Consider the following 242,437-nt stretch of genomic DNA (forward strand, 5'->3'; position numbering starts at 1 on the left):
TGCAAACTGTCTTTATCCATTCATAGCAGTCTCACTCCAATTGCTTGGTATTTCGAAGACATCATTACCACAGAACACAAACATGGTCATAGTCTGAGATGTAGTCAGCAAGACTTCATTAGCAAAGCAGTTTCATGTAGTGAGCCCAAAGGAGAGGCAAACTCAGCCTCTTTCCATTCCTACAGCAGGGTGCAGTTCTCTCAAACTTCCCCTCGAGAGCAAGAAACTCAGGCTGTAAGAGCAGCTATTAAACGCATTACGGACAGTCTGTTATACAACTCTTCTCTGGAATACCAAAACCCCCCTTTCCAAAGTTCAGGGTAAATTATGCATATAGGCTAATGTCATAACTGAAGGAAAGTTTACATGGGCATTTTTCAACCCTGTCCTCATGATTAATATCAAAGCCAGATATTAATCTGGGGATGGAGGGTGATCCTGAATCACAGTTCTGCATATTTGTGCACTTAATATTTAACGTGACTCTTGTTTTGCACCTGAATTGTCCTCGGAGATCAATTCAATTATCTATGCATCAGTCTGTCTATCACACCTTTTTCTCTCGAACAGCATTCACACATCTCTTCCACACGTCTCGACTGAAACAAAACTCATAATAATATCGGATGGCATTGATAATCACCTTAGAGACCAGCACGAAAAACCTGCAGCTGAATATAAAACACTTTTGCTCTAGTTTATAACACTTGTGTGTCCAATCAATTTTAATATATTGAAATCTATTCAAACAGAAGCTCAATTATGTAAAAGAGTCTGAGTCATATGAATCTGATACAGGACATGCCAGTAAGCCTCAAAACAGCCATCAGCATACTTGGGGCTAGCATGACAAACACGAACACGCAGGTAGACTGTCCTGAAACAATGAAATACACTACTGAAGGAAAAATACAGCGAGTTATTATATTCACAGTACACAATTGGTGGATTCACTTATTGTAAAATCTCTCTTAATGATCTTATTGTGAGAGATTCATTTTTCATCAATTCATCAATCAAAATGTCATAACTCGATCTTCCATTAAAACAACAGATTCTCTCTGGTGACATATGCTGGACTTCTCCAATCATTACTCTGCTTAAACCTGCCCCTTTCTTACAAAACTAATACATTCCTAATATATTCTTAGTCTTTGCCCTACATTTTTTCTTTTTCGATAATCTATTTCATTCGGATGGACGTCACAATATGGAATCTCTCGCTACTTGTTACATTTCAACTTAAGCCGGGTGCACACTGTACGATTTTGTCCACGATTTGGCCGTCAAAGTTTGTACTGCGTCAAAGTAGTACAACCTTTGCCTTTTTTTGTTCAGGATTCTGCTTTTGGATCTTGTCTGCCACAATAAAAACAAAACAATATAATTCCGGGGAAAATTGAGACAGAGATCTTCTCTAATTTTAATATGCCTTTGCTCTCAAATCATGGTCACAAAAAAGGTGTTCTTCTACATGAAACCTATTTCTGAAAGTATAACTATTCAGTCAATTACACAAAACTGTACAGCCAGCTCAGTGGAAACCGGATGATTGTTACACATTTCAAGTGTTCTTCAGTGAATGAATCATTTTGAGGAGAGGGAAGAGATTAGCTCTCCTATCTCCTATCTTCTCTGTCAAATGGGCTCTTTTTGTTGGAAATCATGCACAATCTGAAATTACCTCATTTATCATTCAATGTTGCATTGTTTCTAATGGGATCACAGGTAGCCTAAATAGGGCTAAGTTTGTATGGCAAACTTCCCGCCAGTATTGCGTGACGTGAATGATTTAGTTAGACAGATGACATTTTGGGTCCCTTCACCTTCATTATGCGATGTATGGACTTCATGGATGCTCCCTTTAGGAGAATAACTCACCTGACGGCAATGGCTATGAGATGATGAGGCTGCGTGATCCTGTATTCAAGAGCATGAATAGAACATTAGAGCACGCTACATGACTGCTCTGAATACATAACACTGAATGAAGACAGACAGAGGCATCCAGAGAGCCATCGCCCCTCACTGAGCACTGGACTATGAAATGAACGCCTGTCCTCTCGCTCTTTGAAAGGCAGGTTCACTGGAAACTGGACAAAAGTGAATTTAATGGCGTCTGAATGATGAAGAACATGCCCTTGATTTGTAAAGCAGTGTCGAATAAGGAACTTGGATGCAGTTATCAGATAATGAATCCAGGTTGGTGGGTGAAGCAGGTCCATATTTGTGGCTAATGTCTTGGCTAAGATCCTAATCGAGTCCTGAACAATCTGGCCGGTGGAATGACCCACTCAACTTGAAGGGATAATTAAAGATAAAGGGCTCCCATCTTTTACTTCAGCGCTAATGTAATTGTGAAGGTCTAAAACAAAGAACAGTTCAGAGAGGTCATTATCTTCCTGTTGTTAATATTCTTTGAAAACTCCTGTGGTGAAGTGGCTGCATCTTACCTGTTTCACTCATGGAGCGCTCGATCCATGTCAAGATACTGCAGTTTCCAGATTGTCCTTCAAGGCAAAAAGATACTTTTAGAGTCTAAAAATAATTAGAAAATAGTGTGGCAACCTAATATTTAAGATTTAGGCTATGACTTCAAAGGTTGCTGGTTTGGTTCAGAGTAGATGACCCAATAATTGTAAAGCTACTGAAATCACTATCCTACTCACTGTTGTGCCTTTTAGCAAGATACTTCATTTTCATACGAAAATTTATATTCAGTCTGGTATTCAGCATACACTACCATTCAAAGCTTTGGGGTCAGTACGTTTTTTTTTTTTTTTTCAAACTTAAAAGTTTTATTTTTTCGAATTCAATTTAAAATAATGTTGTTCTATTTTAATATATTTTAAAATGTCATTTATTTCTGTGATGAATTTTCAGCATCATTACTCCAGTCTTCAGTGTCACGTGATCCTTCAGAAATCATTCTAATATGATGATTTGATGCTCAAGAAACATTTATTATTATTATCAGTGCTGCATTAATTCAATTAATATTTTTGTAGAAACCATAATACATTTAGACAGTTAAAAAGAACAGCATTTATTTGAAATAAATAAAAGTTGTCTTTATAAATCATAAATGTCTTTAATATCACTTTTGATTGCACAATTGAATGCATCCTTGCTGAATAAAAGTATTTCTGTCAAGATAACTCTCGGGGTGTTTGGCATGGTAATGGGTGTGACAATGTTGATATATTTGGTTGTTGTGGAATAGATCCGCTATGCTCTGTTATTGCTGCTGTTGCAGCAGAGCAAGTATACAGGACTTTTTTGACAATACATGCCAGTACAATATATAGCGTACATTAATTACCCCTAGCAGATCTACACAGGTGGAGCTGGGGAAGGTGGAGGGTTTCTGAAAATTGTGCTTGAGGTGCTACAGCAAATGCTAACCAAGAATTTGAAGGTTAAGCAGTGAGCTCATTGGCTACTGATATGGCAGAAACCAATCAGCTGTGCTCTAGTGATTATCTGATTGCAAGCAGTTTGAGTTAAGGATCAGCCAGCGCCATCTAGAGTTTCATGACAGAACTTTGTATTACAGATTTTTTAAATTGCTTGCACACAATTTCTGAAACTATGGCTCCATTTCTCAAAACTCTACACACCTCTAAACACGCACACAAGATGCAAAACGTCACACATCTCTTGCAAAAGCAAACACTTCATTCAAAACTATTTTAGTTTTTCTGAATTGCTAAAACACATTTCTCCAAACTATCACCCACTTTCTTTAAAACCTTAATCACAAAGCCAAATCTTCCATCTACATTCAGAGAACATCTGACTCAAAATAAAACAATTGCCTCAAAACCATGTGGCGGTACGGAAAAAACGTAAGTTGCGTGACTGGATGGAGGAGGGAAATCAATTATCCGGAAGTGAGGAAATTAGTATATAAGGTGGAGTTGTAAGAGAGGGAGGGGAGAGAGAAAAAAAGGAGCGGGTTACCTGAGACGAATCCACAGTCAGTGAGACGCGAGACGCTGTGTTTGGGCTGTATGTGGATCTAGAGTGAGCGTGAGTTGCCTAGCGATTGACACTGAGGGTGCGCTGCACCTCTGGACACCGGCTGCACAGCGAAGCTTGTCTTTGAGGCTGACGAGTGAGCAAGTTCTCCAGGTTATTCCCTGTTTTACCCTCACTTCGGAAACTTTCCTTCCTGCCATTATCGGCCAACGATCTTTCACACACACACACACACACACACACACACACACACACACACACACACACACACACACACACACGCCCGCACGCACACGCATGCACCGTCTTCAAGCCAACCAAACATTCACGCAACCCCTTTCACCACGTATTTCGTATCTGTATAATACCGTGAAGTGTTTCGTTATGTTTAAACGGTTGATTTCATTGTTAGTTTGATTTAATGTTTTTTTTTTAACCAATTCAAAAACAGTGGTGTAAAGACTGTAGGATTTTGAACTTGAACCAAAGTTATTAGGTGTGTTTAGTTTGTTTTGATTCTTTGCTTATGGTGAAACTGAGATTTTGTCTGATTTCTTTGAAAATTATGAAAATATAACTGTGTAACTGTGAAACTGAACTTTCTTTGTGTGATTTCTGATTCATGTTTATTCGTAACCGGTGACTTAAAGAGCTTTTCTGAGGAAAAATATTTGACAAGATTAAGCTTGTCTGGCGCCCGAACTAATTGTTTTTTTTATACATACATCTTTCATTTGTTGATTTACATTTCGTTTGGGGCCTGCCACCGTTACAGAAGTGGCGCCCGAACAGGGACTTGAACTGAATTCTTTAAGAAAAAGAAAAGACACTTGAACTGAACTCTTTAAGAAAAAAGAAAAGACACTTGATTGGTACTCTGTAAAAAAAAAAAAAAAAAAACTTATCAAACTGTCAATTTTGTTATTTTTTGGGAAAAGTGTTTGTGTGTATCTTGGCAATTTTTTTTATTTACTTGTTGCAGTAATGGAGGGTTAGCTTCAAGGTAACGATTAATTAAGATGAATGAAGTGTGGTTTTGCATTTGAATACTTGTTAGGACAGGAATTGTAACTGTGGGTTAAACTTCTTTATTGAACACCAATACAACATTGTATTTTGTTATTTTATTTATTTCCTGTTTGCTTTTCGCAGCTACTAACAATTATTACATTTTACATGACATTTTACACACTTCATTGAACTACTGCAGCTACTCCATTGAAACATGACCACCACACCATCTCCTCTGTCCACGTGTGTGGATATTGAAGCTCCAGATGTTGCAACCCCGATTTGGCCAATTGCATCACAGCCTCGGGTTACCCCGGGACCTCCTTCACCTCATGTCTTCCATGTCCCATACACCCACACGCCTTCCAATACCATCTATCCAGGAGCCCCAGTGCGGTATGCTTCAGCACTGGCTGGCAGTACTCCAGTGCAAACCCTTACCTGGGACCAGGGACCAGGCCCTATGCAGCTATGCACATCCCCTGAACTCTCTACTCTCTCTTCTGTGGCACAGCAGGATTTGCCCGGTGTACTTCCCACTCCTGGTAGAGAAATGCAACATCTTACCTCACGAGTTCAAGGTAATTGGGATACACTGCTGAATTTCATAAAGAAACAGGAGAAAGCGGTCTCTGAACTTACTCAGGGGCTGAAAGCAACTTCTTCCCAGCACTGTGACCAGATTACCAACCTTGCTACTAAAATGAAGGACAACCAGCAGCAAGTTCTCACACTAGTTGCTTCGAACAAAAAACAGGATGAGGATGAGACTGATCAACTAACAAAAGCCATTAAACTCATGATTACAGGTGAACTTAAAAAAGTTGAATCAACCTTTGTCTCTCAGGTGCGCTTCATGGTGGATCAGCTTCAGCTGGAACTTCAACAGGACCTCAAAACCATGCAACAGAACTTTCACAAAAGCCACGACCGGCTTACGGCAGAAATGCATCAGTGCTCCGTCCAAACTGCTAGCCTTTGTACAGACTTTAAAAAGTTCCAAACTGAAATGGTGGAACGAAGCAAAATGCAAGAAAAGAAATTAGTGGATCTTAAGGAGAGTATACCAACACCACCTGGCACTACCTCCATCTCTTCACCACCATCCACAGTGACTGCTCCTGCAACTCCTCCCACTACTACAGTAGTAAGAAGTGATCATCTTAAGATAACATTTCCCACCTTTGGAAGGCCATCAGATGACCCAGACCCTTTACTATATTTGACACGCTGCCAAGATTTTCTAGCATTACATCCCTTGGTTGATGCAGACCTGCTGGCCACTTTCCGAACTGTACTCTATGGAACTGCCCGTGACTGGTGGGAGGTTGCCAGATCCTCTGTAACAACATGGGATGAGTTTGAATCAGCCTTTCTTTCTGCCTTCCTATCTGAGGATTACGAAGATGAGCTGGCTGATCGGATCAGAACGAGGACCCAGGGAGAGAAGGAATCCATCAGGGATTTTGCATTCTCATATCGAGCTCTCTGCAAAAGGTGGAAGCCTTCCTTAACAGAAAGTGACATGGTAAAAATGATCCTTAAAAATATCAAGCCCTATCTCGCCAGCCAGTTACGCAGCAGGGTAAGCACTGTCGAGGAGCTGGTAAAGCTGGGTCATCAGCTGGAGAAGGATTATGTGCAACAAGTACAATATGAGGGACGCAAGGATTTTAAACCCCCACCTACAATGCCACAAAGACCAGTCTCTAGCCAACCTGTGGAGAAGCCTCAAGTACAGTGCTGGCGGTGTAAAGGTTCCCATTCACCTGGAAATTGCCCTCACTTTATGTCCGCTTCCAACCAGCCATCTGTTCAGCAGCGTCCCACGAATAACAAGCGTTTCTTCCAACCTATGAAGTCTGGGGGTCCGCCTCGCCAACCAGCTACTCCTTCCAGCAACGCGGAATCTGCAACCTTGGAAGAAAGCACATCCACTGGTTCCAATACTTCAAATCAGCTAATGGCTGTACCACAACAATTAGTGGTGCCCATCAGTATTGGCCCCTGGAGAGGAAAGGCCATTGTGGATACAGGCGCAAGTTACACCCTAATCCATGAGAGCCTTTGGACAGAACTTAACCCACATGACAACCTTCAGCCCTGGACCCTTGGTCCTCTTTATTTAGCTAATGGTGAGGCAGAAGTTCCATTAGGATGGATAAACCTACCGATTATGCTTCATAATAAGACTTTCCCAGTACAGGTTGCTGTCCTCTCCTACACAGCCCTCGCTTATGCAGTGATCCTGGGATTAGATTTCATCTTCTTCAGTGGACTGCAGATTGATGTGACTGACAGAAATTATTCTTTCAAGTCTGCCCCTGATGAACACTATCCTTTCCAACCAGGCCAGGCCAGTGTACCTGTGGTGAAACCACCACACCTAAAAAAGAGACAACACCTGAAGAGTGTTAATCAAAGCCTCTCCCTACTCAGTTCCATTCCTCCACTCCAACACCCATTGCTATCACGACCACTTGATAGCCTGGATGAACAAGCATTAATGAACCTTGCTGTGAATGGTGCTCACTTACCACCTGACGGGAAACAACAACTACGGCAAATCTTGGAGTCCAACTCTCAGGTGTGTACCCTCCAACCTGGACGAACTGATGTTCTCCAACACCACCTCTATATCACACATCCAGTGCCCCTCAAACAGCGACCCTATCGCATGAGTCCTTCTAAACAAGCTGTTGTGAGAGAGCAACTGGAGGAAATGTTAAAGGCAGGTATCGTGGAACCATCTCACTCGGCATGGGCATCCCCTGTTGTCCTAGTTCCAAAAAAAGATGGTAAAATGAGATTTTGTGTGGATTACCGGAAGGTCAACGCCATAACAGAGAGTGATGCATACCCCCTCCCTAACATTACAGAGATTCTTGAATCCCTCTCTGGTGCATCGATCTTTTCTACAATCGACCTCAACAGTGGCTACTGGCAGGTGACAATGGGTCCAGATAGCAAACCCATGACTGTCTTTATCACTCCATCTGGGTTGTATCAGTGTACAGTCATGCCTTTTGGGTTAAAAAATGCCCCAGCGACATTTCAAAGACTGATGGAGACGGTTTTGGGGGAATTACGAGGTAACATATGCTTCGTTTACATTGATGATATTATAATCTACTCACCATCCATGGACCAGCACTTCCTCGATCTCCAAACTGTTCTCCATCGATTGCAGACAGCGGGTTTGACTATCAACCTAAAGAAGAGCAAGTTTTGTCTTCAGGAGTTAATATTCCTTGGACATGTGGTGAACATTCATGGTATTTCCACAGACCTGAGTAAGGTAGAAGCCATACGTGCATACCCTGTACCTCGTAACATCAAAGAGGTTCAGCGCTTCCTTGGACTCGCCGGGTGGTACCACCGGTTCGTCCCAAATTTCTCGAGGATCGCTGAGCCCATCAATTCCTTGAAAAAAAAGGGTCGTGCATTTCATTGGTCACCCCAATGTCAACGAGCTTTTGAACAGCTAAAAGCTTACCTTACCTCACCTCCCATTCTTGGTCATCCCAACCTTGAACTTCCATTTATTGTATACACGGATGCCAGTGACATCGGACTAGGTGCGGTGTTGACGCAGCGGAAGGACCAGGGATCAGAGCAGGTGATTGCGTACGCCAGTAGATCCCTGAGCAAAGCCGAAACCAACTACTCTGCGACAGAGAAAGAATGCCTTGCCGTCATATGGGCTCTGGAAAGATGGCAACATTACCTAGAGCCTAAACTATTCACGGTTGTGACTTATCACTCAGCCCTGCAATGGGTAATGAGCTCTACAAAAACCACCAGTCGTCTCATTAGATGGGTTCTTCGATTGCAGAAGTTTGATTTTGTAATTGAGTATCGTAAAGGAAGGTTGAATGTAGCACCAGATGCTCTTTCTCGGATCCACACCCAACCTGGTTGTAGCTTATATGTCAGGCAAACGGAGTCGTCAGACCTTCCAATCACTGCCGCTGCCATCTGGGAGGAGCAGCACAAGGACCCTGTAATTATAAAACTATTCCAAACACTGGCAGGAGATGATCAGCTGAAAAATCAGTACGAGGTAGTAGAGGATAAATTGTACCACACAACTCAGCTGAAGAGTGGCCAACGCCATTATCGGGTGTACCTTCCCAACAGTCTGATTTCAGCCGTTCTCCACCACTACCATTCAAATCCTTTAAGTGGCCACATGGGTATTTACAAGACTTACCAGAGGCTGCATGATATTGCATTTTGGCCTGGGATGTGGACGGATGTGAAGAATCATGTCAAAAGGTGTGTTAAATGCCAAACACTCAAAGGGGAAAATCGTAAACCTGCGGGAAAAATACAACAAGTCAGTACATCTCATCCCAACGAAATGCTAGGGGTAGACATCATGGGACCAATGCCCCGCAGTACCCATCAGAATGAGTACCTTCTTGTCTTTGTGGACTATTTTACCCGCTGGGTGGAGCTGTTTCCTATGCGGAATGCCCGTGCAGAGACTGTTGCAGCACTTTTCAGGAGAGAGATTCTGACTCGATGGGGGGTTCCTGACTTTATCCTGTCTGATAGAGGTTCTCAGTTCCTTTCTGCTGTATTCAAGGAGATATGTGGTAAATGGGGTGTCACACAGAAACTCACTACTGCTTACCACCCACAAACGAATATGACCGAGAGAGTAAATCGCAACCTAAAGTACATGATGGCGGCTTATGTAGAAGATAACCACAAGAAATGGGATCAGTACTTGCCTGAACTACGATTTGCAGTCAATTCAGCTGTCCAGGAGTCCATCGGCATGACCCCAGCAGAGCTTCACCTGGGGAGGAAATTGCAAGGTCCCATGGACAAACTGTTGCGTGGCAAGAACATCTCTCCCGATTTACCTTCCTATGATGTGGTCAGTCATCTAGTTCAACTTCAAGCTAAAGCGAAAGAGTGCTGCCAAAAGGCACAGAAAAGACAACTACGGAGCTACAATAAGAACCGACGTGATGCTTCCTTTAAAGAAAAGGACCGTGTGTGCGCAACGATGGAAGGGTCCTTATCGGATAATAAAGCAGCAGGGACCAATAAATTATCAAGTGGCATTGGAGTCCTCTGGGGAAGATGTGCGTAATGTGCATGTGAGTAATTTAAAAGCATGCTTTCCCACAGCCGAGGAGTTGGAAATCCAGGAGAGGAAAAGACTCCTTGAAATATTCCAAGAATCGTCAGAGGAAGGTGAAGAGTTCTTGGGATTTTAATCCACACTTTCTATCCTACAACCTTGGGTTGCTTTCTCCAGGGGGGGAGAGTGTGGCGGTACGGAAAAAACGTAAGTTGCGTGACTGGATGGAGGAGGGAAATCAATTATCCGGAAGTGAGGAAATTAGTATATATAAGTATAAATTAGTGGATATATTAGTATAAATTAGTGGAGTTGTAAGAGAGGGAGGGGAGAGAGAAAAAAAGGAGCGGGTTACCTGAGACGAATCCACAGTCAGTGAGACGCAAGACGCTGTGTTTGGGCTGTATGTGGATCTAGAGTGAGCGTGAGTTGCCTAGCGATTGACACTGAGGGTGCGCTGCACCTCTGGACACCGGCTGCACAGCGAAGCTTGTCTTTGAGGCTGACGAGTGAGCAAGTTCTCCAGGTTATTCCCTGTTTTACCCTCACTTCGGAAACTTTCCTTCCTGCAATTATCGGCCAACGATCTTTCACACACACTCACACACACACACACACACACACACACACACACACACACACACACACACACACACACACACACACACACACACACGCACCGTCTTCAAGCCAACCAAACATTCACGCAACCCCTTTCACCACGTATTTCGTATCTGTATAATACCGTGAAGTGTTTCGTTATGTTTAAACGGTTGATTTCATTGTTAGTTTGATTTAATGTTTTTTTTTAACCAATTCAAAAACAGTGGTGTAAAGACTGTAGGATTTTGAACTTGAACCAAAGTTATTAGGTGTGTTTAGTTTGTTTTGATTCTTTGCTTATGGTGAAACTGAGATTTTGTCTGATTTCTTTGAAAATTATGAAAATATAACTGTGTAACTGTGAAACTGAACTTTCTTTGTGTGATTTCTGATTCATGTTTATTCGTAACCGGTGACTTAAAGAGCTTTTCTGAGGAAAAATATTTGACAAGATTAAGCTTGTCTGGTGCCCGAACTAATTGTTTTTTTTATACATGCATCTTTCATTTGTTGATTTACATTTCGTTTGGGGCCTGCCACCGTTACAACCATTTTATCTGCGCTCAAAAAAAAAAAAAAAAAAATGCTTTCAGATCATACACACAAGTCAATAATACAGATCATTCATTAGACACACATAAAAAAAAAATGGAGAACACAGAATCCAACCATGCAGTTACAGAAAAAAAGTATATTGTAACAAAGTAAACAACTTTTGCACTTACGTAGTAAACACAACTTACTGTAGTATGGTGAATAAATTGTATACTGTATGCACTGCACGCATAGTATTGTACTGAATATTATTGAATGTCTGTATATTCAGCACTTGCATACTGTAAAAATACAGTTGTACATCTGCAAAAGTCAAAAAGGTTAAAGGACAAGTTCGGTATTTTACACTTAAAGCCCTGTTTACAGATCGTATCTGATGAAATAGAACGGTTAAGATTAAAATTTGGACACATGCTGCTGTCCCGAGAATTTTAGGTTTATTTCGCTTCCCCCCCCCCCCCACCCCCACAATGGTTGTCTATAAGCACTGGAAGATTCCGTCCTAAAAACACATTACACTTTCGTTTACAAAGACGTGAAACTCACCGAGTGGTCAGGGGTGTTCACTGATATGTGCACTCAAAAATCGCTGAAAAAGATGCATTCCAACAGGTTTTATCGTAGTTTTTGTCCAACTCCATTGACTTAATAGGACGTGCTGTGAGACCGCAGCACCTTTACGGTATTACTCCGCCGCTTTTTCTTCTGCTTCTTCTGTGTATTCAATGAAATGCCCGTGGTTTGCTTGCAATTGGCAAAGGTGCATTATCGCCACCAACTGGGCTGGAGTGTCTATTATTCAAGCTCTCAACGGAAGAATCACGGGTGTGACGCGTTTGGCAAAATAGGTCCACAAAAGCGAAATAAACCTAAAATTCTCGGGACAGGAGCATGTGTCCAAATTTTTATCTTAACCGTTCTATTTCATCAGATACGATCTGTAAACAGGGCTTTAAGTGTAAAATACCGAACTTGTCCTTTAAAAAACTCTAAACAAAAAGCATGTTACAGTACACTCAAAAAAGTTGTGCAACTGCAAAATCGAGGTCAAAGAAAGATTCATTCTGCCTCAGCATCACATTGTGGCATCGTGAAGGTATGTCATAGAGGCAAGGTATGTGCCATCTAGGTGGTTGTAGCATGGGGACTACAAACCAAGATGGCCACCTGGTCCCGGACTACAGTTACCAGGTCCCGGACTACTGTTACCAGGTTCCTCAGCGGTGGGGACACAGCTGTTGCGAGTGAAGGACAAAAACTGTTTAGAACAGAGAGACTGGCTGTTTTTTGTGAAGAGAAGCTGGAAGAGTGTTTTGGTTAAAAACATTTTGGAGTTTTGAGTTGATTATTAAAAAGAAACCAGTAACTTGATCTCTGCCTGGACTCAATTTGTGAAGCAACCCACACTGGTGATACCCTACCTCTCACGATGCCACAACGTCTTTGTGTTTGGACTGAGGACTTTGTCAACATCTCAGGCAATTTCGTATTTTGCCAGGCAAAGGGAATTTTTTTTAAGTGTGCCGAATCCAGCCTTGACAACATTCTCCACACCTTTCTCGTGCTCATCCTCTTCCTCCTCGTCCACCTCCTACCTCTTACACAAACCTCTTCCTCCTCTCCTTTTCATATCTTGTTCGTATCAACATTCAAAGTGTCACCTGTGCACTCTGAACTGTACAGTTAGTTTGATCACATCAGTAGAAATCAGTGTAAAAGAGTCATGAGTTGAGTCATTGGGGGAAACGATGACAACTGTGTTTTAGTTGTGTTTAACTTTTGCCTGCCTGTGTTTAGAGTTTTGCAAAAGAGTGCATGATATTTGCAAATGGTGTCTAAATGCCTGAACTTGTTAAAGGTTTTACAGAAAGAGTGATTTATTTGACAAATTGGTTTAGGCTATTGAGAATTTAGTACAGAGAATGGGGTTTGGTGTTTTAGCAATTCATAAAAACAGTAACTCTTCTAAAAATTACTCTCTTGTGTCTTTTGCTTGTTCAGTGCAGTGGAATACACAGGACTTTGTCATAGCACTTACATGTACACATGTATGTGCATAAATACACTGTATATAGTATGACTGCTCAATAGATAAACTTGACAGTTATTGAACTGAACTGAATCAACTGAAATTATTAAACTACTGCTGAATTTGAATTTGTTACTATTGTGAAGCTGCTTTGAAACAATCTGTATTTTGTAAAGTGCTACAGAAATAAAGGTGACTTGACTTGTATGCATCTTCAGAATATATTTACTAAATGGAAAAACAGAAATGCAAGGGTATTTGCAAAGAAATGCAAAAAATATTTTGAAGTTTTGATTTCTAAGTGATCAATGTATGTTTAATTGTTTTCACACGTGATTGATGGGTGTAGGTAATCGGGAAATGATTGTGGCATTTGAATGGCAGTGTTCTCTAAATGTAACACAAGAGCAGTTCGTTTTGAATGATGTGTCCGATAACTGCATTTTGCAAAAACTTTGTTTTACAATTGCAAACTGAGTGTAAAGCATAATATGCTTGCAGTTTTGCACATTTGGTCTGAAGATTAGGTAAATGAGTGAACGGTTTCACTGAGTTGGCATCAAGTACATCTTTAAGTGTGTAAGCAGTTTTAAAAAGACCACAACGTTCTGAGCAGTAGTCTAAAATCTATGTGCTGCTGATACCACAGACAATAATTTCCACACATCCCTCAGTGGCTATAAATGAACAGGAAGTGCATTTACAGTCATACACTAATGCAACCCTGCAAGCAAGATCGCTAAAACGATTGTGAAGGTCATAGTTCAGGAATTGTTCAGTAAAACAATTTGTTACTTGAGGTGTTAAGTTGCTACCAGTGGGAATCCGCAGGAATGATACTGGTAGCGCTGCTGGGAGCAACTTAAAGGTGCTCTAAGTGATGCCGGGAGTATTGACATTCGAATTGTTGTCAAACAAAACGGAGGCTAGCTAGACCCTCCCTCCTCCTCATCCCGTCTCCTCCCTCCTCCCCTCCCTTCCGGCATAAAGGAAAGTCAAAGTAGTCACTAAAAACAAAGTTAAGTTTTACTGATACTTCATTCAATGTGTAATGTCACCAAGTTAGATAAATGCTTTTATATATTGCAGAACAGAATGCAGAAAAAGAGAAACATTGTCTTAAAATCGTTTCGCCACCTGAGGTTATAACTATAACTATAGCTCCCATACAAGGACGCAATAATAGCAAGATAACGTTAGCTTCGCGTTTCCCAGTGAGCATAAACAACGGCGGCGGCGTAAACAAATTTAGTCAAAGTTGTCAATAGCCTATAAATGAACATTCAAATCCATAACAAACAGTGGGTGAAAACAATCATTCACACAAATTGTCGCACTACTGTGAATTTGCTTGACCATTTACAATAGAGATTGATCGCTAGCTGAAACATATATGTTGTATTCACCAAAGCTAACGCTGACTGCATAGTTCTAGCTAATTACATCCTTGTGTTGGTTTGGCGAACATGAACGTCAATTTAGAAAGAAAAATGGATTTACCTGTTCTGCAAAAACAGAGCAACTGAATGTCTGATTGGAAGCCCTTCTGCCGGCGGAGTTCTCGCCACATTTCGAGGGTTTTTCCGATGTAAATTCGGGACTTCGCGCGTTCCTTATCCTTGTCCCTCTTCTTTACAATTTGTTCATCGGAATGTCGTCTCTTTGGTCGTGTGTCAGCTATAATTCAAACTTCCCTCTTCATGCTTCTCTCTCTCCACACCCCCTTCATGTCCACGCGCACTAACCCCCAAACCACACCCCTCAAATACTTCTTGTCGGTGATTGGCTGGAGCACTGTTTGTTGTGTTTCAATGTACGGGTGAGCCCAGTTTGTTTTTGTTGCCCTTTGTGGAGCCTGTGGTGTCTAGAGAGACCGCGTTTTTTTACAGTGTGTTCAGGGGACAGGCAGCTAGCGGATAGTGAGGAGATGTTTGCTGTATGTGACAAAACATGTTTTGGCCTAAAAAACGCGTGACATCACTTAGAGCACCTTTAACAGCTCAAGCAACAAATATTTAGCTGATTTCAGCTCCATGTGAACAGAGCTATACAGATGGTGATATCACTTCCAGCTATATCCGAAAAGATACTTACCTGTGAAATTGGTCATGACATGATTTGAAAGATTAGAAATAACTTTAGCACAGACATCGGCGTTACTGGTCTGATTTTGCCTGTGCTATGGTTATAGTTGCATATTTTAAATGTTTATTTCTGATTTTGCCTGCTTAAAGACTACAGCTATATTTACTGTAAACACACATTCATAGTCATACACAAATACATTCATACAGTCACATGGTAATGGTGAAGTCAGATTTAGAATATTTGTATCTATTTTAACAGTTTTTAAATGTATATGCAGCATAATGTATCAGCAGACTTGGATCATTAATGATTAGTCTTTGATAGATACAGTTTAATAACTGCACGCAGAAATAGGGCTAAACATAATACCCCCAAAACAGAGTTTAATCGGTCGTTATGATGAAAAGGTTAAGCGAATTGTCCTCAAATTGATAATAAGCCATAATAAACAAGTGTTTGGTGAAAAAAAGGAGGCAGAAGAAGCTTTTGCAAATAGTTTTCAGAACAAACTAAATTAATATGATCCATCCAAGCGGTTTAATGGGACCTTTCAGAGTACCTCTGTAACAGCTCTCACTTTGAACGAAGTCTGAATTGCTCTCACTCATTACTCCAACACACACTCGCACACCAAGAACAAAAGAGAGAAACGTCTCTCAGAAGACCTCTGCTGTACAGTTCCTATGAAAAATTGCAGACTTATCAACTGAATGATGATGGCATGTATCCATCAACAGGGCAATACGGGGCAGGGGAACGACAGCCTCTCGGCACTCTGCCTTCTGCAGCAATGTGCCGTAAATTTACAGGGCAATAATTATGAGTCTTTTCAGGAAGATAAAGGCAGGACCCTGTTTCCCAAAAGTAATAAACCTGACTCACGCACCCCTAGTTGAGGATGAAAAATGTTCCCCTGGCAACTGCGTTTGTCGTGCATGCTGGTTTTCCTTAACTGGCATGCTAGGCAAGCAATCTCCTTTCATCACAGGAAGAGAATGCAATTTCAGGGCTCATATCCACCAATTTTGTGTAACTCACATAAGGGAAGAAGGAATGTAAGCTGAAAAACATAATACAAGGTGGAAAAAAAAACTGCACACTAAACACATCTCCTCTTGTAGGACTGTAAATACTCAACTTTTTGGTTAAAGTATGAGACACTCTAAATCGAAGACATTTCAGACCAAGAAAACAAAGATCTAAAAGAAAAATCCTGATTCAAACGTCACATTATGTCATGCCTGGTCAGATTTATGTGGCAGGAAGCCGTTGGGTGGCTCGACGTTCCAGATGCAATAAGCCCTCCTAAAATAGACATCTTCTTCGGTCTAATCTTTGCCACTCTAGTTTCTGTTAGGAGAATGGCACTTCTCCCTCCAAAATGGAGTTTGGCAAATTGGTGTGTGTTAAAAGAGAGTGGAGCCATTTTATATCAGCGTGTCCCTGCAGGCATGTTTCCACTGACAGGCCCAGTGCGAGATCTGTCCATCACTGCGTGCCTCTGCTCCTTTCCATGCTGATACACGAAATGTCCTTCGCCCCTCATTCCACAATCACACCAATACATCTGTTTTAGAGTAAGAAAAAAGGGGATAGGTCAGGTTTGATCAGTGATTAGATGCAAACACCCTGATGTCATCTGTGTCCACCAAAAAAAACTCTGAACATGAACAAATATAGAGACCGTTTCAACCATTAAACGCTTGTGTTATTAAAGAATCTCGCCGATGTGAGAAATAATTGTGCTGTCTGCTCTAGGTAGGTGCTTTGTGTCAGGAATGAAAGCCTCAGACATCAAGCAAAGAACTTCATTTCAACAGGCATTTCAACAAGTCTTGTGAAAGAAACAGACTGAAGCTTTATTCTGCAGCACAGTGACCTTGACATTTTCACTTAGAATGCGGTTTCGCCGCCGCCACAGAAAGAGATGTATCTGACTTAATCTAACTGGGAGCTTATGTAATGTTGAAAAGGTAAGCTGTTGATAAAACACTTACCAGTGGCTTTACAGCAAAGCAAATGATACCTTAAACATACACTGAATAAAATAACAATAAAATAGTTATTTACTGCTATTAAATAAAGCGTTAGTTACAGCTGTTAAATAAAGCAGTTTTTTGCGCAAACAAAGCACTCGTGTTTTCTTCATAAAATTGAGGTTAAACCAATGAAGTCACATGGATTACTTTAATGATGTCTTTCCTACCGTTCTGGACCTTGAATGTGGTAATTGAGTAGCTCCCAATGGAGGGACAGAAATCTCTCAGATTTCATCAAAAAAAAAATCTTCATTTGTGTTCCGAAGATGAACTAACCCTTTAAGGTTTTTGCACACATTTTTGTGTGTGTGTGTGTAATAAATCAAACTAAATACACCATTTCATTGTATAGATGCAAGGTAGGTTTTCCTTGAAGACATTATTCAAGCTGCCCAGTGATGTGAAGAGCTGAATGCATGTTGTTTGAACTATGAGACAACATGACCTTAAAATATACACTATACTATTTATTTTTAGAAAGAAATGAATAATTTTGAAGAAACTTATATTTCTGTTTCATATAAATTAATCAAGTTCTGAAATAAATGCATCATGGTTTCCACAAAAATGTTAAGCAGCACAACTGTTTTCATCATTGATAATAAGAAATGTATCTTTAGCAGTAAATATTTCACAATATTGCTGTATTTTGATCAAATAAATGTTGCCTTGGTGAGCACAACAGCCTTCTTTTAAAAACAAAGAATTCTTACCAACCATAAACTTTTGAATGGTAGTGTAGGTTTAAGAAAGAAGACACCCACACACAGACAGTGAGACAGACATTCACTTTTCAGCTTGAATGAATCATTTTCAAAAACATCAGTTATAACAGTGCAAATAAAACTGGTTAACATTGAAAAAAGGTAAGGCAATTAATTTATGTTACATAATGGGGAAAAAGCTAGTCAGAGTTTACTTAATTTTATACCTTTAAGGGTTAAAAATAATTCCTTAGTTATTTACAAGTTAGAGATTTAATTTCTACAGACCTGTATAGACTACAAATGTAGAATAAGTTTAATATTTTCACGTTCTTGTCTGCTATTTTTACATCCACACAAAATATTTGTTTTCCCTCAGTGTATTATAATACTACTGATCATCAAAATGCACTTTCATGCAGAGGTTTAAAAATAAATAAATCCCTTTGCGTGAATAAAAACTCTTGAGACATGCATTTCAATCTCAGGAAAGCATCACTTCCAATCTTATGACATCATCAAAACATCTATGCCAAACAGTGTTAGAGTGTCCCTGTCCAGAGTCATTCAGTCCCTGTCCAGAGTCATTCAGTCCCTGTCCACCATCTTAAAATGTCACTTAGACCTCTTACAGGCTCAAATCACTTTGTGACTTTCACTTTCTCAGGCCTCTCAAAACCCATTTAGATGTGAGTCCGAGTGAAAGGGCAAAGCTGTGACTCAACTTCAAACAACACAGAAGGATGGAACAAACACTGATCTCAAACATTTCCTCAATGTCACAACATGCATAATGTCCTTATTTACTCTCTATTAATCTGCACCTGAATAAGATTATACAGGGAATCCATAAACATACAGTATGCCTTCTTCTGGTGATATTCCATGAGAAAATGGCTAATAGGGCATGTGATTTAAGGTTCATTAGAGTGGAGTGAAGGCCAGAAGCTGGAGCAGATGCTCTCTCTGGAGATGTTCATCAGCATTCTGGAGTGAACCTCCACAGTCATATTCCATTCCATCTGCCTGCTTCTGTCTTTCAGCTGCAAATGGAGCATCTAGGTCCATTAATTCTCAAATAACTGCTCTGCACATCCAAATGCTTCCAAAGAAGGGCATCCATTGAGGACCGTCCATTAAAACACATTATCTGGGCCGGTCAAAAGTGACAGCAATTGAGGGACTCAGTAGCAAGGATGAAGCAATGTGGTGTGACGTGATATGAGCTGGAAAACTCTTTTTGTAACAGGACAGGATGAGATAGACATTGCCTCTTAGGGCTCGTTCACATAGAACCCCTTTTTGCTTTGAAAAACGTGAGACGCGAGCAGTGGAATGGGAGAAAATGCAAGGTCTCAAGACTTGTTTTTTAAAAGTTGAACTGATTTTAATCTGAGCGTCCCGTTTTTAGAACGCCGTGTCATGAGCGAGACGCTGCAAAAGACGCATGACATGAGCCCTTGTTTGCATTGAAAAACAATGGTAAAGTAGTGCAGTGGAATGGACAAATGTGTTCTGTGTGTACATGATTGCATGACTGGACAAGAGGTGTAGAAGATGTGAGATTCTGCAGTTTCACCCTCAGCATTGTGTTTGGGTCAATGACATGGCACAATTTTTCTTGTCCGGATATATTAATTTATATATTATTACCAAGAATAAACATTAGTACGTGTTTTTTAGGATTCATTGATTAATAAAGTTTGAAAGAACTGCATTTATTTGAAATGGGAAACTTTTATAACAATATAAAATGCACTTTTGATCAATTTAATGCATCCTTCCTGAATAAAAGTATTAATTTCTTACTAAGCCCTGACTTTTGAAACGTAGTGTATATTTTTTTGGCAGAAAAAAAAGAAAAAAAAAAGAATGAAGAAAAGTAGTTAAGAAAAATTGTCTCATTAAATGAAATGCTTGAAAAGAGAATGCTATTAAGTAAGTTTATAATAATCTTTATTGTTATTATTTCTTTAAAACAATTAAATGAACTATGAAATATTTTTGTTGAGCGAATCAAAGTGCAGAAAACATGCCGAAAAACCATAAAACAGGAAATGATATCATAGAGAGGACCCCCTGCAGACTCCCATTATTGTGTGGCAAGGCCAATAATTCTCTTAGAATACCAGATAATTGTAACTTTTTTATGACAACGTTAGTTCAGATTGTAAAATTTTATTTTTACAGTCTCTATATTTAAATCTGTCTTGAAAATGTTTTTTTTTCAAACCATACAAAACCAAAATGAATACAAGGAGTTCATTTCTAATAACTACATTTTTCCTTTTCTTTTTTTTAAAGACACTTTTATTTGTCATTGACCCGATTGTGCAGGATTCATTGTGCTCTATTTCTTCTGTGCAACCACATTCCTATTCATTGCCTGTGGGAACACCAGCAAAGGACAAAATGCAATGCTTTATTAACGGATGGCACGTGCTCACACTTGCTCTCTCTCCTCGATTGAGCCGCAACCAATTAGAGCTGATAGGCTTCTGCAGTTGTATACGCAGGAGCTGTCCACTCAGCAGCGGTGCTGAACGGACTGTGGGAGGCTCCTGCTGTCCGTGGTACCATCCAGTACTGGCTAAAATGGCCATTGACAATCACTCTAAAAACTCATCCCATCCATCATCCATCACATATTTGCCCTTGGCTTATCACTACTCCTCAAATCTTCATCCCCTCCAGCTCCTTCCATCTTCCTCACTATTTTCATCAAGTCCCTCTCATCCTTTCTCAGACACCACTTGTCAGTGAGATGTGCTATGTGGTAAGATGAGTGTGTCCATGTGTGTGTGTGAGGCCCACAGGGTATCTATCCCTCCATTGAGAGATCAGAGCAGGTGCCAGATGCCTGGAGCTCATAAAAAAAGAACATCATGCTTTTCAGCTCACCTTCAGCTCCTCCGTGCCCACACATATCCGGTTAACTCACTTACTGCCGACAACACCTGCACACTACACCACAGTTACAGGATTCTTGTCTCACACATCACGTGGAGTGAGCGCTTCTCAGGGCTGCTTTATGTTATTCATAATGCTGTTTGACAGAGGTCTCGAGTTCATGAACACTGCATTCTTATGCCACAGAAGGTATAGAATAAACCAGAGCGACTTGGGGACAAGTGACAATTTATCATTTGTCACCGAGTTCAGCAGAGTGGAGCTGAAGAACCGCAATCCACGTTTCTCTCCGACAAGATATTAAAACGTGTTAAATTATTTAACCGTGCCCTCTTGACCTAAACACGCTCAGTCAGACACGACGTGCAGATGTGAGATGTTTAATCAGACTTTTCATCACACCCGGCTGGCTTTAGAAACTGGCGTATCAGAAACTCTTACACCATTTGAAATTCACCTGTCGTCCACCGACTTTCCCTAATGAATATAAAAATGCAAAATCATTTAGAGGACTAGATTCAGATGGATGACGTTGACAAGGATGACGAGATACAATGCAAATACCTGGCATACCAACAAAAAAAAACCTCTCTAATTGAGCATATTCACAGCAAGGACGTGTGGAGGAAAGAGCAAAGTGATTTTTTTCCTGCTGTCATTAGTAATCTCTTCAGGGCAGGTAGGAGAAGTCACTGATGGGAGAACCGGCTGAGAGACCGACTGTATTAGAAGCGAGATAGTGTATCTGGCAGGTTCACTGTGAAATGTAACTGTCAGCCATTAGAAAGAATCAGAGGAGAGAGATTTGTGCTCATGAGATAATGAGTTTCAATCTAATTCCATTGCATACAGAAATATTCTCATACGACTGACGTTTAATTCTCCCACTGGCGGCGGAGGTATTGACATACGCATTTCCTTTGATTTCCCTTTTGTTAAAATCCACATCAATCACAACCCAAAAGATGTAAATATTTAAAAGTTTCAAGGCGCTCATTATGAAAAGCCTGCTTTATCAGCACTATAGCACATTTCTCTCTCTCTCTCTCTCTCTCTACAACACCACTAGTTCTCTAGTTTCCTCTGGGATTTGTCTTACATGGTCCCCTGGTTTTGCTGAAATGTCTTTATTTCAGTGTTACCCAAAGAATAACATCTTGATTCTGAATTCTCTTGGCAATATGCTTCGTCTCTCTAAACACACCTCAAAGATTGAGGGTAACAAGAGAATCAGGAGAGATGCTGATGCTGGACTATTTCACCAGGTTTATCTTCCTAAAATCACTGAAGTGCTGCTCTCTGAATAAAGCTTCATAAAAACATCACGAGCAATTCAAAAGTCCAGAGATTTTAGAACAAACAGAAGTTTAGATTTTAAAAAAAAATTATTTCATTATAGTTCGATCATTCTAATAAATTTTTTTTTTTTTTTTTTTTTTTTTTTTTTGGAAATGCATTCATTTAATCATAAAATTCATAGTATAAAAAGCAAAACATTTCCTATAATTCCTGATAAACACCTCATACTGTCACGATACACACACAGGAAACAGGGAAAGTAGATCCAAAAGCAGTACAATAAACAAGGACTCCGTGACAAACACTAACCAGACAGGGTATATATACACAGAAACTAACAATGTGATAGGGAACAGCTGAGTGCAATGAACAGTGATGAGTCCAGACAGGGATTGTGGGAAATGCAGTTCAAGAGTGAATGACACCGTGGGGGAAAGAGGGCCTCTATTCATGGGTTTCATCAGGTCCCTTTCCACAGGTGTATTAATCAAGCACAATGCAGTCTGCATTCATAATCTAGGTGCTTGATTTTATACACCTGTGGAAAGGGACCTGATGAAACCCATGAATAGCATAGGTTTGATATCACACAAAAGGTGTGTGTTTTTGTTTGGGGTTGAGTCATCAACGCTGTATGTGTCACAGTGTCTGGTTTGTGTTTCCCTGGGCAACCACTAGAGGCCCTCTTTCCCCCACGGTGTCATTCACTCTTGAACTGCATTTCCCACAATCCCTGTCTGGACTCATCACTGTTCATTGCACTCAGCTGTTCCCTATCACATTGTTAGTTTCTGTGTATATATACCCTGTCTGGTTAGTGTTTGTCACGGAGTCCTTGTTTATTGTCACACCACTTCTGAGGTCTGTTTTCTCGCTTGTTCTTGTGTTTGGATTGATTTGGATTTTGACCCCTGCCTGGATGACTACGATTTTGGATTACCCTAAATAAAAGACATACTGCTTTTGGTTCTGCTCAAACCTCTCTTACCTCTGTGAACCTTTTAACATAGAATATAAAACATGTTTTGTTTCTTTGGGTTTTACCATTTTGTTTTAATTTGCTTACAAATTCTACCACAAAACACACACAACGTGCAAAATGTTACGCATCTCTTGCAAAAGCAAAAACTTTATCAAAAACTATTTGTAAAAAAAAAATGTTTTTCATTGTAACTCTACACACAAACCATTCAACGATTAGCCACATACACGCCAAACTACACACAGATGTGAAAAATGTAAAACACTACTCTCATGTCTTTTGCTTGTTCAGTGTTAAGAGTGCACAGGAGTTTGTCATAGCACTCACACGTACATGTATGTGCATAAATACACTGTACAGTATGTACATACAAGGCATGTTGCACAATTGATGAACTTTACAGTTATTGAACTGAACTGAACTGAATCAACACTGAACAAACTTGACCTGAATAATAATGACAATATTGGCTTTACAGCAGAATTTGAGTTACTATTGTGAAGCTGCTTTGAAACAATCTGTATTTTGTAACGTGCTACAGAAATAATGGTGACTTCACTTGCATATTCAGTAGGCTATATATTTAAAATTAGCAAGGCTAAAAATGTAAGTGTGGCATTTAAATGGCAGTGTTTTCTAAATGTAACACAAGAGCTGTTAGTTTTGAATGACATGTCCAACGTAGAAGAGTAAATGAAGAAAACCACACAAATATGCTCATGTCCATGAGTTTAGCTTTAAACCATATAACAGCACTGCAGGCTTAAAAGCTATACTGGAAATGTACACTAAAAATATTGCAATTTTAAAGGTAAAAGACTGTAAAAACTTGTTAATTGGTTTTATGGTAACTTTCCTTACTCTATACGGTGACAAATTTTAATATAGATATAATGAGACAGTTCATGTAATTTTACAATAAAATACTGAATTTACAGTAAATTTCACTGATTTTGACAGATTTTATAGTGTAAGTGAACTGGCTAAATGAATTTGCACAAAAAAAAAAGAAAAAAAAAAGCAGCCTGGTGCAAGTTTTGCCTTCAAAGGCAAATTCTGTACACAAGTGTTAATGTCCTTAGTTTAAATGTTTAGTGAGTTAGAGCTGTTTAAAATAATTAAATGTTCCAGGTAATAATGACTGGAATAATGAAAATAAAACATTTTTATTCAGATTCTGAAAGGAGTCGAACATTCCTTGGTGGTAAGCACCCAAACTATTTGAGAGAGAGCTCTAAAACCTACTTCACAATTACGTCTGGTTTGGATGAGAGAGTAACATTAAGACTTAGCACAAAATGAGCTTGTACTTGTCCAAAATTCAAACTCAAACTTTACAAGAAAAGCAAAGAAAACTCCAGTTGGCAGAGAGTGGCTGAAGGTCTAAGTTCAGACAGCTTCAGGAGTCCTGGTTTAGCAGATCTACTCCCTAAAGTGAGAGGGGGTATAGAGCTGTTGCTCTTGAGTAGACAAACTCCACTCAGAGAAGCACTGCTTTTTTTTTTTTTTGCTTTTTTTTGTAGATACCTGTTATACAGAAGGACTGCAATGACTAGTGTTTAGTGGGAGGGATATCAGGTTCACAGCAGCCAGCAGGTGGAAGAGAGCCGGCCAGGAAGGGAGTCAGTAGGCAGGCTGAGTGGGATTTCTCCAAGGTAGTGATGGTTTCCAGCAATTTCACAACACATAACCATGGTCTGAAGGTCTACTTTACAAACGTATAGAGGAGCATCAAATCCCATTACAGGCAACCCAAGGTGGTAAAGCTTAAGGTACTGTAAGTTCTCTTTTAAAGCATCTTGGAGCTTATTCGATCCATAGTTGATAAAACATAATTTTTATGTAATTTGTTGATTTGTAATTCAACATTTTATTGACGGATATATATATATATATATATATATATATATATATATATATATATATGAAGAGTTCAGATGCAAAAGCCTCTAAATGCCATCTGAAATTTTCTTATAGAATGATCATTTTTATCAAGCTCGTATATTTAAATTTAATAATTTCACTTAAATGGCAATGAAGATTACCTATTAATTGTCATTTAAGTGAAATTACTGAACTTAAATACACAAGCTTGATAAAAATGATCATTCTATAAGAAAATTTCAGATGGCATTTAGAGGCTTTTGCATCTGAACTCTTCATATATACATTTTATGTTAAATATAATTACATAGAATTGTATGCAAGTTTTCATGTTTTCATAGAATTGTATGCTAGTTTTAGTGCTGTTTGCAATTATAACCAATTAAAACCAAACAATTTACCATGTAAAATATTTCAGACACTGTCATGTTTGTCATTGTTACAGGACAAATACCATCCAATTTTGTGCATGCTTTCATATATTTATTAAAGATAATTTCAGATGTCTTTCAAATAAATGAGGCCACATCCAAAACAACTCTTTTTTTCTAATCTCAAAGTTCAACTGATTTTGAACATTATTGGCAATGAGACTTTTTTTTCCACACAAATTTTTGCATTTCATGCTTGACCCTGTAAAAACAACAAATTGATTGTTTTTAGGACATTCTCATTTTCTCTCAAGTCTTTTGTCTGTAGCCTAGTTTGGTTGAATAAATAAAAAAAAAACAGTAAAAGTTTTTGTTGTGCTTAAGCAATTTGTCAGTGACAAGCAAGTGACTCCAGGTCTGTCAAGGTCTGGGGCTCAATTACAAGCTGAGGAAAAGAGCTTAAAAACTGGCGAGTTCCTGAGATCACAACCACAATCTGTTTGCAAGTTGAGCGAAAAATATCGAACCCTCAGCTACTCAAGGGGGATTTATGTTGCTCTAAAAACGTTTCTTAAAAATGTCAGTTCAACATCACCCATTGGAACGTTATACTATGATACAAATGCCCGGCATCATTTCCCAGTTTCAGGCGGCTGTTAGATCAAGGCAGGTTTTAGATGAGAGATCACATATAGCTTGAAGCTAGGAGCTCTCACGTATCGGGAAAAATTATTACGTGCAAAGGAGGGAGAAAGAGAAAGATTGAGCGAGGGACTAAGAGAAAGAGACAGAGAGAAAGTGTGTGAGGGAGAAAGAGATGAAATGGGAGAGTGACACGAGAGAGAGAGAGAGAGAGAGAGAGGGAGGGGGGATGGAGGAAGAGAGAGAGAGTACCGCCCTTCAGTTGTGTTTAAATGTGAAGCGGAAAATCATCTCTGTGGCTCAGGGGAGTGAAGAGGCGATTCTAGTGTTAGAGCGGGTTTGCCGTGTTTTAGATCATAGCGCTCTCTCTCTTTCGCTCTTTGTTTGTCCTGCAGTGTCCCTGATTTCAGCTTCAGGCTTCAAAGTGAGAAGAACTGAGAGTTTCTACAAGACAACAATACCTGGACCCGGGAATATCTAGACACCTCGCAATGGATGGATTGAGGACAAAGTATTGAGTTCTCCTACGGCTGTCCCTGAATGACACAGGTACAGTAGAACAAGCTTTGTTTTGCTCTTTGCATCTGATTCAGTAGTAATTGTTAAGAAAAAATAAATAACATGTTTTTACCTTAATGCATGGAAAATGTTTTTTTTTCTCTCTGTGAAAAAAGAGTGCACTGAAAGATCAGCATGAATACCTTGAGCTGGTCTCGCATTCAGTGATTATTATAGCCTTCTGGAAGCATATGCCGTGAGACTGAATGCCTGGCTCTTTTCATAAGTTCTCCAGACATTTTTATAGTTCTATAGTATGACATTCAATTTCAGTTCATGCTGAAGAAAATGTGACTGCTTAGTCACAACTCCTATTTAATAATATAAATAGACAATTGGAGACATTAGGTTAGAGGCTGTCAGGCAGCGAGGAAAAGAAACCGAGTGGCACTTTCATCTCTAAATGTGGCCTAATAGACACACTTCAGTCTACATGTATACTGGAGCTGTGAGAGATTTCCTCAAGTTCTGTCAGACTCTCTCACGCTCACATAAAAGATAATTATTTATTTATTTTCAGATTTAGTTAGAGATTTCAGGTCTGAATGCACCTCATGGCATTCACGGCACTTAGGTAGGAGTGAATGGAAGTGAGAGGAAGAAATCAAGACGTTACTGACCGCTCGCTCGCTCGCTCTCTGTCTATCTTCAGAGGAGTGTTGGGATGTCGTGGCTGGTGTGGGTGTGGGTCAGTGTGACAGTCCTGCTGATGTGTGAGGCCACTTTCTACGAGACCATCCAGCAGCACCTGGCCCCTCCTGGAACCAACATACAGATCCTCGGTGAGTCCTTCCTTCTGTCCAGCTCCTGCTTCATCGTCCACTCTGACTTTTCTTTGTTTAATCTCTGTGGGGGGAAAGGTTCAGGAATGCATTTATCAGGGTGGGCTGCACCATAAAGGATTAAACTAAGTTTTATCTACTACTTCAGATGCATCATACTCAGGGGAGGATCTACCGGGACGGCAACTGCCACCCTAACAAAAAGCACTGCCACCCCAGAGTTATCCCGGTATAAAATAAAAATGTATGCAGTGTTTCTTGTGTAGCTTTTCAGCAGTGGTGCATCCATGTCCATAAAGACAATGCACCGCAAAATAAGAGAGGCTGCTCACTGCAGAGCCAATGGGTGGAGCTTGACGTCCAGCTCCCCCTCTCTGGATGCAATGGGTGGAGCTAAAAGGTCCAACCACACCCTATAACCCTACCAATAACCCGATCCCTAAACATTACTAGATCAAGCTCCACCCATTAGACCCACAGAGGTGGAGCTGGATGTCATTTGACTCTCCAGTGAGCACCGCTTGAAAAATAATGACAAGAAAACACGTCTTTCCATAAATTGTGCTTTCTTGGTTCTTTATGAGTTCTTGGTTTTTCCATTTGTTTGTCAATCGGAAAATGACTGCTTCTTGGCTAACTCAAAGGTCCTCTGAGAAATGTAATCTCATCTGGATATGATATGTGCGGGATTCCGTAGAGTTAATTTTCCGACCACCCACTCCACTTTCATTGTGGATATAGGACTTTTTGTCATCTAACAATTTTTTTTTTTATGAAATCAATAGGAAGATCCTGAACACGGAAATTGATAGCAGAGTTATTAGGTTAGGTAAGAATCTAATCTTAATTAACGAGATTGAAAAGTTTTAAAGATACATTTATGCTGGCTTATTTTAAAGCTAACTTAAAGTCTTAAAATAATTTGATGTTGGGTCAGAACTGATAGATGTTCTGGGTGCTAAGGTGTTGCTAGGTGGTTGCTAGAATATTCTGGGTGGTTGCTAGGCTCTTGCTATACAGCTGATGGGATGTTGCTACAGTATATTGTTGACCTTCCTTAACATCCACATACAGGCATTTCCACAGAAACTCTAACACTGTTTGCAAAACTGATCCAGTCTCAGTGCTTTGATATTTTTTACTCTTAAAGGAACACGGCAACTTTTTGGGACTCTAACCGCCTTTGCCACTCTTTCTAGATCCATCCCCTGATCACACATTAAATCCTTGAAAAATAAACAAGGGTACTTTTATACCATAATGTTCTGCTTGGTTTCAGTTTATCCTTGTCCTTATACTTTAAATATAGCTTCTCTAGTACTTTAAACTTTAAAATGGTTTAATGGTTAGTTCACTTAAAAATGAAAATTCTGTTATCATTTACTCACCCTCATGTTGTTCCAAATAAAATAAGACTTTTGTTCAACTTCATAACAAGTGAAGATATGTTTAATATTATCTATACTTTTTATATTATTATATTATTACAATATGATATAATATTACTATTTTAATATGAATATTCTCTATATTTTTGTCCATCCATTGAAAGTCAACGCAATCAAATATTTCATGCATCAAAAACAGATTGTAAAAGTAATCCATATGAATTGAGCAGTTTAGGTTACACTTTATTTTAAGGTGACGTAGTTACATTGTACTTACTCAAATAAGTACTGAGTAATATTAAATAACTACATGTACTGCATGTTATGGTTAGGTAGCCTGGGAAAACCCAGACAACTTCTGGCAAATTTAAGATTTGCTCTGCAAGTAGTCTGGCAAAGAGCTCATTCAAGCCCATTTCTAATCCATCGAAATCGCGGCACCAATCAGAAACGTTGGGGCGGGCTTTACACGATGACGATCGCTCTGATTGGTTTTAGGTCTATCCAATTGCGCCCAGAGGCATTTGAGCGATGTCCATTGGTGAAGCACACTCAACTTTTAAATGCATTATTATATTCAAATTGCAAACACATGAGGACAGTCTCCATGAAAGACCCACTGGCAGATGAACGTGCTACTACATTTCTCTCCGAAACGGTAGGAAATGAAATTAGATTTAATAGAGGATTTTAACTATGACAAGATGATTGACAGGGCAGTTTACGTGACAGGATGCACGCGACAGATTCGTCCGATAAAGATGACGAAGTAGTATGTCCCAAAGCTTGCCTACTTTTTTACTACACATTCAAAAGTAAATACCTTTTCTTCACAAAAAGAGTGCATACTTTTATGGCGTAGTGTAACTTAGGGACGCAGCATATGGCTTTACACGATGACGATCGCTCTGATTGGTTTTAGGTCTATCCAATTGTGCCCAGAGGCATTTGAGCGACGTCCGTTGGTGACGCCCCTTTGGAAATGGCTTTGCCAGACCATAACTCAGTTACTACTGAGAATAGTCTGGTTTTAACCAGGCTAATGGTTAGGGTTAGTTACATGTAAATTAAAAAAAGAAGTTCATAGGTGCTTGCGTGGCACATTAGAAAAAATGAATTAGTTTGCATGCATCAAGCAGGAATGTTTGATCTTTCATTTAAATTATTAGATATACTCTATACAGTATATGTGCGTTGATCAATATATATATGTGAATAAAAGCCTCAAATGATGATGATGATTGGAATTTTCATTTTTGGGATTTAAAGATTAACTTTAAACCTACTGGTTTCAATTTCCAAAATTCTAACATGTAACGAAAATAAAAGAGTTCCTATAAGGAGATTAAGGATTAAGGGACCAGTTAATTTCTGTTAAGGAACTGAAGTTACATTTATTTGATTGAATAAAAACATTTATTTGAATGACTATCGAGAGAGAGAGAGAGAGAGAGAGAGAGAGAGAGAGAGAGATATGCATGAGTGAATTACCTGCGTCTGTGCAGCATCTCTCTGCTAACAATTAAGATGTGAGTTTAATTACTTTAAATGAAAATCTGACTTTTTCATTGTTTAAGTGCTATAACCGGGTCCCCAGTGCATCTACCAACCCAGAAAACATGAAAAGTGACAACCCAGTAACTTTGTTATGGCAAGCCTTTCTCTGCAAGCATGTCAAAAAATTATCCGATCAGATTTCCCTCCCCTTCTGACGTAGGAATGGGATCTTATTATAATATTACCGCCTCTAATCTGCACGTTTCCACACGTGTCCACCCACGGCGCAGTGTAACCAGTTCTAACGCAATGGTAAAAGTACGAGCAAAGCATGCAAATTGCAAACTGTTCTGTATTGGCTGCAAAGACGAGCACAGAACACTATTTGGCCCAAAAATTGCACAGCTGTCTTATAAAGACCTCAGGGAACTGTGTCAACTTGTGTAAAATTTAAACATGACAGTATATGCAAGTCGATGAGATGAATCAATCTAACTCCACAACAGCTATGCATGTATCCATCCACTAACCATTAAGAAACATCCAGGCAGTCTAAAAGTTGCAACCTCTTCCTGAGTCTCTTCATAAGGCTTCACTCCGCTACTGGTGGTTATTTCTGAGATTTTAGATGAGTGAAATTCGCGTTTGTTATTGCCGAGTATCCGAAGCTGGATCGACCGTCTTCTGAACGGAGGCAGGGAAACGCAGCTCATTTGCATAAAGGGAACGCCCAAAAATGGGCAACTTTGACCAGCTATAATAAATGATCTGGGTGGTATTTTGAGCTCAAATTTCACAGACACATTCTGGGGACACCAAAGATTTATATTACAGCTTGTGAAAAGCGGCATAATATGTCACTTTTAAAAACAGTGACGTTATAACATCCTTACTGAGTAATATAATGTAGCGATTTAGTAGCGAAGCTAATTTCTTAATAAAAGTTGCAGTCCAGCGTTGATACGTTTCTGTGCTAATGAATGTTTCTGTGTGTGCGCAGCGTGATCTCTCGACTGAAGTGTGTGTGTGTGTGTGTGTGTGTGTGCTTCAATGTAAGCTGCGCATTAATATAGAACATGATTAAACTGACTGGAACAACCTGTGAAACGATTTTAATGCTCACCTTTCAGCCAATCAGAAAATTCAGACAGATCATGGTATAAGATAGTATATACACTATTTAAATATTTTTTTGTAAACAGTAAAATGTAATATAATATAATATAATCCTTATGTATATGACACTCAAAAATGGAAGATTGGTGTCAGAGTATGTATTTTAAGGTTTTTTTTTGCTACAGTTTACTTACATTGGTTAATTCACCATGGTGGGCAATCAAAATTAATTGCAGGTGAAGGTTTTAACCACTGGTTTGTTTGGCAGTGTATTATTAAGTGGTGCAAAACAACTTCAGCAAATCCTTTGCTTAATTTAATTCTCATTGCATACAACTAAGATTCAGGAAAGTAGACACAGGGGTTGGATTGCTAGCACAGAGCTTCTCAGCATAATGTTGCTGCAGGACCCAGATTTGGACATTTATCAAGTGGCAACCCAACACAGTAACAGAATTGCTTTGATAGTTTCAAGCTCACAGTAGCCAATAATTCACTGCACACAACACATTGTGGTCAGTATTTAATGAAGTCTGGGTCATTCTTTTTTTAAGTTTGCATAATTTTGTTCATGCTTTTTGAGGGGGGCCATGTCAAGAAACTGCTTAATTTGCACCAAAATACCACAGTTTTATAGGAGACATATTTTGACAACAACAACAAAAGCAGCATTTATTTCATCCCTAATAGAAAAAGTCTGTTTCTGTACTATGTGTGCACTATTATCTGGTTAGTTGTACTTTTTATTTCAATTTGACATTGCCTTTTTAGTATTTTATCCCTATCAGGACTATTTTGTTGCTAACAAATGTTGTTGTTTTTTTTAAAGTCATGAGTACAAATGAGGTTTTATCTAAAACAAACCATATTTTCATAGAGGAATGTAGGAAAAAACAATAAAGTGCCCATCACAGTAAAAATCACACTTTCTCACTTTCACAGATCAGGTCAAGAGGATATGAGACATTTTTATCAGAATGTAAATCTATTACGAAATCCTGTTTATCTAATATCTTGACGGTCTTGGGTGGTTTAAAGGTTCGCCTCAATTGAAAGCATGAAGGCTTCTTGTAACCTCACACCTTCAAATGCGAGGGCAAAAAGCAATTCGAGATCGTACCACTTACCTTAACTAATCTTGCTAGAGGCACTTTACTGGGATTGGATCCTGAATTGGAATTGATTTTATTGTACAGACTTTAGAACAATTATAGAGGTACATGCTATTCTTGATTCAAAGCAGCACATCAGTGGAGTTTTGCCACCGTTGACAATAAATGCTTTGAGTATTTAGATTTGACCGATTTAGCTTCAATGCCATTCAGAGCGTAGATAGAGCAATGTTAGTAAAGCTAGTCCTGACTATATAATTGAGCTCCAGCTGAGAGTCTTATCAGAGAACAAGTGTATTTCTTATCACGTTCATCCTAAATGGAGGGCTATATTGTGGCCCACTGAGCGCTCGGGGGATTCCATTACCCCCAAATCTGAGTATCAAAGCAGATCAACAAAATGCACAGATTGGGCTTTTATGAGCTTTGGTGACGTTGCTAGAAATTCACATTTGTTGCTGGATGGAATGAATGGATAGAGATTACGTTTCAGTGTCCATATGTTCTCTCAAAAGATGAAAAATTCTGAGGCATTTAGATGTTTCTTGACTGCAGTATGAAAGCAGTATAGAATAATTCTTATTAAAAGCCCGCATTCTGATTATTTCTTCAAAAGATATCATAATTTATGGTCATATTTTCTGCAATACTTGGTTTACAGAGGTTGGAATTTGAGATATCACCGTTTTCCAAAACCACAGCTTCACAGCCATTTTCTTTTATCGCTTCTCTTCTCATTTTCCTGTATGAAAAACACAAACAACCAGCACCAATAGTAGCTCTAGGATGCATTTGCATGTTGTAAAAATGTCAGGCTCAGCAAACATTTTGTCAAACTGTCAATCACGTAAGAAAAACTGTTTAAAGGCCAGCCAAACTGACAACATCTGCTCTGCTTTCAAACCTTGTGATTATGTGGAAATTCATTGATGTAATGACAACTGTGTCCTGTAACCATAGTGCTTTTTCAAGTAAGGGTGAGATTGTGGCTTTGGAGAGGGTGGGAGTGTGTGCATGTGTGTTGTATTAGAAAGAGATATTTGTATAAGTATCCAGTGCTTTGAGGCTGGTGGATTGCCCTGAGTATCAGGGTTGACAGGTTATGAATTGTTGCGGCACCTTTTCTTTCGCTGAAAACATTAATGTGACTAGAGAGAGACCAAAATGTAGGAAACGGTGTTGTTCTGAAACTGATTAACTGAGTTGCATCCATTACAAAGATGTTTTTTATCCTTATTGAGAATTTGAAGTTTGTATTTGAATTTCAAAAGGAGGTCGAGGTTTATAAGAGCATATGTTTGATTTATGCAGTATTGATTATTATGCAGTATAAACTGCACATATTAATGTGCTAAGATACTATGGCGCATGGCAACTGCAAACAGTCTATAGTTAGAAAAATGAACTAAATTTAAGCAATAAGATTTGAGAAGATATACAATATTGAAAAAAATAAAATAAAAATGATGGTCACAGCTAAAGGATGGATACGGTGCATCCCTACTAACAGGGTCAGAAATCGACTTTTACATATTTTTGACCTTTTTAAATGTATCTGTGTTCTTTCATGCCAAATGCTTAGCCTATATTTAACTAATTACTTCAATCAACCATGATACTTTAGACTGTTAACAAAAATTACCATGAAGCACAGTTTCTTGTGGCTTATTGCTTTAATAAATTGAATGCAACCTTTTAAAGGCTGAATAGAGATGATCTAACAATTATAAAAATTCCACATGAAAAGCATTTCAGCAAAACACTAAGCAATCTGAATTATTGTAGCTATAAGCATTGAAACACCATGCCCATAGTGGTTTAATTTGACTATGTGATGTCTGTACATCAGCTGCTCTGGGGGCTCAAGGGTCCTGACTTGCTGCTGAGATGCAAATGAATGATTATATGTATTTTAAATGTAGAGATGAGTGAAAAGTGAGGGACAGAGACGGAGAGACAGACATGTAGAGAGAGGAACATGTAACGCTTCTCACAGATGTGCTGCCGGCTGTTCTTGCTTGCTCTTAGACAGACAGATGAGGATGGGTGATTCATGAGACCAGGTCTTTTAGTCAGCACTGACAGCTGCAACAGAACTAAGCAAATTGTGTTTGTCATGCATGCATAGCTGCCTTGTTTTAGTGTTACGAGTCTGAACTCTCCAGATGTAGAAAATAACCCATCTCTAACAAACCGAGACCTGAACCAACCCTTTAAACTCCATGCAAACAAATACACACACAGTTTCTCGGGGCCCTGGGAGAACATCACTAAGGCCAAGGACATGTAGGCTATTATAAAAACATTCACACCGGAATCGACCTGGATCAGAGATTAAAGTGCAAGTGTTAATAGTAGACTGGCGGCTAACTGTATTATGTTGAAAATAACAGCAGTCTAATCTGATAACTGCAGTTCTGCTGCCTCTTTACTTTAACAGCAATACAACTGTGACTTATGAACACCTCGCTGTGGTTTTAGAGGGCAGATATCATATCAATCTTGCTGAGTTTCTGGGAAATATAGATTGTCTGTCAGATTCACTTTACCTGTTAGCTCATTGATCAATGCGTCTCTAGCTGGACATGTGAAAATGCATGACACACGCCTATATGTATCAACATGCACCCAGGCATAGTCATATAAGGAATCAGATGTACCTCACGCCACATCTCCATTCATAAGAGCAAGAACAAATTTCCTTGAAAGGACAGCATGCTTTTACCAATGTTAGGAATGGTTGGATGACTATTTTAATGTTAAAATGCATAAGGAGTCTTATGTTTGTGATTTTAAGATGGGAAAGCTTGATCCTAAAAAAGAAAATATGAAAAAAGGACAATTAAATTGAATAAATATCAATATTAACAAGGTTTCTTTTAGTAAAAAGAAGCATGAAGAAGGGAGACATCTGCAGAGCTACAGTGTTTAATAAAACACGCAATGCAAATATTTCATTATATTACAGTAGATGCTTCACCAGAGCCTGATTCTTTTTAAGGGGCTTTTAAAATGGAAATGAACATGTATATTTTTTGCTGCTGACTTCCCAGCTCAGGAAGAAGGGTTTGCGACAGTGTGCTGAGCCAATCAGTGTGATCATGACATAATTTTCCTCTCGGCTCTACAGTCATTAGTCACATGCCTTTAAAAGTTGAGTTAATTGGCTCAAATCAACTTAGCAGCAGAGCTGAGCACCCATGAAGATGGCAGCCTCCAGGTCACGTTCTTCCAGACCTGGCCCTACGCCAGCCCAGCAATTGCCACTGAGATGAATGGGAATTCTAACGAATCGCTCTCTCCAGGTGTTATATAGACCTCCTCGTTTGCAAACAAACAAATACGCCAAATACTCGTTTAAACAAACAAATACGCCAAACCCTAACTCATGCTGTTTTAACTTTGGCAACAGTCGAATGCCCTCATTGCGGGAGATCAGGCAATATTTCCAATCCTTCAGGCTATAAAAAAGACATGCCCGGATCCCTTTGTATCAAAGCGTCATCTGGTTTCTGCTCTTCCATTAGAGTTTCTCTGGAGGAAATTTCCAGGAGGGCTCAATAAAGCTCAATAACAGAGGTGACGTTGGATGCCGGTTCTCCATCTGCAGCTCTAGGCTGCCGAAGCCGCCCGAAGACTTCCTCACAAAGTGCCTCTGACAGAATCAGGGCTCGACTGCGGCACGGCATCCTGCGTGTCCTTCTTTGTATTAAATATATCTCAGCAGCAGAAGAGAGAAGACAGTCATCTGTGATAATTCCCCCCACACGCACCGACGGATGCAGGCCATGGATGTCGCTACATTCAAAACAAACATGGAATGTGTTTTTCATCTGCTTCAAAACAAAGGTTATCTTCCTGCATGTACGCCAGCACACACTGACAGTTTAATAGCCTTATATAATGCAGTTCCTAAAGGCACATTATTTTAGCAGAGACGTTCCGTCCATCTCTCCCGCTTCCATCCAATCTTCCTGACAGTGCCAGCTCGCCTGTAGGAACAATGGGAGAGTCGTACAGCTTCAGCCCCTGGGCTGTCCTCCATCTGCTCTCTGTCACACTTCCGCTCACTCTCTCCATCTCTCTCTCTGCTTCAGACAGCGGTTCTATGAATGCCAATCTAACCTCACAATACCTGAAGCCACCAGACACATACAACCACATATTACCTCTGAAATCCTCCCTTGCCACAGCATGGAAGTCCTATATATACTTATTACATCAACCTTATGAGTTTTACTAGACATGTGACAGCTACTGAGGTACCTGAACAAAGAGACAGATTTGTATTCTTTTTCTTTTAAATCACAAAACTATTACCCATTATTGCCTCTCTCATAATTTCAAGTCTTTAAACTTACATTGCCAAACCCAAAAATATATATACTATAAGTGACACTTTATACCGATTCTCAATATCAACAATATGGTGCATATAAAAAAAGTAGTTATCCCCTTGGGAGTGCTCATGTTTTATCATTTAACACTGACACACAGACTATTTGGTTTTTGCTAATGACAGAGTGATTCATAGAAAATAATGTCTGTCATGTCAATGTAAGTTTTACAAATTGGTCAAAATTAATTAGTTATTGAACACAAAATAAATATTCAACACTTTGGAAGTTTTACAGTACTGAACCACAGAATATTTATTTAGGCTTTTATGACACTTGAGAAACAGGATTTTTTTTCTTATATGTCAAAGGGAGAATTTCTACAAATTGGTCAGAAATAATCATCTGCAAAAGAAATTCACCCCCTTCCAGTCAAGTAATTAGTTAGATCCATCTCTTTCAGCACTTCCAATCTTGATTCTATGTGGATTTGGATCTGGCCACTGCAATTTCCCCTTTTGTTCTTTCCACAAGTGTTCAAGTCAGGCTGCATGGAGACTGTGAGTAGAGTCTTATTCAAACCACTCATAAATTCTCAGTTGGGTTGAGATCTGGACTCTGACCAATCCAGGACATTATTGTCATTTTATGATTGGAATAATTATCTTGCTGGAATACAAATATCTAAAACGTGGTGTCTTGCAGATTTGAGTCGGTTGTGAGTGAATTTTAGGCATCACAACATTATAATGTGCAGTGTGAAAAATAAATATTATTTTTGAGATTTGCTAAATATTACATTTAACAGTGATATTAAGTGTTTTTAGCAATTAACTATCTAATATCAACCAAAACCAATAAAATAAAATAAAAATACCAATGATGATTTAAAAGGGATGAATACTTAAGAAAACAATTTTTTTTATTTTACATTACTTGGAGATCATTTTTCATTTTATATTAAACGAGTCTTATAACGAGTATTTTTCTGTTTATCATTAGCTAAAAAGTCAAATTAAGTCTACTGTGATTCAGTGCCGTGAAACAATAAAATAAAACATGAAACCAAGTGTTTGATATGGCAATATATGTTAAATCTGTCAAGAAGAGAGCCAAGAATTGACATAATTCAGCTGAAGTGTGAGCATTTCTACTTTATATCTGTATGTTGGGTCGTTACAGACTTTATCCCTGTCATCTCGTTCTAATTGATGTTTTAATGCTCTCCAGATCTCCCATGATGCAATAAGAGTAAAGTGACATATCGCCGATGTTGTCATGGCTACAAAATACTTATAATATGAAGCTGTTCTCCGTTTGATGATTGGTGGTTTCAAGGGGGATTTGCTGGGGTAATCAAAGTCTTCACAGCACAGTAAAACACTGATCTGCTCTATCCATTAATCTCCTCTAATTGATTTCATATCTCGCAAACGGCAGAAGTTTAATAGGCTTGTTTGTGCCATCAGTTTCAAAACAAACAATTTCTAGGGTGCAAGTGAGAAATCTATATTGCAGATGAGCTCAGACTGATGTTCAGATATTCAGCAGGGAGGAACAGAAACTGCACTGGTGATGCACAGCCAAACATTGCCCATATTGTTTTTTTGTTGTGGTTTTAAATTTATTTTTACTGTGAAGCAAAATGACAGTTCCTGAATTTGAACAAATATAGACAGAGAAACAGACTCGAGCGTGGAGGACAGTGTAGTGCTTCCTCGCTTACAATTCAAGTTTCATGCCAGGGAAAATTTCTGCATAATTTGTGTACATGGGAACAACCCATCAGTGTTTTGTGAATCATTTTCTGGGAATAGCTGTCGAGATTCAATACCTGAGTTCACCACGGCCTGAAGATGTGAACAGAATATTGCTGTTGCTGCTTTGTGTAACTGGGCTATTGAATGAAGATGAATGATGAATTAGATTTCATCTATATTAATCTAGAATTCATCAGAATTATTTGTATTCATATATATATATATACACACACACACAAGGATGTCAGAGATGAACAGGAGAAATCATTAAAAAATCTAGTGCAAGTGCCAAGTTCTTATAAATGTAATCTTTGTATTCATGCTGGTTTTATTCATTCATCAAACACAATCTTTAACAACAACAACAAAAAAGTCAAGTTAAATGTAATAAAATGTGTTCCTTACATCCTGAAAAAAGTTAATTGTACTCAACTCACATTGATCTTAATCATTATTTTCCAAAATGTTCAAACATATTTCATTCAACGTTTTTAAACAAACATACTTGATTCAAAAATCAAGAATATCATCTTGGGGTTACTCCATTTGACCTGAACTAACTTTGCCTTTTCATAAAAAAAAATTACAAATTTTACTAGAGTGAATTAAATGATCCCTGCGCATGAGAACGAACTAATTCACTCAAAATAAAACAGACTTTCCGATGTTACATGCTAGGAGAGAGGAGAACATTCTGAACCAACCATTTCACTTTCAGACTTTAAAATGGTACATATAAATAGAAATATTAGTTAAAGGGATAGTACTCCTAAAAATGAAAATTTGCTGTTAATTTACTCACCCTCAGGCCATCCAAGATGTAGGTGTCTTTCTTTCTTCAGTAGAAAAATAAAGAAGATTTTTAGCTGAAACCGTGGTCCTTGGTGATTCGTAAAATGCAAGTCAAGGGCTACCGACTCTTTGAGAGTCCAAAAAACATATACCGGCAAACAAAATTAATACCCATGGCTCCTGACGATACATTGAAGTCTTATGAAGCAAAATGATCAGTCTGTGCAAGAAACTAAACCTTATTTACAACATTATTACCTGTAATCCACAGCCTTGTCAAACTGTCACGGCAGTCTAGAGTATGTCCAGGAGCAAACTCACACGTGAGATGATGACACGTCACATTCACCACTATAGAAGTTTACCCTATTAGTGTTTTACTTCCACGTTAAAAACTAAATTTGTGAAAAGGGTCATTTTTTATTATACGTACACATCTCTTTCTCCCGTGCAAAGCTTATTATGCCACAGAAAGCTCACGATTGTCTACAGTCTACAGTCGTGAACGCGCTCAAGACAGTTTGACGAGGCTGTGGATTATAGGTAATAATAACCATGTGTTATAAATACTGTACAGTTTCTTGCACAGACCGATCGTTTCGCTTCACAAGACAAGGTATTGCATTTTGAATTGCATTCAAGGTAGACTTGCATTTTATGAATCAAGCACTACAGTTTCAGTTAAAAAATCATCTTTACTGTTCAACTGTTTTGGGTGTACTATCCCTTTAAGTAGTTAATGTAGCTACTTTCAGTTAAATTCTAACACTGATCGCATAAACAGAAAAGCGTCTCCACTATAGCAGTTAACCGTTTGAGCCAGAGTCCAAAATCACTTTTGCAGTTGATGAATAATTCAGAGAGTGTATCAAGAATGTGTTTGTGTGTAATTGTTTAAACAGCAGGAGTAATTGAAAGTGTACAGGCGGTGGTTGAGAAAAATGGATTTTGGTCACCTACAGCTTAATTAATTACACCACACTTTGTCCTCTCATGCCGCTCACAGCCACAAAGACCCAATAAGAAGATCCCCGTGCAATGATAAACATGCCATCGCTCTGTACGTCTCTTTCATTTACTCTTTCTCACTTCCTCTTTTGCACCTACTCTCTCTCACACAATTCCTCCTCCTCCTACCTTGAGCGGCAGAGGTGGCGAGGCAATTTAACTGTTTTGCATGCGAAAGTTGACGCCATCAGCCATGCCGAGAAGTAATCAATCAAAAACCGTCATGCAGGCAGGGAAAATGAAAAAACCACATTGAGAGGAAGCAAAATCTCTCACAATGAATTTCAAGACGTTCAACATCACTTGTAGCGTAAAGCAGCTCAAGTTTCCAGTGGTCTGAGTGTGTTGTTTGCAGTGTTTGTAAGGTATCGCATGAGAACGATCAGTGACTACAATTCTGAAAGATAAAAATGCTTGTTCAAACACTGTGTAGTGCACTTTGATGGAATGCAAAATCAGAACACAATCATTGTCTATATTAGTAACAAAAAATGTCACGCTATTCACACATTTAACTAAAAAAGAGGGCCCGAAAAGCTCCAATACAAATACATTGGTGAATCGTTTTTGTCAATCTTTTCATTTACATGGAGCGTTCAAATGAAAGGTTCATTAAAATGATTCAAACTTTCGAATGTTACACATGAGAGAGAGGACAGTTCAGGAGGAAATGATGCACTAAAATGAATCAGACTTTTCAATATTGCATATAAGAGAAAGAAGACCATTCTGGACAAAACTGATTCACTACAATAAATCAAGCTTTCCAATGTTAAAGGGATACTTCAGGATTTAGCATTAAGCTTTGTATTAGTAGAAAACCTGTAGTATTTTCGAATTACCATGCTTTCTACCCTCATATCTCCCAGAGATGAGAGATTTATGTATTTTTTGTCTGGGAAAAATCCTCAAAAAAAGGATTTTTTGACCAGAGGCTAAAGACTACAGCCAGTAGTAGGGGCTGTCCCGCATGTTTTCAACCCGCCCATAGAGGGTGGGATCTCACTCACAGAATGTACACATAGTATCAGCCGTCTTTCTTTGGAAGCTAAGCTAACAGGCTCTTGTTCTGAGGAGAAAGCTGAGTAGTAGGAGAAAGCTGAGTATTAGGGGTTACCATCCTCTTTTTCCCGGACATGTCCGGCCGTCGAGACAGGGCTGGACTGGTAATCTGGCATACCGGGCAAATGCCCGGTGGGCCGACGTGCTTTTTGGGCCGATACATCTCATAGGCTACTTTTTTTCTTTCTTTTTTTTTTAACGGCCCATAAAACTCGTACATCGGCGGCCCATTCGTTTTGTTTTGTTTAATTGACGGCGCTGGGTTAGTGCCGGTGTAATGCATTGGTCAAAAAAAAGTAAGCGTCAGTTTTTTTTTCCACTGACAGACCGGCCCATGAAACGCGTAGATCAGCGACCCATTGGTTGTTTTCTTGATTGACACTGGGCTGGCCCAATCACATCTTTAAACACCTCCCCCTTTGGGCTTTGAGTGAGCGTGCAGTGTCAAGTGTGTATCTGTCAAAATAGTCTGAGAGATGGAGAAGAAACGCAAGGAATGTGCAGAGAAATAGCGTGTAATAGAAATAGCAGACGCTGTCAAAATATATATGTTTTCTGCAGCAACAGGAGTGCTGCAGAAAACATCCCGTGGCTGATGAGGAGGATAGTGAGGAGGATCAGGAGAGAGATGAGAAAGTGTAACGTTAGAGTCCGCGGTAAGCAGAACTACTTTCAAAACACTATGAGTGTAGGAACCCATTAACGTTACCTAGTTACGCTTTATTTCCACATCTGCATAATTGACGATTACAGAAATTTACTAGAAGTTTAATGAGAGGCGTTTGTAAACCATGTTTTCCGCCAAAATAAAAGCTTGATGCAGTTTCCGTCAAAATAAAAGATCATGTGCTTTATCTCTTTCAAGTTTAGAAATTAGTACAAAACTAATTATGAAAGTTTTCTTTATTTTTCAGTGCATTTGTTTTACAATATATGGCTATTAGGCTACTGTCATGAGATTAATGTTATAACTATTATTATGTAGTAGTGTAATATAGACAGACACTGTTACTAAAAGAGGTTTGATTTTTTTCTTTCTTATATTTGCACACTGAATATGGGTTGGAGCTTTTAATTTTGAACCCTCAAACTGCACCAGATTGATGAATTTAACTTTAAAATGCACAAAATGTTCTTAGGGGGAGCAAGCCCCCAAACCCCCCCTATAGGGACAGAGGTCCACCCACCACAGTTTTACCAAAATTCCTGTGAGAAACACTGATATTGCTATGCCAATGCAGATTATAGCTTGTTTTTTGGATGCATCACTGTGGAGTATAGTTCAGTTGTATTAATAAAGTACAATTTTGTACTTATTTCATCTGTTAACTCTCACTCGTTTATACTCACTCATTACATGGCATTAGTGGTTTTAATGAATAGGAGTTGAACAAAAACATATTCAAGGGCATGCAAAGATGGGTGGTGTTTATGATCATATGTAGTGGGCCAGTCTGGGCCAAAATGCCAGGGCCGATTTTCTGTCCCAGTCCAGCCCTGCGTCGAGATAGTCCAAAATGTCCGGGATTCGGCTTTTGGTTTCTGCAGTCGCCATTCATTGTTTACATGCACACCTTTTGTTTCAAACTAACTGAATTCATTCCGATTGGTGAATCTGAATGTAGTATTTACATGAACGCTAAACAAGTGATCGGTTGATGTGCGTTTTAACATTGCTAAGAAAATTCCCGCTCCTCCGTGAGAGATACGAGATCGGTGCGTCTCAGTAATCCCGCCATCGGCCTCGCGCCGTTCTCCCGCGCCCCTCAGCCTCGTCCAGCTCGCCACAGTAAACATAATGAATGGCGACTGTAGAACGCAAAAGCCGAATCCCGGACATTTTGGGCGATCTCGAAATACCGGGCAAACTCGTCACGGAGCCTCACTAGTAGCCTAGCCTTGTTGTTTTCAACTGCGCTCTCTAACCGGGAGGCGTGGCTTGGGAGTGGCCTCCTAGGGCAGCGAAGCAAGTGCATTCTGGGAGTTGTTGTCTTTCATCCACATAAGCCAAAAAAGACTTTCCAATGTTACATATATGAGAGAAGACCGAACAGGACAAACTGATTCACTAAAATTAATCAAACGTTCAAACACTACACATGACAAAGAAACCTAACATAAACCACTTTAATCTTGACAAAATTGATCATGGTATTTTTCTTCTTTTTGTTCGTCCATGTTCTCACAGTTGTGCAAGAGAAAAGCAGTTGTAGAAGTGTCCTTCTTCAGAGATCTAGCATGGAGGACATCACTCTTAAGCACACATCTGAACACACTGAGGGCCCTTCAGATCAATAGAGAGAGCCGGAGAGAGTGCTTTAGTACTTGTGTGTTTGAGGGCAATTCTGAACTCATTTACAGACATAATGACTCACTTCAGCAAGGACAGGACTTTTCTCCTGTCTGGACCCCACTTTCATGAATTCAGTGCGAGGTAATTAATTCTACAGCATGGCTAGAACATCCGTGTGCCATTAACATGTTCCAGCTGTGTAGTGACAGCAAAGCATAATTGCATAATGTTCGGAAGGGAGTAAATTGTCCCAACCATAGATAAATGAAGCATTAAACACTACAGGGATTCTGAGGACAAGTCACACAAGATGATGTTTAACTTTTAATAAATACTCGAAGCGGTAATAATAGAGTGCAATGTTTCTGACATTAATAAACAGAATACACATGAAATCAATAACTCTTTGTGCTTTGTAGCACAACATGTAAATAACAATCAAACTGGAATTCCCATGAAGGTGTCTGCTGTGTACATAAACAAGCACTTAGGAGAACGAGAGTGAAGTAACATCTTATTTAAACGTCTGTAGCTCAGTGTATTTTTGTGCAATGTGTCTCAAACTTTAATATAATATTCTCATAGTTTTCTGCTACAAACTGGTTCAGACACCATGAACTCATCCATAAACTGTATAAATTATGTGAAGTACAAAGAGTGCTGCTAAAGCCTACCACACCACTGGGTCTGAAACAAACAATATAATAAAACATAGGACATCATTTTAAATTGTATACATCCATATATCATTGTTATGGAAGATTATTTCTGCCACTGAATAAAAAATAAAAAAGGTAATTGTGACTTTTTATCTCACAATTCTCCCTTTTTTCTCAGAATTACGTGATATAAACTCACAATTGCGATAAATAAAAGTGAATCAGGGTAAGACAAAAACATGTTTTGGAAGAAGGATTGATGATGTATAGAGTTGTGCAGGGATGACGTCAAAACATGGAAAACTAGTTTGCCACTGGTTCCCTCGAGATTTTCAATGGGGTTTTATAATGGGGTCTTTCAATTTGTGAGTAAAATAAAGTCTGTGGTAAACATAACTTGACGATACATTTTCTTCTACAACGTAAATTACACACACTCACACCCCAAACGTATCTAGGTACTTATTGGAAACATACATTTTCTGCATGGGTTTTCTGTATTGGTGTGTGTAATATACGTTGTAGAACAAAACGTCAAAGAATCTTCATGTGTTTACCACACTTAATTTTGAACAAAAAAAAAGAAACAGTGTATCTTTAATCAAAAGTGACTTTTACATTGATACAAAAATACTGGTTTCAAATAAATGCTGTTTTTTTTAACTTGTTGAATGTGCTTTAGAAGCAAATTAGCAGGAATAATAAAGGAATAATTTGCAAAGAATTGGAACATATTTCCACAGTGAGGGGAAAAACTCATCACACCAGGAAATGACCAAGAAATTCAAGTCAATTCCCCTCTAAATGTGCACTATGCAAAGAGCAAGAGATAATGGGAATTAAGCAGTAGTGAAATTAGTGCGTTTGAATTAACACATCAGTTCAGTGTTCTTCCCCCAGGCCATGTGGATATTTGTAATGAGAGTTTAAAAGGCCCACTGTGAGTTGTATTTTGTATGCCCTGCAAGCAAAATGTTGAGATTAGCACTACCTAAATCTCAGCCAGAAGAACGTTGTTAGTGTTTCTCTGATCCACGATTTTTAGCTTGTTAATAATACATGGAAATTATGGTTTACGGCCAAAAAGCATGATCTCTTTTGTGGAGTAATTAAACCGGACAGGCGAACACTCTCACAAATAAAAACCCCTGTGTCCACATTCACAGTGCAAATGTTTAGACTCTCATTCATATTATTTTTATTCTTTTAATCCTTTTTATTTGTGCCTACAGCGGTATAGGACTCATTAGAGCTGAATATCATGGGATTTTAAGACAAAATGTGTGGTAAACAGTGTCATACCCATAAATAATCACTTCAGTTGAGATATGCATTATGTTTTGTTGAGATATGCTTTTATGTTCTGTTATTTTCTATTCAAGTCCACTGGGAAACTGCAGATAAATTTCAATGAGACGCATTTCCACTGAATCCGCATTCTTGCAATAAGACTTCTTCAAGAATACACTGCAAAATTAATTACCATTATTTCATTTATATTTAATTACCTTATTATTTCCAAAGAAAACATCTTGAGCTTGAAATTGAGCCCAAAAGGGAGGGAAACTTCATAAATTAGCAAGATAATGAGCAACCCAATCTGGGGCTTGGTACGTGATTAGCGCCGCTGTTCATTATTCAATACCTCGTGTGCTTTAGCACCCACACATTCTCACACTCACCTTCGTGAAGTTATGAGGCCATTATTGCAGCCCGAGCTCATTTCTCTCATTATGAGAGGATGAAGGGATTAGACAGAGGTTGTTTGAGGTGTGAATGGTATAAGGAGGCAAAGCAGAGCGAGTGTGTTTGCTACTGTTAACATTGGACAATTTGAGCCCGTCGCATTTATACGGCGCGGGTGGGCCGCTTTGATCAGTGTGGCAGTCCTGAAAACAGATTGCTCTTTCCATGAAGACAGGTATTCAACAGGGTTCAGTGGCTGTGTATTTTTAGAAGAAGAGTAGATAATACTTATGTGCTTGAATGCATCCAGAACAGCATATCCGAGAGCGGTTAATTTGGTTCTACCGGTTCAAGCTCTCATCTCCTGGTTATTCATGCATGTGGGCAGACAATCTCGTCGCGTAATTGTGTTTGTCTGAAACACTTCTTCGCGACATTTACGGCAAAATTACTCAGGCCACAAGGCTGTCTGTCTAGGTCTGTCATGCCGTTGCCTATAGCGCTGGTACTGCAAAACAGCCAGGTCAGAATGTTTCACACACACCCCAGCCTCTTCTGGAGACTAGATGAGCTCTGTTGTGAAGACTGCAGGACGGTGGAGAGGAAGAGATTAGAAAGAGGACAGGGAATCGCTCACACACTGATCACACACTGATCAACAAGATAGACGTGACTATTTCTGCTGCACCTATTACAAACAGACGCAATCTCTCAAGACAGAGATTTACAAGACCCCAGAAGCTTGGTGAACTTCATCATGGTGAGGTCCATAAGACATGGTTTACAGAGACCAGTGTGTGAAAGGACCTGACTGTTCTGCACAGACATGAACCCCGCCAAACACCTTTGAGATGAATTTGAAGCGCTTGACCTCACTTATGCTCCTGTCTGAAAGGGAGAAAATCCACACAGCCTTGATCTAGTGGAAAGCTTAGCTAGAAGAGTGGAAGCTGTAAAAGCAGTAAAGGGAGAATTGAATCTCTATTAACGCTCATGGTTTTGAAATTAAAATGTTCAAGAAGCACACAAGTGTCATTTGCTTCAAACCTGAGGGGGCACTTGCTTTGGAGCAAGTGGATTTCAAATTGTAACTTTAAAAATAATACAAATTATTCACATTTTTATTATTAAGTTGCACAACTACTGTAGAAAAGAAAGAAAGAAGTGTTTGTCTAAAAATGCTGCGGCAGAAATCATGCATCCACAGACTGTTAGGCCAGTCCACTCACGCCTTGTGCATATCTTTAAAACATCCTCATCCACCCACTCTCATGTCAGTACAACAAACTAAAATTATTATTTTGGACAACAAGGGAGATGTAGGGTGCTCACTAGCTGTCAATTTGGTTGGATTTATAAAAAATGTACTTTTAAAATTTAATTTTAAAGTTTTGTAAACTGTGTACACTACTGTTCAAAAGTTTGGGGTCAGTAGGAGTTAAAAAAAAAAAAATATTTTTTTTAATCAATGTTTTTTTAATTTAATTTCTTTTAAGGATGCATTAAAAGTGAGCGTAAAGATTTCTGTTTTAAATAAATGCTGTTCTTTTGAACAGTAGTATGTGTATATATAATATATACATTATAAACCTAAAAATATATTTTATGAATATTAATCGAAATATGCAAAAAGCGTCCTAACTTCATCCAAGCAAAACAGCAGTTTTACCCCTAACAAAAAAACCCCAAAAAACATTGTGCATATGGGTATGCTGTTCATATGTCTACATTATACAATACTGTAACTTTCTCGCTCTCACTCTATCAACAGCCATGACTCTCAGACGTGTTTCTTATGCTTAAGTTTGGCATAAAATTGCTAGTGTAAAATCACTGCTGAATCAAGTGCACAAACAGAGCACCCACAATTTTTTTTTTTCTTCTTCTTTTGGACGACCAGCATATCTTAAGGTCCTTTAGGAGAGTCAGAATATGATTTCATGCCCCAGATCGGTTCCAGTGTCTGAAGCTTCAGCCCCCTCTGAATGTGACAGCCCGCTGACGGCCTTTGAGGAAACGCATACTGATGTGGATAGATTCTCTCTCTCTTCCCTTCTCCTTCTCCTCCCTCTCTCTTCTTCAGTCCCTTCTCTCTTTACCCCTTTCATGTCATTCTTATTCATCTAAAAACAACACCAGCTCTCCCCTTTTGTAGTTGCACGGCATTTTAATAAAACATTGGCAGTTTTATACAGGCCTCCCTTGGCAGGTTGTTTTTCACTCTGCGCTTGGATAGTGGTGCTCGGAGGCATGTGTAGTTTTATAAACCACCAGCTTTCATTTGTCTTCAGTGACTCGTGCTTTCAGTCCCGCTATTGATATTTGCTTCACCCATGTGTAAAATACACGTGTTGTAAAAATCCTATTGTGAAAAAAAAAACTACCCGCCATTTGAAAGGGCATTGTTTCGGAAAAATGAATCTACGACAGAGATAATAAATGGAACATGTGCTCATTCACAGTTTTTGCATAATTTTAGCAGTGATATATAACCATGCCCATCGGCCACTGGAATAAAAAAACAAACTGTATCACACGTGAGTTGCTTACAGAGATATGGCAAAAATGCATTAGCTGCTAGCGCAAATATTTTATTCTTTAGTGGTCAGGGTCAGTTGCTCTGCCTCGGCACTGAACTACACTCAGGGCAGAGGTGAAGAGATGCCTGAGCAGAATCTCAGATTTGTTTACTGGAGAGCAAAATATTTGTTCAGAGCACCTTTCAATGCCATCCTCCTTTTTATTTTTGTTTAAAACACAGTGCTGTGCATTTAAAGGGGTGTGCGCTGATGGGGCGTCTCTCTCTCTGTTTGCCCTTCATGTGAAATCTCTCATTGTGAATCAGCTTCATCTCAAAGCTCTGAACAGCATGACTCCATCAGACTGACATCATGCCAGCAGCAGCAGAGAGATTGAACATTTAAAAGTTTTTTTCCTTTTTTTTCCCTGGCATTTTAGGGAAGTGTGTATTGTTTTTACATGAGAGTCTGTGAAAAGAATTCATTATCCATAAGCTTTTCCAGATTTACATGATGGAGCAGTGTTGTTAAACGGAAGAAAGACTGTTTTCACCTCAGACTATTAAAGAAAAAAAAGTTAATTGCAACCACCTTGTATATCATAATTGTGGCTTTATTTATGTTTTATATTTATTATTATAGTCCGATACATTTACAGATACATATACTTTTTATTTTGATGGTCTTTTTTGAACATTCTGACTTTGCAGCAACACGTCAACACTGTAAAAAATTTCTAACCCTCCCAAATCAAAAATTTCAAGTGACCGATAACATCTACATTTTTCAATTGGCCCAAGTGAAATTCTTGTTGCAATAGTCTGTTAACATTGGCTCAATGAGAAATAATACGTCAGACTAATTGAAAAATTTTGATGTTATCGGTCACTTGAAATTTTTGACATGGGGATGTAATTTTTTTTAATTCTCATTTGAGTATTAGTAGACTGTCCCTCTGGTGCTCTTCGGTCATTTCTAAGTTTTGAATTTCTAAAAATCACAGCTTCATCGGAATGGTACGAAACTTGGTGACTTTTATGCCATTTGGAATGTGAACACCAAAAAAATTTGTGTTCGTAAAAAAATGGTCACACTTGTGCTCTTTGGCCAAAATTGACCGACCATAGGAAATGAATGGGAAATCGACAAAAACACAAAAATTCTCTACAAATCGGCCACAATGCAGAAAAAAAGTGCTCAGCAATGAAGGGGTGAAACTCTGAAAAATTGTGAAAAACTGACCCACCCACTCACACAAATACAGAAAGGGTTATTACCATACAGTATAATTGAGTCAGAAGACTGAAATAAGAGGTTGAAATGAGATCAGATCCAGATGGATTAAGCTGTGATAAAGCATTCCTGGTTATTTTAGTAAATTTTTTAATGACTTTTAATGTTACGTGTAATACAATGCTTTCTCTGTATTCAGGTTTGACTGTAGCAATAATAATGCAAAAACGTTTATATATTTTTTATAAACCTTGACAAAAAGTATTATTTGAGAATAAAAAAAAAATACATTCAAATCCACATCTTAAAAGTAAGTAATTTTGTCCAAAAACTACTAGAGAATTCACAAGCCTCTCCTGAGCTTTACAGGCATTTAGTGGTAACACGATGTAATGACATGTTTTATTTTACTTTCTCTCAACAGATGGCGCTAATCTGACTTAAAAAAATGGATTTAAAAGACCTAGTCTCTATATTAATCTGAAAACTGCATTAATTATAATAATAGAAACTTCAAAAGAAAGAAAACTATTCTACCATTATAAATGTCTTAACTGTTACTTTTGATTAATTTAATGCATCCTGCTCCCCGAAGCATTGATTTATTTCAAAGTTTTCAATTTAAAGTTTTGAACAGTAAAGTTCCCAGTTCCCAGCCTTGACTTTATATCTCACAATGTATATATTTTAACTGTGACTTTAGTTTGTTATCACACAGTATGACTTTATTTTTTACTTTAAACTTTAGCTCACAATTATTTAGATAAAACTCTCAACACAAACACAAAGATCACTATAAACGTGGTTGTTAAAGCGGTTCCACAAATGGGTCACAAATTTGTTCTGATCGGGTCACAGACAGCAAGAAAAAAGCAATGCTAAATGAAAATAAAATAAAATGCAACTAACCATCTAATCATGCATAGATTCCATAATGGCTGAGCGTACAATAAAACTCAATTATGTTTTAGAGTCAATTCATCTGTTACTATAGGTAAAAAGAGGTCATGCATTCCCTCATCCTCAAAAACAAGGTAAAAGAAAATATGATGCGGAACACATTAAATATGGGTTGAACTATGTTAAATATGTTATATACATGGATGGAGCTGATTTGTACAGTACTGACTCATTTTTCAATTACTCGATTTTAAAAACTTTTACGTTTCTGAGAAAACACTTTGGATATCAATTAGCAACCCAACAGAGAGCCCAATGTAAACTCCTGAACCACAACTAGCTACCACTGCACTATAATGGAAAAATAGCTATTATATTAATTAAGCCATTTTAAAATAAATTAAAAAGAAAATAATTTAGTATACCCCCCTTTAACTTTTATAAAGAGTTAATTACCCTTTGCCAAGATACACAATGACTCGACAGGAATCCATTTGAGTGTGTTTGAAGTTGTATTGTATTTTCCAAAGAAACGCCAGAGAACACTAAAAGTAATTATGAGACGAGTTTCTTGAAAAATACCAGCCAACTGAAGGCAATCTAAAGAATTGAATGTACCTCTGAGTACTGAGCAGAGAGACAGCCATCATTAAAATGGTTTGGACATGAAGAACAACTACGAATCTGTCCAGAACTGGCTGTTCTCCAGTACGGAGTGTGTGTCTGGGTGAGAGGAGCAACAGAAGCAGAGGTCATTAAGAGAAACACTAACACAGCAACACTAACAGAGTTACAGTCCTCTGCGAGACATGCATGCGAGACAACAATAGCGAGCACAGTTCAGAAATCTGCCTGGTGCAGATGGGTGGCAACCAAAACAACTTTGCTGAGTGGGAAAAAACACACATCACATCTCAGCAGGAGTTTTGCCGAAAGGCGTGTGGGAGAGACTCAGAATTTGGAAGAGGATTCTGTAGTTAGACCAGATTCCAACTTTCATGCCCTAATACAAAGTGCTACATTAGAACAAACCAAACACAGCACTTCACAATGAGCACAGCATCCCTGCTGTGAAGCAGCATCACACTTGAGGCACGGTTCTTTGCGGCACGGACCGAAAAACTCATAAAAAGCGAAAGGAAAATGGATAGGGAACTAAATCGAAAGCAAGTAGAGAAATCCTGATGGTACTGCAAGGAGATCTGGGACGTGGAAGATGATTCATCTTCCTACAGGAAAACACAAAACCTACAACAAAAGTCTACGGAGTGACTTAAAACCGAAGTGTGTAATGTCCTGGAGCCGCTCAGCAGAGCATGTAGAATGACTTAAACATTTGAATAATTTTCAAATACATTTATGGAACAAGGTATTTGCAGTTAAATCTGTTTATTGTTGCTGCAAAAATTCACATACTTGCATAAGACAAAAATACTGACTATCCAGCCTGGTCTCATTGTTAATATACGTAGCATTTTCAGGTGCAAAACATGCATTTTTGTACATTTGGATAGATGCTTAAAAGTACAATATGGACGTACTGTACTGACATTTTAAAAGTGAACATTATTACGTACAGCTAAAGAAACATAAAATAATTAAAAATCTTTTATATCACAAAGATATATGTATAATTGCCCTTTTATAATTTTATAGCCTAGATTCATTTTAGATTTTAGATCCAGTCCTTTCTGGCCGTGTAAAATAGTTTTGCACGAGGCACAGAGCAGAAATTAAGTTATTAATTGCTGTGAATCTTATCCCGATCCACTCTTTGAAGGCACTCGTCAACCAAGACACGGCATGTCGGAATCTGTGAAGAAGCAGGTGAGAGCCACCAAATCCACTTGAAGGCAAGCCTGCAACCTTAGCAGAAAAAAGTGTAATGCAAGCTCTCCGGTGCGCAGGGAAGGAGACAAGGGGACATTTTTTTAAATGGATGTCAATGGAGGAGAGGATTCACTACGCTGAATAAACCAGCCCGGTCTCACCCCAAAACGTCATATACTGACGGGTCTTGACCATACGTCAACATACGACGAAAAGGGTACCCCTATAACGTCCATATGAGACGAAGACATAAGCGCATCAGCAGCGCCTCCTAGCGGTACCCTAACGCATACCTAAACCTACCCATAACCCGAATCGTCACACATGCAGGGATGGGCATAAATACATGGAAATGTATTTAAAATACAAATACAAAATACTGTGTGAAAAAATGTATTTAAATACAAATACAAAATACTGTGTGAAAAAATGTATTTAAATACAAATACAGTATTTTGTATTTTGAAAATACACAAAATACATGTGAAATTGGCCATCCAGTGCAGGTATAGGTCACAGTGAGTGAAGAAACTACACAGGCCTGCTGACTTATCATTCCTAACCGCATCTCTGCCCTTTCTTTCTTTCTTTCTTTCTTTCTGGCAATTACAAACAAACTTATGCAAAATAGCAGCCATTTATATACTCATTTCTGGTTACAATGTAGTCTATTACTTGTGGTGATTCTGAACACTATTAAAAAATTCATACTGTATGTAAAACTGTGGGAACCTTTTCTGCTATCTAGCAAAGAATTTGAATGGGCGATATAACCAAAATCTCAATTTTACTTAAAGGATAATTCCGGTATTTAGCACTTTGAGTCTCTTTTCTGGTTTGTTTTGGATGAACTGGAGTGGTGGACACAGAGATGTTGACGATGGGTCCTGTCTCGACTTTTTGACTCGTCTAGAATCGCCTTTGACCGCTACAGAGTGGCTGACTACGGGCATGCACGAACATGTCCTTAAAACAACCCTTAACGTTCATTTTCAAAACTGTGCAACTCACCGAGTGGTTAGTGGTGTTCGTTGATGATTAAAAACAAATATATCGGCGCAATGTATGATTTCAATCCCTGTTATTTGCTATAGTGGAACTATTTTTTCAGATACCTCACAACCGCGTATAAACTTCCGCTCGATATTTGAGTCTGAAGCGCAGTAATATCAACGAGCAATGAGTCCTCCAACAGAAATCAATGGGATTTTACAAAATGCCAAATAAAACACGACAGAAACTGTATTTCGCTACGCTACTTGTTTTTAATCATCAACGAACACCACTTACCACTCGGTGAGTTGCACAGTTTTGAAAATGAACGTTAAGGGTTGTTTTAAGGACATGTTCGTGCATGCCCATAGACAGCCACTCTGAAGCAGTCAAAGGCGAGTCTAGACGAGTCAAAAAGTCGAGACAGGACCCATCGTCAACATTTCTGTGTCCACCACTCCAGTTCATCCAAAACAAACCAGAAAAGAGACTCAAAGTGCTAAATACCGGAATTATCCTTTAACAGTAACAATATCATGGTTTCACAATTCTCAATATCTGTTTTGATTCCACAGCATAAACTGAATTTCAAACTCTTTTTTTTTTTTTTTTTTTTTTTCAGGTAGTCCAATGCTTTATAAGTAATTTTAGTAATTTTTTAAGTTTATTTTATGTAAAGTTTGTTTCTGTAAGTTTATTAAAATTAGAAAGTGTATCTTAAATTTAAAATTAGAATTAATTTAGATTCATTTGACAATATTTACCCCTTTTTTATTATAATTTTTTATGTACAATAAAACTAAAAGCTGAAGATGTTTGTGATGGATCATTCATCAGTGCTTCTTTTTCCACTCCAACGTTCCAGTAATTCCTGCCCACTAAAAGCTGCACGGATATTTGCTTACCCCACAAAAAGGCCCATCTATGTACATGATGAAGAAAAAGTTCCATGAATTCACACTTTATATCATCGCTATAGACGGTATAGGATAATATTATACCGTATATACTTCTCATTCATTTCTATGGTATCCGCAAAGACTCACTGTCGCACAACTCTGAACGAAATTTAATGACGTCAAGGCTGTAATGTGATTGGTTATCAAGGCACACGTGATCCAAGTTAGCCATTACTCTTTCTCCAATGGTAGAGCCACGAACCCTCGTATCTCCCAATAATAAGACCATCTCTGGAGCGTTTGATAACACTGCCATAAAACATGAGGTAAAATTTCCTGGGGCGGCAATTTTTGAATTTGTAATTCGACGTTTGCAGTCTCTGCTGAGAATGGAGATGAATTTTGGTCTGTTCCTTGCAAACATATGGATTCTAAAGAAGTGAATTACTTTTGTGAATTTATGTTGCGTATTTGGTGTATTTTATGGTTCTTTTGTCAGTCATAGCAAAGGTTCTAAAAAGTTTTTGGTCACGCCCCCCTTTAAAAAATCTGGCAAAAATTCTTTAAAAAAGCTTAAAAATTCAGCTTTGCCATCACAGGAAAATATTACATTTTAAAATAGTTTTAAAACAACAGTTATTTTAAATTCAATATTACAGATTTTACAGTATACTTTAAAAAAAAGTATTTTATTTTTAAATCTAACTTTTGAACGGTAGTGAAGATACTGATTAAAAAAAGATGTTTTGCAGTATATGTTTTCCTTCACTGGGAAATAATTCTGCTCTATAGCTAGATGTTTTTCTGCAGCAGTGAAAATACACTGCTAGGAATGCGTTTCATGTGCACTGGAATAGATAACCTCTGTTTGTTGCCTCAGAGTTCATTCTTTGCCTCGGTGGAAGCAGCTTGGTTGTAAGAAACAGGTTTTTTCTCCCCGTCAGTGACAAATTTGTTTTGAGGGTTGCGAGGATAAAGCAATTCATCAGTGAACGGTACTCACCAATTTCAGCTTTTTCCAGAAGAATGACAGCATTCTGTGATGTAACACCCAAAGGAATAAACACCCCTGGCCAGTGTGTAATAGCGGTGGAGGTTGTGATTTTTGTGCGTGTCTCTCTCATCAACCGCTGTTGACAGCACTGTCAGAGTGTAGGGCTAAAACCTGTCTTTTGACAAGGTCACCTTAATGAAACCTTCTGGTTTTGGGCTTTAAAACATTCTTGTTTCCTGGCTGTTTCTTTCTTGTTTCCTTCCTGATTTAAATAGACCTGGGGCCAGTTGCATAAACATACTAGTATGACCAACTATCGATTAGTCAAGGGGCAATCTGTCTTACTTTTTGGTCTCAAATTAGACAATATACGTTATGTAACTGACTAAGAAGAGTCTTAAAGAAAAAAAATGTGATGACTAACTTGTAAGACTTAAGTCTTATCAGGCTGTATGGGCTGAATAATATAATAAAGTAATGACAGAAAATAACTTGCATGCTTAATGTTATACTCTGTGGGTGATGGGTTGGATAGACGACTTTATAAAGAAAAATCCTTAGCATCATTAAGGAATATACAAACAAATAAAGCTCCTTATTGCCTCATAAACTGTTTTTAAACAGCAATTTTTTTTTACATTGAAAAAGTAAAATTTTAATGAAGTCTAGTAGTTTAAGCAAGCTGAATTAACTGCAAAAAAAGCATCAAAAACTACATCCACTGTCTTTCACGCCACTACTTCTGTTACTGGATGGGTTTCTTTTGCAATTTTGTCTTGCTCAACAAGACAATGGTGGGCAGAATTAGTGTAAATTGACTGACCATTTGCACTTAGTGTAAATAGATATTACAAAAACAATTACCTAATGTCTTCGGACAGGTTTTTCTGAGAAATTGCAACTGGTCAGCCCTTTGGCTCCGTTTATCATTTTTCGAGCTAACGGTTAGTCGGTGTTGGGTAGATTACTTACAAATTGTAGTCCGCTACTGATTCCAAATGACATGACAAATATCGTAGTTAGTAACGTAATCCACTACATTACACATTTTAGGTCATATAATCAGACTACTTTTTGATTACTATTAGATTACTTTTGACCTAACTCATTTATCACATTGAATTGAATAGGATAATATTATACCGTATTGTTATAAAAATAGTAGGCTACAAAGAGAAAGAAAATATATTACATTTTTTGCTATCAACAACATGAAGTGCATTAAATATTACATAACGTCAGGGTTTCTTGAAGGAACTGCACAGGGTTTGTGAGTTTAATGAAAAGTAAATAAATCATACAATTAAAATAAATTACTAAATAAAAATTACTACAAAAATGTGTTTAAAAAGACAAAAGCCTTCCAAAGACATAGCAATACAAGGTTAAATGACTTACTGAGTAATAATTGAAATAATAGGCTAATCAATATGCTCGTCAGGAGTTGATTCGATATGCAAACACTCCTTAACAGTGAAATGATTTCTGTAAATCCAGTGATCATATTCTTTGTGGCCTCTCAATTATTCATGTAATTAGTCACCTGACTAGTGGCTGGTTTGTGTGCAATTTCACAAAACTAGAAGACTTTCTGAATAAGCGATATGCTTGTTTAAAAATAAATATTTAAAACATGAAAAAGAAGTGGGAGAATCAATACATTATGAATGGTTTACTGCCAGTGTGAATAATATGTAATCAATAAAAAACTAACTGTAGTCTGATTATGAGTATTTTAAAATGTAATATAATCTAATTACAAGTACTTAACTTTTGGAATCTGATTACGCAATCCAGATTACATGTAATCAGTGCCTACCCAGCACTGCAGTTAGTCCAGCCCCAAACTCACACCATTGGTCAAGCCAAAGGTTGACATGTCGAATCATTCAAACATAGTGCCACAGAGTCACAGTGTTTACACTCTTGTAAGAAAGATGATTCATTCATAGATTATAAATTACACACCTGTAATGGACTACTAAAAGGAATGGATCTGCTTTCAGCGTGCAGCTTTTCTGTGTCCTTACCCAGACTAGCTCCTCTTTTCGTCAACCGTTTCCCTTCTAGCTGTTTTGCAGTGCATGCGACTGAAATGTTTCCTGTCCAGGCTCATGTGTTCATAGGCAGAGGCCCATTGTGCCTGCTCATCTGTCACTGTTTGTTTGTCCTCTGAAAGTGTGTTTGTTTGCTGTTGAGAGGTTGTGATATAACCTGCCTGTCAGGGAAAACCCTCACACAGATGGTTGCGGATGAATGGAACAATTGAGGCCGAATGCACACACTACGCCATCTCCAGACAGACAGACATGACACACACACACACACACACTCCAGCTGGCTAATTAGACAGCAGAAGAGTCAAAGTTATAGCCCGTGTGTAATACGCTGTCTATTTTTCTCTCTCCGCACCCCGGCTGCTACAGGAAAATGAGCCTAAATTGGTCCCCGATGGCCTGGTCTCATATCCATTAAACTGAATAAGTGCCTGAAATAGCCCTTGTAGTAAGCAGTATGATGCAGGATTCCCTACCACAGCAGCTATCAATGCATCCGCTAGATCAATCAGCGGTGTAGCCCACTCTCCCTTAGGGTGACCTTATGCTATGTCTTTTAAAAATATGAAACTCAGCACCATTCAACGATACTCTGTAGGTCTTCTAAGTTTGCTCAGTCATTAACATTTTACCGGAATTATACGCAAGACTTTTAAATTGAATTTTCGGGATGTTTTTGAGTCGTTCCTGCAGAGGTTAGTGAACATTATAGCAGCAAAGTGCTAGACTGCTTTTGACTGCTTCCGTTCAAATGGATACCGGATCTAATTTCAGATATAAATTTGATGAAAAACTAGAAAAGAGATCCAAAAATGCTAAAAATGGTATATGGTTTTAAAAAAAGAAATTGGAGTATGGTAAGTATTGTAGTCTGGCTGACGATATACAGTAGAGTCCAAAAGTCTGAGCCTAAGGGAATCTAATTCAAATCTGGTAATAAACCATTTTAGGACAAATAAACATTATGATAGGTTGCACAATTAATCAAAATAAAACTGAAATCACGATTTGGCTTAGTGCTATTATTAAATCGCAAAGGCTGTTATTTCATTAAATATATGTACGGCATCTTTCAGAGTGAAGAATGGCACTGTGTTCTTTTACATGCGAAGACATCATGATCTGGTGTTTTCAACGTCTCAGAGTGGCTCAGTTCACAGTAAATGCTGAGTTTGGGTCACTTTCACGCTATGCAACATGCATCAACTATCTTCCCAAAATTGTAATGAGAAGTGCTTATAGTTTTTTTATTTGTTTGAAAATGAATTAAAAAACATGAATATTATTGTAGTGCAGCCCTATGGCATAAAATGAATAAGGCATATTTGATTAGGGACCTAGAAGTAATGCATAATGTTAAATAAGTAAACACGCGACTCTTTGTACAGACAGTCATTTATTCTTCCACTGAAGCTTAAGATGCTCTTTGGAGTCATTCTCAAATCATCCCGGAGCAAAAGACGAACAAACCAAAGTACAATGACAAATTCATTTAATTTTTCAATTCAACTTTCCACTTGAATTGAATGAAAAAGTGCATTTTCACTAGTGGTCTCAGACTTTTGGACCCCAGTGTACTGTGTATATGTACACACCCACCCACACCCACACACACACCCACCCACCCACACACACACCCACCCACACACACACCCCCACACCCACATACAAGGTCTGTTTAATGAAAGCTGCTTGACAGTGCTTTACCAGAGCTTTAAAAGTCCTCTGACCCTCTGTTTGATATGTTGAGCAGGAAGGAGCCACACGGAGGCCTATACGAGATAACGTTAAGCCCCTGAGGTTCAGCAATCAATTTCTAGTGAGTCGCATGAAGTGACAGAATACTAAAAGCAATCACGTCCCTGCATGGATCTGAGCTGTCCACGGTCACCTGCTTAAATATTCAGAAGAGCTCGAAAATATTCTGATGTGCTGTTAACAGTCGACAGCCAGCGCTCTGTTCCTGTCTTTCATTCTGTGTCTTTCCCCTCCTGCTTTGACTAACTTCAATCTAGAGGTAATGAGAGCCTAAGAAGCTGGAGACAGAGAAGCTATTTACATTTTTATTGATTTTTGAAAGTGCATTTAACTTTTTTTTTTTCTCCCCTTTCCTCCACTCTTTTCTAATCCCCAAACGAGAGTCCCACTGCTCTGTTTACGCTCATTGAGGAGTCGAGATATTTTAGTCAGGAGCTCCAGCATTTTCTCCTTCTCTTGATAGATCAAAGAGGAAACTGGGTCTGTCTTGTGTAATTAAGACTAGGCATTACAGAAAACAAACCCCTATGAATTCTGACTTGAAGCACCACTGGGGAATGGAGTATTTTTCATAATTATAGAAGCACAAACAAGGCCTACTCAACAATCCACAACAGTTCTCAGTAGTGTAGCTTTATTGTTTCCTGATTTCCACAATATTTGGCTGTTTAACTCACTGAAGCCAAACCTTAATGGCCATGACTGTAACTTTTGTTAGCAGCAGGTCAGGTTTAACTAATGCCATTTTTGACCCATTTAAAGACTAGACTGGAAACCACTTTTTTTTTTAAAGTGAAGATGGTTAATTTTCAAATTTGTAGTGTAATATGAAAGACCATGCTATATTTTGAAGACGCGCAGTGGGGTAACGTTAGCCATTACAATATCAGCTTGCTAGTTTGCTATAGCTTAAAGATTAGTTAACTTTACAAGCCAAAAATAAAAACGATCACTCACCACAATGTTGTTCCCAACACACGGCACGTGACTTCCTTTCTTCTATTAATAAACACCAACGGAAAAACGTCCATAATGTTCACGGTTTTCCATGCAATAAAAATAACGCAAAGCACCATAAAAGTGTTCTATATTAATCTTGGGCTATATTCCAGCTCATCTGAAGACATACAATATACTTTGTGCAGACTGATATGCAACTTGTTGATGTTATTTTCTGCTCCCGGATCTTTGCAAGTGAAATTTGCGACCGAATCAGTGAATTAATACAACTGAAATGTGAACTGAATCAACTCACGATTCACAAAGAACGATTCCCTCACGAATCATACAAAATTGCTTGCTTGTCTCGTGAATGTATACAACGGGGAGATAAACATTCAGTGAATAGTTACTTAAATTTCAGTCTGTTCCACACATAGGCCTAAATGTATGGTTTGATTTCATAAGACTTGGAGTAGGCTATGATGCACAAGTCATATGAACTAGGCTACTGTCTTGATAACTCAAAAAGAGAGCAGGATAATAATAATAAAAAAATCACTTTGTTTTTCCACGGATGAATGAAAGCAAATGGGTTTGGAAGAAAATTAGAGTGAGTTTAATTAATAATAATTACATAATTTTCCATTTTAGATTAATTATAGGGCTTCCTTAATATTTGGCCTCTGTGGGTGTTGTGTGGCTACTGATATAAACAGTAGGCTTGCTTGAACTGATGTGGTCTTGTCAGAAAAAGTGATTTGATTCACCTGGTTCACACAAATCTGTTTCTGAGTCATTACTTTGCTATTTACTGAATATATTTGCGAATTCAAGGTTACCTGAATAGATTTTGTTATTTTAACAGATCACTACAGAATAGTGCTCAGTATTCAGAGAAGAATATGTCCAATGAACTGAAGATTTTATATCTTTATCTGAGATTTCTATCTCTAAAGGCTGGATCTGTTTGGTATGATCTCATTTTAAGTAAAGGAACTTACAGGTCGTCGTCCTTAAAGGACTTTGCTTCATTCCAGATCACTCATTGTTAAAGTACTCTTATACAAATTGCAGCAGCCACCAAGACCCCTTGAACCTACAGAAGCAATTTCTCTTCTCTCAGCAGAGTCAGCAAAGCTTTATTGGCATGACTGTTGAGCGTACTGCTTAAAAATAGACAATGCAGACAATTAATAAGGTGAAATAAAGAAATGCAGAAAATAAAAGAAAGGTACAATTAATTAATAAAAAATAAAGAGATTGTTATGTGAATCAAGAAATATAGGTATTGAATGGAAAATTAAAAAAGGGACTAGGAAAAAATTAAGTAAAAGCAATATTAGATTTGAACAGGAACATGAAAGGGAAAATAAACTGACTGGGAGTAAAAAGGAATGGGACAAGGAGTAAATAAAAACAAAAGATAATGAAATTAAGTTAATATAGGATAGATATAAGGGAAAATAAATAAATAAATAAATAAATAAAAAGGAATTATGTTATGTGAATAAGGAAATGAAGTGCAAAATTAAAAAGGGACAAGAAAAAATTATAAAAAGGAATATTTTTATGGGAACATAAAAAAAGGAAAAATAAAATAAAGGGACATGGGAAAAATAACAATAAAAAGTAAAGAAAGTTAATATAGGAAAAAATATAGGGTGAAATAGAAATATAGGGGAATAAAAAAAATTAAAAATATTTTAGATCTAAAATGTACCTATACAAATGTTTGTCTCATCTCTCATATATATCTCCCTCTTTCTCTTCTTCTCTGCTTCTAAAGCAGTGCCTCATCCTCCCTAAGGAGTGTCTGCGGTGTCTAAATTGAAATGCATGATGAATTATGTGGCAGTTTAAGGGGACCATGAAAGATGACATGCATGAGATAATGATTGTAAATGTAGATCCACGTGGCGAGTCAGGAGTTTTTGTTTGTTTACTAATGGCTTTGTCTTTCGACAGAAGGAGGGACATGCGAGGTGATTGCGGCCCACAGGTGCTGTAACAAAAACAAGATAGAAGAGAGATCTCAGACCGTGAAGTGCTCCTGTTTACCAGGGAAAGTAGCAGGAACCACCAGGAATAAACCCTCCTGTGTTGACGGTAGGTGAAGAGACATGGCATAAGTCACCTTTCATCATTGGTGCGTATAGTTTCCTTTGTTATGTTGATGTAACAGATACCATCTGTTTTAAACCATCCTAGAGCAGCTGTGCAGTGGATGAACAGGCTTGCACAGTGCAGCTGTGCTTAAACACACTCTTTGCAGCTGTGTAAAGCTACAAGGTGCTCCAAAAGACTGTACAGCTTTTTTTAAGGTTTGGTATGTTGGAAGAAACTCTGTTCAGGGTCGCTCTTGCAGTGTCCCTGCCCTAGAAAAGCTCAGATCCTCAGGGCTTTTCATTATTAATGCTCTGTCCTTATGACAAACGAGCTGCTGTAAACTAACACTTCTGGGAGAACATCTCACTCGCAACGCACCCAGAGATAATCAAAGCACATTAACTTTGACTGCATCTCGCGGAGGAGCATCCGACCTTTTCCCTAAGTAAAGCTCATTAGGATATTCTTTTCTTAAAGATGATGTCTGTCGTTTTTTGGCGATTTTAAAACACTTAAATGCCTTAGCTTAAAGGGATAATTCACTCAAAAATAACATTTCTGTTATCATTTACTCATCGTTGCGTCGTTCCAACCCCTGTGACTTTATTTCTTCCATGGAAAGATGTTAGGCAGAATGACAGGCTCCATTCACTGTCATTGTATGGAAAAAAGATGAATCGAAAGTGAAAGGTTGGTGACTGAGGCTGCCATTGTTTGAGGCTGATTTCTTTCAATGGCAAAGGCTAAATCAACGTTAGCATCATGATTTAATAAAAAATCTTTTGCAAACATGTCAAGACATTTATATAAATATACATTCTATAAACATTGAATAAATTAATCCAACATGAACACACTCACCGGACACTTTTTTAGGTACCGGGTTGGACTCCCTTTCACCTTCAGAACAGCCTTAATTCTTCATGGCACAGATTCTACAAGGTGCTGGAGACATTCCTCAGAGATTTTGGTCCATATTTACATGATAGCATCATGCAATTTCATGCAATTTCTGCACATCCATTGTTAGCCCCACATCAATGATGTGAATCTCCCGTTCCACCACATCCCAAAGGTGATTTATTGAAGTGAGTTGATTTGAGCTTTGTGACGTGTTTTACCTGTGGTCACAAAGGGATGGACATGGTCAGCAACAATACTCTGGTAGGCTGTGGTGTTTAAATGAAGCTCAATTGGTACTAAGGGGGAAAATCCCAGTAGATCAACAGTTAATGAAATGCATTCAAAGGTGAAACTATAGCTGTTGTGTTTAGGATTCTATATTAAATATTTTTAATAGTGTCTGGGTGGGGAAAGACAAACGCATGAAAGTTGACAACACAACAGAATTTGCCCACAAGACAGCAGCATCATTAAAACAAATGCAGTTACCTTTTCCATCTTTTCAGGCTGCAATGTGTGCAATGTCTATTCTGTAGAGGACTAGTAAAGTCCAGAGGCCGTGTGTTTGGAAGTTACTTTTTTTTATCCAGGTATTGGTGCATGTTGTTTCTGTATTGTTATTTTACCAAAATACACAAGGATGGTCTGCACTCTGAAAAAAAACGTTATCTAAAGCAACAGGGGAAAAATACAGATGTTTGGTCCAAAACCATCTTCAGTTACTTGGAACTTCATGTTGTTGCTGTTTTACCTAAAAAGAGTACAGTTTTTGACAAGAAAGTAATTAAAAGACAATGACAGAAAGATTCTGGAAGCGTCCACCACCAAAATCCCATATTCACTTATTTATTACATTTATTATGTAACTATAATATTTTATATAAATGTGTTGAAATAATTGTTTTATTTATATTTGGGTCTTGCAGCAGTAACATGAACTGATGTAACTATAATATTTTTTATAAATGTGTTGAAATTATATTTTTTTATTTATATTTAGGTCTATTTACATTCATTTACTAAATATTTTTTACTTATTATGGTCTTGCAGCAGTAACATTTATCGAAGTAGAATATTTTAACGGTAATTGTGATTTAAATGTTACATTTTGTAGGATAAATCTGTTGCATTTTATGGTTACCATGCAGTTAAACTGAGATGACACATTTACTGAGATAGTGGCCATTAAAACTGGTCCATTCATATTAATATTCTAGGATATGAGGCTGAAGGCTATCTCTCTGTCAAAGGAGTACATGACATTGAAGGCTACATGTTGTGTATGAGATGTTTTGTTTACTTTATGGAGGATAAGAGACCTAGTAAAGTGAATTTTAATGCAGAGCCCTTGCCTGAGGTTGTTTTCCATTGATTGTATTGCTCTGTAGCCAGAACAGTGTTAGATTTGTCTCATCCATGCAGTGCTGTGACTATTGTACATGTGAGCAAAGTCTATAAAGCTTGAACGGTCATTCACTCTTTTAAAATATCCTTGGAGAAAGTGTTGAGCATAGTCAAATTAAATTTTAAAGGCCTATTCACACAAAGAGACATGCAACTATTGGTTGAGTGCTTTTGGGTTTTGCAATTTTAATGAATGTGACTTAAGTTCAGTGCCGTTATCACGGAAATGGAGTAAGTCACAAACTTCGAGTACTTGTCAGAATATTAATAACATAAAAGTGCCTTATACAAGCTGTATACAATATTTTCAGGTATTGGTAACACTCTCTCCTGAAACGTTTGGTGTTCAATGCAAGGTGACAGCATTACAGTGATGCATTAATGTATCATATTTTAATATAATCATAGTGATGCCAATATAAGATCTTCTCAACCTCATGAGCACCTGCTTTCTTAATGGTCCCTACTTGGTCTCCATTTGGTAATTAGAATACATTTTGCACAGTGGGAAAAATTGATAGTTTTACAAGAATGCTTTTCTCTCAAGCAACTGAAATGACGTCAAACTTTCCATTGTAATGTCAGTAGATTGACCTTCATTATATACATAGAATATGGACCCTTTTTTTTTATATATATATTTCCTAAGACTACAAGGTGATTTAAGTGAACAATTCGGCATAGGATTTCATTTCAGAATAATACCTTTCATAAAATGCCACTCTGTGAAATGGCTCTACTCCTACTGACCACAGACATCCACTGAGGCTATTCAAGCACATTAGAGTCAAGTCAATTTTATTTGTATAGCGCCTTTCACAACATATCGGTTCACAGCAGTTTTATAGAAAATTGTACCTTAAAGCACCAATGAACAAGCCAAAGGCGACTGTGGCAAGAACAAAAACTGCATAAAATGTTCAAGATGGACAAGCACTTCTTTGAGAGGAACCGTACTCTGCTGGAGGAAGTTATCCTTTCTTATGACAAAACGCATATTACAATAAATATAAATACATATATACATATGTGTAACACTGTGTGCTATATAATATTTTTATTTTTTATTTTTTTTATGTATACAATCCTAAGAAAAGGATCTATATGGAATGTATAATGGTTCTGTCAGGTGCTTCATATAGAACATTTTAGGGGTTCAAATGGGATCAATTTATGTGTTTAATATTAATTCATTGTATTTTTTATTCAGCTCATAAACATACCTTAAATGTATAACCCGTTAAACATGAAAGTATTATGCAATCATTTAAGACATTTCTCCTTGTATAAAACTTTATGGCCTAAAAGGGTTCGTTAAAATCAAGTCAAGAACCTTTTTAACTTTTTTTCCTAAGAGTGTACATTCATTTATCCATCTATCCATCCATCCATCCATCCATTTTTATAGTTATATATGTTGAAAAATGTTGGTAACCAAACAATTTTGAATACTACTGACTTCCATTGTGTGGACACAACTCAAAATATCATCTTTTATGTTCCACAAAAGAAAGAAAATCATACAGGTTTGGAACACAAGGGTGAGAATGCGATGACAGAATTTTCATTTTTGGTTGAAATATTAATTTAATTTAATTTAGACCATGCAAAAATTGCTGAAAGTCTAAATACTTCAAATCTATCCTAAAACATTTGGAGTGGTGCAGTCAGAAAAGCATCCTTAGACATGTAAACATGTACATTTTATTTGTCAGATGGTCAAGGAGCAGTCGAGGATGGAGACTGGAACCTTACCCTGTTTTAAGTCAGATGCGAGTAAGAGTCTAACTCAATTATGATCTGCTTGCAGCCTCCATAGTGATTGGGAAGTGGTGGTGTGAGATGGAGCCGTGTCTGGAGGGAGAGGAATGCAAGACTCTACCAGATAACTCCGGCTGGATGTGCTACTCCGGAAACAAGATCAAAACCACCAGGGTGAGATTTAGACACCTGAAAGCATTCCTTGTTACTTTACATACATTACTCAAGCTACTGAACAATTCATGACTCTTAGTGGTGCAGTATATGATTGCATGGTGTGATTCGACTGTGTTCAGGTAGCCAATAACAATATGGTCGATGGTAATTTTTATTTAAGTTTTATTGCCATTTAGAATTTAAAGCGTGTCCCGATGGGATTAATTAAGAACACTGAAACGTTTTCATTTGAAAATGCATCTTTATCTCTGATTTGGACTTCCGTCCACATAGAGATGGAATTTTTGTCAACGAAGACGGAGCTTTTGGAAAACGCTCTCCCAAGTGGATAAATTTGAAAACATTGTTTCCGCGTTGCAGTGTGGACTGTGAAAACGGAGGAATGTGAAAACGATGGTGCATGTTTAGTCGTGACACATAGATATCTATTAGATTACAAAGTTTTATTAATCCCTGTAAGGGGAAACTCATTTGCCACCATTGCAATTAACAAACACAGCAGCGTGTCGTGTATGTATTGGCAGTAGCAAGTCCTGTACTTGCTCTACCCCAGCAGCAGCAATAAAAGCAGCAGCAGCAGATCTATTCCGCCAAGACCAAACATACAACATTGTCATACCCATTACCATGTCAATCACTCCGAGAGTTGTCATGACAGAACTTTATTTCTCGTAAATCTTGTGAACTTTTAGTACGTTTTACGCATGCGTAGTAAGGTGCTTTAAGCATTTTCAGATGTTTCAATGTGGATGAGCAACTTTTGGAAAACGCTTGAAAACGCTAGTGCGGACAAGGAATGTTTTAAAATGAAAACGCCGTTTTCAAATGTATCAAGATTATTGTAGACGTAACCTTACACTAGTTTGTTTTCATTTTAAACGCCTGGTGTCCACACTACTCCGTAGTTTCGACCCTTGAAAACTGAGATTTTTGGAAACGCTGCAGGCCCTGTTTTAGTTTGAAAATTCCGGGGTTGCATTTCAGTGTAGACGGAGCAAAACTGAGACTTTTTCCAATCTTGATTCATTTGGATAAATATTAGGTACATTCATTTAAAAACAAAAAAAAACAAAAAAAAAACTCACCTAATGCTGTAAACATACAGAGAGCCCGGTAGGCTGGTATTATTATTGAAGGTTAAAAATAACAACTTAAATTAAATATAATGCAAATATAATATATAATAATAAATATATAATACAGTGCACATATTTAGCAAAATACTCCTCTCTATAGCTAATTTGTCTATCCAACTAACATGCTATGGTCTTTAAAATGGCTTTCCTGATCCTGATGTAAATGTAAACGTTATGTGACATTGTTCTCCAGCTGTTTTATTGACCTTTATTGAAAAATACTGATTGCTCGATATTAAGTATGAGGCATATACATTTTGGTAAGTTTAACTGGATCTTTCAACATATTGTTGATTCGTGTTTATTTACTATTCACTAGTTGTAAAGAGTAAGATATGATCGCTTCACATGGCGCTTGAACTGAGGTGCTACAGAATCTGTCACGTCACATTTACAAGTGCCAAAGCGGTTTGAATTTGTTTGAATTTCGTAATAAAATTGACAGAATCTGAGAGCTGAGAATTTGCTTCATATCAAAAGTAACCTGCTCTGTCTTGTCAGTCGGTGTCAGTGTCCTCTTTTCTCTGCGTGAGAAAATAGATGTGACGTGAGAGCGTGTGAAAAGGGTCAATAGGTCTATTTCACAAAATGGCGACCGTGACCGCCCACTACAATCAGGGCCGGCCCGAGGCATAAGCGAACTAAGCGGCTGCTTGGGGCCCTCTCGCCACCAGGGGGCCCCATATCGAGTTTTTTTTTTATATATATATTTTTTATATTAGCCTAATTAACTTAAACAAGTGACATAGATGAATGAAAGGATTAATAATTCAAGACAAGAAAATTCTGATTTCATGATCAATATACCTGCCTACAACTGCTGCTGTGTCTGCCAGTGTTTGAGTCATGAGCATAACCTCGCGTGCATAGACAATTTGTGCGCAGTCATGGTAATGTTAAGCCATGTCACAAAAATTTTATTTGATCAATGATTTATCCTTTAAATGTAATGATATTCAGAACAGAACAAGAATAAAATAACTATAAACAAGCCGAAAACAAAATAATTGAAAGCGAAAGTGAAAGTAAGCGGCGTTGGGCTCACGTATCTCTCTCATTAGAATCAAAATGTTTCAACATTCGCGATGGATTTGGATGGTAAACTATTCTTTATCATAGGCTTTGTACTTCACTCACTTTCCAATATCGACGGAAAAAATAATCCTCTTCACACGTGCAAAAATGTGCTTGGAAACATCACAGTGGAGCGATGCTTACGCTGAATGGTATGAATTGTACTACTGACTATTTATTTAAACAGAGCAGTGTAATTTGTATATGTTAGGTTGACAATTTTATTATTATATTTTATTACGGCTATAACGAACAGGCTGCGATGTCAAGATTGCAATGCTGGAATATGTGTGTGTGTGTGTGTGTGTGTGTGTGTGTTGTGTGTGTGTGTGTGTGAGGCACGGGCGCGATCGAACAGTGGAAACATAAAAACATACTCCGTCATGTTCATACAAGACATCATTCAAACTGCAAAGTGTTGCAAAACGTTGGAGGATATTTTGCAAATATTTGTTTTGATGTTTTGTGCAGACTGATCTCATGAAATGGCGTATGTATGACACGCCAATTCGTATTTCCATTTTTGGCGTGTTATCAACACGCATAATCGATTTTCAGCGTGTTTATCAACGCCGTGACTTAACGTTACATTAGGCCTACTGTATATATAAATATATATGACCTACCCCAACCGCGTCCCTAAACCTACCCGTCACTAGGGTTAATACCATTTATGAGTGTTCCCCTACCATCCTAGGAAAAAAAATATTGCTCCCCAGATGTAGATATATATTTTGCTCAGTTTCGCTCGGACATTTAACGGCGTACACATACACGCGGAATCACTCTGACGTTTAACGGCGTAGACATACACGCGGAAGATGACGGTTCGTTTCGGCGTGGACATACATGCGGATAGCTCATAAATGCGTATAAATAACACGCCACTTGACTTGAAAGTGGCGTGTATGTTTACGCAAAGTCATGATGTCATGTTGTTTTGTGACAGTTTGTTGTCAGAAGTTTCAAAGAGTTACTAAAAACTTTTTTTAGTATCTATTTTTTATTAAGTATTTTTTTTGTATTAATACATAACCTCATTGTATTAATTTGTAATGTAACATTATAGCGTGAAATTTGTGTCAATAATCGTCAAGCACAGGTGACTGCGTGGTGGGAGGGGGCCCCCAAATCAAATTCTGCTTAGGGCCCCCAAAAGGCTCGGGCCGGCACTGGCTACAATCGCCATTCATTCTTAAAATGGACTGTGAACAGCGTGTTTTCTCTCAGTCATTCATGTATTTGCCAAAAGTACATATATCAGATGTTGTCCGTTTTGTTGACAGTTTTCAGATAACCAGATAAATTCTAATGTATTACTTGTCTCAGTATCAATAGTAACAGCAGCTTTAGTTAGAAAAAAACCCACTGTTCCATTCATTAAAATTGCATTACACTTGATGACTAAGCTCACACTTACTATATCTATACCCACAAAATCAGCACTCCATTTCTGCTTCCTCATGTACACAACAGACACCTCTTTTTGCCGTCCGTGTCTAGCGTAATTTAACTTCTCCCCAGTTGTTCCATGAAAATCGGGAAGGCACGGTCTGCGGTGTAAGATAATTACGACCGGACTCTCTAACACGGACTTCATCCTCCGTGAAATGCTTATCATACAAAAAAGTGCTGCCTTTCCTGACTGTAAATGTCGGCCCCTCCTCTCTTCGTATAGCCCAAATCCAACGCCTTTTCAATATTTCGTTGCAAGGAAAGCTGTGGAACGATAAATAGGGTTGTTTCTTTTTCGAGTGGAAACATAAAGGTGCGCAACAGGTCTGACTGCTTTTAGTCTCCGCCATTGTTCTCCGACTGCTAGCGCTTTCACCGGAAAAGAGTTTACCCTACTTCCGGTCTCGGCGGCCATTTTTGTGAAATAGGCCTATTGCGTGATTCTCATTTGAAAGTTGAGAATTGGCAGCCCTGACAATAACAATGAGATGTAACTTCAAGCTTTGCTGACTTTGTTGTCTTCTTTAGCATCCATTGTGCAGTTAAACTCCACATTTTATAATACTGCAGCTGCCTACGTGTGCAAGAGGCAAGCTATTATTAGAGCAATTGGCAACTGTTTACACTTGTACTCGCATGCCCAGTGTGCATGAATGGTCATGTGACATGCGTTTTTGGTCGTGTAGTGTGGATGGAGATCTTTTCTGAAATGCAATTGAAACGCCAGTGCAACTGTCATAGGCCAGTTAGAGCTGTGCGAGTAAACCTCACTCCCCTGATCTCAAGAGGCGCCCTAGTGACTGATGCTAGAGGCTGTGGTCTTTAGCCTCCTTGTTAGAGCACCCGCCGACCACGCTGGAGACTATGGTTCGAATCCCGCTTGAAGCAGGTTGAGTAGGACCGGTTACATTTGGTGCCATGACCCGGATGGGAGTGAGGTTTAGGGGGGGTGAGTGTAACTGTTGTAGGGCAGTAAGAGTTGTGCGAGTAAACCTCACTCCCCTGATCTCAAGAGGCGCTCTAGCAATTGATGCTAGAAGCTGCGGTCTTTAGCCTCCTTGTTAGAGTGCCCGCCGACCACGCTGGAGACCACGGTTCAAATCCCACTCAGATCAGGTTGAGTAGAACCGGTTACACTAGTATGGACAAGGATCATTTTCATTTTAAAACGCCATGTTAAAACAAAAACGCAATAGTGTGGACAGCCTCAGTATGATTTCCCCCCCCCTTATTTTCTTTTTCTTTCTCCAGAATACCCACCCATACACATCCTTGTAGCAGATATAGAGTCACTGGAAAGCTCATAACGGAGAAACTTTACGAAGGTTTTTGATTTTATTCCTCCTTTTTGCCTGTTCAACATGGTGATTCAGTGAAGACATAAAATGATCAATAGAAAACAAATTATGGATTTCAAAGGTGTGGGAACATTGGTAAATGTGTGAAAAAATAGTTCCAATCACATTTGGTTGTTATTACAAATAATCTCTGCATGATATGATGTTGCTAATTATTTGAACATGAAAATCATTCTCAGACTGTTTTCATATTACTCATCCATCTTTTATTTACTTTACTTTTTCAGGGAAATATCCAAGACGACAAGCTGAATTAAGTTTTACCAACTCGAAACCAACAGACTTGTCTAATGACTTGACATGGAGCCCTTTTCTCATAAATCCATCTGTCTCTAACACGGACACCAGACTTTCTAAGATAATCTTTGTGGGCGTGGAACTGCTGGTTCTTTCATTGTTTTGTTTGACAATTGTCAAATATTTGTTTCCTCTCAGTGAGTCCTGGATAATTAAACTCGTATCCCTTTGTGTGTGGAGTGCACTCAAACCAGCTACACCTTGCCTGAAATAATCTTCAACTGTAAAATTCTTGGATGTTCCTATGTCTCCGGAAGAACATGTTAATTCTCCTACTGTATGTAGTGAAACTGGCTTCCTGTTCATGTGGATTTTCAGAAGGGGATCGTCTTCAAGCAACTTTAATAAAGACACTTTGTGCATTGACTATGAACAAAATGTAGAGGAGCATGTCTACATGGAATGACTGATCCCATCCTATCCGGCCGGAGATGTTCCTCCATTTCTTGGAACATTATATCAGATTAAGAATTCTGAATGAATTATGGTGTGATACTAAAACCAAATAAGTCCTTAGCATGATTTTATGGGAAGTTGTAAATATAGGTGAAAGAAATGTTTTTCATAAATAAAATGAATAAAAAAAAATGGTGAGAATTATGTTACAACTATATTTAATTTGCAATAAACAATAGCTTAAAGGTATAGCGGAGGATGTTTTACTTCCTGGTGGGTAGTCTAAACTATTGGTCCTCCTAATTGTCAATCATTCTGGTGAATCAATCAAACTTTTCAAAAAGTGGAGAGGGCGGGTCTTATCTAAAATTTGGAAAGATCCTCCGCTATACCTTTAAATGTGAAAATAATGGGTGAGAAGGTGCAAAGGAACAGCCATGTTTACGTGTTCTTGTTCACGGTTCTTTTGATTGGTTAAAGATGCTATTTTTATTTTTGGGCTTCAGTACTATTTTGACAAATTGAGTCATCAAGGCTTAACTGAAGTGTTCTCAAAATGTACATGTTTAATGAAAAACTAATAGACCATCACTTTGGCTACAGCAATATATAAAAGCTGTGGATTTATTACTGAAGTTAATGAAGCCTGATTGAAATATGCTGGTGCATGCACATATAAAATACCATGACATTTAAATATTCTGAATCAAATTCATTTCCCATTGTTCAAATATACCTTCATTAAATGGTATAAGACCTACTAAGACCATTCTGTATATTAAGGGTTCTGGTCATTTGAATGGACTGGAGAAAAGAGGGTCGAGAGGGTATTTGAATGTGTAGGCAGGTAGTCTGCACTGAAGGACACTGTGAAAATTCTGACACCCGCTGGGACATTTACCTGTCGTTTACATTCAGAAATAGTCCTCTCCGCTCGGAGCAGCTGAGGGCCAGAGCACGCACTCACTCTGAATATGTAGCTCTAGCATTTTAAGCAGGGAGCTGGGAACATAAGAGCCTCGGTGTTGCTGTCGGCATGCAGAAAGGAGGCTCTAACTACAGGCTGAGTGAATACAGATCACTACATTTACAGTCCTCCACATGGGACAGCAGAGGATGAACTTTAGCCCTCACCTTCAGTGGAGCTTTAGTGGAATTTCAAACAGTTGACTCCAGAATATCAGAGTGGAAAACTTAATAGGCTACATGGAAATCTTAAGCAAATACCAGCATTTTCTCTTGCAGGCTGAGCTTTTGTTGGAGAGGTCTTCAAATCATGGTTTTTGCCAAATGGAAAAAGTTCCTTTGTGTTGTAGAAAAGATTTACAATACAAAGAGGAATCATAGTATTACCATTAAGATACATAAATGAAAGGAAATTAGCTCATCTACAAATATCATTATACAATAGTTTTAGTTCTAAAATTTTATTGGCTAGTGCTTGTGGTAACATACTGTAAGGTTTCAGGAGTGAAGGGGCATAGATTTTAAGGGGTCAAGCTTAAAATCGCTTAGAGCACCTTTAAGTCAGTAGGCGGAGAGTAGGAGGTATTTTGTGGTTGTTCGAACACATTTGACCACATGAACATCTACACTATGAAAGCAATCTGGTCAAATGTGGTTGACTACCTCTGGAAGTGGTCGAAAGTGCACAAACTTTTTAGACCGTTTACATCTGTTTTTAGAATTGTCCACTTGTGATCCGATCAACCAAAACGCATCTTAATAGGCTACCAGGTGTAAACAGGGTCATAAAGCGATCTAGTTTACAGAGTTAATAAAGTAGGCAGGTGTGGGTCACAATATTTTGGTCATGTTTTCAATATTAACCATTTGGATTTATCTGGGTTTACTATGGGCTTGTTCTTGTTTGCTGTTTTTTTTCTAGCAAGATCTGGCAAAATGAAAGTCAACGCTCATACTAGGGGTGTTCGGTTCCGGTTTTTTTGGAGTCGACTCCGACTCCCGACTCCTAATTTTGGAGTCGGTGGAATCGACTCCTCGACTCCATTTACTTTGAATTAAAATAGGGTCAGGATTCAGAAGGTGCGTCTCAATATGCTTCCTCGTTTCTCGCTCGTATGTCCTACGACCCTGAAACCGTTCGAGCTCCGCTCTCATGTAGGACATCTAAATTCTTTAATTCCACCGGGAGGAGGGCGAGGAACGAGGAGGCTTCCTGAGGAGTCAAGAGCGAGGATACAAATGTTTCCTATACTAAAATGTTTAATCAACTAAACCTTATAAATCCCCCTCCTTTTCACATCGCAGCTTCTTCAAATCATATTTAAGTGAGCAATATGTTAGTATTAATCATTAAACTTGTAAAAGCAGACTTGTTTTAGACAGTGTATTTATCAATTTATTTTGTATATTATTTTATATAATTTTAATGTAGTGAAGCTATGAACTTTAACTTAAGCATGTTTAACTTTATTTTTTAACTTTTTTTGTTTAACATTGAAAAATATTAGTTATATTATTACCAGTGGTGGAGGAAGTACTGAATCTCAGTACTTAAGTAAAAGTACAAATAACCAGAGACATATTTACTTTAGTAAAAGTAGAAGTACCACAATGAAAACCCTATTAAGTAAAAAGTAAAAAGTAGCCTACCTGATTTTAAATGTACTTTAAGTATTAAAAGTAAAAGTACTTGCATAACAATTTATTCTCTTAATGTCTATATTCTAATAATTAGGGCTGTAACAATATGCAATATGAATCCGAAATCGCTACACTCAGATCTACGAACCTGTGTCGCGGTGTGAGAAGGCAGAATCGCGACACACACCTTTTTTGAAGTTAACATTATACAATACGTAGACCTACACCACAAAACTAGTTGAGGGTAAATTATTTAATATTGGGCAATTCCATATCGTTGTAAACGGGACATTTGCAGTAAAAACTTGAAATATAAATTCTCAGAAAATGCATTTAATACATATTGAAAAATATCAGTATGCGTTTTATATTTAATGGGAAATAGCCTAGGCTACACATGCGTTACGGGACACAAAAAATCTTTCACTTTTAGGTAGCAAAATATTTTTTTGTAATTCTGTGAATTACACTGCGCAAATCAAAAATAATACCCACCGGATGAAGAAGGGTTGGCTCTCCACAGAACATAAAATATTGATTTTATTTTATTTTTCGTGTTCCCATTTATGAGGAAAAAACAAAAGACGTGACAGTTCTCTGTTACGGACATGACCGCTCTGAAAGCGACTTTAAAACTTTCACTGAGACCTCAAACAGAAAGCACAAAGCCTTTTTTTTTAAAGTGAATTTCGTTTTGTATTAATTGTATCTTAATTTTAATCAATGTTTCATCCAGGATTTAATAAATAAGTAAATATAGTAGAAAATAGATAATCACGACACGTAGGCGCCGGCGAGTGAACTGAAGCGCGTCTCATAAATGAACCAAAACTCAGCATATAAGGTATCCTACTTGCCTCACACAGACCTGATAAATATATCTTAAGAGAGCTTTAAATGTGTACTTTTAAACAGAACAATTCAAAACGAAAGAAAACCGACTGCTCTGCTTATGTAATCCGTAAGAAATGCGCATTTCTCTCTGGCGCGTTCACTACTGCGAAGATCGCGTATCAGTATCGTCAACCTCATCTTTGCAGCCGACACAGAAAACACTTGTTTATTAATAAACAATTAAAATGTCTCCTTGCTATATTTGACATATTCATTGCTTTTGCCGGTTCTTTGTGACAGCTTTTAGGTGCTTTATTGGCAGCGCCACCAACTCGTCAGCACCGAAAACATGGAGATTTTTTTCAATCCCTGTTTTGGCAGGGGGAAAAACTGATCCGAAAATGTAACGAAACGTTGTAGAAATGTAGTAGAGTAGAAAGTATAATAATTGCTGCAAAAAGTAACGAAGTAAAAGTCAAAAGTATGCACTATTGATTCTACTAAAGTAAAGTACAGATACGTGAAAAATGTACTTAAGTAAAGTAACGAAGTATTTGTTCTTCGTTACATTCCACCACTGATTATTACCAATAATAACTGTTGTTTAATAATAGTTTTTAATGCACTTGTCATTTAATAATAGAAAATGAACTTCATAATAGAGTGAGTAGGCTACATGCCATTTCACTAATGTTAATGTTCCATCCTCGCATCCTAAGGGGATGGAGGTAAGAGGAAAGGAAACAAGGATGCATATATAAGAATTGACAAGCACACAAAGCATTACATAGTTTTTGTTATACACTTAATTTACTCCCTTCAGTTTTCAGAAGTACAACACTAAACACTATACTCTTATTTACACAGCACTTGTCTTTTAATGTCTTATTTAGGGATAACCTACATGATTACATAGCCTACATTACCTGGAAATTATAGATATCAAAGCTCTTCTGTAGAAAACGTCTAATTTTTCTAAAAACAGTCATCACTCAACAGTATCACTCAATCAACCACCACTTACCAATTATGGGCATGTCCCACTCTCACCCTGAGGACTGGTACATGATTGGTTCGTAAAACCTACTGCAGTGTTTTGTGCCAATCACAACCAATTGACTGTATTGAACCACATCATGATTGATTGAGCCGCAAAACAGACCCAACAGAAAAAAACTATCTATACATTATTGTTCTTTGTCTTCCTGGCATTACTTTTTTTTCCCTCTCATTTCTTTATCTTTTTATTTTAATTTCCGTATCTTTACATTCATTATAATCTTTTCGTTATAATGAACTGTTGCTGTGTTGAACTTGAAAAAAACACTCGACACTGGGAGTCGATTCCTGACCTGGAGTCGATTCCGACACTAGGGCTAGTGAGAGTCGAGGAATCGACTCTTTTGGAGTCGACTCCCCATCTCTAGCTCATACCACTTGCCCTGTGGTTTTCTTGCTCGTCACACACGGCTACATCTCTGATGCGCATTTAAATACGTCATTAACAACTAGTTGTTCAGTTTTTGTTAAACTAACATAATACAACAAGATGAAGGCATCAGCTGACATGACATTAAAATGTTCAAATGTAATGAGTTATACAAAAACACAAACCAACACATTCTCACCTGTGAAACGTTATCACATTTTTATGGAATTCAAATCTCTGCTGTTTTACAACCAGAAAGTATGCAATGATTTTCATTGTGAATGACGACACACTGGCAGTTCCAAGATGGCTGGCGGACGCGATGATGTGTCTGATGTGATGATGTGTCTGATGTGGCATACATATCTATGGTCACTGCCTGCATTTTTCAGGAGTTAATTCGGTAGTAGAATGTGGTTGTCAATCCCATAAATTACTGAACCGTGTGTGTAGCCTACTGAACGGATCAAGCACTAAAAATGAACTAAGAACCGAATTTATGCAGTGTGTAAGTGGCCACATGTTTGTATCGAGCCGCTTGTGTTTGTGCGCTCTGGGACAAACTGTCACTCTGTGCATTAGTGGTGGGATGTTTACGGTGTTTCTTTCCGCAGTGTACATCTTTGCTAGAGATGGGTGAGTCACTGAATGATTCATTACATTTTTCAAAAAAACGAATTGTTTTTTAATGACTGTTTTTATGAGTGAATGATTGGATAGTTATTTCAACAAATTCATTCAAATGACTGATTAATTTAGAAAATAAACAAGTTCCTGCCTTTATGAGTGAGTGATTGAATCATTTTACTTAACCACTTGATTCAAAAACAGATTCTTTCAGAAATTAAACAAGTGAGTGGCTGTGTCCAGGGGCGTCGAACTGGGGGTAAAACCAGTACTGATTACCAGGGCCCCAAGGGGAAAGAGGGCCCTTGTAAAGCTTGGAATATATTTTATTTGACCTGGATATTTTCATTTCCTAATTAAATTTCATAATGAATGTAAGATGAAATTTAAAGTTAGTGTATTGGCTGAATAACTTGGTTGATTGATTGACTGGTCCCACCTCTTGCTAATGCGCCAAATGGTTTAGTCCATCTGCATGCATTTTGTTTATGTTAGTTAGTGGAGCATCTAGTGGAGCGCAAACTTCTGCTGTAGAAAGCCAAATCAGGCCACCAAAAAAAGAAATGAAAGACAGGAGAAGGAAAGAAAACAAAATGAGGGGAAACATTGGTAACTGACTTCTTTTCAAAGAAAGGTGAGCACAAACTAGAACACAACATCTATAGTGCTAAACTGCTTGAATATATCCGCGATCGTTAGTGCTAAAAATGAACTGAGACAACCCATTGAAAGAGCAGAACATACACTTTCAGATGATAATTTGGTTAGGCTATACATGTAATCTGAGGTAAAGGCTAAATAAATAAACTGTACACTAACAATGCTGTTTGTATTAAACACATCATTATAATAGCCTAAATTGAAACCTGTTTAATTTTAAATTAATAGGCTATAATATCTAAAATTAGCAATTTTATAGCTTACATTGGGTGTTATACAAAAAAAATTTGTAATATAATTTTAAGCTTAACCTTAACCTTAGTAACCACAGTAAAGTAGGCTAGAGAATGTTGGGAAAGGAGGTTTGAAATGTGTGTAGACATGCACACACGACAAATTATCGGGGGTTGAGGAACATGGGGGCCCATCAGGACTGCCTATGCATAGGGCCCAGGATCTTGTGCTACGCCCCTGGCTGTGTCTGAAACCAAATACTCTCATAGTACAATACTTCTTTTCCAGTATGTTCTATATAGTATAAATGGGTGTTGCATGAATGTAATCCGGTATTACATGTGTCACGTTGTCATGCGACCAACTGTGACCACTACTCCTCTCCTGTGGCATCATAGCATATTAAAGTGTCCATTGAATGCTCAACTCAGAATCTTGAAGTAATAGGTCAACTGGGTAGTTTTTGTCTACTGTTCTATGAACATACTACTCTTTTCACATACTGAGTCACAGAATAATTTACTTAATTGATTCCTTCAATAATACTGAGACATTAATGTACACCATTGTCGAAAGACAAAATGATTCTGATTTGACAGAGTAAAACAGAAAAAGTAACTTGTGTCTAAAAAGCAACTTATTCAGGGCCGTGCAGAGACCTTTGGAGGGGCAGGTGCTCAAAGTATAAAAGGGGTCACATGGAACAAGGCTTTAAATAGGCTGTGCTCAAAATATCAATCCAGCAATATATCAATATGGAATAATTCTGTATCGATACGGCAGCAAATGCTGTGATGCAGTTTTGAAAAAGAAACAGAACAGAAAAGACAATTTTAAGTTTAAAAGTTAAAAAATTATTTATGTGCACCTATTACTATGGCATGAAAATTTCACTTTTGGAGGTTTTTTAACATTAACATGAGTTCCCCTAACCTGCCTATGGTCCCCCAGTGGCTAGAAATGGCGATAGGTGTAAACCAAGCCCTGGGTATCCTGCTCCGCCTTTGAGAAAATGAAAGCTCAGATGGGCCAATCTGGAATCTCCCCTATATGTTGTAATACAGGGAAAGGTTGCCTCCCCTTTCTTTGCTTTGCCCGTCCAGAGACTTTAGCGGCCCATGAGAAAATGAGCTACGACTGTGCAAGCGCGATATTGTTTTTTCCTCGAGAGATATCATGGCTTGCAAACGAGCGAAGCATGACAGTTGCTCAATGTTTGGATGTACAAATGAACACAAAAGTCTTTTTTTAGTTCCTTCATGTAATAATGGCAGAGGTCTGACTAATATAGTGGCACTGGTTAGTGTCTATAGCTGATTATATATATATATATATATATATATATATATATATATATATATATATATATATATATATGTGTGTGTGTGTGTGTGTGACAGAGTGGACAGCAGGTGTTGAGTAGAGGTAAATCTTCAGGAATAGATCATGGGGTATGTGTAACATGACTTCAATATACGTGGACATGGAGAACTTTGTCATTAAAAAATGAGCCAGAGTACAGTCTTCTATGCTAATAGAATCTTCTATGCTATGCTAATACAGCTTTAGAACGATAGCAAATCAGAGCAACATGAAAAGCCAACAACGTAGGCTAGCGTTATGGCCGGTTCAGATTACACGTTTTTAGCCCGATTTTGCCACGATCCGTTTGACTTAGAGTGTCGTGGGAATTCGTATATGACAACGGGCGTCGGGACGCAAGATTCGATCGTTTCATCTCGTATAGTGTGTCATAGCGGGCGACAGCCTACGTTGCGTCTGCGATGCTTCACGACACCACGACAAAAAGAATGGATAAGACACATGCCTTTGGTGTGAGAGACCCGGGTTCGAATCCACTGTGAGACACCAATGTGTCCCTGAGCAAGACACTTAACCCCTAGTTGCTCCAGAGGCGTGCGACCTCTGACATAATTAGCAATTGTAAGTCGCTTTGGATAAAAGTGTCAGCTAAATGAATAAATGTAAATGTAAATGAAATGGAGGAAAGGTTCGTGGCGCTGTGGCAACAGTACTCCTGCCTGTATGACGTTTCATCGAGAGAGTACCATGACAGAATTAAAAAAGAAAAATGCTGGCGAAAAATAGCAGAAGTACTTCAGCAACCCGGTTAACTGTGTTAACTGACTGGAATTAGCATTAAGCTAACTAATCATTCATTAAATTGTTCTTCGCTATTGAGAATGAGGAGATGTCGTCACGACACAGCGCCCCGCCCTCAGAGACCGCGTCATCCTCCCCTTTCCGCCATTTTGGGAGGATACACGCCAGCACCGTTCATTGTTTGTATTGATAGTAGAGGAGGTTGTCGCACTATTTTAGAATGCCTGGAAAACACTGCTGTTTAAAAAACTGCTCCAGTGTCTCACACGATTGTCATGGAAACCGTAGGAGCCATGTATTACAGTTTTTTCGTATTTTAAAATTTAAAAGTAAAAAAAAAAAATCATTTTTGTTTGGCATTGGTAGTAAATTTCTCCCTGTAAGGACCCTTTTCTTTTGCCGCATTCTTCTCCATTTATTCTTAATTTTCTCGTAATTTCTATTATAATTCCTCGAGCCGTCTTTCCTGCTCCGTCTCTGTATTGCTCTTGCACTGTTGCCCCTGGCAACCCATAGCGTATCCTCCCAAAATGGTGGACGGGCTCAACTCGTCACGTGACAGCAAGCTACCTATGAGTATGTCCTCATTCTCAATAGATAAACTTGTTTGTGTGAGTGTGATTATGTATGTGTGTTACGAGTGAGAATGCGTGAGTGTGTGTGAATGAGCGAGCGAGCAAGAGTGTGTGCAGGGTTTTTCCTGCATAGAGAATTATGAGGCGGCCGCCTTCGTCAAATTTCGTGCCGCCTCCGGCTCTCGACAAAACTCGGACCGCTTGTGTCCATTCTCAAACCGTATAGTGCTGCGCGCAGTGCGCGGATAATCCGCGGGTCGGGTGGGCCAAGTAATAAAAATATTCCATTCCAATTAATCGAGGGTGGATGACAGATAAATCATTTTGTTTTGAGTTTAATAAAGACACGGAACTCTCATCGCGCTAATGAACGTGCGTCACTCTACTTTCGTTTTCAACAACGTAATTCTCTTCAGGGAAAACCAATCAAGGAAAACATATCAGGACTCGACAATAACCATAGACTGTGTCCGGGTCACGTTTTTTTTTTTTTTTTGAAGGGAAAAGTGAGAGAGAATTGTAGCCCATCCGGACAAATGCCCTGATTAAAACAATTTTTAATATAAAAATAAATAAAAAACTAGATAATCACCGAAAACGTGAGGATGATTCTGTTTTATTTCATTTAATAGTTGATAATAATATAGGCCTACCTAATGTAGGCTACTAACGGTAACAAAGTTGCGCTGTTGAGGCTTGCGATGTTATTTATAACATATTATAGTTAAGAAAAAACAATAGCCTTGGCTAACGTTACACACGACCAGAGTGCTGTTTTCCTGAATGCCATCAAGATTGAAACCGAGACTGATTTCATAATCATAACAGTTCAATAAACAAATCATTAAAATTAAGTCACTTACATTTTAGACGCAATGACTGTTTTTGTTCTGTTTCAGCAGCGAAAATAGTTCCAAACAAAGATCACAGAAGAACCATAGCGCATCTCACAGCAACACTCAGCCATGTTTCATTAATGAATGATTCAGCGTTTTGAACGAATCGGTTGAGTCAAAGATTCAATTACCTATTCTTAAACTGCCTCATTCTGAATGAATCAGCCTTTTGAACGAATCGTTTGAATGAATTACTCAATGACTCGCTCATTAAGACGGTCGCCTGCCGCCTCCTACTGGCGGTTTAGTTTCATAAAGTATCATTCTTTTCAACATTCCTTATTTGTATATTCAAAAATATATAAATAATCTAATTTAATATACAGTTATAATTTTCAATGTAAATTATTTAATTTGATTGGTAACAGCTATAGTGTTATTATTTTAATATATTTTAATAATAATCAAATAATCAAATTTAAGAATTTGAAATGAAAGATGGAGCAAACATTTAATAAAATTAGGGGAAAAATGCCCTTTAAAAAAGTGTTTTCCAACAGTGATGTAATGAAACATTGACAATTTAAGTCTGAAGGGAGTAAAGCCTCTGTTAAGGCTATTAAGGAATTGTAATTTTGCCAAAAGAAGAACTTTTATTTTAAATAAATGTTAATTTTTAATTAGCCAACTTCAGTGTGATATGTTAACATATTATCATGCTTAACACTGAGAATTTGAATAATTTTATTGTGATGATCAGATGCAGATATATAAATCAAAGAATAAGGGCGGTTTGCGGATCGATTATTTATTTTTAACAGTGGATTCGGGTGACTCAAAGTGCACCAGATTAATTAATTTATCTTTAAAATTTACAAAAATTTCTTCCATGATCTATGAAAAATAAAATTTAATGACCTTATTATTAAAATACATTATTAGGATTTTACCACCTCCACCTCATTTTGAGCCAGGAAAAACCCTGTGTGTGTGAATGAGTTTATGTGTGTGTATTATGTGAGTGAGTTTAAGTGTGTGTGTGTGTATGCATGTACATAGACTAGATTTTACAGATTAAACATATTTTACCTCAAGTTCTCTTTGAAGGATTGACAGTCCATACTGTCCTCTTCGTGCAATCCAGGAACGTGTCCATTGTCGGGTTTTCTTTCTTTTTTTAATCTTTTTCTGAACACAAGACAGCCAATACGAAAATCGCCGCTTCATCCATTGTTTGTTTACGTTCGTTTCCGGAAGTCAGGCGCTACTAGTTTTGCCTTCACGCGCGTCTTCAAAGACGGCACGCGATGACTGGTCTGGAAGAAACGTGTAGTCTGACATGGTTCTTGTCCACGACACGACACGATTTTAGGAGTCAAAATCGTGTAATCTGACACAGTGACTTTCGCATAAGACAAAAAAATCGTGTAATCTGAACCGGCCATTAGCTAACATGATAAATGTAACAGGTAGCATACATAAACCAACTAAAGTAACGTTACCGTATCCAGACACAATATTTTAAACTAACCATTCGGAGGCGTCCTGCTGTAGCCGCTGAGTTGCAACTTCTTCAGGTGCTTCTGTATGAGACATATAACATATATGAGATATATTAGCTGATTAAAAAATTGTTATGTGACCATGACAAGATGTAAAGATTGCTGACAGTGTTTGGAACTGGCTCACTAGCTCACTGACACTGACCTGCTGTAAAGCTGCAGCTTCTGCCCAGGCTGACTGCTACAAGAAAATAAGAGGCCGGGAGACGCTCACAGAAGCTGCTGCACACCAAGAGCTGCAGGTGGAAAAATAAGCCTTACCAGTGTTGTGATAATTATTTTTAATTATTTTTAAGGCACTCTACGTTTTTTAAATAAATACTGTAATAATAATAATAATAATAGTTCAAAGTATGAATAGTTTTTAGTCAAATAACATAAAAAGACCAGACCCCTCGACGCCCGTGAAACTTTTCTCCCTCAAACAGCAAGCTAACGTTACTTCTACAGGCTACACACAGCAATATAAACAACATCTCTGCATGCTCTCTTCGCGTCGTTCTTGTAAAATGATAATAATAAGTAAACAAACATCAGAATCACTTCGCTGAGAATGAAACACCACTTACCAGCAAGCCGCGGTATTGAAGATATCCTCTGGTAGTGCGCGCGAAATAAAAAATTTTTTAAAAAACGTGCGACGTGAGGAATCGTCGAGTTCGTCAGGTGAAAGGTCATCATGTGGGTCATTTTATTTACGGCTAAATTATAATTCATTAATTTTACTAATAGTTAGATTGGGCAGGCATCCACAAAAGGGCCTTTAATTACAAAAAAATTTGAAGAAATTTTGCCTTGACAAAAGGGCACTTTGGGCACCAAGGGGCAAAGGGGCAAAGGGGCAGGGTCTTGTTTACTCAACTGTATAAAAGCAATATATCCAACTGTGGCCTCATATGGATGTCGCAGTACTTCTGCCAATAGTTAATTGCTTATTATAAAACGCCCAAAAAAAATTTACAGATCAAAATCACATCTAAGTGACATTTTGTCACATAATAACTCCTACATTTTTCTCCACCTTTTTGCTTCCATTACTTCCAAGTTAAATGGTGAAATACATTTTTGAAATATTCAAAAACAGCATGCATAATAATTATAACAGAATAAAAACAAGCTGTTAAAAACAGTTGGAGAGTGTTGCACGTCACACCACAGGATATCAACTTTCCCGTAGTGTTTCACATAAACTAATACACACATTTTTCAAGTTTTCCATCATGTTCTTTTACCACTTCCGACCTCCAGTGTTATTTGGAAGGTCAAAGGTATTCAAATGCAAAGTTAATTCTTCAGCAAAAGTGTTGTAAAAACATATCACACATGCTGATGGTTGCTTGTTAAGCTCTTTGAGGTTCAGTAAATGAGGCTATTAATGATTCAAAGCAGTTTCTGATACAATGGAGCCGCTGGAGCTTTGAAGGATAAAAGCAGCGATGTCCTCATCACTGAAATGCCGTTGACTGGGCTGATATTTGCTCAGAGAGACAATTCTAGGTCTGGGAAGTCTGAAAATGCTCCTGTGAGGCTCTCGGTCTGCTCTGAAAGTCTCTCAATGTCATTACAAAAAGTAATTTATACAACACTTTAAAAGGATGGCGAATGAGCTTGCAAATTGGATCCCTTTGAAAACAACTTGCTGGTATTTTTTTCCTCTCTCAGACAGATTCAAAAGAAATACGGATGTATAAAAATTAAGTTTCGATCTTAGATTAAAAAAATGATCAAAGTCAACAAAATAACAATGGCTGCTCTCTTGTTCCGTTTAACTTCAGCACGAGCACTGATCACAACATGAGCTCCCTTGTTGTTTTCTTGGTGAAGCACTTCTTTTTGACTTTAATTTAACCTGACATCAGGAGCTTCTTACACAACCCTGCTCTCAATCACAATTATTAATGACCAGCACAGAGTCAGGGAGCTGTCAACATGTGTGCTGTTTGGCAATGTGCATGCAGTAAAGCACTAAAACATCTCCAGTACCACTATACCTCTTAGTCTTATTAGCCAGAAACAGCACTGAATAATTCAAAGAAAAGCAGAGGTAAGCACTGTTTCCAAATCTGAAAAACGTTTAAGGAACAAGACAAGCAAGAAAGCAAAACCAACCCGTTCAAATCTCACAGCTCTGTTTTAAAAAAAAAATGCCAGCCACACAATTATTCCTTTTTAAACCAGTGTACCTGAAAATCAGAAAAGCACAGGCTGTGGTGATAGACTATACGCAAACTCAAGACTTGTTTTCACCTTTCATTTTCACCTTCTCGAGTCACTTAATTCACAGCCTCCTCTCACACCCCGATACACAAACAAGTCAGGTATCTCTCAACTAACATTCACACACCATAACACTTGATCATGACAAGCAGACAAAAATAATAACAAGCTGTCCTAGAGTCTGAGTAGTTTTCATGAGACTAGTTAAAGCATGCACAATTTTAAGGTGACGGTGAATTAAAAATCAAACATGAGGTAATGAGGTTACTACACCCCCAAACCTTTCACAATTATAACAAAAATCACCTTTGGCTCTCCTTAATTAAGTCTATTTTAATTATCATTTCTTGCGTGATGTGTAGTTGTTGTTTTTATTTGGTAACCAATTGTGCAATTGCAACCATATTTAGTCAATAAAAATCATCATTAATTAGGTTTATCAATAAATGTGGCACATTTAGAGGCATTCTCGAGTCCTTTTCAAGGCTTAGATCAGTCAACCCACATACTGTACAACAACTTCCCAGCAAATGTGAAGTTTTTCCAATTATACAAAAGACAGTGTGATGATAACAATTCACCAGTCAGTTTTGCCTGTGTTGCTCTATACCATATGCAAGATTAATGTGCAAGCAAAAATATACTCCATAGTATGCATTTCTGGGCATCGATTTGATCCCTGCAGGTACGGAAGTTCATACATCTTTCTAATTCACATACAGACAGACAAATCCCAAAACAAATGGTGCACATCATTGCTCACTTACAGTACTTATGCCAAGTACCTGTACAGTTATGATAACACTGTCATTCACTGATTGCACATTTAACCTAGAACTCTGTTAGCATGTCTCTACACCAAATAAACACTTTTGAAAAAAACGTACACTTAATTGTATTGAATGTGCACTTATAGTGTACTTCAAATCTTAAAAGTCTATATACAGTATAGTATGCTTAGATTAAGTAGTATGTCACTTAAACACTTTTAAAAAGTGCACTTTGTAATAGCTTCAAATGAAAAGTTTTACTTTAAAGTGCATTTTGAAATATTTTTGTGCTTTAAAAAAGTATACTTATTTGATGTATTCACTAAAGCACATGTAAAGTACTTAATTATAATTTAAACTGTAGTGTGTCATTTGTTAAGTTTATATAGGCCTATTCTAAATATACAAAATTACGTCATCTTTACAAGGGTAAACATATTTAAATACATGACATACAAGTTTCAATAGAAATGACATTAAAGTATATTTTAGTTCCCCAAGAATTTCAGTACATTCAACAGTACCATATTGCAAAGACAAATTAAGTAATAATGAACTTACATACTGTATATATAGACTTAAGTCCTTAAGTGGGTCTAAAAACTGTCTTAGGTTCAACTAATTGCATTTAATATAAATTTAAACTAATAATACTGAAGGGTGTGGATTTTGGAATAAACTGCTGCTTCAATGTATATGTAATAAGTAATTATAATCAAGGTATTCATCAATATATTTCCTCTAAATGTCACATGAGTTGAATGACTTCTCTAGGCTTGTGAGATTTTACTTTGTTATAGAAGTTATCAGTGTTTTTACTGAAATGTTCTTTTCATGTATTCTCTAATGTCTGTATTTGATATCTGAATGCAGTAACAGTGCTTGATTATTTAGCCCGGCTTCCAGAAATGAAATATGGAAAGATGTTTTGTTTTGTTTTGTTTTGTTAAGAAAGGTCTTCAACGCGTCAATACATACATCTGTTTTTCTAGGGTACCCTGACGACTATAAGTCACAGGAGTCATTAAAGTCTATTGACCAAGTTGTTTTTCTGGACATGTTGGCGCCCAGCAACCCAAATCTGACAACTGGAAGGTCACGACGTGCCTAACTTCATGGTCTGAGTGTCCGCTGCTATGATCTGTACATGTGTGGAAAATTACTATGTTTATCTATTTCTTAGCCAATGAGAATCATTCAGCCTGAAGCAATGATGTAGCTCAGACCTTGGTGAAGGGTATAATTGCTGTGATATTTGTAACTGTAAGCGAGGCGGCCTACGAACTCCTGTGTGAGTCTTGAAGCTGACTTATGAAACTGCAAACTATCTTAAGTAAATCTTTTCTTTAATTTATTATAATTCTGACTTCGGGTCTTCATTAATCATATCTAGTTCTGGGTCTTTGACTGTAATACCCCTTACAGTAAATTTTTATTTGATTGCAATTAGGCTAAGTGTCCAAAAATCTTTGCATTCAGTTCGCAACTAAGTATTCTAGGTTATATTAGTATACTTAAGTATATGTCCACAATAAGCTCACTTGTAAACGTATGCCTGAAGTGTATTTTTTCACAATGAAAAGGATACTTTAAGGGATAGTCCACCCAAAAATCTTCTTTTCTGTTTGATGGAAGACAGAAAGTTATTTAAGTTTGGAACTAAATGAGGATGAACGGTGATGGAATCTATCTGGATGTGTTTAGCTTACAGGACAGCGATGTACTAAAAACTGAAAATTCATTATCAAAACGATCTCCTTTCACACAGATCCGCAAAAACGACTAAAGGTGTGCACACACCAAAACGCTGCTTCATTTCAATGACCACTACATTGAAAAGAAATTAGGCTACAACAAGTTTCTCTAAACTAGGAATAACGGTCAATTTTATATTGGTTACTTTTCTGAAATAGAATATCCTTTATGACGACAAATGCGACCTCCGAAGGACGCAGCCTTTGAAACGAGACACGGGCGCTTATACGCATGCGCAAGTTGTCGCGGTTTCCACAGAATCACGCTTTTGTAGTTTACTCGAAGACAACGGTAACGTTTTCAAGATCTTTCACTTTGAAACCTTTGAAAGCGTTTTCAGGCCCCCAAAACGCAGTTGTTGTGTGGTGTTGTTGTGTTTTTAGTTGAAAACGGTGTTGTGTAAACGCCCCACAAATTTTTAGGTGAACTGTCCCAATAGTACACAGATATCGCATGACGTGCTCCTCTCGCCTCCTTTTCTCTGCCCAACTGTGAGTATGATGTTAGGGGGGTTTGGGTAATTATGTAACCAATGAACACACATTTTGGAAAAGATACTGAATCTAAGAGGGCTGCCCTCACAACCATTCCTGCTAATTTTCTCCTCTAAAAAGATGGATCCGCCTGAGCCTGGTAATGGTAGATTGCTGGTCTAAAATAGTTCATAATCAGAATTTTTTATTTCCCACAGAGCTCAACAATTTTCTCTGTCTTCCTCCGCTCACTGCTGGATGTAATAAGATGCTGGCATACCGTGTTGGCATGGGTTCCTCATTTCCTTTAAAGTATGCGAACAATGGCATATCGAGTTATTCGCCGGCACTCTTATTAACAACAATGCGATGCATACCAGAAGAGAGAGAATGTGAAACTCAAGCACCCCGTCATTAAGTTCATTATGGATGCCAACATCATTTAAATTCAAGCAGGTATACTTACATCCACTGTCCTCGGTTCCTCTAGTCTAAAGCAATACAGGAGCGTGCTGGCCCTCCCCAGGGGACTGATGCCAGGCACGGCATGCATAAGTAATACCCTGTGTTCTGAATCTTCACACAGAACAATTACTCTTTCCAGGAGAGTTCTGTGTCATTAAAACTGAAATGTGTTTATTGTAAATACATTCAAATTCAACTTGCCTCTTGCCACTTAAACTGTCAGGTATAATTTTATGGTTACTGCAGAGCAAAAAGAGGAAAAAATACCAACATTCTTCATGGTTAAATGGCACCTCAATAATGAATATTAATTCATTAACATTAAAAAAGGTTTAAAAAAAAGATTGAGTTTTACAATTGGAACCACCAAATTAATTCAGTGAATTGTCTTAATGAGCCTTATGATAAATCATTCAAAACAGTCAAGGTGACCCTGGTGTGAATTAATAACAGACTGGAACCTGCAGTGAACCCCTTACATGTGTTTGTGGAAACTAATACATATTTCACTGTTGTTACAGTCATAATTAGAAGCTAACCACCCTACTTCCTCAACCCCAAATTTTAATAAACTCTTAATATGATAATAACCTACAACTCAGGAGCACATGGGCTCCAGCATAGTCTGGTTCTCCATCTGTCTTTCTCACACATCCAGATAAACACACACACACTCACACTCCTCTGTTCTATTTCCATATCAAACAGGGCTTGTTTTGCTCCAAACTTCCATGTTTACTTGCCTCCACTTGCAGGTGGTGTGTCAAGTCAGTCAGATGAAAATGAAGAGACGAGGAGTGTGTTTGAGTACATGTGCGCATGTAGGGGCTTTATCTTAATATTCAGAAGTTTTGCTGTGCAAAAACAACATCAGAGTTAACTTGGTTCCAACTCAGAGAACATGGATTAATCAAGAAAAAAAAAAAAACATATGTACCTATGATTTCCAAAAACATTTAAAGGGATAGTACAGCGATTTTTTTTTAATTTTGTCAACAATTTATCACCCTCATCCACACCTGTATTACTTTTTTTGTGAATAACAAAAATAAATAAAAGTACATTGGAAATGATCTGTTAAACGTACTAGCCTTTGGGGTCTGTAAGAAGACTCTTATGCTCAGTTGCTCACCGAGGCTGAATTTATTTGATCAAAAACACAGTAAAATACAGTAGGCTAATATTGTAAAATAAATTATTACATTTAAAAAAAACTGTTTTCTATTTTAATGTAGTTAGGGGTTCATGCACGTAGTGCTGAAACCCAATTGTAATTGTTAAAATTTCCAAGGTTCAGCAAGGATCACTTTGAGGGCTGGTAGTACTCACACCATCTACCACGTCACCAAGGCTCGCCCTGATCGGCCTGACGGGGGCGCTACAGCGGTGAAAAGTGCACAATCGTAACTCTTATTGTCAGTATTATCAAAAAAAATTACGTTTCGATTCATGGTCTCTAAGGCCCACCAAAACATTTGAAGTGGGAGGAGCCACTTTTACAAAAATGGCTATAACTCATTAAAGAAATTAGATATTTTCACCAATCTCGGCGCACCCATGTAAGAGCTCATTCTGTGGTCGTGTGAAAAAGCACACGTTGAACATGAAAAAAACCCCATGAAAATGGCTATAACCAACCATCGTTAGTCCGATTGACTTGAAAATTGTCTTTGTCCAAGGGCGATTTCGGATTCAGCCATTGTTAATAATAAAAAAATAAAAAATAGCTATAACAGGGTCATTTAGAAAATGGGCGTGGCAAAATATACTCAAAAGCCAATAAATCCTAAACGAAAATTCAAAACTTCACGAAATTAGGTGAAAACATGCAACATATGATTCTAAAAAAGCATGCAGACTTTTATGGGGATCGGATGGCAAAGCTGAATTTTCAGCATCATTACTCCAGTCTTCAGTGTCACATGATCCTTCAGAAATCATTCTAATATGCTGATTTGCTGCTCAAGAAACATAACTGATCAATATTTTTGTGGAAACTGGGATAATTTTTTCATAAATCTTTGATGAATAGAAAGTTCAAAAGATAATTTATTTGAAATAGAAGTATTTGTGTTGTCAACCCAATGCCTTGCATCATCTGAACTCTTCTCACAGTCATAGATCACAGTTCGCATGTTTCTGCTCGAGCGTTTCTGTTGACATTTGCAGATCTGATTTTAAAATACACTCCTGTGAAATTATGAGTTGTCATCACATGTCCACGGAAGTGTTGCTTTACCGTGTGACCTATACGGGGAAGAAGGGCCAAGAAGCACTTTAGAAGATATTTCATGATAGAATTACCAATGAATAACTAGAAAACTGATGCATGTACAGTCCAAACAAACATGCTGGGACATTCAGCCCAAAACATCTGGTGATGAAGCTCTGACGTGTGTGTGGTGGTAGTCAAACTGCTGACTATATTTCTAGGTAACATTGGACTCTCTCTAAAGACCAGGCCTTACAACTCACCTTGGTAGTTTTGATTTTGTTCCCGGAACTGCAGGACCAGCCGGTGAGGTCAGGCAATACTTTACACTCTTCACCATTTAAGCATGGCTCCATTTGACACCACCACTTCATCCGCACGATTGATGCTGAGAGGGAATTAAAAGAAAAGTGGGTGAAATGCAGGAGCAACATCCAGTACCACCAAGAAATTGATGATTTTCTCAAAAAATATATACAGTACAGTTAAAAAGTTTAAGATCAGTAAGTTTTTTTGTTTTTGAAAGAAGTCTCTTATGCTCACGGCTGCATTTATTTGATTTAAAATACTGTAAAAAGCAATACTGTGAAAAATTATTACAATTTAAAATAACTATTTTAAAATGTAATTAATTCCTGTGATGGTGAAGCTGATTTTCCACCATTAATCCAGTCTTAAAGGTACAATATGTAAGAATTTTGCATTAAAATATCCCCAAATCTCAAGGCCAGTGTTATATATTTTGTTAAGTTGATTACTTACAATATCCCAAATGTTTCCAACTATTTTTAAATAATGAGAAAATTGCGATTTTAACCAAGGAAACGGGGCGTTAGAGCAGGGGGGAGCTGGGAGTCGCCAGTCAATTGCGTCATATCCGCGTTATGGTGTTTATGGCCATGTAAATAAATATAGCATGTGTTATACATAAAGATTAATCAGTATTTTGGCAAATGATGTGGGCATGTTCGAATGTACTTTTACAACAATTGTTTAGAACACGTAAAACTGCACAGCGTTATCACAACAATGAATTCGACAAATACAGTAACATCTATGATAACCAATTTAGTATTAAACCTTACTTTTCTTGTTGTTAATTAATTTTAATGAAATAAAAGTGTGATGAGGTTCAAGAGTCAGGAAGAAGACGGCTCGGCGTGACTTGGACTCGTACTTTATTCAAATAAAACAAAACAAACAAAAGTCGCGCACAACGCGCATTCACCGTGGCGACGGCACAAAACAGTTCAAAAATGAGAGCTCGGATCCACCGGTTTTCTTTCTCTGCGTCCAATTTTGTCTCCAGTCTCTGATTCCAGCACGGTCTCTCCACGCCAATAATACTGCAAAAAGACACAGGTGTTCGTCATTTGCACTTGACCTACTTACGTCCCGCTCGTCTTGTTTCTATCTCTCCCGTTACAGACCGCGCTGAACCACGCCCCCCCTCGCCACAAAAAGCATGTCATTAAACGCAACATTTATAAAAATAGAACATCCATGAACATGATTTTTCGATTCCCGTCTGACTGATTTACATCCACGGTGGAGTTGAAAACAACAGTTCCCATCATTCTACGCTCCTTTACATCGTCATCAAGCTACGCCGTTGTTGTTGTTTGGAATGTAGCGCCCTCTAGCGGCAGAAAATGTTGCATATTGTACCTTTAAGTGTCTTATGATCATTCAGAAATCATTCTAATATGATGATTTGATGCTCAAGAAACATTTCTAACTATTATCAATATTGAAAACAGTTGTGCTGCTTAAACTTAAAAAAAATTGTGGAAACTATGACACATTCTATTTCAGGATTCTTTGATTAATTTAATGCAGAACAATTGAACAATTTACTGCAGAAAGAAGAAGAAAAAAATCGTACTGAACCCCAAATTTTGAACAGTAGTGTAAGTACTGGATAATATACAGTCAGCTGGTCATTATCACAAAATAAACCCTGACAGGGCGATCAAAACTCAAACACTGGGTTGTTTGTTTCATCCAGAAGGGGTTTATTTTGTGATAATAACCAGCTGACTTCATTATCCTGCTTATTAAATGGCTACTTTATATTAGTATATAATATAACAAGGACATAAAATACTAATTTGACTTGAAATTTTTTCATTATGTGAGAAGAAAGAGACTGCAGAGTGATAAGAGCGACATTAAATTCAAATGTTTTTTTTGCCAGAGACAGGTCAAAATGTTTTCCAAAAGACAGAATCAAGTATTTCAGAAATCAATGTAATAGGAATGTATAAAATCACAAATAACTGAAATGAATTGACAACAAATTGTGAAATATTGAGGTCTGTTAAATCTTCCCAGAGGCATACAAAAATGACCATGATGATAACACACCCACATAAGCTCACTGCCCACCTCTCAGATGCACATAAACCCACTCAAACCCACACAGAGAGACAAACCTGCATGCTGAAACTACACAGAAAGACACAAGCTTTGGCTGATTAATGCTCCATGCTGACAAAACTGCCCTGCTGAGGGAAAAAAATGAAACAGCATATGTTGTGTTTTGGACGTGGTCACGGCATGGGCCGCTGATGTGCTGGCTTATTAACAATCTTAACCTGCGAGACTTGCGTTGGTCAACCAGCTTCTTCAGAAAGACAATGCTTGTTTGAATATTCATGCTAGTCTTTTCTGCAGGATATTCAGGGAGAGATCCATACGTACTCAACAGCTTCTTTTGAAGAATTAAAATGGTAATATCCTGCGTAACACATTACATGTGCACCCGAGGCACCAGATATAGTAATTCTATTGTATGAGAAAATGTATGAAAGTGAATGTGGTATTACATCTGGATTTTCCTTTCAAAACTATTTTCTTGACATTCTATCTAAGAATGAATTATGATGACTCTGAATCAAATTCTGCATGATTCTGCATTATTATTTAGACTAGAGGAGTTTTTCTGGAGAACAAGCACAAGTGGCCTATATGTGTAAAAACAAAAGCCGTTATATAGGATATATTATTGTGGCATATTATTTATATTCATTGAAATGATTAATAGGGATGCACAACACTTCATAACCATAACAGTTTTCTGCCAACTTTGGACATAAATGGATATTTAAAGGGATAGTCCACCCAAAATTTTAACGAAATTGTAATTTACTCTAAACCCGTATGACTTTCTTTCTTCTGTGGAACACAAAAGAAGATATTTTGAATAATGTTGGTAACTAAACAGTTTTGGTTCATATTGACTTCCATTGTAAGGACAAAAAATACAATGGAAGTCAAAGCGAACGAAAAAATTCAAAATTCTTTTGTGTTTCACAGAGGAAGGAAAGTCATTACAGGTTTGGAATGACATGAGGGTGAGTAAAGCATTTTTGAGTGAACTATCCCTTTAATTGTACATGCTCATCATCTAATACCCACTTAAAGTTCATCTTAAATAACACTGTTAAACATAAGCTATAGCCAATCTTAAAATGCATGTCCATTTTCATTACAACCAGTTTACATTATAATGTTGTGATGCCTAAATTCACTTGAAGAATTTAAAGAAGCATTTATTGATCTTTATTGGAGGTCTCCTACAATAGTTTTACATGCATCCAAGGTCAAAAAACACTTACATTTTCTCATAATATACATTGTAGTATCATCGGTTCAAAAAAGGATTCGGTCTCTCTTAACCCCTATTTGCTCTGATTGGTCAGATGGCTTAGTCTGGTGTGAATGGTTTACTCTGCTCTGATTGGTCAAAAGGCTCAATCTGTTGTGATTGGTCTACTTTCCTCTGGCTCGAAACGGCCATTACCATATCTGAATTTCAGCTCCGGATCTTCCTCAGCACTTGTTACACAGTGATACGAACAGTAACAATGGCGTTGGTTTTACCATGTCAATTCAAGCCAGAGACCTCATCCTTTGGAATGCAAAGTGATTTGCTTTCACAGCACAGTAAACAGCATCTTCTCGACATGTCGACAACACAAACCAAACTATTCCAGACCTCAACTACAGTGTTTGACGGGCAAATCAGACGTTGTTCGCGGGCAGCCAATGAAGATGCAAATTTGTTACAAACCTACTGCACGTAGGTTCGTGGAGCCAGGAAGACTAGAGTTACTGTCGACTCGTTACAGGCAGTTCAGAATCATTTTTATTTATTTTAGGAGATAATAATTCTATAAAACTACATAGCTAATATAGAGGATATAGCTATATCCGCTATATTACACACTACATTAAAAGGTAATATCCGAAAACCATAATAGGGGCACTTTAAAATGGCACTTTTTAAAATTTATTTAGACAAAACACTATTTAACATCAGCCATTTATTGGTTAGTTAATTAATTATTAGTTTATAGTATCAGCCAGAATTTTTATATTGGTGCATGCCTAAAAAAAAATAAAACATTCCAGCAGAAGACTTAAAACAGAGATACCTACAGCAAGAATGTGTGCGGCAGTAAATCCCTACAAAATATCTGCTGATTGAAGAGTCAACAAACTGGCAGAGCAGGATTAGATTCACAGCTCAAAGCCTAAATCTAAAGAGAGTGACAGCTTGAGAAAGCCAATGTTGCTGGAGTTTTAAATCAAAAGCAGCCGTGAAGTCCAACCTGTTCCTGAAACTAAATGCAACAGGAGTTTGCAAACTATCACTGTGTCTTGTGCTGTCATAAGAACCAAGTCATTTTTAGTTTGTTTTGACTAATATGACAGTGATCATGGACTGTACTGACACCTATTGGTGTAGATGTAGCATCACACATAATTATATAGAGAGCTGTCACTGATGCAGTTAGCCATGATTCATTTTTTCTTAAAACTACAGTAATTTGAAGTTAATGAGATACAAACATACCATCTACACATGAAGGTTGGGTGTGGGTAGTTCCAGCAACCTGTCCAGGGAGACAGGAGCACTTGACCGTCTGAGACCTTTCCTCTATTTTATTCTTATTACAGCACCGATGAGCCTCCACCACTTCACAGGTACCCGGCTTTACTTCAGACCGACCTTAAATTGACAGAAAGACAGTTAGAGACGGGAGGGCTTTATTACATGCAGAATATTTGTCATAATGTGCGTACACACATCTTAAAATTTTATGAATACAGGGGCACAGATAACATTATTTCTAATGTCCTGGCGCCCTCACATGGACATAAACAACACTACAGTTGCTCTGAGCTCTGATCCAGTGACTTTATTAAAAGCAGCACAGAAATAATTATTAAAACATAACATATAAACATAAATAAAGACAATTTTCTGTAAATACAGATGATAAAAAATAAGTACACCATCATATCTATCTATCTATCTATCTATCTATCTATCTATCTATCTATCTATCTAAACACACACACACACACACACACACACACACACACACACACACACACACACACACACACACACACACACACACACACACACACACACACACACACACACACACACACACACACACACACATATATATATATATATATATATATATACATATACAAACATATATATATGTGTGTGTGTGTGTGTGTGTGTGTGTGTGTGTGTGTGTGTGTGTGTGTGTGTGTGTGTGTGTGTGTGTGTGTGTGTGTGTGTGTGTGTGTGTGTGTGTGTGTGTGTGTGTGTGTGTGTGTGTGTGTGTATTTTTTTTGTAACATCTTGACACAGGGTATATATCATTAACTTAAACTAAAACTATTAAAAACATTTCTGTTAATAAAGCTGAAATCAAATATAAATATTATTTGAAAAAAAATTAATGAAAATTAGAAATGCTGCCTTAGCAATAAACTGAAACAAATTTAAGTTGAAGCACTAAACTTATTAACTGGAAATAAATAAACAATTAAAGCTAACTAAAACTTATAGAAACTTATAGATTATTAATTAAAAAAATCAATTCATCAATATAAAATCAATAAAAAACTGACAAAAGCTTTTTTTTTTATTTAAATAAAATTATAAATCTATATAAACTAAAATAACAGTTTGATATATGTATATATGCATGTCAAACATTATATTAATGATATTATATTTTATCATATTATTTGACTTTATATGGATGCAAATATATACTTAAAGCTATACCAGAACCTTTTAGATTCACTATGTTCATGACTGAATGAGTTATAACTAGGTGGCAAATGGTTGTTTAGCTGTTATTCGCAGTGGTCTGACTCTGCTCCCAGTGGGGCTATATAAGTGTGTGTCCAGTGTGTGTAATGAGACCTAAGGGGGACGAAAAGGGAGAGAAAGGGAGAGCGAGAGAGATGTTGGCACAAGTTGGCTTAGCTTACCGGTTTGGCCTCGAGAGCTTTGGTTGCTGCTGGACACTGACTGTGAGCACAGGAGCCACACATACACAAGCAGAAGAGCCCTTGGTTTCTGCCTTACTTTATTCCTGTAGACAAGCTTCACACAGATTTCTGTTTTGCAGGACATGCTTGCATTTTCCTATGATAAAAAAGGAGTGTATTTTGTCTTGATCATTATTTCAATAAATATTTATTTCTACATGCATTTCTTTAGAACATTTAAAAACAACATAATGTGACCAAAGTTTAAAGCAAAAACACAGGTAAAATAACAAGAAATATAAATATTATGACACTTTTTTGCGACTTATTAACCATTTCCGTTGCTCTGCCTCAAAAGTCAAATTGCTAAATCTTAAGAAAGAAAGAGGATAGTATACGACTACAACACTTCACTTAATGAGGTTAAGTATCATCACCGTCATCTTCAGCAACGCCTAGAAAGAAACAAATTGTAAGGGGAATAATTTACTGTTAGCGCTCAGTGTCGGTATTACTGTCAAGTCCCAGGGTTAATCTGATCTTCCATCTCCTGATCTGCAACTCAGCCAAAGTGTCTTTCAACACAAGTGCTCATAGTACCTGACTATGGAAAACTGCTCCCTGGTGCTTTTCTAGGTCTCCCTGGGAATAGAACCACAAAAATTTAGTCAGGATAACATTAATAATATTCAGGATTTTCACACATTTTTAAAGCTAGGAACTTAAAACATTTTTTTTTTTTTTAAATAATTAAAGTAGCAACTTCACAATAAACTGCAAATCTGTCTAGATCCACATACCAGCTCATCATATGCTGATTGGATGTGTAATGAATATGCTAACAAAATACTAAGAAAATACTCTCATCTATTAGACCAAAACATAACGTTAGAATGAAGCAGAGATGGAAGAATAGACATGACTGCTCTTTTGTTTCTTTTTTAAATTCAGGTTGTTGTTGTTGTTGTTGTTTATTTAAAAAAAGGATAAAAAATGCACGGGCTTACAATCTATTTGTAAAAGTTAAAGAATTTTTTTTTATCCAAAGTTAAAGAAAAAAAACTAAACAATACACAGGTTAAGCGAGAAAGACCATTATAAACGAATTCAAACGAGTACTGAAAATGCTATTACTTAACTGGTAGCCTATATTAATTTAGACACCTTCTGACTGTGATACATTACTAGATTTGCTGATTTGTGAATCTCATAGTTTCATAGTGTGGTATATGTTGCTATTTCTGTTCTATCTATTATGGCTAGTATATGGAGACGAAAAAAAAAAAAAAAAAAGAAAAGCTAATGCGATACGTGCGTGCATTTAGCTGTTATTAAGCAGGCTACATCGATAACTTTTTTCATCGTTGTAGTCTAGGGCGCGGACGTACAAAACGCAGCCACGCGGCGTTTACGTTAGGCTACTCATAATTTTCACTAACACATAAAAATTACAATGTCTGAGGATAATTTTGTAAACGAATGGAAACATTTGTCTTACCTGCATTTCCTCAGGAAAACAATGTCCCCCCGATTCATGTACACGGTCAGTGCTGGTTTATGAAAGTCCTCAGGAAGACGCTCCCTGCATCAGTATCAAACTTAATCAAGAGACCATCTGTTCACATTCAGATCTTCTCTATTACTACTCTAAAGGCGATTACTCGTGTTAGTAACGTGGGGGACAAGGATCTTTATTTACAGTAATAGCTCGCCTTGAGCTCATGACAGTTTCAGGAAGATATTTTATTATATATTTTTTTTCATTTGATCATTTACATATTAATGTTCATTGATAACAACACAAATAAAAGTGATTAAACTTTCAATAAAAGTCAACAAAAGGATTCAGAAATGTTTTTAAATGAGGTGTTTTGTTTTATTTTGGTGTAAATAAATGTATTTATTTAGCTGAACTTTGAATTTGGGCTTTTTCTAAATTTGACATTTTGTAACTTGCATGATCAACTACAAAAGACTGTGTACAGACCTAATAAAGAAAAAAGAGAGTCGCTACTAATTGACTAAAGATGACAAGCTTTTATTGAATCAGCTTCAGAGTCAACATCAGCATCTGTCTTGTCTGTATCTTCATAAATCACACCTGTCTGTCGTCCATCACCATCTTCAGTGCCTTCCAGAGACCCTCACCAGTGTCTTGCGGTTACCTTTACCGGCCCCAGTGCTGTGCAGTGACCCACACCACACCTAATTACTTTCGGTGACCCTCACCAGCACTAGTATCAGACATGGGCAGTATTTAATTAAATGTATTTTAAATACGTATTTAATTACTTTAGTGTATTTTGTAATTTGTATTTTGCAGGTGTGGAAAAAAAAAAAAGTAGTTTGTAACAAAATATTTTGAGGGAGTGTATTTAGAGTATTTCAAATAGCCTACTTAAATACTTAAGAAAAATCACCATATGCTTATCACCATAGTAAATGATTTTGCCATATTTTCGGTATGATGTTGGCAATGGCAATGTCCAGGTTAGATGCACGAAAATCACGTGACACCCTGTAGACCGGCTCCCTCCAAGAAGTGAATGAGTTTTGAACACAGGAGAAGTGGCGCTGCTCCTCTTAAAAACGGCATTAAGGTAAAGTGTTTTGTGAAAAATATACAGTCTACACACACATATATAGCAAAGCAGAGTTAGAGACCCTTCACTTCCTGGAGGACCCCAGAAAGGACCTGGCTTCACTGGACTCGTATCCACTAGTCAAGGTGCTCTTCGTGAGATTCAACACCACTCTGCCATCATCAGCACCATTTGAGCATCTCTTTTCTTTTGCAGGCATGGTCTACCGCCCTCATAGAAGGGGATTAACTTCTGAATTATTGGAGAAGTTGGTTGTACTTAAAAACAACTAGCCTAAATGACAGTGGTTTAGTTTTCTCTTTTGTAGCATTGTTGTGTTATTGCTACTATTTCTGTCATTGACCTTTCAATAAAGTTCCTCATTAAAGCTGTTAGTGCACATAACATAAATATAGATTTATGGCTGTTTCCCCTCCCTTAGCCAGTGGTGAGGAAATGTCTCTCTACGCTTATTCAAGCCTTAAGGCACGAGTAGAGTAACGGTGATAATATGGCTACGTAGCCTACATCAAACACGTTTTGCTATCAAGGGAAGCCTACCACACCATTGATGTGAACTTAGCTATGCCATTTACGTCAGAGGGAGCTATTTCAGGCCCTGTAGAGATTTAGTGAAATGCCCATGCTTTTTTATTTTGCTACTTCGCCATTTTGAATTTACACATTTCTCATATTTGTGTTATTGCTACTATTTATGTTATTGACCTTTCAGTAATAAAAAAAAGACTTAAGATTATTGTGGGAGTATTTTTGTATTTTCAAAATACGAATTACTTGTATTTTATTTAAATAAATTTTTCACATCAGTATTTTGTATTTTATTTTGTTACACTTCATGAGCCAGTATTTGTAGTTTGTAACAAAATAGTTTTTGATGTATTTGTGCCCACCCCTGACTAGTATCTTGCGGTAACCTTCACTGCCCCCAGTGCTATGACCCTTACTGCCCCCAATGTCTTTCAAGTGACCCTCACCAGCACTAGTTTCTTAAGGTAAACTTCACTGGCTCCAGTGCTGTGCTGTGCTGTGCAGTGAGGGTCACTGCACTGTTAGGGGGGTAACAGCTGTCAGACCCAGGACCAGATATGATGAAAGAAGACCAGGAGTCGTGAAGTTCAATCAAATAAGTAAAAATTTACTGAAGAATAGTTTGCAGTTCAATTGGTAGAGCCAGCGTCAAAGTCTCACGAGGAGGTCGCAAGCCAACTCTACCTTACACAAAAATCTTACACCAATTATACCATTTCCAAGGGCATTAATTACATCTTTGCTACTTCTGATTGGCTAAGAGAACATAAAGTCTAAACAATTCTACACTTATAGATAGACAGTAGGGTACGTTGACATTAATCAAGATAATTGTCATCCGAGTCCCTGGAGGTCCAATGATGACCTCGGAGGTCGTCGAAAAGGGTCCCGAGATCTGCTGCTACATATCACGAGACCTGCACAGAGCATTCAACGCATACACAAAAGCACAAATAGAATAACAGTTCTACCAAGGTTGTAGAGAGCCTGAGCTCATTATTCTCAGGTCAGACTACCCAAAACATACTAATAACACCTTCCCTCCTCAGAAAGAAGTACAGATAGTATTCACTTTATTCTCTAGAGAAATACACTTGAAAGAAATACAATTCTGTGAACTAACTGTGTGAACTAGATCATGTAAGTCACATAAAGGTTGACCCCTGTAACCTTAACTTGGTCAGCAGAAAACATACACAGAGCCATCTGATGAGTCTTCAGGCTTGCCCTCTTCTGGCCTGTTCTCAAGGTCCTCGTCCAGGGCTAGTCACAGACACCATAAAAAATATACTGGCAGAAATGCTGACAACAAAATAGGATTAAAACTATATATGAATCACTCGTGAATATAGTTAATGATTATAAAACTTGATTAGTACTTGTTATAGGAATAATGTAAAAATTCTAAAGTATCACTTGTCACACTTGTCTCTTCGCCCTGTCATGGACATGCTGGATACTAAAAAGTCCAGTCCCCGTTCGGAGGCTCTCCCATCTTCCACTCACAACAGGGCTTCGATGTTGTCTCTATTCAGTTTGTCCTTCAGGTGGGTCGTCAGTATTATTAGTCTCTTGTCCTCCTCAGCAGGATTCAGGTTTCTGCAAGAGGACCTGCAAATATAGGAGAAACAAAAACGAACACACAACCAAATACAAAGACAAAGGACTAGCACTCCCAAAAGTGCTCCAAAAGCATACAACACATACTTAACAAATCCCATGACTATATCCTCCGATGCAGTCACAAACTCCTCCCAAGCTTCTTCCACAAACTCCTCTACAGTTTCTGTCATATCCGTAAATATAGCACCCACAGAAAAAGCCAGAACGAAAGCCACGGCTATAGCAGATGGTGGTTCTGAGTCAGACAGCAAAGGAGTTCCCTTTGACTTAAACCAGACAGAATTCAAATACTCATAACCTGCAAACGGATCAGTTGTCTTTACTTGCTCAAGGAAAGCTGTGATATATTTCTGCTGAGCTTGCTCTGCCTTTACCTGAGGAAAATATTCAGTTCCTTGTTTCAATTCAGTAACACAAAGGGAGCCCTCCGCTACATTAACATTTTTACTCTTATCCACTGGACGCCACATGGGACCCATGGGGTGCGTCAACCTGTGTTTAGCACAGTTCTTTGGGGAAATGTTATACTCTTTATCTCTAATTTCATGCATTGACGGGATTGGACCCAGAAAATTACGAAACTGTTTTTCCCTATCAAACCACACATCCCCTATGGCAACGTCCTTTAACTGAGGCCACATCCTCACCTGGAATGGTTGATAATTATACCACAACAACTCCTCATATTTTACCGGTACCAGAAGAGTCTTCATTCTAGTATACATCAATTCAATAGTCAACTTAAGCACGTGAAGATGCATCCATGCAGTTACATTATAAGCCATGGAAGTAGGACTGTAACATTTCTCTTCAAGGTAATCATGTGTGTTTTCCATTTCAAATGCAGTTCTATTAGCAATATTCCTAGAGAGCTCATACTGATGCAACACGTCATACAAACTAGACCAGGTGTAACCTGTCTTAACAAAAGAGGAATTACATACTTCCATGGGCACTTCCATCACCTTTACACCTGTGATTTTCTCAGAAAGAGCACTACATTTGGTTTTAACAAACCATTGTTGAATGTTTCTGCCTAAACAACGCTCCACCTGTGCTGTCTCCTTCCACGGATCATCAAACCTAGTATACCTGGGCCAAGAGAGAGACAAAGCATTGACAAAAGGCAAACCATTTCCACTGCCATTAAGGTAAAAAAAATTCTTATCAGTCTTATCTATTCGTCCGAACCTGTCACAGATGGCACCATAAGACCTATCTACGTCCCATCTTTGTTGGAACTAATACTTTCCATCTCATCGAATCCTCATCCTTCAGGATTTTTTGGTACAAGTCTGAGCCTGGTTCTTCTCTCACAACGATATTGCTATGTATGTAACTTTGGGCCACATCTTTGACCACTTTGTTGAAACCCAATTCGTTTTTTGCTTTAGACAGATAATATGACATTATGTGTTGGGGGTCAGGTGCACTAGGATAAAGGGGAAGTTTAACTGGTTTACCACCCAAAATAATGTGGGAATCCCCCAACGCTGCAGTCTGACGCTTCTTTCGCTCTGCTCTACTCTCATTTTTCACGGGTTTCAACAAATAACTATTAGCCATATTCATCCGTTTTGAGCAGGCAGTCTGGTTTTCATGTGGTATGCTATCAGGAATCCAACTCATGGAACTAAAATTTGGTTCATATATATAAACACCTCCATTTCTCACCCAGCGACCTTTCTGCATAATGAGGGTACTACCGGGATAATTTTGGGAGTGACCAAGCCAATAGGTCACTGACTCATTTCCGTCCAAACGATAACATCGGTCGTTTACTTTCTGATACATAGTCGGGATTAAATTTAGACCCTCAGTTGAATTTAGACATGGGTATTGCACCCAGGATGGACGGTTGTCAATTTCCTCACAATCCCAATGAGTCGCAAACGCATGGAATCAACCGGTCCAGATTGAAATCTGTATCCACATTATAAAAGGACAGTGCGATCAGAATTAAAGCTACAAAAGAGAACAGGAGCACCAATCGGATAAAAGCCCGTCTCACTTTCTGTCGCTTCTCATTACGCACTTCTTCTTGAAGAATTAGCAGCTTCAAAACGTTGTCTGGCTCAGCCATCTGTAAATGATAAACAGTGATTCCAGAATTTAGATAATCACATACGACAGACATAAAAGATGTACGAGATAGTATGTTGTTATGAGGTAGTGTTTTGGTTGTAACACCTCTCGAGTGGTTTCGCCTGTGACCAATGTCTCCACACTGTACCCAAAACACCTCTGTCCAGTAAAACAGATGTATTAGTGGTTAATTGAACCTGGTAAGGTCCATCAAATTTCAGACCTAGGGGAGGAACTATTTCCCATTGCAACATTACACTGTCACCTATTTCAGGCAACACAGGTATGTCTTTTTGCTCAGTATTATCTGCTTGTCGGATACTGACACTAACCCTTGTGTCTCGTAAACGGTTATCCAAAGCTTTCAGATAATTTTGCAAAGCATCTTTCAAAGGCCCGGAGGGTCCCTCATGTTGCAGAGGAGCATCCCAGGGCAGCCGCATGTAACGACCTGTCATTATCTCAAAAGGACTGATCTGAGTAGTTTTGTTCGGGCTGGCTCTCATACTTAGAAGGATTGTTGGGATAGCCGAGTGCCATCCCTTCCCCCACTCCAGAAGTCTCTTTCTCAATGAAGTTTTAATCGTTCGATTAGAACGTTCAACAGAACCACTAGACTGAGGACGAAACGTATGTGGAAGTGTTGTTTCACCCCCATCAATTTCATCACATTTTTCATTACCTTCCCCGTGAAATGTGTGCCCTGATCTGAGTCAATGTGTAATGGTAAACCCCATCTGGGGAAAACTTCATTCAACAGAATTTTTGCAGTCGCGTCTGCTGTGCAGTTTTTCAGTGGAAACGCCTCCACCCATCTGGATTTTTTTTTTTTTACAATCATCAGAATGTATGTAAAACCTCCACTAGGGGGCAGGGGACCTATGAAATCAATTTGAAGGTGGGTCCACGGCCCTTGAGGTCGAGGGGCATGTCCTAAAGGAATTTTTAGCTTTGAGGAAGAATTCACTTTAAGGCATACTAAACATCTTTTGCAAAAGTCATTGCAAGAAGCCCTCAGCTTTGGCCACCATCAGGTTTTTGAAATCATTGCATGTAACTTTTCAGGACCAGCATGTGCCAACCCATGATACAAAGACATTAGTTCAGTTCGAGCAGAAACAGGACAAACCAACCGTCCATTACATTTCCACAGTCCTTCTGCATTATTCTGTGCCCCTAATTTTGTCCATTGTTCTATCTCTTCAGGATCATCTTCTGCATAAAGTTCAAAAATGTCTATAGACGATTCATTCTCCTGTGGAGCAAGAGCCATCACACTCACGCATGTCTCAGTTAGTTTTGCAGCCTCTCTGGCAGCAGTGTCCGCAGCGTGATTTCCTTTGGACTCCGGTGAACTGTCAGTGGAGTGTCCGGTGATTTTGATAATAGCCCCTGCTGTAGGAAGATCACAGGCAGCCATAAGTTCTTTTACCTGCTGTTGATGAGAGATAGGGAGACCAGCAGTGGTTAGAAATCCCCTGCGTTTCCATACAGGGCCGAAGTCATGAACCGTGCCGAAAGCATAACGACTGTCAGTATATATATTGACTCGTCTCCCTGGCTGTGCTGTAATGCACGGGTTAAAGCAACCAGCTTTGCTACTTGAGCCCCTCCTCCTGAAAGAGAACCACAGTCAAGAGTTTCACCATGTTGATTCACCCAGGGCCCCCAAGGGCCGTGCACAGACATTTTGAGGGGCAGTGGCTTAAACCAAAAAAAAGGGGCACTATAAGAATCAATGTTTGCAATGTTGAATGGGCTTTAAAGGACAAGTTCGGTATTTTACACTTAAAGCCCTGTTTTCAGATCGTTTCTGATGAAATACAATGGTTAAGATTGAAATTTGGACAAATGCTGCTGGCCCGAGAATTTTCGGTTTCTGTGGTAGCACCCCCCCACCTCCACAATGGTTGCATAGGTGCACTGGAATAATCCTTCCTAAAACGCATTCAACTTTCGTTTACAAAGACGTGAAACTCACGGAGTGGTCAGGGGTGTTCACTGATATGCTCACACAAAAATCGCTGCAAAAGATGCTTTCCAACAGGTTTTATCGTAGTTTTTGTCCAACTCCATTGACTTGTATTGGATGCAAAACTACGATAAAACCTGTTGGAAAGCATCTTTTGCAGCGATTTTTGTGTGAGCATATCAGTGAACACCCCTGACCACTCGGTGAGTTTCACGTCTTTGTAAACGAAAGTTTAATGCGTTTTAGGAAGGATTATTCCAGTGCACCTATGCAACCATTGTGGAGGTGGGGGGGTGCTACCACAGAAACCGAAAATTCTCGGGCCAGCAGCATTTGTCCAAATTTCAATCTTAACCATTAATAGCCAATTAACCATTAATAGCCAACCTCAGCCAATGAGGGCAGAAGGGCAGTGGCTCTAGCCACCGGGCCACCCCCCTGTGCACGGCCCTGGACCAGCCTGTGAAGCGTTGTCCCTGCTCATGAAAGCTGGAACCATCCACAAATAAATTCATAGCATCAGCAAGAGGTTCAGTCTGAAGAGGACTTTGGCTGTCAGTTTCAATCAGCCGGGCACAGTTATGGGCAGTTCCTTCGTCTGGAAGCAAGGAGGCAGGATTTATAGCAGTCTCAATGTCCATTTGTATGTTCACATTTTTCCTCAACAGAGTGGCCTCCCATTTAGCTCTTCTTTGGTTAGAAATAGAGCCTAAACGGGTATTTGTTAACAGTTTCAGAATCTGGTGTCTGGTGTACATGAATCCCCTTTTGATGTGTCACAATGTTCTCTGTAGTTTTCACTGCCCACTCTGCACAGTCACATATCATCAGACATGGATGCTGTCCTGCCATAGAAACAGGAATAGGAGAAGAGTAATATCCTACCATTCCATAAGAACTTCTTCCGGGAACCTTTTGACCCAGGGCAGTGGAGTAGGATTTGTTTCCCACATTCCCACATGGGGCCGGTGAAGGTAACTGGAAGACATAAGGCTGGTGAGGGTCACCGAAAGACATTAGGTGCGGTAAGGGACACCGCACAGCAGAGGCCTCAGTGCTGTGCAGTGACCCTCACCGTCCTTCAATGTCTTCTGGTGACCCTCACTAGCCCTGGTGTCGTGTGGCTACCTTTACCGGCCCCATGGGACTGTGCAGTGACCTTCACCATCCTTCAATGTCTTCTGGTGACCCTCACCAGCCCTGGTGTCGTGTGGCTACCTTTACCGGCCCCATGGGACTGTGCAGTGACCCTCACCATCCTTCAATGTCTTCTGGTGACCCTCATCAGCCCTAGTGTCTTGAGGTGACCCTCATCGCCCCCAATGTCTTTCAGGGACCCACACCGACCCCAGTGCTGTGTGATGACCCTCATCGACCCCAGTGTCTTCTGGTGAACCTCATTGGCCCCAAAGTCTTCCGGTGACCCACGCCAGCCCTAGTGTCTGAGGGTGAAGCTCACCAGCCTCAGTGTCTTACAGTGCCGGGCCCAGTATCTTACATTGAGGTTCACCGGCCCCATTGTCTTCTGGTGAACCTCACTGGCCTCTTTGTCTTCCAGTGACCCTCACCGAGCCCAGTATATTGCAGTTGGAGTCACCAGCCCCATTGTCTTCTGGTGATCCTCACCAAGCCCAGTATCTTGCAGTTGGGGTCACCAGCCCCACTGTCTTCTACTCACACCTGTCTAGGTCTCCATTTTTGCAGAGGCCTCTTCACTCTCGATTTTGTTACTGTGTGGCGAAGTGATGAAAAAGTAAGAAAACAGATCACGTTTGTTCACTCAACACATTCATTACCTGTATAACTAAATCTAACTTTACCTATATCTTAACTTGTTCACGATCTACCACAGTAAAACTTAATTTCAAAATGTCATATGGGCACATGCAGGGCAACAACCAGATCAGTCTTAGGATAAAGATAAAAAGATAAAGATCCTGCTGCATACCTCCTCCTCCTAAAGCATGAGAAAAACCTTCTCCCAAAACTGCTTAATCCTTTTCTCAGTCGCCCAAGTCGTCCAACTTTAGGTAGTTTTGATCTGGAAAATACACAGAACAAGCATGAAGATGGACTGACAAGCACTCAACAATAAATGGTTCTAAATAAACCCATAATGACCAGAATCCTACTGTATGTGTGCATGTTTGTGGGTGTATGTGATCTGTGCATGCATTTGATCAACAACTGTTTGCCAACAACACAGGTCTGCATGTGCTTGTGAGTGTGTGTTCAGCATATTTACCTCATTTCTGTGAGTGGCAGCTGTTTGACACACTCTTCGTCAGTCCAGTCCCCTGACTCCTCAAACACACAAACACATTTCTAAGCATTTTCAATCTCTCATTTAGATAAAACTAAAGAATTAGCCTATCTGTTATCATTTTCACTCTTAAACACTAGCAATGAGTCAATGACTAATAATTTAATTTAATTATTTTTATAATGGCAGATTCAATTTCATGAACCCAAGTCACATAAAGATGCCACCATCATTTGAAACATAAACTTATAACACAGTATAAACTCACTGCTCTGTTGCCGGTGGATGGATGAGGGTACATGTTCGGCAGCAAATGTTTCAGGTTGTTCAGCAGGTGCTCCGTCAAAGTGTTACACAGCCCCTGTTCCTCAATCATGGTGGGACCAAGAGGAACGCTGCACACACAGATAACAAACGTGTCACATCACTATATAACAGACACCCATCTTTCTTTTATGATTGACAGCTCCATCAGACTGGTCTCTGTGTCTCATTGGATCCTGAAAACTTGTGCATGTAATTCTTGAAACCTCAGTACTTGAGTTACATTGTAATGTGCTTGGGAGTACAGACTCTATCAGCTGAATACACACACACAAACACTTACTGAAAGATGGTGGGTCCAAAAACTATTGACAAGTTCTTGGATGTCATAAGATTTTGAAGACTCTCAGCTCCCACACGGGACAGGAAGTGCAACAGGTAGCAGAGGACGTTAAAATGTTCCTCCGGAAGACTGTTCAGGATCATCCTCACAGCCTGATTCAGTTCTTCCTCTTTTGAATCTGCAAGATACAATGAAGAAGATTCAATCAGATTTGATGTTCTTATCCCAAAATGTTCACTCCTCACCACCGCAGCTTCACCTACCCCTGAACACCTTCAGCAGTTCTGTCCTGTGTGACTCTGGAATAAGTCCACCAGGCAACTCCCTGAGGAAAAGTTTCAATAAGGAGGCAAGAGTTGGAATATCCCCACTGTCAAACTCCGGAAAGCTTCCTTGATCAAAACCTTTCCTTAATCCCTGGCAGAGTTTCACTTTCCCGCCAACTCTGAACAGGCCACTCTGACTGAGACCTAAACACAAACACACATTTTAGAAATACACATAATCTCAGCATACGTGGAGACTGAGAAACAGTGTCAAACACACTCACCATGCTTCTCCACAAACTCCACTATGTGCATGAGCGCTAGAGGAAGACCCTGCCTCATCTGTCCACTCTTCCTCAGGCCAATCAGAGGCACACCAAACACATCCTTCTGTGTTTCCACCTGCACAAAAGTTCAGAAAAAAATTTAAATCAGGACGGTTAACTAGGAAATGTAGGCTACTGTACAGGACAGACTGCATAAGAAAATAACTTTACAGGAAGCTGTCTACCAAGTGTGCATTTTAAAGGATGTAAGTTAGTATAGTCAGGAAATATTACATTTACAATAGCATTTCTTCATGTGGGCTACACTTACACCAATGTATGGTTTGTCGTTTGTTAATTTCAATACTAGACATTAAAAACAAGACTGAAAAAAATAATAAAGCTTATAAAAAAATAATAATACGGACTTTCGCGTGCGCACGGGAAAGTCCGTATTATTATTATTTTTTGCAAATTAGAAAGCTCCGTAGAAAGCTGATTTTAACACAAATTTATTCAGTTATTTTACTGGAAGTCAATCTTTGTCCAATTGTTAGTATTAGTCTGCTGTGTGCATATCGCATACTTACACACACTGATAAAACTCCGATCTCCATTTCAATGAAAGAAACAAATTTGCAATTGTAAGATGTAAAGTCACAGAGATATTATGAGGAACAAATACGGATTATTCAAAAAAGCTTTTTCGGATCAGTAGCCAACTAATTAGAAACAGTGTTGATAGTGTACCATAGACTGTAAAAGGTTGATACCAAATGTTTCAAACCAAAATGTTGCTATGGTTACTATGTGAATCATCGCAATTTTATGACTCGTCACCCAGGACTAAAATGTCGCGGATTCACTCCCACAATTAAATGCAGTTATCACTCTTCAGTGTTTCCCACACATAGACTAATTCGTGGCGGTGCGCCACAGAATCAACACCGGCCGCCACGTATTGCGTTTCGTTATAAAAAAAATAAAATGTTTTTACGCTATTTAAAACACTTATCGTATTCATTCAGCTGCATTTCCTTTCCCTGCTCTCCCTCCGTCTCTCTGTCACTCACGCGTCTCTCTCACAAGCGAATTTTTGTCTCGCCAAAGCCTTATTTGATCGGTGATAGGGCGCATGTTACTGAAAGAACGAGCAGAGAGAGAGGCCCGGTCGCGCGCGCGCTGTCTTGCTCTCTCTCGCTCCCTCGCGCATATTAATCAATTGAGAATTGACATCATGGTAAAAGATCGGAAGACCGAAGTTTCACGTGGAGCTTTAGGATATTTTTTTTCCTGAATTACCACTGGGTGTTAATTGTGCTAAAAATAAAATAAAAAATCAAACTTTTTTACGTTGCCTTATCTTCTCTGAAAAGCGTTCCGCCCATTCAGCTGACATAAAAAACACTTTCAATAAACAAAACAAAACCTATCCAATGATGAAATGTTTTCTGTGTTGACAAATCTTGTGCGATGTCCTAACTGCCGGGATAACATACGCATACAAGTCCGCTAATGACACGTCCGATTCGCGAACTAATGACTCCTTTGAACCGATTCCATTTAATGAATGGTTAAAACAACTGATCTGTCCCAACACTGAATCGGTGTATAACAAATCGGTAACACTACAATAAGATTCCATTTATTAAACTCTAGTTAACTACATTAGTTAACATTAACTATTAATAAACTGCACTTCTACAGCATTTATTAATCTTTATTAATGTTAATTTCACCATTTACTAGTAGCTTACATTATTTAAATCAAAAGTTGTATTTGTTAACATTAGTTAGCCTAATGCACTGTGTGAAGTAACATAATAAAAACAGCTGTTCATTGTTTGTTCAACTAGATTAACAAAGATTAATAAATACAGTAACAAATGTAGGCTATTGCTCGTGGTTCATGTTATGTTCATGTTCATGCCTAATACATTAACTAATGTAAACAAATCAAACCATATTTAACACCTCTTAAAATGAGAATGTACTGTAAGTGTGCTTACCCCATTTTTTTAGTAAGAGTGGTTAGCAAGATTTAACCTTAATAAACTACTGTATTTTCAGGTTATCTATATGACAATGTGTAAAAATCTTTTAGTTCTGACAATCTGACAGAAATCTGACACTCTTTTAGTTTAGACTGTTTGCGGTAAATGCAGTTTGGTTGTCGAGGTCAAAACTCTAAATAAGCTGTGAATCAAATAAACTTACTGTAAATAATGTTATGTCATTTTTTTACTCTTACACTGAATGTTTGGATTTTGTGAAGGTGTGAATCATTTTTGATTAATATTTAATATAATAAAGTTCTGTGTAACCAATTATTAACTAAGGAATATATTGTGTCCTCCAATGCCTAGACTCGACTGTACTCAGAAATTTTTCAGAGTCTAAAATGTCTGAGTCCGTGTCAAGTCCGAGTACATTTTCATCCGAGTGCGTGACAAGTCCGAGTTCCTTCAAAATTGGACTCGAGCCCGAGTTCGAGTACCCCAACTCTAGTAGAATTCATAGACTATTGGAAAAGTTTTTGGGGCAGACCTGACCTGTTGAAAAGAGATGGTATTCATCCCTCCTGGGATGGTGCTGCTCTTCTCTCCAGTAATATGGCACATAGTCTTAGAGCTCAAACATGAATTGGGCTCAGGTCAGGAAGCAGACAGACTGGCTAAACCGACCGTCTGCTAACTGTCTCACGTCATTGAGGTCAGATAAATCCCATCACATAGAGCCTCTTTCACCAAGATATCATCATATAGAGATTGTGTCTGTTCCATGAACAATACAATTTTTAATTTAAATTAGTCCATACCCCAAGATTACTGTTATAAACATGAGCCTCGTCTGAAAGGTAAAGGTTGCTGTAATTTATTGTAATTTCTACCAGAAAGACTCGGGAGAATTAATACTGTGACAATGAACATTTATTTAAGAGCTCAGCAAACAATCAAATTCTTTGGCGTAGGCCCCGTCCGTAACTCGCATTCCGAGGGTACGGAATCTGCATATCCTGCCTGAAGACGAAGGCAGGGGCGCAACCCACCCCCTGCGAAGTAAGGAAGGGGGCCATCTGATGGTGGTGGGGTGGAAGGAGAAAGAGGACATCCTGGCATCTTCAGGATGGAGGGGAGAGCCCGTCTGGAGGTGTTGGGGAGGATGGAGGGGAGGACCCAACATGGTGGTGTTGGGGGGGATGGAGGAAAGGTCCCGTCTTAGTGGTGGTTGGGAGGATGGAGGTGGTTGAAGCGACAGCATCTGCGAACTCAGACATGAGTAAGTACCACCCTTTTATACTGGGCTATTAAGATATGATTGGATAGATGAGAAGGTAATGAGTGACGAGAACGATTGAGTCTTCCTGGCAGAACTTGTGCTAGGCTTCATATCTTCAGAATTACTGAGAAGTCTTGTTTTAAATATAATTCTTTTGAAGTGTTGGTGCTTAATGTAACACTATCTAGTCCAGTGGTTCTCAACTCCAGTCCTCGGGACCCGCTGCTCTGCACATTTTGTATGTCTCCCTTATTTAACACACCTGAACCAGATCATCAGCTCGTCAGGAGAGACTCCATGAACTGATTTGAGTGTGTCAGATAAGAGAGACATACAAAATGTGCAGAGCAGCGGGTCCCGAGGACTGGAGTTGAGAACCACTGATCTAGTCTAAATGATAAATCACGTTTGAGATTTGTGCTGGCTACTGTCTACAGACCGCCAGGGCACCATATAGACTTTATCAAAGAATTTGCTGATTTTTAGAGTTAGAGTTAGTTTTTCAGTTATCAGTACTGGCTGCAGATAAAGTCCTTATTGTTGGTCATTTTAATGTACATGTAGATAACGAAAAAGATGCACTGGGATTGGCATTTAAAGACATTCTTAACTCTATTGGAGTTAGACAACACGTGTCAGGACCTACTCATTGTCGTAATCATACTCTAGATCTAATATTATCACATGGAATCAATGTTGATGCAGTTGAAATTCTACAGCAGAGCGATGACATCTCAGATCATTATCTAGTCTTGTGTAAACTTCATTTAGCCAAGGCTGCAAAGTCGACTCCGTGTTATAAATATGTTAGACCTATCACTTCTGCCACTAAATATTGCTTTATTAATAATATTCCTGATCAGTTTCATCTCAACATCCCAGATAGCTTAGAAGAACTTGATATTGTGACAGAAACGTTTGACTCCAGCACTTTAGACACAGATGCTCCTTTTCGCTTAAAGAAGATTTAAGAAAATAGTCCAATGCCATGGTACAACAAGCACACTCAGGCCCTTAAGAGAGCAGCCAGAAAAAATGGATCGCAACTGGAAGAAAACAAAACTTTTTGAGTTTTTTCGCATTTCATGGAAAGAGAGCACGATTGCGTACAGAAAGGCCTTAAAAGCTGCTAGATCTGCTTATTTTTCAACCCTATTAGAAGAAAATAAACAAAACTCTAGGCATTTATTTGAAATAGTGGCTAAATTAATGAAAAATAAATCTTCAACCCCATAAAAAATTTGGGGAAATTAAAATTCAACGATTCGAATTAAGGGAGTAAAATTCCTCTCAGGTAAAATCCATACCAGCAATGACTGCTTTTTTGGATGCAACAGGGATGATTAATTTAACCACACCTGAAAGAAAAGCATTAACATCTTATAGAATAAAAGAATAAAAGTCTATAGAATAAATAGAATAAAAGTCTATCAGACAGTGCTCTTGTGGTTTCTCTGATACATCAGTCCAGCTTGTGGCTTTACCTTGAGAGAGTCTGTAGGTGACACCAGTGATATTAAACTCAGCTGCTCTTTCTAAAGACTTTCTAAAGGCACAAAGTATATGGTAGGGTGACCAGACGTCCTTGTCTTCTCCCCAACTAGAGCTGACCACAGAAATGTTCCAATTTTACATCATGCAAATACTGAAAAAAGGCAAGACAAAAAGGGCACTGCAACTACACTGATCACATAAAGAACTTAACCTAGACGAAAGCGCTATTATCATTGAAAGACCATTATCAGGTTCAAGGTAGTCGCAAAATTCCTGCACACACATCTTAATTATACCATGTGGGTGAAAGTACTGGGTGAAAAAAAACCCTAACCAATTACACATACAAAGCCCATACTTTCTGCTCAAAATGAGCCTAAAATGCAAAATAATAAGCCTAATTAGAGTTCAGTTTTCAAAAGCACAAACATAAAATAATATCTGAAAAGTTAAAAACGTTTTGAAATGGAAATGGAATGGAAATGAATGGAAATCATGTTAAATACATGTTAATTTATTTTGTTTTATTTTTGTAATGTTTTTAATTTGTAAAGTCATAATTTTGTTACAATATAATAGTGCTTTTATCTATCTACAAATTTACTTCTATATATTGTAAAGAATTGGTGAACTGTATTAAAACAAGTAAGAGTTTTAATACAGACATCATACTAATAGTATAATAATAATTAATCATATTTTTTTCAAAAATGTATTGTCACTTTTGTTTTGTTTTAATTCATAGATAAAAACAAGTGAGATTTCAATGCCATTTTGACCACTAAGCTAGGAAATGTCCCCGGTTTCCATTTCAGAAATCTTCATTAAAAAAAATAAAAAATGTGGCTGCCAACAAACTCAAATATCTGTTTCAAAATGCACACAGTCGTACCTAAAGAAAAACTGTCAACTGAGGTTGGAGACATCGATGATGTCCATATCCACAACAAAGCCTGACAGAGCCTTAAAAAAATAATAATATGATCAACGAGTTATTACTTGAAAAACTATTACTTACAAAACAAATGAGGGGCTGGATTAAAAATATATAGAAACCAGGTTCTTCAGTAGTTCGCAGCCAAGACCCCCAGCTCCAATTACCAGGATTTTGCATGTCTAAATATTACAAAAATACAATAGTACAATTTTTATTTGTATTAATTGTTACTAAATAAAGAATATAAAGTATTAAAAACAATAAGCAGGATGTCTTTTTTTCCTCACCTCGTCACTAGGCTCAAAGACTGGATGTGTGAAAGGGCCAGATCTCTCCAGAAACTTCTGCACATGACTCCAGCGGCCTTCCCAAAAACCAATGCCGCAAACTTCAATTGCCAAGCTAGAAATAAAACAAACGTGATGAAAATAATTCAAAACAGTAGTATTACCAACATTAAATAATCCAAATTGATTATTTATTAACCTTATTTTTTGCAATGAGAATGAAGTCGCAAAGCATTTGAGCCACATTATTATAATTGTTATATGGATGCATTAAAACGCAAAGGTATTGTATTGAATATTGACAATACTCTGCATGAAACTGAAGCTGCGATAGTGTTTTCTTCTCTATTGTGACACACCTTTTTGAATTGGGAATTGATTGGATTGTTGAAATTTGCTATTGCCGTGATCTTTGTCAATTTTAATTTGGTGACTTTAAAAAGCATTACTTGTACCAAATCACTGCATAATACACAGTAAACAACGTAAAAACACTTTTGCTGGAATAACTTTTCTTCGCTTCGTTTATTAGCCAGACACAGGGTGAATTTTGACAGTCCCTAATAAGAGAAGGTTCAAACAAGCTTGCATACGATCACATATCCATGTAATAATGTTGTAATAAGTCCATCTGTGCTCATTGTTTATTCAGCACTTACGGCTCTTTTCATCCGCCATACTTTCAGCAGCGTCTGTTTCTACCCAGCCTGCTTTGCGGTGGTGCATCTGCCAGAGTTTGCTCACCTTTTCCACTAACCACTATCACAATTTGGAGGCCCATAACCCACTTTAAAGACCATTTAATTTGATAGATTTTTTTTCCTTTGAAGAACAGTTAAGAACAGTAGTTTATACAGATCTGCATTAAATGTATACTGGTCATCCTAAGAAGATAACAGGTAAAAGTAAGAATACAATATGTTTACAGCTGCACAAATGAATACTACCATATTATCCTGATGTTTTTCCATAATAGGTCCAAATCTCTGCAATAGTCTCCAATTCGACGTGAGGTCAGCTTCATCAATGTCACTTTAAAATCCTATAATAAAACTTATTTTTATTTTTTAGCTTTGGCATATTTTCATTTATTTTTCATTTCTCTCCCTTTCTATGTTGTTTGTTGGCTAATACTAATGTTGGTTTTAAGAATGTCCTTGTTGTAAAGCACTTTTGTTTGTAAAGGTGCTATATTTGCTTGGTTGCTATATGCAGGGCCGGCCCAAGCCTTTATGGGACCCTAAGCAGAATTTTAGTTAGGGGCCCCTCGGTGCGGCCAATACGATTGACCATTGCCAATGCTTGATTATTCGCACACTATAAATCTAACACACCCAATATGAATTTTATTAGTTGTAGTAGCTGTGTTGTTTACATCATATCAATGACTGCTTGGCATGTTTTTACCCTTCTACAGTTTTTAATTGTAATAACAGCAAACCCACAGCAGAGGTCAGATGTTAATTTGCACTTTAATATTCAAAGTCTTACAGTACTAAGTGGTGTCCTGAAAAGTAGTTAAATAAACCAGCAGACAATGCATTTACTGTAAAAAAAAGTTTTTAAAAAGTTTTAAAAAAATAAACCACTTTAATGGCTTTCGGTTCAAATGAGCAACTTGCAAAAATGCAGAACAATTAACTACAAATAAAATTGTTTTAGATAAACAGTATCTTATATAAAAACAAATGTAAATGTACAGAATGGACAACATTAAATTATGAAATACTTAAATAATGACAGAAAATTAACAGATCAGATGGACCTGTAACAAGATAACATAATAATAAATGTATTAATATTTAAGGGATAGTTCACCCAAAAATGAAAATTCTGTAATAATTTACTCACTCTCAACTTGTTTTAAACCTGAATGAGTTTCTTTCCTCTTTTGAACAAAAGTTATTTTGAAGAATGTGGGTAACCAAACATTTGCTGGTTCCCATTGACTTCCATAATAGGAAAAAATATACTATGGAAGTCAATGGGGACCAGCAACTGTTTGGCAATAATACCCACATCTTCAGAATGTCTTCTTTTGTGTTGAACACAAGAAATTAATTAATACGAGTTTGGAACAACATGCGAGTGAGTAAATAATGACAACATTTTCATTTGTGGGTGAACTACGTTAACAAGGGGCAGCATTTTTACAATTAGGCTGCTGTCACTTTAAGACCTGCACGCATCTATCATACAGACACGCAAATAATTACTTTCACTTTAGACATAACCAACTGTGTTTATGTAAACCTTGTGTGTATTTTACAGTATTAGCGCAATGTCCCGTGAGTGTAACTCTACCACTGCGTTAATGTGTGATGTGAATGTACATTGAGTTGTGCAATACTATGATATTTCTTCAAAAGCAGATCGTGAAGACATTTTAATCGTCCACGAGCAATTTTTTGTATATCGCACACCCCTAACTTACATGCTACCTAGGCTGTGCTAACGCTAGCTCGCAACATAGCCTAGATGAGTTTACATACATTTTCTAAACATACCTTTATCTTGCTGTTTTTTCTCTTCCTCGGTTTTCTTCTTTTGTTCTGTTCTCTGCACCAGAGGGATATGTCCTTTTTTGTGACATTTATGACAGTTTTGCTGCAATGCTGCTGCCTCTTCTATCCACTTCAATAATCCAAATCATTCAGTCTGAGTGTGCTTGGCCGTTAACATAACATTACGTTTGTATAATTTTGCGTTTTTTAATTTAATATTGCGTTTTTGTCATTACCATTGTTCATTGACATAATATATCAAAAAAAAATAAAGAAAAATCAAGCTGTAATTTCATGTGGTCTTGGAGGCCCCCTGGTGGGGGACATGAGGGTGAGTAATTAATGACAGAACTTTCATTTTTGGGTGAACTAACTAACCCTTTAATTTGGCTACATTTAACCATTAAAACTAAATGACACATTTTTACAGTGTATACATAACAATGTTTAACTAAATAACTGATAGTTCAATATATAATAAACTCCTCTAAGGAAACAGTTATACCCAGATAATTATTGAACTCTGATGTATTCCATCTTATGATTATTGTATTTTGTGAGTTAGATGAGAAATTACGTTTGATTTTAATAGCCTACGTAAGTTTAATTGTCTGATGGAGTGATGGTAGATTAATCTTTGAGGGCTGCAATCGCAGAAACATGAACTCAAAATAACATAATTTCTTACACAATAAGACACTCTTATGCATCTGTTTATCTGAGAAAATATCATTATACCTATTTTAGACAATCCCCCTTTTTAATTCTCGTCTTTAAAATTGATATTGTTTCACACATAATATCAATGCTAACTGATAGCTGATAACTCTCTGAGGAAAAAAAAAGGTACAAAAGGGTAGTACCCTTTCAAAAAGTTCACTATTGTACCTTATTTAGCCCATCTTAGTAGTTTAGTCTACATATTAGTCCCTTTTGAACGGGTACCTAGTGACAGTTTTTCAGACTCTTTTTCCCTGTAGGCAACCCAATTCAAAGATATTCATATGTTTAGAAATTAAAGCAAATTCACTGAAACTTAATATAAATTCAATATCCTTAAGAACTGTACAAAATTTCAGTATATTTGAAATACATTCGCAGAAGACATCATTTATCATAAAAATTATATTTCATTTTAAATCTCTGCAAAATTTCCGTGTCACTTAACGCTTACACCCTTTGATAGATTTTCAGCAATAGTTGCTATAAACCTTCACTGGTTCAATTTATGAATCTATCGATGAGGACAAGCAGTTTCACAGTGTCTTGGTTAAGATTGCCCATGAATTAGCCTACTGTGGGCTTTTTATATATGCTTTTTGTACCCTGAACCCTCTGAAAGCACTTCTTGCACTTAACCTGGAGGAAAAAAAAAACCCTACAGACAGTTTGTGTTTTAATAACCCATGGTTAATGAGAAGAAAGCCAGTTGCCTTTGAAATAAAACAGCATTACACACCTGTAGCCTTCAATTGCAACATAAAATAGGCTACTTATCATCCATATGTTTGTTTAACCCCTTATAAATCAGAATGAATATGTATAAATGTCTTCATACTCTGATGATGTTGGAAACAGCCTTTAAACTTTAGTAGGCCTGTGTTTATTACACTGATTACAGCTTCGTTATCTCATGGTAATAACATTATCTGACAAAACTAGATTTGGAAACAGTTAAAATAAAGTAATCTAATCAACTGATTAACCATCAAGAGTGGGTACTGGGTAGTAAAGGACTGTTGCTGAGTGGGGTCGTCCAATCCTGGTTTGCGGGCATCTTGCGTTCTTCAGACTCCCATCCCACTTTTACTACTCATAAAAGATTCCTGGCTGGCAGGCCAGGCAGTGGCTAATTAGTTAGCTACTATTCGACAGCAGGCTTAACCAGGTCAATCCGGCCTGTGGATCAACTTCAGCATTTCCCCATTTTCTACCCACACAGACCAACTCGGCGTGCGAGCAGATGCTCTAGATCGGTCAGGGTATATTCTGGCAAACCGTTTGCCAATCACGTCTAGCAATCGGCAAAGCAAACTGTGGTACACGCCATTTGCCAACAAGCGATGGGTAATTCGCAAAGCACAATGTTATTTTCTGTTTTCCCAGCACAGTACCATAGAACGGCATAAAGTAAGAGGTTTGAGAAGTAAGAGGCGGGGCACCAGTTAAAACATTTCAAAGTTAAAGTTCACGCAAACAGGTATTAATAGACAAGGTTTAGTCAAATATTGATTGTTTATAGCTGAATTAGTAGAACGCAATTATATTTGGAACATAGAATATAGCCTATAATCCAATAAAGAATTTAACGATATAAGATATTGGCATGAGTAACCCCGTAATATCTTAATTAATATCTTTAAGTTCACACCTCCATTTTGTAATATAAGTCCGTTAACACAGATTTTAGCCTAATAGTGGTTCTCAAACTGGTGGCCATGCTGTAAGGCTTCCAGATGGTACAGGGTAGCCTAAGCCACACTTAAGACATTTTATGAACTAGGCTATATATTTTTTCAGAAATTCAGTGTAGCCAATCATCAGAGAAATAAGACTTCCAACCAACAGAATTTATTGTAGGCTATTATTTCATATGTATGTTTTTTAAGTTTTAAATGGTTTTGTGTCATTCATTTTCTGTGGAAAAAATCATCTAAAGCTTGATCGTTTAATACTGAGGCAAGATGCGCGGATCATATTAACGTCACCGAATCGGCTGCTTCTAATTAATAATGCACCGCCACCCACCCGCAACATAATGCTCTGATTTATAGATATCCGCACCTGATCGCCACATTACAATTATTCTAAGGCCGGTTTCATACAGCACGCCTGAGTGGCGCGTCGGAAGAGCGTTTGCTGCGCGTGCGTGCCCATTGTGCTTTCACACCGGCTGCGTTTGCAGCCCGCACCGCGCACAGAAGCCTACAATAATCGCAAGTTCTTTATTACTTTATTTTACATACATTTATAAGCAAAACGTTTTGACTGTCAATATAGTTTTAATAACTGTGATTTGTTTAATCCACATGTGTTCGTGCTTTTCTGGTCCAGCCTACTGAAAGTTATCAGACATAAAGTTATAACAAAAATCACATAAAAATTGCAGTAGGCATACAGTGTGTATATCGTTCCTGGTGCAGAATGTCTGCTCGTTACATTAGTAACCTTTTATATTGTCCATGTAAAATGACATAAAATAAATTTTTAAAGTTCTTTAAATCGGATAAATAAGCGAATATACACTTTCAAACATATGCAAACGTAACTAAATGTGTAGGTCAAATACATTATATAATTATTTAAGAAATAATCCAGTCAAAGGGCTGTATGGTCATAATAAACCAAGTACCCCAGAGTGCAGTCTGGACGATGGGGCAGGGCGACACATTTGGGCGGGTCAACACGTGTCGCTCCGCCCACCCCCAATTTAATTGGTTTATAATACCGCAATCTTGTAGACCAGGGGTCACCAAACTCGGTTCTGGAGGGCTGCTGTCCTGCAGAGTTTTTCGATTTTGTGAATGATTTGGCCTAATTAAAGAAATATTAAATGCTAACATTAATCGTATCTTATTATCTGTTTACAGAGCCGTCGCATAGACTGTGCGAACTTGCAACCGCACAGGGCCTCGCGCCAATAGGGGGCCTCGCAATCCTGCTTTTTTTTTTTCACCACTTTTTAAAACATATCGTGGCACGAATGTAACAATTCTACAAATAAATCAAACATATCCAGTTAACTGGCAGAGCATTCATTTCGTTCGTTTTTTTAAATAAGAGAAGATCTAGCGCTGAAATGTGTTTTTTAAATCAAGTGATCAAAGTGCTCGTTGCCGCTGCGATCAATGGCACGGATACAGTCTTTCCTCGTGTGGCTTAATTGCACACACAACGCACTGTCTTCATTTGGACGCGCGCTTCAATCCGTTCCGTTGTGGATACTCTAAAATAATGCACACAAATGTGTCCCTGCTTGATATACAACCACTGATTAACATAATCGGTTTTGATGAGAAGAAAAAAAATAACGTTATACGAGAAAAATAAAACCATTCGAGAGCGGATTCGAACCCAAAATCTCTGATACGCTTGGCGAACGTTCTGCCACTGGACCATTAGAATACACGTTAGATAATAAGGCGGATTCTCGATGAAAACTCTCGAGCTGACTTGATGTAAAACCACTCTTGGTTGCAAAGTTGATTTTTTTTTTTTTCCTCTGAAATAAATACCAAAAAGTCATAGCTGAGACTATGTGCATGATTATGCTGTATTATTCTACTTGATAAACACGTATTGCAGCAAGATTATGCGTGCAAAAGAATTAGAACAGCTACGTCCGTGTGACTGTAATTCATACGCAATTGAGCATACACATCAAAGAGCAGGGCCTCGCATTTCAAGTTCGCACAGGGCCTCGCACCCCACCTGCGACGGCACTGTCTGTTTACCATGGTAATTTTAGTCAAGATCTATTGACTATTGTTTTATTGTATTTAAGACACAGAATAGATGAAGTTATTGTTTAAAAACAAACGCTTGGTATAACGGCACCTGGGAGATGTTTTACATTAGCGCGTCATTCACTTGGCTTATTCATATTTCTATCAGGATCCGTGGATCAGCACAAACTCGGGATGATTTTACGCAAATTGATGATAATTCACTGTAAGAATGTAAGCTGCTGATTATAAATTCTAAAGCACGACCGTTTTTTGTTGTCATTTTTTAACGAGATTTGTTGTCCAATTATTTGGTACAAAGTGCAAATTTACAATGTTTAATGGCGAACTCATGGTTCCTTGTTGTTTACCTGTTAATAAAATATGAGGGCCTATATATTGGTTTTGGTTCTGTAAAGCCCTGTTTTTTAAAGATTCATGTTTTCTAATAAGTGTCAACCGGTTAACATAGGCCCTACGAGTCTGTGACATCATATTAAAAATCCAATTATTTATTTATCCAACATGTGTTCATGTTTTAATCTGCGTATGTAATGTATGTAAAAATGGTTTCAAATATTAACACTCACATATAGCTAGCTACATAACCATAAAAACCACTGCTGTAAATCTGTGCAATTATAATATAATAAAATAATAAAATACCCAGCAGAGAAGTGATATGAACATGTAGGCCTATTGCTTAAATACGCTCTTGAGCACGTGTATACATAATAATATTTGCTAAAGATCGACATAGCCTAATAACATCTGTTTTAGTAAAAAAAAAAAAAAAAAAAAAAAAAATTATTTTCACATTTTAGCACTGCGCGGTTTTTATTCCCATTGTACGCACAAAACCGAAGAAGCATGAAGTAAAATTACTGAGCCATATGCATAGCATGCGGAAAAATATTGTCTACCGGTATATCAGACTTTGACATGCCAGTAATTTCATGCAGTCATGCTCATTGCCCACTAAAAGTGGCACTGATATATCGGGTAAATTAATTTAATAGTATAACTAGGCTAACTCTCAAACAGTGTATCATTTATCAGCAACATATTTCGTGATATCGTCTAGCCATAAACCTGCTCAATAAAGCTTACAATATGACTTTTTGTAAAACTTTGAAACGAAAACGATGTGAATTGAGCTCTATACGAATACATTTTTACAGTAACTTCATCTAACTTGATTCGTAAGTTCATCAAAACATTATCCAATTGATTGGTACAGAAATCGTCATGGTTATCACTTAATAATTCTGTAGTACGGCCAAACAGCGTCATAGATCATTCATAAACTAGTACCAGACGTGTACGTAGGCTATGCTCATGCCTCAACCGTCTACGCCAATAAGATTGCTGTAGGCTATAAACCAATAAAATCGGTTGTGTATAATTGTATATATAACTAATTCAGCTATAAACAATCAATATTTGACTAAACCTTGTCTATTAATACCTGTTTGCGTGAACTTTAACTTTGAAATTTTTTAACTGGTGCCCCGCCTCTTACTTCTCAAACCTCTTACTTTATGCCGTTCTATGGTACCGTGCTGGGAAAACAGAAAATAACATTGTGCTTTGCGAATTACCCATCGCTTGTTGGCAAATGGCGTGTACCACAGTTTGCTTTGCCGATTGCTAGACGTGATTGGCAAACGGTTTGCCAGAATATACCCTGACCTAGATCGCACACATTTGCGCGTTTTTAGTGCAGTTTGCATTGCATCTAGGTAGTTTCGTCCAGCTCCGTGCTACAGAAAGCGCTTTCCAGCAGCAGGAGAGACACCTGGATTTCAGCTGCAAAAAGCCAGCACCTGGGTTTACAAATAAAATTTTAGTTTGGGAAAACAAAGGTCTCTCTATCTGTCTGCAGAATGGCTCGACCTTCAAGGTTAGTGCGTTTTATTAGTCTCTGTTGCTTCGCAAGTTCGCACATGATGTGTGATCTGTGTGTGGGTCTCTCCATGTTGCTAAATGCTAACTGGCTAAGCAGCATTTTCTGCGCGTGTTTACATAGCTTCCCAAAACAGCACAAATCACACCTAAACACGTAGATTTTCATCTCTTGATATGTTTACGGATATTATTTCATTTAAAACATGGCAGTGTCGGTCGCTACATCCCCAAACGTAACGTTACCTATGCTAACCTCAAGCGGCCAGCATTAAATAAAAAAAAGCGGGATAGTATTAGTAACGTTAGTTCTCGCTGCTGGGGAATTCATGTTGTTCAAAACCAGCCAGCTAGGCATTATCACAAAAAAGGAAAATAAATAGCTTTATGGTTAATTCGTAATTCAGAGTAAATGTGATACATTAATAGAGTATGTCTGTGGAAGTTTCGCGTATTTTCCTCAGTTAGCCCCGCGAGCATTGGTGTTAGTTTAGCGGCAGCGTGTGTTTGAGCGTGAACGCGCGCCATTATTTCACACACACGACTTGAGCCATTTCTCCTGCAAACTTGTGTTCGTAGTTAATGCACCTTGGGTTTGGATCTGGTTTCAGTCAGAAATTAAGGCTCCTAAGTGGGAAGTCAACAAATGTGTTTGCTTTTCGCGATAAATGTATTTAAATGCGCCCTTGTTGATTTCGTAACGCTGATATGAACCCACGAGCTCAAGCCAAGTGACGCGAACAGTGGCAACGTGTTGCTTATCATCTGTCAAACAGTAAACCGATTTCTTTTATTTAAAATGCAACCCTCTCGGGACAGGGAGTTAATGCAGGTGTCATCGGTGTAATTTATGGACTGAGGAGGTCCCGTGGTCAGTGAATACCGTCTGACCTGCAGGGCCTGTAGTTCAATGCCCCTATCTGAACAAACAGAGTCCCTCCCTCCCCACACTGCTGCTGTTGGCATGGCAATTAACCTGCTCCAACATGGCACCCCTGGCTCCTCTGCCCCTTCACTGCTTTAAATAAGAGGAGTGACAGCTCTGTTGCCATATGGAGAATGAATCAGAAAATCTGCAACCATTTATTTATTTGTTAGATTTATATGATTTCGTTTTTGTTAGCCTAAAGAGAAGTTCTGCTGCATTCACGTCAGGTTCCTTTTTAAAAAAAAATTTAAGTTGATAAATGTTTTATTTTCCCTTCCACATTAAAAAGTAAACAATATATTGCAGGTAGTCTCTACATTATTGATTTTTTTTTATTACGTTTGTTGCAATTTAAGCATCAAAGCATGTACATTTGATATAAATAAGAAGTTGCGCTAGTATTTTCTTCCCTATCGTGACCTTACAGTCTATGATTGTGAGTGAAAAAGTAGGGCAGGGCTTGATTTTTGTCCATCTGGAGTTGATTGGATGGTTGTGGTTTGCTGTCGCTTTGATGTCATGTGAGTGACAGGTTGATCCCGACCTCATCATCAAAGAAGAGGGAGGGGACGTTATTTCGATTAAAGTTTATAAGAACACATGAATAAAAAATAAAATAAAAAAAATTGCACAGCTAATTGATTTATAATTTATAAATAGTTCAATATTACATACAAAATAAGAATAGTCCATTTTTATTTCATTGTGACTAATAATAAATGATTTATAAACATATTGCATACATGTTTGTCCTCTTCTGGGTCATTTATATTTCCTTTCCTGTTATTTGTGCACAGGAATAAAAGGGTTGTTGACTATGCACAATTCCAAGAGTCTGACGATGCAGGTAAGTTCCTCTAATGCAAATATCCTGTTGCACACCTCACTATTGTGTCCCACTTAACAGGGTTTTCCCACAGTCAGGAAATATAAGGGGCAAAAAGTGAAAGTGTTTTCTTCCAGGCTTTGAAAAGTTATGGAAATTATTACAAATATTAATAATAACTGAACAAGATCTCTAATGTTAAATAATGTCACTGTGCTGCATTAATACTTTAGTAGATGCAGTGTTGTTTGTGCTGTGAAGTCATGCTGTTTTATAACCTGATTCAACTGAATGATTTGATACAGATGAGGAATATGGAAAAGAATCGGAACGACCTGAGAAAACTTCTGTAAAACGCAGGTCAGTCTCCCTGATTAGTTATAATATTTTTTAGTACATATGTAGTAACTAAAAAAGTAATGATGGCAAAACTAATACAAATTCTGGTTGTAAAAGTAATATTTTAGTTTAAAGGGATGGTTCACCCAAAAATGGAAATTCTGTCATTACTCACTCTCATGTCGTTCCAAACCCGTAAGACTTTCGTTCATCTTCGGAATACAAATGAAGATTTTTTTTTTCTCTTTCTGTCCTCTCCATTGACAGTCTACGCAACTACCATGCGAGTGCTTAGTTTGCATAAAAAACATAATTTACCACTTTATTAACAAAATATTACTCTCTAACGCGAGTTCACGAGAGCACCCACTCATGCGTGTTGTGTTAACGTGAGAGAACACGTTGTTGGGTAAATGTGCGTTGGAGATTAATATTTTGTAAATAAAGTGGTAAAAAAAAAGAAGTGTTTTGCGCAAACAAAAGACGTGTCGTTTCATAAAATTGCAGTTTAACCACTGGAGTCACATGGATTACTTTAATGATGTCTTTACTACCTTTATGGGGCGTGAAAGTGGTAGTTGCGTAGCTGTCAATGGAGGTACAGAAATCTCTCAGATTTCATTAAAAAGATCTTCATTTGTGTTCCAAAGATGACAAAGTCTTACGGGTTTGGAACGACATGAGGGTGAGTAATTTTCATTATTTTTTTTTTTTCATTCACTGTGAAGTTTGCATGCATTTATTTTAGCTTCCTCCATTTCTAAAATTATTTATGAGCTGCATACATATTCATTACACTATTCGTTTTGTTTAAATTCATGAGGGCTGTATTTTGTCTGAATTATATATATATTTATATATATATATATATATTTATATATATATATATATATATATATATATATATATATATATATATATAGCTAAAACATAAATGCTGTTTTTCTTCCTATGTAGTGAGGATTCTCGAATCAAGGACCACAAGAGTAAGTCAAATTTTATTTTACTTATTTTTTGCTTATATTTAACTTTTTTTATTGAGAATTATTTTATATAGATTTTTTTTCAGTTATTAAACATTCTGACAAAATGTTTTTCTATCCCAATATTCCAGAGGATTTAAGTGATGATGACAATGACAATGACTATGGGGAGGATGAGGAAGAGGATGATGATGGTGGTGACAGTGATTTTGATGCTAAAGAGGCCAGCAAGGGGAGACAAGCAACAGCTAAACGGAAAAGGGCTGCAGGTATTACCAGTATAAACACTTCATTACATAGTCATTCAGTTACCTCTGACAACTACTTTCTGTGCACATTTGGCATTTTACCTTTTACATTTTCTTATATTTTAGCTACTTAAAAAATATAAATGCACAATATGTATAACAACAATGGCATGTGTTCTTCAAGTGGCAATTCATAATGTAAAATATTAAATATTTTGACATCCAAAATCAAGTGTGGTCAAACATTTTACTGGTAGTGTATAATGTTAAAGGTTTAGTTCACACAAAAATGAAATTCTGTCATCAATTACTCACCCTTCATGGCATCAAAATATATATATATATATATATATATATAGGGTTATAAAAATAAATATAACACCTGGTTTGGTTTGTTGTGCTTGTTTGTAGGGCTGCACAATTTGGCCCAACATTTTGTTCTTAGATATTAATATGACTAATAATTATTATGATTGTTATTATTGCTATAAACAAAATATTAAACAAAATAAGAAATATTACTATTGTAATAACACTTTTGTTATTAAAATAAAAAACAGTATTTAAGAATAAATATAACAATGAAAATAATAGCCTAGTAATGTTATTTTACAGACAACTTATTTTAAGAAAAATTTAAGAATAAACCTGCAGGCAGCCTATGACTATAAATCAATAGAAAGGTCTAATGATTTATTATAAAATATTATATATGATAAAAATCTGTAACTCTAATTTCTTGATTTTTGTCAGGAGGTATGCAAAATCAAAGTCTATGTCTTTAATATGAAATATAACTCGAGAAGAAAAACATATAGATTATCATATACATTTCTTTAGAGCGTATTATTTTTCCTATTTTTTTACCCAAAATAGGGTGGAGTGAGCATTACTGAGCAGATGAGCGCTAATTCATACTGGAAGCTGGAGGGTGCCCACGCACAGAAACTCCAAATATGCCTCACAGAAATAATATAACTTATAATGTTCCATGAAATCCCTAATGTGGACAAATGCATCAAGCTATTGTAGCTGAATAAAAAGAAGATATTAAACACAAAGACAATAAACTCATGACTGTCGCAATATATGGTGTATTTGAGTTTTTCCAAGCCATCTCAGGTATTTTCATAATAATAAAGTATATTAATAATGTTGTAGTTTGTGAAGATGTTAGATGTGTGTTGCCTTTTCAAATGCACGTTATAAGTGACTCAAACTCGCAGTGCTTTAAGAGATGGAGCAGCACTTACTACTGATCACAGAGCTGCTCTTCACTAACACGCTGTGCATATATTTAATCAATTCAAAATCAGGATTCCAGTTTAATTTCTATAATATCTAACAACATATAACATGTATATAATAGTGTTTCAGTTTCATGCTCTTCTTCATTTTCTTTTTTGCTATTAAAATGCAATTTTATGCTTTTGTTCCTTTTTACAATGTGAATCTGCTCTCATCCGCTAATTAACTTGCTCTTATTCACTTAAGCAAAACCGCAGGCCATTTTTTTCATGCCTGTGTTGCAATTTAGAGTTTATGCATTTTGCATATTAATGCATATTTTTAACAAACCTTCAGCTTGTGTTAATTAACCATGTATTTGCTCTTTTGACACACAGATGACAGTGACGATGAGGTAAAAGTTGTGAAGAAGAAGGGCCGGCAGGTGCGTCAGGCTGCCACTAAAGCCGCGTCCAAACAGAGGGAGATTCTTCTTGGCGATGGAGGAAGTGAGGATGAGGAAAGAGAGGAAGAGGAGGAAGAAGATGACAGTGACGTTTACACTGGCGGTACAAACAGTATTATGTCAGAGTCAAACTATTTCAAGAACATTGACATTCGCACGTTAGCTAACCGTGAGATACTTGATATTTTATACTTCCCTCATCTGCTCATAGAGGACTCAGGCAGCGATGAAGACTTTATGGTTGAGGACGATGATGACGACAGTGATTATGGCCGACCCAAACGGAAGATCTCAAAAGTGAGCAGGAGAAGCAAAGACAAGAAATCCCCTAAACCCAAACTAAGGGCTTCAGGTAAAGCCACCCATAATCCTAGATTATGTCTGCAAAAAAAAGGTCTACTGTAATACCTTGATAATTAATCACTAATCACTTGATAATTAATTACAAACTTCCTCTAGATACCTTTAACTGCCACAGTTACAGTAATAAGTCAATTATCTTCTCCCAGTGACCCGAGGGCCCAAGAAGAGGAGAGGAAAACGTCAGACGAAGGTTAAGAGAGTTGTGAAAAAGGCCTCGCCTAAAGCCAAAGACGAAGATATCGAGAGCAACAAGGAGGAGGAGGAAGAGGACGAGGCGAAGAAGGAAGACAGGAAAGAGTCGCCCGCCCTGAAGAAGACACAGGATGACGAAAGTGGCGCAGAAGGGGAGGAAAACAATGACAACGGAGAAAAGGAGGAAGAGGAGGAGAAAGAGAATGATAAAGAGAAAGAGGAAAAAGACGATGTTTCTGAGGAGGAAGCTCCATCAGGTGAAGACTGAGCTCTTTCGCCTGCTGGTGAACGCGTCTGTTATCTGTTTTTCTTAATGAGGAGCAGTAGAATTTATTTCCCACAATACTCAAAGAGTGTTTTGGATGTTTGTTATGTCTCTCAGCTTGTAAATACCATATCTCCGAACGAAATCTGTAAAGTATCATCAGACCTATTCTAAAACTGTACGGTTTGGCCTTATCCAAAAATGCGGTCTTTCGTAGTAATCACTAATCAATGTTTCAATTATAGCTTTGCAACGTTTTTGCCGAAACCGTTTTGTTATAGTTGACTTTCAACGTATAACAAAGGATGAAAATGACGTGCCCCCAAAAAATACAGATTATACTGTAGGCTCTGTACTTCACTTTATGGGCACCTTCATTTTTTTAATTAAAAATGCATTTGAAGAAGAACGTAACTGCTCGTTTACTCCCAAACAAACACATTTTTGTGACTTTTAATGTACATGATCTCATCCCAGCTGCATTGACCGTTGAAAACAGGCTTATAATGAACATATACGCTTGTCGTCATGAACTGCACTGGATTGTTGTGGCTGCAGTTCAGTCACGTGATTTTCCTTGCTACATCAACTGTACATCACATAGCTCTAGTACGCTACTTTCTCCCACTTTCCGTGCAGTTGTTTCTTGATTCAGTCTAGTAAATCAGCTTTTTCCCGTCTGAGCATTTGAACTAAGATGACTTTTTCTATGGTTGTATTGAACCTCTTTCATGGTTGGCATGCTTTCATGTACGTGGTGCGACGTAAGTCGGTGGGTGGAGTCTCGGGCTCAGGATGAGTGATGTCAGAAGTGAGCTAGTGAAAACCTTAATATTGACCTCTGTGATGCTTCATGTGTGCATTTTTTAAGAATATTTTGATGCTTATAGATGCCTTTTTAAATGCAGTCCGTTGAGCCATTAGAATGGTAAAAACGAGCTGAATTCAGTGCACACCATTCATAGCTTTCTCAGCTTCATACGACTATTTTTATCGCGTGTATCTCCATCCTAATCTGTAGCCTTTCAGTCTATATCATAATTTATCCAAAATAAATGTTTGTTTTAATTACGCTATTCTGATTTTTGTAAAAATTTGTTTTACAAGGAAAAATAAAAATGTATCTTTAAAGAAATCGAGTAGTTGGTGGCCTGTTTTTCACTTCACTTTTTACAGCGCTATCTTCTTTATTTTGTTTGACTGTAACGGAAATGACATCATATACTAATTTATTTAGCACCTTTCAGATTAAAGACCCACCTGAAGTTCCCACCTGAGTTCGTATGGTTTGAAGATTAATCTCTCACTGTGTTTTATGTTGGTACTCCATGCTGTCTTTTAGAACAAATACTGTTGCTACTTTCCAGAATAGCTGAATATAGTTTAGATCACACATGCAATCAAAGCAATAGCTTGAGAGAAACATATACCGAGGACAAAATCCATTCATTTTCTATAGGAATTCGCTCAAGATTTCGAAATGCGATTTATATAATTTAATGTTCAATGATTTTTCATGGGCAAAATCAAGTCATTTAAATAGGAAACAAGCTAACATGAATTTTGCTAGCTAATGTTGCAAGATTTCCACACGTGTTCAAGTTGGTTATGCAGATTCTCCACGTTGACTTCAGTGTGAGCTGTGCTTCATACATCACTGCACTATTGACAATAAAAAAACTGACCTTTTCACCAGTGATATTTTGCCCAACTTTCTCTTAAATTTCACTAATGTGACCGCAACTTTATGATGACATCAATTTTAGGATAGTTCACCCAAAGGTGATCATCATTTATTCACCCTTGCCTCATGTCATTCTAAAACTATTGCTTTCTTCTGTGGAACATAAAGGGTATTTTAAAGAATATTTAAATTAAATAACAACAAAATAAAGACATCTTCTGCATATTTATTTTGCCAGAACACAAAGCTTGCACAACATTACGTCTCTTGACACGGTAAACAATCATTTATTGCAATATTACTGCAAATAACTTTTTGCGTTGAGTCATGAGTTTTCCAGAAGCTGTTGAGTTTTTCAAATGAACACAGTACAATATTCTGGCCATGACCTTCCAGCCTAAGACCAGTTTTAACAAGATAAAAATAGTTTTGAAGGAATATGGAAGTTCTAGGAATTCTTAGATTGGTGAATTATTAATTAAGAGTTCATTCTGGCATTTCATTTGGTGTTTGGTGTAAAGTACAAAACTTTATATCCATTTTATGCCATAAATGACTTAATTGCCCTCCTGTAATCAAACATTTCTCACATTTGTCTTCTCTTTCTGTAATATTCATAATTAACAGTCAAGATTATTTGCAAGAAACTAAACAAATAAACAAAAAATACATATATAATACCAAACTTAGACATAAAAACATATTGCATCACTATGTAGGGTTTTCTGTTGTTGTTTTTTACATTCACTGTTTACAGTTTAGTTGTCAAGTATTTCCAGCAGGTTGTGACCTGTCAATGGTGTCATTCAGAGTCACATTTAATTGATTCAGGCTGTATTACAGCAACTTTCTGGTCTGGAGCAGCTTTCTTTGACGCAGATGGAGCAGGTGCTGGTGGGGCTTCCACCATGGCTGCTTTTTTAGATGCTCCTGGATGGTGAAGACCATTATAGTCATATAATGTTGCCCAGTTTACTTAAGTTACATACTTAATTGCTGATATAAAAACTATTTATCACCATGTATGTTGTTTTTACCTGTGAGATTTCTGTGGATGCGGTTGCACAGGATCACGCTAAAGAGGAAGATGAAACCAAGGCATCCGGTGACCATACCACACACCAAAAAACTGTAGCTGCCTTTTTTCTGAATAAGCTGGAAGAAATTTGTTCAGGGTTATTTACTTTTGTAGAAAATCCTTCCCAAGTTTTAAAACATGAGCGTAAGAACTTACTGATCCAACCAACACTTGCAAGGTCATCTCACCCATTCCGGAAGTTGTCACTAAAACTGTTGTTGCACATCCTGAAGGGAAAAGAAAAAGAAAAAGATTTTTGTTGTTTGTTCTTGTGGCCTTGTTTGTCCATAATTATAGGGATATCTGAAAATATTCTTAAAGTATCCCCCCTGTAGTCAATAATTCTATTGCCATTTCCAAACAATTTGAGTCCATTATTTTACAGTGGGGAAGATTATTATTAAGTGGAAAACATTCAAGACAGTTGCCAATCTTCCCAGGAGTGGACGTCCAGGTAAATTCACCCCAAGGTCAGACCGTGCAATGCACAGAGAAAACGCAAAACACCCAAGAACTACACCTCAGACTCTACAGGCCTCAATTAACATGTTAAATGTTAAAGTTCAAGGCAGTACAATAAAAAAAAAGACAGGACAGGTATGGTATGTTTGGAAGGGTTGCCAGGAGAAGGTTTCTTCTCTCTAAAAAGATCATGGCAGCACCTGAACAAACCATAAGACTTCTGGAACAATGTCCTTTAGACAGACGAGACCACAGTGGAGATGTTTGGCAATAATGCACAGCGCCAAGTTAGACGAAAACTAAACGCAGCATATCAGCCCTAATACCAATAGGGTTGATGATTTTTGGCTTGTTTTGTAGCCACAGGAGTCGGCCATGAACTCCTGTGTAAACCAAATTATTCTAGTGACAAATGTGAGGCCATCTGTCTGACAGCTAAAGCTTGAAAAAACGGGGTCATGCAATAGGACAATGACCCCAAGAACACCAGCAAATCTACAACAGAATGGCTGAAAAAGAAAAGAATCAAGGTGTTGCACTGGCCCAGTCAAAGTCCAGACCTCAACCCTAAGACAGCTGTTTACTGCAGTTATTACTGCTAAAGGTGGCTCTGCAAGCAATTCAATTATAAAATATTATTAGTTTGTCACATGGCTTCTCTGTTTTTGGCTTTATTTTTGTTAAATAAATAATGACATTTTATATTAAATATTACAATTTTATTCTTCAAATTAATGTAGAAACAACAAAGACAGTAGCCTATATTTTAAATATTTGTTTAATGGCATATTTTTATGAAAGAAGGCATCAAAGTTGAGTGTTTTTGTCCGTTCAAGCGCTGTCTGAAGCGTCTTTCTGTGCGCATGAGTGTGTGTGTGTGTGTGTGTATGTGTGTCAGGAGACAGGAGATTCACAGATGAGCGCCAGTACTGCACTGCGTTCTCTCTTGTCCTGTCGCGCTTGAATGGTTTAAAAGCATTTGCATGAAGAAGAGCGTGATCATATAATGTAACGCTAACAAAAGGGAGAAAACGGATGTTATGTTAATTACGTTAAATGTTTTTAACTGAAAAAATGCATTGCATGCGTTAATGTGTTAATTCAGTGGCTGTGATATAAAAGATGAAGTATGCTGTGTGCAGTTTACCGCGGTAGTTTAGGATGTCCTCAGTGTAGGCCACTATGCAGGGGAAAACACTGCTGATGAAAAGCCCGAGCAAGGTCGTCCCAACAAACAGAAACACTCTGTTCGTGTAGAGGATCAGTAACAGCAGCAATGTAACATTCACACCAGCCTTAACAAGAGAGAGAGAGCAAAGAGGATCCAAATTTGTAAATCTATGATTCATCACATACTCAATATTTCTAACAACTGATAGCAACAGCTTGAATGGAGCATGAAGGAAACAACTTAGTGAAAATCAGCTCTATGTATGTAAATTACAGTATTTAATTATAGATTACCAGGTTCACGATGAGCAGATACACCGGTCTGAAGCGGTACGATAGCGGGACAGACACCAGTCGTCCAGCAGTGACGGCCGCCCAGAAGATACTGTTCAGGTATCCTGCCATTTTAGCGTGCAGAGATATGGGAGCTGAAACAGCATACGTGTAAACAAAGCCGGCATAGACCCCCTAAAGGTGAGGTTCAAGGGTCAAGTGTGAATTTTAACTTGCAGTTCTCAAAAAATATTAATAAAAATCATTGAGCTTTCTCACCATAATGCCCTCTGTCATAAACAGCACCATTCCACTCAAGATATGGATAACAAAAAAAGTGACCGGTAACTCACGCAGGTTACCATTCATACAGCAGCTGAAAATGTTTCCATGTCCTGAATGATGAAAATCTAAGGGGACCAGAATAAGAAAAAAAAGTGAAACAAAGTTGGGGAGAGTTATTGAGTCAGAAGTTCAATTGCATAAATGGTTTTACATGTTAGTTTCAATCACCTACACTACTGTTTAAAGGTTTGCGGTCAATATGATTTTTTAAAAAGAAATTATTACTTTTATTCAGCAAAAATGCATTAAATTGATAAAGAAAATACAGTAAAGACATTTATAATGTTAAAAAAATATATTTCTATTTCAAATAAATGCTGTTCATTTGAACTATCTAAGCATAAAATAATCTTAAAGGTATAGCGGAGGATGTTTTACTTCCTGGTGGGTAACCTATACTATTGGTCCCCCTAATTGTCAATCATTCTGGTGAATCAATCAAACTTTTCAAAAAGTGGAGAGGGCGGGTCTTATCTAAAATTTGGAAAGATCCTCCGCTATACCTTTAAGGAAAATGTTTTGAGGTTTCCACAAAAATATGAAGCAGCACAACTGTTTTCAACATTGATAATAATAATAAATGTTTCTTGAGAACCAAGAAACAGCATATCAGAATGATTTCTGAAGGATCATGTGACTGAGGACTGGAGTAATGATGCTGAAAATTCAGCTTTGATCACAGGAATAAATTACATTTAATATAAATTAAATATTTTAAATTGCAATATTTCAAAATATTAAGTTTTTTTTTAATTAAATAGATGCAGCCTTGATGAGCATAAGATAGTTCTTACAAAAAATCCTAGCGTCCCTAAAGTTCTGAATGTTAGTGTAGTTCAAAGATCACTTGTACCTGCATCGTATGGTTCGGGCATTTCTGTGATTTCTGGTGCTTTAGTCTCCATGGCTAACTCATCTTTGTCCAGCAGTCGTGGAGGGCTGTTCGTACAACAGCGAAGCAGCTTCTCTTGGTACATCAACACAAAAACCGCAATCGGCACAGGCAACTAGGAGAGAAAAAGGCTGAGATTTCACAGAGATCCAGGCTCTCCTGCACACTGCACATAGAGCTGTACATCAGCTTACATTTATGACAGCCATGATCCAGAAGGCGTACGACACACTGGCCTTCTCCTCGACCAGCTCAGGGTGCGGGGAATTCTCAGCAAGGATTACAGGTGACCTGTCGCTGGATCTGAAGTGGTGAAGTATGTCTGTGGCGTTTTCTGTGCTATTACTGCCCAGGCAGTGCTCTGATATAAAAGGCTCTGCAATCAGGGGGCTCACCAGAGCACCGAGCCCAATGAAGAAGTGCAGTGCCTGGAAAGAGAGTGAAGACACTGATGGAAAACACCATTTAGAGCTGTCAACCTATAATACAACTGATTATAACATAAATAAATCATACATTTTATGATGTCCCTATCCAAACCACACTTAGCTAAAGCAGCCAGCATAGAATTAATACTGGAGTGAATCTCACAAAATGTCCAGGTCAGATTCCCCCTTCCCCCCCAAAAAAACAAAAGTAAAAATAAGAATTAAAATGTTGTCCTTTTACGTTGATGTAGTTTCTATTGACTTACATTCTTTTCCATCACTGACCAACAACTGATTCAAATAAATTATAAAACACTAATATAATTATTTGAAATAAACACTACTGTACATAAATGTATGTATAGAGTAGATCAACACCTCCCTGAGTGTATATATATATATATATATGAAGAGAAATGTCTTCAATCACCTGCAGAAAGATAGCAGAGTCTTTCTTATACATAGACACCAGTCTGAAGTTTGCAATAGTGTCGATGATGCCCATAGCCAGGCCTGACACTGCCATAGCAACCGCCAGCAACAGCACATTATAGCAAAGTGGGATGATAGCAAAAACCACAGAGATGATGAGGGAGGAGAAGAAGAGAGCGAGGAGAGCACCGAACAACCTGAGAAGACAAGGAAAACAGCTTGGTTGCTTCATTATTTGTCAATTTTCCCACTTTATTTTAAAAAAATTCTTCCAATTACAAATGCTAATAGTTAAGATCTGTAATAGCTATCAAGTAACCTCACAAATTGATATTCCAAAACATGATGTTTCTTAGAACTTCAAGGACAGTTTTAAATTTAATTTTTTTATGTGCTTTCATGTGTCTGACAGTTAGTCAGCCAGTAGTAGGGCAGCATGATCAATTGAAATAAATAAATACATGCTCTACAAGTTTCAGAGGAAGCATGGCTCTGTGTTCTTTTATTATTATCTTTCATTATCAATTTTATTAATTATCTCAGAGCGGCTTGAACTCAATCTCTGAATCTGCTCTGAGTTTGGGTCGCTTATAACATGCGTTTAAGATGTGCCACCCATTTCCCCAAACTTGTAATAAGAAGCACTTATGAACAAAAGAGAAGCTTTAAGGGCTCCCTGCTTTTTTCATCAAAATAAAGTTTTATGGTTTAATATTTGAAAATGATATAAGGCATCCATACATTTTAAGCATTGTCATTTTTTTTTGATAAAATAAAATAATCTTTTTTTTTCTTAGATTATTGAAATAATAATCTTTTAGTCATTTTTATCTTTTTTTTAAAATAATTATTATTTTATAGCCATATTAATATATGATCAATTATCGTTGCAGTTTATAAATCAGAAATATCACAATATGTCCATACAATATATACATTTGTCTTTAAAGCTATAAAATATTTAACATGAATTTTCTTTTCTTTTTTTTTACAGCTGAGATTTTTAAATATTAAACATTTTTGTTATATATATTCATTTAATTAATTAAAATATAACAGATATTATACAGGGCTAACAGATTAACCATGTTTTAAAAAAGATATATAATATATTTTGAAATCTGTAAAATGTATACATTTGACTTTAAAACCATAAAAAAAATATTTAACAGGATTAATTTTTTCATTTTTTAAATATTATTTCAAAATATATTTCTAAATGTGGTTCAAATAAATATAGTTATAGTATAAACTGTTAAGTATAAATAGTATAACTGTTATACAAATATATATGTAGGTGTTAGCTTCACCTTATGATAAATCCCAGCTCAAGGTTCACAATTTACTATTTGTGAGAGACATGGTGACAGCGAAAGCATATTTTTATTGCACTGTGTTCAAATCACATCTGTTGAGGATGTCAAGAAGTTTCAGGCTGAAAAAGCTGACATGAAAAGTTGCAATAAATCTGTGTCAATTATAAAATGGACATAATAAAAAGTTAACCAACATCTAAGATTCACATGGTAAGGAGCAAGCACTTGAAAAAAAGGAAGAAAAGGCCCAAAAGTGCATAAACTCTCCAGGCAAGAATGTAATAGACTCGGAGTCTGACAGCCTTTACTGTCTGGCATTTTAAACATAGTTTCACAAACAATGAGAGTTTATCTTGATGCAGATGTCCATCTTCATTGGACTCCCCGCACAGTTTACCAGCAGAGACACACTCACTCGCTTCTCTACTCACGTTTTTGTGAAGAGTCCTCCAGCCGAGCTGCCGATGAGCAGGCAGAGCTGCTGGGAGAAGAACACCCAGGTGATCTCCTGTAACGTGGAGCCTGTCTGGCATTTCAGGTCTACGATCGTAGGCCCCAGGAAGGCGATGCTCAGTCCAAAGCTAAAGAACACACTCCAGTATGTCAGGGTATGTTGACAGTTCCTACGGAAAAGTGTTAATATACGCTCCTCAATTAACATAGCGTGAAAATCACCAATCTATTCCACTGACAGCTGTACTGGTGTCTGGATGTTCCTGTCGGTGGGGTTCAAACCATTTGCTTAGGTGACAGATGTCAGAATAGAAGATCATTCCCCACATTTATATTCGTTCACTCCTCCCATTTCATGAACCTTTGTGCGATGCTCCTAAAGTTAATGCCTAAAAATCACCTTTCAACGGATCTCTTCGAAACTGTCAATGATTTTCAGTTAAACTGTCAATGATTTTGATCCTCAATGAGAGTCGTGGATAAGAATGTGATACGTAAGGCTTGGATTGACTACGGGCCGTTGAATAATTAATAAGGAGGGAAAGGCACATCCGAGGCGTAATGGTCACTCACTCAGCGGGTGTGCATAATTTTTCGAATGATAATAATAATAATTCATAATTCAACGGCCCATCGTCAATTATTCCACTTATACGGTTACCACAAAATATTGTTCAGATTATGTAATGGAGGCTTGAGACACTGATAGCAGACACTGATAATGCAGTTATTACTGCAGTTAGAGAGAGAGAGAGAGAGAGAGAGAGAGATTAAGCGTGGATGAATGAACTGAGTCTGTGTCTCAACAGTGTTCAGCATCAGCATCTTGTGAAACTGTACGTTTATCTGCACTAAGAACAGTGCCGTTATGAAATGTCATATGTAGTCATGTAGGGGGGGCTTTTTAGATACAGATTTCAACAGTAGGCCTAGCCTAGGTAACAACTGTGGCACACAAAAAGATAATTAACATTTCTATTTATAACATTTTTATTTATAACGTCAGCGCTGAAGTTTCAGAGCGGGAGAAAGAATGTGCTGTTGTTTTGTGCCAAAAAAACATGGAAAATTGTTAACAACACACACACACACACACACACACACACACACACACACACACACACACACACACACACACACACACATAGGCCTATATATTTTTTTTTTTAGTTTAGTTTTTTTTTTTTTTACCTGGTCAGTGTTGTTGTGGGTTTTGGTCCTTTTTTTGCTGTTGTCGGTTGTAAAGACCTTTGAAATAAAATCATTTGGCGCAGTGATATTGAACTGTAATGTGGTCAAGACCAGCTGGAACTACTTTAGCCGTGGGTTTCTCGTCAACCAATCAGATTCGAGCATTCAATGTTAACATAACTGGACCACTTATGTTAAATCAGCATAATCTAAACATTCACCAGCAAAGAACTCCTAAAAGAACATTTCTAAAGGTTGGTTTTAAATGCTTTATTGTTGGCTGTTCAACTTAGAATCAATGCAATGCTACAAGGCTACGTCACTGATTCGCTTTTATTCAACAAAATAATCCGAAAAGCCATGGGACAATTATTAGCTTTGTACATTCACAAAGTGTTACTTATATAGTACTTGTTAAACAATGACCTTTGAACTCATCCTAAGACTTTGTGTGAAATGTAAAAACCTCTGCTTACAGGTCCTGGTGAATGTCTTATATGTTCCTTTAAGTCAATAAATTAAATGATGACAGAATTTTCATTATTCATTCCTCACCCTCATATTGTTTCAAACCTTTATGGCCTTCTTTCTTCTGAGAGTATAAGAAGATATTTTACTTTTTTAACTAATATAAAGTTATGTTATATATATATATACCACATTTAGTTAGAAATAAAACAATACAAATATACATTTTGTCTGTTGGACTAATTAATTATGTATATGAATCTTTAAAAAAAAAAATATATATATATTTTTTTTTTTTAATATAAATAATATTTTGTTATATATATATATATATATATATATACATACACACACACACAGTTTATATAAATATAATATTTTATATTTTTAAACTTGAATATAAAGTCATATAACAGATTAACCACATTAAATATATAAATGTATAATATACATTTTGAAATCATATAATAAATATTAGTATAGTTTTAAAGACTATGCAATTTACTGTATATTTTAGATATTACAGACACATTGAAGTACATTTAAGGACTCCCAAGGTTATGTGGACCTACAACCCAAGACTTTCCATTTAACTTATTGTATTATTAACAGAGAATTTTATTTATTGTGCATAATGCTTCGTAACATATCTCTTATTGAAACTTATTGTTGAGCTATAACAGTTTTTCTTAATTCTTAATTTTCTTAAGTCTTCACATTCTCTAAATTGTAAGTTCAACTGTCACAACTGTTTGCTTGGACATCAGAGCTCGATGGCATGTCTGCAAAATGTAGTTACTCGCCCAAAACATTTAATTCATGCTTCAAACGCTAGTTATTGTGTCTGTAAATTGGCCAAAGCCACCAAAATAAAAAGTGTTTTTGTCATCGTGTGAGTCACACTGATCAAAATGTTTAGATGATTTTTCACTGTGGAAATATTTACAAATTTCATGTTTGTTTGTTTTTCTACCGACTGCTTTCTATGCAATACAAGACTGTCAGTTTTGTCTAGCTGAATGCTCTTGTGTATCACTGAGCTTTTTAGATGCAGATTTCAACAGTAGGTAACAATTTACTGAGAAAAGTCAATACTGTGGCACACAAAAAGATTTTTATTTATAAAGTACATTTATTTTTGCAGAAATGTGTTACATGTAAACTGAAAAATCACAGTTGCTTGATCATTTTTACACACTGTAATATAATATGTCTTCCCACACCATCTCCACACATTCTTACATATTATATTTCTCTTCCACGACAAGCAACTGAATTTTCAGTTTACATGTCACACATTTCTACATTTTGCATGTGAAGGCTCACACGATGAAAGTATGTTTAGAAGTTGCAAAGAGTTTGACAATTTCACTGAGAATCAAGCCATGTGCATTTAGTTATTGTGTAAATTGTAGACAATTGTACTTACTCTTTTGCACACGTGCCAAAACACACAATTTTCTTAAATCAATAAGAAATTCCAATCTGATGTGAACAAGAAACTGATCAGAGATCTAAACTTGTTTTGAGCAAATAAAAATTCTCATTTGAGAATTGAGCCAAAGCGATTGTGGAAAACTGTAAAGTTTACATTGTGAATTTTACAGTGAGAATAAGAGCATATAAGCATATAAATTGTTGCAAAGCAAACCGGTTTATCAACTATGTGAGTCTGCACCACATCAAGCCACAGCACATACAAAGGGCTCTCAAATCTGCATATCCTGGTTGCCTTTCGGGTACCCGCATTTGGGAGTTAACATTTTCCTTGCAACAAAAACCTTTCAGTGGCTGTCATCCGATCCATAGATAGATGCAACTATTTTCAAACGTTCAAGTCATGACGAGTCATGTTCACACATACATGCTGATTTCGTCTTTATCAAATCTGATTGATTAGATAACAATAGAATGTAATGCTATGTGACCAAACAGAGAGAGGCGTGATGGGGGAGCACACGAAATGTCTGTCTTAGATTTTAGAGGACAGGAAGCTGATGGCAGGTGTGTGTTTTTATAATGGACATTGATTAACACATTTAAGCGTTTTCTCACTTCCTTTTTCGAGTAAACCTAACCCAAAAAGTGACTTATTGGAAGGTAATTGTAGACTAAGACCTCAAACACGTCTGACATTCTGAATGAAGACATGTTAATTTTCAACACTCTGTGAATTGCAGGATGTACTTCGTGATTACGGAGATCTGAGGTGTCTCTCAGTATTCAGCCTCAGTTGCATAAAAGTATGAGGCCTCATTCATCTCATCAGCATGATATCTGACGCCTTCTAAAGCACTCAGAGACCAAATAAAATTGATTGCAAAATGATTGTCTAACAGAGGCTGCAATTTGTCAAATCCAAAATTATTATTAATGCATCGCCCTGTTGTAATCAAATACCGCATTCTGCATTTGCCTTGCAATTTTGGCAACTGCTGTACTAAAACACACAAAGGGGTAATTTATCTTTACACATTTAGTGGTGGAAAATAGTTTGAAAGCTTTTCAGTTGTATTTATCCACAGATCAACAGATTATGGCGTAATTAATGTTTCAATAACTCTTGAGCAAAATAAGATGTAACTTACACGCTTGTTTCACTTATTTTGCCAATGCAACACTGCAACATTCAGGTTAATATTTTTTTGGTCACATATGGCCTGAATATGTTATGAAAATGCAAAAGCACTGGTGAGCACTGGTTAACCATTATTGCATTTTAATGTGATTTGTGAAATGCACAAGGTCATAGAATGTTGAAATTTAGCAAATTGAGATGAGAAAGGGAGACTTATGACACTTGTGACACACAAAAGTGTACTTAATTTTAAGCTTAATTTTAGTTAAATGGTGTCCTGAATCACAAATAATTATTGGTAAAAATAATTGTTATTCCTTACAGTCTCCACTAGATGTCATAATATAGTGACGCCTCAATGAAGATGTGTGAAACAATTAAAGGAACAGAAATGATTTTATGTAACTGAGCCTTCCGCAGCCGTTTCACTTTTGTTATTTGTGAAATTATACTATATATACTTATTTATACTATCTGCTATTTATATTTAATATAATGCCAATGATTATAGGCTTTATATTAGACAAACAAACAGACAGACAGACAGACAGACAGACAGACAGACAGACAGATATATAGATAGATAGATATATAGATAGATAGATAGATAGATAGATAGATAGATAGATAGATAGATAGATAGATAGATAGATAGATAGATAGATAGATAGATAGATAGATAGATAGAGTCCTTCCAAGTGAAGGAGGTGGTGGTGGGGTTAGATAGATAGATAGTTAGATAGATAGATAGATAGATAGATAGATAGATAGATAGATAGAGACAGACAGACAGACAGACAGACAGACAGACAGAGACAAATTATTAGCCTACAGTTATCACATGCAAAAATGTATATTTCAATTAATATTATATCAAAGTTATATAACAGATAAACCACATTATTTTTTAGCAAAATTTTGAAATATTTTGGGGAGGGGGAGGAAAAAGAAAAAAGCCTTCTGCAGTCATCATGCAGTCAAATACTACTATTTATATTTAATACTAATTTCAATGTTAATGATTATAAATATTACATTATATACTCTATTGTAAATATTTAATTCATATAGTTTCATATATATTCATATTTATTTTCACATTACATTTGTTAAATACATACATGTAGATTTAAAACTACATTTAAAAAATTATATTGAAATATTTGAAAAAAATACAAGAAACGTATATTATATTCATAATATTTAAATTATATAGGCTACATTTCAATAAATTGATATTATATTGCTATTTATACACGTGCGCACACACACACACACACACACACACACACACACACACACACACACACACACACACACACACACACACACACACACACACACACACACACACACACTCCCTCACAAACACGCAGACTCTTGTCGTCTGCTGATATTTGGTATGGGTGGCGCGTCAGTGTCGTGCAGCTGGCATGACCCTCCTCCCCTGCCTGACATTTAACAACACTTTCACTCCCAGCAAATGCACTGTGTACACACACATAAACTGGGGATAATTAGAAATCTGTATACAGAATAATTGTTTCACTCTTCCACAGTGAATTTTTTATAATCTCACACAGTAAATCTTTAAATATCTTCTCATCCACACACACACACACACACACACACACACACACACACACACACACACACACACACACACACACACACACACACACACACACACACACACACACACACACACACACACACACACACACACACACACACAGATACTCTGCAGGTTTGTAATTAAAGCTGCACAGTTACAGCAGGAGAAACATGGACCTGACATTATCCCGGTCTGGGGGATTTCCCAAAGGAAGGGCTGAGCTACTAAACGCTCAAAGGGTCCCTCATGTATGTAGGCTGTACATTGGCACGACCATGATCTGTGCTCTACTCCAACCAAAGCCCAAAATAAAGAATGAAACATCCAAATCTGAGGTGGAATTTAAACAATATCACATGAGCAACAGCGTTGGTTTGAGTCATTTAAATAGATAATGAAAGAAGAAACAATCAGGAAAACCAGAATGAATGCCTATTGGTGAAAGTAGCACTGTACAGAAGTTATCTTCACCAAATGCTCTCCAGTGTACAATACAAGCCACAAAAAAAGCCATCCCAAGGTTTTAAAGGCAATAAAATCGAAACGAGATTTTCCAACATCCATTGCAAAGACCTCAACCACAACAAATCAATCTATTCCACCTTGACACACCAAGGTAGACTATCTATCCCACTGCCTTGAGGCAGGAGCAGGACCATATCCTATGCTTTATCTGAAACCCAATTCCCCTCCTCCAAACAAGATAAATGAGAGGCATGAGATGGGGCTGTTTGCAGGTTGGTTACAGGCAGACTGTTCTGTCATAATTAGAGCTCTATAGACTTTACGGTGCTCGCATCTGACTGAGATTGAATGAGTCCTGGAACAGAATGCACCCTTTCTGATGCATCTTTTAGTATGTGTCCTATTATTGCTCTATCATGTTTTAGTACTATGCACCCTTTTGCCTCAGTATGCATCATGTATCATGCTTTAGTATACAAACTATTAGCACTGTCACTGTATTATACAGTTAGGTTCTGATACATCCGGAATCACACTTCATTGTACAAACTGTTAGCACTGCATCAAACTTTAGGATACAAATTATCAGTACAATATCATGATTTAGTATGCACCCTTTATCATGCTTTAACATAGAAACTATTAGCACTGTATCATACTTCGGTATACAAACTATTAGTACTATATACCCTGTATCATGCTTTGTATACACAAACCATTAGCAATATAAAATGCTTTAGTATAGAAAAATCTCATGCTTCATGAAATATGCTTCAGTATAGATTATCAAGCTTTGGTATACAAACTATTAGCACTATATGGTTTACAAACCATTATATGTCAAGGCTTTAGTAAACATTTATACTCTTAGCATTGCAGAATACTTTCATATGCATCCAGTAACATGCTTTAGTATACAAATTATTAGCACAATATAATGCTTTAGTTTACAAGCCATTAGCACTATATCATGATTTAGTATAAAACTATTGGCATTGCATCCCAAGCTTCATTATACAAACTACTATTAGCATAACATCATTCTTCAGTATACAAACTATTAGCACTGTATTATGCTTCAGTATACAAGCTATTAGCACTGTATTATGCTTCAGTATACAAACTATTAGCACTGTATTATGCTTCAGTATACAAGCTATTAGCATTGTATCATGGTTTAGTAGGCTACATAAACTATTAGCATTATATCATGCATTAGTATACAAGCACAAATGTGCTTTCGTATAAGAAAACACTATATTACACTTTAATATTTAATTTCTGTAACATGCTTTATGCACTATTACTTACTGTATTAGCTTTAGTATTCATCCTATGCTTTATTCCCATAATTGATTTAGCAGACTGCGTAGTTGAAGAGCATAAGTTGAGGTCTCACTTAGGTAAAATCATTTTGTTTTAGTATGTGAAGAGACAGATTGCATGAGAGTATGTCAGTTTGTATTTGATATTTAAAGACAAATGAAAGGCATGCTAGGGGGGAAAAAAATAAAGGCAAATCATCTTTGCTATTCAGCAGTTGTTCAGACTGATGGAAAACATCTGTGGAGATCTGAGACAAAACCAGGCTTCCCTGCCCATAAGAGCAGGCCTGTGTGATGATCACAACGCAGAATACCATCTGAATATGCAGATTAAGAGGAAGATTCGATGAAGGTTTCTGAGAGGTTTAGACTGTCCTCACACACAGCCGTCTGGCTGAGAGAAGATAAGATGGCTGTAATTCTGATGAGACAGTTCTTGTTTTTGGCCATCCACAACGGCCACAATTTGTTTTGAGCCTTGCCTTTTAGGACCACATGAAAAACAGAGCCTCACTTTGGCTGCCAAATGCCCCACAAAACCAGATATGCTCATAATCTATCAAGCCATTTGTAACAGATCTAAAGCATTCAGAAATGTACTTCCATTATGCAGCATAACACTTTTTATATGCAAGCAGGGTCACTTTAATGACCATCATTTTCAAATAACCTTGAGCAGCGAGTCTATCATAAAGCCATGACGAGATTACTAGCACCTCTGCTGGATAATGAATAATTATAGCTTCAGGCCTGGTTAATTATTGACTGTTTTGATATGTGAGGTGAGTGTCAATGGACGGATATGAAAATCTACATGCTGCTTGATCTCATAGACTGTCTAGAAGGGTGTTCTGGCCTGCTGATAAGTCTTTCATTACGACACCGTCTCGCCCCTGGAGCCTTCATCCTTCCCTGCTCCTCCTCCCCTCCCCCCGGCTGTGTCCTCGCTTAAAATAGAGCTACAAACAGACTGGACCTGACCAGACTGACAGCTGAGGAAGAGGGGGAGCAGGAGAAGAGAGGGAGAGAAGAGAAACAAAACTCCCACTTGATAAGTGCACAAATCATTACACATCCAATACTTAAAGATCTGTAAAGAGTTGAAGTCATGTGGCTTTAATGTCATATTAATGCTAGTGTAATCCTAAAAACTGTTGATAAAATGACCAAAAATATCTTGCACTCATGGGCGTGGCCAAATCTTTGTCCAATCCAATGTGCTCCAGAATGAATATGTCCCGCCCCCATTACCACCTGCTTCTGACCAGCAATAGAATAGTGTTGGAAATCTCAAAGACAAGGAGACTTGGTTATATCTTTAGCAGGATTCTTTATTAGAACGTGCAGTTGGGTGCATATATGCAGTGGCATATACTGGTGTCTCCCCGCCACCCCCTCCAGCTGCCTTTACCGGGCTGTTGGCCCCCAACCGTTGTGTTTCCTCCAGAGCCACAGCCAGTAGCTCGCTTTCTCAGCCTGCTCTCCCAGCTCCTTTATAGCTTTCCGCAGGTTTGATCCCACCACTCCTGCGCCATGGAGCAGTTGGACGGCTGTTCTCCCAACAAAGCCCCAGCACCCGACCTCCACTGGGTAGACCCTGGCTCTCCAGCCCGCCTCTTGGCACTCCGCTGCCAGCTCGGAGTACTTTCGTGGGCTACTGTCATACCCTGTTCCCAGGGAATGTAAAGTTCAATGAGGAGGACCATTTTCTCCACCGTGGACCACATAATAATGTCTGGCCGGAGGGCAGTTGTCGTAATCTCTCTTGGAAAAACCAACTGCTTCCTGAGGTCTGCCAACATCTGCCACTCTTTGCCGGGTGTGAGCATGGTGTTCCTCTTCTGAGCAGGAAGTTGGAGCATGCTACTAGACTTGACAAACCCTGCCGGGGAAGTTGCTGTTGTGCGTTTTGCTGCTGCCCTACAGCTCTCCAGGACCTCCGCCAACTTGGCCAGGACTTGATCATGGCGCCACCTGAAGCGTCCCTGGGCCAGCGCCACTTTGCACCCTGATAAGATATGCTGGAGGCTTACTTTGCTGTTACCACACAGGGGGCAGCCTACCTCATCTCCAAACCACTGGGTGAGGTTCCCGGGGGCATGGGAGGGTGTCATAGGTTGCCCTTAACAGGAAGCTGAGCCTGGATTGTGGCGTCCTCCAGATGTCTGCCCAGGTGATGCGTCTATTCACAGTTACGTCCCATCGCGTCCAGGCTCCTTGACTGCTCTGGGATATTGCCTTTACGTGAAAGCGTTCCTGCTCCAACCTGGTAACTTCATCCACCACCATGGTCTTCTGCTACCTCTTGTTGGCTTTAGACCAGAGCTGCTGAGGTACTCCCCAGCATAGGCCAGCCCGACTGGTCTGGACTCACCCCATCACCTCTCGATGTTGCAGACTGGAGATACCATGCTCTACTTCAGCTTGCGCCTTCCATTCTCGGCCTGTGCGGATGGGGACTTTCGCACTCCTTATAAGTGGGTCCACTGAGTCCTTTAGCTCCAGTACAAGAATCTTGCTTGCTCCAGTACACAAATCTTCTCTTGCTTGTACCCTAGGCTGATGGATTTACTGGGGATCTCCAGCATGTTCCGGCCGAAGAGACTTGCGTCGGAAAGCAGTGGGGCAAGCCCAACCACTTTCGAATATAGCTATGCCCAATACAGTTTTGTAGTTCTCAGCAGATCTTAAACAGATTCTTAAATTTATAATCCCACAAATAATAGTTCATCCCTGCGTCCGAATATGCCAACTTGAGACAAGTAGTATGTCCAAATTCATATATAGTACAGAATTCAAGGTGGGCGAAAAGTGTCAAGACTTTTTTTAATGGTCGCAAAGATAGTTTCAAACCAAATGTACTTCAGTGTGTGATTGCGGATGCAGCTTGTGCCATGACTGTGATGTGAAGTAAAGGCTATTGACTTGAAAATGGGATGAGCCCATTGATATGGGCAGATAGACTTCCAGTTTCAACAGGAAATACATCAACACAGAAAGCAGTGCTCGTCAACATTTAAAGCTTTTGTCACTGTTTATACTCATAGCTTTTTATACAACTGATGGAATGCATATTTCTTGTTTTAATTATTAAGTTATTAGAACTTTTAAATTAGATGTTAAAGGGATGTTATGGAAATTTTAAAGGGATATTATACTCATGAAAACACTCAACTGTCATCAGTTTTTTATTAAATTATCACCAAAGATGAATATGAATGTCATGACTTACTCACCCTCATTTGTTCCAAACTCTTATGACTTTCTTTTGTCTTTTGAGTAGAAAAGAATGATTTGATCCAACATCGCTACTACACTCATAAACTCGCCAAGCAGAGCCAGGGCAGATGTCAAGATTTTCAGTGAATAATGACTTAAATTTCCATCTTTTTCTCACACAATTATTTTATATAAGTTGAAATAAATCATATGAACCACTTTTATGGTGCTTTTTTTTTTGTCTTATTTGCTTGTATTGTATTAAAGGGATACTCCACCGATTTTTCATATTAAACTATGTTATTCCCTTAACTAAGATGAGTTGATGCATACCTCTCTCGTCTCAGTGCGTGCACTAAATCGCTCTGTCTTGCGGCGAAACTTTGTTAGCGCTTAGCTTAGCCCAGTTCATTCAATATGGGCCAAGCAGAGAAGCTACCAAACACCTCCACGTTTTCCCTATTTAAATACAGTTACTCGCGTAGTGTAACTCGACCTAGGACGGTGACACAAAACAAAACGTTGCGCTTTTCTAAGCGTGTAAAATGGATAACTATATTGTATGGCGGAATACCATAGCAAGTGCTTGTAAGCACTTCGACTTGGCGCAGTAATATCTTCACTCGTGAAAAATCCTCTCACCGGCCCCCGCTCCCTCTAGTGAAGATATTACTGCGCCAAGTCGAAGTGCTTACAAGCACTTGCTATGGTATTCCGCCATACAATATAGTTATCCATTTTACACGCTTAGAAAAGCGCAACGTTTTGTTTTGTGTCACCGTCCTAGGTCGAGTTACACTACGCGAGTAACTGTATTTAAATAGGGAAAACGTGGAGGTGTTTGGTAGCTTCTCTGCTTGGCCCATATTGAATGAACTGGGCTAAGCTAAGCGCTAACAAAGTTTCGCCGCAAGACAGAGCGATTGAGTGCACGCACTGAGACGAGAGAGGTATGCATCAACTCATCTTAGTTAAGGGAATAACATAGTTTAATATGAAAAATCGGTGGAGTATCCCTTTAAAAAGAGTGGTCAAGAATATTTACAAAATTCACTTTTTGGGTTCCACAGAAGGAAATATGTCATAAAAGTTTGGACCGACAAGAGAGTGAGTAAATAATGACATTTATTCACATTAAAGTTGCAATGTAATGGAAGTAGTGATGCTATGAAGATGCTTTTCTGTATTGTGATTGCTCAGATTATCGAAAAAAGAAAAAATGTTGGGCGGGTATTTGGTTTGCATCAGTTGTTGATCGGATGGAGGCAGATCTGAATGCGAGCTTGCAGTTGATTGTAAGAAAAGGGCAGGGTTTAAGTGGACTAAATGATTGGAGAAGTCCAGCATACATCACCAGAGAGAGGTCTGATGTTACACTGAAAGATCCAGTAATTGTATTTTGATAAAAAATTCCAAGGTAAATTTTTTTACACAAGCATGGATGAATCTTTCATTATAAGATTATTAAGACACATTAAGAAAATAGATAAGGTAAATTTCCATTTTCTTCAGACTTTTGGAATTAGGCCACTCATACCAACAAATGCAAGTTTTAAAAAGCCATTCAACCCCAAGCAAGCAAGTCTGTCCAGAGATGTTACAATTAGTTAACTGTAAGAAGCTTAACATAAACCTAAAATGACAAGTAACCAAGTATAAAAATACAGCAGAAAGCCACCACTAACCATGCCTAACGGACCAGATCATGTGTAAAGGGATTTTCTCTCTCATTTCACTCCTCAGTCAACAACACAAGGCAGGGCGGGCGGGAAAGGAGGAAAAACTGCAGGAAAGGTAATTCGCAAAGAGTGCCGTCCTTGCCAGGAATTTGGCACGCACGAACAAAGAAATTCCTCCAAGAATTTGCAAACACAAATGCATCGATACACAGGAACTGCAATCTGACAGAAAAAGCATCTAATGACACTCCATGAAGTCGTGTCCCCCATGCATTACACTCTATCTTTCAAATTCCATCAAAAACCTTTTTTTTGCAAAAAAGTTCTTTAACTTGATGAAAGTGAGTGCAGAGCCCAAAGCACGCGGCTCCTCAGGGGAAGCGGCTGGTGAAGTTGAGTGTGCTGGAGGACTCACATGGCTAACCTCAATGTACTCGCTCTCTCTCCTCACCTCAGCCCTGCTGCCAGCCAAGCGAGACAGATCACTCCCCAGCAAACGCTAGAAGAGGGAAAATTGTAGAGACACAAAGATCGGGGGTAACACAAGAGGGATTCGGTGAATGGGATAAGACGGCGTTTTAAGATGGTGGGAGAGGAACTTTGAGATAAGATTCGAGACAAATTCAGCACATAACTGTATCATGAGCAACAAAAACGACAGACAAAGGAATATATTACATTGCTGCTTATTGCGTCACAGTTTTTTGGACGAGGGGAGGTGGAAGGATGTTTTTGATGTTTCAGAATGGACGAAGCTTTTAGACAATCCATTTCAGAATATATGCAACAAGCCTGTTTTTTCCCCCCTCGCTCTCTTCCTCTCTTAGTAGGGTAGCATTGCATGTCTTAGGAAGACCCGGTGAATAGTAATGAACTAAGCTTGTGTGTCTATTTGACAGAGCAGAAGAATGGGGGAAAGAGGTGGGGGCTGTGCAGCATGTGTGTGTGTGTGTGTGTGTGTTACAAGGAGAGCTGTGAGAATATAGCAGAGGGATGCAGAGGAGAATGGAGACAGCCTTCCCATTCCACCACTCCTCCCCTCTCACTTCTGCTTTTCCATGTCAGAGGGAAAGGAGTTCTGAAGATGTACTACTGAATTCTTATGTAATCTCGTTTTGTTTTTTGTCCTCTTTCTCTTCAGTTTCTTGACAGGGGTCTGCCGGGCTTCTGCGAAAAGAGGCACTGAGAGGAGAAGAGTTGTGAAGATATACTACTGAATTCTTTGTGAATTTTATTTATATATTTTGTCTCCTTTCCACTAGTTTCTCAGCGAAAATATGCTGGATGTGTTTTTCTGTAAAAAGAGATATTTCAGAGAAGAAAGAAGAAAAAAGAAAAAGACTGAAATCACCTCAGAGAGGGAGAGCACCTGCACGGAGACCCTCGCTGTTCTGTGTTCCTCTATCCACCTAAAGGGGCATCAGAAAGGAAAAGAGACATGGAAAGAAACATTAAAATAGGTAAGAAATTTGATCAATTTCTCTGTCATTTTTTTTTTTTTTTACTATATATAGTATATATTTTTTTATATAATGTATATTTATTGTTATATGTTTACTGAATACGATTAATATATATATTTATATATAAATTGATAAATGTAAATTGATATTGTTATATATAAATTGATATAATTTGATTAATCAATTTATCAATAAAAAGATTGACTATATATACATATATATATTGTATAACATTTATTATATTTTTTATGTATATTTATTGTTTTATTGCTTACTCAATACATTTATTAATATATATATATTATATTATTTATATGTATATATATTATAGAAATATATATCTATATATATTTAATTTATATCTAATTTACATTTATTGCAATAAACTATTGAATATTATATGTATTATTTATTTTCTTTTTATAATATTTATAATACATGATTTTTAATAAATATATTTGTTATAATTTTTCTAATCTACATTTCCAGTATAGCTTTGTCATAATTAAAATGTTGTTGTAATAAACATTATAAATGTCTTGTTCTCAACAGTTGGTAGAACCAACTGATTTTTAATCAATTTCACAATAAAACAAGATTTATTATAAATCGTATAATTTGCATTTTGTATTAATGTATTTTTTATTTAATATATTACATTTAACATATATTATTTAGTATATTTGTTATTTATTTATTATAAATATTATTTATAATAAATATATATGATAATATTGAATCTACATTTCCAGTAGCCTATAGTTTTGTTGCAAGTAAAATGGTGATGTCATTAAAATGTGTGGGGAGATCGCAATGGCTTGTTCTCAACAGTTGGGAGAATGAACTAGAAAATGCCCCCCACATGAAATGCCACCTGATCAATCTTGCTTTTTAACATCCCAGCCCTAGACATAGATGTTGTGCCCTTGAACAGGCACTTAACCCTGAATGGCTCCAGTGGGAAGCCTCTGCTGAACGTTGATAAACGCATTTGTGTTCAGATGAGAGAATTCACCTATGTGGGGATTCTGATGCTCCTTTCTGGAGCGGATCAAACCGCTGGAGTATGAAGAGTGCAGCATCCGGTGTGTGTGTAACTCAAATAGCAGTTGTAGTGTTGAGAAGAGGGGGACACATACAATAGCTTCTCCCTCCTCTAAGAGGCAATGGCTGCAGTGCCAAAACAGAAGCACAAGGACTCATTGAAGAAAGTAAGAAAGAGGCTTGGTTAAAGATGGGGCCCGTCCTCACCCTTGTTTCATATATTATTGTGGCCTTTAAAAATTATTGAATTTATTATTTTATTTTTTTATGTCACTTCTTGCTTTAAAGAAAATAAACATAGCTTATAATGACCAGATTGAAACCAATTTGTTTTTTCAGACTTTCTTGGTCTCTTTTTTTCTCACTTCATACGCAGTTGGTTGCCCGTTCCCACATCCTCAGTCTGGTGAGCTACTCATTTATTTCTGTTTAATATCTTGAGCATCCCTCATTATGTCTTTTTAATATATACACAAACAATGAGTGTGCTTTATGTTACATTAACAACTTCCATTTGACCAAGCACTGTAATGTTTTTGTCTAATTAGCTTTCATGGGATGTGACTTCTATTATGATTTGTCAGTGAATCAGAGTTAACAGCCAATCAGAACGATCGTAGGAGCCTCTAAACGGACTGTTTTGCTGTGTTGCACTGGCTTGGCATAATGATCATTAGTGCATGCGTCTGTGTTAATGTGAGTAATTAGAGTTATGTCTAATGCATAAACCTGAATCACTTCATTTAACTCTGTGTTGTCTCATTGGCCTGAGCAAGACACAAATCTTTCCTTATCCCTTTCCTGAGGCTGAATTATAATGCATGTGAAACCAGCCTGTCAGATTTCATTAATAGGCGGATTTTATATTTATATTTCTGTCACATGTTATTCTTGACAACATTTTAATTGGCTATGTTTGCTGCTTGATTAAAGCTGTCACCTAAAAGATATAAAAATGGTAACAGAGTTATGGTACTGTGATTTACTGCAGTTGTTACTGTTGGTAGTTATTTTATGTGAATTAGGGTCCCTGAATAAGCATCAGAAAGGGGGCGAAACTTCCTCTGCCTTGAGAGACTTCATGAGCAACATACACACTGTTTCACTAGGCTATAGGCCTACATCACAGTAGGGAAGACTATCGCAACTTGCATTGCATGGCAACTTTATGTTTTTCATCTTAAATGGTATTTTGAGCTATTCAACAATTTTAATAGTTTAAGTTGGGAATGTGTAAACCATACAAATTCCCATAGGAGAATGATGGGAATATGCATGGCTAGGTTTACACATTCCTTCCCACTTCACCCAGGCTCATTAAACCTTATTTTTCTGCAAAAGCAATGTATAGCTCATATGCTCCATATAACACGCTGTTCATAATATAAGGAAAATTAGGGCTCCTTTGCAGCAAAAATTCTTTCTTTTTTTACAGAAACCATTAATAAACTAACAAGCAGGCATCACTTTTGCTCAAATCCTGTGCTATATTCCTCCAATTACCAATCTATTCTAGCCTTCCAGAGAGGGATTTCTATGTGAAGTGTTAATGTCTGAATGAACACGCTCAAATAATGAGGTAGGAAGATTTGTTTAGCAGAAGAATGTCAATATTTTTTGTGATGTGTTGTCATGACACAAGCACATGTAGTGTCTCTTTCCCATTCTGGCAAGCACTATGTTGGCAGAATTCATATGCTATGAATATAAATGTTAATCAAATATTAATCAGATCTGATAAAGAGCCGAATTGATGACATGTCTCTCTCTCTCTCTCTCTCTCTCTAATCGGCTCTTTGCCAGATATTTATGAGGATGAATGGTCTGAGACGACCAATATTTTTATTGCCAGAGAGAGAGAGAGAGAGAGAGAGAGAGAGAGAGAGAGAGAGAGAGAGAGAGAGAGAGCCGTCAAAACCAACAATTTTGGCACAGTGAACTGATAGGCCTATATGAGACTCACATAAAACAACAGTGTATGCTATTTTGCTTGTGAACTAATAAATACTGTGAAAATATGATGCTAGCATTCATATATTTGGCTTGCCAAAGCCTTGCGTCTTGTCTGCATCTTTAGTGTTTGTGAGAGTTTAGCCTATCGCAGATATTGACAGCCGAAATGATTTTATACAGCAGTAAACAATAAAATATTTAATAACTTACATTTCAGACACAATATAGCAGGTTTAGTCCATCTGTTTTTTGCTCCGCCAACGAAAATTCCAAACAAAACCACAGCAGTAAAGTCACGCGCTCATAGGCATCACGCAGGAGTAACGTTGCTGAATGAATTAATGAATGAATGAATCAGTCGTATTTTTTGATGAATAAAGTGACTCACTGATAAAGAGTCACTTGTTTTGAAGAAATCAGTTGAGTTTAGTGAATTATTTAAATACTTATAAAGAGACCTTAGGCCTATTCCGTTTTGAATGAATCAATTGAGTAAATTATTTAAATACTCACTTATAAAGTGCCACTTATTTAATTCCTGAATGAATCAGTGTTTTTGAAAGAATCAATTGATTGAGTCAAGTGATATACTGACTCACTCATAAAGAATCAGTTTTGTTTCTGAATGAATCAGAGGATGCCTCCAATTATTGCAGACTCAGTGGGTAGCCTACTTATTTTGAATAAGTAAACTTTGCGAGCGTAAAAAGTAATTATGTTCTATATAGTATGAATGTGTGTAGTATAAATGTAATATGGACGTACTACATTTGCCATGTTGTCATTATCACGTGACCTACCAGTCAGTTGCATTGCTTCACTGCCATTCACAAATCATCTCCTGTGGTCTCATGGGATAATATTGGCTGAATCCAAAATCTCTGGTACTTATTTTAAATGAGTAATTACTTCAACTGGCACTAAAAAAGTATGTTCTATATAGGCTAATTAATGTGTGTAGGAAGAATGTTATCTGGACATAGGCCTACTACATTCGCCATGTTGCCTTTATCACGTGACCAGCGTCAGTTACGTTGCCTCACTTTCAGTCATAAATCAGAATCTCGCTGGAAGAAGTAGGTCATCCAGGTACTTTCTGCCTACTCTTTTATGAATACTGTGAATTTGGAAAAACTTCTTTTGTCACATAGCTACTGTTTTTCGCCTACAGTATGCGATTTTGGATGCAGCCAAAGGGTCCATCATATGCACTTTAGAATTTCACCGGAAGTAGCTGGTTATCCAGTTAGTTTTTGATTACTCTATGATGAGGATTGTGAATTCCGACATAGGCCAATGTTGTCACATATTGCCTACTATATAATAGGTCATTCTTCTGGTATTCTAAGTTATTCTGGTATAGTTACGTGAATAAATCGCAACACCAAGCACAGACCTCAAAACAAAAATCAGATTATAATATGCCATTTCATCAGGCATTTTATTATTGTCTGAATGGCAAGTTTGCCGAACGGTTTACATGTAGATTGTGTTCATTAATCAGATCTGCTAAACTCCCTTGAGCTGTGTGTAAAAAAAAGTATTTTGTCAGAGGCAGAAAGTCAGCTAGACTTAAGAGTCTAATTGTAAATTGAATGTTTACATAATCCTCTCAGCATTCACCAAGGCCACTGTGGAAATCACAAAAGCCTTTTGATTAGTGCTGTACCTTTTTATTTCTTGGCATCGTTACAGAGTCTAATCAAAGACTGTTTGGAATGTTCTGAGAGACTGATGGACTAAAAAACACATCTCACTACAGAACTGGGATGTGGAACTCATATAGAAGAAATGAAAGAAATGAAAAAGTAACCCATACATAAATCAAGAGAAAATCCCAGAATTTCCCCCCAAGGAGTAACTTTAAAAAGAACAATGAGATACAAACACTTTAATCCTCCCAGGCCAGAAAAACTGAATAATAGTCTCTCTTTTGTTTAATTATTCATGATGATGTGAAGTTTTTTTCTCTTTAATCTTCTGTGCAGACTGCAACTTGGCTCAAGTGGTTTAAATAGAATCTGTTTAGCTGCGAAATAGACAGTCACGTAATAAAGGACGGAAACACAGCAGGTCTCATGGTGGTTTCACCTCGGAACTCAACACTACTGTGCTTTATGGCTTTCTATTCCTATGTGATTTTGATATGGTGTATCATGTAGGGTTCAAAGCCATTAGGTACAGAGTGGCTTATCAGCAGTGGATTTAATCAATCTAATATATATCCATTAGAGCTTTTGCTACGACCCATTTGTTGTAGTTCGAGAAAAAATGTCTGTTGAATGGACTAAAATAGGCTCTAAAACATGACGAGAGCTGAGACACATACAGTGAAACATTTAATTTACAAGAAATACGCAGCAACATAATAATGCCTAAATAGATAGCAGTGTTATTGTTTAACCGAGTTTCAGTTTTGAATGTTAAACATGCAATTTGCAGTGCCAGTCTCAGGCTGGGTGAGCATTGGGGTGATGGTATATTCACATTTGCCCTCCCTTGCATCATGGTCTCCTTGGAGAAGAGATGCATTCATTTGAGAATGAAAGGAGAAAAAAAATTAAACAAAAAAGATGAGAAGAAAAACGCAGAAAGACAGGGGTGGGGAGAGGAGGTGGGTTATGCATGTTGATGAGTGAATGAATGCCACACTAATCTTGGCAACAGGCAAAGCATTGCATTTCCAGAATAGAGAAGCAGAGTGAATCAGAGTTCATCCACTAGGGATGCACCTTAGTGGTGAAACACACAGAATCTGTGCCTGCGCCCGCCACTGACATGGGGGAGACAGAGCGCAGTTGTGATGCACGGCACGTTTACTGTTGGCAGATCCTTCTGGACTCTTGAAGCTTATTAGTGGCTTGTAGTACACGATAATCCTTTTGCTAGGAGCCCTATGGAGTAATGTATCAGGAAGATATAAGCCTGTGAATAACCAAAATGCAGTCTATAGCCAATAAATTGAAAACCTACAGTCTGTGAAGATTAAGAAAATTATCTGCAGTTTGTTGAGAGGCAGTTTTGGAGCAGGCATTTGCCTTTTATTTCTACAGAATATATCATTCAAATGTTGCTTTAAATGCAGCTCTTGGGAAAACTGGTTATTGTGAAGCTGGTGTCATTACATTAATCGTTATTGTTACTAAAACTTCATTATTATATTGATCTCTGGGATACTTGATTAATATTAGTCAGACTCAGTCACAACAACACTGAATGGTCAAATAATTTTGCATGACCACTAAACTGGATATTTCACAATGGCAACATGGGTCGTATGATTCCGCGACCTCTCTCTTTTCATGAAGTCAGTATGTAACAAGAGTTGGGATCATCTTTTCTTACCTATAAAGTGCTGCAGGGATGACGTTTTTTTTTAGGGCAAAACCTGAAAATGAGTTTAGCACTCCGGTTCCATCGTCCAAAAGGATTTTGGTTAAAAGCCTGAAATAAAGTCATGAAACAAGCTCAAGATATTTTCACTTTTTACTATGACATAAAACACACCAGTAAAACCCCACTTGTGTTTTTTTAAAAAAGATTTTACATGTCTTGAAACAAGGGTTGCTAAATGGAGATTTTATAGGGGTCATCATGTCGAACGTCATCTATATGCACTAGTCTGCTTTCACAGCTTCATTGTGTTTATAATCACACTCTTGCAAACTATTCTATATCACACTTTCAGGGAAAATGTTTATATATATATATATATGGACTGAAAGATTTGTCGTAAAATCAGTGGAGGTGACGTTGAAGTCGAGCAACCATGGTATAGTTCGTTTATAGCCTAAGGTTAGCTTTTTATTTCTGGCAATAACATTTAGGCTTCAAAATTCATAAAAGTTCTGTACATTTGAGAAAATTATCTTGATGGACAAAAAATAAATAATCATAGTTGACAAAAAGTATCTTAAACATTTGGTGATCACAGAGCTTATTTTTTGTGATAATTTGAAAAGCTTATGGAAAAGTCCTATTGGGTTTTTGTTGAGGTAACCAGTGTGATGCAAACTTCTGGGTTGGCCTACAAAAAAAGGTTTACCGGATTATCAAACAAGCAAAACGTAGGGCAGGATTTGATTTTGTCCATCGGGAATTGATTGGATCGTTTTGGTTTGCTTTTGCTGTGATGTCATGTGAGTGACAAGTTGTAAAAACAGTAAACACATCATCAGAGAAGAACTGTTGCTGCAAGAGGCAGGGGAAGTTTTTTGATTAAAGATTAGGCCTAAGTGAGCACTTAAAATAAATAAATAGGCTAAATAAATAACTTATGTACACGAATAGGCTAAACAATTTATAATAAATACTTCAATATTCCATACAAAATAAGAATTTTCCATTTTGATTTCATGACGACTTTCAGGTAATCTACAAGTAAGATATAATAAAATGAATCAAATCAGTTCAGTATTTCAGTAGTTCCTGTAGGCCTATTTATTCATTTGGTCATTATCACTCTAACCCTTACATAATATATGTTTAAAATAAATAAACACTAACGATAGAATTATATATTTTTTCAGTTGACATGCCTTTGAAGAAATGGCGGGAAAACATCCAACTTGTGACGTTGTCATTATTAACCAGAGGACGTCATGTCAGCGCGCGGATATTAAAATACTATCCAGGTAACGTTGCTTCTTTGAGGCTTGTTTAAAACACCATTTGCTCTTTGTCCGCAGTGAAAAGCACTACAGTTTCTAGCAAGGTGAGTTTGCAAACATTAGTTTCATATTTTGTCGCGTTGAACAGGTCACGCGCAAACAATGACCAAACAGACTAACGTTAGATTGCCATTTATTACCTGCAAGCTGCTAACGTTATTGACCATCAATTATTATCCGCGCGTTTCTGGTCTCCTGTGACTTCTGTGTTGATTTAAACTTGTACAGTCGTGTTTTTATATATTTGTTTTTATTTTGTATGACCAGGCCGCATGAATGAATCAATAGGCGTTTCTGAGCGCGCATATAAGGAGAGCCTAGTGAGCAGCTGTTGGTGACAAGGCTGTTTGGACTCTCAAAACTCATTTCCTCAGGGCTTGGATTTTCATATGTGTTAGTTTTCCACAGCTGACACATGCCGGTGTTTGTGGAAGACCCAGCTCACTTCTCCAAAGAGAGGCTGATGTCGGCGCTCATAGCGCATAATGTGGATCTACCTCCACCCGAGAGCAAGAAACACGCTTATGTGGAGCTTTATCTGAAACATGTGAGGACAAACAGCACAGATTTCTCTAGTGATGAAGAGGAGGATCATCATCTTCTTGCCAGCGTGAGTTAAAACGCAGGTTTAGCAGCTGTAGAGGTCACGCTATTAATCTTCATTCCTGAAGATTTATCTTTCTGCTCTTGACAGTGTTTTGATTCACAAGATGTCTGACATCTTGCAGACAGGTTTTGTAGGATTCCCCAAACTGTTTCTATATCCACACTTGTCTATCCAGTAGTTTGACGCAAGGTGGCGTGATTGAAATGGATTTGATATGTGCTGTGAATATTCATACCCATATGTTCTTTGCTTTCAAGCTGTTGAGGAGTTTGTAGGTCATTGCCTGTCAGCTCCCAACTGCAGTGAAATACAGTTAAAGCATGCATGCATCTCTGAACATCAAAGACTGTTCTGTCGAAATGAGAATTTTTTTTTTTTCTGAGACTGAAACATGATCCCTCAAAGTTGTAGAATAAGGCTCCAGCTGTCACACACACACACACACACACACACACACTCTGGCCGTGTGCAAGACCTCTGCAGGTGTGTGTGTGGGTCGGGGGCCCTCAAAGGGGGCTGGGGAATCTGGGTCAGGGCCATCTTAGACTCGGGTGTCGAATTCTCCGTTTATGATTAGAAGTGTGCACTTTGTGATGACCAAAGTGTTGTTGCCCTGGAAAGTAGCATGCCTTTGCCAGATTATGAGTTGGCAATTTCTTGTTTTATATTTTACAATAACAAACTTTTTAATCTTTTTAATCTTTTGAACCAACCCTTTTGAAGCCATTACTGGTGCAATTTTAGTTAATTATTAGAAAATGTTAAGAACTTTTTAAAGAATGAGCAACAGGATAAAAACCGTCACTCATTGTGTTCAATTGCAACATGCATATTGCGTATGATTGTGTAGACTGACCGAGGTAATGAAAACCAAGTTGTTTGTGACTATTGTTAACTAAAACTATTAAAAATATATTTTGGTAATTTAAATAAAGCTAAAATAAGATATAAACATTAGATAAATAACTTGAAAATTGGAATTGTTGCATTGGCAATTAACCGAAATAAAATAATTTTAAGTTAATGAACTAAAATGACAAACTGGAAATTAAAGCTGAATTAAAATACTATTATATGGTATAAAGTTACTTAAAATGAAAAAGAAATAAAAGCTAATTGAAAGTTTTAATACTAAATGCTATACATTCACACACAATAACTTGTTTTTAAGCGTTTCTGTTGTCTCGCTTGAATAATGCAAGCGTTTTGGTCTAACTTCTTAGCTAGCAAACAGACGGCTCATTTAGGGTCATTAACTGAAAGTAGACATCTAATAAATTCCAGTCAAATAAGCACAAAACTGCTGTCTAGCATTTTTGCTAGGAAAAAGTATGGATATTATTGGTGGCTCAAGGCAGGATTGGTGAAGACTAGCAAATGAGACTATTAGTGGTCTGCAATTTTTGTTTTATTGCTGAAGTGGTCTGCCGCCTAAATGTTTGAGAAACAAATTGCTAGAGGGTTTTCTGACTAAATGCTGCATTGAAATGGCTCAGATACTGTAAATGCCATCTGTTCTGATCCATAAGCACTGCTGTACAGTGCATTTCTTCTGGTTTTACATAACCATGCAAACCTCAAATATTTGTACAACACTGTTCTTTATTTATTGAAGTTTTTCTATATATTAATATTTCCGGAATTTGTCACAAATATGTTAACTTTGCATCCGGACTCACTTTATCTCGCTCTTTTCCGTACACCTTATTTTGTGCTTGATCGTGGAAAGCGTTTTTGCTCAATTCTGCTAAAATGTGAAGAAGTTACTTCAGCCTGAGGTTGGTATGGGTTTGGGAAACTGCTACGGCAGCTAATATTGGATGTGACCCCTTTTCAGAACGTGTCAGTGCAAGATGCAAAGGCGAGAAAGCCTCAAAACAAGAGTCTATTGAGGATTGCGTGAGCCGAGGTTCACCCTTTGGCAAGCTAGTGTCAGCATATGTTTATTAGATTATGCTAAAATGTGCTGATTCCTCACTCCACCATGATGAATCGCTATAATTTCACTGCCTCCAGAGGATTTGATTAAATAGTTTGTTGTGTGTTTATTTCCCTGTACAGGCCGAGAAAGAAGAGGCGGCAGACATGGTAGACCTGGGCTCACTGACTGATGATCAGCTGAAAGCCAAACTGCTCCAGTATGGAGTTAAAGCCGGACCCATTGTAGGTCAGTCAGTTTGAGTCACAGTCTTTTCCTTTCAGAACAGATTATGCTATAAGTTCAACATCTTCTTATGTGTGTGTGTGTGTGTGTGTGTTCTAAGCAGTTTCCACTAGAGCTTTATATGAAAAGAAGCTGAAAAGGCTGCTGGATTCTTCAGCACAGACATCACAGCACAGGGTCAATGGCACAGGGGACGCAGGCCTCTACTCGGACAGTGAGGAAGAGGCTGAGAGGGAGGAAGACGAGGATAAGGACTCCGGTAGGGAGCAGCATTGACTCTCGATTATTCAATGGGTTGCCTGAATGATTAGACGATTGATCGGTTTAACAAATCTTTGAATTATACATTAATGCATTTGAGAACCTCATTTTTGTTTTAAAACGCTCTGTCCACACATTTTTCAAAAGTTTCACACTGAAACATTGGATAATGCTAAAAATCATCTTACTGCGCATGCTTAATATGTAATAAAAATGATACAGAGAGACCAGACATAATACAGTTCTTGCGCCATTCTTCTGGCATGATCGTTTTATTAGCAAAATATCTTACCAATTACTGGTGACTTTTTCATTTTTCAGGAATGTAATCTGAAGATTGTACGAAGTAACATTTATCTTTAGCAACTCTGTGAAAGTGAATGGCACATAGTTGGCAGGCACATACCTTTATAACATAGATTTCTTTCGTTACAATTTGCATCACATGACTAAGCATGCGTCATCATTATCAAATGCCTCTATTTTCACTGTCCACACTATAACATGAAAACTGTGTTTTCAAATTTACCCACTTGGGAGAGCATCTTCAAAAAGCAAAATTTTCACAGGAATACATACATTGTCTCAGTGTGGATGGAAGGCCAAAAAAAAAGTGTACATCTTGTCAACCAATGTGTCCCATCACTAATTTATAGTAAAACATTTTTATGTATTGTGTTTCTCTTAAAGACTTTGTCTGTTATTGTTTTTGCTGGTAATACATTTTCATTTTGCATGTATTCTAGAGTCAGAGCAGCTTCGGTCTAAAACAGTGTCCCGTACAGAGACCAGCAAAACAGCAAGCAAAGTAAGTGGCTTTACATGCACCTCAATTCATCCTTTGTTACTTCCCTGAGACTGAAACATGATTCATCCATTATCTCAACTGGCTCTCCATATTCTGCTGTCAGTGTGTTTTGATCATTAACATGGACAACAGTTGTTGCTTGGGTCTTTCTGTGTAAAGAGGCAATGCAAACCAGCTGTCCATCAGTTTTGTTGTGTAAGGCCATAAATTATGTATGTGAGATTGACACTTTTGATGTAGCAAAGAGGCCCTTGATGGTAACTCAAGCTCACTCGGTGGTATGATGGATTTTAAAGCTGAAGTATATAATTTTAATGCTACCAGCATCATAAAAGGGTGTCATAAGTAGTGGCAAACACAGATAATCCTGCCCTAAAGAACCAATGTTACTACGTTGGGCAGCTTAGGACACTTTAGGGTTCTGTGCGTCCTTAAAAAGAGTCCTAAAGTCCCCCTGTAGTCAACAATTGTATCTCTTAAACTACTCTTTGATCACCAAAATGACATATTTAAATGTTTTTTTTTTCTGTGAAAAAAAATATAAAATAAATTCTAAATGCATGTTCTAGACCTTATTGTGAACAATTCATCGGTTGTCATATTGATGACTATATGTATTGATAATTTGATACATAAAATACTCAACACACGTTTTATTCAATATGTATTGAAATGTTTTAAGTACTTGCAGTACCCTGTTTTGCTGATAAGCAGTATTAAATTCCCAGTTTATGGTGTACCATAGCCTGTTTAATTGAGCAAAAGATTCTGCGTTGCATGATTAATCTTGATAATATTGATTTGTTCTGAATGGAAATATGGTATTATTTTTTTAATTTTTATTGTGTAGGTCTTAAAGCCTTAATTTAGATTTTTTGTATATATATATATATATATATATACAAAAAATCTAGCTTGAATAAAGCCCTGCAGATACTCTGTACTTTTTTTGACATTATTTGCTTAGAAAATATGGGCTTTATTCAATTTTTCTGGAGCTTGCATCTAACCCAGTTTCACCCACACACCAAAGAGAGGCAAGCACCAAACAGAACAATGTTTAGCTCAGCAGAGCTTTGTTTCAACCTACAGAAGCTACTAATAGTTGTTTCTGCGTACTAAGCTAGACAGAATAAAGTATTTTAATATAAAAAAATTATGAACTGCAGCTTTAATATCTCAATGTGGTTTTTCAGTAGTGTGAACATGAACAATAGTACCACTCTGTGGTTAAAGTTAGTATGGCATTAAATTGTGATGTATGTTGAATTGCATTTTTCACATCCACAGGTGCGCATGTTCAGTCAGAGCAGAGATTTTTACCCTGGCTGCTTTATGCCCTCAGCTGGATTAGTAAATGTACAGTATGAACCGTTCTTATGGGCACAATTTTAAAGCGTCCTACCTGATCCTTTTCTGCAGGGGATAAAGGGGTCAATTACATTATCATTTGTTTCTTCCACAGAATTTGTGTTGTGAAAGATTTAAGAGATTTAGACACTGTATTTTATGCACTTGCACTTTTTTTTTTTTTTAGGATTGTTTGATTCCATTGCACTGAAGGATTGTGGGCTGTCGGTGCTACATCTGATTGACTGTTCCGGATGTCATATTGCTTTGCATACATTCCACTTGTGCTTTATTCAGTTTGGTTCTTTTGCAGGGAAAGATTCAGCACAAGTCTTTAGACTCCTCCCAGAATGGGTCTTTGGGTCAAAGTGGGTCCCAGTACTCAACCTTCAGCATCACTGAGATGGTGGAAGAGGGGAGTCTGAACTGAGATATCTCAATAATTATGAGATGATTGTCTGGCAGTGATTTTGTTTTAATTAGTTGTAGTTTTAAGTCTTAGGGGTTTGTTCTTGCTGTGTGATTGTATTTGTTTTGTCTGCAGATTGAGAACAGATTCAGTCCTCAGTCAAAGCAAACAGAGATTGAGAGGAGATTTGGTCAGAGAACCGAGCAGACGGTGGACAGCAGGGCCCTGCGGGTGTGTGGCTGCAGATAATATGTTTGCTTTAACAGCAGCACTCATGTCTGACAAAAGCTCTTATTTCTCATCAGGGCTACATGAGGCTGGATAAAGACACCATGACAGGCAGATCTCTTTGTTTAACATCTCCATCAGCCCATCAAACTATCACAGTAACTGCTTTCCCCCTCAGCCTTGCTCTTCTCTCCTCAGGGTCTGCCTCTTCGTTTGTCCTCACTCTTTCGGTTGATGTTTAATTCAGCAGACATATTGCATTGCCAGACATCTAATGGGCTTTCACACTCCCTCTGTCCTTTGGGAAATCCCTCTGAGTTTTCTTTTGTTTCTTCCTTTTCTCACTTTATTGCACTGACTTAACCTCTGTGAAATATACAAAGGAAAATGTTTTGTATATTTTTAGTACTGCTTTCTTTCTCCTGATTTAATATACCGTGAAGTCACTGCATTGGTGTTTGGTAGGTAGGTCAGAGAGAGGAAAGCGCTCATGAGTTCTATCAAAGGCCTGGCTTTCTTGTTTCTGACCCATGTGTCTTCGATCTTAATGCGCATGAATGCAGCTCACATGATTCTTAAACCCTGTATGGCTGAGCCGCACTGTTACACTCTTCATCACCTATTTCAACCCAAAAGCATTAGGAAAAAATGTATTGTGCTTTACAAATGTAATGTACCAATCATTGTGATAAGCATGGGAATATTTTTTTCCTCTTTATAGTTGGCTTCTGAGAATTTGAGGAAATTGTCATGAAAATATATATAATTATTATAAAAGGATTTACACTACTATTCCGTCAGTAAGATTAGATTTAAGTAACAAATTAACTTTTTATTCAGCAAGGACGCATTAAATTGATCAAATTTGACATTTTTACAGAATATTTCTATTTCAAATAAATGCTGTTCTTTTGAATGTTATATTCATTAAACAATCCTGGAAAAATGCATTTTGTATCACCACAAAAATATGAAGCAGTACAACTGTTTTCGACATTGATGATAATAATAAATGTTTCTTGAGCATCAAATCATCATATTAGAATGATTTCTGAAGAATCATATGACACTGAAGACTGGAGTAATGATGCAAAAAAAAAAGCGCATCTTTTTCATCATTTTAAAATATATTATAATTAGATGCCTTTTTTTATTCCATTACACTGTGATTGTGCTTTCCAAATGACTTGCAAATCTGCCCCGTGTTTTTCTTGGGTCTAGGCTGGTATTTATCTTCCTCTTCACTCTATCCTCCCATATTTTTATGATATCCTGCTTCACTTTTCTATTGTAGACTACACCTTTACATGTAGTTTATCTTATTCAGACGGTTTTGTTTTAATTTTTTTCTCTGGCCAATAGGAACCTGTGATAGATGTTCTTTCAGAGATGTTCCCTGACACTGTCAAAACCCCCACTGGAATCTAGTGAGTATCATCTGTGATACCTTTCTCATACATAAGTACTACCATTGTTCGGAAACTATTGATTAGCATGCCTCTGCTTTAATTTTGACTGTGTAAATCAGTTCTAATGTCTTTTTTCCGCTTGCAGTGCTACGAAGAGACGGCCTATAAAGGGAGCTGCAGGACGCCCAGTGCAATTTAAATACCCTGAAATGCCACCACTGAGTCCAGCTACACTGGAGAGGCAGGATATTCAGCAGCGTCTGGTGCCTCTGTGGGTTCAGATCGTGGTTTTTCTCCTGGTGGCCTGCCTTCTGTACCTCATCTACTCGTCTATGGAAGAGCCGCTCTCCAATCCGTTCACTGCTCTGAATGATGCTGCTCTCATATCCACCTCACAGGACTCATCCGCCACTGACGCTACAGCTTAACACCGACGCCAAAGGATTCATCTCAGGCTCAAGTCAGCAAGATATCCTTCATATGACTATCCTTTATAAAGTGTTGTCAGAGGAATGTATCTGTGATTGGACTGAATGAAACTCAATGAAAATACTGTACATCATATTTCCACCATCCCTGCCTTCAAATACCTCATAGGATTTTAAACTTGAATTGATGGGATGTGTAGTTGGCTAGTCATGTGCATTCATTGTTTCCTCTGAATTATCTTTTACCATAGATGTGTATTTTATACCATTTGAAATTTGTGCGGGCTGTTTGTGCTGTTGTCAGCGTTCATCCTGATTCAGCTACCCGAACTCAAGAGCAATTACATTCTTCTCTTACATCTTGCACTGCTGTAATAATGAGTCTTGTATGATCTCTTTCAGTTTTTAAACATGTACTTTGTTTTATTTGTGAGTAAATAAATATGTTCTCTTAAAACCCCTCTGTGGTGAAAATCAAGTTTTTAATGTTATCTTTGGTGTTTTTAATTCGCTTTAAGACAAACCATGTGCAAATTCACAAGTCACATTGCTGAGTATTGTCTCCTTAAAACTGCAGTGAACCAAAGACAAAATCGTGGTTTGTCAACGAGTGGATCTCAGAGCTAGTGAGTTAGTGGAGACGGGGCTAATTTGCATATTCCTAGAACCGTGTATACTAAATGATGGAAGGGTGTAGGGTTTCATTCAAGCTATTTTAAGGCATGAATAAAAAAAAAATTGAGGATTTTTTTTTTTTTTGATGTCATTTTGGTGATCAAAGATGAGATTTAAGCGATAAAATGATAGACAACATGGCAATTTTAAGATTGTTCTTTGTGAGCTTATAAAGAAAATCGTTTATATTAATATCAGGAGGATCTCTAGATGCCAAATTTTGTGAAAATAGGACCAGTGGCCTTAAAAAAGGAAGCTTTATAAGAGCATAAGTTCCTGAATTAATAAATTACTATTAATAGCTGCACTTTGTGAAGCCCTAAATATAATTAATATCAGAAAAGGATGATCTGAGTTTAATTTCAGAATACAGCTGCTTTTTTTTCCTACTAAATATGACCTTTCAAATATGTAATGTAAGAATAATTATATGATTAATGAAGGCAGTTACTTGGAGTACTGCAGCTCAATATTCTGCAAATTATTTCAAATTGTTCATTTGTTTTAAAGCTTTCGATATCTCTGTTGTTGATCACTCAAAACGCAACAGGTGGTCTCATTTTCATCTCATTTGCTCTTCACATTTGTGATTGGCTCTATATCACACCAGCAGGGGCCCCTTATGTTCCATCACCAGAGAGGCAATAAAAAATGTGAACCCTGATCATACAGATGACTGTCATTCATTCCTCTTGAACTTCAGAAAGATGAAGACCAAAATCAATAAGAAGACCGTTTTGAAATTTTCTGGAATACTGCTGGGAATCCTCCTACTTTCTGTTTTAATTTTGTTTTCTGTTGTGATCGGTAGGACATTTACATTCAAAGTGAATACAGAACTTGGACAATGGGAAAATACAACCACCATTTATCCTGATTTAAGTCCAGAACAGAGAAAGAATCTGCTGCAAAATTTCAAAGGTAAGAAAAGCTTAAGTTTTATCAAGTCTAACTGCTTAAATATATAAATGCTTCATAAAGCTGATGAATAGTAATAACTATAAATAAATGAAAGAGTTTTTGACGTGTGTTATTTTGGGAACAAAACTTGCAGACATGCAGAATATTCTGAATCAGAATTTGGTCATTTACAGATTATGGAAAGATAAAATATCCAATTAAATACATTTCTGTAATTGGCATAACTTAATTGAGCAAATGTTCAGATTACATTAAAACAGATGACAAGCCTGTTTTAATCCTGTAAAGCCTGACATGATAGTAATGTAAAAGTTTGCTCATTTGTTTTGTTTTTTTATCATATTTGATAGTGATAGATTGGGATTTTATGGCTCATAAAGCAGATAATATGGAGCTCATACTAAGCTTTATAGGGTTAAAGTTTTGGCATTGTGTTTTTGTCTGTTAATGATATAAATGATTGAATTATTGAGTTCAGGGCCTAAAAACCCAATGCTAACCTCTTTTCAGAATAAAGACTAAATCAGAATATTGCCCTTAATCAGAATGCAGAATGTGCATATAAACATGGTCAGGTTATCATGTTTTTTGTTTTTTGTTTCATGTTTCTATAGTGGCAATTCAGATTCCCACAGTGTCATTTTCAGAGTCGAATCAGAACACAAGCGCCCTGCAAGAGTTTGACCTGCTACTAAGGAGGGGTGAGAAACTGATGAAACCCAAAGCATGGGAACTTATGGATTCTTTTTGCATGTTTTATGTGTAAACCCAGCTAACAGGGAGCGTTCTCAGAACTTACAAGGTTCTCTTGAACAAATTTTCTTCCAGTAATGTTAATAGAATGTGTGTTCAAAGTTATTTGGTCTTTAATAATGTTCTCAAAACATTCGCCCAAAAACATTATTTATACATCATTCATGGAACTTTTTTACTGAAACGCTTTAGTTGGACGTTCGTTCAACGTTTAACTACTACATGTTTCAGAATGTTCAGAGAACATTTGAAAGTAACGTTCCCTAATGTTTGCAAAATGATCAAATGGAATGTTCCCTTAAAGGGATAGTTCCCCCAAAATGTTTTAATTACCACATGATTTATTCGCTCTTAAAGGTATAGTGGAGGATTTTCCCGAATTTTAGAAAAGAACCTACCTCTCCACTTTTTGAAAAAATGCACATGCGCAACACTCTACCTGCTCCCGAGAGGGAATGCCTATTAATAAATACTATGGTGAACACATTGGAATTATCAAAAATGAACACACAAGGTTTTAGAACATTTCAGCGTGATACCTTTTACCATTTGGTCATAAGGCTACTTTAGACAAATTGAGATGTTTACCATGTCTGCGCGGTGCGTGACTTGTGCCAGGGCTAGCATCGCTAATCATAGCTTACATTAACTTTTACTAGCAGTGATTTTAAATGGATTTCTCCAAATAGCATGTCAAACTTTACCTGTCGAGTAGAAACTTCGCGACTGAGGCATCAGTGGGAAGCCCAACCTGTGCTTTTAGCGTACGCCAGCGTGTGAAATATTCTCCCCAAAACACTCTGGTCTTGTTTCTTTCTACAGAGGCGTTTCTCTTCTTGTCATACAATTCGTAGACACTTTTTCTATTGCGACCCTCAGACATTTTGAAAAAACCCGGTGAGAACGGCGAGCTTCAATGAATGGCTGAAACCGTAGCTCACCACATATATACACCTGAAAGTGCGCATGCGCAGAAAGCAAAAACTACCTAGGGACGAGCATGTACGACGGCCTTACGTAAACATATCACCAGAATGATTGACAATTAGGAGGACCAATAGTCTTGATGATCCACCCGGAAAAAGAAAATCTTCCACTATACCTTTAAGCCATCCAGGTGTATATGACATTCTTCTTTCAGACGAATACAATTGGAGATGTTTTGAATGTTCAGAGAACATTCAGAAATAACATATTCAATGGTAGCAAAAACATATTTTTGTTAGCTGGGAAGAATGAAAGATTGTTTCATTAAAGATTGTTAATAATGAATTGTGCTGTCTCAGTCTTTCCAAAGGTCTTCTCATCATCCAGCCTGGTCAAACATGAGTTGGTGGGAAACTACAGCCACTTGTTCACGGTTCCTGGGAGAGAGCCTGATCTGGAGCCGTACATGCTGCTGGCTCACATTGATGTAGTGCCGGCCGATGAGGCGGATGGGTGGGACGTTCCTCCTTTCTCTGCTCAAGAGCTCAATGGCTTCATTTATGGACGAGGAACCATCGACAACAAACAGTCTGTGATGGTACAGTGAATCAACGCTGCATTGTTCTTCATTCAAACAATTGCACATCTGTTTTTCCAACCTAAAGCTAACTGTTACAATGTTTGATCTTGAAGGGGATCCTTCAGGCGCTGGAATACCTGCTGGAACGAGGTTACAGCCCTCGCAGAAGCTTCTACATTGGTTTGGGTCATGATGAGGAGGTCAGTCTCAAGGTCACATGTTAACCATAGTTCATCTGCTGAAATCAAAGCTTGTCTTAATTCAGCTGTTTATTTGATTTTCTTAGATTAGCGGCCCAAAAGGTGCTGTGAATATTGTGAAACTGTTGAAAAGTCGAGGGGTGAAGCTTCTGTATGTTTTAGATGAAGGTCTCACGATTATGGATGGTATGGTAGATGGCCTAAATGGACCTGCTGCACTGTGAGAGCATTGTTTTACTGCATTATTATAATTATTTTGAGATTGAGCTACTGTGTAATTTATGCCTTGCGTGATTTCTTAGAATTGGTGTAAGTGAGAAGGGTCAGGCCACGGTAAAGCTGAGTGTCAGCAGCGCTCCAGGACATTCATCCATGCCTCCCAGGGAGAGCAGCATTGGCATCTTGGCATCAGCTGTCAGAAGGCAGGAAAATATGTTCAAATTTACTGTAATATGAAAACTCTGTTAACATGATCTTAATGTATATATTTTCTTTGCACCTGCAATGGGGCTGTTCATAAGGAACTTTATATTTCATTTTAAAAAGCAACAGTTGGGAACAAACCCAGTGCAGAAGCTATTATTAATATCTGTCTGGCACATTTACGTAGAAAAATAAATAAGAAAATTTCATTCTACTGTATTAAAAACTTCTGTATTATAGCAGGTTATAATCAGTGTTGGGGAAATGCATTACAAGTAACGCGATAATTCAAATAACTATTCAAGTACTGCATTTCTTTTGAATTTTACTCTATATAAAAGATTCAGTATTCCTCAAAATGAATAAAAACAGTGAAATGCAAACTCAGAATATTACTGCAATAATTAAATATTACATTTATGTAATTAATCTCACTATATTAAACAATGTATTTGCTTTTGATGGTCCAATTCAACCATTTGAATAAGCAAAAATGACTTTAGTTAAACATCATATTTGTGTTTATTTATTTATATATTTTTTATTTATTTGCTGAAGTAAAAGTGCTTCGCCCTCTACTGTACGGGTGAGAAGCCTGAGGCTGAGGCTTATTCATTTCACTTTTGGAGTGAAAGTGCCTAAACATTTATTATATAAATTAAATTGTCCCAAAATAGAACTTTTTAAAATTAAAAATAAACAAGCTAGCCCAGCCAAGGTAAGTAAAGGTAACGCAAAAAGTAGCATAAGTAATTCGTTACTTTCCATAAAAGGTAACTAAGTAATGCAATTAGTTACGTTTAGGATGTAACACATTCCTTTTAAAATCAACTTTCCTCAACACTGGTTATAATGTAAATTTCCACAAAACTCTTTTGCATTTGTTTTCCATTTCACTCATTCAGTTGCTGTGTAAAGTACCGATTTTCAGTGAAGATATGAAAACATTTAATCAATATTAAATTAAGCCATGCAGGATATCTTTCCCTCTAAATAAACTATTAAGAAATATTTATAAGCTTTTTTATTATTATTGATATATTTTACTTTGTTTTATAATTTAACTAATGTTAACAAGTGAGACCTTATTGTAAAGTGTGACATTTTTTTTAAATGATAATTTATTCCCCCTAGCATTTTTCTGTTTATTATTATTTTAACTAGTTTTACACTTTTTGTTAAATTATTCAGACTGTGTAATGTTGATGTTTACTGATAGATAGATAGATAGATAGATAGATAGATAGATAGATAGATAGATAGATAGATAGATAGATAGATAGATAGATAGATAGATAGATAGATTAATTAATTAATATTTTGTTATATAATTTCCCAGTTTGGAGAAGAACCGGATGCCCAATCTTTTTGGTCATGGTCCTGAGCGTGCTACTTTTGAGTACCTGGCACATAAGGTGATAAATCAAAGATGATTTAAAATTCTTATGACACTCCTACAAATACTGAATTGCTTTATTCCTTATTATTTTGCCTTCTAGTTCGGCTGGCCACACAAAATGATCATGTCTAATCTGTGGCTCTTCTCTTCACTGCTTAGCGGGTAGGCCACATTATTGCTCAATACAGTAATTAATATAGTAATCTAGTAAAATAGTATATTCTCTGATCTGATCTTTCTAATCACATTTGCAGTATTTTGGAAGGGGAGCCTGACACAAATGCCTTTGTGAGGACAACAACTGCCGTCACAATGTTTAACTCAGGTGTGAAGGTGGGTTGTTAATTCACATTCATTATTTTTCTGTTTATACACAAATTTACATAAAAACACACTTAGCATGAATAGAAATCTGACTATTTCTCTCTCTCTCTCTGCCAGATTAATGTTATGCCGGCATATGCTGAGGCCTTTGTCAATTTCCGCATCCACTCAGCCCAGACATTGCAGGAGGTCAGAGGTCACGCTGTAGCCACAGAATTCACACATGTTGTTAGCTCATACTTTTAACTAGATTTGCATTTCCTGAAGGAAATACCAGTGCTTGAAAACCAAGGAAGTTTTAGCTCAACCCTTAGTTAACCATTAGACAGACATTTAATACTGGGAAAAGTAACTTTTAAAAGTATTGCGTTACACTTACAATATTGCATTACTCCCTAAAAAAACTGATTGCATTAGTTACTTTTTATGTAAAGTAATGCATTACGTTACTTTTTTACACCTGGGCTGGGCCTGCTGTTTTTTTTTGTAACAAAATAAAATTGGCAAATGTAAAGGTCGTTTTGCACAAAAAGAGAAATGAATAAGCCTCAGACTAAAGAAAATCACAGTAAGAGGTAACCCGCCGAGCCAGTCTCCTCGGGCCCCTCACTCCTCTGTAACGCTACCCGCGGAGCCTCCAAGATCCTCCAGGACGGCGGTCCCAGTCGTTTCTTTTGGAGCTCCACCGGATGATCAAATGTCGGTCGCTGGATTGGAGGGTGAGCTAATGTCCTCTGGGGATGAAGACTCGGCTGCACTGCCTCCTTTGAGTGTGCCAGCATTGCCCGAGTCAGACCCAGAGCTCACTGCTATGCTTTCCCAGGCCGCCGCAAATGTTGGGCTCGAGTGGAACCCACCACCGTGTCCCGAACCTTCGCAGCTGGAGATTTGGTATCTCGGGGTGGCCCCTGCTGGTTCTCAGCGCCCCGCTCCAGTGCCTTTCTTTCCGGAAGTGCATGAAGAGGTTACCACCAGAGCATGGACGGCACCTTTTTCTGCCCGAAACCGTTCTGGTGCTTCTTCCTCCCTCATTACCCTCAACGGCGGAGCAGCTAAGGGTTACGTGTAGATCTCCCAGATGGAGCGGTCTATGTCGATGCAGCTGTGTCCCAAGGCCGCTACCTCCTGGTGGGGAAATCCGCGCCTCCCCTCCCGGGCCTGTAAGTTCTCGTCCGCTCTCGCGGCCAAGGCTTACTCAGCCTGTGGAGAGGCTGCCTCCGCCCTGCATGCCATGGTGCTCCTGCAGGTCTACCAGGCCAAGGCGCTCAAGGAATTGCACGAGGGTGGTTCCGACCCAGGGGTAATGCAGGAACTGTGTACAGCGACGGACCTCGCCCTCCGGGCGACGAATGTCACTGCACGCTCCCTGGGTCGGGCGATGTCTACGCTAGTGGTCCATGAGCGACACTTGTGGCTGTACCTGGCATGCATGAGCCCGACAATGTGCGGTTCCTCAACGCCCCTGTCTGCCAGGCTGCCTCTTCGGCAATGCTGTGGAAAACTTTGCCCAGCAGTTTTCCGCAGCGACCCAGCGATGGAGGAAGTTGCTCTCCAGGAGAAAGTGTCCGCACCTCTCCTTCCCCCGGAGGAGGACCGGGTTTCATTTTGTTTCTGTTCCGCCGCGAAGTCCAGTTCTCCCGGAGTCCAGCGGTACCCACATTTTCTATAAAAGAGCAATTTCTTCCATCTCTGGGTCATAAGAGGGCGCGGATTGCAGTGAGCGACGCTCCCATGCCTTGCCACTCCTTTCCCCCTCTTCCATCACCAGCGGGCAGCAGAGTGCAGCTCGGGGACGCCACCAAGCCTTCCCACGCACCCTCTGCCCCACCCTGGAACCAGGTAAGTGTGGCACAACACACAAAGGCACCGAGGAACTTCAGGCCGCCTCACTGCCTCCCGAGCTGAGTCCGTGTGTTCCACATCGCTGCCCCACCCTAGGTACATCTGTGGTCCTGCTTGCACGGTGTCTTGGAGCCTGGCTAGCGCTTCCCAGCCCGTCTCACTGGCTCATCCGTACCGTTAGACTCGGCTATGCGATTCAGTTCGCACGACGCCCTCCCAAGTTCAGGGGCATCCACTTCACCTGTGTGCGGAGTTGCGATGCCCCTGTCTTGCGGGCAGAGATCGATGTCCTACTGGCGAAGGATGCGATCGAGCCGGTTCCTCCAGCCAATATGAAGACAGGGTTCTAAAGCCCCTACTTCATTGTACCCAAGAAAGGCCGATCTTGGACCTGTAAACGATTTTGGACCTGTAAACTTTGAATCGGGCTCTGCACAAGCTCCCGTTCAAGATGCTCATGCAGAAACGCATTTCGAATGCATCCATCCCCAAGATTGGTTTGCAGTGATCGACCTGAAGGACGTGCACTTTCATGTCTCGACTCTTTCTAGACACAGACCGTTCCTGCGGTTTGCGTTCGAGGGACGGGCAAATCAGTACAAAGTCCAGCCCTTCGGGCTGTCCCTCATTTCTGATAGACACCATCATTTCTCCTAGAGCCCCCTCAACGAGGCGCCTCTATGCTCTGAAGTGGGACCTGTTCGTTGAGTGGTGCTCTTCCCACCGGGATTCATCTTCATTCATCTTCGATCAGAGCCGTGCTTTCCTTCCTGCAAGATGGGTTGGAGCGAAGGCTGTCTCCCTCCACCCTCAAAGTGTATGTTACCGCTATCGCTGCACATCACGATGCAGTTGAAGGTGAGTCACTGGGAAAGCATGACCTGATCGTCAGGTTCCTGAGGGGAGCGAGAAGACTGAATCCGCCTCGTGTCCCCTCTATACCCTCTTGTGACCTGTCTCTGGTGCTCAGCGCACTGCAGAGACCTCTCTTTGAACCACTGCAGTCAACTGAGTTAAAGATCCTGTCACTAAATACAGTGCACCTGACTGCTCTGGCTTCCATCAAGAGGGTAGGGGACCTGCAAGCATTTTCGGTCGACGAATCGTGCCTAGAATTCGTGCCGGCCAACTCTCACATTGTCCTGAGACCCCGGCTTAGATACGTGCCCAAGGTTCCTACCACTCTCTTCAGGGACCAGGTAGTGAACCTGCAAGCGCTGCCTTCGGAGGAGGCAGACCCAGCCCTAGCTTTTCTCTGTCCCGTCCGCTCTTTGCGTTATATGTGGACAGAACGCAAAGCTTCAGGACCTCAGATCAGCTCTTCGTCTGTTACGGAGGCCAGCAGAAGGGAAAGGCGGTCTCCAAGCAGAGGATGGCCCACTGGATAGTGGATGCCATCGCCTTGGCTTACGAAGGGCCCATGGGCCGGATACGTGCGTCCATTTGCTCCAGTAGTGTTCCCCTGAAATGGCTAACCCTGTGAGTTTCTCCGTCACCCCTGCGGCAGTCAGATGTTGCGGAGTGTCTGACGCCAGGCCTACACTCGTATACATTGTGGAACCTGCGTTAGACTGGGTGTCCATATGTAGCAGTCCCTGCGGCGACCCCATATGTAAATTCCTCCACGATCAGCTCCTCTGCGGACGAGCCCGTGTCTTTCCCTTGACAAAGCCCGCTCTGTCATCTTTGCTGGTGTTCTTTCCCCCCTATAACTAGGCTGGAACCACCCCAGAGACTGCCATGTGTTGTATTACCCTGCTTGACTAGTCCATATGTATAACCGTCACAGTGCCTCCCTCCGGGGTAGGATGTTGCTTCAACAGCGTTCCCTTCCCCAAGGGCACGCTTTCCCAGCGTTATCTAATAAGTCACACTGAGTGGGTCTTGCGGAACAGCAGTGACTGACCTTCTCTGCTTAAAGCTCGTACTTTCTGCCCAACACTGCGATCAGGCAAGGAGGCTCAAGCGGAGCGTTTGAAGGGCCAGCAGCTGTGGCGTTTTTGTAGATATCCCCAGATATCCCCAATGTCTCAGTTACGTATGGTAACCCTTGTTCCCTGTGGAAGGGAACGGAGACGTACGCCCCCTCACCACAGTTGCTGAGCTTCCGCTGGTCAGCCGAGTCACAAGTCTGGCTCCTCAGCGGATAAACAAGGATGCGCCGCGATGCACAGCAGCTGGTGCAATTATCGCATGCCAATGTGCATTGGCTCGTTTAGTTTCACTCGAAGTAGATAGGCTCTCGCAAGCGATCCCCATTCGTCAGAAATGACGTACGTCTCCGTTCCCTTCCTCGGGGAACGAGGGTTACCGTACATAACCGAGGCGTTTTATTTATTATTAATTCCACCTATGTTTTTCTTTTTCTTTGTTTATTATGTTTGATTTATAATTATAGTTTTATACCCATCTTTTTGTATAATTTTTTATTTAGGTAGAAAAGAACACCAATCAGTATTGAGTATGCAAATATTATGATGACTCAATTGCTGTTGGTTACATTTTAAATAATGCAAATTCTATAGTTGTACGTCCATGGCAGATTTTCATACTTGAATATATTTCATAAAGTTTACTAAAACCAAATGTTAAAGGTGCAATGCGCAAGTCTCTGAGTTTTTGCAGAACTATGCCCCCTCTGGCGACAAGCGAAACTGCAACCAGACATAGCCAGGTGAGCGTGAACGCGCATGACGTCACGCCCAGTCTCAAATTCCGTCCCGAATCCCTCTTATTTATTTTACTGTACAGGATTATAGAGGCAATCGCAGTGATCAGAGAAGGGCTCATTCAGCCCATCAGGCAATTGTTTAAGCATGTATGGGTTAGAAAAACGGGTATTTTTAACATGAAATGTTGCGCATTGCATCTTTAAATAATTAATGCCCCATTCACTTTCTAAAGGTTCTAAAGCTGATTGAATCCACCATATCCGATGAGCGTGTGAAGGTAGAGTTGGTGAGTGGATTCGACCCTCTGCCCATCAGCTCCTATGATGATGATACATTCGGGTACCAGATCATAAAGAAAACGGTGCATGACATTTTCCCTCAGGTCACTGTAACTCCTGGTAAGGCTTTCAGCATTGTCATCATTGACATAAGGGGTTTAAGTGCCCCTTACAGACATCATTGACTCATGAAGAGCTTCTCTCACTCTTAGTTTTGTCTACGGTTTCCTCTCACAGGTATCTGTGTGGGTAACACTGATAGCCGGCACTACACTGAACTGTCTCCGGACATTTACCGCTTTGCCCCATCATGGTACAAACCCGGTGATTCTGCGAGGTAGGACACACAGAAATGGTACTCCTGCTGAAGCTGTAAAAGTAATTAAATATTAAACCGCTTACACTTCCCTTTAGATTCCATGGTGTGAATGAGAGAATCTCCATCCAAAACTATGAAGAGATCGTGCTGTTCTACTTTCAACTCATGCAGAATAGTGACATTAGGAACTTGTCGCCACCTCGCACCTAAAATACACAGATGTCATGCTTTGAAATCTGTGGAATTTATAAGATTTGTTCTGTCTAAATGAACTTGAATATAATAGCTGTACGAAACATGTTTATGTACAGTACCATTCAAAAGTTTGGTTTTTGGTTGAAAAAAAAAATTTATTCTGCAGGGATACATTAATCTGACTTTGATCAAAAGTGAAAGTAAAGATATATATGTATATATATATAATTTAACAGAAGATTCTAATCATCACAGTATCCACAAAATGGAATGATTTTTGAAGGATCATGTGACACTGAAGACTGGAGTAATGATGCTGAAAATTCAGCTTTACCATCACAGGAATAAATTACATTTTTAAATGTATTCTAATAGAGACCCGTTTTATTAAATTGTAATAATATTGAACCATTTTACAGTTTTTTTATATATATATATATATATATTTTTTTTTTTTTTTTATCAAATAAATGCAGCCTTTGTGAGCATAAAATACTTCTCTCAAAAACATAAAAAAATCTTACCGACTCCAAAACTTTGAAAAATTACTGTAAATATATTTCCTCAATTTGCTTGAAATTATGCATGTAAAATTGATAATAAAAATTATTTTCTTGAAATTCCTTTCTATAGTATCTTAGTTTTCCCTGGACGAGTTAACATTTTAAATACAAATCACTAGGTTACTCATGCTACCAGTGTAAATATATCAAATATCTTGCCATTTATGAGGTTTGTCTTCATGCAAAACACAGTGTTTACAAATATTTTTCCAATAGTTTTGTTAGATTTAAAATTTATGCATTAGTTTTAAAAGTTATGTATATGCATCTTCTGTCCATGTAAAATACGCCTTCCAGTATTTCTGTTATCTCAAGATTTACTTGTTATTGAAAAATCTATACAAAAATGGAAATGTTGTTTACTAGCTGTTGTGTTAGTGCTGCTGGGTAACTCAAGGTTAATTCTGCACATACAGAGTATCTCTGTGAACAAAGGACATGGGATCAGCTGGGTTTTGCAGTTTGCACACGTAACCACTGGCTTGTCCACGCAGATTCTGCTCCTATTCACTGAACAGAATATCTTAGGTTTCAGGTTATTGCATTTTTATTTAATATTTCACAACTTCACAAGTAGTCTTCTGTATGTCAGAGTTTATATTTTTGACTTTGCTCTGTCACACTGTCAATGATTAATACTTAAACATTACATCAAAAGGACCAGTACTCAGATGTTTATGGAGCTGGCTGAGAGAATATAGTTGCCCTATACAGAACTACTGTAGACTTCTGCAAAGTCATCAAGATACAGAGAGCAGATAAAGACCTTATGACACAGTCTTTATAACCTCTGTATTTTACCTTTGTTTCATTGCTCTCATTTGTACCAAAATCTAGTCAATATTTTCCCTGGTTGCTTCGAAAGTTACCTTGAAAGAAAGTACAGATCTAAAAAGAAATGATAAGATTACAAATTTTCATTTCAATGTTACTGCAGAATAAACAGACTGTGGTTTAAAGTTGTACGCAGTGCAACTGCTTCATATTATACTATAATTTAATTACATATGAGTATGAATAATGAATAATCTAAACTATGCCTCATTTTAAGTCCCTGTTGTCTTTCACCTGTCTGTCTCCTGTTGCCTGTTATCTTGTATCACCTGCCATTCATGATTTTGCCATGGCGATGGTTCTTATGTAAATGATCACATTAGCCACATTACTGAATGTTTTCTAAACAGTAATGCAGAAAAAATTATGTTAATGGTCTCACCAGTGTTGTTATAGTAAACTAAAAATCATTTTCGTTAATTGAAATAAAGCTGAAATATATAAATATTTATGTATTTTTCTTAGCAACAAACTGAAATAAAAAAGTTAAAGTTAAAGAAATACAAATTAAAAACACACTAAATTAATACAAATTTAAATATAGGCCTACATACTATATAAATAAGAAAAATAGGCTATATAAACAAACATGGTTACAAGCAACCTTACACTTTACAATAAGGTTCATTAGTTAACATTAGTTAATTTATTAACTAACATTAACTAACAATGAGCAATGCATTTGTTACTATATTAGTTAATCTTTGTTAATGTTAGAGCTACATGTTAAATACAGCTGTTCAATGTTTGTTCATGTTAGTTCACAGTGCATTAACAAATACAACCTTTGATTTTAATACTGTATTAGTAAATGTTGAAATTAATATTAACTAAGATTAATAAATGCTGTAGAAGTTAACTAAGGTAGTTAACTAATGTTAACTAATGAACCTTATTGTAAAGTGTTACCACAAACATTAACATTAAAATCTCTATGGCTCTTTAACCTGTGATTCTAATCCACAGCAGCAGAGGGCGATCGTGCCCTCTAATCACATCAGTGAGGTATTATGAACCCTGGTTATGAAATGACTCTTTCGTACTTCCTGTAACATGACAGGCCATAACACTCGTTGGAAATTATTTAAGTTTCTTAAAGTGCTGCTGTTTAGTGTCATATTTTTGATTACAGTTTTGTTCCTTGTTGCCACAGTTAGGACGTTTACATTTGATGTAGGCGCGGGGCTTCAGCTGGGAAAATGGGAAAATACAACAACCCTTTCTCTTCATTTAAGTCCACAACAGAGGAAGAATCTGCTGGCAAACTTCAAAGGTAACAAACAACGTAGAAATACTGAGTCGCAGATCGCGCCGTTTGACATGAAACTCGTCATGTGACGTAAATAGATCAGGTAGACATATAGATATAGTTAATGGAGATGAGGGATGCGCTGTCAACATGGCCCTGTAGATATGATGTTATTGTTTCAAATGTCTTGTTTCCATCTCTTTCATAGCGGCCATACAGATTCCCACCGTGTCATTTACTGAGACGAATGTGAACACGAGCGCGCTGCAGGAGTTTGACGGGCTGCTGAGGAGGGGTGAGACTCAACATGCGTTACATGCGTTACAACCGCATCAAACAGAGCTGTCAACGCAAGATTACTGATACCTGCCGCTAATTGTGGCCTATTATCTTTTTTAAGCTATTAAATCACAAAAACTTTGGTGAGAACTATTATATATGCTTTACAAACTATTATGTGGCAGAAAATATATATATATATATATATGTACTAAATATTTTAAATTACACAATTGAGTCTACTGAACTGACAGTCAAGACAAAATCTTTTAATTATTAACTTATTTTAATTAAAAAAGTTAAAAAAAAATTTACACACATTTTAGATTTGACAGAATTTGACAAGCTCAACCATTCAACACTATTTATTTAGCTGTTGTGACAAAATTGATCAAATGTTTTTTTCCCTGAAATTTATGAGAAATGTAAGTTTACCAATAATGTCTTTTAATTTTATTAGACCTTTTGACCTAGTATTTCATTAAAATGTAATGATTTTGAATACTTTAAATATATGAAATACTTTACATGATTAATATAATAAAATATAATTGATATACTCATCATTATTTTTTGTGTTTCAATGCTTATTCCTCGAAAACAATGTAATCACACAATTTGGCCTTTAAGCTTTAGACATTTTGGTAACAGGATAACAAAAATTCCAAACCCCATATAAAATAAATAAAAATACAATGTAAAAAATTAAACAAGCATTTTCTGAAGGTTAAGCACCTCATTTCACTGACACTATCACCATCACTATTTGTTAACTGTATTTATGGAAAGTAGCTACTTTTCTTTTAGTAATATTAGGTTTTGTATTGAGTGAAACTAAAGTAGTGTTATTTAAGACTTTAAGATTTAAGTTTCTGTCTCAGTTTTCCCAAAGGTCTTCTCATCATCCAGCCTGGTCAAACATGAGTTGGTGGGAAACTACAGCCACTTATTCACGGTTCCTGGGAGAGAGCCTGATCTGGAGCCGTACATGCTGCTGGCTCACATTGATGTAGTGCCGGCCGATGAGGCGGATGGGTGGGACGTTCCTCCTTTCTCTGCTCAAGAGCTCAATGGCTTCATTTATGGACGAGGAACCATCGACAACAAACAGTCTGTGATGGTACAGTGAATCAACGCTGCATCGCTCTTCATTCAAACAATTGCACATCAGTTCACTCCAACCTAAAGCTAACTGTAACAATGTTTGATCTTGAAGGGGATCCTTCAGGCGCTGGAATACCTGCTGGAACGAGGTTACACCCCTCGCAGAAGCTTCTACATTGGTTTGGGTCATGATGAGGAGGTCAGTCTCAAGTTAACTAACTAGTAGTCACTTGTTTTGATGCATTTATTTATACGGTTATATGTCAGGTGAATGGCTTACATGGCGCAGTCAATATCGTGAAGCTCCTGAAGAGTCGAGGGGTGAAGCTCCAGTATGTTTTAGATGAAGGCCTGGCAGTGCTGGACGGTGTCATAAGTGGCCTGGATGGACCTGCTGCCCTGTGAGACTGTTATTTTGAGCAACTCTACTAGCAGAGTCATTTATTATTGAATTAGTTTGTAATATTTGCCCTGTGTGTGTTTTGTAGGATAGGTATCAGTGAGAAGGGTCAGACCACGGTAAAGCTGAGTGTCAGCAGCGCTCCAGGACATTCATCCATGCCTCCCAGAGAAAGCAGCATTGGCATCTTGGCTTCAGCTGTCAGAAGGCAAGCGGAAACCCCTAAAACGCTTCCTTATTGTAAAACAGCTGGAAATACTAAAGGATATATTGATCCTTTTTCTTCCTATTAGATGTTTTATAGCTTTATATTTAAATTATATTTTCGTAATATCTTTTCCCAGGTTGGAGGAAAATCCGATGCCCAGACTGTTTGGTTATGGTCCTGAGCGAGGCACATTTGAACACCTGGCACATAAGGTAAAAGTGTTTAAGCAGAGGATTTTACTGGTTACATTTTATGAAATATGGACTTGCTTTTCAACAAATCATTTCTCTTATTTTATTTTGCAGTTTGGCTTGCCTCTCAGATTCATCATGTCTAATTTGTGGCTCTTCTCTCCACTACTCAGCAGGTAGTTCATATTGGTTGTCTTAATGCTCACTACAGTCTCTAATGTCATATCAAAGTATATTTTAAACAGGAGGTTTCCTGCACTGAAAATGGTTTCGACCACTGAAGTCAATTTAAGTGGACCTATTATGCTTTTTTACATTTTCAACATTCTTTAGTGTGCAATGCTGCTGTTTGCACATGAAAAAAGATCTGCAAAGTTACAAAGTCCACTCCAAAGGGAGTAATTCTCTATATAAGTAAGCACTGTTTCTGAACTCCCTGAAACTCCGTGATTGTAGTCTTCAGAAGACTGGAGAGACTGCTGAAAATTCCGCTTTGCCATAACAGGATATATGTAAAATATTTAACATATGATTTACCATATTAATAATGAATTGCAACCAACACTAGCTTTGTAAATAAACACCAACATAAGCTTTTAAAAACTCAGTAAAACCCTTGTCATAGTAATATAATAATAATATCGGTGTCCTTTTCATATGCAGGGTGTTAGAGAGAAAACCTGACACAAATGCCTTTGTTAGGACCACAACTGCTGTCACAATGTTTAACTCGGGTGTAAAGGTGGGGCACTCTTTTTTTTTTTTGTAAGTTCACTAAGTTGTAGCATGAATGGCGTTCTGAATATTTCTCTTTCTCTTACAGATTAACATAATCCCGTCATACGCTGAAGCTTTTGTCAATTTCCGCATCCACTCAGCCCAAACATTGCAGGAGGTGAGAGGTCAAGCTGAAGCCACAGCTGTGACTCATTCAGTTAGCCTTGAAGCACAGTTAGTCCCGGCTAGAGTTAGCTGAACTATTAACTTTTGCTCTTTACACCTTCTCAAACAGTTTCACATGAGTTACTCTGTTACTCTGAATAAACAACTGCAAAAATGACAATTATATTTGACTGAAAAAACTGTATGACTTTCTTTCTATGGAACGCAAAATAAGAAGGTCAGGGGGGGGGGGTCCAGTGCTGTTTGTAACCCATTGTTTTTCAAAATATCTTTGTATGTGTGTCTTTGGAAAGATGTGAAGAACTTTCATTTTTGGGGTCTTCTTTTAGGTTTTGGATTTGGTCAAGTCCACCATATCAGATGAGCGTGTGAAGGTAGAGATGGTCGATGGATTCGACCCGCTGCCCATCAGCTCCTATGATGAGCAGGCTTTTGGGTTCCAGATCATAAAGAAAACAGTGCAAATCATGTTTCCTCAGCTCACAGTGGCTCCTGGTAAGTGAAGTGATGCAGTTCTGCTTAAGTTCCCCTTATGAAGAGACACTTTTAACTGCTCTACGGTTTCCTCTCACAGGTGTCTGTGTTGGCAACACTGACAGCCGTCACTACAAGGATATCACCCGAGACATATATCGCTTTGCACCATCGTGGTTCAAACCAGGTGATCCTCAGAGGTAAGACACAGGAGAATGGCTCTTTGTATTAATGTAGTGGAGTATCCAGCTTGAGGGTACATTTTCCTCTTTTAGATTCCATGGTGTGAACGAGAGAATCTCCATTAAGAACTATGAAGAGATCGTGCTGTTCTACTTCCAGCTCATCCAGAATAATGACATCAGGAAGTTGCCGCCTCCTCACAGTAGCCAGCATGAGCTGTAAATGGTGGGATGTTACTTACACTAATCTCAAAGCACTGAGTGAAATTTTTGAAACAAAGCTCAAGGAGCTCAGATTGAAAGTCTGAATAAAATGAATACCACAGCTTTAGAAAGGAATTGAAGGTTGTGAAACATTTCAAACATAAAGATTAATTCTTGCATTCCTTACTGAACGATTTTAAAAACACATCACACGTTTGCTGTTTGTCAGGTGTTGACAGCAGGGCATGGGTGTAATTTTAATAATAATTAACCCTGCACTTAGGTTGACATTACATTCAGGCATTTGGCAGATGCTTTTACCCAAAGTGGCTTGCAGTGTACAGTATGAATAGTATAAAGAGTCATGCTACATACGTACTGTATGCATTTCTATTTGAACTTTGTTAGTTATAACCCTAAGTAGTGATCTTGTCATTGCATTTGTTATGAGTAACGTCTGACCAAATCAAGTTCGTTGACTAAATGCAAACATAAGAAACCCTGACCAAAAACAAAAGCATTGCTAAGCACAATTACTCTTCAACTGAGCTCCTTCACTGAAAAAGAATAAGCTAGCTATGCGAATAAATCAGACAAAATGGGCATTATGATGATGAATGGATCAATAATAAGAGCTGATTAGTTGTCAAGATTAATAGAATTTTCCACAATTTTGAGTGTCACTTTTTGTGTTTGAAAGTGTTACTGATTTCAGGGGACATGATAGAGCTTGGAAAAAACATCTCACTAGTTATCTCTGGTTACGAAAACACACAGTTTATATTTCTGACTTTACATGGTCAGACATGCTGCTTTGGTGTTTTGAACCAACTTTCTGAGAAAAACAGCTCTCTATATAGTTATTCTACTCTTCTTAACTTTTTATTGAAAGTTATTGATTGATTTTATTGAAAGTTATTGATTGATTTTATTGAAAGTTAGTACATTAGTACAGTTTCAAAAATTGCAGTATGGGCCAATAGATTATCATTAGATATTGTGTTAGACTATTATTGATTATGTCTGTCTCCATAAACATTTGTTTCGGATATCACGTGAATCACAAAGCTGTAGCTCAACAAGAAGTTATTGTTATTGTTTGTTAGAATGTTAATTTGAATTCTTAGTTGTTTGCACTGAAATGGTCTGAAAATTACATTGAATGTTTTGCATTGATTTTTTTGATGAAATGTATTTAATTTCATGAACGTTAAGGTTAAATGAATAAATATTTGTGTTAATACAAAAATGTGTTTTTTCTTATTCTGTATTTTTTTCTGATAAATATTCTAACATTGTATCTAAAAATATTTTATCTAAAAAAACATTTAAAAATTAACCACGTTACAATGGTTACCGAAATACTGAAATACCGATAATACCGAAAATCTGTAAGACTGAACACAAGAGATCTCACAAAAAGCTGACAGCTTGCAACAAAACAATAAATTGCTAATCTGAAGAAAAGTTCATGAAGCAAGGACATAGAAACCCATTTGCCTAATCTTCTCTGCTCACACATCCAAAACCCCCTCTCCCCACTCCTTTTCCTTTCACCCCTGCTGAAAGTTCACTAAGAATGTCTATATACCATATGATGTATCCTGTGCATCTATTGCTTTTTCCCTTTCATGTGTGGTATCATTCATTTTAAATGTCTCAGTGTGGTTGCTAAAATGGTCTCAATTTCACAGCAGTCACTTATATTATGAGAAAGATTGAGAATTCTGTAAAAGTGTGCCTCTCACAAGGTCTGTGGTGAGTTTGAGAATGTGTTTGTTTGGGTCACAGGACAGTGGCGTGCACAGAGGGGTGAGGGCTTGAGCCCCTGCCCCTTTAACCTCTAATAGAAAAGTGCCCTTTCTATCGTATTGCGGTTCCTCCCGGAACATGATTTCACCCGAGGGGGAGACCGGTCTGCATGAGACTTTGTGCGACATCGTGTCCCTAATGAACAAATAATTGAAAGTATTGGATACCTAGAATAATCAAATATCTAAATTAATACATAACCAATGTTTATGATTAGTTCCTAATTAGAAAAAGTCCAAATTTTAACATTAAAATTGGAATCAGATTAAACACAGAGCTAGAATCAAATTGAAACTAAATTCTAATAAATTAATTGAACTTAGAAGCGCAAGTAAAAACCTGCATGCAGAATACCTTCACCCACGCTGCTGAGGTGCAGTCACACTCTAATGTAAAATAAGTGGACAAGTGCTGTTTTTTTTAATCAGGTTAGTTTTAATCAGACAAGTTAGACTGTGCCCCCTTTTTTAGACCCAACTAAATATTTGACGAAAGTAGTATTATATCATTGACTGTCTATGTTAAATTTGAAGACATTAACACAATACTTAAAGATAAAATGTGAAATGATTGCGGCACTAGTGGCCCTGAATAGTGAAACCGTGATAACGTGAGGTTAATTCTTAGGCCAGTCACAGCACAGGCAGTTGGGATTGAAGACGGTCCCTTCAGCGCATCTCTTTACATAGGTTATGCCATTAGCACAATGAATGAAGGTCATCGGGTCAGCTGGGTTTGCATATATTCCCCCCGTCGGTTTGTCTACACAGAACTCTGTTCCTGAGGGAGCTGTCGGCACAACATGAGGTCTAGAAGATAGAGCAGTGGTGGATGCTGTTGTTGAGGTCCCAGAGAGCACATCGGTTGTATTTGGAGGGAGAGATGGAAACTCTGGAGGAGGAAATTGGAATTTGATGTTTTATCTTAAGTTTTCCAATTATTAATCTGGTTTATTACACGGCTCCCTGGAATACTGGATTCTGACTGGTTAATCACGGCATCCAGTGGTCTGATATTTCCTAATATTCAGCATCATCCATGGCTACACTTAAGTGTACGGGTAATATTATGAACCATTTTCAACTCAAATCAATATTTCACCCACATATTTATTATTTCTTTATTTGGGGAGTAGCCGGGCAATAAAGGATAATGTACAGTCAGTCAGTTATTATCGCAAAATAAACCGTGACAGAACAGAATATACATTATCTATTCTTTATATACTGTAATATTATCATTAGATAGAAAGAAATAATTACGATATAAAAGTCAAAATGATGAGATGCTATGTCATAATGAGATAAAATGTCAAAATTATGACAGTTGAAATTATGAAAAAAGTCATGACAAATTTAAAATTGACTAAAGTATGACAAAGTCGAAATTGAAGTCTGACAAAATTTAAATAATGGCATAATTAATAGATCAAAAGTTGAAATTGAAATCGTAAAAAGTTGATATGAAATTTTGCACATAATTATGTAAAAAAAAAAAATCAAAAGTAGATAGTTATATTATGAGATTATAAAAAATTATAAATTATATAAAAAAAAAAATCTAAATTATGACAAATGGACTAGTTGAAATTATGGAGATAAAATCATAAGTAGGATTATCAATTTCCTACTTTTTCCCCCATTTATGTCATAATTCTGAGTTTATCTCATAATTCTAAATTAGTATCTCATAATTTTGACTTTTCACATGATAATTATGATTTACCAACGTATGTTTTTTTTTTTTTCTTATGTGGCGGGAATAGGCTTCTATAAATATGAGATGTACTGTACCAGTATCAAGAAGTGTACGGAGTTGCCCAATAAGAGGGTAGTTGCCCTGCCCACAGAACTGTCCTGCAAAGTCATCGAGATCCAGAGCCCAGACGAAAGCTCCACCGAACTTGTTCTCCTTCAGATAGTTCACCTGTAGCAGACCAGATTTAATTATTGAAAGCAGGAGAACTGCATTAAATTGTATGTAATTTCCAACATTTATGACATATTCACCTTAGTCGTAAAGCTTTCCTTGGTGTCAAATCCTACCCAGTTCCCATCCTTGGTTGCATAAGGAACTTTCTGATCATCAATCCATTGCACGGTGGTTCCTTGAAGGAAAGTACAGATCTGATGGGAGATGATCAGTCCATAACAATTCTGATTTTATTTTTCACAATTAAATATTGTGCTATGATGTAAGTGCATGAGTATAGATTGAAGATAAGACCTCATAATAGGACCAGAATCCGTTCTCTCTGGTGAAAGGTCCAGCTGAGGCAGGTCCACTAGCTGGAGCTCCAACTCCACTGGCTGCAGACGCCAGACGAAACGTTCTTCCATATGTTGCAAAGCCCATCCTCAGCTTCTCCACAGGAGCACCCTGATCTCTCCAGTATTTCATTGCAAAATCCTACATTGTCATGATGAATCAGTTATTTCCTGTTGCACGTTTCCAGCTGCTTGGTGTTTGCAATGACTCATAGTATAATTCATAAATAATTTATATGTTATACTTGATGTTATACACTGCCCAGCCAAAAAAAAAAGAAAAGTTTTTTTGTATTTAAACAGACAAATGCTTAATAAAAATCTATGATTTGATCATTATTGCAGTGATTATTATGTTTCAAGCATGTTATACTGTATGTTTGACAACAGTTCTTCTAAATGATGTTTTATAAACAAAGTTCGGGAGGAGCACGTTCAAATAATCAATCAATCAATCAATCAACTCGTCATCAAACAATTACCATGTCTACCCTATCAGCATGAGAGGAGGCATATATATATTCACTCTGTCAACTCACCTAACATTCCTTGACAGTTTTCAGCATCCCTCCACTACCCCGACTCCTCACTCTTGGCTTGTTCTTTCACAGCCAGGAATACGGGGGGAGTACTCTGGGTTCGGGCCGAATACCGAGCCCGGAGCCCTCTCCTCGGACAGCACGCCAAATACGCATTTATTCTATCTGACTTATTTGTAAGTGTGAACTCGTGAACCCTAATTGATGGAGTGTCTAGCTTTTCATTTCTTAAACAACCAGTAGGAAGACACATCATGGCCATATTCCAGGATGACAATGTCTAGATTCATCAGGCTAAAACTGTGAAAGAATGGTTTGGAGGGAGCATGAAGAATGATTTTCACACATGAATTGGCACCAGACCTTAAATATAATGAAAGTCTTTGGGATGTGCTGGAGGAGACTTTACAGAGTGCTTGACTCTTGCATTGTCAACACAAGATCTTGACCAACAGTTGATGCACGTCTTGATGGAAATAAATGTTGTGATGTTATTTCCATCAATAGGCATTTTACTTTCTTTTTTTTTGGCAAGGCAGTGTATTTCAGAAATTTTACAGTAGGATATAAGACTTTTGTACAGTATTTAAGTAGATATTGTCTCCAGTATCTCCAGAGCCACGGTACAGAGGACTGTTGTGCCCAGTTACCGTCTCCCATGAGCCATGTAAGTCATAGGTCATGACATTAATGAAGTCCAAATATCTGCATTACAAGAGGGAAAGAGCGAGTTCATAGTTATCACCCATTTATACATTTGATTGGCATTTTAAGAGATTCTATCCAAAGCATAATCATATTTCATGATTCAAAGTGAACAAAAAAGTGAACAGGAGACATACTTGGCCATTTCTGCAATTTCATAAGCAGCATCAATGTTTCCTTTCCCAGCAGCCACTGCAGCGCTGAGCATGAGTATGGGGCGTCCAGTGTCGGCACTCTCTGCCTGGTAAGCTTCCTGGAGTTCCTGTTATAGTCACATATTTGCAGTAATATTCAACCATGTTATCAAGTTGTTGTAAAGAGCATTGATTTGTGTGAGAGAATACAAATCTGTAAATAATGAAGTACCTTACACAGCAGAGTGAATCTCTGCTTGTCTTCTGGAGGACTTCCACGAGAACCGGGATACTCCCAGTCCAGATCCAGACCATCAAAGCCATGGGTCCTCAGAAATGCGATGGAGGACTGAATAAACGTCCGCCTGTTTTCTGATGTGGACACCATGATACTAAACCTAGAGTAAAGTGGGAAATCTCATGAAGATGAAATAAACAGTTATGTTCTAGACACACATCCTTCAATATTCAATGTTTGAGCTGGACTCTTACTGAGCTGAGCCAAAGTTCCATCCTCCGACAGCCAAGAGAGTTTTCAAGCTGGGGTTTCTGTCAAGACAAATTTGTATCATTATTCACTGTACAAAAAACAAAACAAAAATATCATTATTCATAACTACATTACATAATGCATTCTATTCTGTAAACAAATATATTCACAAACAAAACATCAGATGATCGCACATACCTTTTCTTTAGTCCATTGAAAGATTTGTAGAGAGTTTCATCATTCCATTCAAAGGTTGTCAATTTATTTTCCTGACTAATAATGGAAAAAGCATAAATTAAATGAGTGCACAGATGTGGGTCCACATTAGATGGCAGGTACTTGCCACCGCCAGGTCTGTACTGAGACCAGTTTGTGAAGTAGCATAGCAGTTGGAAGGCCAATCCTGAAAAAAATAAAAAAATAATTACTACACAAATATTTATTACACAAATATTAATAATAATAATAATAATATAAAACAGAACTAATAATAATATTAATTATTATTATTATTATTACTATTTCCACAACCCTACAAAGGACAAGCTGTTAAGATAATGGATACATTCGAATTGTTATTATTAGTATTATTTAAATGTGGCGTTTGAATATAATATTTAATAATGAAACAACAAATAAATAAGTAAAAAACTTACCAAAGTGGCACAATGCCAGAGAAAAGCCTGAAAAGAGATACAAATGAAATTTTAACAAATAAAACACTCAAACATTCAAACTCTTAAAAAGCATTCTCTAAGAGCAACAATCACTTACCAGCAAGGAAAATAAATTTGGTCATCATAAAGTGAAGACTAGAAGTCAGTCAAGAAACTGTGTCTGCTATTGCTGAAATGCAGAATTTATAATGTATATTACTTCCTTTTACCCCCAACAATGATTAACCAAAACAGAAATTTCAAAAAAGGAATATCCCCATAAAAACTGCTCACTGTTATCTGTCCTGGATGTTGCCAGACATCACAAACTACTGTATCAAAAAGTGACGAGTACTGTATCATAAAGTTATAAAGTAAAACATCTCTTTTTACTCTCTAAATAAACAAACCATTAAGACTTATTTAAGAACTTTTGAACTGAAACAAATGTGAGCTATATAAAGTAGCCAATTATTTAAATTGTTTGTAATATGGCACATAGTCTTAGAGCTCAAACATGAATTGGGGCTCAGGTCAGGAAGCAGACAGACTGGCTAAACCGACCGTCTGCTAGCTGTCTCACGTCACTGAGGTCAGATAAATCCCATCACATAGAGCCTCTTTATATGCCATTACCATATGACCATATTAGCCCGGTTCTGTTAACACTGCATTGGCTCCCTATTAAATTTTAAAATATTGCTGATCACTTATAAAGAACTAAATGGTTAGCTCCGCAGAACTTGAGCAAGCTCTTAACGCATTATAGTCCTTCACGTCTACTGCGATCTCAAAATTCTGGCAAGTTGATAATACCTAGAATATCAAAATCGACTGCTGGCGGTAGATCCTTCTCCTATTTAGCACCAAAACTTTGGAACAATCTTCCTAACATTGTCCGGGAAGCAGACACACTCTGTCAGTTCAAATCTAGACTAAAACACATCTCTTTTACCAAGCATACACATAATACATTATAGACTTGTATAATTCAGTGTTAGGCTGCATAGATTAGGCCAGCCGGAACCGGGAACACTTCCCATAAATCCTGATGTACTTGTTACATCATAAGAAGGATGGCGTCTACGCTAATATTAGTCTCTCTGTTTATCCAAGGTTTACCGCAGTCCGCCGAATCCAGGCCGTATCCAGATCACATGATGGACCTGCGCCTGGACACGATGACAATGCAGTCCTGAAGTGTCAACCAGTCCCTTCCCTGTTTACTGAAGTCAGCCGGATCCCGGCCGTATCCAGATCAGATGATGGACCTGCACCTGGACCAGTGGTTCTCAACCTCTCCTGCAGGGACCCCTCTGACAAGAGTAGGAATTAGTCAATTAATCAATTAGTCAACTACTCATTAAGCCTTTAATTAATTGAATCAGGTGTGCCATTTCAGGGTTAAAACAGAAACATGGCCTGTCAGAGGGGTCCCTGCAGGAGAGGTTGAGAACCACTGGCCTGGACCCATCCATAACGCATCCCTGAAGTGCCAGCCTCATCAGCCCTGTGAAGGCCTCATCGACACGACAGCCATCGGCACTGATCCTCAACAAACTCGTCTCCATACCGGCGTGATGACTCCGACTTCCAACCAGATGGAACTGGATAAATATTCTGAATGTTCTGATCCAATCTGACTTCTGACCTGTAATGCTGCCTGGATCATAATCATACACTGTTTGCTTGTTGGCCAGAGGAGAACTGGCCCCTGACTGAGCTTGGGTTCTCCCAAGGTTTTTTTCTCCATTCTGTCACCTGAAGGAGTTTTGGTTCCTTGCCACTGTTGCCTTGGCTTTTGGCTTGCTTAGTTGGGGACATTTAATATTCAGCAATATTATTGATCTGCCTTACTTAAGGTGGATGATGACGCAATTTTCTTCTAGAAACAAAATTATTTTCGTGTTATCACTGTGAAGCTGCTTTGATACAATCTGTATGGTAAAAAGTGCTATATAAATAAAGGTGACTTGTATACTATGTTTGATTTTTAAAGGCACACTATGCAGTTTGCGTTTTTCTCAAACAGCGACCCCTAGAGTCGCTGTGGAGTACTTGTATTTAACGTTGCAGTTGTAAATACCACTCACGCAGAGCCGTCTCTGTACTCTTCCGACCGCGCTTTCTTCATTTTCTTCATCGACTCTGCTATGATTCACATCTGAAATGCGTGCTAGTGTCTTTCATAGAGGCTGCTTCATTTGTTGTTGATGTATGTGACATCGTGCCGTGAAGCAAGTTGTGATTCTCGCGAAATTTGTTGGGGCGCCACCTCTCAAACTTGCACTGCTGGTTTTGCCAGCGGCGATTTGTTCTGTCTAAACTTGAATATAAAAGCTGTACGAAACATGTTTATGTACAGTACCATTCAAAAGTTTGGTTTTTGGTTGAAAAAAGTACTTTTATTAGACAAGTAAAGATATATATAGATATATATAGTATACACACAATTTAACAGAAGATTCTAATCATCACAGTATCCACAAAAAAAATATTAAGCAGCACAACTCTCAAAATCAAAATTGATAATAAGAAATGTTTCTTGAGCACTAAATCAGCATATTGGAATGATTTTTGAAGGATCATGTGACACTGAAGACTGGAGTAATGATGCTGAAAATTCAGCTTTACCATCACAGGAATAAATGACATTTTTAAATGTATTCTAATAGAGACCTGTTTTATTAAATTGTAATAATATTTAACCATTTTACAGTTTTTTTTTTTTAAATATATATTTTTTATCAAATAAATGCAGCCTTGGTGAGCATAAAAGACTTCTTTCAAAAACATAAAAAAAAATCTTACCGACTCCAAAACTTTGAAAAATTACTGTAAATATATTTCCTAAATTTGCTTGAAATAATGCAAGTAAAATTGATAATAATAATTATTTTCTTGAAATTCCTTTCTATAGTATCTTTAGGTAGTTTTCCCTGGATGAGTTAACATTTTAAATACAAATCACTAGGTTACTCATGCTACCAGTGTAAATATATAAAATCTTGCCATTTATGAGGTTTGACTTCATGCAAAACACAGTTTTTACAAATATTTTTCCAATAGTTATGTTAGATTTAAAAGTTATGCATTAGTTTTAAAAGTTTTGTATATGCATCTTCTGTCCACGTAAAAATACGCCTTCCAATATTTGTATTATCTTAAGATTTACCTGTTATTGAAAAACCTATAAAAAAAATGGAAATGTTGTTTACTAGCTGTTGTGTTAGTGCTGCTGGGTAACTCAAGGTTAATTCTGCACATACAGAGTCCCTCAGAACGAAGGACATGGGATTAGCTGGGTTTTGCAGTTTGCACACATTACCTCTGGCTTGTCCACGCAGATTCTGCTCCTATTCACTGTTTCAGGTTATTGCATTTTTATGTAATATTTCACAACTTTACAAGTAGTCTTCTGTATGTCAGAGTTTGCTCTTTGCTCTGTCACACTGTCAATGATTAATACTTAAGGTGTTAATACGTAACACCCGCATTACATCAAAAGGACCAGTACTCAGATGTTTATGGAGCTGGCTGAGAGACAGAACTACTGTAGACTCCTGAAAAGTCATTGAGATACAGAGAGCAGATAAAGACCCTTTAACACAGTCTTTATAACCTCTATTTTACCTTTGTTTCATTGCTCTCATTTGTGCCAAAATCTAGTAAATATTTTCCCTGGTTGCTTTGAAAATAACCTTGAAAGAAAGTACAGATCTAAAAAGAAGTGATAAGATTACAAATGACTCTGAAATATTTTCACTTCAGTGTTACTGCAGAATAAACAGACTGTGTTTTAAAGTAGTATGCAGTGCAACTGCTTCTTATTAAACTATAACTTAATTACATGAGTATAATGAATAATCTAAACTATGCCTCATTTTAAGTCCCTGTTGTTTTTCACCTGTTTGTCTTCTATTGCCTATTATCTTGTATCACCTGCCACTTATGATTTTGCCTTGGAGATGGTTCTTATGTAAATGATCACATTAGCCACATTACTGAATGTTTTCTAAACTGTAATACAGAAGAAATAATGTTAATGGTCTCACCAGTGTTGTTATTGTTAACTAAAAATAATTTTCGTTAATTGAAATAAAGCTGAAATAAAATATAAATATAAATATAAATATTAAGTAAAAAACTTGAACTTGTAGTTAGGCTAAATGAAAATTTGAAATATTTCCTTAGCAACAAACTGAAATAAAAATAAGATATAAAAATATAAATACTATATAAATAAATAAAAAATACTATAATAGGCTATATAAACAAACATGGTAACAATAAGGTTCATTAGTTAACATTAGTTAATGTATTAACTAACATTAACTAACAATGAGCAATACATTTGTCACTATATTAGTTAATCTTTGTTAATGTTAGAACTACATGTTAAATACAGCTGTTCATTGTTTGTTCATGTTAGTTCACAGTGCATTAACTAGCCTAATGTTAACAAATACAACCTTTGATTTTAATAATGTATTAGTAAATGTTGCAATTAATATTAACTAAGATTAATAAATGCTGTAGAAGTATTGTTCATTCTTAGTTCATGTTAACTAAGGTAGTTTACTAATGTTAACTTGCTTATTGTAAAGTGTTAGTGCAAACATTAACATTAAAATCAACCCGGGTTACTTGACTGTAACTCTGTTCCCTGAAAAAGCGGAGCGAGAAGCTGCGCTGCTTAGCGCATTGGGAACATCTTTAATCGTGACCAGCTGTGAATATAGTGTGTAACACGTCAATAGAATTGACCCGAAGGTGATATAGCCTCGGTCTGTGACGTCATCTGCGCACCCCGTGACACAAGGCTATAAATAGATGAGCCACAGGTGCATCGTCAGGATATTTTTCTGAAGAGCAGTCCTGGGACATCTTCAGCACGGCAATGCAGCTCAGCATCTCGTTCCGATTTTTTCAGGGAACAGGGTTACAGTCAAGTAACCCGGATTTTTCCCTTTCAAAAGCTACAGTCGATGCTGCGCTGCTTAGCGCATTGGGAACGAGAATACCCACGCCGCCGTGCTTGGAGGTGTCTGGACCCTTTACGATTGTGTAGGTGTGCTCACAAGAACACAAGAAGGCCTCAGACATTAGCTTGGGATGTCGACTCAAGGACGTGAGAGCCCGGAATGGCATGAACATCCAAACTATAAAATCGTATAAATGTGTGCGGAGAGGACCAGCCTGCCGCATGACAAACAAATTGCAAGTGGTGCAATTTGGTGGAGTGAGCCCTTAGACCCGTTGGTAGAACTTGACCGCGCGCCTCATGGGCAAAAGCAATAGCATCCCTGACCCAATGTGACATGGTCTGCTTGGTGGCAGCCGCCCCCCTGTTACTGCCCCCATAACAGACGAACAATTGCTCTGACTTAAACCACTGGCTAGCGCGGTGGACGTAGGCCTGAAGTGCACGGACTGGACACAGTCTGTGAGATCTCTCCTGCTCCAGCGTTATGATCGGTGGAGGGTAGAAGGCCTCAAGGGGTGCCCGGATGTACAGTCGAGAAAGGAACCTTAGGCAGGTAGTCAGGATGAGGATGCAAAATCACTTCACCATACCTGGGGCAAAGTCTAAGCAGGATGACGAGATCGACAGAGCCTGCATATCCCCGATTCTTTTTAAAGAAGTTATAGCCATTAGAAAAACCATATTTAGGGTCAGAAGTTTGTCAGACGCTGACTCTAGAGGTTCAAAGGGGGTCTCAATCAGACCCTCGAGGACTATAGCTAAGTCCCATGAAGGGATCTTGGTTCTAACAGGTGGCCTCAGTCGTCTGGCCCCACGAATGAAGTGAGCGAGCAGAGGATGTCTCCCAAGTGGCGCCCCGTCCACCAAGGCGTGGCAAGCCGAAAGAGTGGCCACATAAACCCAGAGAGTGGAGGGGCATGTGCCTGTCGACAACTTTTTCCTGCAAGAAGTCTAGAACTGAAGCAATCTGGCAGTTGACTGGATCTCCATTATGTGCTGTGCACCACCTTTCAAAGACACCCCATTTACTGGCATAATTCTTTCTAGTTGAGGAAGCCCTAGCACTTAGAATGGTCTCAATAACATTAGGTGAAAGCCCAGTTGGTACCCATCAGGGGCCAAACATGAAGGTTCCACAGGTCGGGCCTAGGATGGAATATCGTGCCTTCTGCCTAAGACAGAAGGTCCCTCCTCTCCGGAATCGCACATGGCAAGCTGTCGAGTAGAGATATTATCTCTGAGAACCATACTCTGTTCGGCCAACGTGGCGCTATCAGTACGAGGCAAGACCCTTGTTGGCGAACTCTGGCTAGACCTCCGACTTTTTGGCATTTTGGGCCATGTGTGTGCCATCGCGTCCAAACCCAGGGGGGCTGGGTGACTCAGAGAGAAGTAGAGGGGACATTGCACTGTCTGATAGGAGGTGATGAGGTCTGCCTCTGCTTCGTAAAATCTGGTCCAGATCTGTTTGACTACCTCTGGATGGAGTTTCCATTCCCCCGTCGGTAATTTCTGTCTGGACGGTAAATCCACTCCTACATTCAAATGCCCCGGAATGTACACTGCCCTGAGTGACAGGAACTTCTCCTGGGCCCAGAGAAAAATCTGCCTCGCTATTCTGTTCAGATTGCGTCAGCGCAGACCTCCCTGGTGATTTATGTAAGAGACTGCCGCTGTGTTGTCCACCCACACTAGGACATGACAGCCTCTCAACTGAGGGAGAAAGTATTTCAGGGCCAGAAATACAGCCATCAGCTCGAGGCAATTGATGTGCCAATCGAGCTGATGACCCTCCCATTCCCCTTGAGCTGGACGACAACTTAAGACTGCTCCCCAGCCCATCAGGGAGGCGTCTGTTGTTAAGAGTCTGCTACGACAAGGCGCCCCTAGAGTGGGACCCAAGGCGAGGAACAGGGGTCTGAGCCACAGAGATAGGGTACGAAGCCCGCGGTGCGTCAACTTTATTTGCCTTTGAGGATTGGCCCTTGGATGAAATCCCCTGGCTTTTAGCCACAACTGAAACGGTCTCATGTGCAACAGCCCCAGAGGAATCACCGTGGATACTGAAGCCATGAAACCTAAAAAATGTTGGTACTGACGAACAGTGCGATCTTGGCCTAGCCTGACTTTGCTCATGGTATGCCGAAGGATCTCGATTCGAGCAGGAGACAGTTGTGCCCGCATTGTGATAGAATCCTAAACGATCCCAAGATAAGTCGTTCTCTGGGCAGGAGAAAGAACGGTTTTCTTGGCGTTGAGTATCAACCCTAGAGAAACTAGATGAGCTAACACGGTGTCTCTGTGTTGAAGCGCCATCTCTTGCAATTGTGCTAGTATTAACCAATCGTCGATGTAATTTAAAATGCGAATGCCCTGGAGTCGTAATGGAGCCAGAGCTGCATCCATGCATTTTGTGTATGTGCGGGGTGACAAGGCTAACCGAATGGAAGAACCCGAAATTGGTACACATCGCCCCCGAAAGCAAACCTCAGGAACTTGTGTTCACGGAAGTGGAGACCACGCCGTTGAAACGTGGAGGACGACGAATAAATTGGATTCTGTATCCTGTTTGTACTGTGCTTAATACCCACACAGAAATGCCTGGCAGAAGTTTCCACGCTGCCAGACTCTCTGAGAGTGGTATAAATTTTAACACTTCCTTTTGAGGATATGTTAGATGTTATGCAGGAAGCAACGGAACATCTAACATTTCACTGAAACCGCTGCCCCCCGAAGCACCAGAAGCGGCGGGGATGGAGAGGTTACGTGGGGGTAACGAGGAGGAGCGGTCAGATGTTGTACGCGCCCCGTCCCGCTACCCCCACCAGACTGGGCGCCAGACCATCAGGACTTCTTCTTTTTATTGATGATAGTCCTTAGGTCTGGCCTGGGAGGCTGCTGAGTGCGGCGAGCTGGTCCCCAATCCCTGCGAGGGGGAGCGTGGTTCGCCACACTCTGCTTTTTAACCTCCCTGGCTTTTGATGGACCGGGGAGAGGTTGGGTGGCCGATGGCCCCTCCCCTTGAGTGCGGCGAGGAAGGAACTGGACAAAAGCTTCCTCATGCTTTTTAACCTCTCTGAACCTGGTGACGACTGTGTTGACGGAGTCGGCAAACAGGCCAGAGGGTGAAACTGGGGAGTCTAGCAGAAAGACGTGGTCTTTATCTTTGATTCCAGTTAAGTTCAGCCACAAGTGCCTCTCCGTGCTAACCAGCACCGACATTGAATGACCGATTGCACGGGCCGTTTGCTTGGTAGCAAGGAGAGACAGATCTGTGGCTCTACACAGCTCAGTGAACGCTTCCTCATCTATTGTACTGCCCGCACTCAAATCCTTCAATAGGTCAGCCTGGTACGCCTGTAACACTGCCATAGTGTGCAGCGCAGCACCAGTCTGACCTGCAGCTTGATAAGCTTTTCCCACAAGCGCCAAAGTTGTTCTACATGGCTTCGTGGGGAGGATAGGTCTCTTTAACGAAGATGCCGAACCATCTTTTTTTCCCTGAGGTCCACGATGAACTGACAAAGTCATGGCGTGCGTCATACTCAGCACGCATGTGCGCTTCTACTTCCGCTACGCTCTCCTCTGTTGACGGCGCAGCGGAAAAAGGTTATGAGAAGCTGCCACCGCTCGAGGAAGCAGTCGCCGCCCATCTATGCCCGCCCACTGCTGTTGGCTGGAGATCTAGAGCGGTACACCGCTCAAAGCCCTGCCGAAACACTTCAGCCCTTGCTGGACGCGCCTTCTCTGCTTCCGGTCAGGCTGCATTGGCTCTGCACACCATGGCGGTGTTGCAGGTGTTTCAGGCCAAGCTTCTCCAGACAATGGACCAGTCTGGCCTGAACCCTGAAGTGTTCCTTGACCTGCGCAGCGCCACAGACCTAGCGTTGCGCGCTACAAAGGCTACCGCCCAAGCGGTCGGCAGAGGTATGGCTAACCTCGTCGTGCTCGAGTGCCACCTTTGGCTGAACCTCACGGTCATCAAAGAGGCGGATAAATGTCTTTCCTCGACTCACCTATCTCCAGCACCGGTCTCTTTGGTCCGGCTGTGAAAGGGTTTTCTGAGAGATTCACCGAGGCACAGAACTCTTCACAAGCTTTGAAACAATTCCTGCCTGAGCGCTTCAGCTCTGCCTCGAGCCGTCACAAGAGCACGCCGCCTCCTCAGCCAGTGAAACTAGCGCCTCAGGTCTCTCAGCCCCGCCCTGTGGCTGATACTCGTCATCGCTCAAGATCAGCTAAGCGCTACCCGCTGCCCTGGCGCCAGGGCCCCCGACCCGCGTTGTGTTGGACCCTGAGACGCCGAAGCCCTCCTAGCCACAGGAGGAAAGAGAGAGGGTCTGAGACTCGCTCTAGCCGGACCGCCCTCGAAAAGAGCTCATCTAAATCTCACAGCTCCCTGTTCAGCTCAGGCGGCTGGAGATTTTCATACTGTAGTCAATGGGCCCGTTGCACTGCACACGCCCCTACAAACAAATGCTGTTTTCACAGTGACCCAAATAAAGCACAAAATTAGTATGTTTCACACACACAACACCCGGGTAATCAGTCCCCCTTCACTAGGCTGCCCTCCCTTAGTTGTCACTCTATCTCTGTGTCGGGCCTGTCACAGCCCAGAAGAGAAAATGTGCACAAAACACAACACAAGAGTATTGGGTCCCCCCATGCTAGGCGGCCCAGCCCTAATGTATATTCAAACCCTAGCCACAAGGGCCCAGGCCTGGCAAGCCATCCCGGGAGTGTCGAACTGGGTTTTGAACATTATAAAGCGAGGTCCAACAAAGGTCCAATTCGCTCGCAGACCCCCACGGTTTCAGACGGTCGTCGAGACCTCGGTGAGAAGCAACGTGGCTCACGTGCTTCGCACCGTAGTACAAAATCTACTAGCAAAAGGGGCGATAGAATTTGTCCCCCCCGCACTGAGCCGGTTTTACAGCCATTACTTCCTTGTACCAAAGAAGGACGGTGGCACCCGCCCCATTTTAGATCTGAGACATCTGAACAAAGCTCTCATGAGACGGCCGTTCAGAATGATAACTACTGAACAAATCCTCGCGCAGGTTTTTTTATGGTGGATCTGAAAGATACTTACTTTCACATTCAGATAACGCCCAATCACAGGCCATTCTTGAGATTCGCGTTCGAGGGGCAGGTTTATCAATACACGGTCTTACCGTTCAGTCTGTCTCTAGCACCTCGTACTTTCACGAAGTTATGTACGCAGCGCTTTTTCCCCTGAGGCAACAGGGAGTGCGCGTGTTGAACTATCTCAACGACTGGCTCATCGTCATCGCCATCGCCATTGGCTCAGTCGAAGACCGAATTATTGACACGCAAGATTACTGAAACCTGCCGCTAATTGTGCCCTATTATCTTCTTTAAGCTATTAAATCACAAAAACTTTGGTGAGTAGGGGTGTAACAGTACGCGTATTCGTATTGAACCGTTCGGTTCGGTGTTAGGTACGCATTTTCAAACCGAACGGTTATTTAAAATTTAAGCGCGTCGCGAGCGCGCTCAATGCTGGCGCGACCACAACATCAAATGGCAAACGTAATGTAAACGGAACGAAACTGAGCTACTCGTGACGGACCGTTTATCAGTTTGGACCAAAGCAGCGCGAGCCGATCTTATACTACACGGCGCTAAGAGATCCAGTAAAGAAAGCATTTGAATTCGCAGTAATAACATCGCTGCAAGATCTAGTGAGAAGCATTCACATTTCTCCGTTATTAACGGATCAAACAGCGCTGACGTGGAAACCAGGAAGAAACATTGTGCCATGAATTAACTATCCGGTGTCCACAGATCAGCAACATTCACCATGAATTTACTGTAGTAAAACTAACTGTAACTTTGGAAGTTTGTCAGGAATAGTACGCTATAATGCTTTCAAGTAACGTTACGTCGGTTTTATTTCGACATTATGAATAACATTGCTGCCCTCAAATGTTAATCTGAAAGTACAAAATATTACATTTCATTTTTTCCAAGGAGCTGTTTTGTTTTATATGCTCCTAAGACGAGTCAATTATAGCTCCATCATTGCTCAAAGTAAAAAAATATCATACTTTAGGATGTTAGTTTTAATTAAAAAAAAAAGAATAAAAAAAAAATCTAGGAAATTTCTCTGGCATTTCTTTCTTTTTGCTGTATCGAAAACGTACCGAACCGTGACACAAGTGTATCATTTTGAACCGAACCGTGAATTTTGTGAACTGTTACACCCCTAGTGAGAACTATTATAGGCTATATGCTTTACAAACTATTATGTGGCAGAAAATAAACAAATATTTAAAATTACATTATTTACAATCTACTGAACTGACAGTCAAGACAAAATCGTGTAATTCTTAACTTAATTTAATTAAAACAAAAAATGTTGACACATATTTTAGATTTTACAGCATTTGATAAGCTCAACCATTCAACACTGTTCATTTAGCTGTTGTGATAAAAATGTATATATATAAAAATAAAAAAATTCCCTTCAATTTATGAGAAATGTAAGTTTACCAAAAATATATTTTAATTTTATTAGACCTTTTAACCTAGTATTTCATTAATATGTAATTATTTTGTATACTTTATATATATATATATATATATATATATATATATATATATATATATATATATATATATATAATAATAAATACTTACCATGATTAATATAATGAAATATAAAATACAATAAAAAAAAATTAAACAAGCATTTTCTGAAGGTTAAACACCTCATTTCACTGACACATCACTATTTGTTAACTGTATTTATGGAAAGTAGCTACTTTTCTTTTAGTAATATTAGGTTTTGTATTGAGTGAAACTAAAGTAGTGTTATTTAAGACTTTAAGATTTAAGTTTCTGTCTCAGTCTTCCCAAAGGTCTTCTCATCATCCAGCCTGGTCAAACATGAGTTGGTGGGAAACTACAGCCACTTATTCACGGTTCCTGGGAGAGAGCCTGATCTGGAGCCGTACATGCTGCTGGCTCACATTGATGTAGTGCCGGCCGATGAGGCGGATGGGTGGGACGTTCCTCCTTTCTCTGCTCAGGAGCTCAATGGCTTCATTTATGGACGAGGAACCATCGACAACAAACAGTCTGTGATGGTACAGTGAATCAACGCTGCATCGCTCTTCATTCAAACAATTGCACATCAGTTCACTCCAACCTAAAGCTAACTGTAACAATGTTTGTTCTTGAAGGGGATCCTTCAGGCGCTGGAATACCTGCTGGAACGAGGTTACACCCCTCGCAGAAGCTTCTACATTGGTTTGGGTCATGATGAGGAGGTCAGTCTCAAGTTAACTGACTAGTAGTCACTTGTTTTGATGCATTTATTTATACGGTTACATGTCAGGTGAATGGCTTACATGGCGCAGTCAATATCGTGAAGCTCCTGAAGAGTCGAGGGGTGAAGCTCCAGTATGTTTTAGATGAAGGCCTGGCAGTGCTGGACGGTGTCATAAGTGGCCTGGATGGACCTGCTGCCCTGCGAGACTGTTATTTTGAGCAACTCTACTAGCAGAGTTAGTAGAGGCACAGAACTAATTACAAATTAGTTTGTAATATTTGCCCTGTGTGTGTTTTGTAGGATAGGTATCAGTGAGAAGGGTCAGACCACGGTAAAGCTGAGTGTCAGCAGCGCTCCAGGACATTCATCCATGATGCCTCCCAGAGAAAGCAGCATTGGCATCTTGGCTTCAGCTGTCAGAAGGCAAGCGGAAACCCTTAAAACGCTTCATTATTGTAAAACAGTTGGAAATACTAAAGGATATATTGATCCTTTTTCTTCTTATTAGATGTTTTATAGCTTTATATTTAAATTATATTTTCGTAATATCTTTTCCCAGGTTGGAGGAAAATCCGATGCCCAGACTGTTTGGTTATGGTCCGGAGCGTGGCACATTTGAACACCTGGCAAATAAGGTAAAAGTGTTTAAGCAGAGGATTTTACTGGTTACATTTGATGAAATATGGACTTGCTTTTCAACAAACCATTTCTCTTATTTTATTTTGCAGTGTGGCTTGCCTCTCAGATTCATCATGTCTAATTTGTGGCTCTTCTCTCCGCTACTCAGCAGGTAGTTCATATTGGTTGTCTTAATGCTCACTACAGTCTCTAATGTCATATCAAAGTATATTTTAAACAGGAGTTTTCCTGCACTGAAAATGGTTTCGACCACTGAAGTCAATTTAAGTGGACCTATTATGCTTTTTTACATTTTCAACATTCTTTAGTGTGCAATGCTGCTGTTTGCACATGAAAAAGATCTGCAAAGTTACAAAGTCCACTCCAAAGGGAGTAACTTTTAACTGCTCTACGGTTTCCTCTCACAGGTGTCTGTGTTGGCAACACTGACAGCCGTCACTACAAGGATATCACCCGAGACATATATCGCTTTGCACCATCGTGGTTCAAACCAGGTGATCCTCAGAGGTAAGACACAGGAGAATGGCTCTTTGTATTAATGTAGTGGAGTATCCAGCTTGAGGGTACATTTTCCTCTTTTAGATTCCATGGTGTGAATGAGAGAATCTCCATTAAGAACTATGAAGAGATCGTGCTGTTCTACTTCCAGCTCATCCAGAATAATGACATCAGGAAGTTGCCGCCTCCTCACAGTAGCCAGCATGAGCTGTAAATGGTGGGATGTTACTTACACTAATCTCAAAGCACTGAGTGAAATTTTTGAAACAAAGCTCAAGGAGCTCAGATTGAAAGTCTGAATAAAATGAATACCACAGCTTTAGAAAGGAATTGAAGGTTGTGAAACATTTCAAACATAAAGATTAATTCTTGCATTCCTTACTGAACGATTTTAAAAACACATCACACGTTTGCTGTTTGTCAGGTGTTGACAGCAGGGCATGGGTGTAATTTTAATAATAATTAACCCTGCACTTAGGTTGACATTACATTCAGGCATTTGGCAGATGCTTTTACCCAAAGTGGCTTGCAGTGTACAGTATGAATAGTATAAAGAGTCATGCTACATACGTACTGTATGCATTTCTATTTGAACTTTGTTAGTTATAACCCTAAGTAGTGATCTTGTCATTGCATTTGTTATGAGTAACGTCTGACCAAATCAAGTTCGTTGACTAAATGCAAACATAAGAAACCCTGACCAAAAACAAAAGCATTGCTAAGCACAATTACACTTCAACTGAGCTCCTTCACTGAAAAAGAATAAGCTAGCTATGCGAATAAATCAGACAAAATGGGCATTATGATGATGAATGGATCAATAATAAGAGCTGATTAGTTGTCAAGATTAATAGATTTTTCCACAATTTTGAGTGTCACTTTTTGTGTTTGAAAGTGTTACTGATTTCAGGGGACATGATAGAGCTTGGAAAAAACATCTCACTAGTTATCTCTGGTTACGAAAACACACAGTTTATATTTCTGACTTAACATGGTCAGACATGCTGCTTTGGTGTTTTGAACCAACTTTCTGAGAAAAACAGCTCTCTATAATAGTTATTCTACTCTTCTTAACTTTTTATTGAAAGTTATTGATTGATTTTATTGAAAGTTATTGATTGATTTTATTGAAAGTTAGTACATTAGTACAGTTTCAAAAATTGCAGTATGGGCCAATAGATTATCATTAGATATTGTGTTAGACTATTATTGATTATGTCTGTCTCCATAAACATTTGTTTCGGATATCACGTGAATCACAAAGCTGTAGCTCAACAAGAAGTTATTGTTATTGTTTGTTAGAATGTTAATTTGAATTCTTAGTTGTTTGCACTGAAATGGTCTGAAAATTACATTGAATGTTTTGCATTGAGTTTTTTGATGAAATGTATTTAATTTCATGAACGTTAAGGTTAAATGAATAAATATTTGTGTTAATACAAAAATGTGTTTTTTCTTATTCTGTATTTTTTTCTGATAAATATTATAACATTGTATCTAAAAATATCGTACCTAAAAACATTTAAAAATCAACCACGTCACAACGGTTACTGTAAGACCGAAATTTCTGATAAATATTCTAACATTGTATCTAAAAATATTTTATCTAAAAAAACATTTAAAAATTAACCACGTTACAATGGTTACCGAAATACTGAAATACCGATAATACCGAAAATCTGTAAGACTGAACACAAGAGATCTCACAAAAAGCTGACAGCTTGCAACAAAACAATAAATTGCTAATCTGAAGAAAAGTTCATGAAGCAAGGACATAGAAACCTATTTGCCTAATCTTCTCTGCTCACACATCCAAAACCCCCTCTCCCCACTCCTTTTCCTTTCACCCCTGCTGAAAGTTCACTAAGAATGTCTATATACCATATGATGTATCCTGTGCATCTATTGCTTTTTCCCTTTCATGTGTGGTATCATTCATTTTAAATGTCTCAGTGTGGTTGCTAAAATGGTCTCAATTTCACAGCAGTCACTTATATTATGAGAAAGATTGAGAATTCTGTAAAAGTGTGCCTCTCACAAGGTCTGTGGTGAGTTTGAGAATGTGTTTGTTTGGGTCACAGGACAGTGGCGTGCACAGAGGGGTGAGGGCTTGAGCCCCTGCCCCTTTAACCTCTAATAGAAAAGTGCCCTTTCGGTCGTATTGCGGTTCCTCCCGGAACATGATTTCACCCGAGGGGGAGACCGGTCTGCATGAGACTTTGTGCGACATCGTGTCCCTAATGAACAAATAATTGAAAGTATTGGATACCTAGAATAATCAAATATCTAAATTAATACATAACCAATGTTTATGATTAGTTCCTAATTAGAAAAAGTCAAAATTGTATAATACATTCAAATTTGAATCAGTTTAAACACAGAGCTAGAATCAAATTGAAACTAAATTCTAATAAATGAGTTGAACTTAGAAGCGCAAGTAAAAACCTGCATGCAGAATACCTTCACCCACGCTGCTGAGGTGCAGTCACACTCTAATGTAAAATAAGTGGACAAGTGCTGTTTTTTTAATCAGGTTAGTTTTAATCAGACAAGTTAGACTGTGCCCCCTTTTTTAGACCCAACTAAATATTTTACGAAAGTAGTATTATATCATTGACTGTCTATGTTAAATTTGAAGACATTAACACAATACTTAAAGATAAAGTGTGAAATGATTGCGGCACTAGTGGCCCTGAATAGTGAAACCGTGATAACGTGAGGTTAATTCTTAGGCCAGTCACAGCACAGGCAGTTGGGATTGAAGATGGTCCCTTCAGCGCATCTCTTTACATAGGTTATGCCATTAGCACAATGAATGAAGGTCATCGGGTCAGCTGGGTTTGCATATATCCCCCCCGTCGGTTTGTCTACACAGAACTCTGTTCCTGAGGGAGCTGTCGGCACAACATGAGTGTTGTGTTTATCAGAACATCATTGTGTTCTGAGGAGCTATAGATAACAATAACACAATGAAACCAAGTACGCTTAGACTTCTTTTACTGTTTCAATGTTCAAAGTATACATGGTTACACAGTGCCTACATGGTTACTACTGCTTTCTACAGTATAAGAAAACAACTGCAGGATAACCCAGTTACCAACACTAAATGCATAACATTTCCTCCCAACTTAAATCAAGGGTTGTCAAACACAACAAAGGAAATATTTATTTTCTTGAATTCAACTTTTACCACTGTAATAATTGAGAAATTAGGAGATGCCGGACAGTCTGGTTGAAGAGCGACCAGACCCTAAGAGGACAAAAGGACCTCTCTGGAAATTACCATTTGAACTCACCATTTGAGAGGCAAAGTCTCACCTCAGAAAACATCTCTCCCCCTCTTCCCCACTCCCCCCTCTCTCATGCTGAGACCACATGTAAATCACCCAGAAATCCATATGGTTTAATGTTAACAATTATCATCCAGTTTTATACATGTTTGGTATCATTTAAAATGTCACAGTGCGACTGGTACAAATGTCTCATTTCCAAATAAGTAAAACAAAAGGTAATAAGGTTTTTAAGAGTTTAAAGATAACTGACATACACAGAAAGGTGATCTCCTGGCAAATGGTCACACATCCCCAAAAGGTGCAACCTCTGAATGCAAATTTCTTTTGTTAGTACATGTTTCCATGTGAAAGAGGTTTGTCTATATAATGAAATGCAGCCGGTGATTCGGGGCCCTTTCTGTATCTCAGATTAGCCCGTGAGGCTGAGAGTGAGACCTCTCAGCCTCATGTATTGTATATCTTAACGTTGGGTTGCATCTTCTCTCTATTCCAGAGCATTTGATGTTTTGTATCGATTATCTTTGAATTGATTATGAAATTGGCATGATACATTTACCTGACATAATAAATTGTTACATTTGATTATTCTAATCGACTCTGGCATTATTTTCATTAAAGAGTTAAAAGGAATAGTCAAACATTCGCTCACATTTAATGATGCACATATCATTAAAACCTTTTCATTTATGGAGTCAGATGAAATAACGAGAGAATACATATTCAAATGTATTGCATTTAATCAAAAAATACTTTTCCTCGAGAAAAGGACAGTAACACGTAAAGACCTTCCGCGCTGGTCGGATGCCGGTTTTGGGCCGATCGAGCGCAAGCTTACACCACTACTAAGCGAACACGTCTTAGCGAACAGGTGGTCTAGTGAGACGGGTAGGATATCGCTTAATAGTCTCTCCCGTTTGTACAGTCCCCGGGGGTGATTGGTCAATGTTGCCTGACCCTGGTGTAACAACATTAGCTCAAAGGGGAAATATTAATAATAATCCATAATTACAATTATGATTAATTATTAATATTTGGGTCAGTTAATTAGATTAACTTTGAGGTAAGCCAAATTAATATTACAATCAATTAATCAGTTCCAACGAACTCTTCGATTATTCTTTTATTCTAAGAAAAGTGTATCTTTCAGGGTCACTGAAAAGTAATTATTTCTTATCGTGTACAGCAATTAAGTCAAGTCAAGTCAAGTTTATTTGTATAGCGCTTTTCACAATACAGATTGTATCAAAGCAGCTTCACAGTATTAAATTAAAATAATACAACAAAGTTTGTTTCAAGAGGAATTTATTGATTGATAAAATTAAATTAAATATCCCCAAAATATCCCCAACTGAGCAAGCCAAAGGCAACAGTGGCAACTTAAGGAACCGAAAAACTCCATCAAGTGACCTAATGGTGTCCTAAAACTCCATCAGGTGACCTAATGGAGAAAAAAAAACCTTGGGAGAACCCAGGCTCAGTCGGGGGCCAGTTCTCCTCTGGCATTTATGAGCTAGAGGCCGGATTGTAGTTTGAACTGTAGGATTATATGAATGCCTGGCTGAAGAGATGTGACTTTAATCTAGTTTTAGAGCATGTAACAGGATCAAAATCTTAAAAGGGACTTTGTATGCAAACAGAGGATCAGAAACCAAATGCATAATTGTGCACAAGTTTTACTAACTAAATCACAAACATAACTAAACTAAACAAACAAACAAACATACATACATTCATCCATACATGCATAGGTAAAGGGGTGAGTGATGTGGAACCGGAAGCAGGAAATAGAAATATGGAAAAGATCTATTTAACATTGAAAAGAACCATAATCTTATCTTCAGAGCACCTCATCAGAGTATACTTGCATGGCAGTTGCAATCGTGGTCAATTCTTGAAGTGGTTGAAGATTGAATTTGTTGATGGGTCTGTGGCATTAAAGAAGAGCATGGTGGCTTCGAGCACATGGCTGTTGTGAGTCGAAGCCTGCTGCCCTGGCCTGCTGAGGGCACGCTGGACGGCACGGCGTCCCCAAGTGCCGAGAAGACCAGGAGTGGATCGTTGCGTCAGTGATGGTAAAGTTGCCGTTGTTTTCGGAAGAAATTGAAGAGATTGAAGAAATGTCTGACTCCCTTTTGGGAGTATGAAAGCATGGCAGACATTGCTCAGGCCTGTTTGGGCCCAGGGAGCTGGTGTCCCCCCCCTTTCCCCAGTAACAGCAGAAACTGCGTTGTTGTCGGCTGAGAAGCGCTGAGAGAGAGGCAGGGCTAACGGAAGGGCCTTTTAAAGCTTAACCAAAAGGCACGCCTTGAACCAATCAGAAAGAGGGAATTTCTGGCGGGAGTTTCCTTTGTGGGAAAGATTTACGACGCTGTCTCAAGCCCTCTTTTTCTGTTCATTAATACTCAGATAGATATAACAAATCCACACTGCATTCTAAGAGAAGGTGATGTACATCAAAGCGTGAGTCATCAAATGAGGATTAATTTGATAGGAGACATGATACAGGTAAGGTTACAATGACCGTTGGTTGTATAATAAAATACATACCATGGTGTATACATAATAGGACACAAAACATCACAATCATTCACACAGTTTCTGGGATGCACGTTAATTTCTAGATCAGTTAGTTTCTGATTAATGCAGCGAAGTCTGCATAGAAGATTGTTTCTGTCCCCCCATTGTCTCTCTCTTACACATGCTGCCACATTCTTTTTGATCGTAAACCCCCCTGTGTTTCCTGTAACAAGACACCGTCCTGCCAGTGTGTTTTACTTGGGATGTTAGCTTTTTGGTGAAAGTTTCACAGTGAGTTTGCTGGATTGTTCATTAAATAAATGAATTGTGTTTGTCCGATTGGTCTAGACGCTACACTGGTTTGTCAGTCGTCACTTCCACAAGATTGTCAGTCTTTTCCCTAATGTTCTTCTGAAGCGGATGTGCCTGAAAATTATCAGGACCAGCAGGAACTTCTGGTTCCATCTGGGTTTCAGAGGATTCAGTCCCTTGTTTCAGTAATTGATCTACATGACATTTCCAGATTCCAGAAGCACCCACGTTGACGATGTAGGAGACAGGTCCCGTTTTGGACATCACCACTCCAGGTATCCATTTTTCCCCCTTTCTGTAGTCACGAGCAGGAACGGACTCTCCAGCACGAAATTCTCTGAACTTAGAGTGTTTTTGACGTCGTAACTGCTGGGCATCCTGGGACTGACTCACTGTTTTGGCGAGACTAGGTTTTAGAAGATCCGTCCGGGTTCTTATTTTGCGACTGAGGAATAGCATCGCAGGTGACTCCTTTGTGGTAGCATGCGGAGTGTTTCTGTATGTTAACAGGAATCCATCAAGTCTCTGTTGGATTGGAGCTGACCCTTTTGAAGCTTTTAGAGCGTGTTTGAATGTTTGGACAAAACATTCAGCTTGCCCATTGCTAGAGGGGTGATATGGGGCAGATAGAATATGTAGCACCCCATTTGCCTTCAGGAAAAGTGAAAACTCCTCAGCACAAAACTGTGGGCCGTTGTCACTGACAATGACATTAGGGACGCCATAATGACTGAAAAGTCCTCGTAAGACCTGAATGGTTTTGCTGGTGGTAGTACTATCCATAATTGAGACTTCTGGCCATTTGGAGTGCGCATCAACTACAATGAAGTACGGCCTTCAAAGGGACCAGCAAAATCCACCTGTATCCTTTCCCAAGGATGAACTGGCCAAATCCATGGGTGAAGTGGTGCAGGACAGGGGGCATTTTGGATACGCTGACAAGACTGGCATGCTTTGGACTGAGATTCGATCTGTCCATCAATACCCAGCCACCAGACATAGCTACGGGCCAGATGTTTCATCCTTACCACCCCAGGATGGCCCAAATGCAGATCAGCTAACACCCGGTAGTGAAGCTTGATTGGTACCACGACACGACTTGCCCACATTAAATATCCTTGAACAACTGTGAGCTCATGGCGACGTGTCACAAAGGGTAGCAAGTCTTGAGGTACCTCTTTAGATTTTGGGAACCGTCCAGTTGAAACCATGTCCAGCACAGGTGACAAAGTGGGATCCTTTAGGGTGTCATGTCTAATTTCAGCACTACTGACAGGCAGGGTGGCTATCTGAGCAGCATAGAACACATCCACCGTGTCCGTTTTCCCATTGTGTGTCACTGGTAATGGCAGCCGCGACAGTCTGTCTGCGTTGGCATGTAAGGCCGCATTCTTATACTCAAGGACATAGTCATGGGCGGCTAATATCAGAGCCCATCGTTGCATTCTAGCTGCTGCCATGGATGGAATGCTCTTGTTGGGACTGACAACAGCCGTTAGAGGATGATGATCAGTAAAGAGGGTAAACCTTCTTCCGTATTAGTACTGATGGAATTTGCGAATTCCAAAAATGGTACTCAGGGCCTCATGCTCGATCTGAGCATCATTTTGTTCCGCTTTACTGAGTGTCCTGGACGCAAAAGCAATCGGCTTTTCCTCCCCATTGGGCACACGTGATATCACAGCCCCTCCCCATATGGGGAAGCATTACAGGCGAGACGAATAGGTAATTTTGGATCATAATGTGTGAGTACAGCTGAAGTAAGGAGATCCTTCACTTTCTGAAATGATTGTTCACATGCCACGCTCCAGCACCATTTCTTTTCTTTACATAAAATAGCATTGAGGGGGTTCAAAACAGATGCCAGATTTGGAATGAAACGGTCATAGTAGTTGATCATCCCAAGAATGACTTAAGTGTCTTACATTGGCTTTGATCTTTTCTGGTGATTTGTGTAATCCAGCTGTGTCGATGTAGTGACCCAGATACTCCAGGGACTATCTGAAAAATGCACATTTTTCACTCTGCAATTTCAGACCATATTTCTCCAGTCTGGTGAGCACTTGGTCTAATGTCTCGAGGTGTTCCACATTATGTCGTCCTGTTATCAGTATGTCATCAAGATAGCAGTGAGTGTTTGGAATTCCCAAAAGGATTTGATCCATTGCTTTCTGAAATGATGCAGGGGCCGGGGCAATCCCGAAGGGTAAGTGGTTATAGCAGAATAGCCCTTTTTGAGTGGATATGGTGAGTAGTTTTCTTGACTCGTGTGCCACTGGCATTTGCAAGTAAGCGCTTGTGAAGTCCAGCTTACTGAATAATTGACCACCAGCCAGAGATGCAAAAAGATCTTCTATGCGTGGAATTGGGTAGTGATCCACATAAATGGCTGGGTTGAGTGTCACTTTAAAATCACCACACAGTCTCACTGACCCATCTTTTTTTATAACTGGTACCACCGGTGTGGCCCACTCACTGTATTGCATTGGTGAAATCACTCCCATCTCTGTTAAACGTGTCAATTCAGCCTCCACTTTTGGTTGAATAGCATAAGGCACTACCCGTGGCTGGTAGAATTCTGGAGTATGGTCAGGCTTGAGTGTAATTTTTGCCTCAATTCCTTTCATGACGTCTAGTTCTTTTCCAAAAACTTGGGAGTGTCGTTTTAACACACTCTCCATAGTGTCCGTGACTCCATGCTTGACTGTTTTTATGTCTTGCCAATTTAGTTTTATAGCTCTCAGCCATTCTCTACCAAATAATGGTGGTGCATCACTGTTAACAACATACAGAGGCAATCGTGCCAACTGATTGTTCAACTTCACCGCTACACTGATAACCCCTACTGGCGCTAGTGCTTCACCGGTGTATGTTTTTAAGATTATGTCCGTTGGCTGCCGTGGAATATGCTGCTAGTTACCGTCATATTTTCCTTTTGAAATCAACGATACTGCAGCGCCTGTATCCAATTCCATTTCAATCATTTTCCCTTCAATTTCTGGCGTTACACAAATGTGTGCCAGTTGCTCACTTCTAGTCACCATATACAGTGACATTTCCTTTTCGGTGTCTGTACTGGACTCACCACTTTGTTTTCCACCCGTGTCCAAATGATGCACCCGTCTCTTATCAACTTTACTACGTCGATTACTTGACTTAAACTTACTCTCGTGCTTTCTTTCTCTCTCAAAGTTCTGTTTATGTCTGCACTCTCGTCCGATGTGGCCTTTCTTTTCGCATGAATGGCAGGCTTGGTCCTTGTACCAGCAGTCCTCGTCTGTGTAGTTTGTTTTTCCACATCTCTTACAATCATGTCGCTGTTTGGGCGAGGAAACATGCATTGCATTGACTTTAAGGGAACTGCTGAGCTGCTGTGCTTCGCGGGCGACGGTTTCCGCAGCAACAGCTATCTCTACTGCTTTTTGAAAAGTAAGTGCAGCCTCTGTGAGAAGTCGCTTTTGTATCGCCTCGTTGTTTAATCCACAATCAAATCTATCTCGAAGGGCATCTTGCAAATGTGTACCGAAGTCACAATGTTCAGAGAGTTGTTTTAATACTGCTATGTACTGTGCAACTGTTTCTCCTTCCTGTTGATTGCGTTTGTGGAAACGGAATCGCTTAAGGTGTAACTTAAGAACAACATAGCGTTAAGAAGGTTTCGGGAAACGCAGCCCATAACACTTAACAGCACTGGTACTAGTTTTTCCTCGTTGATATAATTTGCCTTTGTGAAGTGGTCAAACCGTTCAATATATGTTGTCCACTGTTTGATGGCCTCGTCAAAAGCATCAATATGCCCGATAGTCGCCATCCTGAATTGGCCCACTGTTCGGTTGTTGCTAGTGTCTTCTGCAACACCGTGCACTCTTCATCTATGTCAGCAAGTACACTCGGTTACATTAATCTTCTCCGTAAAGGTTAATATATCAATATTTTTCCACTCATCGCCAATTTTGTTGTGTTTATCAGAACATCATTGTGTTCTGAGGAGCTATAGATAACAATAACACAATGAAACTGAGTAGGCTTAGAACTGTCTTCTTTTACTGTTTCAATGTTCAAAGTATACATGGTTACACAGCGCCCTCTACAGCATAATAAAACAACTGCAGGATAATCAAGTTACCAACACTAAATACATAATGAGGTGTAGAAGAAGGGGTGGTGGATGGTGTTGTTGAGGTCCCAGAGAGCACATCGGTTGTATTTGGAGGGAGAGGAGACTCTGGGGGAGGAAATTGGAATTTTATGTTTTATCTTAAGTTTTCCAATTATTAATCTAGTTTATTACACAGCTTCCTGGAATACTGGATTCTGACTGGTTAATCAGTGGTCTGATATTTCCTAATATTTAGGAACATTAACATGGCTACGCTTAAGCATGCGGGTAATATTATGAACCACTTTCAAATCAATATTTCACCCCCACATATTTATTATTTCTTTATTTGGGGAGTAATAAAGGATAATGTACAGTCAGTCGGTTATTATTGCAAAATAAACCTTGACAGGGTGATGCAGAACAGACAATACATTATCTATTCTTTATATAATATAATCATTAGATACAATGTAATAATTATGATATAAAAGTCAAAATGATGAAATACTATGTCATAATGAGATAAAATGTAAAAAATATGATAAGTCATGACAAATTTAAAATTGACTAACTGAAGTATGACAGTCGAAATTGAAGTCTGACAAAGTTGAAATAATGGCATAATTATTAGATCAAAAGTCGAAATTGAACTAAAATTGAAATCGACATGAAATTTTGCACATGATTATGTAAAAAAATACGTAAAAAAATTCAAAATTAGATAGTTATAATTATGAGATTAAAAAAATCTTAATTATGACAAATGGAAAATATAACTAGTTGAAATTATGGAGATAAAAATCATAAGTAGGATAATCAATTTCCTACTTTTCCCCATTTATGTCATAATTCTGACTGTTTATCTCATAATTATAAATTAGTATCTCATAATTATGACTTTTCACGTGATAATTATGATTTACCAAAGTATATATATATATATTTTTTTGGGAATAGGCTTCTATAAATATGAGATGTACTGTACCAGTATCAAGAAGTGTACGGAGTTGCCCAATAAGAGGGTAGTTGCCCTGCCCACAGAACTGTCCTTCAAAGTCATCGAGATCCAGAGCCCAGACGAAAGCTCCACCGAACTTGTTCTCCTTCAGATAGTTCACCTGTAGCAGACCAGATTTAATTATTGAAAGCAGGAGAACTGCATTAAATTGTATGCAATTTCCAACATTTATGACATATTCACCTTAGTCGTAAAGCTTTCCTTGGTGTCAAATCCTGCCCAGTTCCCATCCTTGGTTGCATAAGGAACTTTCTGATCATCAATCCATTGCACGGTGGTTCCTTGAAGGAAAGTACAGATCTGATGGGAGATGATCAGTCCATAACTCTTCTGATTTTATTTTTCACAATTAAATATTGTGCTATGTTGTAAGTGCATGAGTATAGACTGAAGATAAGACCTCATAATAGGACCAGAATCCATCCTCTGCGGTGAAATTTCCAGCTGAGGCAGGTCCACTAGCTGGAGCTCCAACTCCACTGTCTGCAGACGCCAGACGAAACGTTCTTCCATATGTTGCAAAGCCCATCCTCAGCTTCTCCACAGGAGTACCCTGATCTCTCCAGTATTTCATTGCAAAATCCTACATTGTCATGATGAATCAGTTATTTCCTGTTTTGCATGTTTCCAGCTGCTTGGTGTTTGCAATGACTCATAGTATAATTCATAAATAATTTATATGTTATACTTGATGTTATACACTGCCCAGCCAAAAAAAATTTAAAAATGTTTGGGATTTAAATATACAAATGCTTAATAAAAATCTATGATTTGATCATTATTGCAGTGATTATTATGTTTCAAGCATGTTATACTGTATGTTTGACAACAGTTCTTCTAACCCTAATTGATGGAGTGTCTAGCTTTTCATTTCTTAAACAACCAGTAGGAAGACACATCATGGCCATATTCCAGGAAGACAACGTCAAGATTCATCAGGCTAAAACTGTGAAAGAATGGTTTGGAGGGAGCATGAAGAATGATTTTCACACATGAATTGGCACCAGACCTTAAATATAATGAAAGTCTTTGGGATGTGCTGGAGGAGACTTTACAGAGTGCTTGACTCTTGCATTGTCAACACAAGATCTTGACCAGCAGTTGATGCACGTCTTGATGGAAATAAATGTTGTGATGTTATTTCCATCAATAGGCATTTGACTTTTTTTTTTTTTGGCAAGGCAGTGTATTTCAGAAATTTTACAGTAGGATATAAGGCTTTTGTACAGTATTTAAGTAGATATTGTCTCCAGTATCTCCAGAGCCACGGTACAGAGGACTGTTGTGCCCAGTTACAGTCTCGTTTGAGCCATGGAAGTCATAGGTCATGACATTAATGAAGTCCAAATATCTGCATTACAAGAGGGAAATAGCGAGTTCATAGTTATCACCCATTTATACATTTGATAGGCATTTTAAGAGATTCTATCCAAACCATAATCATATTTCATGATTCAAAGTGAACAAAAAAGTGAACAGGAGACATACTTGGCCATTTCTGCAATTTCATAAGCAGCGTCAATGATTCCTTTCCCAGCAGCCACTGCAGCGCTGAGCATGAGTATGGGGCGTCCAGTGTCGGCACTCTCTGCCTGGTAAGCTTCCTGGAGTTCCTGTTATAGTCACATATTTGCAGTGGATTAATGCCTTTTTTAACTCAATGTAATTATAATACACATTGAAAATCTGCCATCCAAAATCTAATATAATTCTGGAAATAAGGAGAAAGCTTTAGGATTTTGAAAAAAACATTAAATAAATATGCATGATGTTAAACAAAAATAAATATTTCTGATTCTTTACTATTTCCAGGTAACTGAAGGGTTACAAATTTTAAATCTATTTCAAATATGCTTCCATACATAACATCACGGTAAAGAATATTGTATTTAGCGTTTAAGGTTGAGATAATGATTCTGCTCAGCAAAGATGCAATTCCTGTTTTCTCCTTATTGTCTTTAATGGCTCTTGGAGTCCCAGTTTCACTCAGAGCCACAGCCCAGACGTTGAATCGTTGGGCTGTTTGGATTAGCACAGATGCGTTTGAATGGTTATGCTGATTGGATTGAGACTGGTAACAAACTGGAGTCAGGCGGGTTCCTTAACCTGTATACTTAATTTGCATGCTTTGTTCAACCTCAATGTAAATCCCTCCCCCTAAATGTCTATAAATTTGCAAGGCAACTGTCTTGAGTTAGACTTGGAAGAACACTACAGACGACACACAGCGAAGATCCCAATAAATCACTTCTGCTTATCCCAACGTCTCCTGGTCTTGCGTCGATGAAAGAAAACTTTCCAACATAACAAATCAAACAAGTACATTTGTGACATTGATCATGTGACTCTCTTTGTACAGATGGGGTTTTACACAAACTTGTGGAGTTCATGAAGCTCAAGTGCTGCTGTCATTAAAGCAAAAGAGGAACAAACCAAATACATCCAAAACAAATTGTAATTAATTTTCCTCTCAAGTTTTTGTTATGCTCATATTAATTTTTTTATTTACATTTTTAGGTAACACTTTCCAATAAGGAATATTTGTCAACATTAGTTAATACATTAAACGAGCAATACATTTTTTAAAAACATTTGTTAATGTTAGTTAATAAAATGTCTGTGTTCATCTTAATTTACAGAGCATTGACTAACTAATGTTAACATATAGAACTTTTGATTTTAAAAATGTAGTAGTAAATGTTGAAATTAACAATAACATTCTTAGTTCATGTTAACGAATGTAGTAAACTAATTGTAACAAATGAAATCTTATTGTAAAGCTTTACCCATTTTTAAATAGAAAAATGCAAAATAAGTATTTTCACCAGTGTGCTTATGGACATGCGTACATGCATATGATTATTTATCATCTTTATTGATTTTTACTCCAACATTCAACCATGTTATCAACTTTGATAAGTTATCAACAAGAGCATTGATTTGTGTGAGAGAATACAAATCTGTAAATAATGAAGTACCTTACACAGCAGAGTGAATCTCTGCTTGTCTTCTGGAGGACTTCCACGAGCACCGGGATACTCCCAGTCCAGATCCAGACCATCAAAGCCATGGGTCCTCAGAAATGCGATGGAGGACTGAATAAACGTCCGCCTGTTTTCTGATGTGGACACCATGATACTAAACCTAGAGTAAAGTGGGGAATCTCATGAAGATGAAATAAACAGTTCTGTTCTAGACACACATCCTTCAATATTCAATGTTTGAGCTGGACTCTTACTGATCTGAGCCGAAGGTCCATCCTCCGACAGCCAAGAGAGTTTTCAAGCTGGGGTTTCTGTCAAGACAAATATTTGTATCATTATTCGCTGTACAAAAAATAAAAAAAATAAAAAATCAATATTCAAAACTACATTACATAATGCATTCCATTCTGTAAACAAATATATTCATAAACAAAACATCAGATGATCACACATACCTTTCCTTTAGTCCATTGAAAGATTTGTAGAGAGTTTCATCATTCTCTTCAAAGGTTGTCAATTGATTTTCCTCATTAATCATGGAAAAAGCATAAATTAAATGAGTGCACAGATCTGGGTCCACATTAGATGGCAGGTACTTGCCACCGCCAGGTCTGTACTGAGACCAGTTTGTGAAGTAGCATAGCAGTTGGAAGGCCAGTCCTGAAAAAAATTTAATTAAAATAATTACTACACAAATATTTATTATACAAATATTAATAATAATAATAATAAACAGAACTAATAATGATATGAATTATTATTATTATTATTATTTCCACAACCCTACAAAGGACAAGCTGTTTGGATAATGGATAAATTCAAATAGTTTTTATTAGTATTATTTAAATGTGGCTTTTTAATAATGAAACAACTAATAAATAAATAAAAACTTACCAAAGTGGCACAATGCCAGAGAAAAGCCTGAAAAGAGATACAAATGAAATGTTAACAAATAAAACACTCAAACATTCAAACTCTTAAAAAGCATTCTCTAAGAGCAACAATCACTTACCAGCTAAAAAAATAAATTTGGTCATCATAAAGTGAAGACTTGAAATCAGTCAAGAAACTGTGTCTGCTATTGCTGAAATGCAGAATTTATCATGTATTTTACTTCCTTTTAACCCCAAAACACATGACTTACCACAAACAATGATTGGTTAAACAATGATTAACAAAAACAGAACAGCTGTTCACTGTTATCTGTCCTGGATGTTGCCAGACATCACAAACTACTGTATCATAAAGTTATGAAGTAAAAAATATATTTACTCTCTAAATGAACAAACCATTAAAACTTATTTAAAAACTTTTGAACTGAAACAAATGTGAGCTATATAAAGTAGCTAATTATTTCAATTGTTTGTAATATGGCACATAGTCTTCTCAAACATGAATTGGGGCTCAGGTCAGGAAGCAGACAGACTGGCTAAACCGACCGTCTGCTAGCTGTCTCACGTCACTGAGGTCAGATAAATCCCATCACATAGAGCCTCTTTCACCAAGATATCATCATATAGAGACTGTGTCTGTTCCCCCGAATTAGGACATACAAAAAACTTCCAAATCCATCTAAAAGGGTAATTTTTTTGATTGATGTTCAACAAATAAAAAACAGATATAATACAAATGAGCAAATGATAAAGCTTGGGTTGCTGAATATTCGATCCCTTACTTCAAAAGCACTTATTGTTAATGATATGATTACAGACTATAACCTAGATGTGCTGTGTTTGACAGAAACCTGGCTAAAACCAAACGATGTCATTACTTTAAATGAGTCCATCCCCCAAGATTACTGTTATAAACATGAACCTCGTCTGAAAGGCAAAGGGGAGGGTGTTGCTGTAATTTATTAGCCTGGAAATCCAGACCTAAATCTAAAAGATTAATGGTCTGGTGTCGATCAATGAAAATCGGCCAGCTCGAGGGGCGGCACCAAGCATGCATTTGAAAATCTCACAGCACGCAATTGGATAACACTACGACCAATCACAACAATAAACCCCATACGCTTAGCTACCAGGGGAGCTAAATGGTAGATTAGACTCTTCCGGTCGGCAAAACAGCAAAAACACACTTCTTGCAAAGGAATGATTCGAGCGCCGTCTTCTGTTCCTCTTTTGGGAAAAAGCCAAGTCTAACTCGTTCATTGTAGCGGCCAAAGCCGTTTCAAACCACTGCTATTTATCCATAGGCATCTTGCAATGTTTACTGATGACTTCGACGTCACAGCGCTGTCCTCATCTGTTTAGCTCACCTCTGGCCCGCCTATATCAGATAACCCGATGTGATTGGTGCAGCTCAGATCGAGGGGCATATTTAATGAGCTCCATTGCTCGACACCAGAGTAACTCGCTGAGCAAATTCAACTTGTGCTCTCGCGAGAACTCTGGTTTACCAGGGTAGTAATTTATAGTAATATTTTCAGAATTACTAAGAAGTCTAGTTTCAAATATAATTATTTTGAATTGTTGGTGCTTAATGTAACACTATCTAGTGTAAATCATAAATCACATTTGAGATTTGTGCTGGCAACTGTCTACAGGCCACCAGGGCACCATACAGACTTTATCAAAGAATTTGCTGATTTTCTATCAGAGTTAGTATTGGCTGCAGATAAAGTCCTAATTGGTGGTGATTTTAATATACAGTACATGTAGATAACGAAAAAGATGCATTGGGATTGGCATTTAAAGACATTCTTAACTCTACTGGAGTTAGACAACACGTGTCAGGACCTACTCAATGTCGTAATCATACTCTAGATCTAGTATTTTCACATGGAATCAATGGTGATGCCATTGAAATTCTACAGCAGAGCGATGACATCTCAGATCATTATCTAGTCTTGTGTAAACTTAATTTAGCCAAGGCTGCAAAGTCGACTCCGTTTTATAAATATGTTAGACCAGTGGTTCTTAAAGTGTGGTACGCGTGGCTCTGTCTAGTGGTACGCAGAGGAATCACTGAATTTCGCACATAAGATCAAACCGGTGTGATCTTTTATGTGTGATCAGTCTTGGCTGGTTCCTGGAGCGTACGAATAACGATACGATTACACTGGTGTGAGCAGAACCATACGCTGATTTCACGCAGCCGTTATTTTGAAATCGAAAGCGAGGCTCCGGTGGGAAGAAAACCGGAAGTGTCGCCTTTAATCACAGGAGAGTCGTGAATGCGATGGCGTATTGTTGTGTTTAATGATGTTGTGTCAATTCTAAAAATGTACATACATTTCTTTCATACTTTAGACTATATACAGTGAAATTCATTTATAAATATATATTTTTATATATATATAATTCAGAATGTAAAAACAGAAGCAGGAATGAACTATATACATATCCTATATTGAATATTAACATCCAATAGTGTAAATCGCGGCAGCAGCTTCAGGTTGGTAATCCAAGGCATTGTTGTTTATCTTTACTTCCGGGGTTCTTCCCACCGGAGCCTCACTTTCGATTTAAAAATGGCGGCTGCGTGAAATCAGCGTATAGAACGGCCAGTGCATCACGTGATCAACTGCTAAATTCAAATGTGCTTTCGCAGTTGGCTGGCGCTGAGCCAGAGACGGACGCGCGCCACTCAGGCGCTGTCAAATATCACAATTATTCAGTGTTTTTAACCACATAATGTTTATTTTAGGTTTCAGACATTTAAATTCACATAAGTACTAAAAAAACAATACATTTAGAATTTGTAAAATACACACTGATGTCTATGGAAGCGGAAATAATAATAATTTCCATTATAATTAGACGACACGTTTTATTCATATCAGAGATTGTGTAAGTTACACATTGTGTAAGTAACTTTAAAGTTAACTCTATTCTTCTCCCAGTTCACCGGCCACTTACTTTCATGTATTTCGGGAGAAGTGGATGAATTCACGTGCTGTAAATCCAACAGATCCGATTCTCTGAACAGTGGCACAAAATAACATGACGGACGGTGCATATAGCTCAACTAACGCGATCGTTATAAAGGTGTTTAAACAACATAACACTTCCACTTGCATATATTTGACAATCGGAATATCAAATATTTCATGCCATAGCTAACAAATGTGTGAATATTTTGAATAAAAAAATGAAATAAAAGCAGATCATTAGTCGTTCAGCGCTATTGTGGCTGCGGTGTGTCACGTGACAAGCAATGACGCGTCACCATGGAAACAGTAAAGTGATCAGTTCTAAATAATGATCGCCTTGAAAAACTCACAGGGGTCAGCCAGAATATTTTAAATGTACGTTTAAAGGTTAAATATGAATACCCAGCCTGTGTTACTTTTTTTTTTACTTAATATTTTAAGTAGGCCTACAGTAGGCTACAGTTTTTATTTCACTTTTAGGTGCAATACATTTGAATTGAATCATTATTTAAGTTTTTTATTTACCTGTATGTAAGCAGCACAGTGCAGTGTTAATGTTCAAACTGTGTTTTTACAATGTTTAAAGTGGCTGACAATAATAAATATTCTTATCAGAAATTAAGCTGCCTTATTTTTGAGCTGTGCATAACTGTAGCTGAATAGTTAGGCCTACTACGCTACTGTATTTTCATATTGGTCATTATGGTGGTACTTGGAGAGCCAAATATTTTCTGAGGTGGTATTGGTGTAAAAAGTTTGAGAACCACTGTGTTAGACCTATCACTTCTGTAAGGGCTGATAAAACAAAACGCACCCTGCAATAAAGCCATAAAATGCACCCTGGACAGCAGATAGCAAAGACAGAGCACAGAACCTTGCCCTGCCCAAACTTATCTCCTTGTCTCCTTGTTTGACTTCAACTCATCCCCCCTCTCCCTCCTCAAGTCACTGAAAGTTCATTAAGAATGTCTATATATCACATATGATGTATCTTGTGAATATGTGTTGTTTTTTCCTTTTCATGTTTGGTATCATTTTAAGTGTCTCAGTGCGATTGGTAAAATGGTCTTAATTTCATTGCAATCACTGGTTTAATGAGAAAGGTTGAGAAATGAAGAGAATCCTGTTTCTCCTCTCTGGGTGATATCTCTTTAAGATATCTCAAGTTGGTCTTAATTTCATTGCATGGTCTTAATTTCATTGCATGGTCTTAATTTCAAAATGGTCTTAATTTCATTGCAATCACTGGTTTAATGAGAAGGGTTGAGAAATTAAAGCTGCAGTCGGCAAGTCTGGCAGATTGGGTCGATTAGCCAAAATTTTTAATGTTTACAACTCTCATGCCCCTCCCCACTACCAGCGAGCACCCTCCCATCGAGGTCGTGCTCGTCAGTGCGTCACTGTGCGTGTGTACCTGATTTTCTGTGAACGCGTCCGTCTCTTCAGCATCTATCAACACCATGGACTCGGAGGTAGGCTGCCCTGGCTAATCTATCCATAGATAGCAATAACCGAGGAATTGGAAGCTTGTTAGTAGATTTTCTCTCCGCCATCACGCTTCATGCAATCTCCAGGCGAACTTCAGGCGTGGCGTGTGCATGTGATATTAACGTGCGCGAGTGAGGGGGGATCTGTGGCGTGTGCACGACATGTGATTGACAGTCAGATCTCACACCCCCCTGCGCTGATTGGACCCGATGATCCGGGAGCGGTGGATTTTTGCAAAACAAATAACACGCTCCAGGTGGAGTTAGAAGCTCGGGTTTTTTTCTAAAACCATCTTATTTATGTTGTTCTGTCGGATTATAGTGTCAATTTCACTGAATATGATAAAAAAAAATGTTGCCGACGGCAGCTTTAAGAGAATCCTGTTTCTCCTCTCTGGGTGATATCTCTTTAAGATATCTCAAGAAACCAGGTGCTGCCCCCTGGGGTAAATGGATTGGCCCAAACAGCTCTAAACAATATTTATATAACCCTTTTGTTCTCGTCTGGGTATTTAAGGGTAGGTGACAGAGCAGTCTTTGGGACCCTTTACCAGGATCATCCCCCATACAGTGCTGTTTCAGTGTTTTTCTGTTGGAAAGCCCTGACACACCACTGTGTGTCTCTGTCAGGAAAACATTACTAACTTTTAGAGTCATCTTTGAGTAAATTGTGTCATGTATTTTTCTGAATTGTCTTTTAATAATTTACTTCTGTAATTGGCATGATACATTTTTACATTTGTTACATCTTGATTTATTCTGAAGTTTCAGAAATCATTAATTTTAGTAGATTTAAAGTGTAGTCTGGTGTTTCCACAAATCTTTGTCCAGGATAGATCAAACTGAAGGCACTTTGAATGGACCATGGGGCACATCTTAGGAAGACCTTCCGATTTCTGACTATTCCCTGACTTAGCATGTTGTACGCTGCAACTATTACAAAAAATTACACCTATGGGTCAGTAGTGAGCGGCCACTTAGGGTAAAATAATTGCACTGCACCCTCTGACTATTTCAGGACTGGCTAGTTTGTGAGCGTGAGCGCACATTCGCGACGTGACGTCTCAAAGTGACACTGGTCCGTAATGAACGAATATTTGAAATTATGAGATGCCCAGAATAATCAAAGATCAAAATTAATTCAAAATCATTATTTATGATTATTTTCTAATCAGAAACACAATCTAAATTTGATTATCATTTGAAATTGGAGTCAGATTACGCATAGAGCTAAAGTAATACTAAAACTAAATTCCAATAAATTAAGTGAACTTCACTGGAGCGCTGAAAAAACATACACGCATTATACCTTCGACAGGGTGTTGGATTCCATCGTTGGGCCAATGGATGGTCCTTGAACTTCTGCCACTAAAGATTGCTTTATTAATAATCTTCCTGATCAGTTTCTTCATCTCTGCATCCCAGATAGCTTAAAAGAACTCGATATTGCAACAAACTTTTAACTCTCTTTTCCAGCACTTTAGACACAGTTGCTCCGTTGCGTTTAAAGAAGATTAAAGAAAATAGTCCAACGCCGTGGTACAATGAGCACACTCAGGCCCTTAAGAGTGCAGCCAGAAAAATGGAGCGCAACTGAGAAAACAAAACTAGAGGTATTTCGCATTTCATGGAAAGAGAGCTTGATTGCATACAGAGAGGCCTTAAAAGCTGCCAGATCTGCTTATTTTTCAACCCCATTATAAGAAAATAAACAAAACCCTAGGTATTTATTTGAAACAGTGGCTAAACTAACGAAAAATAAATCTTCAACCCCAGTCGTTTCCAAGCAGCACAGCAGTAATGACTTTATGAACTTCTTCACTTATAAGTTTGATAATATCAGTTCTACCAGAAAGACACGGGAGAAGATATTGTAACAATCATCCATTTATTAATGACCCAGCAAGCAATATATGCAATAAACTATTTGGCGTAGGCCGCGTCCGTAACTCGCAATCCGAGGGTACGGATTCAGCATTTCCTGCCTGAGGATGAAGGCAGGGGCGCAGCCGACCCCCTGTGATGTATTGGAAGGGACCGTCCTGGTGGTGGTGGGGTGGTTGGAGGGGAAGGAACATCCTGCGGTGATAAAGATGGAGAGAAGAAGCCTTCTTATTAGTGGAGGAAACCATCTTGGTGGTGGTGGGGTGGATGGTGGTGAGTGAAGCGTTCAGGATCTGCGAACTCAGACAAGTGTAAGTACGGGTCCTTTATACTTCTATTATTAGAACGTGATTGGATAAATGAGAATGTAATAAGTGACACAAACAATTGAGTCTTCCCGGCAGAACTTATGCTAAAGCTTTCATGGAGAAAATTATAACTATGCAACCGTCTACTACAGTATCGCATCAGGCAGTGCATTGTAGCCTCCCTAAGGAAAAATTCAATTCATTCATTATTATAGGAGAGGAAGAATTTTCTAAACTCTTTAAATCATCTAAACCGACAACATGTATGTTAGACCCTATACCGACTAAGCTACTGAAAGAGATGCTTCCAGAGGTCACAGATCCTCTTCTTAATATCATTAATTCATCTTTGTCCTTAGGATGCGTACCAAAAACTTTTAAGCTGGCTATGATTAAACCGATTGTTAAAAAAACGCAACTGGAATTTCCTACAGAATTAGTCAGTTACAGGCCGATCTCGAATCTACATTTTCTGTCAAAGATACTAGAAAAGGCAGTATCTTCACAACTATGTTCCTTTTTTAGAAAGAAATGATATCTGCGAGGATTTTCAATCAGGATTTAGACTGTACCATAGTACTGAGACAGCTCTCATTAGAGTCACAAATAATTTTCTCTTATCATCCGATCGTGGTTGTATCTCGCTATTAGTGTTACTGGATCTTTGTGCTGCATTTGACACTATCGACCATAACATTCTTTAAAAACGAAAATTATTTTGCCATTAGTGGAATTGCATTAGCATGGTTTAAATCATACTTATCTGACCGTTATCAGTAGCAGTATATGAAGAGATGTCTCATCGATCACAAGTTCAGTATAGCATACCACAAGGCTCAGTACTAGGACCGTTGCTGTTCACTCTGTACATGCTACCCTTAGGAGATATCATTAGGAAGCATGGCATTAGTTTTTATTGTTATGCTGATGATACGCAGCTCTATATTTCTTCATACCCTGACGAAACTAAAGTTACCAATTCACAAAATTAACTGAATGCATAACTGATACAAAAAACTGGATGACTAGTAACTTCCTACTACTTAATTCTGAAAAAACAGAGATTCTAATTATTGGACAAAAAACGTCCTGTCTAACACTTGATGGATGCTCTGTCAAGTCCTCGTCGTCGATTAGGAACTTGGGTGTGCTCTTTGATACTAATCTTTCATTTGAAAGTCATGTGTCAAGCATCTGTAAAACCGCATTTTTTTATCTTAAAAATAAATCTAAATTACATCATATGCTCTCATTGACAAATGCTGAACAATTAGTTCATGCGTTCATGACTTCAAGATCCTTTTCCTATTTAGCACCAAAACTTTTGAACAATCTTCCTTCCTAATTGTCCGGGAAGCAGACACACTCTGTCAGTTCAAATCTAGACTAAAACACATCTCTTTGGCCAAGCATACACATAAACTCATTATAGACTTGTATAATTCAATGTTAGGCTGCATAAATTAGGTCAGCCAGAAACCGGGAACACTTCCCATAAATCCTGATGTACTTGTTAAATCATAAGAAGGATGGCGTCTACGCTAATATTAGTCTCTCTGTTTATCCAAGGTTTACCGCAGTCCGCCGGATCCAGGCCGTATCCAGATCACATAATGGACCTGCGCCCATCCATAACGCATCCCTGAAGTGCCAGCCTCATCAGCCCTGTGAAGGCCTCATCGACACGACAGCCATCGGCACTGATCCTCAACAAACTCGTCTCCATACCGGCGTGATGACTCCGACTTCCAACCAGATGGAACTGGATAAATATTCTGAATGTTCTGATCCAATCTGACTTCTGACCTGTAATGCTGCCTGGATCATAATCATACACTGTTTGCTTGTTGGCCAGAGGAGAACTGGCCCCTGACGGAGCCTGGGTTCTCCCAAGGTTTTTTTTCTCCATTCTGTCACCTGAAGGAGTTTTGGTTCCTTGCCACTGTTGCCTTGGCTTTTGGCTTGCTTAGTTGGGGACATTTAATATTCAACAATATTACTGATCTGCCTTACTTAAGGTGGACGATGACGCAATTTTCTTCTAGAAACAAAATTATTTTCATGTTATCGCTGTGAAGCTGCTTTGATACAATCTGTATTGTAAAAAGCGCTATATAAATAAAGGTGACTTGACTTGACTTGTATATACTATGTTTGATTTTTCAAGGCACACTATGCAGTTTCTGTTTTTCTCAAACAGCGACCCCTAGAGTCGCTGTGGAGTACTTGTATTTAACGTTACTGTTGTAAATACCACTCACGCAGAGCCGTCTCTGTACTCTTCCGACCGCGCTTTCTTCATTTTCTTCGTCGACTCTGCTTTGATTCACGTCTGAAATGTGTGCTAGTGTCTTTCATAGAGGCTGCTTCATATGTTGTTGATGTATGTGACGTCGTGCCGTAAAGCAAGTTGTGATTCTCGCAAGATTTGTTGGGGCGCCACCTCTCAAACTTGCATTGCTGGTTGAAGCTGTTATATTAAGGTACAAATCTTGTATAGTGTGCCTTTAAGTATAGTTTTATACCCATCTTTTTGTATAATTTTTAATTTAGGTAGGAAAGATCACCAATCAGTATTGAGTATGCAAATATTTTGATGACTCAATTGCTGTTGGTTACATTTTGAATAATGCAAATTCTATAGTTGTTCTTCCATGGCATATTTTCATACTTGAATATATTTCATAAAGTTTACTAAAACCAAATGTTAAATAATTAATGCCCCATTCACTTTCTAAAGGTTCTAAAGCTGATTGAATCCACCATATCCGATGAGCGTGTGAAGGTAGAGTTGGTGAGTGGATTTGACCCTTTGCCCATCAGCTCATATGATGATGATACATTGGGGTACCAGATCATGACATTTGGATGACATTTGCTGTAACTCCTGGTAAGGCTTTCAGCACTGACATCATTGACATAAGGGATTTAAGTGCCCCTTACATACATCATTGACTCATGAAGAGATTCTCTCACTCTTAGTTTTGTCTACGGTTTCCTCTCACAGCTATCTGTGTGGGTAACACTGACAGCCGGCACTACACTGAACTGTCTCCGGACATTTACCACTTTGCCACTTATATATATATATATATATATATATATATATATATATATATATATAGAGAGAGAGAGAGAGAGAGAGAGAGAGAGAGAGAGAGATATCAAAAGTGAAAGTAAAGATATATATATATATATATATATATATATATATATATATATATATGAAGAGTTCAGATGCAAAAGCCTCTAAGTGCCATCTGAAATGTTCTTCTAGAATGATCATTTTGATCAAGTTCGTATCTTTAAGTTCAGTAATTTCACTTAAATGGCAATGTAAATGACCTATTAATTGTAATTTAAGTGAAATTACTGAACTTAAATATACGAGCTTGATAAAAATGATCATTCTAGAAGAACATTTCAGATGGCACTTAGAGGCTTTTGCATCTGAACTCTTCATATATACACACACACACAATTTAACAGAAGATTCTAATCATCACAGTATCCACAAAAAAATATTTTAAGCAGCACAACTCTTAAAATCAAAATTGATAATAATAATAAGAAATGTTTCTTGAGCACTAAATCAGCATATTGGAATGATTTTTGAAGGATCATGTGACACTGAAGACTGGAGTAATGATGCTAAAAATTCAGCTTTACCATCACAGTAATAAATTACATTTTTAAATGTATTCTAATAGAAATCCGTTTTTTAATATATTTTTTTATAATATTTAATAATTTTACAGTTTATATATATATATATATATATATATTTGATCAAATAAATGCAGCCTTTGTGAGCATAAAAGACTGTAAATATATTTCCTAAACTTGCTTGAAATTATGCATGTAAAATTGATCAAAATAATTTTCTTGAAATTCCTTTCTATAGTATCTTTAGGTCGTTTTTCCTGGATGAGTTAACATTTTAAATACAAATCACTAGGTTACTCATGCTACCAGTGTAAATATATAAAATATCTTGCATTTATGAGGTTTGTCTTCATGCAAAACACAGTGTTTACAAATATTTTTCCAATAGTTATGTTAGATTTAAAAGTTATGCATTAGTTTTAAAAGTTATGTATATGCATCTTCTGTCCACGTAAAATACGCCTTCCAATATTTCTGTTATCATAAGATTTACTTGTTATTGAAAAACCTATAAAAAAATGGAAATGTTGTTTACTAGCTGTTGTGTTAGGGCTGCTGGGTAACTCAAGGTTAATTCTGCACATATAGAGTAGCCTATCTCTGTGAACAAAGGACATGGGATCAGCTGGGTTTTTCAGTTTGCACACGTAACCACTGGCTTGTCCACGCAGATTCTGCTCCTATTCACTGTTTCAGGTTAATGCATTTTTATGTAATATTTTACAACTTTACAAGTAGTCTTCTGTATGTCAGAGTTTATACTTTGCTCTGTCACACTGTCAATGATTAATACTTAAGATGTTAATATGTAACACCCGCATTACATCGATAGGACCAGTACTCAGATGTTTATGGAGCTGGCTGAGAATATAGTTGCCCTATACAGAATTACTGTAGACTCCTGCAAAGTCATCAAGATACAGAGAGCAGATAAAGACCGTATGACACAGTCTTTATAACCTCTGTATTTTACCTTTGTTTCATTGCTCTCATTTGTGCCAAAATCTAGTCAATATTTTCCCTGGTTGCTTTGAAAATAACCTTGAAAGAAAGTACAGATCTAAAAAGAAATAAGATTACAAATTAAATATTTTCACTTCAATGTTACTGCAGAATAAACAGACTGTGGTTTAAAGTAGTACGCAGTGCAACTGTTTTATAATATACTATAATTTAATTACATATGAGTATGAATAATGAATAATCTAAACTATGCCTCATTTTAAGTCCCTGTTGTTTTTCACCTGTCTGTCTCCTGTTGCCTGTTATCTTGTATCACCTGCTTTTTATGATTTTGCCATGGAGATGGTTCTTATGTAAATGATCACATTAGCCCCATTACTGAATGTTTTCTAAACAGTAATGCAGAATAAATAATGTTAATGGTCTCACCAGTGTTGTTATTGTTAACTAAAAATCATTTTCGTTAATTGAAATAAAGCTGAAATAAAATATAAATATAAATATTAGGTAAAAAACTTTAACTTAGTTAGGCTAAATGAAAATTAGAAATATTTCCTAAGCAACGAACTGAACTAAAAAAAAGTTAAAGTTAAACAAATAAAAATTAAAAACACACTTAAATGAAAACTGAAAATATAAATACTATATAAATAAAAAACTACTATAATAGGCTATATAAACAAACATGGTAACAATAAAGTTCATTAGTTAATGTATTAACTAACATTAACTAACAATGAGCAATACATTTGTCACTATATTAGTTAATCTTTGTTAATGTTAGAACTATGTTAAATACAGCTGTTCATTGTTTGTTCATGTTAGTTCACAGTGCATTAACTAGCCTAATGTTAATAAATACAACCTTTGATTTTAATAATGTATTAGTAAATGTTGAAATTAATATTAACTAAGATTATTAAATGCTGTAGAAGTATTGTTCATTCTTAGTTCATGTTAACTAAGGTAGTTTACTAATGTTAACTAATGAACCTTATTGTAAAGTGTTACCGCAAACATTAACATTAAAATAAATCCGGGTTACTTGACTGTAACTCTGTTCCCTGAAAAAGCGCAGCGAGATTCTGCGCTGCTTAGCGCATTGGGAACGTCTTTAATCGTGACCAGCTGTGAATATAGTGTGTAACACGTCAATAGAATTGACCCGAAGGTAATATAGCCTCGGTCGGTGACATCATCTGCGCGCACCCGCGACACAAGGCTATAAATAGATGAGCCACAGGTGCATAGTCAGGACATTTTTCTGAAGAGCAGTCCTGGGACATCTTCAGCACGGCAATGCAGCGCAACATCTCGTTCCGCTTTTTCAGGGAAAGGGTTATAGTCAAGTAACCCGGATTGTTCCCTTTTAAAAGCTACAGTCGGTGCTGCGCTGCTTAGCGCATTGGGAACGAGAATACCCACGCCGCCGAGCTTGGAGGTGTCTGGACCCTTTACGATTGTGTAGGTGTGCTCACAAGGACACAAGAAGGCCTCAGACATTAGCTTGGGATGTCGACACAAGGACGTGAGAGCCCGGAGTATAAAATCTTATGAATGTGTGCGGAGAGGACCAGCCTGCCGCATCACAAACAAATTGCAAGGGGGCACCCTTTGCCAGAGCATTAGAGGAGGCGACCCCCCCGGTGGAGTGAGCCCTTAGACCCATTGGCAGAACTTGACGCGCGCCTCATGGGCAAAAGCAATAGCATCCCTGACCCAATGTGACATGGTCTGCTTGGTGGCAGCCGCCCCCCTGTTACTGCTCCCATAACAGACGAACAATTGCTCTGACTTAAACCACTGGCTAGTGGGGTGGACGTAGGCCTGAAGAGCACGGACTGGACACAGTCTGTGAGATCTCTCCTGCTCCAGCGTTATGAACGGTGGAGGGCAGAAGGCCTCAATGGTGCCCGGATGTACAGTCGAGAAAGGAACCTTAGGCAGGTAGTCAGGATGAGGATGCAAAATCACTTTCACCATACCTGGTGCAAAGTCTAAGCAGGATGACGAGATCGACAGAGACTGCATATCCCCGATTCTTTTTAAAGAAGTTATAGCCATTAGAAAAAACATCTTTAGGGTCAGAAGTTTGTCAGACGCTGACTCTAGAGGTTCAAAGGGGGTCTCAACCAGACCCTCGAGGACTATAGCTAAGTCCCATGAAGGGATCTTGGTTCTAACAGGTGGCCTCAGTCGTCTGGCCCCACAGATGAAGCGAGCGAGCAGAGGATGCCTCCCGAGTGGGGCCCCGTCCACCAAGGCGTGGCAAGCCGAAAGAGCGGCCACATAAACCCTGAGAGTGGAGGGGCATGTGCCTGTCGACAACTTTTCCTGCAAGAAGTCTAGAATTGAAGCAAACTGGCAGTTGACTGGATCTGCATTATGTGCTGTGCACCACCTTTCAAAGACACCACATTTACTGGCATAAATCTTTCTAGTTGAGGAAGCCCTAGCACTTAGAATGGTCTTAATAACATTAGGTGAAAACCCAATGTCCCTCAGTTGGTACCCATCAGGGGCCAAACATGAAGGTTCCATAGGTCGGGCCTAAGATGGAATATCGTGCCCTCCGCCTGAGACAGAAGGTCCCTCCTCTCCGGAATCGCACATGGCAAGCCGTCGAGTAGAGATATTATCTCTGAGAACCATAATCTGTTCGGCCAATGCAGCGCTATCAGTAAGAGGCAAGACCCTTGTTGGCGAACTCTGGCTAGAACTCCGACTTTTTGGCATTTTGGGCCATGTGTGCGCCATCGCGTCCAGACCCAGGGGGACTGGGTGACTCAGAGAGAAGTAGAGGGGACTGATAGGAGGCAAAGAGGTCCACCTCTGCTTCGTAAAATCTGGTCCAGATCTGTTTGACTACCTCTGGGTGGAGTTTCCATTCCCCCGTCAGTAATTTCTGCCTGGACAGTAAATCCGCTCCTACATTCAAATGCCCCGGAATGTACACTGCCCTGAGTAACAGGAACTTCTCATGGGCCCAGAGAAAAATCTGCCTCTTTATTCTGTTCAGATAGCGTGAGCGCAGACCTCCCTGGTGATTTATGTAAAGACTGCCGCTATGCTGTCCACCCGCACTAGTAAATGACAGCCTCTCAACCAGTGTTAATTTCGTTGACGAATAATTTTCGTCATTATTTTTGTCAACGACATTTTTTCACAGACGAAAACGAGACGATAACTAAATAAAAACTAGTTTTGAATGACAAAAACTATGACGAAAATCTATTGACATTTTCGTCAACGAATAAAAACTAGACGAAAATGTTAGATAGTGACGATTTGGGAAGCGATCCAGTCTGATGTCCTGCATTTGTGGTAGATGCGCACAATTGTACTGTAACGTGATCTACCCAGCGGCACACGAGTTGGCATGCGCTGCATGTCTCATAAAACGTTAAAACATGTAAACGTCTGGGAGAATGAGTAGAGCAGACATGAAGATCTGAATAAGAGTGATGACGCAAAAAAGAGCTATATTCGGTACGGTTTTCTGTGCGCACACACCCGACCCGAAGCGTGCAGCCATTCACATAGACACCTAGCCTATACAGCGCGCGAGTACAGAATTGAGCTTTCTTTCGTGTCTGAATGGACAAATACACACAAATATTATGTCTAAATGTCCGTTTTGGAGAGTATTCACGTAAATTATGTCGGTTATGTCTTAAACAGTTGTGAGTGTATCTATGTGCATCAGTGCATTGGATCCGCATGTCATTGGACATGATCCGATGTCTTAAAGTGACAGTGGGTAATAAACCTAATGCGGTCTGTGTCCTTAATATTGATCAAGCAACAAAAGAAAAAGAGAAAAGCATTCACTGCTCGTTATAGCTTTAATAAGGATTAATTATATTTAATTCATACAAATAAATATGTCTGCTTGAAAGAATAGAGAATGATGTATGCAAGTTATAAAGAATTCGTAGGCCTATATCATTCATTGAAAAAAAGACTGTCTTCTACTTAAAAGTGGTTTTATTTAATTTTAAGATATTTTTTAAGTTACAGTAGTTAAATCTGTATCTGTATTGCACGTTCAAACTTTAAAATCATTCATATTAGCAGGTTAATATATGTTTTCTCTGGGAGTATATGGGTTTGGAAATTTTAGAGAAATTCGAAATAAATGCATTTAAATTGAAACCCATTATATTTTAGTCGACTAAATCTACTGTAGATTTAGTCGACTAAAATCTTATTGTATTTCGTCGACTAAAACTAGACTAAAACTAAAACAATTCAGATGACTAAAATATGACTAAAACTAAATGGCATTTTAGTCAAAAGACTATGACTAAAACTAAATAAAAATTTGCTGTCAAAATTAACACTGCTCTCAACTGAGGGAGAAAGTATTTCAGGGCCAGAAATACAGCCATCAGCTCGAGGCAAATGATGTGCCAATCGAGCTGATGACCCTCCCATTCCCCTTGAGCTGGATGACCACTTAAGACCGCTCCCCAGCCCATCAGGGAGGCGTCTGTTGTTAAGAGTCTGCGACGACAAGGTGCCCCTAGAGTGAGACCCAAGGCGAGGAACCAGGGTCTGAGCCACAGAGATAGGGTACGAAGCCTGCGGTGCGTCAACTTTATTTGCCTTTGAGGATTGGCCCTTGGATGATATTCCCAGGCTTTTAGTCACAACTGAAACGGTCCCATGTGCAACAGCCCCAGAAGAATCACCGTGGATGCTGAAGCCATGAAACCTAACATTTTTTGGCACTGACGAACAGTACGATATTGGCCTAGCCTGACTTTGCTCATGGTATGCCAAAGGGTCTCGATTCGAGCGGGAGACAGTTGTGCCCTCATCGTGATAGAATCCTAAACAATCCCGAGATAAGTCATTCTCTGGGCAGGAGAAAGAATGGTTTTCTTGGCGTTGAGTCTCAACCCTAGAGAAACTAGATGAGCTAACACGATGTCCCTGTGTTGAAGCGCCATCTCTTGCAATTGTGCTAGTATTAACCAATCGTCTATGTAATTTATACATTTTAACACTTCCTTTTGAGGGTATGTTAGATGTTCCGTGTCCTGGATGACAGCAGGAAGCAACGGAACATCTAACATTTCGCTGAAACCGCTGCCCCCTGAAGCACCAGAGGCGGCGGGGATGGAGAGGTTACGTGGGGGTAACGAGGAGGGGTGGTCAGATGTTGTACGTGCCCCGTCCCACTACTCCCACCAGACTGGGTGCCAGACCATCAGGACTTCCTCTTTTTATTGATGATAGTCCCAAGGTCTGGCCTGGGAGGCTGCTGAGTGCGGCGAGCCAGTCCCCAATCCTTGCGAGGGGGAGCGCGGTTCGCTACACTCTGCTTTTTAACCTCCCTGGCTTTTGATGGACTGGGGAGAGGTTGGGTGGCCGATGGCCCCTCCCCTTGAGTGCGGCGAGGAAGGAACTGGACAAAAGCTTCCTCATGCTTTTTAACCTCTCTGAACCTGGTGAAGACTGTGTTGACGGAGTCGCCAAACAGGCCAGAGGGTGAAACTGGGGAGTCTAGCAGAAAGATGTGGTCTTTATCTTTGATTCCAGTTAAGTTCAGCTACAAGTGCCTCTCCGTGCTAACCAGCGCCGACATTGAATGGCCGATTGCCCAATCAAGTGACTTGGCGCCGAGTATGTCAGAGTGCGCACAAATGGGCGTGGCATAAACCTATACATAGTTCCCACAGGCCAATTAATGTCACGTGACCTCCCCGGAGACGCCATCTTTGAGGGCATAAGCTGCTGTGTTTACAAAGTTTTACAAGCAATTTTCTAATATTTCTTTCTATTTATAATGTTACAAAAATCATGAAGAGACAAAGTGACAGAGATTATAAAGAGACTTTATTTAAGTCACAGATCTTTTACAGTGCAGATCTTTTTACAGAAGCAATGCTCTGTTTGTGAACATTGTTTTGGCCCACCATAGAACTATTATTATCTATTTAATACATTTGCGTTGCCCACGAGAGCCTCGGACGTGACGACACCGATCCCCCTCGTAATAAAGTAATCTAAATAATGAAACTCACAAGTTACCAGCATACACAAGATAGTACTGAGTAAATTACGTCTGTCAACAACACATTATAAGATACGCAGCTGACATAAAGGGCTCTGACCAAATTCTTGCGTGTTTTGAAGGAGTTTCTTTCCTGTTTATCCTCGCCAGCCGTCGTTGTTCTGACAAAAGCTTAGTCTTCTCACATTTATGAAGTCTAATGACGGGTAGGGCTGTCACTTTTTATTCGATATTCGAATATACATTCGAACATGAGGTGAAATATCCGTAATCGAACTATAAATAAACTATCCGGGTTTTAAAGTGGCGTGTAATAGCGCATTTTTACAGTCTATGATTACCGTAGTTGAATCAATGACATTCTCCCCCTCTGCCGCGCGCGCTGCGTGGTTTGGAGCACAGTAGATTCCGGGAGATTTGAACTAATTTGCGTGCATCAGGAAGCCGCAATCAATCCGATTGTTAAGTCTGACGTCACGCGTGACGTTTAGCCTTTTCCGGGTCCAAGCGCTCCTCTCGTCCAGAAATAACAATGGTGGAACCTGTAAATTTATTTACAATCATGTCCTTCTTAGTGAGGCACCCTTGGCGGTCAAAAAGGGTTTAAATTCCTTTAACACCAACAGAGTGGTTAGTGTAGCTCATCACTCAGGTGGCATAATTAAGGGTAGAGTCCAGGCATCAATGAAAAAGAAGATTTACGAGGTTGAAGTGAGTTAGCTCGGGACACGGGACACAGCACTGCGGCATTGTAAAAACACTCAATAATAACCAAAACACTAGCGAAAGCGGTAGGTAGGTAGAGAGGACCTGGACTTTGGACCCGGAAAGAGTATTATTGGAGAGTGTTTACGTCACGACTTAACAACCGAATATGCGGGAGATTCCCGGAACTGGTAGATCTATAGATAAACTCATATTTCAGGCATTAGGCCGACCAGGTTGACACTTCAGCGTGAGAAATCGGGGGGGGTGGCGTGTGAAACCAATCCAACAGAACGGCCAGCCTGAGCGGACATGCAATTACGACCCGAACTCATCTAAAAAGTAGTGTTGAGAAATATTTTGGGTTCTACACCGAAGATGGTAAAGTAACCGTTAAAGATAAGGTGGGTGTGTGTGTGTGTGTGTGTGTGTGTGTGTGTGTGTGTGTGTGTGTGTGTGTGTGTGTGTGTGTGTGTGTGTGTGTGTGTGTGTGTGTGTGTGTACGCGCGCCAGGCACGTCTGTAAGCATTCTCCACCGCGGGTAACATCGTCAATAAAAAGAGAGCTGATTTAAATTTAACTGAACCTCCGGCACGATTTGAACAGCCATTAACCCAGCAGGAGATGACCATTTTCACTTTTTATCACGAAATTAACTCGTTTCAGCTTCATCTTCTTCTAATGTTCTGCCCATAGACCCACAGCATGCCTACAGAAATGGCGCCGGGTCGGCAAATGCCCGTATGTTGTGACGTCATGTAGGAACTATGTATAAGAGAGCCCATTCTGGCCATATAGCAGATTTTCTCTCCTTCAGCGACTCTTCACGTCTCTGACTCTTCTGAAGCCTTCGCCGTTGAAACAAGCCAAAACAGCTAGAGCAAGCCTTTGCATACAGCGGACAGCGCCTTCAACTTACCTCGAAGCCGCTTTTCTTATGTCACTGCTCTCCTGAGGCCATCTGGCGAGAAAACGCTTATATCCTTTACTGCTACTGTTGTGTTCGCCGCTGCAACACTCCGTTTCATAAAAGAGAAAGATTAGCGAGCGTTGTTCCAAATACCTCGCTCCTGCACCTCATGCTGATCACGTCTACATGAGGAAAATGGGCACACAAAGTGCACCACGTGCCTGGGACCCGCCCACGCTGAAGCTGCACTCTCTACAATCTTGACGCTGCGGATGCGGCTAGCTCTCTTTCGAGACGGTGACACCGCTCCTCCTGCACTTCCCTTTCCGGCACTACTTTAGCCACGGAAGAAGAAGCGCCGCAGCCAAAGGCAGGCCGAGCACATGGAAACAAGCGAGCCCACGCCGGCAACGTCCTCACGTGCCTCGCTTTCTCCATCTCAGTCTCCTTCGCCGGTCCTTTTCACTCAGGCACTTTTTTCCCTGAGGTCCACGATGAACTCACAAAGTCATGGTGCGCGTCATACTCAGCACGCACGTGCGCTTCTACTTCCGCTACGCTCTCCTCTGTTGACGGCGCAGCGGAAAAAGGTAATGAGAAGCTGCCACCGCTCGAGGAAGCAGTCGCCGCCCATCTATACCCGCCCACTGCTGTTGGCTGGAGATCTAGAGTGGTACACCCCTCAAAGCCCTGCCGAAACACTCCAGCCCTAGCTGGACGCGCCTTCTCTGCTTCTGGTCAGGCTGCATCGGCTCTGCAGACCATGGCGGACATCAAAGAGGCGGATAAAACGGCTTTCCTCGACTCACCTATCTCCAGCACTGGTCTCTTTGGTCCGGCTGTGAAAGGTGAGAGATTCACCGAGGCACAGAAGTCTTCACAAGCTGTGAAACACTTCCTGCCTGAGCGCTCCAGCTCTGCCTCGAGCCGTCACAAGAGCACGCCGCCGCCTCAGCCAGCGAAACTCCTCAGTCCGTTGCACTGCACACACCCCTACAAACAAATGCTGTTTTCACAGCGACCCAAATAAAGCACAAAATGAGTATGTTTCACACACACAACACCCGGGTAATCGGTCCCCCTTCACTAGGCGGCCCTCCCTCAGTTGTCACTCTATCTCTGTGTTGGGCCTGTCACAGCCCAGAAGAGAAAATGTGCACAAAACATAACACAAGGGTATTAGGTCCCCCCATGCTAGGCGGCCCAGCCCTAATGTATATTAAAACCCTAGCCACAAGGACCTAGGCCTGGCAAGCCATCCCCAGAGTGTCGAACTGGGTTTTGAACATTCTAAAGCGAGGTCCAACAAAGGTCCAATTCGCTCGCAGCCCCCCATGGTTTCAGGCGGTCGTCGAGACCTCGGTGAG

At 38.4% G+C, this 242,437-nt stretch overlaps 11 protein-coding genes and 2 long non-coding RNA genes across 21 annotated transcripts; 6 read left to right on the forward strand and 7 right to left on the reverse strand.

The window, feature by feature from the left end:
• Positions 1–9,173: 9,173 nt before the first annotated feature.
• Positions 9,174–9,866, reverse strand: LOC309481496. Its single transcript, XR_014200034.1, has 3 exons — positions 9,732–9,866; positions 9,413–9,569; positions 9,174–9,311 (listed from the first exon to the last, which is right to left on the reverse strand). It is a non-coding gene; the product is annotated as an uncharacterized lncRNA (long non-coding RNA).
• Positions 9,867–26,483: 16,617 nt separating this feature from the next.
• Positions 26,484–72,840, forward strand: tafa1a (TAFA chemokine like family member 1a). Of its 2 annotated transcripts, XM_082144793.1 has the most exons (6): positions 26,484–26,745; positions 27,407–27,536; positions 62,337–62,477; positions 66,596–66,720; positions 71,640–71,713; positions 71,974–72,840. In XM_082144793.1, exons 1-5 carry the CDS (start codon positions 26,737–26,739, stop codon positions 71,664–71,666), a joined length of 432 nt encoding a protein of 143 aa, XP_082000919.1. In that variant the 5' UTR covers positions 26,484–26,736; the 3' UTR covers positions 71,667–71,713; positions 71,974–72,840. The 2 variants fall into 2 exon arrangements, with proteins under 2 accessions (XP_082000919.1, XP_082000920.1); XM_082144794.1 differs by lacking the exon at positions 71,640–71,713 and having other exon boundaries at positions 62,340–62,477.
• Positions 72,841–81,639: 8,799 nt separating this feature from the next.
• LOC309480362 lies at positions 81,640–215,068 on the reverse strand. Its single transcript, XR_014199595.1, has 3 exons — positions 213,183–215,068; positions 210,955–211,264; positions 81,640–82,591 (listed from the first exon to the last, which is right to left on the reverse strand). It is a non-coding gene; the product is annotated as an uncharacterized lncRNA (long non-coding RNA).
• LOC309481298 (chemokine-like protein TAFA-4) lies at positions 91,724–99,692 on the reverse strand. 2 transcript variants are annotated; one of them, XM_082146167.1, is made up of 6 exons: positions 99,630–99,692; positions 98,622–98,773; positions 98,132–98,288; positions 96,681–96,836; positions 92,083–92,207; positions 91,724–91,854 (listed from the first exon to the last, which is right to left on the reverse strand). In XM_082146167.1, the coding sequence occupies exons 3-6, from the start codon at positions 98,274–98,276 to the stop codon at positions 91,843–91,845; spliced, it is 438 nt and encodes a 145-aa protein (XP_082002293.1). In that variant the 5' UTR covers positions 98,277–98,288; positions 98,622–98,773; positions 99,630–99,692; the 3' UTR covers positions 91,724–91,842. The 2 variants fall into 2 exon arrangements, with proteins under 2 accessions (XP_082002293.1, XP_082002292.1); XM_082146166.1 differs by having other exon boundaries at positions 98,732–98,773; positions 99,630–99,643.
• On the reverse strand, positions 109,832–116,217 carry LOC309480183 (rho GTPase-activating protein 22-like). Its single transcript, XM_082144580.1, has 3 exons — positions 116,174–116,217; positions 110,363–110,480; positions 109,832–110,282 (listed from the first exon to the last, which is right to left on the reverse strand). The coding sequence occupies exons 2-3, from the start codon at positions 110,418–110,420 to the stop codon at positions 110,068–110,070; spliced, it is 273 nt and encodes a 90-aa protein (XP_082000706.1). The 5' UTR covers positions 110,421–110,480; positions 116,174–116,217; the 3' UTR covers positions 109,832–110,067.
• nucks1b (nuclear casein kinase and cyclin-dependent kinase substrate 1b) lies at positions 124,994–132,167 on the forward strand. Its single transcript, XM_082144788.1, has 8 exons — positions 124,994–125,193; positions 126,921–126,970; positions 127,255–127,309; positions 128,246–128,274; positions 128,403–128,540; positions 130,145–130,315; positions 130,424–130,564; positions 130,722–132,167. The coding sequence occupies exons 1-8, from the start codon at positions 125,177–125,179 to the stop codon at positions 131,033–131,035; spliced, it is 915 nt and encodes a 304-aa protein (XP_082000914.1). The 5' UTR covers positions 124,994–125,176; the 3' UTR covers positions 131,036–132,167.
• mfsd4ab (major facilitator superfamily domain containing 4Ab) lies at positions 132,923–139,939 on the reverse strand. Its single transcript, XM_082144779.1, has 10 exons — positions 139,544–139,939; positions 137,795–137,993; positions 137,131–137,364; positions 136,898–137,051; positions 135,979–136,109; positions 135,721–135,894; positions 135,404–135,551; positions 133,951–134,021; positions 133,754–133,871; positions 132,923–133,646 (listed from the first exon to the last, which is right to left on the reverse strand). Exons 1-10 carry the CDS (start codon positions 139,771–139,773, stop codon positions 133,519–133,521), a joined length of 1,587 nt encoding a protein of 528 aa, XP_082000905.1. The 5' UTR covers positions 139,774–139,939; the 3' UTR covers positions 132,923–133,518.
• lemd1 (LEM domain containing 1) lies at positions 152,489–169,353 on the forward strand. Of its 7 annotated transcripts, XM_082146145.1 has the most exons (10): positions 152,516–153,026; positions 153,368–153,565; positions 154,952–155,018; positions 161,095–161,199; positions 161,644–161,845; positions 163,904–164,009; positions 164,107–164,265; positions 165,014–165,075; positions 168,425–168,489; positions 168,617–169,353. In XM_082146145.1, the coding sequence occupies exons 5-10, from the start codon at positions 161,651–161,653 to the stop codon at positions 168,897–168,899; spliced, it is 870 nt and encodes a 289-aa protein (XP_082002271.1). In that variant the 5' UTR covers positions 152,516–153,026; positions 153,368–153,565; positions 154,952–155,018; positions 161,095–161,199; positions 161,644–161,650; the 3' UTR covers positions 168,900–169,353. The 7 variants fall into 7 exon arrangements, with proteins under 7 accessions (XP_082002274.1, XP_082002275.1, XP_082002271.1 ...); XM_082146148.1 differs by lacking the exons at positions 168,425–168,489; positions 168,617–169,353 and adding exons at positions 166,366–166,434; positions 166,739–167,057 and having other exon boundaries at positions 152,489–153,565; XM_082146149.1 differs by lacking the exons at positions 168,425–168,489; positions 168,617–169,353 and adding exons at positions 166,366–166,434; positions 166,739–167,057 and having other exon boundaries at positions 152,504–153,565; positions 164,110–164,265.
• Positions 170,274–180,831, forward strand: pm20d1.1 (peptidase M20 domain containing 1, tandem duplicate 1). The gene is made up of 13 exons (XM_082144781.1): positions 170,274–170,495; positions 171,110–171,196; positions 172,535–172,773; positions 172,869–172,955; positions 173,042–173,175; positions 173,258–173,377; positions 174,718–174,793; positions 174,878–174,939; positions 175,032–175,110; positions 175,219–175,290; positions 179,848–180,013; positions 180,131–180,230; positions 180,308–180,831. The coding sequence occupies exons 1-13, from the start codon at positions 170,282–170,284 to the stop codon at positions 180,420–180,422; spliced, it is 1,551 nt and encodes a 516-aa protein (XP_082000907.1). The 5' UTR covers positions 170,274–170,281; the 3' UTR covers positions 180,423–180,831.
• On the forward strand, positions 182,814–188,247 carry pm20d1.2 (peptidase M20 domain containing 1, tandem duplicate 2). The gene is made up of 13 exons (XM_082144780.1): positions 182,814–183,077; positions 183,262–183,348; positions 184,214–184,452; positions 184,549–184,635; positions 184,704–184,837; positions 184,925–185,044; positions 185,181–185,256; positions 185,350–185,411; positions 185,899–185,977; positions 186,059–186,130; positions 186,468–186,633; positions 186,713–186,812; positions 186,888–188,247. The coding sequence occupies exons 1-13, from the start codon at positions 182,858–182,860 to the stop codon at positions 187,015–187,017; spliced, it is 1,572 nt and encodes a 523-aa protein (XP_082000906.1). The 5' UTR covers positions 182,814–182,857; the 3' UTR covers positions 187,018–188,247.
• On the reverse strand, positions 189,225–193,840 carry LOC309480350 (acidic mammalian chitinase-like). Its single transcript, XM_082144782.1, has 11 exons — positions 193,720–193,840; positions 193,602–193,628; positions 193,144–193,348; positions 192,948–193,004; positions 192,688–192,853; positions 192,459–192,583; positions 192,198–192,321; positions 191,037–191,219; positions 190,820–190,936; positions 190,604–190,736; positions 189,225–189,701 (listed from the first exon to the last, which is right to left on the reverse strand). Exons 1-11 carry the CDS (start codon positions 193,745–193,747, stop codon positions 189,427–189,429), a joined length of 1,440 nt encoding a protein of 479 aa, XP_082000908.1. The 5' UTR covers positions 193,748–193,840; the 3' UTR covers positions 189,225–189,426.
• LOC309480238 (N-fatty-acyl-amino acid synthase/hydrolase PM20D1.2-like) lies at positions 203,803–209,747 on the forward strand (the record flags this gene model as incomplete). The annotated part of the gene is made up of 9 exons (XM_082144650.1): positions 203,803–203,893; positions 205,462–205,700; positions 205,797–205,883; positions 205,952–206,085; positions 206,186–206,308; positions 206,445–206,520; positions 206,614–206,675; positions 206,906–207,031; positions 207,107–209,747. 9 exons carry the CDS (start codon positions 203,803–203,805, stop codon positions 207,234–207,236), a joined length of 1,068 nt encoding a protein of 355 aa, XP_082000776.1. The 3' UTR covers positions 207,237–209,747.
• A 2,098-nt stretch (positions 215,069–217,166) lies between the features above and the next one.
• LOC309480354 (acidic mammalian chitinase-like) lies at positions 217,167–222,394 on the reverse strand. The gene is made up of 11 exons (XM_082144787.1): positions 222,261–222,394; positions 222,143–222,169; positions 221,704–221,908; positions 221,503–221,559; positions 221,243–221,408; positions 219,753–219,877; positions 219,492–219,615; positions 218,665–218,847; positions 218,448–218,564; positions 218,232–218,364; positions 217,167–217,369 (listed from the first exon to the last, which is right to left on the reverse strand). Exons 1-11 carry the CDS (start codon positions 222,286–222,288, stop codon positions 217,218–217,220), a joined length of 1,317 nt encoding a protein of 438 aa, XP_082000913.1. The 5' UTR covers positions 222,289–222,394; the 3' UTR covers positions 217,167–217,217.
• Positions 222,395–242,437: the final 20,043 nt, after the last annotated feature.

This window comes from Leuciscus leuciscus, assembly GCF_965113295.1.
Source record: "Leuciscus leuciscus genome assembly, chromosome: 18".
Lineage (NCBI taxonomy): Eukaryota > Metazoa > Chordata > Actinopteri > Cypriniformes > Leuciscidae > Leuciscus > Leuciscus leuciscus.

Excerpts from the sequence above, each read along its gene's own strand:
- LOC309481298 (XM_082146166.1), bottom strand. Across the intron at positions 96,837-98,131 it reads AAGCTCTCGAGGCCAAACCG|GTCGGTCTGAAGTAAAGCCG; the intron begins GTAAGCTAAGCC and ends TGTCAATTTAAG. Across the intron at positions 92,208-96,680 it reads CCAACCTTCATGTGTAGATG|CATCAATCGTGCGGATGAAG; the intron begins GTATGTTTGTAT and ends ATTCCCTCTCAG.
- pm20d1.1 (XM_082144781.1), top strand. The coding sequence starts at position 170,282 with ATGAAGACCAAAATCAATAAGAAGACCGTTTTGAAATTTTCTGGAATA. Across the intron at positions 172,956-173,041 it reads GTTTGGGTCATGATGAGGAG|ATTAGCGGCCCAAAAGGTGC; the intron begins GTCAGTCTCAAG and ends TGATTTTCTTAG. Across the intron at positions 180,231-180,307 it reads AAACCCGGTGATTCTGCGAG|ATTCCATGGTGTGAATGAGA; the intron begins GTAGGACACACA and ends ACTTCCCTTTAG.
- LOC309480350 (XM_082144782.1), bottom strand. The coding sequence starts at position 193,747 with ATGATGACCAAATTTATTTTCCTTGCTG. Across the intron at positions 193,629-193,719 it reads CAAATTTATTTTCCTTGCTG|GCTTTTCTCTGGCATTGTGC; the intron begins GTAAGTGATTGT and ends ATCTCTTTTCAG. Across the intron at positions 192,854-192,947 it reads TGGAACTTTGGCTCAGCTCA|GTTTAGTATCATGGTGTCCA; the intron begins GTAAGAGTCCAG and ends ACTTTACTCTAG.
- LOC309480354 (XM_082144787.1), bottom strand. The coding sequence starts at position 222,288 with ATGATGACCAAATTTATTTTTTTAGCTG. Across the intron at positions 219,616-219,752 it reads GAAATTGCAGAAATGGCCAA|ATATTTGGACTTCATTAATG; the intron begins GTATGTCTCCTG and ends CTTGTAATGCAG. Across the intron at positions 218,365-218,447 it reads AGGAAAGCTTTACGACTAAG|GTGAACTATCTGAAGGAGAA; the intron begins GTGAATATGTCA and ends GGTCTGCTACAG.
- lemd1 (XM_082146143.1), top strand. The coding sequence starts at position 161,651 with ATGCCGGTGTTTGTGGAAGACCCAGCTCACTTCTCCAAAGAGAGGCTG. Across the intron at positions 164,266-165,013 it reads AGACGAGGATAAGGACTCCG|AGTCAGAGCAGCTTCGGTCT; the intron begins GTAGGGAGCAGC and ends CATGTATTCTAG. Across the intron at positions 165,076-168,424 it reads CCAGCAAAACAGCAAGCAAA|GAACCTGTGATAGATGTTCT; the intron begins GTAAGTGGCTTT and ends TCTGGCCAATAG.
- tafa1a (XM_082144793.1), top strand. Across the intron at positions 27,537-62,336 it reads AACCAACATACAGATCCTCG|AAGGAGGGACATGCGAGGTG; the intron begins GTGAGTCCTTCC and ends GTCTTTCGACAG. Across the intron at positions 66,721-71,639 it reads ACAAGATCAAAACCACCAGG|AATACCCACCCATACACATC; the intron begins GTGAGATTTAGA and ends TTCTTTCTCCAG.
- pm20d1.2 (XM_082144780.1), top strand. The coding sequence starts at position 182,858 with ATGACAGGCCATAACACTCGTTGGAAATTATTTAAGTTTCTTAAAGTG. Across the intron at positions 183,078-183,261 it reads TCTGCTGGCAAACTTCAAAG|CGGCCATACAGATTCCCACC; the intron begins GTAACAAACAAC and ends TCTCTTTCATAG. Across the intron at positions 184,636-184,703 it reads GTTTGGGTCATGATGAGGAG|GTGAATGGCTTACATGGCGC; the intron begins GTCAGTCTCAAG and ends GTTATATGTCAG.
- nucks1b (XM_082144788.1), top strand. Across the intron at positions 126,971-127,254 it reads CCAAGAGTCTGACGATGCAG|ATGAGGAATATGGAAAAGAA; the intron begins GTAAGTTCCTCT and ends GATTTGATACAG. Across the intron at positions 130,316-130,423 it reads CAGTGACGTTTACACTGGCG|AGGACTCAGGCAGCGATGAA; the intron begins GTACAAACAGTA and ends ATCTGCTCATAG.
- mfsd4ab (XM_082144779.1), bottom strand. The coding sequence starts at position 139,773 with ATGTTAATTGAGGAGCGTATATTAACACTTTTCCGTAGGAACTGTCAA. Across the intron at positions 137,365-137,794 it reads ACTCTGCTATCTTTCTGCAG|GCACTGCACTTCTTCATTGG; the intron begins GTGATTGAAGAC and ends CTCTCTTTCCAG. Across the intron at positions 134,022-135,403 it reads GGACATCCTAAACTACCGCG|GATGTGCAACAACAGTTTTA; the intron begins GTAAACTGCACA and ends TTTTCCCTTCAG.
- LOC309480183 (XM_082144580.1), bottom strand. The coding sequence starts at position 110,420 with ATGAGGCAGGGTCTTCCTCTAGCGCTCATGCACATAGTGGAGTTTGTG. Across the intron at positions 110,283-110,362 it reads GGAGTTTGTGGAGAAGCATG|GTCTCAGTCAGAGTGGCCTG; the intron begins GTGAGTGTGTTT and ends GTTTGTGTTTAG.